The sequence below is a fragment of the Melitaea cinxia genome, chromosome 14 (genome assembly GCF_905220565.1).
Source record: "Melitaea cinxia chromosome 14, ilMelCinx1.1, whole genome shotgun sequence".
Taxonomy (NCBI): domain Eukaryota; kingdom Metazoa; phylum Arthropoda; class Insecta; order Lepidoptera; family Nymphalidae; genus Melitaea; species Melitaea cinxia.
The window spans coordinates 5,850,512-6,138,869 of NC_059407.1; the positions used below are offsets into that span (position 1 = coordinate 5,850,512).

General features: G+C 32.9%; 11 protein-coding genes, 2 long non-coding RNA genes, 1 other non-coding gene and 1 pseudogene across 14 annotated transcripts; 6 read left to right on the top strand and 9 right to left on the bottom strand.

Annotated features, from left to right (window-relative positions):
• The first annotated feature begins 4,297 nt into the window (after positions 1-4,297).
• LOC123659759 (serine/threonine-protein kinase RIO1) lies at positions 4,298-9,731 on the top strand. The gene is made up of 4 exons (XM_045594937.1): positions 4,298-4,547; positions 4,762-5,913; positions 6,314-6,515; positions 9,345-9,731. Exons 1-4 carry the CDS (start codon positions 4,482-4,484, stop codon positions 9,494-9,496), a joined length of 1,572 nt encoding a protein of 523 aa, XP_045450893.1. The 5' UTR covers positions 4,298-4,481; the 3' UTR covers positions 9,497-9,731.
• LOC123659760 lies at positions 6,928-7,972 on the bottom strand. The gene is made up of 2 exons (XR_006744080.1): positions 7,888-7,972; positions 6,928-7,626 (listed from the first exon to the last, which is right to left on the bottom strand). It is a non-coding gene; the product is annotated as an uncharacterized LOC123659760 (long non-coding RNA).
• Positions 9,732-10,746: 1,015 nt separating the features above from the next.
• LOC123659872 (ATP-binding cassette sub-family G member 1) lies at positions 10,747-28,932 on the bottom strand (the record flags this gene model as incomplete). The annotated part of the gene is made up of 8 exons (XM_045595037.1): positions 10,747-12,710; positions 13,231-13,487; positions 15,690-15,854; positions 17,907-18,287; positions 18,677-18,791; positions 24,399-24,585; positions 25,242-25,499; positions 28,793-28,932. Coding segments are annotated over 8 exons (1,845 nt in total), but the record flags the coding sequence as incomplete, so codon positions are not given.
• Positions 28,933-80,589: 51,657 nt separating this feature from the next.
• On the bottom strand, positions 80,590-81,254 carry LOC123659873 (annotated as a pseudogene).
• Positions 81,255-93,767: 12,513 nt separating this feature from the next.
• On the bottom strand, positions 93,768-101,107 carry LOC123659959 (WW domain-binding protein 11). Its single transcript, XM_045595115.1, has 11 exons — positions 100,878-101,107; positions 100,675-100,800; positions 100,464-100,561; positions 100,124-100,270; positions 99,483-99,596; positions 98,515-98,676; positions 97,979-98,202; positions 96,927-97,072; positions 96,198-96,323; positions 94,638-94,832; positions 93,768-94,034 (listed from the first exon to the last, which is right to left on the bottom strand). The coding sequence occupies exons 1-11, from the start codon at positions 100,939-100,941 to the stop codon at positions 93,826-93,828; spliced, it is 1,611 nt and encodes a 536-aa protein (XP_045451071.1). The 5' UTR covers positions 100,942-101,107; the 3' UTR covers positions 93,768-93,825.
• A 6,998-nt stretch (positions 101,108-108,105) lies between these two features.
• On the bottom strand, positions 108,106-116,645 carry LOC123659962. The gene is made up of 2 exons (XR_006744108.1): positions 116,509-116,645; positions 108,106-108,415 (listed from the first exon to the last, which is right to left on the bottom strand). It is a non-coding gene; the product is annotated as an uncharacterized LOC123659962 (long non-coding RNA).
• Positions 116,646-116,817: 172 nt separating this feature from the next.
• LOC123659960 (arf-GAP with dual PH domain-containing protein 1-like) lies at positions 116,818-138,589 on the top strand. Its single transcript, XM_045595116.1, has 7 exons — positions 116,818-116,986; positions 125,592-125,817; positions 127,059-127,232; positions 130,060-130,236; positions 133,131-133,366; positions 135,807-136,001; positions 138,317-138,589. Exons 1-7 carry the CDS (start codon positions 116,905-116,907, stop codon positions 138,379-138,381), a joined length of 1,155 nt encoding a protein of 384 aa, XP_045451072.1. The 5' UTR covers positions 116,818-116,904; the 3' UTR covers positions 138,382-138,589.
• A 7,885-nt stretch (positions 138,590-146,474) lies between these two features.
• On the bottom strand, positions 146,475-157,805 carry LOC123659961. Its single transcript, XM_045595117.1, has 4 exons — positions 157,709-157,805; positions 156,696-156,783; positions 156,166-156,313; positions 146,475-146,891 (listed from the first exon to the last, which is right to left on the bottom strand). Exons 1-4 carry the CDS (start codon positions 157,803-157,805, stop codon positions 146,568-146,570), a joined length of 657 nt encoding a protein of 218 aa, XP_045451073.1. The 3' UTR covers positions 146,475-146,567.
• A 9,569-nt stretch (positions 157,806-167,374) lies between these two features.
• On the top strand, positions 167,375-169,027 carry LOC123660035 (glucose-fructose oxidoreductase domain-containing protein 1). Its single transcript, XM_045595179.1, has one exon. It carries the CDS (start codon positions 167,375-167,377, stop codon positions 168,578-168,580), a length of 1,206 nt encoding a protein of 401 aa, XP_045451135.1. The 3' UTR covers positions 168,581-169,027.
• Positions 169,028-169,203: 176 nt separating this feature from the next.
• LOC123660036 (10 kDa heat shock protein, mitochondrial) lies at positions 169,204-169,818 on the bottom strand. Its single transcript, XM_045595180.1, has one exon. It carries the CDS (start codon positions 169,662-169,664, stop codon positions 169,353-169,355), a length of 312 nt encoding a protein of 103 aa, XP_045451136.1. The 5' UTR covers positions 169,665-169,818; the 3' UTR covers positions 169,204-169,352.
• A 6,201-nt stretch (positions 169,819-176,019) lies between these two features.
• On the top strand, positions 176,020-178,294 carry LOC123659471 (juvenile hormone esterase-like). Its single transcript, XM_045594683.1, has 3 exons — positions 176,020-176,329; positions 176,474-177,765; positions 178,007-178,294. The coding sequence occupies exons 1-3, from the start codon at positions 176,195-176,197 to the stop codon at positions 178,173-178,175; spliced, it is 1,596 nt and encodes a 531-aa protein (XP_045450639.1). The 5' UTR covers positions 176,020-176,194; the 3' UTR covers positions 178,176-178,294.
• Positions 178,295-178,311: 17 nt separating this feature from the next.
• LOC123659473 (juvenile hormone esterase-like) lies at positions 178,312-186,488 on the bottom strand. The gene is made up of 3 exons (XM_045594685.1): positions 186,237-186,488; positions 183,964-185,261; positions 178,312-178,468 (listed from the first exon to the last, which is right to left on the bottom strand). Exons 1-3 carry the CDS (start codon positions 186,411-186,413, stop codon positions 178,312-178,314), a joined length of 1,632 nt encoding a protein of 543 aa, XP_045450641.1. The 5' UTR covers positions 186,414-186,488.
• A 7,505-nt stretch (positions 186,489-193,993) lies between these two features.
• On the top strand, positions 193,994-201,355 carry LOC123659472 (esterase E4-like). Its single transcript, XM_045594684.1, has 3 exons — positions 193,994-194,137; positions 197,500-198,797; positions 201,191-201,355. The coding sequence occupies exons 1-3, from the start codon at positions 193,994-193,996 to the stop codon at positions 201,345-201,347; spliced, it is 1,599 nt and encodes a 532-aa protein (XP_045450640.1). The 3' UTR covers positions 201,348-201,355.
• Positions 201,356-208,470: 7,115 nt separating this feature from the next.
• LOC123659470 lies at positions 208,471-211,994 on the top strand. Its single transcript, XM_045594682.1, has 2 exons — positions 208,471-208,547; positions 209,304-211,994. Exon 2 carries the CDS (start codon positions 210,330-210,332, stop codon positions 211,935-211,937), a length of 1,608 nt encoding a protein of 535 aa, XP_045450638.1. The 5' UTR covers positions 208,471-208,547; positions 209,304-210,329; the 3' UTR covers positions 211,938-211,994.
• Positions 211,995-252,646: 40,652 nt separating this feature from the next.
• On the bottom strand, positions 252,647-252,719 carry Trnat-ugu. Its single transcript has one exon. It is a non-coding gene; the product is annotated as a tRNA-Thr (tRNA).
• Between the last annotated feature and the right edge of the window lie 35,639 nt (positions 252,720-288,358).

Consider the following 288,358-nt stretch of genomic DNA (forward strand, 5'->3'; position numbering starts at 1 on the left):
CTTTCACACCCCTCAGAGCAGCCCTCGCATGCAAGGGTAGAAGGGCTGCACTGCCCACAGCGCCGGAGCCAAGCGTTATTCTAACCTCAAAGGTTATTCTTTTTTTGTAAAAAAATTATGCCTATAAACGGTCTAATTTTGTAGTTAGATAGGTTTGGGTTATTTTTGTTTTTTGTAACAAAATTATGCCGATAAACGGTCTAATTTAGAAGTCAGATAGGTTAGAGTTATTTTATTTATTTTTTTGTTTAACGAAATTATGCCGATAAACAGTCTAATTTTGAGCTTAGATAGGATAGGTTATTTTTTATTATATTTTTTTTAATTTAATTCATGTCATGTTTTTCAGTTCAATATATTTTTATTTTTACTTATTTACGGTCATGTATTCAGTAACAATTATTAAAAATGAACTGAAATATTGAATATTTTCCGTATATGACAGTAAATAAGTAAAAATAAAATATCTTTAAGTAAAAAACATAACATGAAATAAGGGTGTATGATCTTAGATCTTTGCCTTTTTTCTTTAAACAAAAATAATGAATTTATGCTTAAATTTCTTTGGAGCGAAACGCTGTGGCGCGCCATTTTTTTTAAAGCATCTATCTCCTAGTCGTTAAACATCAGTTGTATCGTTTTTTAAAAAACCGTGTGAAAACGTTAAAATAACGTGTGAAATGTGAAAATAACGTGCGAAATGTGAAAATAACATGTAAATGCGACAGAACGGAGCATGAGTAACGTAAGTTGTATCGTTTGTTGATCTTGCAGTTGAAATCGTTTTCACGTACTCCTGTTCGAAAATAACTTGTTAAAGCTGCAGAATGGAGCATGAGTAGCACTTCCCGCAGCGCTGGAGCTAAGGAGGAGTCAGACGCGGAGCTCGAAGGTATTATAGTAGCTTTAAATTCTTCTTCTAATCTCAAAACTTTAACTATGGATATCTCCATAATATCTCCATAACTATTGGTTTACGAATGATGACAGTGTTACCTAGTGTAGCTCCCCCTCCACCCTCTGCCCTCCACCCTCTTCCCTCCACCCCCAAAAACCCCATAATTCAATGGTTCTTAATCTAAAGCATAGTCGTTTTGGCTGCCTTTTGGTGACATCAAAGGTGCCGACATGCATTGGTTCATAAAGTCGATAAAAATTGGTTCCATTTTAATTGAAAAATTCATGTGTATATTTTTTATAATTATCGTATTATTGATGGAGAATTTTTAAGTATTTAATTTATACTTCTTTTAAGGTAAGTAGTAAAGGATAAAATTATAAACTCATTAGCTAGGACACGGCAAAAAATATTTCGCAATTATAAAAATTTCAGAGGTATATTAATGTTATACAATAAGACATTTGCAACTGTTAAGTTATATTCAAGTTTAAAAATTACATATTTAAAAATATATTTTCTAGTGATGAAGCTACTTTAAGTAAAAGGAAGCCGCTTTACACGTGTTTGTTTACGTTCGCCGTTTACAGGTGTATAGTATTTGTTTGTACTATTTTAAAAAAAAATTAAAGAGAGGTGACGGAAACTTAAGCCATTTCGCGAGTTCTCGAGATAGTCGAGGATCATAAAATTAATTGATTGTTTAGAGAATTTTTGTTATTATACTGTTAATAAACAATCGTTTAAAGATGTTCTGGTAAGTGATAATGTTTTAGGGTAAATTACAAAGGACACTATGGGTTTTTGATAACTTAAAACAAGAAATACTTTCGGTTGAATTTTACATAAGTAATCTATACATATAATAAAATGGTAGGAAAGTCAAAACTGTACATTGAATATTTTGTTTAAGGAATACTTGGGGTATAATCTACAATCGATACCGAAGCCAAAAATATAGTTTTTAGAATTTTTGTCTGTTTGTCTGTATGTATGTCCGGGATAAACTCAAAAAGTACTGCATGGATTTACTTCAAATTTGGCACGAATATTATTAAGAAGTCGGGTCAACATATAGGCTACAAATTATCACGCTATCACCTACGGGGAACGAGCAGTGAACCTTTATTTCTTCAACGCATTCTGTAACAACGCGTAATCTAACCACGCATATTTGAATGTTGTTGTTATTATGTTAATAATAACCATGCTATAAGCTAGCTTTACACTATAAATATCACGCAATATAAGTAACTAAGCCGATAAACATAATTAAATGAATATAAGTAGACAAGTCAACGCCGCGTTGGCGCAATGGTTACAGCCATGGATTGTACCTGTTGCGCTGGCAGTTGTGGGTTCGATCCCCGCACATAACAAACATTTGTATTGGCCATACAGGTGTTTGCCGTGGTCTGGGTGTTTGTGCAGTCCTTGTGGGTCTCCCCACCGTGCCTCCGAGACCACGTTAACCAGTCTGTCCCGGTTGCTATCATGTACACATGATAGCGATCGTTACTCATATTAGGGAATATATCCGCCAACCCGCATTGGAGCAGCGTGGTGCATTAAGCTCTGATCCTTCTTCTACACGGGGAAAAAGGCCTATGCCCAGTAGTGGGATATTACAGGCTGAAGTGAATTAGACAAGATAATTTTAAAGCACCGCCATCTATGAGAATTTTCTGTAGATATGAAATGTAAAGAAGAAGCGGGTAAATGAATGTTATTTTAAAAAGTATAATCATAGGTATTTTTGGTGCTGTATAACGTTCACGCAGACGACGTCGCGGGCAGCAACTAGTATGTAATAATAATACATAAGTAATACCTAGAAAACAAATAATTGTTAAAAAAAATATCATTACTTGCCAATAATAACTATCAGAAGAATAATGACAATTATTACGAATTCACTGAATATACTAAACACAGCGACACAACAGCGAAGAGTCTTAGAGTTAGTTTAGAGCCTTAGAGTTCTTGGAGAAGAAGACTAAAGGAAATCCCACTAAGGACCCTGGAATTCTTCTTCTTCTTCTTCTTCCTCTTCTTCTTCTTCCTCTTCCTCCTCTTCCTCTTGTTCTTCTTCTTCTCCTTCTTCTCCTTCTTCTTCTTCTTCTTCTTCTCCTTCTTCTTCTCCTTCTCCTTCTTCTTCTTCTTCTCCTTCTTCTTCTTCTTCATTTCCTTCTTCTCCTTCTTATTCTAATAACAATGTAAGGTAACACGAGATAGTTATTAGTTAATGGGGGGAGACTAACTTCTTAGCATTCGATGGATTCACTGTGTACGTGCCGGATCCATCGTGTGGCAGAGCGAGTAACTCAAAACTCAGAGCAGTTCCTAGGACTTCCTGCCTAGGCGTAGGTTTAAGGAGGACCCCTTTGAAATGCGCATCAACGCTCACCTTCACCCCGAGTTGCCCACCTTGTCTAGTCAAATTATAGATCGTAATATAATATGTAACAATCAATTCGCTTGAACAAATTAATTATTAAAAGAGTCTAGGTTTAGCAACTAGTACGATACAACAAGTGCACCGTGCCAAGCCAAGACCAGCCAAGACTGCCTGAGCCGCGTTTGTTCCGGACATTTTATACACGTCAGAATTACTCGGGTAATAGAATAAGTGAGGGTAGATGAGTATCGAACGATGTTCTAAGTGGCGTGATCGGTGTATCTATCGTTTATAAATCTCTTGCTAATTACTTTAGTATTACATTTTTTTTAAATACTACATAAGTTTATGGTCCTGATATTAAGTGGTTATCATAGCCTTTGAAAGCTTGCAACAAGGGCGTTGCCGGCCTTACTCACCACAGGAACACAAACACTACTTGAGGTTAATTTATTTCTTTTCTTCATCTACAGATATACAAAATTCTCGAACACAAACTCATCAAACCATACAGTACCGAGGTCAGTTATACTCAAAGCATTTGAACGTTTACAAGAATTAGAAATAATAATGCCAGTAAAAAACACCGACTCCATATATAATACAGATACAACAACCGGTCGGGTACAGAAAGAATATAAGTTATTTACTTTAGCGGTCCCGGTTGAAAATATAAAGGAAGCAGTGAAAGGGTTTAAGACTCTTCCGGAGTAGATAGTGAATGAACTGAGAAAGTAGATACAAGGAATACTATTTCGCGAGTTTTTGAGTAATTAACCCTTTAACCGGTAACACCGTAATATTACAAGTACATTCAGCAAATTGTAAATAATTTTATGATTTTTACCAAAACAAAAAAAAAATTTAATGTCGATTCTCAAGGGTGAAATATCGATTCACTGAATCGATTCAGTACAACATATCGATTTAAAAAATCGATTTATTTCATCCGAAGAATCGATTCTTCGATTAATCAATTTCAGATCGCCATGCCTAGTGTCAAGTGTTTGTCAAGTGTCGACACTCAACACAGTACCTACCATGTGTCATCTACCGCACGTTGCAATGTTGTTTTGAATTATTAATACTTGATTAATATCATAAATACAAAATATATCACGCGTGATTAAGCTTGATACACCATTTTTTAGTTAAGATTGCACTGTTTACATGCTTTTATAAAAAATGGCAGAGGGACAATACAGTGATGATTATGAAGAGGATATTTCAAATGCTGTTAAATTAGTTCGGGTAATTTCAATTTAACACAATTTCTCTTTTCGTATTCTTAAATTAAAATTTTTTTAGCAATTACTATAGTTTAACTGTGTTTAAGCATGTGCTTTTAAAAATCACCCCGGAAATTAAAACGTGTTATTTTCAATATTTTGTTGGTTAGAAATTTATAAACAAATGTGCAACATACAGTTACAGAGCTGTACAATTATTTATTGTATTTTTACAGTTTGCGGAACACCCAGAGGTAAAGAGCTTTAGTATGGAAGATGACGAACTCGATTCTGACGACTACTTCTATGATTCAGAAGAAGATGTACAAAACTCAAGACGAAAAGAACATCTCAATCAACAGAATCCTAGCACAAAGTTAACTACATATCAACCGACTGAAAAACTTTTCACAAAGTATCTTAACAAGATAAATCTTAATCAATATGAACCTGCTATGTGGAATGGAAGAACTCAAAAATTCATGGAACTCAATGACAGAAAACGTATGAACGAAAAAATAAGAATTAAGGACAAACAGGATAGAGCAACTACTGAACAGGTTTTGGATCCTCGAACTATTATGATTTTACACAAACTTATAACAAATGAAATTTTAGATAGTGTCCATGGATGCATATCGACAGGCAAAGAAGCCAATGTCTACTTTGCAACATCAAAAGATGATAGACATTACGCTGTAAAAGTTTATAAAACGTCAATTTTGGTATTTAAAGATCGAGATAAATATGTATCGGGTGAATTCCGATTTAGGAATGGCTATTGTAGGTCAAATCCTCGAAAAATGGTACAAACATGGGCTGAAAAAGAGATGAGAAACCTCGCAAGGCTACACAATGCACACCTGAATGTTCCAGAACCCATCATACTAAGAAGTCACGTCTTGGTCATGACTTTTGTGGGTGAAAATGGCTGGCCGGCACCAAAATTGAATAAAGTAGACATGTCCCAGTCAATCGCACGAAAATTGTACAGAGATTGTATCACTATGATGTGGAAAATGTTCAATATATGTAAATTGGTTCATGCTGATCTATCAGAGTTTAATTTGTTGTACCACAAAGGTAACGTAGTTGTTATTGATGTGTCACAGTCAGTGGAGCACGACCACCCTCGAGCTTTTGACTTTTTAAGAAAGGATTGCACCAATATTACTGAGTTCTATAGAAAGAAAGGTGTTGCGACACTGACCGTCAAAGAATTATTCGATTTTATAACAGATGCATCAATTAATGAAAGTAACTTAGAGGAATGTCTTGAAAAGCTTTCGGAAAAGGCGGCATCTAAAAGTTTTGATGATATGACGGCTCAGGAACAAGTTGAAGAAGAAGCGTTTAAGAATGTTTATATTCCAAAGTCACTTACACAGGTAAACCAATGCATTTTATTTTTAACAATTTATAAAATGTAAAAAATAACCTAATTTTACTATGTATGTTTTTAGATTTTAAAGCACATAAACTAACATAACAATTTAGTTGTATTATTGTGTTTGCTCGCTACCTCTGGTTTTGAACTTCTCCTTTATTTGAACTGGGTTAAAAATGGATAATTTACATGTTTACAACAAAAACTAAATATATTTCCCATTTTCAAATAAATCTTTTTTATATGTGGTGCTACTTTATTTCAATATTTAAATTAACTAATTAAAATGTGCTATTAATTAATACGAAAGTATTTTTTTTATATGAAGGTACTTCTTTTTTTTATGAATTTAAAGATTATAGAAATTTAGCTACATGTGTCTTTACTAACTATCATTTTAGGTTATCAATTATGAAAGGGATATTAACAAAGCAAAGAAAGGAGAGACATCAGGCTTAACATACATGAAAATAGCGGGTTTCAATGAAGATCTTTCAGGTACTGTGGATAAACCAAACATATTACAAGAATGTGAAATATCTGAACCAGAATCTGACAGTACTTCTGATGAAGATGATGACGAGAGTGACAATGACAATAATAGTAAGTTGAAAACATTATTTTGATTTGCACCTTGCCTTTTGCTACAGGGTGGCTTCAGTTGCCATCCTGAGTCTTGGTGTGTAATATGTGTGTGTATTAACCTCGTAAGTCCTGTGTTTTATCAACACCAGTAGTCATATCTGCCGGATGTACTATACCAAGTACAAACTAAGAATAATGCTTCAGACCGAGACAAAATTATGTCGATTTTAAGTAATTTTTGAAGTTCGTTTCGAAGGGTTCGTTGTGTGTATTTTTTACGGTATGTTTGTGATGTATAGCACCTTCTTAAAAAGAAAATAAATAAAAATATTTTGTATTTGTGGGAGTACATTAGGTTTTAACACAGTATAATAAAATAATATAAAAAAGTTAGAAGGTTTTATATTATTTTGTTCCAAAAATCACTTAGTAGTATATATTTTATTTTATTACAACATAAACAATATTTTTCTTCTAGAAACATTTATAAAATACGTCCTCAAAGACAATATTAGCATAATTTACTTTTATAAACCAGAGGATAACACACTATTCTTAATTATCGAAATAGGATAGAGGACAAACAATCTTCCTTAAGTGCTAGTTTAATTGACATCTTATTTCAAAATCACAGTCAAGTATACGAGATCAATATTTTTATAAACTAAAGTCGACAAGATATGGTTTTTATTGCTTATTATTAATTCTCTTGTCGATGAAAGGCCCTGCAACAATTTCTTGTTGAGTTTAGGCAAATAGCTATATTACAGTCAGAGCATTTAAATAAACTCCTTTTGTCACACCCAGAGAGATGGCCTCGTTGTTATTTGTCTAGATGTTCCGGTAAGTGCATATTGCCATATAAGCGTCGTATTTTTGATGGTACGGCACTATACCCGGTATGTCGTGCCCTTGTACTTGTACTTCTGCCACGGCCACGTCCAACTCGTTGGTCACGAGCACTTTGAGTACGACGAGTAGATCCACCTCCACTTACTGCGATTTCTATTTCTCCACCTTCAGATTCCGAGGATAGGTTTAGGTTAGGTCAGGTCAGGCACATCTTCATCATCCGAGTCTTCGAACTCCGAATTATTAGGAAGTTCTGCTATTTGTATTTCGTCGAAAGCTACAAATACGAAAAAAAAAAAAACAGTAGTTATATAGACCGAATGTACCACCTTAAGTACAAATTATAAACAGTTATTTACGTAACAAACGCCTAACGTACCATGTACAAATTATTTTGACTGATCAGGAACTATTCTAAATATATAGTTTTCTTACAAATATTGCTTGTTTTACAATATTCATAATTTAAAAGCACTATTTCATTTCAAAAACAATAGAAAAAACAAATGATTTAATTGATATAAACAGATAATATTACCTCGTGTTAGCCGACGAGCCGACCGCGTGGTCATCTTGCTAAAAAGTGACACTAACACTGACAGTTGATGTAACCTGTCTAACATGACGGAATTGACTACAGAGTAAAGAATTATAATAACAGTAGCAGTGTTGGCGATGTAAAAAAACTACCCGGTAAATAAGCAATCCCTCATTTGTACTTGGGTAAGTACATTAGGCAGTTACTCCATCTATGTAGTACAAATCTCAGGTCTGAACTGTTATCGTTAATTTGTACTTGTACAAGTACGTAGGAACTTACGAGGTTAAATGTTCAAAAAAAAAAGAAATATATATATATATATATATATATATATATATATATATATACAAATAAGTATATTAGTCAGTCTATGACTATAACCCATAACACATTAAGTTGCCTACCTTATGTCACAGTCGACCATGTGGGTATATTTAATTAGAGGGACTAGAGGAGTAAGTATTATAATTAAAGTGTTTTGTAGTACATCTGAATAATTATATTTCTATATATAATACTAGCTGACCTGTGCCCACTTCATTGTGTGTTAATTATTTTTGTGATGCAAATATATAATAAACTTTCCATCTCGCTCGTAAACTAACCTAACCTAACATATGTTCTCCAACTTGATTTACATATACTATTATTTTAACTGATTTTTTTGTTCAATAACAATAAAATGTAGCCTATATAACTCCTAAATAGTATAGCTTTCTGTTAGTAAAAGAATTTTCATGATCGGATCAGTATTTGCAAAGATTACCCCCCTACAAACAAGCAAAGTTAGAAACTTTACCTGTTTATAATATTAGTATAGATTACAAGGTCCACATTATGAACAATTATATAATGCAAGTGATTTCAATTTACTTAACCCCTTCGGACCCTGTGTGTATTTTTGTCAGATATCTTAATAAAGTAAATTTTTATACAGAAAAAGACAGATGTTCTTGTTTAAACACAATCTATTTTCAATAAAAACAATACAAAAAGTGACACCATTGCATACAGTAAAGAATAATTTGTCATGTTTGACCAGTGGTTTTAGATGGCTATTTCTTTTTTTTTTCTGTATACAACTGGGTCGGCAAACAAGGGTATCTGATGGTAAACTAATACCGTAGCTTATAGACACCTGCAACATCAGAAGCATCGCAAGCGTGTTGCCGACCCTCAACCCTTACCCTCCCAAGAAGCTCTGACTACCTTACTAACCACAAGAACACAACACTACTGACAGTAGTATTATTTAGCTGTGATCTTCTGTAAGGAATACTACCCCTACTCCCTATTCCTATTTTGAGCAGGAAATTTCCTGCTGTTCCCTACCTCAATGAGTTCATATTATATTAAAGAAAGGAGAATCCATAATGTTTTTTTTTTTTTGTATTATTTATTTGGTTAACAACAACAATCAGAAAATCAATTGAACTTTATCGATTTTATTTTAGGATCTAAATTTAAAAATAGCGCTCGTCCAAGAGATGAATCGCCAAATAGTAAAAAGGCAAGAAAGAAGGCAGTTAAAGAAGAGAAAGCTGAGAAAAGAAAAACTAAAACAAAGAAACACATAAAAAAGAGACGAGATAAGGGTAAGAAATAAGGTGACGAGATAAGAGTAAGAATAAGAGTAAGCCAATGACAGGCTGTGAAATTTATAAAATAGTTTCTTAAAATAAAATAAAAAGTATTTGTATTCTTTAGTAAAAAATACTAAACTAAGAATGTGCCTATGTAAAACACATAGTGGACTAAACTATCAATTTTATGACGAGCATTTGAACCAAAATATTTAATATTTTTTTAAATGCAATAAAAATAAAATACGAATACCTAAATTTTATATTATTTCCTCTACCCAAGATAAAATAAAACATTTTAACGTTAGTTTCAATATTTTATAAACAATCATTTATATAGCTTTTTTTTTAATTTTAACATGTATAGTAATAATAATGTATTATTTCAAAGTTACTGCAATTGATTTTTCCTTTATCATTTTTTATAAAAGTAGCATAATTAATAATATAGTAAAAGAACACAATATGGACTACCCCATATATATATATATATATACCCCGTTTTTGAGTTGATTTGTCGATGAATATCCCAGATTTTATTTTTTCGTCTACCTATGATAAAAAATAGTAATTTAATACGCATTGTAATTAAAAAACTGTTTCGCTTCACTTCAATTACATCGACAAGTAATACAACGTAGGTAGACGAAAAAATAGTCAAGTAAATACGCATTACTACTCAAAAAGTACTTGTTAGATCTAGATTAAATTTAAATGGCCCTAATTAAATAAGGCAATTAATAGATGTCCCCTTACTATTCCTATTATTTATCCGCTTAAAATTGAACATGTTAATGGTTCAATTCACCTATAGTACATTTGCAATTGATAATGAAATAACTGCTGTGTGGCTACGGCACTAAAGAATTTAGCCACCCCCTCTCTTCCCGTGGGTGTCGTAAGAGGCGACTAAGGGATAACAAGGTTCCACAACCATCTTGGAACTTAAGAAGCCGACCGATGGCGGGATAACCATCCAACTGCTGGCTTTGAAATACACAGGCCGAAGACGGGCAGCAGCGTCTTCGGTGCGACAAAGCCAGCCCTGCGGTCACCAACCCGCCTGCCCAGCGTGGTGACTATGGGCAAAACACATGAGTTCACGTTATTTTTGACGTAAACTTGTGGAGGCCTATGTCCAGCAGTGGACTGTATAGGCTGTAATGATAATGATGAATGAAATAACTGAACTGTTTTTTTTAAACGTTAGCAAAGTAAATTATTTACTATGTACATATCTGATAGGATTAGGTGATATAATAAAAAAGTCCTATTTATTTAATAACTTACTTTATTTTATTAAAAGTAGAAAAATCCTACTTACCTCAAGTATTTACAAATGTTTATAAATTTACTTTGTAATTCCTGCATCCTTATAACTAATATTTAAATATTCAATTACTTTAACATAATTATGTACAATTTAAAACTTGCTTAGGGAGTACATTTCATTAAAAATTAAATAAGACCCACAAACATATTGGCAATATGTTAACAAAAAATAATATAAAATACCTATAATATCAAAAAGCAAGGTTTCGGCTAACATTTATTCTATTTTTTATTTATATTCTATTTATTATGATTTAGATGAAAAACTTGATGTGGTACTTAAATGAAAATTTAATATGTTGAAACCTTTACTAATATTATAAATGCGAAAGTAACTCTGTCTGTCTGTCTGTCGCGCCTTCACGCCAAAACTACTGAACCGATTTAAATAAAATTTGGTACACAGATAGTCTAGACCCTGAGAAAGGACTGACTTGGCTACTTTGTATACGAAAAAGGGGGTGTAAAGGGTTGAAAGGTGGGGATGCAAAGTTGTTAGGAAGTATCGTCATTTTTAGAGCTAGAAGCTTTAAACTTATTTGTAAGCTGTTGATTCGATATAAATAAATATTATGACATTCAAAGTTTGTTAAAGTTTTATCCTCAAGGGTGTAATATAACAATAGGGAATAGAGGATGAAAGTTTGTATGGAAATATGTAAGGTTTATGTGAATGTTTAATAAGTTTGCGACAAGAGACGAAATATTAGAGCTATTCTGTTGTCCAAAATTAACCAAAAGGTATATGTCCAAAAAATGCTGTCCAAAGTCACTATTCCACGTGGATGAAGTCACGAGCGCTGCTAGTATTAAATAAGTACTTATTATGTTTTTCAAGGCTTGGGTTAATTGCTGCCTAGAAATGAGAACACGACCAGCGTTTACTTAGAGACTTCATATTTAATAAAAAAATTATGAAAAAATATTCTCTATAAACTTCTCTTACACTATGCGAATGAGTCTTCGTGGGCGTATAATATTTTGTCTACCAGCCTTGTATGTTAACTAGACTATTCAAATAACAAGATTTGATGAAGTTTTCAAGCATTTTTTTTTTTGCTCAAAGTTATTGGAATCCCTATATTTTGATTTGTTGTGGTGTAGCATCTCTATACCGACTAAGACCCTTTGGAATCCAAGTTTTTATACTTGACAGCATATGGTCTAATTAGCAGAAAAAAAAATTGTTTATTTTACATGATAACAATTAAGTACTACTTATACATTCAGAACAACATAAACGGTAATAAAATGTAATATTTGTAGGCACACTTTCGTGTATCTGAAAGTTCGGAGTGAATGCATACTTAATTTAAAAGTGAAATTAGAAGTAATGAAATACCTTTGCTGGTAATTTTATACTATGCACCGTATTCATCATATTATATTAATCCATTTTTATTAACATAGAAAAAGTTCTCTTTGGCTAGAGCCATTAACTACTGCAGATAGGTAGGACAGTTCAAACGTGCTAAAAAAAATATCACATACACAGTTTGTACTAATGCCTTTGCTGCAAAATTACGTACCAAAATATGTTTTATCTAAAGTGTTATTTCTAAATCACGTCGCAAAACGGTACCTAAGACCCATATAGCAGATAAATCTTACCGTAACCATAATAGTAATCATGATAAGGATTTCTAGCCAGACAGAACTTTTGTCTATGTCTAGATATTGTAATAGGACGTCTGGTTTTGAGAAATGGCAATACACGTCGGTGCATTCAAGTGGTTTTCTACCAAAACCAAAAACGGTGAGTACCATAGCGACAACGCCGCATCTAATGAAGGATGTCTTCATGATGATGTTCATCAGAAGGGGGATTCTGTGAGCGAAGTCGAACCCGTAGATGGCGAGACCAAGGAACGGTGCGATTACTGCTGGGCCAATTGCACAACCATTCTGAAATAAAGTGGTATAAGCTTTATTTTCAATTGCTTTTATGTTTCTTTTCAGAGATTTGTAGACTAGACAATTTTGTAGAACTTCCTAATATATTCATCATTGACCTTAGTCATCGAAGTTATCTTAGCTTCACTTTTGACGATAATTAAAATTCTAATTTGTAAGATTCGACGGTGCTTTTGAAGCCTATTTGATTAAAGTTATTTTTGATTATGATTTTGATCTCTGACCGACACAAAAAATAACTTTTTTTGTAAATTACAGGTTTCTTGCGCAAGCTATTCAATATTTACATCTATTGTAATTAAAAAAGTATACATTTTTCCTTTTTTTTCATACTTTCAATATGACCGATTACTTTTTACTACAATATCCACAAAGAAAAAAGTTGCAGTACTCCAATTTTCATCAACTTACGGTATTTTATTTTACAACTTTCCTTATACTCGCAAATTATCCTGAATTATCATCATGCATACATCCATTGAAAATGTTTAAATTTTTTATTAAATCTTACCGTAATGCTAAATACTGATCCGATCGCTAAGCCAAATCCCTCAGACACCATGGAGAGGACGTTCCCAATTAAGCAGAACACTATAAACCGGACAATAGAGAATGGGACTCCAACCATGAAGAAGACGATGGTGCAAAATACCAGGTTTAATGATATTTGTACTGGCAACTTGGACACTGTCAAAGCAGCGTAGTACGGTAAGAGGCCGTACCAGCTGTTGAAATGTTCTTTTTTCACTAGCTTAACTTCTTGAGGATCTGAAAAAGATTTTTTTTATATTATTAATATTATGTTGTAAGAATAAACGTCTCAGAATTTTTATATCTTTTCTCCTTTAGTTTATTTATTACCAGAATGCGTTTTTTTTTTAAATAGTAACACAGAGGTTTCATCTGTTTTATTATCTGATTCAATTCAAACATGCATAATTAGTATTACAATTACTCAATTCATAGCCCAGAGCTTACTTGGATTAAGAGTCATGAAAGATATATGGTATAGTACAGGATTTTTATAAAACTAAACTAACCTAACATATTATAATAATAACTTTATCTATACTTACTGATAAACGCGCCATCTATAATCTAGAAATAGAAATACAACGCCATCTACTGGATATCTGTGCAACTTAGATGCCAAACCGCCATCTATTAGGATTTTATAGAACTAACCGGAAAATACACACTAAAGTCGTACAATAAACATTTAAATTGCAGTAACACAATATTTAGATCAATAATTGAGATAAAAACTACCCTACCCAAGTGGGACCAAATAGAATAGATGCTAACAAAATTTGATAAAAATTGGTTCATTAGTTTGACACGAAATTTTTTTATAAATAATATGTATGTATAAATTCTGCAATAACGTTACATATTGAAAGTACAAGTTTTAAAGGATAATTTTTTTTAATTTTTTTTTTTTTAGCGCATTACAAAAAAAAGTATTTTTCACTTTTCATTTGTTATTTTACTTTTTAGTTATCGCTGGATAGGTTTCTTACGGCCGAACCCAATATTCAATCTATCTCTGGTTATGTCCTACTAGAGACAGAAATATCTATCTATCATTCATTTTACTGACCCAATAAACTTGTCGACGATAGGCAATCTTATCCTTCAAAGCTGTCTATCGACGAGAGGGAGGATAGCTTACTAGAGATAACAGTTCGTATGAAAATGACAGTGTAAGCGTTCCAATAATAATAGAGTTCTATCTGTCAGTAACGTTGGTTATCTTTAGTAACAACAATATCCGATCTATAGTTTTCGGGGGATAACTAAGATTTATTAATTGAAAAAGTATTTTCTTTGTTTAAAATAAAATTAATTTCGAGTGAAAAATAATGGCAGACTCAAGTTCAAGTAGCAGTTCAAGTGATATTGCACTTTTGCAACAATTAATTGAATAAAAATAATAAGTTTCTTGTGAAATAATACTTACTTTACTCATCTTGTGAATAAAACAAACAATTTGGTGAATGATTGTACCTATAATTTGCAATGATTTGTATAATTTGAATTTTGATTTGTAAAAAAATTATACAAATTCAAACGAAACGACGATTCAATAAAGCGTAATGGCGTCGTAGCGTCTTTTCGTGTCGTGTTAAAACGTTGCGTTACTAGATTTACCATGGATTCCATATTAAAATAATATCATTTATTATAAATTAAAAAGTCTGTGTAAAAATTAATTTGTCCATATTTTTATAAAACAAGATTACTTTAATATGAATAAAATTTGTATGACAAATTTAAATACTACAAAACATCTGTGTAACATAACTGAGGCCGTCTGTAACGCTGTGTATACTGGAATGTAAGGAAGAGCTCAGGTAGCCGGTTTATCTACAGCTAACTGGAGATAGTAGTCCCCTATGCGAATTATTGGGACAACTACAAAGGATAGATAGTTAGTTATTAGCAGTCGATGATAACTACCTATCTCTATCTTTAGATTGAATATTGGGTTCGGCCGTTAGTCTGGTATTTTGAGCAAATCTTATTATTTAACGTCGACCATATTGGGTTTAGAGTGACGTCACTTTATTATCCGAGTTATTATTCTCAACAAGCCTTTTTATTTGATACCCATATTGTAGGAGTGCATACTAGCCCGCCATCTAATATATTTCGCCATGTTGGATTTAGAATGACGTCACATAGTTAATCATGCATTGTCATCTACGCGTATATAAAATTTCACCTAAATCGGAAAAGATACCTATATGCTGAAATCCAGAATAACACAGCCTACTTTATATTCCGACATTCTCTGGGTATCGGAAACAACGCGGATGCGGGGATCGTAACGCTTCAGCCTGTAATATCCCACTGCTGGGCATAGGCCACTTTCCCCATGTAAGAGAAGGATCAGAGCTTAATTCCCCACGCTGTTCCAATGCGAGTTGGCGGATATAATACAAACATAATATGATAATTGCTACTCACATACAACCACTGGGACCATAACTTGTGTGTACGCAAAGAATATCACGAGGCCAACACACATCTTTAAGTGGTTAAACATTTGGGTGCCGTCGTTAGCCATGCCGAAGAAACATAACCCCACTAGGACGGCACACATAATGTGATGAACGGTTTGGATACATAATGCTGTAACAAAAAAATATTAATCAAAAACAAAGCCAATAAGATAAATTGCATTAGAATACAGTCGACTGATTACCGCCACCCGCTTTTAAAATAGGTTAAAATTGATTTTATTAATTGTAGTTAAGTATTACCTAGTGTGAAGGTATTCGAATTTGGAATGCAGTTTCTGTTGAAAAGAACATAACAAACAAACCAATTTAATTAACTATCGTTGTTTACAAATCGACAGTATTCGTTGAATTAAATATCAGCAAAATTTGTTGAGACTTTAATTTTATTAATATTTAATCTGAGTTTTTGACTTCGAATTGGTTATCTACAACGATTGTTTACTATCACAATTCAGTCTGTAAAATCCCATACTGGGCATATACTTCTTTCTCCATGAAGGATTAGAGCTTAATCCACCACGCTGCTCCACTGCGGGTTGGCGAAAATATTCTCTCGGAAACAAATATTTGTACAAATACAAACATGTATCCCGATCGGAAATCAAACCCGCAAACCGCCGGTGTTTAGGCACCTACACGCACCACTATACCAGAACTTGCTATCGAGCCAGCTAGTAATAAATAAAAATAATTATCCAATGTTAATTTTCTACAAATTTTAATAATTGGCGTATGTCAGTTGCAATATTGTTAACCATTGACGTGATTCCCTAATGTTTATTTTAAATGCGAAAGGACCCGTTCAGACAGGAAAAGTGATAAAATTTATATTGTATTGTATTAAACGTTATTCGCAATACACGCATTCTCAGCTATGATCACAATAAAAAAAAAACAATAGACCACACCGTGTCACGTAGAAAGATCTATATCTAAGTGTTACTTTGATTTAGTCACCATGAATCATATAAATTAATTCAGTGAACACATGGAGCTGCATTCAAATTGTTCATTTCTGATACTTTGTTTACATAAGTATATAAATTCTACGTTTTTATTCATTAACTTCAGTTTGAAAGGGTGCAAAAAATGCATATGGTGTAAATGGAAAATTGCTTATCGAAAAATATAATGAATGAACAATGAACAAAAATGTTTAGTCATGTAGGTAGGTAATAAGCTAGTTCATATATATTTTTAACTGACTAAAACATGAAACTGATTTAAGGCAGCTACCACTGCTTCAACAGCATAGGTATTTTCATAATTCTACTGATCACATCAGATTAGATTTATAACGCAACGCCTGATGGTCTCCTTATATGAAATATCATCTTAGCTTGTTTAAGTTTACGATACTGTACTTAATAAAATCATATTATATAAATCCCAAAGCGTGTGGTTTATTGTTATTTTCAACTCGATCGTCTTCTTGATTTTTAAGATAACTAATTAATAAATTATAGCCGCCTTGAATATTTTCATTGCATATTCGAAAAAACTCCAAATGACCAATTTATACATTATTTAGTTTTTAAAAATCATAAATTTTGTGACATTATTACACGTACAATTTCAAAAGAACTTAAGAGTCATGTAGTCGATACTTGATATCATTATGCGTATACGTAATATTTTTATCTTTCCTAACACGTGAACAAAAAACGAAGAACTTAGACTAGGTCATTCTTATTCCATTTAATACCAGGTGAATGTAGCCTAATTTAGTAAATAATTTTACACTGTACCGAAAACAACATATTTTTGTTAAGTACAAAAGTTATGGTGGTATCTGATAATTACATCTCGTGAATGGAATAAATCTTTGTTCAAGTTACAAGGTTTCCTCAGAATAGTCAAAATAATTAGATATCTATAATAATATTTAAAAATAAATAAATATCTTATAACTCAGACACACATGGTTTGTGTTATAGGTAAAAGCCGATTGTTAAAGCTAAATTTGTCTTTTATTTAATAAATTTACATAGAAATAATACATATATAAATACACATATTACACCCAGACTCAGGCGGGAATCGATCCCGGATCCTGCGGAACAGAAAGCAGGGCCACTACAAACTACGCCAACGGGTTAGTTAAAACACAATAAGTTAAATAAAGGCTGCTATTAAATATAAAAGTCAATGAAAGCCTTACCTTGTCTGTTTCTTGATATTTGTAACAACATTCGTTGCAAGAGTATCCAAAATTGTTGGAAATATGTTGTTGGATATCGACTTGATGATTCTTGTATTTTCATCCACTCCCAAGACGAATTGTCTCTCGATATTTGATCCATCGACGTCGTCGAATTGCTGATTTCATTGAGTTGTTTTACTTTGAAAGTACATTTCTCATTGGATAAAACTATTTCTGTTTCTCCAGACTCGTCTTCGATTTGATAACAGATTTTCAATGGTATGTTGTCTATTGGTACATTTATGTTAGTGTCAATTTCGTTTGATTTGTAAACACGCCCGTTTAAGATTTCATTTGACAGCATTGTTATATTTTCTGGGTTTTCTGTTACTTCGATTACTGAAAATATGAAAAATATTAAAATAAATAATTAGTAATTATCATAGTTACGTTGTTATAAGTTTTTAAGCTTTCACAGTGACACTATAATTTGAACGAGGCTTAAGTCATGGTCACGTGAAGACTCGTGACCATGGCGTTTTCAACGGAGCTGAAATATCAGAAATATCAAAAAATAAATGCTGTAAATCCCATTTAAATGAACATTATATATACTTATTGTACATAATAAATTTAGTATCGTAATTCAGTAACATTATTGTTTTCACTTGGGAACAAAGATATAGGAAAAGAACTAGTAAGTGATTGATAATTTAGTAATGGTTCAGAGGATGATATTGTTGGTATATCTACATTTTAAACGTTGTGATGATAGGTAAAATACTTACTGAAATCAGCTGGGTTGTGGTGCCTAGGACAGACTAAGCCGACGCTGCTTAAATGGGGTAGCATGGCGTCTGTATCGCCATGATAGATACATTTCCCATCTGCCAGTACATATACCTGAAAAAAAGAAATGAAAATTATGCCCTTGCATTCTATTTTAATAGGTAATGGTTTTAGATCATTGAACAAAACAATTTAAATCAATACAAGAAACACCTTGTCGTGATCAAATAATAGATTTTAATTACATAAATATTACAAGTAACGAGAGATACGGATTATCTACCATCTATCACGTCTTAACTACATACCGAGAAGTGATTGTGTAATTCAGTGTACAAATCTATAATGTGGTATCAATTATAACTGACGGTAGCTGTTCGAACGCATCGTATCGCCTCTATCGTCATAATCATAATCGTATGATTGAACCATAATTTAAAATCTCATCTCCGTGTTGTTGTGTAAGACGTAGAGATTACCTGTGTTACTTATGAGAGGCAATTAGTTATTTTCTTACTACAGTGGGTATTTTAGATGCTTTAGCTATTTAAATTATTTACAACATCCATTGGGGTTTTTTTGTTGTTTTAGTTACAACAATCTGAATAGGAAACTGGTAGTTTACAATAACGTTTTCGTATATGTATAATAAAAACTGCTACTTGCCAAATGTTTAGGATTAAAAAGATTCTTATCATGTTTTATTAAGTTTTAGGCATTTAAAATGTAATAGCAAACATAAAATAAAATATCGGGGAAGTTGGTTACTCTGTCTATTTTTTGCAAAACTCATATTATTAATATACTCGTATTGTAGAACCGGCAAACCTAGAAACATAAAAGATAAGGCAAACCTAAGAAATATGCGAGAAAATTAACGCTTCTCAACTTTTTGTTAGGTATTTTAGTAGATATGTCAACTAGAAAAAAAATAAGTAAACTTGACTTATATATAATTCTTACGTCATTCACCCATGACGAAATATTGGAAAACGCTTAACGTGTAATAAACTAGTCAACAAGCTCCTTATTTTGCAACTTAATTGGTTGGTATCTGCAGCAATGTTTGCCCGCTAGAAATCCTTACTATTTCTTCTAATCGTCGTTCCGGAACGAATGAGCTTTGTCTCATATTTTTATTTACCGTATCTCTATTTAACACGTTTTTAAACTTGTTGACTAGACGAAAGATGACGAAGATGAAATTAGGCACGGAGGTAGTTAACAGTTTGCAAACGTTAGCTAAGAACGGATTTTGCGACAATTTGTAAATACAGATATAAAATTATAAATGTGGGGCGATATGAAGCACATAAGTATTTTTAATTAGTAATTTATTTTTTAACCCTCATTTTTCTTAAATAGCGAGTATTATGACAGATACTAGTAAGGCAGTGCAAATTTAAAAAAAAATATTGTGAGAGCATTAAAACTTAGTAAGAAGGATTAATATCCAAGATTGTTGCTTTAAATAGCATTTATTTTAGTTTTAATGTACAAACAAAACTAATTGTGATGCGCAAATTAAGTAATTAGATTGACAAATTAACTGAAAGTGTTTGTCTGATACTAATAAGTCGCGGGTGGCGTCATTCACATATTTACAGAAATGGAATATTACTATCGCTACCAATCAGAATACTCTTTAAAGAAATACAACACACTTAAAAATATATTGTCATTATATATTATTACAGAAAGGTTGTTATCATGTACATGTATCCTGATAGCGATCGTTACTCATAGTAGGGAATATATCCGCCAACCCGCACTGGAGCAGCGTGGTGGATTAAGCTCAGATTCTTCTCCTGCATGGGGAAAGAGGCAAATGCCCAGTAGTGGGATATTACAGGCTGAAGCGAATTATTACAGACGACGCGTTGACATTCGATCCCCGCTCACGACAGACATTTGTATTGGCGATATAGATGTTTATCGTGGTCTGGGCGTTTGTGCATGTGAATCGTGTGTCTCCGGACCCCCGACACAGAAGATAATCCTACTGGGGGCCGTTGAGTGTGAAGCGTTTATTTATTTATTAAGTGTGCCGAGATGGTCGAATTAATACATAGCCTTTATATTTATTTTGTTTTATTAGATAGATACACTTACACTATATTTTACTTGACATGCCCAACACAAAATGTTAAGCTGATACTGATATTCATATCAGAACAAGTGTACCTACACAACATGTACAATAACATGTGAATAAAAACAATACAAATAAAAAATCAAATAAATTTCATGTATTTATCAGATTATATACGTATAATATATAAACGAACAAAAAAAAAGAACTTTTGGTATAACATATAATTTTTAATGAAAAAAAATCGTTTAGTTTATATAATTAAATTGGAGTATTGAACTATCTAGTTCAATACTCCAATTAGTTTAGTTATGTAACTGCTGTGACATGATTCTCAGTATCTAGGTCTAGGCAGTCCTTTTACATTTCTAGGGCAAAGCAAAGCCTTATAAGCAAATCATTATATAAATGAGTGAATAATCTTTTATACATAGATAGATTAAAGACATACATTGTCTGGTTCATTTAATTGAGTACGTAACAGCTGTACTGTATAATAAATAATACAGTCATAGAATCGCAGCTTAAGCATGTCAGCTTTCAGTTCGCCAATCGCACCAAACATTTTGTGTTGTTATTATTATAACATCTTTAGAAAAAATAAAACATATTTCAGTCGCCAGTGACGAAAAAATCGTGAGGAAACCAAGATGTTATAAAATAAAACCCGCAAACGAGTAGGTTTGCGTAGCAATCTAGTAGTAAAGAAAATTAGTCTGCTTAGCCCAATAGACAATACAGAGTAGTTTAGATGTTGGAATACTAAACTTTCGAACTTTCTTTTTTAAAATTCGTAAATTATAGCCGTGCACCTCACGAAACGAGTCACGCGGAACGACTCCATCAAAGTAACTCGTAAACCAAAGTAAAATTTAGAAGTGGGCTAGAATTTTTTTTCAGGCGGAACAGCATCTGTTACTTCCATAGAATCACCCATTTGAGAACTCAGTTTGGAGTCGAAGATCCTATTTAAACAGTTATAGAGCAAAATAATACAGTAATACTATAAAATACCTTCTACTGACTGAACTGAGGTAAGGCACAGCAGGAATTTCCTGCTCAAAATAAGGAGCAGCCCGACTGGGGTAGTACCTCGACCTTACAGAAGACCACAGCTAAATAATACTGTTTCCAAGCAGTATTGTGTTCCTGTTGGTGAGTAAGGTGAAGGAGAACCTGGGGGGGGGGGGGGAATTGGTGATTGAGTCGGCAACGCGCTTGCGAAGATTCTGGTGTTGCAGGCGTCTATAAGCTACGGTAATCTCTTACCATAAGGTGAGCCGTACGCTTGTTTGCCGACCTAATGATATAAAAAAAACTGCGTTATATTTGGCAACAGTTAAGGAAGAGCCATAAAATTAGTGACAAATATGCCTACTAGGAGAAGGTTCTCAATTACTCAACTTTTGATTCCTACCTACGTTGTATTACTTGTCGATGTAATTAAAGTCGGTTTTTTTCCGTTTGCGAGCAAACACAATTATTTAAGTAACTAGAGATTCCTCTTGTTGACACATGAAGTCAGAATATATTATTTTATAATAATACCTTCCGTCAATTATATAACAGACTAATTAAAATCATTTTTTTCAAATCCAATTAATAACGGTTAAGGTTAGCTCGTTAAAGTTCATACATTTTTCAGGTTATTGCAACGTTAATAAAATTACAACTATACAATATTAATATACTATATGTTATCATAATATATTAAATAGTTGGTATATGTAAATATATTTTATTTATAATAAAACTTGTATTACGATTTCTTAAGAATCAAATGCGAAATCCTATACATACATGTATATCCTAGGTTGCATTCCATTTATTCTATTTATGTAAGTATCAGACTATTCTCTAGAGCAATTATATTCTAGTGATCGCTATACGAAAATATTTTCACGTTAATGTTCTATTTTTAACTGACTTCAAAAAAGGTAACTCAATTCGACCGTATATATGTATGTATGTATATTTATGTATGTATGTATATTTATTTATGGAGTGGAGACCTGGTGGTGGTGGTGTAGGCTGGATGAGGATTGCGGACAACCGGGGTGTTTGGCGCGAACTTGGGGAGGCCTATGTCCAGCAGTGGACTGCAATAGGCTGAGCTGACTGAGCTGACTAATATTTGATAATACTGACTTGATATTTTATGTGTGTTCGCGGATAACTTCGTCGTTTATGAACCGATTTTGATGATTCTTTTTTTTTTTTTTTGTTAGAAAGATGATATTCCAAGGGATGTATTATGATAAGGAAACCAGGATCTGATTATGGCATCCCAAAGAAATCGAGGATAACCTTCGGAAATCGTAGTGGCTACGAGTGCGTTTGTTAATTTTTTTCGACTGCCTACTTTGTATTACTTGTAGATGTAATTGAAGTCGGTTTTTTTGTTTGCTAGCAAACATAATTATTCATATTGCTAGTAACTGAACACTCTTGAAATAAGAAACAAAAAACATGACATTAATACGAGTGTGGTGCTTACGCAGTGACGAAATTATTGCAGAACTATCCGCATAAGGAGCATTCAATAAATATTAAAGTTCAAAGAGACTTAGATTTAATGTATACTGAAGAGGGTGTTAAAAAGGCCATCGGACACAACACTTGAATTGATTCCATACAATCACGAGTTTAAATAAGGGCTAACCCAAAGTTAAGGCTAGAATAAATTAATTTTAAAACATTCATATTGCAATCACCAGTGACGATTAAATTTGTGAGGAAACCAAGACGTTTTGGAAAAAAAACTACAATAGAGGGGCAATGCAAATTAAGTTTCAACGGTCTGCCTTAAGAAAAAAAGCAATCTCCTCTCAAAGAAGCTATCGACATATACAGAGGTAGTTTAGATGTTGGAACGTTTAAGATTTACTCATTTATCTGCATAAGGTCGTATACCGAGTATAAAATGAAATGACTTCTAAGCAAGTGTGTGTTACTCTAATATCTATATATTTATAGGGTTCAAGATTGTATATTACGGTGGAGTACATTATGCATTATATAAACACTTATAGAGTAAAAGAATACAATTCTCAGTTAAACTAATTGCATTTTTAAAATTAATCAAAATGAACTGAATGAGCCTGTAAGCATCCAACTTCTGAGCGAACGCTTAATCTGCTACATTGCTCCACTGCGATTTGGTGGATAATTTTCCTAATATTAGACCAGATCGCTATCAGGTTTCTCTGACGACAACGATCGACGTCTATAAAAATACCAAGCATGGTTCTGTCCAATCATTTTTCTTTGAACACATAACGATAAAGCAATGAATAGTCTCTAACTAGAAATAAATAATTAAAATTTACAATGAATCGTAATCGGGTCAAAGACATTAAACAGCCATTCTCTACAAACGATTGTCAGCAAAACCTAGTTAAAAACCGGTCAAATACAAAACGATTGTCTTTGTAAATAGTTTTATGTAAATTGGTGATGTATATTTCAGTAGTAATTGCATAACAAATATTTTATCAGTGACGTCAAAAATGTAAATGAAAAGTTTATTAATGTACAAAAACGTTTGCCCCTGTATAATATTTGGTAACTAAGCAAATAATGATAATGAACAAAAAAAATAATACATATATATTTTAAATCGTATTTACCTGATCGAACATTTCGAATAGCGACGCAGCGGGCTGATGAATGGTACACACGACGGTCCTACCTTGCCGTGCCAACTGCTTCAACAACTTGACACACTGCATGGTGGTGACTGTGTCGAGACCACTTGTTGGCTCGTCGAGGAAAAACACTGGCGGGTTGTTCACCATCTCCAATGCAATCGATAATCTAAAACATAAATTATTGCATAAAAAAACATTCCATTTATAAGCGAAGTTACAAATAATTATTACAACTAGCTGAATGTGGAAAATCATATTGCTAATTGTTCGGAGCACAAAAAAAGAACTATCCAATTAAGACAACTTTTGTTCTGAAGTGAAGTTTTATATAAATACTAGCTGACCCCGCAAACGTTGTTTTACCATATATGTTATTAACCCCTTAATCCCCCCCCCCCCTATAACTTAGTTGTATGAAAAATAGATGTTGGTCGATTCTCAGACCTACCCGATATGCACAATTGCACACTAAATTTCATAAAAATCGGTCCAGCCGTTTCGGAGGAGTATGGTAACTAAAATTGTGTCACGAGAACTTAATAAATAAGAATAAAATATGACTATTCACTTGTCTTATCGTTTATTTTGTGAAATTTTCAAATTATGAAAAATTGATTAAAAATCGGTCAAATTTCAATGAAAATAATAATTACAACAACACAAATTTAACACCTTACAAAAAAATTAATGAATTTCATAATTCTGAAAATGGTTTTTATTTTTAGATTGGCGTTATTGAAATATCAGACATTTTATTTACTATTTTTTTTTTTTGTATTTCATCTAATAAACAACTTATTAATTTTTTTTTTCTATAGATACCTTTTCTTTTGCCCTCCTGAAAGTAGATCCGTTCTTGTATGTTGATGTTCTAATAGACCAAGTTGTTGTAAAATATCTGTTGACGGTTTTTTCACGCCCTTTGGAAGTTTGAACTTCGCTGCTACATCCATAGCTTCGCGTACTGTGAGTAGGGGTTGATGCAGATCCTCTTGGGTGATGTAACATGATGATCTTTTGAAGAGTTGTTCTTCACGAGGTTGTCCGTTTACTAACAACTCTCCTGTTACACCAGCAGACCTGATAACAAATAAATATTAAGAACAAATTGATGACTTATTCTATATTTTAATCTACCACATGTCTTGTGTAACCTCGGATGTTAAGTATTAGTTAATATAATAATATGCAAATAAAACTCCAAATCTACTTTATCTGTAATATCTCAGAAATTCTTACAATTATATTACAGAGTATTAGATACATTAAAAAAAGTGTCGCTTGACCTTTCGAGCCTTAGATATTCTGTTCAATATATTTCTTGCTCCAACAATTATCATAAATTAGAGACAAAAATTATTATTATTTTTTATTAAACTTTTAGCAGAACAGTGAGAACAAGTTTAACATTAACCTTTTGACCGCCGTAGTCACCTATACTTGACAAGGGCTCGCGAGTCCTGTGCGCCAGCGACGTCTATAGGTGACAAAAAACCCGGACCACAAAAATATTAAATAAAATTATTAAAAAAATATTTCTAGTATTTTAATTCAACATTTATGAAAATAGAATATCCCCGCAACATTTGAGTATAAAAATCAAGTCTTTTAGAGCTACACGTACTGAGAAACATTGAAATAAAAACATGCATTTTTATTCCACGTAAATGATAAGTCCAGAACGCCGAAGTCGTCTATAGTTGACCGCTAGGGATGTGACGCAAGAGGTATAAATAAATAATAAATAAATAAATATTTACAACATACACACACGGTCATCTGTTCCTAAAGTAAGCAACTTAATGCTTGTGTTATAGGTAACAGCTGACTGGTATAGCTATATGTTTTTTTTTGATAAGCATACATATAAATAATACACATATAAATAAATATATATTATACCCAGACTCGGGGTGGGAATCAAACCCATAACCTCCGGAGCAGAAAGCACCTGCTGACCTGTAGTCACTACAAACTGCGCCAACGGGCTAGTCAAAATGGTATAGATTCTTGATATATTCTTTATTGTACTTTAAAAAAATCATAATTACAAGTCATTTTTGCAATTAGCTATTCAAAATTCAACTCAAACGTGTTATATTTTCTATAAATAATTTGATATTTGAATAAAACAAAAGGTAAAAAACATAAAACTATCATCAGCTAACACATAAGTAGCAAATGAATAAAAAATCAAATCAACTAAAATCAATCAAATCGCCATAATAAATCTGATATCTCAAATCTGGCGCATCTCTAGCGCGTAGTCATTAATCCGTTCTCTACACGCCGTTGTCAAGTATAGACGACACGCTGATGACGTCATAAGCGAATAGCGAGAAAACTAGTGAAGTGCAAGACGAGCGATACCTTAGAACATCGTCGCATTTTGGAAGGCGTCGATGATTTTAACAATATACAATAAAAAAAATATATTTATTTTCATTTTTTTTATCTAAGGTTAAGAGCGAAATTACGATTTTCTTTCTCATTCTCAAAATCATCTGGCAGCATCAATATCATCTCTAACCCCCACTCTCATAAAAGCTTTTTTTCTAACACCCATGTCGTGTCGTGTGTCGTGAAATATTTGATTTGAAATATTGCTACTTACTCAGTACTGTTTTAGTACTATTTGCTACCTAAGCAAAAAAATATTTAACGCATGTAAATATTTCTTTTAAACTAAGGCTGGCATCGACCGCACCGATTATATTAATTTGCTTCATCGGATCAACTACTGAGTTGGGGAACAATGGAACACGGGGCACTATGGAACAGTGTCGATTAAAATTTGAATTCTAAACTAATTCGTGTGGTAACGCTTCGACCAATTACAGCGTGTAGGGACTCTTGAAAATCCGTAATAACTTTTTACTGGGTGTACCGATTTTGATAATTTTTAATTTTATCGAAAGCTAATATTTATCATGTGGTCACATATAAATTTCACTGAGATCTGATATCTACTTTTTGAGTAATCTTTGATAACGCGTAGTTACTTGACTATTTTTTCGTTGATCTACGTTGTATTCGAACAAACACAATTATTCTTGTTCAAAAGTTGAGATTTCTTTTCAAAGTACTATCTTTTTAGTAAAAAAGTTTAAAGAATAGGTAAATGATATTTTTTTTTCATTAATTTTAATCATTTGAGACAATTGTGTGGAAAGTTCAAAAAATAACCTAAGTTTTTATAAAACTCGTTTAAAACGTTGGCCTTATGGGGCACTATGGAACGGGGCACAGTGGAATACTGTTCTAATGAACCTTAAATAATAAACTATTATCTAATAAGATAATAATTGTGTTTGCAGGCAAACGAAAAAACTAACTTCAATTATATCGACAAGTAATACAACGTAGGTAGACGAAAAAATAGTCAAGTAAATACGCATTATCAAAGATCAATCAAAAAGTTGTAATCGGGTTTGGATGAAATTTAAATGTGACTACATGATAAACATCCGCTTTCGATTAAATTAAAAATCATCAAAATCGGTGCACCCAGTAAAAGTTATGCAGATTTTCGAGATCTCATTATAAAATCCTGGTTTCCTTAGCATGGTACTATACCGGGGTTATCTCCTTTCTAACAAAAAAAGAATTATCAAAATCGTTTCATAAACGACAAAGTTATCCCCGAACATAAATAAAAAAAATATAAAATATATATCGAATCGGTCGAATTGAGTAACCTCCTCCTTTTTTGAAGTCGGTTAAAAAATTACAAATTTGAATTCGGTTAATTTTTTTCTAAATTACTTTTCATGTATATATCGATTCGATTCGAAATCGATATATAGCCTGCGGCTTCCTTTCGTGCGACACAGCACGTCTCTAAAGAGAGTTTCATAACCGTAGGTCAGCTGCGCCGTAGTCGTCCAGTCGTGACAATGACGTCATGGCGATAGAAAAGAGTGTTGTGCTTTACTACGATTATTTTTGTAATGTTTGTTTTTTATTTATGTTGTTGTAAGTATATATAACGAGTGCAAGATAACACAAGAAAAATATTAAAAAATAAACCTTCCTAGATTATATAAGTAGTCATTTATTGCATAAAAACCAACAAAAACAAGTCACTGTGTGGTACTCGATAACGACTCTTGGCAGCACTATTTTTTTCGTAGGTATTTTTGTTTATTTTATGCCTTGGCGTACAGGGCACGGGAATGGTTTTGAGGCGTGGCGGTCAAAAGGTTAAATTTGAAGCGATTGATTTTACCGAATAATGGTAATCTAACTTTACACGTATCGAAGGGACTATAGAAAACGAGTAACATTTGCAACTAATTAAATGAAATTAAACGTTTCATTAATTCAATAAAAACATAAAGTTTTTAATGTGAAACCGGTTAAAATGTACTTACTTGTAACCGGATATAACGTTCAGTAGAGAACTCTTGCCGGCACCCGAAGGGCCCATAATTGCAATGAGCTGACCAGACATGAATCGACCGCTAACATTTTTGACAACTTGCTTCCCTGGCCCTAAAAACAAAAAATAAGATTAATATAGTAATTTCATTTATGTGATTACATGTAATGATTTTTTCATTACGTATATAATTTTTATTACTTTTACGTTTTTTTATTATTTATTTTACTTACTTCATAAAAATACTTTTTTATATATGTATAGGTCAGCAAACAAGCGTACGGCTCACCTTATGGTAAGCGATTACCGTAGCTTATAGGCGTCTGCAACACCAGAAGCATTGCAAGCTCGTTACTGACCCTATCCCCAATTCCCCCCAGGAGCTGTGGTCACCTTACTCACCACCAGGAACACAACACTGCTAGAAAGCAGTGTGATTTAGCTGTGATCTTTTGTAAGGTCCCCAGTCGGGCTGCTCTATATACTGAGCAGAAAATTTCCTGCTATGCCCTACCTCAGTAAGCGACGTCTCAAAATACGTATATTTATCAAACAATAATAACGTAAATCGATCTCTACATTGTGGTTGTTTTTGTTACAAGAAATAACATAAATATTACAAACTGAACACGTTGTTGTACACAGACAAGTACAAAAACTTTTTAGAAATGTATTGTAAATACAATCAAACAATTTAATTTTTGATAACCCGATGGCGCAGTTTGTACTGATCCTGCTTTCTGCTCCAGGGGTTGTGGGTTCGATCCCCACCCCGAGTCTGGGTGTAATATATAAGATTTATTGATATATGTATTATTCATATGTATGTTTATCGAAAAAAAATGTATTGTTATAGGCTAACCTCGAATACTACTAAGTCCGTTATAATTCTATTACCATTAGAATGCTACAATATTAATGATCGTGACTGATATAGGCCACAATTTTACGAGAAAAAACGAAACTATCACGGTCGGGCAGTCCACACAGGCAATACTGAGCGTAAACCAGCAAACATTTTAAATTTAATACATATTTACATTCGCTTTCAGTTACATAGTTCGTTGTATATACTTAGACATACAAACCAAACGCCAAACCTGATCATATAAAAATAGATCCTGTCCTTGCTAGGAGTACTAGGCGTAGGGTAATGCCCTCGGTACATTGGTCGATGACCTGAAATTACTGTGCCCTAGAATACTGTCGAGCTAACTGCAATTTAAAATTAAATGCATCGTGGAAATCGATTGGTCATACTTGAGACTTTAATACATCTCTATAGGTCATTTGGTAGTGCGAAATACACACATATGACAATAACGACTACAAGTATTAGAAAGCCACAAAATTAAAAATTAATTCTACGATTTCTCATATTACATAAAAATTTAAAAAAAACTTCAAAATCTACCCAACACTACACGAAATGTTTCATATAATTATAATATTAATTGAAACACATATGTACATGTAATTATGCATTCACTTACTTTAGTTTTAAAAAAAAATTAGTTACTAAAATTAAGACCATTTTTTTTTCGACAGACCCTTCTTTCACCTACCTCCGTTTTTATTATTGTTTGTGTTCTAGTTCTATTTAAGTATCTAGATCTTATATCATGTATCGAAAATCAGAAACCTCAATCGGACAATTGTAGGAGAATGGCAGTTTAGCTACTACGTTTCTGCGACATGTTTCAATAACATGAGTTCTTGAATGAAATGTTATTGAATTTTATAAAATACTGACTCGCATGATTTGATATAACAAAAGGTTTAAAATTAATGGCGTGCTGGTACTCGATTTAAGACGATATAAAAACTTTTAATTAACAACTTTTAGTTTTTCTTTTTTGCTTATATTGAGATAAATAATAATCAATCATATCAACTTAAATAATAATCGATCGTCTGGAAATTTCAACAGTATTTGAGATTATCTCACGGAGTTTAGGTTTGGAGATATTATCGTACTGTATAAGTTTTAAATAACTAGCCGATTCCTGCTCAAAATATCTGTTGTACAATAACGACAATACTTTGTTAAAGATTTACTATTTATTTTACAGGTTCTTTGAGAAACCTGAGAAATCCAGATAGCAACAATACAATGATAGCAACATTCGAGAAAGTTTCACATTAAATAGTAGGTACAGCTTAACTTTGCAACAATCTATGTACACTATAAAGAAGCCTTTCGTCCACTGGAATATTATGTCGGTAAAACAAAACAGATAGTCCTATTGGAAGATTTGGCTAAGTGAAGATACTGGTTAGATCAGACTTCTTGTGTATCATGTCCACACATGGCAGTATCAATTTCAAGATGACATAATCATATTGGCAGTGACCTTGAAAGACCCCAATTATTAATTAACTTGAAAGACCCCAATTTTTAATTACCTTGAAAGAATTCATTTGAAAGTGAACTATAGCAAAAGTAAGATTTCCGCTACCCTATATGGGTATATACCCTATATTATTTGATTATTTTTGTACTGCCTTATTTTATTGTATTTTTTGTAAAGTCTGTTTTGTAAAGCGATAGCGGGATGACCATCCAACTGCTGGCTTTGAAATACACAGATCGAAGACGGGTAGCAGCGACTTCGGTGCGACAAAGCCAGCCCCGCGGTCACCAACCCGCCTGCCAAGCGTGGTGACTATGAGCGAACTTGCCTATGTCCAGATGTGATAGGCTGAAGTGATGATTTTTTGTACTATCGTATTGCTGAATGCAAAAGAAGTAAACGAGCGGACTGTGCCATCTGATGTTAAATGGTTACTGTCGCTCGTGGCACTAGTCAGCAACATTAGAGGAGTTGCGGGGGCTTTGTCGGCCTTTAGGGAAAAGACTAAAGATGACTGTACTCTCGACACATGGAAAATTTATAGCAATGCTTTTGTCAAGTGATATTTTTAAGTGCTTACTTTGCTTCGAATATTGATTTATAAGCTAATCATAGTTTATTTTACTGTACAATTTTTCTACAAAGCAAACATCGACCAATTTTTATTTGAACACTGAAATTTAGAAATGACAGTCAGAGTATCTCTACAAAAACCAAGCATAAAGGAGAAACTTTATATAATAAGAACTTGAGTATTGCTTTGTTACACTTTTACTTAGTTTAAAGAACCGTTTCGAATACACAGCTGCTAGAATTTTGATCTTCTTGCAAAAAGTACAGTGACGATTAACATACATTAAATGTAACGACGATAATTAATGGCTTCAAACTCGTCAAACATAATTTCAAACGTTACATAAATATTGTCACTCACATAATAATTTAATAGTTATAAGTAAAAAATCCAAAAGAAACATGAAAATCTTTCTGTTCAAATGCTAGTGACCTCAATTTTCATTTCAAAATGGTATTTTTGTATGAAGTAAAATTTACATGCTTGTCTACATCGACCTTCAAAGATGCTCATTATGATAAGTTCGTTAGGCTCTGTGGAGTGTTTGAAGGTCCGTACCAAAATAGTACAAACAAAACTCGTTACTCATTCATTTTTAATAAATAAGCATAACTATAGTACTTAGTAACGTTATACTTACTTGTATATTTACCATGTCCCAAAAAGAGCTAATTTGCACGGTTGCCATTTTGGTTAAGTTAACTCTTTTTTAATTATTATGCACGAAAATTTACAACGGAATACCAATATGCCGCTTAAGTTGAAATCGTGTCATTCTTATGGTCTATTACATTATTGTATGTGCCTAGTAACAAAAAAAAAGGTTTATAGGTATTACAAAGTACTTCACTAAATAGATTAAACGCGAGTTCAATCAATGTGGCAAGATGTATAACTTCATTAAACAAACTAAGACCGTCTTGCCGACTGGCCATGCAATACTTAATTTTCTTATGTTATTTTATGTAGCGTCAGACTTCAAACTTTATCCAAACTTTTTAATGATTATTGAATAAAGTCAGCAGTAATTTAAACTACAGTGACATATGTACAAAAATATTAAACAAATACTTTTGAGAAATCAAACATATTCGTAACTATATAACCCCGCGAACTTCGTACCTTCATATTTTTTTCGTGAATATTTTTATTTTTTCATATAAAAACCTAGTCCTGATATGTAGTATATATATAATGAAAACAAAAATAAAAAGAATTATCCAATTGGTGCAGTAGTTCGGAAGTTATGCGCGTGCATACATATCGGTGTCTCATTTTTATTTATGTGTATTAAACTTTAGTAAGGACAATAGGAAAAAGAATATATCGATACTTTTCCCTCTGTTAAGCAACAGTTTATAAAAAATACATGAAGTTGAGTTAAACCTCGCTCTTAAGAACGTTTAAAGAATTTCTAATGTAGTTATGATTCAGATTGAATATATCTTTGCTTGTAAAATAATTATATTTATTGCAATACACAATGCTAGATCATTCCGTCAAGTGATACATCCTTGTGGTAAGCACACTATTGTTTCGCGAAACTGTGGTTTGTATCGTAGTTAACTCGGCGGGAGGCGCGCTCCACATTATAAAACGGACTGTCGCTACCGGGTAATAAATACCACATTATAAAAATGGGGGCTTCTAATAGCTATTTCATAAAAAAAAAAAATATTATGAAATTATATGTTGATAAGGTATTAATTTGCTGATGTAATGTATTTTTTTAATGAAATGACAACGTAAAATTAAGTTTAGCAAAGGTCTTATAAAACACACACATTTGACTGTATACATATGAAAAAATAAAAAAACGAGTTCAATATCAAAATGACATTACATATTCTTACTTATATGATAATAATTGTAATGTATATTAATTTGACATTTTTTTTTTACATGTTCCTCGAAAGATATTCAAAGCGGCGAGGCACAATATAAGTAGATACTATAGAAACATCAAATTTATCAAATTTATTCACTAAATGATAAATTTACCCGGTAGTGACTCCTGGTGGATTAAAATACTGTTTTTATTAACATACTAGCTGTGCCCGCGACTTCGTCCACGTGGAATTAAACAAAAAAGTTCTTGTTCAGTTCGCAGAGTTATAAAATAAATAATTTTCTAACATAAAATTAGCTTAAGTTACTCCTTACTATATCAGCTATCTGCCAGTGAAAGTCCCTTCAAAATCGATCCAGCCGTTTCAGAGATTACCCGAAACAAACAGACAGACAGACAAAAATTGAAAAAAAATGTTATTTTTTGGTATATGTATCGTGTAAACATCCATATGCATTGAGTAAAAATCGGTTATTTAATGTTACAAACAAACACTCCAATTTTATTTATTTGTATAGATTTCACTAGGCAACTGTATGTAACCCGTTTGGTAATAAATATTCATTTGTATGTAATAATTTGAATTAAATGCTGTATTTAAATTAAATGTGTATTATTTAGTTCGTAAAAGTAATAGTTATAATATATGTACATACATGCAAATTAACTAGTAATAGTCAATAATATCTATGAACCTTCATTACATTACCTTATTATTAAAATTCTGGTACGCTATAACCATGACCCTTGCAACAGTGACGAAATATTGAAAACACCCAACGTGTAAAGAACACAACACAAGATAAAATTATCCTGTTCTACATAGTATTAATACTATTTGTGACCATAAAAGTTTGAAAACCATATTTATTCTTTAATTTTAATTAATATCGAATAAAAGATTTCTTATACCAAACGAGGACAAATAGTTTTTAATGCATTAGATAGATTAGATAGTTTGTAATTCTAGCATGTGGCTGTTATCGAGTAATAATTCATTATTCGGATCACGCCACTTGCGCACATTATGTTGCAGCATACGAAAGTAGGTACTTGACGAAGCGATGATGTGTTAATTATCATATTGTATCTGACCTTCAGCTCCAAAAAACTAAGTCACGTAGAATTGTAACATTATGTCGTAATTAAAACGTTCTTACGTTTTTTTTATTTATTTTTTTATTTATTATTATTTAAAAATTTACATCCACCGGCTCAAAATGCCTATGCCTTTGGTAAAACATGCATTATAATTATATTAATACCACAGGCGATTTGTCATACAGACTACATCGACAGTCCTGTGACTGCCTAGTAAAACTAGGACGTGGTCCGACGCTGACGGTTTTTTTTTCTAACGTATTTGTAACTTTAGAGATAAATATAAAATGCATAAAAAAATTTCTATAATATTAGATATTTGTTTCAAATAATTATAATTTAATTTTATATAAATAATACGTGAAGCAAAACTTTGTACCCTTTTTTCGAAAATTGCGCCGACGGGGGAGTATGAAATTTCGGACATAAGTATTTATATAGAGAAGAAGTGCAAAATACTAATATTTTTTTAAAGTTACGCATAAATAAATGTTAAATCAATAAAAAAAACATTACACACGCATGCATATCTCTTTTGTTGATTGTCAAGTCTGTAGTCAAATTGAAAAGAAGATTCTTTATTTTCATAATTTTTTGGTTTTCTTTAATTTAAATTTTTAATTATGGTCGAATTTCGACTTATGGTCGAATTCTGATTCTATTTTCGTATTAAGCATAATCAAATGTGTATTACAAAATAATAAGTGCATATATTGTTTACTTTTAAACGATTTTGCATAATCTCAATGTATTAGGAACTGTTAATGAATTATGTAAGCATATTTTCTATGTAACCTCGCTAGCGAACCTAATAAATAAAAACAAATACAATATGTTCATACAAAAAGGATTTCATTAAGTAATTTATCTAAACTAGTTTAAATCATTAACTGAACGACACTTCGAAATTAATAGTTTTCTATCGCGATTTAAAAATAGTAAGAAAAATATTATACCTATAGTAATGAGTATAAAAAACAAGGGATAAAAATGTCTTCTATTATATTAAAAATTGTATAATTTTTTTTTTTTTTTTACAATAATAACAAATGTCGACTTCAGCATTTGCGATAAGGAAGTAAAAAAACGAAGTAAAAACATAAATATGGTAAAAACTTTAAGAATTACTTTGTTTTATATTAAGCTTGACTTTAGTTGTTAAGTGCTGCTAATTAACTCAAAAGTGACTAAAATAACTAATATTTAAATCATTGTAAAATATTATTAGTTATTATTAGTTATAATAATAATTATTTATTTCCCTATAAGATACATGTAAAATACCACCTAAAGTCTAATTATAAATGTACCTAAACATATCATTTTATGAGCCTGGTTTTATTGTTCAATTGTATTTCTACTGATTGTTTTACGCTCCATAGATTACTATGATTCAGGGATCAGAGTACAATAATATATATTATCGCAGTGATAAACTATACAAATTCCGGTGGAAACGTTTTAAGTTATAAATTAACTGCGCCTTTAGTTTTAGCAAATTGACGTAGGTAAATAAATATTTACAAAAACAAATAACACAAGTATTTTTTTAGTCTAAATAATAATTACTTTACTTAGTCAAAATGATTGATTATAATTGTGTTTGCTAGCTAACGAAAAAAAACAGACTTCAATTGCATAGACAAGTAATACAACGTGGGTAGACGAAAAAATAGTCAAGTAAATACGTATTATCAAAGATTACTCCAACAGTTGTAATCAGATCTCAGAAATTTAAATGTGACCACATAATAAACATCGGCTTTCGATTAAATTAAAAATCTTCAAAATCGGTACACCCAGTAAAAAGTTATGCGGATTTTCGAGGGTTTCCCTCGATTTCTCTGAGATCCCATCATCAGATCCTGGTTTCCTTAACTTGTACCACACTTAGGATATCTTCTTTCCAACAAAAAAAGAATGATCAAAACCGGTTCATAAACGACGAAGTTATCTCCGAACATACATAATATATACAGTCAAATTGAGTAACCTCCTCTTTTTTTTGAAGTCAATAAACATAAAAATTACAATAATGCGTTTTACTAAAAATATTAAAAAAAGTAGTGTTCATAGTCAAGTGCCAGTATAATATATGTTATAGATATCTTTCCAACATCTTACTTTACATTAGAAGTTAGTATATAAAATAAAAGTCGTTCAACAATATGAAATGAAATGAAGAAAGGACACATAACTAACACAATGATAATGTGACAGAAAAAAATAAACAAACAAGAAAAGAGAAATAAAAAAATATATCACCATTGCAGTACTAGAGTATTATTATTTAATGACTAGCTGTGCCCGCGACTTCGTCCACGTGGAATTTAACAAAAAAGTTATCGTTCAGTTCGCAGAGTTATAAAATAAATAAATTTCTAAAATAAATGTAACCTAAGTTACTCCTTATATATCAGCTATCTCGTCAAAAGTCTCGTCAAAATCGGTCCAGCCGTTTCAGAGATTAGTCGGAACCACATCCATATGCATTTAGTAAAAAGCGGTTATTTTAATATTACAAACAGACACTCCAATTTTATTTATTTGTATAGATTAATATTATAACTCCTATAAACTCCGATAAACTCCTTGTACTTAAAATGTACTTTTAAGTGGGTCAATAATTCTGATAATAATATAGTATAAGATATAAGTATATCAATTTCAAGGCAAAGGCTATTGATAATAAATCTATTAGACAATAATATGGTAGTAGTTTACATAGATTTATGTCATACTTGTATTGTGATAAATTTACAGACAGTTGTATAAGTGATTTATCGCAGTATAAATGTCTTATCATTAACATGTACACGACTTTCTGATTTATTAAGCATGCAACGTATTGATGGACACAATATTTTCCCTTGACTATTAGATTTTATAATTATTAGATAGCAACTTTATTTTACCTATTAGAATAATATATATTTTTTATATTATCAGACAAGAGATTAAAAACAGTAGTTCATTATAAGTCAGACAACGGAAAGAACTTGTTATTCGTATTATCCACTCTGTATTTGTCCTTTCTATCAGTATATTAGTACAAGAATGCTTTATTTAATACATATGTTGAAGGTACTAAAAAAATTTAGGTAGGCATTCTACAATTTATATGCTTATACTGAACTCTGTATCTTGATCGGGAATCACGCTAAAACTACTATAAGACTCGAATGAAACTTGGCATTCGAGGGGCCATTGGATACTTTTTATTTCAAGCTAATTTCTCTTCTAGATTCTCTTGTAAATGGAAAAGAAAATGTAATATCTAATCGTGAACGAAGCCACGGGTATACCTAGTTCTAGTAATACATATAACGCTCTCTAGATGGACACAGATAACACGAATTTTGCTGTTCGTTTAAAATATTATTCATTCATTATCACAATTCATTTGTAACAAAAATGAAGGTTTACTAGTATGTCTAGACATCTTGAACTTTGCAAATATGTGTCAATGATATGTTAACTTACCAATAATGAAAATATTTATCTCATCTTTAGTTATTATTAAACAGTTGTCACATTGAACGAATTAAGTAGAACATACAGTGACACAAAAAAGGACGCGCAAACAGAACAAGTTCGAATTATTGTTCAAAAGTTTATGTGAGTGATATTAATTTTAGGTCAATGTTACTCTTGATGTCTGTTAATCATTCATACGAAATGTATAATATATAAAAATGTAAATTATTATATCAATATTTTAATTGCATTGTTATCTAATGTTTAAATTTTATATTATAACGTTATTTACGAAAACGAGTTCCACCGTGACACCAGCGCTGCACAAACAGCTGTAGAAAGGGCCATTTATGTAAGAAAAATATAAAAATTTTGTTTCCAACATATTCGTTCTAGACATTTTAAATTATACAACAAACGTTTTATCAGAGGAGAATAAAGCCGGAGATCGTAATTGACAAAGAAATTTTTAAATTGTTGGTGGCGTTGTCGCAAACCACGTCAATAGTTGTCTTAAAAATATGCAAAAGAAAGTGTCAGGTAAGCCAATTCTGGTATCATTCCCAACAGCTTTAGGAGCATCTTGGGAAATCGTCACAATCGCATGTATTGTGCTCAATTGCAAAAAAAGGTGAAAAACTAAATTTAAAAAAACTAGATAGGCTCATTAAGTACTCTAGCACACTGCTACTTTAGGACAACCTTAGGTCACGTGCTGAACATTAATCTACAGCGAAGTGGAGCCGCGATAAGAATGTCCCTAAAATAATAATGTTTAACCCAGGATCGTGCTCCGACAGATTATTATTTATATTAGATATTTCTTTTTTCGAAATTAATACAAAATGAAAAATAATAGACTGCTAATTTTACGTTACCCAAATTGCTATAGTTAGTCCAACAATTAATTTATATTTTTTTGGTACGCTAGAATTTTCCACAATTGAATTCTACCTACTCCAGCGAGTAATACTAATACCATTTCAAAAATCCGTTTTCTACAACATCATCCTAGCTAACATATTTGGACCGTGCCCAGAACAACTATCACGATTACCTACTCATGCCGATTACGCATAATTAAAACGCTTTCAACGCTTGGAATTACGATTTGAAAAACTTACTATATTGGTCCAAACAAATACGCTAATTATGCAACAAAAACATACTTCAATTGAAATGTAAACAGTAAAACTGCTATTGTATTTGATATCAAATGGACTTCCTGTAATTCTTTAAATAGTAATGTTAGGTATTTTTTTGTTTGTTGTTTAATGACGAGGAATTAATGCGATTGAAACGACATTTAATAGTTATTATTATTATTCGACTTTTTCACAATAGATATGATGACAGCGAATTTAAGCGCTGTATTTGATAAATGTAAAAGTATAAACAAGCTATTTTTATATTATGTATATGAAGAAATTGAATTGAAAAAAAGGGATTACTTATTCAAATATACGTAGTTTATGTAAATTAAAGAAGAATGAAATTGAAAATTGATTTCGGAATTCTAATGTCTAAAGTACCTACACCAAGTATTTTGTATTGATCCATTAAAATGTCTACACGATGAGCGTACACAGCTCATTAGACTATTTAGCATAATCTACATTCAGCTCAGCCTATGGTAGTCCACTGCTGTACATAGGCCTCCCCAAGTTCGCGCCAGACATTCCGGTTTTCCGCAATCCTCATCCAATCTACGCCGGCAATCTTACGTAGATCGTCGGTCCAACGGGCCGGAGGACGTCCCACACTGCGTTTGCCAAGACGCGGTCTCCACTCCAGGACCCGCCTGCTCCAACGGTCATCGGTCCTGCGAGACAGACGACCAGCCCACTGCCACTTCAACTTACTAATTCTGTGGGCTATTTCGGTTACTTTCGTTCTCCCGCGGATAGTCTCATCTCATTCTATCTTTGAGAGAAACCCCAAGCATAGCCCGTTCTATTGCACGTTGAGCAACTTTAAACTTGTGGACCAGTCCCTTCGTCAGTGGCCACGTCTCGGCTCCGTATTAACACAGGCAGGACGCATTGCTCGAAGACTTTTATCTTCAAGCATTACGGAATCTCTATTAACGTTAATCTACATTAACGTAAGTCAATAAATTGTAATCGATCAACTGTGACATATATAAATAACATGACATCAGACTGTATAAAACCTAATACGGTGTACGCCTCATATCAAAACAACAGATAAGTATTAAAACAAAACTACTAATAACAATAAAAACGATCAGTGTTGCTCCACGTCCTAGCTTTATTAGGCAGCCACAAGACTTCCGATCTGAAGTCACTTATCTAGTCAACCGCCTGCATGATAAGCAAAATAATGTATGGTGTTCCAACAAAAGGCACGGGCGATTAAGAACCCAGTTGCGAGTTAATTTTGGGATGAGTATCATAAATTTATAACAGATTTCGGACATATAGATATTAATATATAACTGCAATTTTTTTATTTATTTAAGAAAATATTCGTAATGTAGACATAAGATGAATTTTAGACTGTATGTTAAAACTGCATGTCCCTATGAAAATGCTTAAGAAGGAGAAGATCCACTCTAGAATGTAATGTTTCTTGTGAAAAATTGTTATTACTTCCGCAAGCATTGGTTAGCTTACAAATACAATAAAATATAAAAATAGATATATTTCGGTTCGACTGAAATGAAAATATACTCTGACAATGTAAGGGGTAATGTACAGATACACAATGTAAGAAGTAATTATAATTAAACGTTAGTATTATTTCCGTTCTAAGTTTATATTTAGTGATTACAATCGACACGTTCACACGTGGAATAATCCCGATGATCTAGACCCGATCATCTTTGTTTACTGGAATAGTACCGGGCGTGAAAAGTTTATTTTTTCTTGTAATGAACACGTTCTGTCATATTTTTTATCATTACACAAAATTTATGTAAATTATTAAAATTTTTGATCCTTACTAATCAAATAATAATGTAGATTAAATGCATTAATTTTGTATAATTTAATTCGTGGTGTTCAAGTTTAGTAACATTAAATAGTAAATAGTAATTAAATAGTAAAATTAAATAAATTAAAGTCACCGCTTCGTTTACAGCTTCTTAAAAAGGCAGTTATATGATAATTAACTATTATTACACTTCGTATTAATGGATACATCTACAATTGAAGTTGAATGCACATAAGTTAGTACACGTGGATCGCACAGGAATAAATCACATTGTCATATCAAGACTACAACTTTTGAACTTTAACAAACAAATAAACAACGAAACAAATTGTATTGTAGTCGAGGTTAAAAGACACTGCAAGTAAATATTTATGTTCCTAGAGATATTTTTAAGATTTTTATATCTGCAGTGGACAGCGTTCCCAAGTAAACTTCAATGTTTAGCCATAATAAAAAAATAATTCCTTACTCAGCAAGGGGTCATTTACAAGCTATTTAATACTAATACAGTACAGAAAATTAAGGTTTTGTTTACGCCGACATTCAAGAAGTTTCATTTAATCTTAGTATCGTGGATAACCATTTTATTACTTTATTTCGCCAGTTAATTATAAATGATAACGCTTACGTCAGCCCAGTGCAATGTCCTCATTTCTTAACGTGCTTATTGAACGAAATGCGTCCAGCTTGTTTCGACTTGGCCTAAATATAGTGGAACTTCTATAAATAACTCTCACTTTGGGAACGATTTCAAATATTTTGATTCGTGTACGATGTACACGTGTTAATAAAATATCAAAGACTCAAACAAATTATAAATTACGTATATAATGTTTAAAGACGTTATTTTATTTTATTGCGGTTTGCAGTTCATTCCAGTCCAGTTTGTCCCGGCTCTTGTTAGATTACTCACTCACCTATCAGTAGCCTATTGCAGTCCACTGCTGGACATAGGCCTCCCCAAGTTCGCGCCAGACATCCCGGTTTTCTGCAAGCCTCATTCACATTATTTTGCTTTTTTGAATTTTTTTTTTAATTTAATAAATAATATGAACTTCAATTGAATGATGTCGATGTCTGAGATGATGATGAGAAAAACTGCTTCTATTTTATGCAAATACTAGAAATCTTGAATCCCTTATTTAACGAAAATTAAATTTTTAACCCTTGTAACGTTGTACCTACTTGTTATTTTGTTGTTATTTTGTTGTGCCATAAAAATATAATATAATCATTATGGTGAGTCAACCAACTTAACGTTGTCTCTCCTTTCTCCGTCAAACGTCAAACAAATTGTCGAATACGATTTTTATTAAAGTGATTCTACAGATATCTATGACAGATTCCAATACGCACTCATTTCAATTATTCAGATTTATGTATCGAAGCACCTCGTTTCACTAACACGTTGCTTGTTTACTAGTAGTTAACTGATGGTTGTCGTATCCTGTGACGTAGATATAAATAATTGTTTTTAATCTGTAGTCTTACTCAAGAAAGCGAATTCATAACAAAAAAAAGGAATAATAAAATCGGATCAAACATACACGAACATCATCCAGTGGTAAAAATAATCTACCGTTACTGGATACATTATATATATTCAAACTTTATTCTTTTATTTTGGTTACTTTTGTTTTCTACATGAACACTGAGGAGATAAGATTCGATTTTAAAATACCGTTATTGTGAACAAAAAAAAAAGTAAAATTATGCGCATATTTTTATATAAGAGGAAATAAGACGATTGATAGGAAGTCAAATTAAGGTTGTTGCTTACAAAAGTTCGCTATACGTGAAAGTGAGTTCATTACACTTACTGTAATTTTTTGCAAGGCAATATGAGTTCAAGTTGTTTTTTTTTTTTTATTTCTTACTAAAGCAAGGACACATTTAAGTCTGTTTGTCCGTTTATAATACAGTCATTTGGTGCTGAAGCGTGATACATCAAAACTTTATCTGTTAAAAAAATATGATTTTTTTTACGTAATAATAGATATCTATAAAAAATTGAAAGATTCCATTACTGGAATTTTTTTATGAATAGAACGGTATGACGGCGCGGCGTCGTTACGACGCGCTAGTAGTCACGGGTTCTATCCCTATGGGTAACATGTGTGAATAAACATCGAAATCGCTCCATCTAGTAAAGAGTTCTGAGTGTTCTGTGTGTTATACACAAGAAAAATACATTAGAATCGAGAACGTCCTCCTTTTTTGAAGACGGTTACAAACATAACAAAAAATAATAACAATATATTCGGATTTTTAATATTTATTTTATGTCCAAGTGGACCTACTTTATTAGAAAGACAGCTGATATGAAGCGAAAACTTTTATATAGATGTGTTAGAAAGAAAAATATTTATCAAGCTTGCTTAGTCAGATTAGAATTAAGCAGATAATAATAGGATTTAAGGTAATACAGATATTTTTTATTGTTCTAGATATAAAGAAACTCTAACTTATTTTTTATTTAGTCTAAATTCTAAAGATGAGTATTCAGGACGATGTATCAAGTAAATGGATACAGAACAGATTGCAAGCTACACTTTAACCTCCAAATCTAACTTCGTGCAGTCAATTTCGAACGATATCAGAACAAATAAACAGACAGATATACATAGAAGAAAATTTTAAAATGATTTTTTTTGCTTCAATAAAAAGTTACTATTTTTAAAGTATTTTTTTGTAGGTACAAACAGCTGCCGGTTACAGTTTTATTATATGTACACAGACGTAATACGAGCACATGTAGCGCGGCTTACGATTAGACAAAGAACTATGCCGACAGATGTGAAAAGATGTTTTTACTATTCAGATAAATAGGTCATTTTTTTTTTTTAAATAGAAATAGACTAAGGGTATCGTCATTGATAATATTTAACCGTTATAAATCTAAACATTTTATACACTTTTTTGTATCCGTTTTGAAATTCAATGAAATGTGCAATTCCCTAACAATGCTTCTGATATTGCAGGCGTCAATAAGTTACGTTATTCACTTCATCAGGTGGACCGCCCGCTTGTTTGCCACCCTTGTCCTATAAAAAAAGACGTAATTCACGGCACATACAACTCGCGTTTATATACATGTATCTTCTCATAATAATATTGGTCCTTGAGTATGAATAAATATATATTATTTAGACAAAAAAATGTGTGTGTGAGTGTGTGTGTGTGTACGAAGTTATACTTCATTGGCTAGCTAACTTCACGTTGCTAAATTCTTCTTCATTGACTAGCTAGCTTCAGGTGACGGTGTGATATAAAATAAAATTCTTGGAGAGAATAGTGGCTTCCCGGCTCGTTCAGCACCTGGAGGAGGGCTCGGCACCCGGACTCTCGGAATCCCAATTCGAGTTTCGAGCGCGCCGGTCGACCATCAACGCCCTCAAACGCCTACGGGCGGTGACGGTTGAAGCGGAACACAAGAGGGAGGTGGTGCTCGCGGTGTCGTTGGACATCGCGAACGCCTTCAACAGCCTCCCGCATGCAGTGATTCGGGAGGCACTGTAATTCTTCGGAGTACCCCCGTATCTAGGGAGGCTGCTGGAGGCGTACCTCTCCGATCGCAAAGTAGGCCTCGAAAATCGGTCGGGGTCCGTGGAGTGGCGGCGGGTCGGCTGCGGTGTCCCACAGGGTGCGGTGCTGGGCCCGATCCTATGGGACATCGGGTACGACTGGGTCCTGCGAGGCCGTCTCCTCCCCGGGATGGGTGTCATTTGCTACGCGGATGACACTCTCGTTTACTCCCGGGGACGTGACTATAAGGAGGTGCCGTGGCTGGCTGAGGTCGGACTCGACCTCGTGATCAGCCGCATAAAGAGTTTGGGGCTTCGTGTCAGAATTGAAAAGACCGAAGCCCTCCTGTTCCGCGGGACCGGACGCAAGGGACCCCCACCGGGGGCTACCCTGCAGATCGGAGAGGGGAGGGTCAGGATGAGCTCCCAAATGAAATATTTGGGGCTCATCCTTGACGGAGGGTGGACCTTCGGTCCACACTTCGCTATGGTGGGACCGAAGGTCGTGAAGGTGGCGAGTGCACTGGGCAGACTCCTCCCGAACCTCGGAGGACCCAGCGCCGCCTGCAGGCAGCTATGTTCCGGAGTCTGCCGGAGTATGGTGACGTACGGTGCCCCGGTTTGAGCGGATCGCCTCACTGCGAGGAATAAGGCCGCACTGCGGTCGGCGCAGAAGATCATCGCGGTGAGGGTGATTCGGGGGTATCGTACGGTATCGTGGGCTGCAGCTACTGCTCTAGCTGGCGACCCCCCGTGGGAGTTCATGGCGGAGGTCTTTGCCGAGACCTACTCATACGTCTCGGGTAGGAGGGCTCTCGGTGAGAACCCCACGTTGGACGGGATCCTACGGGTGCGCCGGATGGGGCAAGAAGCATTAATGCGGAGGTGGGGGGAGGACCTGGCGGAGCAGCCGTATGGCACACGCGTAACGGCTGCCTTGCGCCCGGTCCTTGAGCGGTGGATGCGCCGTAAGCGCAAACCCCTCACCTTCCGTCTGACGCAGGTTCTCACCGGACACGGCTGCTTTGGTGAATACTTGTGTCGGACGGCCCAAAGGGAGCCGACGACTGAATGTCACGATTGTGGCGCGGCGGTGGACTCTGCCCAGCACACCCTCGAGGTGTGTCCGAGATGGGCGGCGCTACGTCGCGATCTGACGACAGTCCTCGGAGGGGACTTGTCACTGCCGAGCGTTATCACCGCGATGCTCGGTGACGACGAGTCCTGGAAGGCGATGGTCTCCTTCTGCGAGACAGTAATGTCCCAGAAGGAGAACGACGAGCGGATTAGAGAGAGGGGGCCGCCGAAGAGGCCTCCGTCCGCAGGCGACGAACGGGGGTGCGTAGGAGGCGCTACTTAATGCGTTTCCAGTAACGCCCCTGTGCCCATGTCGGGCCGGGATGGGAACCCGGTCCTGCTAGACATAGCGTCGTCGGGATTGTTCAGAGGTGAGCCGGACAGTCCCATGGAGGAGAAGTCTGGTCTTTTCGCCGAGGCCAGCCTGTCGCTGGAGGGATCCTGTTGCCTGCAGATCCGGGACCCTCCAATTAAAGCAGCTGAAGGGGTCCCGCAGGAGTTTTGGTCGGTAGTGCACCCCCAAGTGCTAAGCCGACATACGGTCTAGGAATGCCTACCCGGCCATCCTGGATATCACCCGTAAATGGGTTACCCTGCGATATCAAAAAAAAAAAAAAAAAAAAACGGTGTGATATAAAATATAACGAAAATATGAACGAATAGATAGGTAGAGATCGTTTGTTTACATTCATATTTTTAAACAGTCTATAAATTCAACGAACTTAATGGAATTTCTGATCCAAATCGCAATTACTGGAAACTTATTTGGAGAATAGGTAATATTACAAATTCAGAAACAGCTCCGAAGAATGGTAATATGTTATCTTATTGTACAAACAATAAAATTATTTAAACTAAAGTGACATTTGTCCATTTCATATCTAAAATTTTTAGTCATTGAAGACGAAGCAGTTTTATACTGCAAACTAGAAAATAATAAGATTAATGTTCACCGTTAGAGAAGACACCTATTTATCCCAATATAACAAAAGCGACAGTTGTTAATATAATATTCCGCGGCTGTAATTAATGATCATGATTCATTAATTAATGATGATCTTTCATTGTTTATATACGGTAATATGTTTAAATCTCAGACGGTAGTCTGTTCGTAAATTGGGCAACTTAATAATAATCTTTATGCAGACGTATACAGTTTCCAATAGTTTAACTTAATTTATCGACTGCTGTCGTCGCCATCTACAGCACGGTCTGTCTGAAATTGGGCAACTTAATGTCTATTTATTAAATTATATCATCACTCATCATCATCACTTCTGCCTGATGCAGTCCACTGCTGGACACAGGCCCCTCAAGTTCGTACCAAACATGGCGTGAACCCATGTGTTTTGCCCATAGTCACCACGCTGGGCAGGCGGGTTGGTGACCGCAGGGCTGGCTTTGTCGCACCGAAGACGCTGCTGCCCGTCTTCGGCCTGTGTATTTCAAAGCCAGCAGTAGGATGGTTATCCCGCCATCGGTCGGCTTTTTAAGTTCCAAAGTGGTAGTGGAATGGTGTTATCCCTTAGTCGCCTCTTACGACACCACACCAGAAAGGGGGTGGCTATATTCTTACTGCCGTAACCACATAGCATATTAATTAAATTACATACTCATACAATATTTTTTATAAATGTATGCGTCAAACACAATCACCAACCCAAAACTAGAGCAGAAAACAAAGTCACTCTCAAATGCGAAAAAGAAGTAAAAGAACTATTCTATATATGGTCTAGAATTTTCTTTAACAAACAGACTACAAAAAAATTATATGTAACTGCTAGACTTAATTAACGATATCGACAAGTTCAAACGTGAATAAAAATTACAGAAAGTAATACAGAGTCGATACGTCTACGGAAAAGCCATGACGTTCCTACAAAACAAAAAATAATTAATATGATAAGGTCTGGGTTGTTCTTTAATAATTCAGCCTTTTAGTTCGTGGTAAATTATATTTTTTTTTCATGCGTACTTATCATATTTCACACGCATGAGGTCCCCGATAATTCTCAGCCTTCGCGAAATATCAATGAACAGGAAGTAGTTTTTATTCGCGTTAATAATCGTCTGACATTTAATATTTCGTTCCGATAAATATAAGATACGTAAATAACAATATTTGTGATAATGAACTGACCCGACATACCTACTTTTATACTACCATACATGCCATAAAAATTTGATTGAGATCTGATGACTACTTTTTGAGTAATCTTTAATAACGCGCATTTACTTTGCTATTTTTTCTCTACTTACGTTGTATTACTTGCCGATATAATTTAAGTCGGTTTTTTTTTCGATATATTTTTTAAATATAACTAGGTCAGCAAACAAGCGTATGACTCACCTGATGGTAAGCGATTACCGTAGCTTGTAAACATATGCAACAGCATAAGCATCGCAAGCGCGTTGCCGACCTATCCTAAATTTCCCCAAGGAACTCGACCAGAGTTTACTCATTAACAGGAACACAACACTCCTTGAAAATAGTATTAAGCTGTATCTTCAGTAGGGTCGAGGTACTACTTCCCCTTCCTCAAAAATTAAAAATCAAAAAACTATTTATTAAATTCAAATCTCGCCACCTTTCGATTAAAACAAAAATATCAAAATCGGTCCACCCTGTCAAGAGTTCTGAGGTAATATACATTTTAAAAAAATACAATTGAATTGAGAAGCTCCTCCTTTTCTGCAAGTCGGTTAAAAAGGATGTACAGACCAACATGAAACATCAAAGCCGGATGAGAATAATTTATTATGAGCATTTAATGCTTTTTTTTATATATCTAAAGATTTATCAGCTTATAATACCCGTGCTTTTGTTATTCCAATTTTTTATTTTTGTTAATAATCGTTACTTGGTACTTACATAACTGCAGGTTATATCAAGAAAACCAATTATTCTAACTTAGTGTGCGTAATGCAGACGTGAGTCCACCGACCAAAATTACGCTAACTTAATTGATATCTTTACATGCAAAAAGATATAGATATTTTTTTTGTTTTTTTTTTAATATTACTATTATTTTTTATTTTTTAACCGACTTCAAAAAAGGAGGTTACTCAAGTCGACCGTATATATATATATATATATATGTGTGTTCGCGGATAACTTCGTCGTTTATGAACCGATTTGGATAATTCTTTTTTTGTTGGAAAGGAGATACCCCAAGGGTGGCACCACTGTGATAAGGAAACCAGGATCTGATAATGGAATCCTAGAGAAATCGAGGGGAACTAAATTTTTGTCGTATACCTACATTGCATTACTTGTCGGTGTAATTGAAGTCGGTTTTTTTCGTTTGCCAGCAAACACAATTATTATTATTATCATTATATTGCGCCTTACCTTAATTATTATTGTCATTATTATTATTATGATCTATGTTTATATATACACTTACTTGCTATCTACAACACATGTACACTTATTTTCTAGTTAGTTTAGTTGTATTAGAAATAATGATAAACACCTAGAAAATATAAAACAAAATTTATTTAGGACCGCTAAAACCTATACAGTAGATGAAAACTAGTTTTTTTTTTATTAATATTTGTTTTTGTTAGGTAAATCTTAATTTTACAACTGCATAGGAACCGGTTATTTTGCTTTAATGCTTGTCTTAAAATGTGAAAGTACTTTCTCTTGAGATAGTAATCACAAAAACGTAACTTTGTAAAACTCATTTTATACATCTATGCTTAAGGACGATTATCGCTTGATGACTTTCATTTAGAAACTGCACAAGAGTAGTCTGTATATGTCACGACATAGCAAGAACTTCCTAACATTTGATATGATCATATGAATATCTAGTGAATTATTAGTAATAACTTATTATATTATGTTATCGTTACTTTCTTAATAACTAGCTGTACCCGCGACTTTGTTCGCGTGGGAGCCTCTATCTATTGGTACTCATTATTTTTTAACGGTTTGATCCTGATCCCGTGGAAATTATGAGTTAAAAGTATATACCTTATGACACCTGCTTTATCTTATATAGCCGTTCCAGAGACAGGTGTACAGACATACAGACAAAAATTCAAAAACGTTTTAATTTATCGTGTAAATAAAAAATAGCTACTATAATTGTGTTTGGGAAACGAAAAAAAACTGACTTCAATTATATCGACACATAATACAAGGTAGACGAAAAAATAGTCAAGTAAATACGCATTATCAAAGATTACTCCAAAAGTTGTAATCAAATCTCGATGAAATTTAAATGTGACAACATGATAAACATCGGTTTTCGATTAAATTAAAAATCATCAAAATCGGTACACCCAGTAAAAAGTTATGCGGATTTTCGAGGGTTTACCTCGATTTCTCTTGGATCCCATCATCAGATCCTGGTTTCCTGGTCTCCTTTCCATCGAAAAAAGAATTATCAAAATCGGTTTCTAAACGACAAAGCTATCCCCGAACATACATAAATATATATACGGTCGAATTGAGTAACCTCCTCTTTTTTTGAAGTTGGTTAAAAATAAAGACAACAAAAAACAAAATGTTTGCTGTGCAAAATGTATAATAGTTGTTTAATTTTATTTGTTTATTTACTATCTATATTTTTTTAATAATTTAAACGTTTTGTGATTGTAGTTTCTTTGCTCACAAAAATTGTCGTATTTATTTAATAGAAAAATGTTTAGTTATTTCATATCTATCTGGGCGGTAGGTACTCTCCGTGTTGCTCTATGGTACTCTCGCGCTGTACGTATATAAAAATTAGCTTGATAGCCAAAAAATTACATGTGCGTGTCACTGTCACGTGTAATAATATAGATAATAGTTACATACATGTTTATAATTTCAGAATTAACATAATGAACAATTGTTCTTAGTATTTAGTTTTCTATTGCATAACGTATTTCCAGATCTCAATATCAATTAATATCAGTCAATGTCCAGTACATAAAGCGCATTATATATAGATCAATGAGTCAATTTGATTCGCACACATTCTGACTCAACTGTCAGAATAAAGACGAAGTTAGCGTAGGTATAGATCATAGCCAAGACGTTGCGGATATTAATGTATAAAAATAGTGTGTTCGTAAACAAGACTATATCTCCACAATAAAAACAGACCAACAACAATTACAGACCAATAATAATATAAAAAATAGACAAACCGACTCAATTGCATCGACAAGTGATTAATATACAACTTAAGTAGACGAAAAAAATTAACAAACGCACTAGTCACAACGATTTTCGAAGGTTCCCCTCGATTTCTCTGGGATACTATCATCAGATCCTGGTTTCCTTATCATGCCAATATCCTTGGGATATCTCCTTTCCAACAAAAAATAATTATAATCGGTTCATAAACGACGAAGTTATCCGCGAACATATATATATATATATATATATATATATATATATATATATATATACCTTCGAATTGAGAAACCTCCTCCTTTTTTTGAAGTCGGCAAAAAATATGAAATTTTAAATTGAAATTATTGTCTACTAAGTACTATAATTTCGGACACTTTCTTTGAATAACCGAGCTAATCTTAGGATATTAAATTCGAATTAAATAGGTAAGACTTCGCGTTTTCATTTTCATTTATGGTTATACTACTCTTCCAAAGAACATAATAGGATGTTGATGTTTGTATCCAATCACAATACAATATAATAACAACTAACAAAAAAAGCCTGTACTTAATAAAACTTAATACTATTATAATTAAACATGCCCGATTTTTCGGACATTTTAAAATACTTACTTAAAGAAAAACTGAATGATTTGCGTGTGAAAATCAGTATAATAGACAGATAAGAGTGATACTATCAGTGTTTTTATTATTTGTTGTACCTAGATGTTGAATTTAATGATTTGGTCGTGTTTTAATATCATTTAACATTTGATCAGAATTTGGTTATCCGTTTAAAATTTATTATACCTACAAAAGCGTAAAATACGTATATTAATATATAATATGTGCTTATATACGCTTAATATGCGCTTATTTATGCAATATTCGTAGCAATTAATACGAAGATTCCATTATTTTAGTAAATTAGCACAAAATAACGTTTAACAAATTCCTTTAATTCATTATATTTACCTCGAATTAATTTATTGTACACCGTGTATGACAAATTCCGAAACTCCAGATCCATTTTGTTAGGCTGAAACAAAAAAAAATTATAAATATTATATTATAGAACCAAAACTATTAAATATTTTAAATAAAAATAAATAAATTAAATACTTGTATACAATTTTCTTTAAACAGCAATTTTTCCCTTAATTTATAATTAAACAAAAATTTACAACATTGACACTTATTTTTTTGACTGACAATTACACATAATTATTTTATTATTTAAGGTATTTAATAGAAATTATAGTAATGTAACTTTATTATAAAGCGTTTCACGAAGAAAAATGATATACGAATACGTAAGTATATCCCAACAATATTTAAAAGTCTGACATAAGCAACGCTAGAATTTCCTTGCATTTCTTAGGATTTCTTGTGGTTCTTATAACAATTACTTAGACATAAATGCACGCTTTTCTCCACAAACTTATTTTGAGAACTAACTTTGATAGAAAAAAAAGATATTCATCATCATCATTACATCATTATAGCCTATACAGTCCACTGCTGGACAGAGGCCTCCACAAGCTTACGCCAAAAATAACGTGAACTCATGTGTTCTGCCCATTGTCACCACGCTGGGCAGGCGGGTTGGTGACCGCAGGGCTGCCTTTGTCGCACCAAAGACGCTGCTGCCCGTCTTCGGCCTGTGTATTCCAAAGCCAGCAGTTCGATGGTTATCCCGCCACCGGTCGGCTTTTTAAGTTCCAAGGTGGTAGCGGAACTGTGTTATCACTTAGTCGCCTTTTTCGACACCCACGGGAAGAGAGGGGGTGGCTATATTCTTTAGTACCGTAGCCACACAGAAAAAAAGGTATTACAGACTAATTACTAATCTACGACGTTTTCAGCAATACAATAATTTATTAATCGCATTTAACATTTTTCTTTATTCTTTTCATCTAGTTATGGGTTAAAAAAAAAAACAGAATGAAACAAAATATAAGTATAGAAATATCAATAATTATCTAATTAAAACGAGTAGTCAAAAAAAGGTAGGTACCTACATGAAAATAATATTATTCGTTCAGACTGATCGTGAATCGATAAAACATTTTGGCTAGACTCGCAGACATTTAAGTGCTGAAGTCATTTCGTAACACCTTATCTACAAAGATCAATACTGTTTTTTTTTAACAGAGCCATTCTCTTGCAATAACTTATTTTTAGTTAGTTATGTCTTAAAACGGCTTTTATTCATTGATTTTTGTGACGAATAATTGCGAAAACTGAATTTTGTAATGATAATTTATTGAAGCAATCATTACAGCCTATACAATCCACTGCTGGACATAGGCCTCCACAAGTTTACGCCAAAAATAACGTGAACTCATGTGTTTTGCCCATAGTCACCACGCTGGGCAGGCGGGTTGGTGACCGCAGTACTGGCTTTGTCGCACCGAAGACGCTGCTGCCCGTCTTCGGCCTGTGTATTTCAAAGCCAGCAGTTGGATGGTTATCCCGCCATCGGTCGGCTTTTTAAGTTCCAAAGCGGTAGTGGAACCTTGTTATCCCTTAGTCGCCTCTTACGACACCCACGGGAAGAGAGGGGGTGGCTAAATTCTTTAGTGCCGTAGCCACACAGCACAAATTTATTGAATACTCACTATGTAATACTCGCAGATATTACAGAATAAAAATCTAAAAAATAAAATAAAAACTATCTTTAAAACAAGAGAAGTTCGTGATTTTAAGGTCGGTTTCTCTAGACTTGCTTTGCTGCTTTCACTGAGTCGAGTAAAAAATCGAAAAAACAATAACGATATACCCTTTAAAACCGTAAGATTCTCGATAGGGATTGAGATCAAACAATCTCACAATAATAATCACTTAATTAGAATAATTCTATACATGATATACATTATAAACTGAAATATATAATTAGAAATATATAATAATCAATTAATATAAATGTATAAAAAAAAATATTTACATATCGCTATTATAGTCAAAATGCAAACCGCATTCAATTATTCAATTAACTATTGTTTTTACGTATATTATATTATTATATAATGGCTGTATTATTTAAACGAAAATAATTAAACCACTTCGGTAGAATGACTGTAACGTTTACTTTATTTGAGGTTTAGTGCGAAACTAAATTAATATAAAAGTTCTTGAAAAATCACAACATCGTAATTTGTAATAATAATTATAAACATAAATTTATTGATAAGAAATACTATGATTTCCGAGAACACATAACACAAAAAAGAGCTACGTTCATAAAACTGTCCTTGATAATATTTTAAGTACTTTAAGCTTTTTTACACTTTGTGAAAAAGAAATATATTTCAAATTCAACAGTTCTAAAAAGATAATAAAAAAAATAATCTGTAATTCTAACTCATAATTTTTAGCTCTTAAAAATATATACAAGTTTGAATAAATGTGTGTGTGTGTGTGTGTCGATTAATGACATAATACCTATGTCGATTTGTACTCATTATTCTTTTTGTTGAAGCTATTACCATGGTAACAAAAATATTCTATGAGGTAATAGCGACACTACGCAAACATAAGAAACTTTACCACTGCGGTAATTTTATGGAAAGTAAGCAAAATGAAATTTAAATCGCTCTATTACAATATTGCGGTGCGTCGTTATGCTATTTTTAATATTATTTCAATTTGCAGGCAAAATCATTCGTAGTGTTTGTATTGCCTAAATTGATACCTGTACGCGCTACGTACGTATGCTACGTAAACATAAATAATGACGTAAGATCCTGTTACTAAGTTCTAATCATCTAATGCATTAGATAAGATCATTATAAACGAGGCATCACGAAAAGCTTAGTAAAAGGTTAAATAGCGTTCTATAATAACTTAGACAAAGTCTGAAAGAATTTGTTTGGTGCGTTTTTCCTATTTTTCATAAAAACTATCTAAAAAATAAATAACATACTTGTTTGCAATCCATAAATATAATCTTAGTTATATCAATTTAGTTTTCATCAACAAACAGATACCAAAAACAATAATCGTTTATTTATTTCAATCTAAGTAAAAGTACACATAAAATACAAAAATAAAATAAAAAAGTACTTAAAGAGGGAAAGAATGGATATATATGATGTAGATATTTTTCTTTGTCTAAATAATGTTTTGCATAATTATGTTAGAGCGCTCGAAAATGAGTAATACTATAGCAGCTTTACAACGATGCCGGTTTTGTAATGTGTGACATGGTAAAATTTGATACATACATACATTCTCGTTTCTGTACGTGACACATTAAATTTTAATTTCTGGTTGTCATTTCCCAATTAATCCATCTAGAACCTTACAATCATCTTGTTCCGTGACATTAAAAACTCCTCCTATTTTTTCTGACAAGAAACAAATTAAGTTCATATACAGGCTGTAAATGTACAGGTTGTGTATGTGTAAAAATATACAATTTGTCTAAACATTTTATGTAGGTATAAAACGACGTTTAACGAAGTTTTTAGAATTGCTATTAAATTAGGTTTCTACGTCGTAAATTTTGTATTTGAAGAATTCTTGAAACTAATAATTTACTAAAACAAAAAATCTTAAGACAATAGTATCTATTCCCAACAGTCTAGATATTTCGAACGTAAATAAAAGAAATATCAGAATCCCAATGGTTACATAACCTAAAGAACTTTCTAATATAGTGAGTTGGTACATTTTAATATTTTTGCCTTGAACCTTTTTTCGTCATCGCCGCGGCCCTAAGCAACTACCTGCTGGGCCCTCAAATATTGTAATTATGGCTGATTTGCTAATCCAAGTATTACTCAAATTTCTACATCAGTATTAGTATGTTTTGCGAGACTTTTTTACGTTTATCGTTGGCGAGGAAAATAATAATAATATCGAAGCGCACTGATGCGCACTGATGATTATAAAAAACTAATGTCGTTTAGCGTATGGTTCTTTAATGTATATAGTAATAATACTAATACAAATACTCTCTATTGTACTATTTTTTGCAAAAATTTTTTTTATACAACTAGTACCGTTACCGTAGCTTATAAACGCCTGTAATACCAGAACTATCGCAAGCGATTACCCTCAGTTGAGCCGTACGCTTGTTGGCCGAACTAGTGGTATAAGAAAAAAACTGGCCAAGTGCGAGTCGGATTCGTGCACCGAGTGTTCCGTACAAAAAAAAATATTAATAATATTTTTATTATATGATGTAACTAAAAGTTTATGCTTTTCGCAATTTTTCGCTTTATCTGAGCTATAAGACGTTGCTCCGTACCAAATTTCAAGATTTTAAGTTCACAGGAAGTACCTACCCTATAGGTTTCGATTTCCTCGCGAGTGTCGATAATTTGTAACATAAACGGCAGTATGTTTTGATTGCGTTTAGAAGTTTGATTTTTTCACAGCTCTAAGGGACAGTAGACCTCAGTATTTAATATGAAGTTCAACTTGATACCTCGACGAGTTCCTGAGAAAAAGGGTCTTGACAGACACGCGGAAAACAAAGTGATCCTATAAGGATTCCGTTTTTCGTTTTGAGGTACGGAACCCTAAAAATAAGCGGAATACGTATAAACTGTCCTATTCAGTTTAAACTCGACTTGAATCAAGTATATGGCTTCGATTACAACAGAACAAATGCATGTAAACCACGGAGTTGTAAACTAGAGATGAAACGGATATCAGGTAACTATCCGGTATCCGGCCTATCCGGCCTTGTTTTCACTATCCAGCCGGATACCGGATAATAATTCAGTATCCGGCCGGATACCGGATAGTAATTCAGTATCATTATCATTGGCCTTAGTCCGTCTATTGCAGACGATTTAGACAGTGTCAGACACTTTCACCTAGGACACTATTCAGGAAAACGCAGAGTTGCCTAAACTGTTTCGATGAAGATTGAATCTTAAAATAGTAAGTACTGTTTTTATGAAGTTTTATCACCTATACTTATAATAAACTGTGGTAGGTCAAATTCAAATATATTTAAAAATACCGATACAAAATATCAGATTACAAAATAATATAAGTATTTTGTAATCGATGCCAAAATTGTAATAATTTCTATTTTGTCTTATAAAATAAATAATTTATTACTATCACTCTATAACATGACGACGACGATATATGATGACGACGCATTGGCGCAACGGTCACAACACTGGTTTGTGGCTGTTGCGCTAGCGGTTGCTAGTTCGATCGATGAACATGACAAATATTTGTATTGGCCATACAAATATTTGCCGTGGTCTGGGTGTTTGTGCAGTCCTTGTGGGTCTTTCCACCGTGCCTCGGAGAGCTCGTTGAGCCGTCGGTCTCGGTTGTTATCGTGTACGTCTTATAGCGATAGTTAGTCATGGTTGGGAATATATCCCACAACCCGCATTGGAGCAGCGTGTGGATTAAGCTCTGATCCTTCTCCTACATGGGAAAAGATGCCTATACCCAGCAGTGGGATATTATAGGCTGAAGCGCGCGCGAAGCGACTTTATAACATATTACGAATAAAATAGAAAATAATAAAACTGATTAACCAACTTCCAAAAAAGGAGGAGGTTCTCAATTCGGGTGTATTTTTTTATGTATGTTATTTCTGAACTTTTTACTGGCGATTTCGATGATTCTAAACGTGGTCCGTGTCATGTGGTCCCATTTAAATTTAATTGAGATCTAAAAAGTACTTTTCAAGTTATATCTAATAATGCGTATTTGCTTGACTATTTTTTCGTCGACCTAGGTACGTTGTATTATACTGCATAACTTTTCACGGAGTATACCGATTTTGGTAATGCTTTTTCAGTTATCTTTGTTAACGCGTATTTACTTGACTATTTTGCATCTACTTACGTTGTATTACTAGTCGATGTAATTGAAATCGATTTTTTTTTCGCACACAACACAATCATCATCCAAAAATTCAGTACGGTTCTCTTGGAATATAACCGTATTAGAGCTTTTTTTTTTTGATATCGCAGGGTAACCCATTTACGGGTGATATCCAGGAAACCGTTATAGAGCATATTAGGTGTTAAAATATTATTTTCCCTTACTTCTTTTACAGATTTTTTTTGTAATACTTCTAACAGTGTTAAAAATGTATTAGTCTAGATCAAGTACTAGTTATAAAAAAATGAAGTTACAGTTGCCTATACATACATAATATTTATTATTACGGATTATTTTATATTTATTTTATCACTTTCTGGTAATTTGTATATTATATGAATAGTAAAATTATTTAATTGCCTCGTCATCTTTATGTATATCGCTTTACGAATCGACGTTTAAGATTTAAGTTTCATAAAATTATATGTAAGGCTTAGAATATTATGTAACATTGAGAATACTAATTATTTTTATTACACACCGTTATATTGAAATATCGTAAAAGTCGTTGAAAACGGTTAGTTAGCTCTGCCCGAACTGTAAAACCGAGAGCCGAATAAAAATAGCATATTTACACATATGGCACTTTTATTATTTAGAGTAACAATACACATAAATTATATGTGGACAGGGACACGATTAACCAAAATTTCTTCAGCATCCGTACAATTAACTCTATCACCAAATACTGAAATAAAAAAATATTAGCACATTCTAAAACTATTCCGTAAGAAAATAATATAAAAGAAAATTATAAATTATGTGGTGTCATGGGACACCAGGTACAAACTAAGTTCCTTCGGATAGTATAGAAGCAACACAATGTGAAAAAAAAAATGTTGAATTTTATAGAATTATATTTTCTAGTTCTTGATTTTGTTTTTTTGTTGATTGCCTTTTAATTAAGTACATAAAAGTACTTAGGAAATTTAGTATTTTAGAAAATAACAAATACCGTAAAATAAAATAAATCAAACAAAATAATAATAATATATCTTTATTCATTTTTGTCGACAGTATTAAATAATTTAAAAAAGTTTACTAGTAATATTTTAGTTTTACAAACGTCAAAAAAAGTTGTGTGACTGATATTACGTCACTTCCGCTATATGTTTTTGTTACGGTTTTAGTATCACATTTTTTCAGTTCGCTCGCCCAGCCAAATGTCAAGACTGCCGTAAAGAACTTCGTTCCAATAGGAAAGAAACTCAATTCTCTGATTAGAAATCAATTAACAAAACTTACGAAGGCCAGCATTACGCCATAGATATTGCGTTTACGATCAAAGCAACGCTCGCCTTGGCCGAGGCGGGGAGGCAATGAACTCGTATGAAAATTATAAATTGTAAGTGAAATTACACATTAGTTACAAGAGGAAAAGCGTAAATTAACGTAACTTTAGAAACTGTTTTGCAAAAGATAACTACGTATTTAAAAACCATGTGTGAATAATGATAATTTGATTGAGGTCATGAGATATCGTACAATAGCCTGAGTATTGACCTTTAATATGCTATTTTGCAATATAAAGTAAATTTAACCCGGTTATTTCTCCCCATCTGTCGTTAATTATGTTATTGATACTGTAATCATAAAAGTATTTGTATTAAAAATAATTACTAAGAAATCTAGTAAGCACAGTGGAAATATAAGATGACGAATTGTTATACTCAAAGTAATACAATGAATAAGTAAAATTATTTAATAAACAAAAACTTTCTGTCACAAAGTCTCCAAACTGCTAATAATAATAATAATAATTCTATATTTATTTGACAAAAAAGTACTGTACAATTTTATAATTCGCCAAACTGCGTGACAGTTTATCGGCGGAATTAGTGCTTGTCAACATATAATTATTGTATAATTTTCAATATTTTTTTTAACTATATATATCATAAAATAACATAACTAATAACATGCAGTTGAATTCGTAGCAAAAACCATTGCGTGGCTGGCGAATAACGACATTGTTAATATTTTTTACAGTTATCATGATATCTATTATCTATACAAATATATTTTTTTTGGTTTGACATTGTCATTTCTTTCTAGTTTATTAAGCATTATATATTAAATTGGAGTGTCTGTTTGTAATATTAAAATAACCGCTTTTTACGCAGCGCAAGCCGCATCTATCTATATTCCATATACTATCACTTGATTGGCCAATACGTCCGAGGAGATGTTTTGTTATGACGTTGTCACTTCATTAAACTATCGTCCGTAAAACAAATTTACAGACAACCATTTTTTTACAAAGAAAAAATAAACAAAAACTTAAGTAGTAGTTAATCCGAGATAATAGGTGACTTTTCACACGACACTGGGATGATAAACTAGTTGCTGATATCTATACAAATAAATAAAATTGGAGTGTCTGTTTGTTATATTAAAATAACCGCTTTTTACTAAATTTATATGGGTGTATACACGGTACATATAACAAAATAACATTTTTTACAATTTTTGTCTGTCTGTCTATCTGTTTGTTCCGTCTCATCTCTCAAACGGCTGGACCGATTTTGACGGGACTTTCCTTGGCAGATAGCTGATGTAATAAGGAGTAACTTAGGCTACTTTTATTTTAGTTTTTTTTTTCTTAAGCTGCGAACTGAACAATAACTATTTTTTTTTACCACGCGGACGAAGTCGCGGGCACGGCTACTTTTTAATAAACTCCGTGACCTTGGACAAAAACTATATACTACCTACATGTATTATTTATTTACAATCCTAGCTAGATCGAATACATTTTTGTATATGATTATATAGCCACATTAGTTTATTCTTACCATACGATAAACAGTTCTAAAATGGGTAAAATGGAATGTTAAAGCGTTTTTCCAAGATGCCTTTTTATCTTGACCTTGATCTTGAAAGGAAAAAAGGTTGGAGCTCTATCCACTAACCTACGATTAACAAAGGTAAAATAAATATAAACGAAGATTAGAATTAAAACGTAAATCATGTCTAGTGTACCAATCGAGTAAGTAAAAATTCTTACAAGTACTTAATTAAGTTAAAAACTTATTTCGTCTATTCATCATATCTAAATTACTTTTTCATTGTTTTTGCAGACCAGCTTTTCCCAAAGTGGGCGATAACGCCCCCTTGTAGGTGCTGCAGGACTAAAGGAGCAGTAAGAGACCCAGAAAAAAAAGATGAAGTTGTGTAGACGTTTGGGATTTAAATCATCTTTCACATTACTTTTTATATTAGAATCGATTATGTTTGATTTATTTTAAATAAAAGACCTCTGTCTAAATACTATAAAGTTGCGTTTCAGCAATCATTCTCATTAACAGGGGTAGCCCGTAAAAGTTAACTTGAGACCTAGGCCCTGCTGTGTACTACCAACTGCGCTCAGACTCAATACTCATAAGAACGTAATAATCGTTTAAGTCATACTTCCTCCACCATAAACGTTCTGTCAGGTACGACCAAACCAATCAAGGCGGATAAACCGACAGACATATTAATCCCGATCTGGATCCGGTCTATTCATGGTAAGTTATCTATATTTCTATATTAACATTATGATACGAAAAGGTTTCAACGATTTCCATGAAATTTAGTTTGCAGGTGGGCGGGACTTCGGGGACGATAAATCAGTCTAGCTAGGATTCATTTTTCTATCCGTGTTTTCAGACAATGAAAAACTGCTATAACGTAATTAGAATACGAAGGTAAATTTCGCCCCCATCTACAAGGTTATAATAGCTCAGGTGGGAAATCGAGCGATGCTAATACCAGAAGACGACGGTTCTAGTCCAGATGTCTCCTGTTCGATTATTTATTTCCCTTTTTGTTCAAGATCTCGCGAGTTTTTATTTAAATAACCAGTTCATATTTTTTATTATCGTGTTGGTAAGATCGATAAATATTATTCATATTTCATCAGTATGAAATTCGTATCTAAATATCATTTCCATAAACCACGATTTACCAAAAAAAAAAAAATTACTGAGCCAAGCTCGGTCATCCAGGTACTAATAGATAAACTTATAAACCGACTGCACCGATTTTCACATTTTTTCACCAGTCGAAAGCTACATGAGTAATTTAAAGTGACATAGGCTTTATTTTAAAAGGAGAAAGCGAAACATCCAAAATAGTTTAATGCAGGCGCGCGAAGCCTCGGTCCGAGAGCTACTTTATAATAATACTAATATAATAAAGAGGAAAGATTTGATTGTTTGTTTGCATTGAATAGGGTCCAAAAGTACTAAACCGATTTAGAAAATTTGTGTTGGGAACATTGATATATAAAAAACCCTTATATATCAATGGTTGGGAAGCTACACTATCCGCAGGTGACATAGGCTATATTATATTTTCAAAAATAATTTGGGAGGGGGGAATTATTTTTTGCGAAATTTTTGAATTTTGCGAATTGAAATTTTTGCGAAGCCGGGGTGGGATGCTAGTTTAAAATAAATGGAAACGAAAATGTATGACGCAGATACTTTTCTCAAAAAGATCGTCATTTGTACAGAAGCTTAGAATAACATTTAATAAATTACGTAAGTATGTATGCATCAGTTTCGTTGAATCAATATAACAAGTATTCAAATTAGACAAAAAAATGGATTCTTAGTATTTCAACCACATCCCCTGATTTCATTTGAAATGTTTATCAAAATATTACAGAATAATAAAGAAAACTAAACAAATAAAAACAGTTATGGTCACAAATATCTGTATGAATAATATCTGGCTTCTCAATAAAAATAATAATCTATAATAAGAATAATCTTTATTCCTTCAAAAATTAGTACATCACACAAACATATAACATTACATCAATTATTCTTAGTCACTAAAAGAACAATATATCTCTGGTCCCCACACTAGGATTCCCTATTTCGTGGGGTCCAGCCCCTTCCGTTAGTTTAAAACAATTGTGAAAAGGAATACATTTATAGTTGAAATTTTGTATTTTATTATTCCTTAATTTTTATTGGTACATACAAGAACTAAAGCAAAAAATGGTAAGTATGAATGTCTGTGTGTGTGTGTGTGTGTGTGTGTGTGTGTGTGTGTGTGTGTGTGTGTGTGTGTGTGTGTGTGTGTGTGTGTGTGTGTGTGTGTGTGTGTCTGTGTGTGTGTAAATCAGTATCATTATTTATTAATAATAAAAAATTAATTATTTATTTTAGCAAGATAAACATTGATAAGAAAAAAAGTTAAGCACTGAGAAAGCACATTACGTGGACATTAGCGTGGGAGTGTTTGCGTAAACAGAAGTTAGAAAATAAATCAACGGCAAAATAAGCGTAGGTGTTTTTATATTATAAACAAAACTTTCCAGAAATGAGTTCTAAGGATCAGTTCCCAGGGTGACTTTCTTTTTAAGCAAGATAAAGATTTCCTACAAAAAAGAATTCTAAAGAAGAGAGCCATTAGCGTCAAAATTACTTCCCCGTGTGTGATCTTATTATAGAGACGGTACTGTGTATTGTGTATAAGTATGTTTTTGTCACATCAAAAGAAATAAAACGAAATCAAAGATCGAAGGTTAAATGGTTAACAATTCATTAGATTGGTTCGATATATCAGATGAAAAACATCGATGTCGTCGACACATAGACGATAATTTATTGAACATCACTAAATAGAATGTATTACTATAATATTATAGTAAAATAATGAAATGAAATTGTTTTTTAAGATATTAGAAAACTGTTGTTTATACAAATAATTACTAAATTTATTCAGAACTTTCACCTTAACTACTTTCGTATAGTAGCTACAATATTTTGATTTTTTTTTCTTGACGTAACGGAAACTTATTTACTTAATGAATACCTTTGTGCCTTAATGAATATACTGGTACGAGTTGTAGATGCCGCGATGGCAAAACGGTCACAGCTATGGATTGTGCCTGTTGCGCTGGCGGTTGCGGGTTCGATCCCCGGACATGATAAACATTTGTATTGGCCATGTAGGTGTTTGCCGTGGTCTGGGTGTTTGTGCAGTCCTTGTGGGTATCCCCACTGTGTCTCGGAGAGCACTTTAAGCCATCGGTCCCGGTTGTTATCATATACACCTGATAGCGATCGTTACTCATAGTAGGGAATATATCCGCACAACCCGCATAGGAGCAGCGTGGTGGATGAAGCTCTGATACTTCTCCTACATGGGGAAAGAAGCCTATGCCCAGTAGTGGGATATTACAGGCTGAAGCGTAGTTGTAGAGTGATGCAGCAGATTACCGATTATCCTGATGAATTAAAACGGGTTTCAATCCGAACAATCTAAACCCCGATAATCCTGGTTGATAATATTTTTAGACATATTAAGACTTAGTGCTATTTAAATGCGGAATAGTGTTATTATTTAGGCTATATTACTACTTTCATTGTAAAGACTAAGGGATAACACAGTTCCACTATCACCTTGGAACTTATGTGTTTTGCACATGAGTTCGCGCCAATTTTGACTCGAACTTAGGAAGGCCTATGTCCACCAGTGGACTGTGATAGGCTGAAGTGATGACGATGATGACTGATTGCTCAAGAAGTTTTACTTCAGTCGTATGGTCTAAAGCTCGCTTGTTTTTTTTTTCTCTAAAAATATTTTGAAAACTACTTGTATAGCGCAAACTTTACAATTGAAGTTACTTTTCTATTTAATTTCATTTAGTTACTTTGAAAGTTTATATTCACTAATTCACTACATAGTTTAAAACAAAATCGCTTCCCGCTGTCTGTGCTTAGATCTATAAAACTACGCAACGGATTTTGATACGGATCTTTAGTAAATAGAGTTATTTTATATTTAGTATCAGCATTACATCCGTTTGAAGCCGGGGCGTGTCGCTAGTATAATAATAAAGAAATATTGAAACTTTTATTCAATTCAATTATTTGGTTTAATGTAACTTATTAAATTTATTTATTTATTTTAAACAGTAATTAGCTTTTTTTAGTTTAGTTGAGCAGAAGTTTAAATTGCATCAAAAAATCTCTTTACTAACGCCTTGGTAATATTGAAATTTCGCCTTGGTAATTTTTAATTAAATATTGAAAGCTTTTTTAAATTATAAAATTTGTTTAATATTGATCGATTTAAAAATATGAGGCATCGTTTAATTTGTAATATATATATTTTTTTATTATTTACACACCTATGTTTTTAATAAGTGTAGATAGAATTTTTACTCAATTGACATATATTTGTATGTCATAATTCTGTCTATTGTAATTAAAAGTATATTGTAATTACAACATTTAAAAAAAATAAGATCTGAGTTTTGTAGTTCAGAATATTGTGTTGTCGAATAATATCTGATGAAAATACGCATATAAAGTATACCTATAGCATCGAATTAATTAAAATAAATACGTATTGTTTCATTTTAATTTAAAACTTCAACGCCGAAGTAAAACAATTAATTCTTATCGAATCAAACAAAATATGTTAAATATAACAATAGCATTCTAAATAATTTTAAATCGTAATTGTTGTAAATATATTTAAAAATAAAACTTACCTTTCGTTTTGTCGAAAACACAAAACACTATTAGTATTACAATAATGTACTAAAACCTGACATCAAAACTTAAAAGCAAACGATGCCCACTAATACACTTTTAATTTCCACACGTAAGCAAAGTTACTACCGCGCAGCAAAAAAAGCGATAATATTCGACTATATTCCAAATTCGAATATTGTACATGACCAACGCTATAGCGCGCAGTGGCCGACTCGTACTGAAGTGAATTCAGTTCGAAAGCCGAGCCACCAACCGCTCCCCGTCACTTTTCAACCCGTAACTTCTCTGAATGCGTATGTCCGAGCCACAAGACGCATGCGCTCCCGAACTCACGTCAAAAAACAAACTAATGAAAGCAATGTCGACGTTAACAATAGCTTATAATACAAACATGCATGCCGCGTGAAATTGTAAACACTAATACTCATCATAATTATAACCGATTAAAATTGAAACGTTATCAAAAATCGTGTAATCATAAAAGATAAATAGGTACTTAATGTTTTGATTAAACTGTTTAGTTAATTTTTTTAATTTTATTATATGTATAAAAAACCTCGCTGTTATTATAATAGGTACTATTAGTAAAATTTTATTTAAAAAAAATGTTTTTTTTTGCATGCACGTTCATTCTGCGAAACTATTGTTTTATTGTTCAAATATTATCTCAATTTTGCACTTTAGACATAGCATGCTACCTATTAAAATAGTCCTGAATAATTTTTTTACGCCATGTATGGTATAAGAAACACATATCAGACGACCAACTGAATCTTACCAATACCTATGTGTTTTATTTGCTACTAGCTGTGCCCGCGACTTCATCCGCGTGGAATTTAACAAAAAAAGTTATTGTTCAATTCGCAGAGTCATAAAATAAATACGCTTCAGCCTGTAATATTCCACTACTGAGCATAGGCCTCTATCCCCATGTAGAATGAGGATTAGAGCTTAATCCACCACGCTGCTCCGATGCGGGTTGGCGGCTATATTCCCTACTATGAGTAACGATCGCTATCAGGTGTACATGATAACAACCGGGACCGACGGCTTAATATGCTCTCCGAGGCACGGTGGGGACTGCACAAACACCCAGACCACGGCAAACACCTGTATGGCCAATACAAATGTTTGTCATGTGCGGGGTACGAACCCGCAAGCACCAGCGCTACAGGTACAATCCATGGCTGTAACTGTTGCACCAACGCGGCGTAAAATAAAGAAATTTCTTAAACAAACGTAGCCTAAGTTATTCATTATTACATCAGCTATCTGCCAGTGAAAGTCCTGTCAAAATCGGTCCATCCGTTTCAGAGATTAGCCAGAACAAACAGACAGACAGACAAACAAAAATTGTAAAAAAATATATAGAATCAATAATTAGATATAATATAAGATATATAAGATAAAGGTGGCCATTGACGATCAGTTTTTCCCGTCAGTTTAACTGATCAGTTTTTGGCGTCAGTTAAACTGATGAGTTTTTCGCGTCAGTTGAAATATTTGCCCATTGACTGGCGTCACTCCGGCCCTTCAGTTTTCGTCCGACCGGGCTATTTAAAGGATGTGCAGGTACTACCTATTTTTGTTGAGAAAAAAAATGGATTCTGATTCCGAAGAAGAAACATTAATTCTCAAAGCGGCTACTGTTTGTTGCCATATACTGGTCTACAATGATCTATAATTTTATATGAACAGTTTTTATTATTATTTGTACCGCATCTGTAATAAGTATGTCAATGGTCAATCGATCATGCACGGTATCGTTAATGCCATTAATTATAAATGTATTTATTTATTTCTAATTGTTATTTATATCTATTTATAAAAAAAAGTATCTGTATCAGCCGGCAGTTACCTATAGCACAAGCATTACATTGATTACTGTAGGAAGAAACGACGACTACGATGTGTATATGTTATAAATATGTATAAAAAAATAGTAGGTGTGTAAAATAAAACTTTTTTTAAAAAATTATAATTTTCGTCCGTTTTTCTCAAACATTCTGAATTTTCATATTTTTCAATAAATTTTGTCATTCTGACTCGTGTAGGGGACACCGTCGCCGACATTTTAAATACAAAAACTACACTATAATAGTGCACTCTCAATCACCGCGGAAGCTGCGAGCAAAATGACGCGATTGGTTGGAATGACGATTACACACACACGGGCAGTTTGGCGTAGGACTGTTGATATTTTTTTTTTAATCGATATATCGATATTTTTTTGATTTGATTTAATTGCCTTTGTTTAAAAAAAAAAACAATCATAAGTTGGCTCAAAAATAATTTACACAGTTTATAATTCAGTATATTTGTAAAACAAATTAAATTATAAGTGTATTAAAATGTCAGCTTTTAAGTAATTATTGTTCAATTTTAATAAAACAATAATGTGTACCAATATTCAGTAAGAGTTTTTAAAAATAATCGTTGTTTTATATGCGCAGTTGTTTGACTATTACGATAATTAGGCACTAAAAGATTGATTATAGAAGTAATTCGTTCAAATGCTATAGCATTATAGATGTAACAAAAGAAATCGAATATTTAACAGCTTTATTTTTTGTTTTTTGATTAAATAATATTCAACAGCTATTTCCGATAGCACCAGAGTGAAACGTTTACTATCAATTCAAAATTTTAGTGCATTTAATGACTTTGAAATATTTGGTTGATCTAAATACTGCTTTTATTCAGCAGGTATTGTAGGTAACAAAAATTGTGACAAAAAGTCATTAGACAAATTTTTCAAGAGTAACATCATATTTTCATGTCTGTCGCATAACGATGGAATTGTTTCTTTTTCTCTGCGTGGAGAAGCGCCTATGAAAATAACATTTCGTTTTAGGACAATTACTTCTAATATTATAAATGTGAATGTGTTTGTTTGTGACTTTTTCACGCAAAAACTACTTAACTGATCATCATGAAACTTTGTACATAGATTATAGAGGTATCAGAGCAACATAGAATACTTTATATAATGTATATATATATATATATATATACAGGGTGGGGATGACAATACGACAATAACTTTGACATCGTATATGTAATGATATTCCAAGCCCACATACAAAAAATCAATAAAATACATCCAGTAGTTTAGTCAAAAAATATGATTTTTCATTTTTTTAAATTACTACGTGTTGTATAACATTAATAAACGGTCACCCGCAGGTTAACGACCCTTTGAGCGCGATCGGTACAAACATAATATTACGCGTACGCGTAATTTAAAAACGTGCAAAATTGTTATCTATTTTGGTAGGTCAGTGTTGTGTTAAGACATATTAAAAACATTTGTTAAATAGTTTTAATATTCAGTATGATTCTAATAATTTTCTTTTTATAATTTTTGTTTTTTAAAAATTTATTGTTTCTTTTAATGCTTAAATTTTAAATTCTGAAAATCTAAATTCTGAATCTAACATAGTTTTTGCAAGTAGGTAATATCACGGGGAGCACACATGGCATATCAACAATATTTAATAAATTTAAGTATTTCATTGACTATATTTATTTCAAGATCAAAATATTCGCGAAACTTTTGCTCGAGCAGTTCAACAAATGCGATAAAGACAACAAATAACAATAACAACAATTATTAATAATAAAATACCACGTTATTACATTAAAATATTAAATCTTGCAACAGCTGAAAAAAACAATCAACGTGGCACGTGTGTTGCAATGACCCTGAGAACGTCTAACGGTGTAAAGGACAACTGGCTGTGCCAGGGCTGCTAGAAAAATTTGTCACACTCATACAAAATTTTCTGTGGTCATATTTTTTACCAAAAGAATTTGTTGGCTTAAAATTCGTATCATTTTCGTTTCTTCTTATTAATTGCTAGGCTAATAATGTGCCCTTAAGGGTATCATTGGATAAACTGTTTCTAAGTTTTGTTCTGATTAAATTAACTTCGCTGAATTCTCGTTCACATTACAGATTGCACTGTAATGGGGAAAACATAACAAATTTAAAGCAAATTGAGCCAGTGTTTTATAATTTTCAAATTGTTTTTTATTTCAAAATGTATTTTTTTTTTCAAGTCGCAATTATTACCACAAGATAAATTATAAGCTTCATTAGAAAGCAAACAAATACAGCCTTTATATGATTTTTCAAAGAGTCCTCATTCATATAAAAGTGGTAGGTTCATTCAAGTAAGGGAAATTAACGAAATTCAAGCTTGCCGGTGAATGATGTTTCTTTAATTATGAAATGCTTCCAGGTAATAGGAACATAAAAATCGTACATTTTGCGTATGATTTTAGTCTAGCGATCGTACATGAGTAAAAATTAAAAAAAAAAATCGTATCGATTAAAATCGTACATCTGTCAGCCCTGGTGCGTAGGCTAGCGTAAACAAAACATGTTATAACCTGTTTTTTGCTTTTCCCTGAGTTACCGCGTACGCGACAAGCGGCCAGTGGTCTCTGTGCCGTTTATTTAGATACTCATGTTTCTTGATGTCATACGCGTTGATTTGTCAATTTTCTACATATGCGCACGAGTTTTGTTCGTTTTAATTAATTATTGGATTATCTCGAAAGACTTGGAGTGATTGTGCGATATTTTAACGCTTTATTTTTATAGTGACAAGAACATTAACGTAGAATAAATGCCTAGTTTAATAGTTATTAGGTGAATTGTGCGAAATTAGGCGCTAGTGTTAATAGTAAGAATAGTTTTTATTTTATTTACAATGCCACGTTATAATTACACAGCTTCGGAGTACATGATTTTTGTTTACGGAGAATGCCACGACAAGGCTAATTTAGCAATACAGAAGTACCGGGAGAGATATGGGAACACCCGTATTTGTCCAACCGATGGCCGCACTATTTCAAATGCTTTTCAGAGGATACGGGAAGATCAATGCTTAATCCCGCATTTTCTGTGAAGTTTTGTAACAAACGACTTGTACTCAACAGACGTAAATACAGTTGATGAGTTAAAAAATAGAATTATTAGACCTTTTAATAAATTAAAAAATATGGCCACTAATGGCGACATCATGTCAAAATTAATGAATTAAATTATAAGAAGATAATTATTTTAGATAGAATTTAAAAATTTAGTAACCTACTATGACCGACCAAACAAACCAACGTACCTAGTTCGTAGTAGTTCGTTGTGTCACCGCGCGTCATAAGAGGTCAGTGAACCTATAGTCACACATGTTGTAGTATAATTTTATTATATTTTTCTTATTTAGTTTGTTTGAAAATATAATTTTTTTGATTTTGACGTTAGAACTTTTTTGATGGTTTTGAAATACTCCTATAAACTAGTATTACCTGTGTTATCAATTTTTGTCGTATTGTCATCCCCACTCTGTATATATTACGAAAAATAAGATCTCTCTACTTATTTAATGGCTTCAAAGCGAGCGAATCCGCGGGTAAAAGCTAGTATATAAATAACTAAACTAAAAGAAGATAATTGTATTTGCTCGCAAACGAAAAAAAACGGGCTTCAATTACATCGACAAGTAACACAACGTAGGTAGACAAAAAAATAGTCAAGTAAATACGTGTGATAACTCCGAAAGTTGTAATCAGATCTCGACGAAATTTATAACCGCGTGGTAAACACCAGCTTTCGATTAAATTAAAAATCATTAAAATCGGTACACGCAGTAAAAAGTTATGGGGTATAATACAACGTAGGTCGACGAAAAAGAAGTCAAGTAAAAACGCATTATTAGATATAACTTCAAAAGCAGTTGTTAGATCTCAAATCAATTTTAGTGGAACCAAATTACACGCAACACCTTTCGATTAAAAAAAAATTGTCGAAATCGGTCCATCCAATCAAAAGTTCTGAAGTAACATACATATTTAAAAAAAATACAGTCGAATGAGAACTTCCTACTTTTTTGGAAGTCGGTTAAAAAAATAATGTAGTGTAAATAAAGTTCAGTAGATTAAGTTTATTATGTTCTAGTTTAAATAATTGACGAAGCGTTACGAAACATAAGTCTGTCTCTCTTTCCACTTTCACTAACTTATGTGTCCCTCTCAACTTCCGTTTGCCTCGCCTGATCACACTTTTCGTAACACTCAGTACGTATTTACCAGCTTACTTCCCAAGTCAAGTGTGCGCAAAAAAGTTTTACTTCAAAATATCTATCGATATATCGTCCAAAAAAGTATTAGTAATAAATATCGATATTTCGATATATCGATATTTTATCAACAATCCTAGTTCGGCGCGACGCGCCCGCCAGGATGGATTTACGTGGCGCGTCGTCAGTTAAAACTCTGGAGCGATGGTTCTACACTCACGATCAAATTTTGGAGTGCGCGCAAAACTGATCAGTTAAACTGATCAGTTGAACTGATCGTCAATGGCTCCCTTAATAATAAATAGAATCAATACATATAATAAAAATGTAACGGTTCGCTGTCTGTACATTTAAGATATTTAAGAAAAAATATTACTGGGACCTTTATCAACGCAGATGGCACCAAAAACAATGATTGTCAGAATTCGTCTCTGTTTGTCTGCGCGTTTGTGCACCCTAATCTCAGAAACGGCATACCCGATTTAGATGTGAATTTTACTAATATATTGTAGCAAGCTTAGCTTAACATTGTTTTAATTTATTACCACGCTTTTTTACTTTTTTTGTATGTATGTAATGGAATCTTTGAGCATAATTTTCACAAATTTCCAGACGTTTGATTAATTTGAAACTTTGCACATGTATCAAAGAGCAATGACAATGCAATAATTCAATAACAGTTTCCCAATATCCTTATTAGGACCGCCAGGATTAATAAATTTTCTCGTGGATCCTCTGTAAGGAAAGTAAGAGATAAAGCTAGCGCGCGATCTGCGCATGCCTGCAGTTTCGGACTTACTCTTTCGCTCGGGCACTCGGCACAGCACAACAGAGGCAGATACTTTTTCAGGCCATTTGCATTTTTACCTGGTTTATTCCTTACTAGCTGTTTCCCGCCCGCTTTGCGTGGTGTTAGTTCGTAGCTTCCGAATAGAATAACTATTCTGATCGAAGAACTTGATTGCTCTAAGTTAAAAGCAAAAACCCCAAGCAACAGTGAAGCTTCAGACGAAATGACTAGATTACGAAATAGTTCGTAAGGCATTTTAATACTATCACAGGTTCCCAAATAATTAATTTAAAAATCGAACTAAAAAACAAATAATTGTGTTTGCTCGCAAACGAAAAAAAAACCGACTTCAATTACATCGACAAGTAATATAACGTTGATCGACGAATCGAAACTCGACGAAATAGTCAAGCAACCACGCGTTATCAAAGATTACTCAAAAAGTAGTTATCAGATCTCGATAAAATTTATATGTGACCACATGATAAATATCAGCTTTCGATTAAATTAAAAATTATCAAAATCGGTACACCCAGTAAAAAGTTATTACGGATTTTCGAGAGTTTCCCTCGATTCCTCTGGGATCCCATCATCAGATCCTGGTTTCCTTATCACGGTACCAAACTAGAGATATCCCCTTTCCAACAAAAAAAGAATTATCAAGATCGGTACATCCAGTAGAAAGTTATGCGGTATAATACAACGTAGGTCGACGAAAAAAGCGTCAAGTAAAAACACATTATTAGATATAACTCGAAAAGTAGTTGTTAGATCTCAAATAAATTTAAATGGGACCAATTGGCACACACCACCTTTCGATTAAAACAAAATTTGTCTAAATCGGTCTACCCGGTCAAAAGTTCTGATGTAACATACATAAAAAAAAAAAAAAAAAAAAAATACAGTCGAATTGAGAACCTCCTCCTTTTTTGGAAGTCGGTTAAAAATAAATTATAGTTTAAAAAAAAACTAAAAAGCAACGCTTTTATAGCAAATCGAACTAAAAAGTGGAAAATAATCAAAGGCAAAAAGTCACAAAATATCATAAGATATCATGCGTTTTTATTTTTCAATGAACGCATAATTCCTAAACCAACTAACTCCCTGCAACCTCGATGTCTGTCTAGAAATTTGTATCACGGTGCTTAATTTTCTAAAATGTAACGACATTTTACCGAATTTTGAAACAAATTTAAACAGTTTTTCATTTTCAAAGTATACTCAACTTCTGCAATTATTTTAAAAAAAATACAATTAAATCTATCTAAATGAAATAAATAAATAATACACCGCATTATATAGGTACATTTTTTTATGTTCGTCGTTGTCATTGATAAGTCCTTGTAACCTTGTGTCCGTGTGTTGTTGTAAGAACCTTTACCGGACCAGCTACTTAAAATAAAAATTTGATTAAACATCATAAATATTTTTAAATTATTTCCAAAAGAATATAAAAGGGCTTTACATAATTATATCGAATCGAATTCTAATTTTCTCTAATCTTCGATGATTATACCATAACTTTAAACCCTTATTATCATAAATTATTTATAGTACCTGGGTGACCGAGCTCAGCTCGTTTTTTTTTTAGTAAATCGTGAAGGATTAGTAGTAGAAGAGAGAGTTAAAATGATTCGCTGCCGGTTTGGATGAAGTCTTTTTCAACCGACTTCAAAAAAGGAGGAGGTTACTTAATTCGGCTGAAGGAAACTCAATATATATATATATATATCGCACCTTCGGTGCGACAAAGTCACAATCAGGACACTTTTTTGATATGTCTTTTTGATAATTTAATATAAGATTTTTAAACTATAGCAAAGAAAGTAAACTATTAATTTTATAAAGATTTCAAACCTACTATAAATAGTAATCCAGAAATAAGGAAGTAAAAGCGAAAAAAATAATTAAAAGTCCTCTCCTGTAAAATTAAGAAATGAGCTGTTTTGACTTTGTTGTACTGAAGGTGCGATATATATATATCACTACATAGTATAAAACAAAGTCGCTTTCTCTGTCCCTATGTCCCTATGTATGCTTAAATCTTTAAAACTACCCAACGGATCTTGATGCGGTTTTTTTAATAGATAGAGTGATTAATATGTACGATTTTATTTTTGTGTTACCCACACATTAGGAATTCTAAACATTTTTGAATATCATATCAAAAATTGACCGCTCCAGCGGGATTCGAACCCGCGTCTCCGACTGACCGTGTCGGCGCTCTAGCCAATCAAGCTATGGAACGATGTACCCGCTCGAGCGAAATTTTTGATATAATGATTTTTATTTTCGGTTTAAGCTCTCTAAAGCTTCCTCTTCAATCACTCTATCTTTAGATAGAGTGATTGAAGAGGAAGGTTTATATGTATAATAATATCGATTAAATAGTGGAGAAATACTGTTATTTTTGAGGTTTCTAATGTGATGTCGTAAATAGTTACATTTTTTCCGCTTACATTGCAAACGCAGCCTGAACCCTAAGAGATTTATCAAAATAATGTAAGTATTATACACATTGAAAAGTTTTACAGAAAACTCCGCTATGGTATATATGTCTATCTCTTATGGATATCCCACAATAACATTTTTTTGTCATTTACTTTTTACGACACATAATGGATAATTTTCAAAGCGATTTTAACCGATACAGCATTAATCCTTATCTAATTAAATACCTTAAATACAGTGTTGATTTTATATAGATCTATATGGCCCTTTACAGCATATGATTTAAATGAATATTTTTGAAGATATTATTGATTTAAAAATTGCGGTACGTTTGCGGCAGTTCCGGCCGGCTTTTACTCTAAAATAAAAACTACTGGATCGATTTTAATCATTTTTTCAGTGAATGACATAGGCTATAATTATATTTTATACCCGTGCGAAGCCGGAGCGGGTCGCTAGTAGTAGTTTAATGCTAGTATATATATATTTTTATATTTTCGGGGATAACTTCGTCGTTTATGAAAAGGTTTTGATAATTCTTTTTTTGGTGGAAAGGAGATATCCCTGGTGTGGTAGGATGATAAGGAAACCAGGATCTGATGATGGGATCGTGGAGAAATCGAGGGAAATTCTCGAAAATCCGCATAACTTTACATTAACTACATAATAATTAACATACTACTGGGTGTACTGATTTTGATGATTTTTAACTTAATCGAAAGCCGATGTTTATCATGTCGTCATATTTCATCGAGATCTGATTACAACTTTTGGAGTAATCTTTGATAATGCGTATTTCTTGACTATTTTTTCGTGTACACACATACATTGTATTACTTGTCGATGTAATTGAAGTCGATTTTTTTTTTCGTTTGCCTGCAAACACAATTATTATTAATGAATTAACGCACGATGTGTAGCAAAGGCAATGTATAAAAAAATGATGACAATTTAAAAATTGATACAAATTAGACAATTACAAGATTGAGAGTAATTGCTTCTCAAAAACTAATAGGCGCTCCAACAAATCGTGTTTTTTTTAAATTATATTTAAATACGAATTACATATTTATAAAATATGAATGTTATTTTTTTTACCGATAATAATAAAAAATATAAATAAATATAAAAAATCTAAAATAAAAAATAATTAAAAAATAATAATGATAAAATATGAACAATACTTTTCGATTTTACCGACATAATAATAAAAAATAAGAACAGCCTATTTAAATAAAAAAATAACGAGTGCAATTAGAAAAAGAAAAAATAATTGATCAGGGACATGGGGATTTGAACCATGATCTTCTCGGTTGATCCCGACCGGCCGATTTCCCACCGAGCAATTGCAACTAAATTGACGGATGGATTTATCTCCCCCGAAACCTCCTATATACTAAATTTTATGAAAATCATTGGAGCCGTTTCCGAGATTCAGATTCTATATATATACAAGAATTGCTCGTTTAATAGTATTAGATTAGATTTCAATACTTTGAGGCACGTTATGAATTAAGAAAACACCTGTATTTTATGGCACTATACCTATATACAAACTTTATTTGTTTGAACCATACGTAACAGGCAAGGATATGATTGGGTTTTTGCAATTTAGATACATATCTTCTTGTGTATTCATAAATTCAAATTTTTAATATACCTCTCATATTTCATTATTTTTAAACTCCTTCACGCTACTGTTGGTAATCCATTACATCACAAATTTTATCATATTTTATTCTGAACTACTAAAAATAAGTATAATTATTTTTTTTTTATTGTATTTCCGAATAATTAAGTACCTACTAATTGTGTGAATTAGATAAAAATAACTCTGTATTTAGAAAAAGTCTCAAACTTCTTATGACACCGAAGTATATACAGAATTATGTTTCAAGGTTAATTTAAATTAACCATGTACTTACTAAACAATAATACAATTATCTCACACTTTTTTTAACATCATGTTTTTATTTGACATCTATATAATTAATAGACAATTGCCCATTAAAGATAATAGCGGATTGTAATAAAATATTGTTACACACACGTTCATTATATGCATATTAAAATACTACTCCTCTTCAAAACTAATATTTGAAATTCCACAAGAGACTGATGGCTTAACGTGCTCTCTGAGGTACGGTGGAAAACCCATACGAACTGCACAAACACCCGCCCCTTTGCAAACATCTGTATGGTCAATATAAATGTATGCAATGTGCGGAGATTAACAACACAAAACAAGAAACGAAAAATTCTCACAACGGCTGGTCCCCGCGGGAAGTATTGGCCACTACCCTCTAACAGCGAAAAGACACAAAACACTCAATATTGCAACCTTAAATACGAGAACACTTAGAACTGAAGAAAGCTTACACGAACTAGAAAAAGCTCTCGAGGGCATAACTGGGACATCTTGAGAATTAGCGAGATGCGACGACTGGGAGAAAAGATCGTAGAGCGAACTGACTACATACTATTCCAGAAAGGGAAGTACCCGACATAGAGGAGTTGGATTCATTATCAAACAGTCATTGAAACAACAAATACCAGAGCTAATTGGACTCCCTGACCGTATAGCCATTCTCAACATTGTTATAGCGGGAAACAAAAAATTATAGACAATTATACTATGTTATTCTCCAACCGAACAAGCGTCAAAATAGAAACTCAACTCTTTTATAATGAACTATTAAAAACAATAACAAGATATTCCAACAAGCACTGTAAGCAATGTAAGGAAGAATATGTCTTGGGAAACTACGGTCAAGGAAAAAAAAGTGCACACGGCGAAATTCAAGTCGAATTTCTATTGCAACATAATCTAACGCTCCTAAATAGTATATATAAGAAAAATCAAAAGAATAAGTGGACGTGGATTTCTTCCGATGGCAGAACTAAAAATGAAATTGACTACATAATATTTTTTCCAAAAGCCTTCACAGATACGTCGGGCTAACGGTCGGTCTCAGCAAAAGTCTAATTTTATTTTATTTTTATTTTATTTATTTGTATTTGGGAAACAAACAGTACAACATAACACAAATAATAAAAGATAACATCGATATATCGCACAGACCAGTTAAGTTTCCACCAATAACCAATACAAACAAGAAGCAGAAAGTAAAAAATGAGATACAAATTCAAATAATAATTCGAATAATCAAAGACAATGTTGAAACTCACACAATTAAATTCTTAAAAATTAATTATATAAATAAAAATCATCAAATAATTTCTTAAAAATTAACTATATAAATATATATCAACAGAAACCACTGTATGGTAAGAAGCAACATAAAGATAGAAAAGAAAAAAAGAAAATCAAGAAAAAAAACCAAAGAAATCCAAAAAATACTTTACTCCATGCAACACAAAACATCTTAGCGAAGAAACTATAAATAAAATAAAACAAACGAAATCCTAAAAGGCAGCTCGACAGCTTGAACTACGACCAATACTCCCTTCCATATTCATCAAAATACTAACAACTGGTCAAATGCCGAAAGAATGGAAAGCAGCAAACATCATTCTATTATTCAAAAATGGACAAAAGGAGGATATAGGAAACTATAGACCCATAAGCTTGATATCAAATAAATATAAAATATCTATTCTGGATCGAATAAGTGTGAAATTAGATGAAAACCAACCACGGGAGCTGCTTCAGAAAAAAGCTGGCTTCAGAAAAAAATACTAACAAATAGTGGAAAAATACAACGAGTATAACAAAAACCTCTACATGGCATTCATCGATTATTCTAAAGCTTTCGACAGCATAGAGCACATAGCCATATGGAACAGCTTAGAATAGCAGGGGATACCATCGAACTACATCAATATCATAAAGAACATCTATTTGAATGGAGAAGCAAGAATCCAACTGGAAACCATGGATAAAAAGTCTCTTTTACCAAAATTATTCTCGGCTGTTCTGGAAAGTATCTTTCGCAAATTAGATTGGAAAGAATTCGGCCTCAACATATTAGGTGAAAAACTAAGCCACTTAAGATTCACAGACGATATAGTCTTAATTGAAGAAAACCCGATGCATCGAAGCAAAATGATAGAAACTCTCAAGAAAAGCAAAGTAGGCCTACGCATGAACAACGACAAAACAAAACTGCTCACAAACCCCAAACTACTAACAATAAAAGTTGACAAAAAACAGGATTACCAAAGAAATTGAAAGAAGAATAGGAAACGGGTGGAAAAAATACTGGTCCTTCAAAGAAGTTATGAAATCCAAGGAGTTAAGTATCCGAATTAAAAGGAAAGTCTTCAACACATGCAAAATTCCAGTCATTCATACGGATGTGAAACATGGGCACTGAGTAAACATCACAGGGAAATAGCTGAAACGCTGCCAAAGAGCCATGGAAAGAAGCTTGTTAGGAATAAAGAAACAGGACAGAGTAAGAGGTAGCGAAATAAGAGACAAAACCAAAGTTTTCGATATATTAACCAGAATAGACCACCAAAAATAGAGATGGATAGGTCACATAATACGAGAAACACAAGAGAAATGGTGTAATATGGTCACAGATTGGTACCCTAGAGATGGCAAAAGAAGCAGAGGACGCCAACAGACAAGATGGGAAGACGACCTAAAACTCACGGCAGAACGGAGAAGGGTAGCACGGGACAAGTTTCAGTGGAAAGTGTTAGAGGAGGCCTATGCCATGAGACAAACTGAACTTCGGGACGTTTTATAAAAAAGAGAAAAAAAAATAAGATAAAAAAATAAAAATAAAAAAGAACACGTATATGATATGTATTTAACTTCAGATTGAAAAGGGCTTATTATTATATGTGCGGAGATCGAACTCGCAAGCGCCAGTACAACAACAACAAGCCAGTACTTAGACCGCTGCGCTAAGTATCTTTTTTTTTTTTTAGTATATAAGTATTATCAAATTATATATCGTTACTAGCTGATCGGGCAAACGATGTTTTGCTATATATATTATTTAACCCCTTTCATCCACTTCCATTATAACTTAAGGGTATAAAAAATAGACGTTGGCCAATTCCCAGACGTACCCGAAATGCACACAAACTTTCATAAAAATCGGTCCATCCGTTTCGGAGGAGTATGGTAATAGAAAATTACACGCTTATGTTTGTCGAACTTACTTTTAATTTATAAGTCGATCTTCTAAAACCAAGAAAAAAACAATGTCACTAAAGGAAACCTTTATTTATCCATAACGAAACCTTTATTTATTACGCGTAGGCGAAGTTTATATTTAAATTGATAGGTGACGTATTTTGGTTCAACAAATGTAAATAATGCGTAAAAATGTGGTTACGGTAGTAAAGAATATAGCCACCCTCTTTCTTCCCGTGGGTGTCGTAAGAGGCGACTAAGCACTAGCACAGTTCTACTATACCACCTTGGAACTTATAAAGCCGACCGATGGCGGGATAACCATCCAACTGCTGGCTTTGAAATGCACAGGCCGAAGACGGGCGGCAGCGTCTTCGGTGCGACAAAAACAACCCACAACATTTATTCATAACAAAAAAAAAAACAAATCTATACTAATATTATAAAGCTGAAGTTTATTTGTTTGTTTGAACGCACTAATCTCAGGAACTAATGGTCGAGTTTGGAAAATTCTTTCAGTGTTAGATAGCACATTTATCGAGGAAGGCTACAGGCTATAAAGCATCAATATCAATAGAAGCGGAGCACCAATGAAGAATGTTTCAAAATCGGATTTTTTTTTTTCCTTTTGAGAGTTTCTGCTGCGTGCGCTGCAGTCGCAAAAATTATGTATAGTGCGTTTCATCGAATAGTTCCTATGGCGTTAATATGGCAGCGATGTTTTCCAGTGTTTCACATTATCTATAATAACTTACCTCAAAGTAAGGGTAATTTTATACACGTTTTTTAGTTATTCTAATATATTTTTTATTTATTTTTATTTAGTTGCACACTAAAAACAAAAATAAAAAAACATACTGAATAAAGTGCAAAGGTCTTACTACTGATTATATATTTACAAATTATTCGATTGTTGTAATTTTAAAAATCAGGACGGTAATGAAAAGCATAGATAATTTAATAATTTTTATTATAATTATGATCAGGCAAAAGATGCTTATCTAACGGACTTATACCCAAGAGATCGTCGTCATCTTCATCTTCCATATCATCTTCGTCATCAGAAGTGTCGCTATCGTCTTCCACTTCAATTATGAACCTGTCCATCTCGCTGTCAATAACTTGGCCATCAGCGTAATATTTTTCTTCCAATTTTTTCACGTGCTCACATTCTTTTCTCCATTCTACTTCGGTGATCGTTGCAAATGCTTCTTCTGTGATTTGGACGATTTTATTTGCTTCCTGACCTAGGTTTTTGTTCAGCAATTCGTCTTTTTAAGACACTCCATATCAGCTCTATGGGGTTTAAATCGCAGTGATAAGGTGGAAGCCTTACCACTTTATGTCCATGCGCCTCCAACATTACATCGGCTTCATAAACAGGCGGTTGTTTGTGCTCCTTTATTATTTGAAATAGCTGGGCTTTTACCATACTTGGCAAGTAAGAAAGACCATTACTTGTTATCCAGTTTTGCATTTCTGCCTTTCTGCTTGACATTGTGGGTGCTTTGTTAAGCTGCACTGTGTGGTAGGAGGCGTTATCAATCACCACAATTGATTGAGGAGGCAGATTTGGTATAAGCTTTTTCATTAAGCCACTTATTAAAATTCATCTTATTCATATCGTCGTGATAGTCGGCCGCTTGTGATTGAGATCTGAAGATCAGTTGAGCATTGGGTATGAAACCCATAGCACCACCCGCGTGGACGATAATCCAACGTGGCCCTTTGGAGTCTGATGATAATACACCTTCTTCTTGCTCGCTTTGCCAACATTTTCCGGCGCAATATGTTGAATGTATATATGTCTCGTCCTCTCCATACAACTGGGCGATGGTTTCCAAGACGATTATTTCGCAATTCTTCCAGGTATCGATAACGGCAGGCGACAATATCGTATCTCTTCATTAGGACTTTTCTTTTGGATCCACATTTTTTAAAATAAAATCCCATATCTTTCATTATTCTCCACAAAGTGGTACGACTTCCTTTGAAATTTATTACCTCGCTTCGCATTTCATGCAATAACTTTGTTAGAGTGGGCAACTCCTTTTTTACGGAATAAAATTCATGTATTTTATGCCTTATAGCACACCAGTCGAAGTCATCCAGTTCGATTTTTTTAGGCCGGGGGCCGGTTTTGCGTGGTGTTGAAACCTTGGTCGAAGTGCTGGCTGCGACCTCACCTTCTTTGGTGATTTTAGACACAGTTTTTTCGGATATACCTAAAAAAAATATTTCGGTTTATTAATTATTTTTTTAAATATTTGGTTTGTCTATTGTCAAAGTAATACGTAAACCAGCATTAGTCACAAGTACACATGCTTGCCTAGGTCTTAAAAATAATTACCGTTAAAAAAATGTTAGTTTAAGTGAGGAAATTATTATCTGCTACTGGTAACCCTATTTGACTAACCTGTCATGGCGGCGACACAAGCCTGAACACATCTTAAAGGAATTAATGGGGCATTATTACGTTTTTCACGTTCACAAAACGTCTTCACCTTTAACACCATCATTCTTTCACCACTTTTCAAATTTTTGGGCATGATTTCAGTCAAAAATCAAATGAAAATAAACAAATCTTCTTTAACAGTCTTCTCGCGGCAATGAATTTGAAAGAGAGTGGAGTTCAGTGGGCCAACATAACGCCATAGGAACTATTCGTTGAAACGCATTCTATGATAGAATTGTTCCTGTTCCACGCGGACTAAGTCGTGGACAGAAGCTACTATTTAATAAAACTAATAAACAAATTTGTAAATTAACACACAATAGTAACAACAGTGAAATCACATTAACACAAAAATATTTAAATTCTTATCAGCAATCGAAAATGTTTAAGGTAATGTTTTTATTTTCATTTTTAAATGTAATCTAAGATTTAATGTAATATAAGAGTTATATGACCGCCGTTTGAACCTGTAGAGTTTTTTTTTAAATCCTTACCTATTTCCAAATCCTTAACCTACGCATTTTCCGATTTAAAATTAACTTTCAAACTGTTTTTAACTGATTTAAATATTGATTTCACACCAACTACAGAAAATACATTGACTCAGCAGAACATGACCACGAAAATTTGTCTATCGCACTGAGTCAATGGAATAAAAAAATGATAATTATTTTCTAAATAGTTTTTCGTAATTCGTATTATAAACGTAATCCTCATTCTTGATCATAAATTTTGCGCTTAGTGACATAATCAAAGATTTAGGAAAATCAAAAAATAATATTTATACGCGGGTCGTATATAAAATACCTGCATGAGACATAACTTACTTTGTGAAAAAGAAAAATCAAACCAATCTTATGTTATCGTTTTATCGTCAACTAAAAAAATAAATAAACGTTTAGGATCATAATCCACCTCGAAAGGATGTTTGCATAAATTAATTAATCAGTTCTATTTTATTTAATTTTTTTGCTTTTGACATGGCCGACATTTATTAATTTAACGAGCGACCCGTCCCGGCTTCGCATGGGTGCAAAAACTATCAGTGTTTTTCTACTATATTATGCATGTATTATACATACTATAAACCTCCCTATGGAATCACTCTATTTACTAAAGAAAACCGCATCAAGATCTGTTGCGTAGTTTTAAAGATCTAAGCATATTGACAGCGGGAAGCAACTTTGTTTTATACTATGTAGTGATATTGATATAATTGTGTTTGCTCGCAAACGAAAAAAAACCGACTTCAATCACATCGACGAGTAATACAACATAGATCGACGAAAAAATGGTCAAGTAACTACGCGTTATCAAAGATTACTCAAAAAGTAGTTATCAGATCTCGATAAAATTTATATGTGACCACATGATAAACATCAGCTTTCGATTAAATTAAAAATTACCAAAATCGGTACACCCAGTAAAAAGTTATTGCGAATTTTCAAGAGTTTCCCTCGATTTCTCCAAGATCCCATCATCAGATCCTGGTTTCCTTATCATGGTACTAAACTAGGGATATCTCCTTTCCAACAAAAAAAGAATTATCAAAATCGGTACATCTAGTAGAAAGTTATGTGGTATAATACAACGTAGGTCGACGAAAAAAGCGTCAAGTAAAAACGCATTATTAGATATAACTCAAAAAATTTAAATAGGACCAATTGACACACACCACCTTTCGATTAAAACAAAATTTGTCGAAATCGGTCCACCCGGTCAAAAGTTCTGATGTAACATACATTAAAAAAAAAAATACAGTCGAATTGAGAACCTCCTCCTTTTTTGGAAGTCGGTTAAAAAAGTAAATCGCCTTGTGAGGATTTGGTATTCTCGTCAAAATTATATAAAACCGTCACTTCGTTAATATGTATATAAAAAAAGAAAAAGAAAACCTAATTTTTTAAAACTTAGGCAATAAAAAACACATAATGGTAAATACTTACCTACATAACAACGAAGTCGAAGCGCTCGAGTTGAAATGAGAAGTTTCATAAGTCATTTGAATTTATTAATTTATTTTTGGCAGGGTAACAAATATAAAACAATAGTCAATTGCAACATATTACTAAATTTCTCTTCAATAGATCAAGTTGTTTGTTAACTTAGGTAAGCAAAGATTGATAAAACTAATAATAGAACACATCCTTATTGCTAATAACCTGATTGTACAATGCTGTTTTAATTTGGAAAGATGTAAATATACAGTAAAAATTCAACAAATTACATAGCTTGTTGACACAATGCTGACGGTTATTAATTTTGAATCAGCAATCACAAATAATATGACACAGTGCTGTAAGGTTAAATTAATGTCACGTTAGTTGCTATTTTAAAATTTGCATTAATGTGCATAAACGAAAATAGACATTTACGTAACAAAGGTAGCCAAGGTTTAGTCCACCTATAAATAATAATATGTATATGAAAATGTTCAAAATATATGACGCGATTTGGGGAATTGTAACAATTACACGATTCCGCCTGTAATATCCCTCTGCTGGGATAGGCCACCTTCTCGATGTAGGAGAAGGATCGGAACTTATTCCACCAAGCTGCTACACCCCAGGTTAGCGGATATATTCTCTACCACTTTTAACGATCGCTAATGGTAGCGATATGTAGGTGTATATGATAACATTCGGGACCAACATCTTACATGGTCTAAGAAGTACGGTGGGGACACGTACAAAGACAAACACCCATATCAGATACAAATATTTGTACAAACACCTACTGTAACCATCATCCTGAGCGGGAATCGAACCAGCAAACCGCCGGCAATTAGGCGCCTACACGACACACGCATCACTACGGTAGAACGGTTGTTATAAGTAACAATATCATTAAATAACCCTTCCTTGGCAGTCGGATAATTAAGAACATTCCAAACTCTCACACAATTTTTTTTTGCACTTAATCGTTTATAGCTGTCAGTGAAAAAAATAATAATAAAATTTAATTGTGTGGTGTCATGGGACACCCAGGAAGAAACGAAGTTCCTTCGGATAGTATACAAGCAATACAATTAAAAAAAAAATGTTGAATTTTATATATATTTTCTAGTTCTTGATTTTTTTTTTAATTTTGTTGATTGGTTTTTAATTAAGTACATAAAAGTATTTAGGGACCTGTACTGACACTTAACAGGAAGGTTAAGTTTAGGAAATTTAGTATTTTAGAAAATAACAAATACCGTAAAATAAAATAAATTAAACAAAATAATAATAATAATTCAAACTATTAAGTGAAATAAAAAAGCATATATCTCTATTTATTTTTGTCGACAGTATAAAATTACATAAATAATTTTAAGAAAAGTTTACTAGTAATATTTTAGTTTTACAAACGTCATATTATACAGACTGATATTACGTCACTTCCGTTATATATTTTTCTTACGGTTTTAGTATTACATTTCTTTCAGTTCGGTCGCGCAGCCAAATGTCAAGCCTGCCGTAAGGAACTTCGTTCCAATAAAGTAAACGTTTAACAGCCTGCGGTATTTACATTGTTAAAAGGCTAAGTTTTATTTCCTTGTATTATCAGGTTATTGACGCGACATTGACCGTTGCATTTTTCTACATATTTCAACAATATGTACCTACGCGTCCACCTATATAAGTTTAATTTTGCAAACTTGTAATAATCTAAAATAGCAAAATAGATCTATATTTAAACTTGTGACTACCAAAACATCATTTACCACAACATTAACCGAAGCCTTACAATTACCGTAATACTTACCACTTCACTGCACAGTACCACAAACGAAGTTACCTTTACCAAGAAATAAGAAGTGGTTTAGTAAATAAATGTTTTGTTATTAAGAAATAAGATGCAGTTGGTTCTGAAAGGAACTGGTTCGTTAGCAAGAAAAAGGACATGCACTCAGTTCTGACAAGAACTACTGTGAATTATCACAGCAGGCCATGTAAGAAGCGGATACACCATCAACCACATGCAGAAGTCTTTAGTCCAGCCTGCACGTCTTTTCCACAAGTTTTACATCGTCGCGATGTGTCGACACGCCGCCGCCGCCATGGAGCAGGCATTATAATAAAATTACTGTGTTTAATTGCAAAACAAAAAAAAAACAATTTCAATTAAATCGATAAGAACATACAACGTAGAATATACAACCAGTGACGTAGCGAGATTAACTCGCGCCCGGGGCACAATACTTTTTTAACACAAAATCGAAACCCATATAATATATCCAGCATTTTTTTATTTTGCGGACCATTTGGCGCCCCTTCGTAAGTAGCGCCCGGGCATGATGCTCCTTGCACACCCCTTCGCTACGCCGTTGTATACGTTAGGTAGATATAAAAAATAGTCAAATAAATATGTGTTATCAAAGATTACTAAAAAAATAATGATCAGATCTCGATCAAATTTAAATGGGACTATAAGACTTGTCTTACTTATCATATCAACTTTTGAATAAAACTAGAATCATCAAAATCGGTACACCTAGTAAAAGTTATGAGGTATAATACAACTTAGTTCACAACTGAAAAGCACTTGTCCGATCTCGATTAAAGATCGGACAGCTGCAAATTTATATGGGACCACATGACAAGCACCACCTTTTAATTTAAAAAAAAATAGTAATCAAAGATAAAATTCTGAGGTTAACATAAATTTTAAAAAATACGAATTTAGAACCTCCTCCTTTTTTGGAAGTCGGTTAAAAATGCATTCAAAACACATGCAACAGGTAAGGTATTGTCTTAAAATAGCAGTCGTGTATGCCTTTGCGTGTATAACTTGATAATTGCAAAAGTGTTATACCTAAGTGAGAACAAAATATTAAACTGATTGTCTTGATAATCAGAATAAACAAAGTAACAAGTATAAAATTACTCGTGATAATTACATGGATCAGGTTTTTAAAAAACGTTTAAATAGTAACTGCAAAAAAGAAGTGAGTTACACATTTAGACTTCTATTGTTTTAATATTTACTAAAGTCCATATAAAACAAATCTGTAAATTCATTGGTACAACTTTAATACATAGGTAGCTCAATGTATGATTATATATGTATGATTGTGGTTGTGAAGTATAAATCAGCTACCGATAGTAGTGCTCTGTATTGTTTGAGGAAGGATTTTTTTCATAATAATAATCAGATATTCTCTATGCATTTTCGTGTTTGTGTGTGCGAGGTTCCCACGGTACAGCCAAAATTTGAATTAGTAGTTTGTTTTCTTTTGTAAAATTCCCAAACATTGATTTGTCTTGTAAAATCAATAAAGATACGGACGTGGCACCACTTTTTAACCGACTTCCAAAAAAGGAGGAGGTTCTCAATTCGACTGTATTTTTTTTTTATCTATGTTTCATCAGAACTTTTGACCGGGTAGACCGATTTTGACAAATTTTGTTTTAGTCGAAAGGTGGTGTGTGCCAATTGATCCCATTTAAATTTATTTGAGATCTAACAACTACTTTTCGAGTTATATCTAATAATGCGTTTTTATTGACGCTTTTTTCGTCGACCTACGTTGTATTATACCGCATAACTTTCTACTGGATGTACCGATTTTGATAATTCTTTTATTGTTGGAAAGGGGATATCCTTAGTTTGGTACCGTGATAAGGAAACCAGGATCTGATGATGGGATCCCAGAGAAATCGAGGGAAACTCTCGAAAATCCGTAATAACTTTTTACTGGATGTACCGATTTTGATAATTTTTAATTTAATCGAAAGCTGATGTTTATCATGTGGTCACATATAAATTTTATTGAGATCTGAAAACTACTTTTTGAGTAATCTCTGATAATGCGTAGTTCCTTGACTATTTTTTCGTCGTCGATCTACGTTGTATTACTTGTCGATGTAATTGAAGTCGGTTTTTTTTCGTTTGCGAGCAAACACAATTATATCTTTAAAACTTGAAACAGTTGTCATTTTTATCCGACTTCAAAAAAAGGAGGCTGTTCTCAATTCGACTATATATTTTATATGTTACATCGTAACTTTTTACTGGTTCTGCTGATTTTGATGATTATTTTTTTATCGAAAGCATGTGCTAGTGCTTATCATGTGCATATTTAATTGATTGTTTTACTTATTATACTACCTACGTCGTAATACGTTCCGATGTCATTAAAGTCGGTTTTCGGTTGGTTTTGACGTTTACCTAACAAACACCATTATAAGATTTTATTAACATGGTTACTTCTATTACGAAAATTATTCGAAAACGGGATATTTACCATGTTTATTATTTTCGCTTTGCGGAGCTCGATATTTCGACATTGACTTCGAATGTCTTGATCACGAGACTGAAGTTTGCGGGTAGATGTTGACGGCTTTAGCTGTGTCCATACCGGACTACCTCCTTGGAGTGTCCCCTTTGAAAATGCAGTAATAGGTACCTAGTTAGTTTGTACACTTTCCACTTAATTTACTTGATTTTAGCTGAGGTGATAACAAACACAACCGTTTACTTTTATAAGCCATACAGAAATTGAACATATTATGTTAAAAATACAATAAAGTTTTTCATAAACATTATTCCATTGTTTATTGTTACAAAAAAAAGTTCAAAGGTTATATTATTATTTATGATTAAGGTTTTAAGTATTATTCTTGACATTTCAGAACAAGTCTGTTGCGGTTAAATACTGTGGGTTAAAATAATATAATGTGTATTTAAAAGGAAAATATTAATGGAGTCGAAAACCTCAATAAAGTAGAAATTTACTTCGTTCGACTTTCGTGTGCTAACACAAAGATGTAGACTTTAGAAACACGTGTAGGATCTCAAGCCAGCCGAAAGTCCCCCGACCCCGAGCCGGCCACCCCACTTACCTATATGGGACGCTCAACCGAACCAGTCTACCGTCTGCAAAATGGGGACACAGGGTCCAGGAGCGTCCCACCTTCAAGCCAGACAGACCTGACTTCCAACGCCCGGGAGCAACGCCGTTGGAGGTCAGGCCTGCCCTACCTCAAACTATAATTTAATATACTTTTATAAAAATAATTTTAAAAAGAAAAAAAGAACATTGAAATATTTTATTGTTTAAAATAAATGATTAAGTCATTATATATATCATAGGTATTCAGCTAAAAATAAAAATTAAATACCCACCTAGGTATTTTTAATTGAAATGAATATGAATATAGCCTGTTCCTCTTTCGCAGGCAAACTTGAATATTTACCTTAGAGTTTCTACAAAGAGAATAAAAAAAAAATAGTTTCGGATAAACTTAGAGCTTACTAATCATCTGACTTGAATAAACAAATGTATAAGTTGCTATGTATTCCGGGTCACTAGCAACATCAATTTTCATTTAAACGGGATCGTTAGTGGGATTATTATTTTCAAATTCCTGATATTTTGGTGATGTTCAAGACGCTACAATCACGTTCGGGGATATCAAAGTAATCCTGTTAAGTTCCGTTTCAATTGATACTTCCCTCTATAAACCATAAAATAATACATCTTTAAAGTGATGTATAATATGATCGATGAACACAATTCTCTCGTCGCCGATCTGCTCTTCTTATTAGTTATCTCATATAGTGCCATGAATGGTGACATATCACGGGTTATATACCTATCACAGGATTTCATGACAGGCCGTATGTATACATACCTATATAATTAAAGTACCTACAACACAAAATTTACTTTGCGGAGGTAAAAAAATTCCGATGCGCATGACAGTATTAAATACCAGAAATAAATAAGTAGATACCTACTCACTTCCTCAGTTATTATCTGCAAAGCAAATTAAAATTTCAAGAAATCTATAAAATAACGAAATAATTGTACTCGATATCTTAAATACTTACCTAAGAATGAAAATACCATTGTGAATATTTTGCCCAATTTTAACACTACAAAGGTAAGTTACGTGAAGGTTGACAATTTGCCATTTAAATTTTAATTTAAACAGCTCACTGTTTTAAATATTTCCGTCAATCCTTATTCCATTAATGATTACAATGACTGAATAGGTGAAGGTGGTTTTTTATATACCAGACGCTACTTGAATATTCAAAATTCCTTGAAGTACCATACATTTTAAGACAATAATTATTACATTAATGAAAAAACTTTTTTGGATTTTAGCGCAGTTTATTAAGTTTTTTAAATGTCCGACATTTCGAATACTTTACAATAACCATGGTCACGGGTTTATACCAGTATGTAGTACTTTGCTACGCGCTGGCGCAACGGTCACAGCATTAGTTTGAGGCTGTTGCGGATTAGATTCCCGTACATGACAAACTATGTGTTTGCCGTGGTGTAGGTGTTTGAGCAGTCCTTGTGGGTATCCCCACCGTGCCTCGGAGTGCACGTTAAACCATCGGTTCCAGTTGTTATCATGTACGGTGCGATCGTTACTCATAGTAGGGAATATATCTGCCAACCCGCATTGGAGCAGCGTGGTGGATTAATCACTGATCCTTCCTACATGGGGGAAAGAGGGTGTACAGCACAATATGTTTGATATTGTTTCTATTTATTTCGCTGACTTTGTGTGCATATTGAATTTTTATCTTGTTCCAGCTTTTTCAGTTGATTTTCTATTAGTTATTCTTCACGCAGGCGGGTCTTTTGTTTATTTTTAATTATTATTTTATTTATGTCTTTTTAGTCAGACAAATTACGTAATCGGTTCAATTCATTAAAACAGTTTACATCATGTGGTTGATTAAGTAATTTTTTAGGGTCAAGAGAACTGATAGCAAGCCCGGAGAAAGATTTCACTCTGCTCAAAGCAACGTAAGCCTACCCCCCGTGGGAGCTCGTGGCGGAGGTCCTTGCCGAGACCTACTCATACGTCTCGGGTAGGAGGGCTCTCGGTGAGAACCTCACGTTGGACGGGATCCTACGGGTGCGCCGGATGGGGCAAGAAGCATTAATGCGGAGGTGGGGGGAGGACCTGGTGGAGCAGCCGTATGGCACACGCGTAACGGCTGCCTTGCGCCCGGTCCTTGAGCGGTGGATGCGCCGTAAGCGCAAACCCCTCACCTTCCGTCTGACGCAGGTTCTCACCGGGCACGGCTGCTTTGGTGAATACTTGTGTCGGACGGCCCAAAGGGAGCCGACGACTGAATGTCACGATTGTGGCGCGGCGGTGGACTCTGCCCAGCACACCCTCGAGGTGTGCCCGAGATGGGCGGCGCTACGTCGCGATCTGACGACAGTCCTCGGAGGGGACTTGTCACTGCCGAGCGTTATCACCGCGATGCTCGGTGACGACGAGTCCTGGAAGGCGATGGTCTCCTTCTGCGAGACAGTAATGTCCCAGAAGGAGAACGATGAGCGGATGAGAGAGGGGGCCGCCGACGAGGCCTCTGTCCGCAGGCGACGAACGGGGGTGCGTAGGAGGCGCTACTTAATGCGTCTCCAGTAACGCCCCTGTGCCCATGTCGGGCCGGGATGGGAACCCGGTCCTGCTAGACATGGCGTCGTCGGGATTGTTCAGAGGTGAGCCGGACAGTCCCATGGAGGAGAAGTCTGGTCTTTTCGCCGAGGCCAGCCTGTCGCTGGAGGGATCCTGTTGCCTGCAGTTCCGGGACCCTCCAATTAAAGCGGCTGAAGGCTCCCGCAGGGGTTTTGGTCGGTAGTGCACCCCCAAGTGCTAAGCCGACATACAGTCTAGGAATGCCTACCCGGGCATCCTGGATATCACCCGTAAATGGGTTACCCTGCGATATAAAAAAAAAAAAAAAAAAAAAAACGTAAGCCTGACCTTTAGCAAATAGGTGACTGCTTAGTCAACAACTATTAGTTTTAATATAATGAAATTATTATTAAAATTATTTGTTTGTATTTGGTATTATGTATTTGTTATTGATTTTATTAATGTAATTGTAAATTGGTGTGACATTTAATAATTTTTATTTGTAATTTTAATTGTATGTTTTTTTTTAACCATTGTATTTTATTAGAAAGGCTACACCCCGAAGTTGATCGTCGCCTAAGAGGCGAGTTTGACATGGCACAGGCGTAGGAAAGAGTAAAGTCCACATTTTTTAAACTTTAATATTGTATTTCTGTATTAGTATTACGGTAATAATAATCATCATATACCTTTTTAAAATCCTTGTATTGTGCCCTTCAATTTGATACACATGTTGTAATTCGAGAAAAAAAATTTTTTTTTTCATTAACTACAATGGCTTCGCGCAGCCGCCATGCTTGATTTTTTTTTTAATGTCACCTATATAAGAACACTTGGGCAGCTAAGACGAACCTAACGATACCTCAATTAAGTAAATCCGTTCAGTGGTTCTGGAAATATGAGGTACTAAAGAATATTACATACATACAAGATACGCGCGAAAAACAAAACCCTTCCTTGGCAGTCGGGTAAAAAATGGCAGTGCTGTTTTTTTACAATCAATACGGCGATGACCGCAGAGTACCGAAATGACACTGGTGTCATCTAGTGACCTTGACGTGTAATTTTATAAAGGTTCTTTTATTCACATAAAAATAATGTTGTTAACTGACTCTTTCCAGTAATAAATAACATTACTTTTAGAAAATTTTGTGAAATGTCATTTTTCCATTTAATCGACGACATGTTATAGACCTACCCCACCCCAGCCTGCAAAATAATGATATTTGTAATAAAAAAAATACTAATCGACAGATTTTCAATTGCTCAATTCAACTACGTTGTCCTTTTAAACTGCTCACTTTAAATTATTTAATTAAAAATCAATAAAGTTGTTGAAAAAAATTCATTTATCTATATTTTCAAACTCCTATATCTTTTGATGTATACAATATTTTGAATTGCTCAAAGTGTTAAAAAACTGCTCAAGTTGCATTTATAATTGCTCAAGTATAGTTTGAAACAGAACTACTTGCCTTAATTTTTAAATAAATATAAATAGTTTGAACAGATAAAATAATGATATTTGTAAAAAAAAAATACTAATTGATACATTTTCAATAGCTCAATTCAACTACGTTATCCTTTTAAATTGCTCACCTTAAATTATTTAATTAAAAATCAATAAAGTTGTTAAAAAAAATTCATTTATCAATATTTTCAAACTCATTTTTTTGGCTTCCCATCATTGTCTATGCGCATCAAAAGATATAGTAGTTTGAAAATATTGATAAATGAATTTTTTTCAACAACTTTATTGATTTTTAATTAAATTGTTTAAGGTGAGCAATTTAAAAGGATAACGTAGTTGAATTGAGCTATTGAAAATGTATCGATTAGTATTTTTTTTTTTTTTTTACAAATATCATTATTTTATCTGTTCAAACTATTTATATTTATTTAAAAATTAAGGCAAGTGGGTCTGTTTCAAACTATACTTGAGCAATAATGAATGCAACTTGAGCAGTTTTTTAACACTTTGAGCAATTCAAAATATTGTATACATCAAAAGATATAGGAGTTTGAAAATATAGATAAATGAATTTTTTTCAACAACTTTATTGATTTTTAATTAAATAATTTAAGGTGAGCAATTTAAAAGGACAACGTAGTTGAATTGAGCAATTGAAAATCTGTCGATTACTATTTTTTTTTTATTACAAATATCATTATTTTGCAGGCTGGGGTGGGGTAGGTATGTTATAGGGGTAAAATTCAACAGTTAATTAATCTGTATTGTCATAACGGTACAGTATATAAATATTAAAGGTAATAGAATTATATAGATTAAAAAAAACAACGCTATTCAAAACTATTTTAATGAAAATTCCAATATAAAGTGAATCAGTTTATTTAACTCTATAACAATCCCTCCATTTCCTTCATGAACTGCATATATGCATCGTCCTTGCTGGGTTGTTTCGGTTGTTCGGAAGGTCGCGGTAGGGCGGACTTGAGGTCGGGCTTTGCTCTTTTGTCCTCTCGCTTTACACGTAGCGCCGACGGTACAAAACGAGTGACGTCCGCTGATAAATTTCTGATCTGAGGTTTCGCGCTTATTGTTGCTCCTGATATTAAATTATTTATAAACATTAATATATGTACATTATTAAACCAAATATAGTCAATAAAAATAATTTAAAGCTTGCATATAGTACATGCAGCTAAAATAAAACTAACATGTGATGTACTTTTATTCTTTTTTTTTTATATGGCGACTCTCGTCTACCTAATTTTATGATTATTTATCAACGAATCTTTTTTTTTAGTATTTTTATATCATATATTATATAAAATATGTAGAACTTTACTTGCGGAAAATTGATATGATTTATTTTAATTTTGAACTTGTTTTTTATCAATAAATATGAAGAAAAAATATTTAACAAATATTTACGCATAATTTTATAGTGACCATAAAATACAAAAACATCCATTTTAACATTCAATTAGGATAGCTTAGGCACATAACCTCAGTAAAAACTGTTTAAGTTTTCACTGAGATTAAGTTAGGATGCCACCAATCTTATTGATTGGTGGTTTGAATTGGTTTGTATAAGTTATTATTACATATTTTGTGTACAAGGCAGGAATTCAACAACTCAAAATATTGACCCTCTAAAGTTTACAGTGAACAAGTTAATAATTATAAATAACAAATTTTATTAGACCTTGAACCGCATCTTTCTTCGATATCAGTTGAGGAGCAGCAGTCAGCACGGAGACGTGAGGCGGGGGCGGCGGTACCAGCGGTCTGAACAGGCGGGGCGGAGCCCCAGGGGGAGGGCCCGGGGGGCGCAGGACTCCGCGCGTCGGGAGGCCCGGCGGGGGACCCGGCGGAGCCCCAGTTGGCATACCGGGTACGTCTGGGACGATTAAACAGAATTGATACAGAAGACGTGAATCTTAAACGAAAGGAGAACTTGTTATTGGTAACTCTTATTTATACAAACTGGAGTTTAGTAGGTAATAACAGTGTACTTTGGCTTAATCTATTGTAGAGTTTTCTAATACTCACCTAAGATCTAGTTTTCTATAATACTTATAAAGACTCAAATATTAATTAACTCCTAAGCATATTTCATAGCAATTCATAAATTCCTCGATAATATAGCTTGCTAAAACATTTTCAGAAAAAATAAATACTGTTTGGAGGTTTGGAGAAATATGGTATTCTTTAACAAGATCATTTTCTTTTTTACCCAAAATCCTAACAAGTCAAATACTAATGTATAACTGTAGCTAGTATATGTATATGTATGTTTGTATGAATGGATGTATGGATATTTGTACCTCTTTCACGCAAAAACTACTAAATGGATTGTAATGAAAGTTTACGATAATATAGCTTATACATTATATAACACATAGGCTATATTTCTTAAAGATAGTGTGTGAATTGTCTAAAATATAACGATAATGATTAAGTAAGTCGGAAAAAATCTGCCATCTGCGAGCTATTCTTGCGTCCGCTGCAAAAACTGTAGAGTTGAAACGTATATAATGTATAAAAGAAATGTTTATCTTAATTAGTCCTACAAAAAAGTCCGCAACAGCATATATCTATCTTTTATGAGTAAGCCATTATCTTAAAAACAGTGAACCATAAATACAATAAAAGTTGATAATATATTTATAATACACATTTGGTAGTAACAAATTGATTTTTATGTCACAGAACCAATTTAGATGAATTTTGGTATATAGATAAATAAATAAATAAATATCATATAACATACCCACACAGTCCTCTGTTCCTATGGTAAGCGACTTAATGCTTGTGTTACAGGTAACAGCCGACCGTTATAACTATTCCTTCTAATAAACACACACAGAAATAATACATATATAAATACAAATATTATATTACACCCAGACTCAGGCGGGAATCGAACCCGCGACCCGCAGAACAGAAAGCAGGGTCACTACAAACTGCGCCAACGGGCTAGTCAAGATAAAGAGAGAGCTACTCGAAGTACTCACTAATCCTACCTACCAGCTAGTATGTATACTGGTTATATATATATACTAGTTATTGTAATGAAACTTGATACGTAGATAGCTGGAGATATAGAATAACACATACTACAGACTATTTTGTATCCCAACGTCCCTACGGGATCGGAATTTACGCGGAAGGCGGTTAGTATATACAGTTATAAACAATAACCAAATTAAGAAAAATTTTTGGATTAATAAAGCTCCTAGATTATAAAACTATATTTTTATACTTGTCAATCCATGAGGAAGGGGCCCTGGAGCAGGCCCTGGGAGCCCTCCGGGGGGAACACCGGGGGGGACACCGGGCGGGGCTCCGGGCGGAGCACCTGGCGGGCGCAGCATAGGGGGGCGAAGACCTGGCAAATGAAAAGTAGTATTGGAAATAGCAGCGAAATTAAAATTTAATATTGGAACAACTGATTAAAATATATTTAATTAAAAAATACAAATACAAAAATACGTATCTATAACGATTTAAGTTCACTCATTGTTAAAAATAATTATTTAAAATTACTAAAATTTGTGAAATTTGTAATATTTTGGGTCACGATTGAGCTTGTAACTTCCCACTGCTCTTTCATGTAGAAGAATCGAGTTTAATCCACCACGCTGCTCCACTGTGGGTGGGCGTGTATACTCCCCTTTCTATAATCTATATATATATATATATATATCTATATACCTATAATCCCTACTTTCGAGTAACTATCACGATCAGGTGTATATGGTAACAACCGGGACCGACAGCTTTACGTGTTCTCCAGGGCACGGTGGGGAGACCCACAAGGACAGATATCCAAACCGGAAACAAATATTTTTACAAATATAAATATCTGTGCCGAACGGGAATCGAAGTAGCAAACTGCCAGTGTTTAGGCGCCTACACGGCACACGAACCACTACACAAGAGCTGTGAATAGTTACAAGGTAAATCAATTATCAATTATGCATGTTCTTACCTGGTGGTAACAACGGTGGAGGCATCTGTCTCATTTCAGCACCGGGCGGCTCCAGGGTGAATTCATGAAGTAGATGAGGAGCTTGTGATTCTGTGTCGCTATCCGAATCACTCTCTCTTCCTGTGGTACGCTTGAGAGCACTCAGTCTGTAAGAATTAGTATTAGTTTATTATTTTACATCTTACTTGTATCATATCAAAATTTTGTGTTAATATTTTCCATACTAATTTGTACATTATTATTATCAACAGAAATAAATTTTCAAGATTTTCGCTGTAATTTTTATTCAGCTCCTATTGTTTGTGGTTTGATGTTATATAACCTATAACCTTTCTTGATAAATAAGTTATACAACACTTAAAGAATTTGTCAAATTGGGAGTAATGTATTTATTATAACAAATTCTTCAGTCTATAATCTCTGGTTAATATTATATATAGTTATATAATATTATAAAACGAAAAAGTTTGTTTAAGTAAACGAGCAAATCCTAGGTACTCCTGATTCTAATTGAAAAATAATTTTTGCTATGGATAGTCCAATTATCGAAGGATAAGGCTATGGGCTATTTCTTTTTCCTCAAATTAAGGCGTGTGAAACCGAGAGCACAGCTAGTATTAATATTTCCATATGATAATAATAATAATATAACAAGTTTAGGCATATGTAATAATTGATAAAATGTTAATTTTGTATTCAAATATAATTATTGTCACGGTAACGAAATTTGTTACAGAACCATTCCAAATTTTAATTTTATAGAAGTCGACTACAACACAGATACGTATTTTATATGACATATAGATGAAAACTACTTTGGCATCAATCAACTAAGAAGAATATTACCCCAAAATGTGTAAAACCACAAAAGATGCAAATTTACTTTTTATTTTTATTGTTAAGGAACACAAACAGTTAAAAATAAACACATAAACCAAAGCTGTGTCCACAAATAAATTTAACACAATAAGCCTTCGCTAAAACTATAAGCAAAAATAGTTTTATTTTTTTATTTGTTCTTCAAATATTTATCTCAAATAATTATTGTTTACCTTGCATTCAAATCAGCGGCTCTGTCTCGTTCCCTCTTTTTATGTACTTCCTCCATTTCCTTCATAAAATCATCAATATTCTGCCCAGAGAGAGCCAACATTCGTTGTTGTAGTGACGTTGGTTTCGGTGCTGGATTCGCTGGGACAGACGTTGGTGATGATGGGTGATCATCCTCCATAGCTTCTCCGTCAAAATCTTCTATCGTTTGTTTCTTTTGCATTGGCTACAATTGAATAATAGGTACATCAATTATATTGTACCTATTTTAATGTTGAATACACAACAAAAATGGTTTTAAAAAAACTTATTTTTGATTATGCTTTTATGTTTCATATCTTTATAATTTTTAAGATTATTTAATAATTAAATAGCCAACAAATAAGATCCTAACAGACATACTTTAGTAGTGTACTGTAAAGAAGGATTATTTTAAATTAGATGGGATGAATAGTTGTTAACCATAGTGGTATGAAAAAAGTACACTTTAGTTAACAAAAATTGTAACACATAAGTTTCATTATATTAATATGCATACATAATCTCCAGGTGGTCCTTCATCGGGAACATCAGAAAAGCGAAGAGTTTTCTTTCCTTCCTTGTGCTTAATATTCATTTTCATATATTCCGAAATTAATGTACTAAAGTCTGGAGGTGGACCAGGAGGTACACCTGGTGGCTCTACACCTAACGGTCTTTCCTTAAATATAAAAAAATAAACAATGTTATTGAAAATAAAACTATATAATTCTGTATGTATCAGAAAAAATTGTTAATTAAATAAATACTAAATAAATAAAATATTATCTATAAATAATATCAAACAAAGGTCCTACGCCACATCTGTCTGTCTGTTAGCGATTAACTCAAAATCTACTAAACTAATTTCAATTTGGTTTACACAACAGAAAGTGATTTATGGGGAAAATTTATATGCATAATTTATTAAGAATCAGTGTAAATTTGTAAAATATTACGATAATTGTTAAAAAAATTGGAAAAAATGAAATCATCTAGGAATGAGTTGGAAAGATTAAGCCGTCTGGGAACTTACACAAGTTTGCTGTTGTTCAGGTCTTTATATGCAAAGAAAGGGAGTGCCACTAATAAGTTATATAAATAAATAGACTAATGCGCACATTCTACAGCATTTATATTAACTACTTCACTTTCTTGCATCTCAAAACCAAGCATTATTTATTATAGCCTCTGATAACAAAGCATTTTTACACAAAAACAATTTATTTCAATTCAGATCAGTAGATTCTTAGATCAGTAATAACTATACAAAAACAAACTCATATAATTATATGGTGTATTATATGAGCACAGATTAACTATTGCCATTTTATTTGCAACAAATATACAACATATTTTTTTTTTAAAAAGAAGATAAAAATATGCCCGTCATCACCGCTGTTGAATAATGTTACTATCTTATTTACAACACAAAATCAGATAAAATAAAAAATGAAAAATAAAAAATTAAAAACATGTTTAGCTTACTCTATAAACAGAATCTTTTTTTAAGATTGGTCTAACTGGCAAATTAGGATGCACAGTATCCATTGGCAGTGGTATTTGTGATGGAACATTGCCATAAATCAGATTGTCGGGAACCTGAAATAAAAATACTATTATTACAAAAGCAAATTACTTTTATATATTTCTTTTGTGATACAATAAAATAAACCAAAATTACTTATCATTGTATATATTAATAGATGTTTTTGAATATACACTATATTTATATATTACACGCAAATAATTGTATAGATAAGCCAATGTGATTCGACAAATTTGAAATTGCACCATATTATTTAACCTATTCATTGTTTGTATTATTATCATTATTTTACAACATAAATATAGGACCATAGGACATTATTATATTTTTCATTTGTGAACAAATATTTGAATTTTAATATTTAAGCGTAACCATTAATCCTTGTTGATCTCGAGAGCTTCGAAGAATATGTAAAGAATTTGAGGTCATCATATAAAAACTGGATAACAGATTACTGTTATCTGTTAATTACTCTAAATTGGTTAAGGTTTAACTCATAGCCAACTTACAATTATTACACAATAAATACACAAAAATAAAGTAAATAATAAATATTCATCAATACAAAATAGTGTCATACTTGTAAAGTAGGCAGAGGAATGTCATCTATTTGAACAGATTGGGCATGTTTAACGGATTCATAGTAAGATATTAAATGTGCGCGTCGTTTATCATATTCCATTTCTTGACGCTTTAGTTCCACCCACTTTTCTGGATCATCCTTATCCTGAAATAATTGAAGAAATACCTTTATTGTCTAACATCCAAATAATAATTAATCAATCTGTCATAAATTTTATTATTTCAATATTTATTGTATTATCGCTTCAATATGTAACACACTAGAAATATAATAAATACTATACTATAACATAATTTGCTATTATTTATTACTATAAAATTAAGTTTTTACTACTTACATACATCTTCAAAACTCTATCAAACGTCTCTCTTAACTTTTTTCTTTTTTCCTTTAAAACTTTTTCATTGAGTGGCGATGGTTGTAATACATTGTACTCTGTAAATGAAATCTTGTGAGAAACCCTTGTATATTATGGCTATAAAAAATATTATAATGCTTTAATATGGCTTACTAATATAGGAAACAAGTAAAATCATGCTTAAATATACCCATTTCGTCGATTTTTTGTAGTTCTTCTAGGATTTGTGTAGGATCTTTCATTTTAAGCACTGCCGCTCGAACCATCTGTCTTTGCCTCTTATTTTTCTTCAATTCCTTTTTTCGGGCCTCCTTACCTGAATAATTAAGCAAAGCATACAGTTGATAGGGCTAAAACCCTCAAATTATAAGTTAATAATGATCGAATACGTACGTGCTTGATCCGTAGGGTTCATGTATTTACCACTCTTGGTGGTATTAATTGATCGTCGCCCCATGATGTACTTAAAATTTATTTATCTCTTAGCTACAAACATTTAAAATTATATATATATAAAGTTTTCTATCTTATTAACTTATAATAAACAAAACCCAGGCCCGCAGTTTGCTCCATATACATCATGTCACTAATAGGCTGTGTGACCAGATTTTATTTAACGAATCTACTGCTTGTGGGGGTTAAAAACTACTAAATTCTACCAAAAGAGAACGAGAAAATATTAAAAGTCGATTACATGTTTTAGCTGTTGTGTTACAACGAAAAAGTATAATATTGTTCTTTTGATTACAACGACAAAACAATAAGATGAACAAAGAAAACACCGTAAATTAGATAAATCAATGTTTATTACCCAAAATTAAAATCTACAGAAAAATAGGTATTTTTAAATTGTGATCGAGTTATGGTCATTATGTTGGATAACATTGTTATAAAGCTGTTTTGAGTCCATTAATTTGATTTGAAAGCCCTATTTCTTAGCATCTATAAAATATTCTACTTTTTATTGAAATTTTGTGTTTCACTTGGTATTGATAACTGTGGGAAGCCCCTACATTCCATGAACAATATTATTGAATCCTTAGTACCTATGAAATACAGCTTAAATTGGCTTTTTTAATAAGAGGCTCGTATAAAATGCCTCTGGGAAATACCATAGTCTTGGGTAGCACATGTGCGATGTATTAAAAAGTTACGTTACTTAGTAAGGTACGAAATGCAAAAGTACCAAACGTCAATCGCTATTCGGACCTAATCGGACTAATCGTACACTGTAATAGTACTATCAACTGTATAATCTATGTTACTTGAACTACGTTCACCGCGGTCCGACGAGTTTGTATTGTACGTCTATGGATCCGAGTATCACACTCTCCGATTGTCCAACTGTCCGACTGTCCGAGATGATGTTATTAGTACCTTCGTACGACGTTGGTTAGCTCTAAAATGAAACAGAGTTATACAGCAGAACGGTACGAACGAACGAGTTACATCGCGTCGCGCATTCTATTCATTTCGCGTTTTAATGTCTCCTTTTGAATCAAAATTTTATGAACATAACGTAAACTATTCTAAAAGGAATTTGTTTACGTTATATTAATGAGAATCAAATAATTTGTATAATGAGGTTAGTTATTTTACTATCGTATTTTTAGTGCTAGAAGACAAAAAAAAATCAAACGATGAAAAAAAAGTATTTGGACCTGTACACTGTTTTGTAGCCAGGTACTATTTATTATCATTTGGTCACTAATATTACTAATAACGTAGTACATTTTTCGAATTGTACGAATAGAGTACCTGACAACGTCCGATTAAGCCCAAGACTAAAGTATCATTTATGTAAAATAAAACTTAAGTACAAACAGTGTTACAAATCTCAAAACTCGTATAATTTAAGTTTTAAGATTAAGTTAATAAAAATTAAAAATAAACCTACCTACCTAATATTTTTTTTTTAATACATGTGGGATTTCCGCAACAGCTTTCCCTCTCGAATAGTTAATATAAGAAATAGTTACAATCCATTCGATGAAAAGGGGAATACCCCGCATTTTTTCGATAGGTTTGCCTATGAAGGAAAAACATGTACGAGTGTAGTTGAAAAGCGTGAATTCTACCAAAATATACCAAATATTTTTTACCTACTAGATACTGTTACCGGTACCTCGAAATCTACCACAAAAGTAGAAATCTACTAAATCTGGTCACGCTGCTAATAGGAATTAGGGTCATAGATTTTTTTTCTATCCGTTATCACAAGGGATAGCCAAAGGGACTAAGCTATACAGCCTCGTCTGATGTGTTTTGTCCAATTGTTCAATAATATATAAAAGGCCATTTAGCTGATCTAGGCCTATCTTTGTTAATTATATGTCTTTTAATTATAAAATATCAATTATTTTTCTTCACATATAAGATAGTCGAAGTTCACACAAATTAATTCTAGTAAAATGTGTTAATACTCGTAAATATTATATTATGTTTAATTTAATGCAATTTTGTTATAAAACTATGTATATTAAAATTAAGCTCGCAATATTATATTATAAATATATCAGAATCTTAAATATGCGTGTCTCCTCCTTTGCCTTTGCTGTTTTTATCGATAACTATCAACGAGTAAACCGGTAAAAACACTATCGCTCGGCGACAGCAACTTCTCGGAAATAGACTCGGATCAATCGCTTGACTGATCCGCATTTTGTATGAGGGCGAGTGGCTTGTGTAGGTAAACAAATCCGAAACAACACGACCGATAAAATTTCTAATTTTAAGATTTAAAAAAGGCTTAAAAGAAGTATAAAGTCATAATGTGATAAAAAATTCTTAAAAAAAGGTCGCTCAACTAGATTTAGTCTATAATCAGTGCCGCTGCAACTAGTTTTATTGTACGCCTAGGACCATTTGGACTTATACCTTGAGTCTTGACAGAGGGAACGCCTGTGCATGGCTACTCCCCTCCGTGTTGTTCATGATGGTAGCACACATATTGAGTTCACGCCATTTTTTGGTGCGAATTTGTGGAGGCCTATGTCCAGCAGTAGACTGCAATAGGCTGAAGTGAGTAAAAATAAATTAGTAATTTTTTTTTATGCAAGACTCGACTTGAAATAATCGCTAGATTATAATTTATAAAAGTTTAATTTGTGTGGTTTAAAATATATTTTATAAACACTGGGTTATAAATACCTTATCAAATAATCTTTAATATAAAAATGAGTCGCTGAATGTGTTGCTAAGCGCAAAACTCGAGAACGGTTGGATCGATTTCGCTAATTCTTTTTTTAAAATATTCCTTGAAGTACGAGGATGGTTCTTACGCAGAGAAAAATTCTAAAAAAAAATTTTCATTGTGATTTTTTAGTGACTATTAAAAGAATTTTGTGAGTTTTATAATTTTTAATTATTGACATAATGTAATTGTTGACTTATTAACTTAAAAAAATAAAAAATTAAAGAATCGACTGTTAGGCTATACGAAGTTCGCCGGGTCAGCTAGTATTTAAATATAAACGTATCATAATAATGACAGTGCCAAGATTGACATGATTTTTTTTTTATTTCTTCAAATTATCTAAATTAAATTGGGCATTGTAAATTATTCTGACAAATTTAGTAATACTTTTTAACTACTTTGGCACAACTGAAAGCCATTAAATCAATCAATATTTTTTAAAATTATTACAGGTAGTTACTGTTTCTATAGTATATTCAATGTTTAACACAGACATCATTTGTACCTACTGATGACGATTATTTAGGTATATATTTAGATGGTAACGTTGATAACTCATGCCTTGAACGGAGCCGAGAAACAGAGAATGCGTTGAAAGCAGCTGCCTATCCACAGAATTCCAAAAGAAGGCGTTTGAAAGCGATTATTAAAATTAAAAATATTATAAGGGTCTGTTCCAACGTTTGTGGATAAACTTTATTCTGCACGTAAGTATCGAATAGACTTAAACAGCATTGCAGCAAGAGGCAGAATACGCAAACTGCATTTCTTAAGATTTGAGATTCACAATTGCAATATGCCATAAAAATATTAAAATATATTTATTGGAATTCGTTAGTGTAAAAAATAAGAATATATCTTAAAAAATATTATATCTTAAACTTTTATCAGTGATGTCAAATGAGTATCTACCAAAATACATGTGACGATTCCCACAGAATCGATGAGATCCGAGATCCCGCTATTGTATACAGCGTTTTCCCAGTCTTGATCGTGTGAACGTGAAATTGTTGAATATCTCATTCATCAATGACCTCCTTGTATTTTCTTTTGTACAACGAACCTAGGTATGTACAGTATTTACTATAATGTAATGGTGTGTGTATCTTATACTATTAAACGAGCAATTCTTGTATATATATATATAATCTGAATCTCGGAAACGGCTCCAACGATTTCCATAAAATTTAGTATATAGGAGGTTTCGGGGGAGATAAATCCATCTAACTAGGATTCATTTTTAGAAAATGACGTTTTATCCCTGTTTTTAGGGAGTGAAAAAATAGCTACAATATCGTTAGAATACGAAGGTAAATTTCGCAACTGTCATTAAAGTTGTAATAGCTCGGTGGGAAATCGGCCGGTCGGGATCAACCGAGGAGATCATGGTTCAAATCCCAATGTCACTGATCAATTATTTTTTTCCTTTTTTTTAATTGCACTCGTTATTTTAAAAAAAGTATTATTCATATTTTATAAATATGTAATTCGAATTTAAATATGGATTTCAAAAAACACGATTTACTAAAAATACCGAGCTAGGCTCGGTCACCCAGGTACTCTTTATAAAATTACACAATACTGTTAATAAAATATAAATAAACTTATCAATAGACTGCTGTGTGGCTACGGCATTAAAGAATATAGCCTCCCTTCACACTTCAATTTTATTTATTTGTATAGAGTATAGATAATATACAACTAGACCCGCAAACAAACGTACGGCTCATCTGATGGTAAGCAATTACCGTAGCTTATAGACGCCTGCACCACCAGAAGCATTGCAAGCGCGTTGCCAACCCTATCCCCAATTCCCCCCAGGAGCTCTGGTCACCTTACTCACCAACAGGAATACAACACTGCTTGAAAGCAATGCTATAAACATTATGAAATGTCATATTCAATGTCTGAATAATTTGCTGAACATATTAGCAAGATATCGTGTGATTCGGTTTACTTTAGTCTTAAGCGGCTGACAATACAGATCAAACCAATTTTAGTATATTCTTAGAAATTTATGATTTGATTGTATTTGATATTTAAAATACTTAGCTGTTTGCTTGTTGTTATGATGTCATCGTCGCGTTAAATATTTACCGTAGCGTGATATCTTAGAGACATACATCACATAAAATCCGACATCAACTACGAGGCGTACGATTTACAACTTAAGAACTAATCATTATTTGTTTGTTATGTAATCATTATATGTACATTAATTAATACACTTAGCCCTGCTGAAAATTCCAAATCAAAAACGATGATTTGTTTGGGAAATTTTTGTTAACTATTGTGTGTTTGAAACAGGGATTCCAAAATTTTCATACAATTTTTATCTGTTTTTATCTGGACTATCTGGAAAAGCCCAGTCTAAGCATAAAAATTAAAGCGTTCATCTAGGTGGGTAGAGACTAATTCCTCTACGTGCTTCCGAATTTGAAAAACACTATACAGATATACTAAACACTAATAGGTAGCAAAGGATTGGTCAAAACAGTTTAAATTTAATTTTGTGGAATTTACAACACGATAAACAAAAATTCACTAAGCAGTCGTTGTCTTCGAAATGGGTTTATCTACAAAGTTCTTGTAAGATTATTTATAGATACGTATAGAAAGCAAATCTAAAAAAAATAATGATCTCGTAAATATTAAATTTTGTGTACTGAAACTAGTGTCAAGATAGGAACAATCCTATACTCAAAAAGCATTAGTTTTGCCAACGAACTTTTATATTTTGAACATGTATTATCTTCAAAATTACGAGATATAGGTATGACGTTATAGGTGTATCTATTTAATTACTGACGAGTATTTCTCGGGATTTACCGTCTCTATTTTAATAGGTATTTTTTATTTCGTGTTTTAATAATTGTTCATCAGACTATAGTATGTGAACATTATAATTTGTCACATCACACTATATTTCTTAATTTAGTAATGATAATTTATTTGAAGGCAAAGTAAAAAAAATGGTGATGAAATCTGCGTATTCGAATGAAGTTATAAGTCATAATTATATACATAATTATATTTCAATGGGAACTTATTTAAAATGAAACAGAATTAAAAAATACTTTTTTTTTATATCACTAGTTCGGCAAACAAGCGTACGGCTCACCTTGATGGTAAGAGATTACCGTAGCTTATAGACGCCTGCAACACCAGAAGCATCGCAAGCGCTTTGCCGACCCAATCCCCAATCTCCCCCAGGAGCTCTGTAGTGCTATTCTGTAAGAACATTTTCGTGTCTCGACAGCGGAATCCGCGGTGAGATATCAAATTCGTATTCATTAAAACTCGACAGTCCCGTAGCGCCACACTTGTGAGTGCGACGACGAGTCGAACCCTGTTGCGTGAGAACGTTGACATTTAATCGTATGAATTCGGTATTCTGTAGGGCGATTTACCGCTTCACACATCACAATTCGAGACTTGATTCGACACTTGACTTCATGCACATATTCTAAAATAAAGTCATAAGAAAAGAATATCGATAAAATAAACACAGCTCTAAATTGCCGCTCTTCGATTCGACACTCACTTCACATCGCTTGTGCGTACGGAATGTTTACAGAATTCCAAACCAAGGTGAAGTGAGTTCGCTTTCGAAGTGAGCGCTGTCACTCAGGTGAAGCTCGATATCGAAATTGTTATTTACAGAATAGCCCTGCTGGTCACCTTACTCATCAACAGGAACACAAAACTGCTTGAAAGCAGTATTATTTAGCTGTGATCATCTGTAAGGTCGAGGTACTACCCCAGTCGGGGAAATTCCTGCTGTGCCCTACCTCAGTTAAAACTTATAGAATTATAACGTACACTTCAAGTACACGCCCAAACTCTTTTCTACTCTACTCTCTCTGAGTTCGATGCAGATAACACTACTCATAGCTGATGTAATTTATTTCATATAAAAAACTACTTATAACCTTTGAGTCTTTAAGTCAAACACACCAAAAATATTATTTTTAAGATTTCAAATGTACCTACATCATATCAATATGTTTGTCGCGGCATCACGCAGTCTGTTGAATGAAATTTAGATATGGACTTCACATTTTGATTCTGGAACTCCTTGAAGTCTGACTTATAATCTCATCATGATACTGAAATTTTATATACATATATACAGATGATTTAATTATCATCTGTATACATATATATATCTATACATATAATAAATTGTAGGAAAGTCAAACTGTACATTGAATATTTTTTTAAAAGAATACTTGGGGTGCGATCTACAATCGATACCGAAGCCAAAAATATGGTTTTTAGAATTTTTGTCTGTTTGTCTGTTTGTCTGTATGTATGTCCGGGATAAACTCAAAAAGTACATGTGGCATGCTCACTAATCTAGACGACTATATTAATGACTAATTAACCAAGAACATAGGTACTTTACAAAAATACGAAGACCAAAACTTTAACACGATTTTGTTTTTATTATTTCATTCAGAATTTATAGCTAGTAGACAAATATTTAAAGAGTTTGAAACATTACTAACTTCAGTATTGAAGTTTTAACCGCATAATTAATGGATACCTTGGTCAATTTGTCTGTAGTAATAGTTTTGACAATTAATGTTACCTACGTTCCATTTAATTCTCACATTATTGTCGTTTTTGTTATTTGTAATCGGGAGTCGAAATAAGAAAAATACATACTTATTTCACACTATAATTTCGTTTCCTAGCAGCATTGTTGTCAGCTTGTGAAACAAAATTCCGTCTGAAAAAAATGATAATCAAATTTAACAACTCAATCCGAAAAATAAAAATCGCACTGTCCACAAAAAAAAGTGCTCTATACTTTAGACAGCAGGGCTATTCTGTAAATAACAATTTCGATATCGAGCTTCACCTGAGTGACAGCGCTCACTTCGAAAGCGAACCCACTTCACCTTGGTTTGGAATTCTGTAAACATTCCGTACGCACAAGCGATGTGAAGTGAGTGTCGAATCGAAGAGCGGCAATTTACGAGCTGTGTTTATTCTATCGATATTCTTTTCTTATGACTGTATTTTAGAATATGTGCATGAAGTCAAGTGTCGAATCAAGTCTCGAATTGTGATGTGTGAAGCGGTAAATCGCCTTACAGAATACCGAATTCATACTATTAAATGTCAACGTTCTCACGCAACAGGGTTCGACTCGTCGCCGCACTCACAAGTGTGGCGCTACGGGACTGTCGAGTTTTAATGAATAGGAATTTGATATCTCACCGCGGATTCCGCTGTCGAGACACGAAAATGTTCTTACAGAATAGCACTACAGACGTTTGTAGGCGTGCAAAATCGATTACCAATAAAATTCAGATAAAGATGAAAAAACGGGAGGAAATATAGAGTAACGTTAGTGGCTTAGTATATACATGAGCAAATAATTCATATATAAATACCATAAAAATATAAACATATATAAACAGATACAAACTTGCATACATACATCTACATATACAAACATACATACACACAGACATACATACATACATAAATACATACATGCCTACATACATACATACATACATACATACAAAATACATAATAAGATGACGACAATAATAAACAAAACACAAAATATAATATCAGTCATGGCTGTATAATATGACGGTTATAAAACTAAAATATTACTAGTAAACTTTTTTAAATTATTTATGCAATTTTATACTGTCGACAAAAATAAATAAAGACACATGTTTTTTATTTCACTTAATAGTTTGAATTATTATTATTTTTTTTTTTTTGTTTGATTTATTTTATTTTATTTGTTATTTTCTAAAATACTAAATTTTCTAAATACTTTTATGCACTTAATTAAAAACCAATCAAAAAAATTACAAAAAAAAATTAAGACCTAGAAAATATATATGTTGCAGTCAAAACTCTTAACCAGTCAAAAGCACTATTGACTAGCAAAATCAGTCAGAAGTATTTATTTTTATTTATTTATTTATTCTTTATTGTACACCACACAGAGTAATTTCATACAGAATTGTAAAGAAAAAAAAAGTATAATGCACAATGAGGCGGCCTTATCGCTCAATAGCGATTTCTTCCAGGCAACCTTAGGGTTAGGATTAGAGGAAAAAAAAGAAATAAGTAGGTGGTGTATAATAAACGTACATCAAACAAAATAAGATACAAATAATACAAATAAAATATATATTGTTAGCATAATCTCGATTATTTTATTACGTTTCGTGACGTAATGCAACACTGTTAATAAAAATAGTTCCCTACCCGCTAATACGTTTTGTAACGTCATGCAACAACGTCAATAAAAGCAGTCCCTACCCGTTCAGAGGGCTCATTTGCTTCTCGGCTTTCGGAACGATAGGTCGTTGTTACATGACGAGTGCGTTGATTATTTTTATATTCAAAGTAACGGTTGTTTGCTTGGTTAATTTAAATTGTAATTCTCGGTCATTATTTTCGATTAAGTTAGTGGTTAAGATTAATTTTTGTGATAATTGTTATATTTGTAAAAATGAGTAATAAATAGAAGTTAAGTGTTCGGTTTTCTGTCTTTTTTTTAAATAAATAAGTTTGTTTCTCCTAAAATCAGAAGTGGGATTGCTCCTTACGACACCACTTCATAAGCAAACAGCCGTTAATTTGAAATCGTCATGCTGCGTTCACGATCGTGCGGTTCGTGTTCTCATAGTCGATCAGGCAGGACTCCTAGCCGTGAAAATAGGCAGTCCCGCGGTAAATCTATAAGGAACGAACAAACGCGCAATAGGCCGTCACGGGTAAATCGCCGTCGTCATAGATCGCGAAGTGAATCTGACGATGGAAGGTTATCTCAGGTGTGTGCAATCGTCGCGAGTGGGCGTCGTGTCAACTTACTGAACGTTCCCTGCGACCACGCAGGCTGTGTTCGGAGAATCTCGAACGGTTATCACGCAGTAACAGTGAGTATTCGTTACTTTGGGTAGATCTCGTTCGCGCAGATGTAGTAGTTCGATTACGATATACGATAGATGCGATTATGACTCGTCTGTCTACTATCGAACAATCGACAGTCAACTCATCACGAAATTCATTGCTTAAACCAAGCCGCAGAGTTATTATGTCTCCAATTTTGATCCGGCTGTGCACGATTTTGGAGTGTGGAAGTAAATAGAACGAAGTGAATTAATAATTGGGACGATTTAGTGCTTATCGCGAGTCACTAATTGTTTTAAGGGCGATGCCAAAATTTGATTAAACGAGAGGTCGGGATCGGTCGTCGTTTAATTTCTGTCGCGAGTTTAGGTCGTGTGGGTAGTTGTTTACGGGATGAAGCGCTGTCGTGGTTAAATGATTGTGTGATGCAGGATAGAACGTGAAGCAGCTTTAAGACGAGTATCTTTTTAGAAACAGGTAGAATATCTTGGTTGATTAATTTACCAAGGTCAGGTGAGGCCGAGCGTGAGATTAGTAAAATTGAGGCACTTATTCAGTCACCGAAGCCTACCAACGCAAGACAGGTTAACCAATTTCTAGGTCTTACAGGCTATATCTGTATTGCCAAATTATTAAGAAACGGCGAATCTTTGCTGTAGAGGACCTTGTCTTTGTGATTAAAATCTAGCAAGCACTTACAGTGTGCTTAGCGCACTCCCGCATAACCGATACGAGTTGAAGTTGTTGGCAGGCTCCTATGGTAAGACGATACGGGCAGCCACTGAACACATGGTTCAGTGGCTCGGCGAGTGGACGCCGGACACGTGCTTCGTATTCTTCGATAGCGGTTGGTATACACCGCCATGGTAGCAGTACAGGTAAGCAAACGTGGAGCTTCTGCTATCATTATCATTACAGCCTATACAGTCCACTGCTGGACATGGGCCTCCACAAGTTTGCGCCAAGCGTGGCGTGAACTCGTGTGTTTTACCCGTGGTCGCCACGCTGGGTAGGCGGGTTCGTGGCCGCAGGGCTAGCTTTGTCACGCTGGGGGCGCTGCTGCCCATCTTCGGCCTGTGTATTTCGGGGCCAGCGGTTGGATGGTTGTCCTGCTACCGGTCGGCTTTTTGGGTTCCATGGTGGTGGCGGAACTGTGTTGTCCCTTGGTCAACAGTTGGGGGTGGCTATGTTCCTTAGTACCGTAGCCGCACAGTACTATATTTACACTGCTATATTTTTCATGAATTAGCAAGCTAACCAATTGTCGTATTTTACAGCAATGTACATGAATAGTGTGGTATGTGAGATGCCTTCACGTGTGGTCACGCGTGGTCACGCGTGTCGGCGTAGTCATGCGTGTGGTGGCTCCGTATATTGGTGCGATGTGCTGCGGAGCTGTACACGTGCGATGGCACTTGCACGTTGCTGGCACGACGTGACAAAATGACCGTTTTGTTATTTGAGACAAGCGTAATACTGCCTCTGTCTGCTTTCTGTGATGGGTATTGCGTAATACTGCCTCTGCCCAAGGGATATCGCGTAATACTGCCTCTGTCCCTGGATCACATAGTGGGTATCGCGTAATACTGCCTCTGCCCGTAAGGTAAAGTAAATGTTGTGTGATGGGTATTGCGTAATACTGCCTCTGCCCAAGGGATATCGCGTAATACTGCCTCTGTCCCTGGATCACATAGTTGGTATCGCGTAATACTGCCTCTGCCCGTAAGGTAAAGTAAATGTTGTGTGATAGGTATTGCGTAATACAGCCTCTGCCCAAGGGATATCGCGTAATACTGCCTCTGTCCCTGGATCACATAGTGGGTATCGCGTAATACTGCCTCTGCCCGTAAGGTAAAGTAAATGTTGTGTGATGGGTATTGCGTAATACAGCCTCTGCCCGAGGGATATCGCGTAATACTGCCTCTGTCCCTGGATCATATAGTGGATATCGCGTAATACTGCCTCTGTCCCTGGATCACCTGATGGATATCGCGTAATACTGCCTCTGTCCGTTGATTACATAGTGGATATCGCGTAATACTGCCTCTGTCCCTAGATCACATAGTGGATATTGCGTAATACTGCCTCTGTCCCTGGATCATATAGTGGATATTACGTAATACTGCCTCTGTCCGTTGATCACATAGTAGGTATCGTGTAGTGCTGCCTCTGTCCGTTGATCACATAAGTCTGCTACAGACGATGAATGTGACAATGCTCAGCTTGGGCCTTCGACGGCACCCGCTACTGCTTCCCCAGGAGTTCTCCCTGGAGACGGCGAGCTCGAGTCCTTATCAGCGTCCACCGACTAGCCAGCGCTCGTGGTGAAAATGTGCACCGGGGACGGCGCACGGTCAGGAGAGGCCGTGTTAGCATAATCTCGATTATTTTATTACGTTTCGTGACGTAATGCAACAGTGTTAATAAAAATAGTTCCCTACCCGCTAATACGTTTTGTAACGTCATGCAACAACGTCAATAAAAGCAGTCCCTACCCGTTCAGAGGGCTCATTTGCTTCTCGGCTTTCGGAACGATAGGTCGTTGTTACATGACGAGTGCGTTGATCATTTTTATATTCAAAGTAACGGTTGTTTGCTTGGTTAATTTAAATTGTAATTCTCGGTCATTATTTTCGATTAAGTTAGTGGTTAAGATTAATTTTTGTGATAATTGTTATATTTGTAAAAATGAGTAATAAATAGAAGTTAAGTGTTCGGTTTTCTGTCTTTTTTTTAAATAAATAAGTTTGTTTCTCCTAAAAATATGATAAACTATTCAATATTCCTATAGGTATAAATATACACGTACATAACAATAAAATATAAGTACACGGTAAATAATACACACATACATATATACATACATACAAACATTTATACATATATATATATATATATATATATATATAATTAAGTCCTATTAAGAGACAGATAATGGTCTTTTACAAGTTTTTTAAATAAACCAATGCTTTGAGCTTTGCGAATATGTAAGGGTAAAGTATTCCACAAAATAATAGCCTGAACAGCAAATGAACCTCGATAATATTTGGTCTTATGTACAGGCATTCTAAGCTTAAGATTTCCAGACGAACGAAGTACTTTACTGTGATCTCCAACGAATTCAAATTTGTTCTTCAAGTATAAAGGACTAGTTGGTTTAAATAGTACACAATACAGAAGTGAGAGAATGTGTAAATTTCGGCGAAGACGGATAGGAAGCCACTTAAGCTTAGAGCGAAAGTCAGAAATGTGATCGAATTCGCGCAATCCAAATATGAATCGGATTGCAACATTTTGAAGCCGCTCAAGTTTATTAAGTTGATCTTCAGTTAGGTTGGTATAGCTTGCGTCAGCATAGTCAAGAACAGGCAATAGTAGAGATTGTGCTAACATAGTTTTAGTGGGAATGGGAAGAAATGACTGCAAACGTCTCAACGAGCTTATGGCCGCGAATGTCTTTTTACTCAGTTCTTTTATATGATTGCTCCATGACAAGGTTGGGTCTAAGTAAATGTCTAAATCCTTTACAGAGGTGCAGTAAGGTATTACAGAAGAATTATATGTTACAGAAGGAAGGCTACCCCAATCAACTCTCGACATGATATTGGGACTACCAATGACAATGACTTGTGAGTTGCTAGGATTAACTTTCAGTCCATATGATTTACTCCATTGGTATATAGTTGCCAAGTCATTGTTAGTGGCAACCACAGCAGAGGATAGGTTATCGAGACTTGACTGAGTATAAATTTTTGTATGTACTTTTGACCGTTTGCCTTAGTCAATAATACTTTTGACTAAAATAACAGTTAAAAGTACTTTTGCCCAATGGAGCTGGTTAAAAGTACTTTTGACTAAATGATTCTGTCAAAAGTGGTTTTGACTGGTTGTATCAGTCAAAACTCTTAAAATTTTAAGGTGGTCGATAAAAATAACGACAAACGCACATATAAACTTTTATATTATTCATTATTAGTGGAGAACGTGCTGATATTAGAACAAAAATGAGTGACTACGAAAAGAAAGAAGGCTTTTTGCAAAGAATTTTAGCGATGGAAGATATGAAAGATAGTAATTTCAATGTGATGACAAAAGAAAAATTTGAAAAAATTGCAATGGATGTGGAAGACGCGAAATTTAATGAAAAGGAAACATCATGACAGTACAGTAGACTACAACGCTTTAACACATCGAAGTTTGTGGTATAAAAAAATTAGTTACAAACACAGAACCTGTTAAATATTTTTGCCGGCTGAGGAAATCTACGACACTATTGATACTGCTCATATTTATATAGGGCATGGTGGTCGCGATAGACTTAAGAATGAAACGGCAAAAAAGTACGCTAATGTTACAAAAGAAATGATTAATATATATTTATCAATATGCGAAGTATGCCAAAGGAAGAAAGGCAAGAAAAGTATGGGTCAGGTTTAGAAACCGATCCTGCACACTGAAATGAACTGCCACTGCCTAGTCGATCTGATTGACATGCAGTCGCAAGAAGATCGCGGGCATAAATTTATTATGGTTTATCAGGATCATTTGACTAAATTTATTCACATCTAGCGAGTTAATAGTGCTTTTGACTGTAGCTTTTTTGCAGTTAAAACTACTTTTGACGGAGAGCGTCAGTCAAAAGTATTTTTAACCGCGAATTTGCAGTCAAAAGTACTAATAACCAATAATTTTCAGTCAAAACCACTTTTGACCAACTTGTCCAGTCAAAAGTACTTTTGACTGATTTCGCTAGTCAATAGTACTTTTGACTGGTTAAGAGTTCTGACTGCAACATATATAAAATTAAACATTTTTTTTTCAAATTGTGTTGCTTCTATACTATACGAAGGAACTTCTTTCCTACCTGGTGTCCCATGACACTACATATTTTTTATTTTGTCGGAAAGTAGATATCCCAGGTGTAGTACCATGATAAGGAAACAAGGATCTGATGATGGGATCCCAGAGAAATTGATGGAAACCCTCGAAAATCCGCATATTTTTTACTGGGTGTGCTGATTTTGATGATTTTTAATTTAATCGAAAACCGATGTTTATAATATGGTCACATTTAAATTTCACTGAGATCTGTTAACAACTTTTGGAGTAATCTTTGATAATGCATAATTATTTACTTGACTATTTTTTTTTTTTTGTCTACCTACGTTGTATTCTTGTCGATGTACCTAATTGAACTCGATTTTATTACTTGATTTAAATCAGCTCAAAATTTTTATTTATTAAGAAAACCAACAGCGTTTCAGTTAATAAAACTATAAACAAATTACAAAAAAAATAAGGCCAATAACAGACAGATATATATAGTTTTAGAAATAAACATATCATTACAGCCTATACAGTCCACTGCTGGACATAGGCCTCCACAAGTTTACGCTAAAAATAACGTGAACTCATGTGTTCTGCCCATAGTCACCACGCTGGGCAGGCGGGTTGGTGACCGCAGTACTGGCTTCGTCGCACCGAAGACGCTGCTGCCCGTCTACGGCCTGTGTATTTCAAAGCCAGCAGTTGGATGGTTATCCCGCCACCGGTCGGCTTCTTAAGTTCCAAGGTGGTTGTGGAACCTTGTTATCCCTTAGTCGCCTCTTACGACACCCACGGGAAGAGAGGGGGTGGCTAAATTCTTTAGTGCCGTAGCCACACAGCACGAAATAAACATAAATTATCATTTATTATAAAATAAACAAAAGTTAAGATATAGTTAATGATCATTTTCAATCACGGTAATAATTAGTTTGTCGTAATTAAAATATGACACATGTTCGCGCACAATAGCAAGAAGTGTCGAGAAAAAGTCTTGTAACGCTTTTTTCGATCTCGCTTCCATCCTACTCCAACTTCGTTCCAATAACTTATCTGAATCTATTTGATAGCAAATAGGTATGCAATTTGTATAATGATGTACATGCTTACATATAATTTACGCGAGACGGCGACGACGCTTGTATTACGTCGTATCACGTACTACGCCGCATTCACACACACATAAAACTTTACGAGACATCCACTACATTGCCGCGCAGACACCTATATTCGTACAATCCACTACTCACTGATTTCATTCATATACCGAAACTAGACTTTTCTTTGTATCTCATTCGTGCTAATGACATGTCAATAGGAAAGAGCAAGACGGGGAATGTTTTACGTATGAAATGGCGTTTGTTGAACCAAATCGCCGCGTCGGTCGGTCGAAGTCTCGCTCGCTCCCTCGCGCAGTAGCTGAGAACGCGTTCGAGGCGTGCGTTGACTTTCGGGTGGCGACGTACGCTAAGCGTGTGTCTTCATTATTGATGCAAAAGTTCCACGATGGTAGATCATAACGAAAAATTGTTACAGGAGTTGTTAAAGAAACCGGGAAATAATGTGTGTGCCGATTGTGGAAGCGAGGGTATGTTAAAGTGTTTTATTAGTGATTTACTTACCTTGTAAAGCGTGGTATTTCCATGGGGTGGTGAATAGGCGGGGGGGCGTAAGTGCGTCCATGCTCGAGAGTTCAGTGACCTAGACGTAAAATGCATTCAATGAAAACAAATCATCGACATTGAGAACATTGACAATGATCGATGATAAAAACAAGCGAAGATGCTGTAAGTTGGTTGTACTAGAACTTTAAGTTTGTACGGGTTACGGTGTCTGCATCAGTTCCTGCTAATTGAAAGCTAATTTGTGTGACCAAACCCTCAGCAACAGAGTACGGTGTACTTTGTTTATTAAAGCAAAATACGGACTAACGTTATGAAGAGACTCTACACATCATTTTTCTATAGGCACTAACTGGATAATATATTATATTGGAAATAGAGACTAATTTATTTGAGGAAGGAAGTATAAACGCTAAATGCATACCTATCAAATGATTTATCCTTAAGCTAAACGCAAATAATAAAGTTAAATTGTAGTGTTTATTTCGAGTATTTATAAATAAATTAACAACAAATGAATATTATTAAATTTAAACCAAAATAATGAAAGAAAATTATGTTCAAAAGAAGCTAGCACAGTCAGAAGTTTCGAGTCGGTATTAAATTTTTTATCTGTCTGCCCTCGTGGTCAGCGGACCTGCTTTCTACAGTACCCATAATATACATTCCTTTCAACAATACACGGGTTCTAGACCTTTTAGAGATTTATGTAAGTAAACCAAACAAATACTTCGCCACCATGATTTATTATAATATATGTTAATAGATCTATTTTATTCTGTTGCATTTCTCAAGTACGAAACATTTGTGGTTTAAATAAATACTTTTAATATCATTGGAAATTCAAATAAATTATTAATAAGTAATAACATATTTAACAAAAGACGAAATTTTTATCGGAACTAGAATATATTACATTTTTATAAACATAACATAAATAATGTTATATATAAAAATCAAAATAACAATATAAAAATATTAATGTTCTATAACTGTACATCATTCGTCAATAATAAAAAAGAGAGCAACGTAAACAATATTTAAATACAGACTAATTACACACCGATATTTGTTCGCCGTTAAATCCAAAACCTTGGCATTTATGAATCATCAAATTGGACATAATAAATTAAAAAATTAAAAATAGCGTTAAAATTAAATATATCTTTAAATAAGGCAATATAAAGTTCTATTAATAAATAAAATATATCTAGACAATAATGTATTTGGCAAGCCATCTCATGTAATTTGGCATAACATAACATACATTTTAATCTCATGCTATGCTTATATCTCAAAAAAAAAAAAAAAATTTAAAAAAGGTTATATTTACATAAAGGCAGATGCTTTTTACCGTTATATTAATATTTTCCCGTTAACTTTTGCTTTGGTTTCTAACAGGTAAATTGAAAGTTAATCGATTTTAATGAGACTAAGAGTCAAAGTACAGGAAATAACAGTTACAGAACGGTTAGTTAGTGCCAAAATATTATGGGTTTTCCTCATGCTGATGACTCATAGCGCTGTTTAGGGGTGGGGGGAGATACCAGACCTTTCATGTGAGTCATAGTAGAAAATTTGATGTTTGTGTTTGAGCGTTGTAATTTGCAACATGTTACAATCTTTTTTAACCGACTTCAAAAAAAGGAGGCGGTTCCCAATTCGATTTTTTATATGTATGTTTTCTCAGAACGTTTTACTGAGTGGACCGATTGCGATGATTCTTTTTTAATTGAAAGTTAGTGCTTGTTATGTGGTCCTATTTAAATTTAATCGATATCAAGACAAGTACTTTTCGAGCTATATCTATTAATACGTACTTGTCGATGTATTGATGTCGGATTTTTTTTAGTTTGCGATCAAAATTATAGTTGAAGAAATAAAATAACTTGATAACTTTTTAGTATTTTTTGAAATAATTAAAGAAAAAATATATAAACCAAAAAAGAGACGACAATAAATGCTACTACGCATCTAACTTATCTTTAAAAAAATAATATAAATATTTTGTTCTGCAATTCAATTTAATGCTTTTCGTGGCTTATTATTTAGTTATCTTATTATAAAATATAAAATTTGGTGTTCTCTAACAAGTCGTCAGTTTTATCATTGTAGGTAGTTCTGGCCTTGAATACTTTCACTTATTTAAAATGTAAAGCGGCTTTTTTTGTGAATGAATAGGCGACTCTTTTATAAATGTAGAGTACACACACACTATTAGACACGACAAGACTTACTACAAAATGTATAGGTAACATTTGTATTAAATCTCTTGAATTAAAATATTATTGAATAGTAAGAACATTTCTCTTTGAAAAATAAATTGTTTAAACTTTATTGTATTTACGTTTAACATTATTGTTTTTATAATTAATACACTTATTATAACAAATATTATTGAAATTTTTTAATATTAATGTTTGTTAATGTGGAATAGAACATTTTCTATTTCGGATATTTATTTAATAAACTGAGTATTTAAATAAGTTTTATGTAATCCCCTGCTTGACATTTGTTATTAACCGACTTTCAAAAAAGGAGGAGGTTCTCAATTCGACTGTATTTTTTTTTTTTATGTATATTACATCAGAACTTTTGATCGGGTAGACCGATTTCGACAAATTTTGTTTTAATCGAAAGGTGGTGTGTGTCAATTGGTCCCATTTAAATTTATTTGAGATCTAACAACTACTTTTCGAGTTATATCTAATAATGCGTTTTTACTTGACGCTTTTTTTGTCGATCTACGTTGTATTATACCGCATAACTTTCTACTGGATGTACCGATTTTGATAATTCTTTTTTCGTTGGAAAGGGGATATCCCTAGTTTGGTACCATGATAAGTAAACCAGGATCTGATGATGGGATCCCAGAGAAATCGAGGGAAACTCTCGAAAATTCGCAATAACTTTTTATTGGGTATACCGATTTTGATAATTTTTAATTTAATCGAAAGCTGATGTTTGTCATGTGGTCACATATAAATTTTATTGAGATCTGATAACTACTTTTTGAGTAATCTTTGATAACGCGTAGTTACTTGATTATTTTTTCGTCGATCTACGTTGTATTACTCGTCGATGTAATTGAAGTCGGTTTTTTTTTTCGTTTGCGAGCAAACACAATTATTAATTTAATAATAAATGTACAAAAAAACGGTACGGTTTTTAAACGGTATCTGAGCTTTGTAAGTGAACTTAATTTAATTAGTTTATTAAAAGAAATGTCGCTCAATTTTACATCGACATCATCATTTAAACAGGTTATAACTAAAACTCAACTAATAACTAACATCTAAATCACAACCACCTTTAACGACGTATTCTTTATCTCATCTGTCGTTCAATAACAAATTTAAAAAATAAATGTCTATTTTAATTTTGAAGAATTTTACGTTTTGAGATGATTCGTGTGATGAGAGATTGCGTAATGTGATATGGTTAATGGTATTAATATTATGAAAACTATTATATTGAAGTTATTTTGTTTTGAATGAGTTCATTAACCTTACATAATCACGTGAAAACAAAAAAAAAACAACGGGTCTTTAACCTTGTAAGTCTGTGTCATTATTACATTGCGTAATTTATAAAAAGTTGGTCGTTCATTTTAGTATTTAACGTAATTAACAAATTGATGTTAAATGTGAAAATAAAAATAGGTTACACCGATTGGTTCCACTCACATTTATCGTCAGTACATACTCTACCTTACTCTACCTAATCTTAGAGTTAAACCGTTATTGCTAAATAAACTAACATTTCTCAAAAAAACATGGGCTTTCAATTATAAACTAGGCTTCATGCTAAAGAATTACATATGCTGGCAAATTATACAATCGGATGACGAAATAATCCTACAAATATTTTAATTGTAGTTTAACGATGCAAGTCGTCAAACTACATTAGATTAGAAAGAATTTCTAATATGTTCTAGAAGTCGAAAATGTTAGGATTGATTAAATCGTTAAAATTCAAAAGACATTGTCCATTATGAACATAAAGATATACCTTTTGGCAATTAAAACTAATGGAGCATATAATTAAGAAAATTAAATATATAATATAAAAAAAATTAATAGATTCCACTCAGATTATTTATTTTATACTTAATGGCTATATAATTGCTAATGAAGTCAATTAATAAAATACATTAAATTGTTTTCTTTTTATTATTAATTATTTAATTTCTGACAAAAATCCGACTACACGTAGGTACTTAATTAAAAATGACACACATATGATACCTTTGCAAACAACTTTTTATGATTTACAAAAATTACTTCTAAATAATCCTAAAAAATCTTATGTAATTCACAATCATATATACAATGTAGAGATTACTTAATTGTTCATTATCGTTTTCCGAATAAACTGACAAAATCGAATAACAGAAATCAATAAATAGTTTAAAAGGTACAATATAAAAACACACTACCTTTGCATCTGTAACGTTTGCTCGGAAACAGAATGTCGCATTAGTACAACTTGTTATTACAATTGTTTTCTGCACGAATGGCATTGACAATTTTTTTCATAGTTACCACAAATAAAAGTAAGATTTTATACGTGTTTGTACAAATACTGTACTAATAATTATTATTTATTTACGTAATTGATAATTATAAGATTAAATTATGTACATTCGTCTGATGTAATTGTGAATGTTATTTAAAATGATATCGTTGTTTTGAAGACATCAAACTTATTTATTAAACTACTTTAAAATTCATTCACCATTAACAAAACCGTCAATCTCATAATAGAGTCAAATATCAAACTTTTTCTTACGTGTACAATAGTTTTTCTCACAAAAACCAGTTTAAAATCACACGAGAAGATTCACCTACAACTGAGTGATCAAAACATAGCGTGTTATTTACGATTGGAGAGAGGCCACTCGAGCGTGTGTGCGTGTGACGTCGTGTCGGTGTGCCCTAGTAAATGTACACTGTAGTGGCGTTTCAAAACTCTATTATGTCTAGAACTAAATTAGTCTTAAGACTAACAGGACACCTAAACGAAACATTGCGGGAGTTTCTATTTCGAATCGACCCTCGCGATGAACTTTTTTAATCGCGCTGTCGCACGTCACTAATCACTCCATTCATTAGGTAAGGTATGTATAAACACAAACGAGCCGTAAACGGATGTGAGTTGCGTTCAGTTTTTATTGATTCGTTGTTTTGCGAAGCTATTGCAAGTATTATCGCGGTTTTAGCTTTTATTGCTTCTATTGACGTCATGAAATATGTTATTGTAGATATGAATGTTTATCGCGTCCATAGATAAATGCGAATCCTTTACTTTTACTAGGGAACTAGCGACTAGAACGAAAATACTATGGTTATAGAGATTGCAAAGATATTCATTGATAATAATAAAATTCATTTTTTTTAAACAGGTACATTGTCTAATCTGGTAGGTATACCGAATATATTTGGTAGCAGACGGGTTTTTTTCGCTAGAATCATTCGGATTAATTTTAGATATTGGGTTGATTACGGTTAGAGGTGGAATATTGATAATATTGTAAATCGGTAATCAACATGTCGTAAACAAATTGTTTACATATACTATCGTCACTACAAATTAATGTAATATGTTTTGTATTACTGTAATTATTGATAATTATAATTATACACGCATTTTTTTTTTACGAATGAATAAACGTTTTACAGTCGATGATGTTGATGTCTGATCTCCAATAGGATGAGTACCAAAACATTTGCTATACGAATATCTGTCATGTAAGGGGTCAAACCCATGCCTGGTAGCTCACCAGACAATTACTGTTACCACTGTGCTAACCCGTCATCATTAACAAACGCTATGAAATAAACTATTTATACACTCTTATAATATTTTTAAAAAATACATAGACAGGAAAAATAATATTTTATATATATAATATGAAACAATTTGAGCCTTATAAAAAATTAGCAGTTTCCCGCTTCTTCGCACGCGTACAAATTGATAATATGTATTTATTTACAGAGAGGGCAAAAGTAGTGTATAATCATTATATTACAACAATTTAGGTTTCTTTGTATACCAGATTTATTGTTTACCTTTCATGCACTAGAGCTACCTGACTGCTTGCAAAACTCGCTCTCGATCACGATTCGTGGAACAGTCGTGCAAAAAACAGCTTTTCCTTGGGTTTTTTCAAGTCATTTTAAGTAATATCAGTAATACGAACTAATCTCCTATCTTACCATACAGAATTTTTGCAAACGTTTATTTAAGTATATTATATGCAATCAAAAGTCTACTAATAGATGCCGGAACCTAGAAATAGACGTCTATCTACTGACTATACACTACCCCAAATTTCATTTTTATGCGGCCAGCGGTTTTTGAAATTTCGTGATGAGTCAATGACCTAACGATTTTATATATATAAATAGAAGAAGAAGATTAGTAGGTATTTATAAATAAATAATTAATTGTTTTGAGCTCTAATCCTTCTCCTAAATGAAGATAGAGGCCCAGTGGTCGGATGTTACAGGCTGAACCATTTTTCATTAAATTCTGTCCAGTAGTTTCGGAGATCAGCCCGGACAAACATGATAACACGAGATTTTTATATATAGATATAAAAATATAAGTATTTCAAATATATATAATATCGTAGTAAACCGTTTTTAAATTAAATCATAAAAAACTGTTTAATAGTAAATTCGAGCGAGCCTTTTTACGTCCAATGTCAACATAATAAAAATGTTGACTTTTGATATTTGATTGTGTAGGTAAATTAATTTTAACTTTATGTTAAACACAAGAAGAAAAAAAGATTAATAACTTATGACTTTTGATAAAAAGCTAGAGAAATATATCATTTTAAAATTATTAATTTAGTAGAATTGTTAACCGGTGATTAGTTCTAGATACTTGCTTATACGATAATTGGTAATTACGTACTTACTTAATTTTTAGTAGAGAGGAAAGTCAAAGCCAATCGACAGTAAAGGCACGGACGGGGCTGATTAAGCTACTGCTCTTTGCAAAGCAGTAGGATTTATATAGGTTGTTTTAATTCATTTAATTCAGAATAAACACACTTTTGTACTAACTCATAGCAAATTGTCATTGCAATTTATTGTAGTCTGGTAAAATATTATATTTTATAACATTTCCTTCTGCTGCCGGTAGGTATCTCTATTCCTGGTAAAAAGGGTTGGACCTTAAATTTCACATAAATAGAACTTTAAAATTAGCAAATGAATACACGTCACGGAAACTTACCCAATACTCGCAATAAACCTCGCGCTTGCCATATAATATGAAATTGTAAAAAAATCATAAATTATTGTGATGTTTTATTTTTTTAGTCTTTATTTAAATATTTGACCTTCTATTAAAGATTCTTGTGTTCTATTAACTGCTAGCTATTTTACTGTCGCGAATAAATGATACATAGCGGACACACTACTTTTTCTTTTTCTCGTTCTTCTCTATCTCTTCATTCTAACTAGTGGTCGCCCAGTTGTCTAAATTCAACCATAATTAATTTGAATCATAAGTTTGGACATTATTAAGTTTCTGTTGTCAAAGACTATAATTCTATAATAATAAACAATAGAGTATATATGCGTGTGCGTCTAATACATGGTAGTGTGAGTAATGTTTTTTTTTTTTTTTTTTTTTTTATTGATTTCATGTATTTTTATGCATAATTTAACACTCTGCCCTCCTTCTCTATAGAAATTATAAGTGTGCGAAATTTCATACTATTCCGTCCGCGCAATTTTCGTAAAAAGGGATACAATGTTTTTGCTTCACGTATTAATATATAGATTTTGTAATATCATATTAGTATTTTATGCTATTGCAATACTGTTTTGTATACCTACAAAATAGATAATTAAACGCCTTAAACACGACGTCCCTATTATGATACCATATATCGGAAGTTCGGAAATACGCAACACAAATACAGACGCGGATCACAACAAACAATCCTATGGGTTACACAAATATTTATCATTGACATTGTTTTAACCCGTGACCGTAACTAACGCAGCAGTATTGAGGAGTTAATGTTTGTGACAAGTAACTACCACTTGATCAGTTTGCTACTCACCTGTAATAACTTTTCAATTATATTTTGTGTTAAATTGAATAGACACGTGTATGTGTGTTTCTAATGTGTAAAATTATCCAAGTACTATCAAATTACATCGATAACGATTCACTGGTTTAAGCATGAAATATCATCAAGCATCTAGCAGCAATTCTTAAAACACATACATTTTCCTATTATATATTTTTTATTTTTTTATTTTTGCGCAATAAAATAGTATATTTAGTGCCAAAACTACCAATTACTTCTAGAAACGAGATTTAATACTTGTTATGTTTTAGTAATTTCATTTACCAATCAGTACTTTGGATATTATGATTATAGAGCTTTCATAATATTATATATGCTACACATCAATCGGAATTAAATTGTTATAATTAGCGTTTGTGTTATAAACTCTCCACATTTTAAACAGTTAGTTAAGCAATAGTTAGCACAATACAACGAAAAATCTGACTGTCTGACCCAACAATATCTATTTTCAGGTCCTGATTGGGCTTCTTACAACCTGGGTATATTTATATGTATGAGATGTGCAAGCATCCATCGCGGCATGGGGGCGCACATCAGCAAAGTCAAACATCTAGAATTAGATCGCTGGGAGGATTCCCAGGTGCAGAGAATGAAGGAAGTTGGGAACATTGCAGCGAAAAATAAATACGAAGAACGTGTGCCCTCTTGTTATCGACGACCGACGAAAAACGATCCACAGTAAGTATTTGACCACAAATATTTTGCTTAGCAAATAATATTTATATTATCTTTTATGATTTAAGAAACCAAAATAAAAAGCTATTTTACGCAAGATAAGAATGAGAAATGTTTCAATCATTTGCTAAATAACTAAAACCAAATTTCATTTCTAAAACTCATTTCCAATCGTTGGTCAACTAAAAAGATATTCCCATGTCACTTTAAACTGTTATTATTTTACAGTATAAAATAAGGCGGCAAGAAATAAATATATCAAAACTTGACCTACATGCGTTATCTTCACATTATCAAATATCCCATAGAATACGCTACGTTGATTATGACAACATAAGTGAACCATAATTTTTTACCTCGGATGTCACGAAACTCAAATGAAAGTTATCATTTCGTGTTATATAAAAAGTAAATTGCGATTCCAACGGTAACTGTAATGAAGCACTTTAGCATTCATATCACATTAATTGACATCGACATTTTTTAATCGTATCATAATTATGTTCTTAATACGTTTTCATTTTAAAATATAAAATGGTCTTATTTATTTAATTATAATTGTTTTAATTTGACGTATTATGTATAAGACTAATTAAAATAAAGACAACCATATATGAATTAACGATAAAAATTGTATTAGTCAACACTGCATAACTACTTTAGTGCTAAAATAATAATAGTAGGTTATTGGGTTCAATTAATTAGTGATTATTATCACTAAATTTATTACTGTACTACTGGACCTTTTTTGTAATGTAGCTAATTTATCAATAGTAATAATTGTGCTTGCTGGCAAACGAAAAAAAAAACCAATTTTAACTACATCGACAAGGAATACAACGTGGGTAGACGAAAAAATAGTCAAGTAAATGCGCATTATCAAAGATTGCTCCAACAGTTGTAATCAGATCTCGATGAAATTTTAATGTGACCACATGATAAACATCGGTTTTCGATTAAATTTAAAATCATCAAAATCGGTATACCTAGTAAAAAGTTATGCGGATTTTCGAGGGTTTCCCTTGATTTCTCTGGGATCCCATCATCAGATCCTGGTTTCTTTATCATAGTACCACACTTAGGATATCTCCTTTTCGATAAAAAAAAAAAAATATCAAAATCGGTTCATAAACGACGAAGTTATCCCCGAACATACATTAAAAAAATATATGTATATATATACGGTCGAATTGAGTAACCTCCTCCTTTTTTGAAGTCGGTTAAAAAATTATAAATGTTTTCAGAGTTTTGATAGAGCAATGGATCCGCGCTAAGTACGAAAGAGAAGAATTTTGTCAACCGGACCGACAGAGCTACCTCTCAGGTTCCATGGTAGGATTCCTCATGAAGAGAGGCAAAGAGGATAGCCGCTATCAACTAAGAAAATTCGTTCTGAACGAAAACGAGGATACTTTGAAGTAAGTCAAAAATCAGTAAGATTGCTGTTGATTCTACAATACATTAAGGTATTGAAAGAGGCTGTAAGAAATATTAAACGTAGAATCAACGCGCAACTCAAACTCTATCATCTTAACATGCATGAAGTCAATCATTTCCATTTCGTCTTTGTGTTATTTCATCAAACATGAAGCTGTATTAAGTGTCTACATCAGCTACTCCATTATTGTGAAATATGTATTAATCTGAACGCTTTTCATTGACATACATTTTGTTTAACACGCGATTGTGTAGCGGTTAGTAAACGGTATCGCGATATACAATGTTTATCCTGTGTGAAACACGTCTATAATATAATTTCGCAAAGTGATAAAATAGCCGAGAAAACTATAAGCAGTTGTTATTTAATCTGCACTCTTGCCAACAAACGAATGTTGTTTACCAAATTCTCTCGATGATAAGAAAGATTAAGGTGTAAAGTCCGTCTTATACGGTCGTCTGTACACTTAAACGTTATTTGTATTTAATTGTAATCTTCTATAAGTAATTTATCGATTTCTTTGATTTATTAAATCTTATAATAATGATAAGCTACATTTCGGTGTATTCGGTTTAAATTGCAGACACGGTATAATATCGCCTATGACGTATATTTTACTAAAACTTCCACACCTGTAAGCGGCTACGTCAAGAGCGTAGTGCAAATATTGACGGTCGACGTAATTTTTAACACTTCGGAAGGTTTGCGATTGTTCACTCCTCGTTTCGTACACGTATCTGAACATTACCAGTAAACAAACTTGATGTTCCCACTCGATTTTATGTAGTGCAATTGCAAAGACTTTCTCGCAAATTAAGAATTGGAATAATATTTTATTGCGACAGTAACTGAGAACTTACTGCGGTGAAAACAGTCGGTCACGTTTCGAGTTGCTGTTCGCTATTTTAATTTTACGACAAAACTTTATGAACGTTGCCGTTTTTGAAGCGTAATGAACGTGACGTCACTGAGCCTACGCCTAACCTACGCAAATTGCGATTTATTGACATGGTCCCAGCCGTATTCTTTGACACATACCCAATTACCTATATAGTACAGTTATTTTTATTTATACCGGAAACATACCCCTCTTTTTTCACATGGCGTAATTGTTTTTATTTAGCCTTTTTACGTTTTACAATGCTATAGATTAGTAATATACAGCTATTAGTATGCAAGAAATAAATTTATTGATGCATAACATTTTCTTATCTTACGCCAAAGAAATATTTTTATTCTTATAATGAACAAAAATATATTAATGTTTATAATTAAATTAAAATTTAAATGCATAATGTATTTCAGAAGCAAGGCCAAGTCGAAAGAGTTTTATGTCATGGATTTTACACTGACTTTTTTAAAATAACTTATTTAAAAAAATCGATGAACTGTTAAGGATACCGTTGATTCTAATGATTTCTCTTGTGGCTGGTTGTTTTTTTATAAGGATTTATATGGATAATAAAGATACAGTAAACTTTACAAACGAACATAACTATACCGTTACAGCGTTATAGCAATTATGTAACATCGCGTTACAAGATCGACTTGAATGAAGGGATCGTCATAAAAGTATAAAATTAAAACGTCCCTACGTCCCTGTGTTAATCGATGTTCGATCGACAAAGATTAATCGATTCTCTTAACACGGAATGGTTCTTAGGTACCAACACGCTTCCGACGGCTGTAGCCGTGCTTCGGGTTGTCTCGGTCGGATTTTCGATCATCTCCGACTCAAAAGCTTGGGTCGTTTGAGGTAAGAAGCGAGTATTAAAATTTTAAGCACTCCTAGATAGGTTATTAACTTAAGCTTATAGAAAATTCGATCGAAATAATGGTCGACTTTACTTTACCGCGTTACATAAGCTTCAAAATAGAATATGAACAATGACTGTTTCACCTCATTGATGACTGTACTTAACACATAGATTTTAAGAAAAATGCTTCTAATCATAAGGCATGCTCTAAATACCGTAAGATCATCGACTTTGCCTTGTATCACTAATCATCATACGCTTCGCAGAATCTGCTTGGCAATCAGATTTGATGATTTTGAATAAATACAAACGTTTAAGCACAACAGGTATTCCGAATACAATAATGTAAAGCTTTCAAGTTGTTACATAACGGATTCTTGAGTCAGTAGAGTAAGTACCGGTTTCAAGGGTTGCGAACAGAGTTTATCCTGCACATAAGTTAGGAATAGATTTTAACATCAGGACTTACATCAGGAGGTACCATGTTTTTTATTTTTATTTTGCGAAGCTCGATATTTCGTCATTATCTTAGGGGTTGACCTTGACGGCATTAGAAGTTTCCTTACCGGACTACCTTCTTACTCGTACGTTTGCTGCGTAAACACTGGTCACCACAACCATTGTCACTTTCACCCCTACCATTGTCCCTTGCTTTACGTACACTCGATCCCGTGTTCTACGGATACGGTGGCTGGTAAGTTTCGATACGGTGAGTTTCGTCTGCAGCAATCGTCAGTAAAAATAAAATAAAATAAAAAACATGGTAAATGTCCCGTTTTTTGAATAATTTTAGTGATCATAAAATCATTACGATTTTATCGTACCCTTACTTCTTGAACTAATATGATTTCTTAGAAGAAGGTAAAGGAACCAGAATATTGTAAATATTTAATTTAGAATGACTATATTAAAACAGTTATGTTATATTAATATTCACTCTTAAATTGTGCTTGCAATTAATTTCACGATATATATTACTAATTATTTCAATACTTACACTTTTCTTTATAAAATATAATTTATTATTTGTTTTTTTTTTTTGTATTTTAGGTACCATGTCAAAGAGAACAAGGAACCGAAGGGCGTCTTGAAACTGTCAGAGCTGAACGTATCTTTCGCTCCTTCTAAGATCGGCCACATGAATTCTATGCAGCTCACATTTATGAAGGACGGCTCGACGAGACATATTTATGTGTATCATGATGATCCAGAAGTTATCAACTGCTGGTAACGTGTTATTTTTTTTTTTTGTAAGCCTTTAAAACTCGGTTCCTATGTTAAATAATTGTGCTTGTTATAAAAAAAAAAATGAAATTTATATTGATAAGTATATAAAAACGCGTTCTTAAGGATAACTCAAAAGCTACTTGTCAGATTTAGCTCAAATATAAATGGAATCCACCACAAGACAAGCACCATCTTTCCAATATTTAAAGAATTATCATGTTATCATAATAGGAACCTGAACTAAGTGTACCTACTTCTACGTATTTATAATGATATTTTTGGCCAACGAACTCTTAAACATAGCCATACTATTTTTAAATTTCACATATCTTTTGCTTTTACTTAGCGGCGCCTCGATTTAAACTGATAATAGTCTAACAAAATTTGCTTAACTTAAAGTATTACTTTGAAAAATTAGTAATTTTAAATTAAATTTTACTAAAGATAAGTTTAATTTAAAATTATAATTGAGTTATTTTAAAGTAAAAAATAAATAAATAGAAAACTATTGATAAGAAAATTAAAATATTATATTAAAAAATATTAAACTCATGGTCAGTTCTAGTTATAAAAAAATTTGACGATAAGCCAAACTTTAATTCTGGTGTTATGGTGGTACAAAACTAACTAGACAACAAAATCTTTGTAAATGTTATCATACTAAAAATAAGTTATTTATTTGAATAACTCTTGTCATAATAAATTTAATTTAAGAAGATATTTATTATACATGAAATATGTAAATTGCAATACTCCCCGCTAAGTAACTACTATGTACGATACCTTGTAAAAGCAATGTTGTGTTAATATTATGCGTATAAAGAGCTACTTAAATAAATAAACCACATTTAAATTGCTTATATTATAAGACAGTCCTCATTATAACACATTTATGTTCCAACAAGTAATATTACACATAAAGAAATACATATTTTTACTGCGGTAAGCCGCACGCGTTTGTTAATTTCGTTACGTTTGAGCGATTTGTACACAATAACGAAACTTAAGTTGTCGTTTAATGCAGTGTGAACATTTGGATCCAAATAAGATTGATGTAAAAAAAGAACTTATAAAAACGTTAATTACTTAGATGTGGATTTTAATAAGTTATTAAGCTTCATTTAAATATATAAATAATTTAATTAAGATGAGTGCTTTATTAAATATACATAATTAAGAAATGGGAAGTAATAACAGCTGTATATTTTTATCACATATGTTATTCATCTCAGAAGATAGCTGGTAGTGTAGAACTATTTACGATTTTTCTCATCACTCATAATAATAATAATAATAATAAATAATAAATACTCTTTATTGTACACCACAAAGAAACATTACAACAAAAGTGATACATGAAAAGAAAGATGTACAAAGGCGATCTTATCGCTAAGAGCGATTTCTTCCAGACAACCTTTGGGCATAGGACATAGCGAAGAAAAAGAGAAGCGGTAGGGAAGTGTACAAACAGTTGATAAAGAATTGGCATATAGTTAACAAGCAGTATGATATTAACAGAAGTAAATATACATATACACATACATATACACACAATACACATACACATACATATATACAAATAAATATATACATATATACTACATAAACAAATACTACATAATATATATATTTATGGAGCTGATAATGATAATTATGAAGTATTTAGTGACAAAAAATGCGCCTTTAGATATTTTTTAAAAAACATCATCATCATCACTTCAGCCTATCACAGTCCACTGCTGGACATAGGCTTCCACAAGTTCGCGCCAAAAACGGCGTCAACTCATGTGTGTTGCCCATAGTCACCACGCTGGGCAGGCGGGCTGGTGACCGCAAGGCTGGCTTGTCGCAGCGAAAACGCTGCTGCCCGTCTACGAACTGTGTATTTCAAAGCCAGCAGTTGAATGGTTATTCCGCCATCGGTTGGCTTTTTAAGTTCCAAGGTGGTAGTGGAACTGTGTTATCCCTTAGTCACACACACGGGAAGAGAGGGCGTGGCTATATTCTTACTGCCGTAGTAGTATTTACATAGCAACTAAAAGAAAAGATGCGGCATGGGGCAGTCTTATCGTTAAAAAACAACAATCTTTTCCAGGCAACTTTAGGTAGAGGATATGTATAGATTATTACATATATTATCATCATCATTACAGCCTATACAGTCCACTGCTGAACATAGGCCTCCACAAGTTTACACTAAAAATAACGTGAACTCATGTGTTTTGCCCATAGTCACCACGCTGGGCAGTCGGGTTGGTGACCGCAGTATTGGCTTTGTCGCACCGAAGACGCTGCTGCCCGTCTTCGGCCTGTATATTTCAAAGCCAGCAGTTGGATGGTTATCCCGCCATCGGTCGGCTTCTTAAGTTCCAAGATGGTTGTGGAACCTTGTTATCCCTTAGTCGCCTCTTACGACACCCACGGGAAGAGAGGGGGTGGCTAAATCCTTTAGTGCCGTAGCCACACAGCACATATATTATATATTAGGATATATATTAATAAATATTTACAAATAATATTACATAACATAATAATATTATATAATTTTTTTCACGAGCTCTAAAATGCCTTTTGTTGAACATCATGCATAATAATACCACAGGCGATTTATTATTCAAACTACAAATCGACAGTCCTTTGACTGCCTATAGTAAAGCTAGGACGTGGTGCGACGCTGACGGATATTTTTATGTATACATACACTCACACTCATATATGCACACATACATACATTACATTACATACTTACACATATACATTTATATAATTGTTTATCCATAATAATATATGTAAATAAATAATACGGTTTTTTGCCAACAATTAAATAAATACAATGTTCTAGATGTCAGGATAAACATTTTGCTCATTTTAAGTTTACATACATTTGTTTTTAGGTATACGGCGATACGTTGTGCAAAGTTACATCTATTACAAGTGGCGTTTCCATCAAGTCCTCAATCCGATCTCATCATGCGTCTACCCAAAGACTTTGCAAGAGAAGGTTGGCTGTGGAAAACTGGACCCCGGCCCTCTGACGTCCACAGACGTCGTTGGTTTACACTCGATAACAGAAAACTAATGTATCACGATGAACCGTTGGACGCTTATCCGAAAGGCGAAATTTTCATTGGTGAGTATTTAACACGAGTTGCTTGAAATAAGTCTCGTATCGGTTATAAATATGTCAAATATAGGTGTTCAATATTTATTTAATAAGGAAATTATTGTTTGATATTTGTCGTTAGTATTTTTCTATTTTTTCTTGATATAATATTATGAAAATGATAAGGATATAATGACAAAAATTTCTTCATAACAGTCTTGAATACAAATTTTCATTGCTTAACATATCTTTCTAGGGGTAGATTTTCGTTCGTTTAATAAAACTAATATTTAATAGTACTTTGATTTTTAAATATAAATAATGAAAATATATAATTCATGGTTTTAGAATGGTAGTTTTTGTTGACAGGGATTTTTTCGTGGGTTGAACCCTATCAATAAATCTCTATAACTCTTATACGTTCCACCAAATAACCAATACGTTCTTTGGCCCACATGATAGTTGTAAAAAATTAAATACCTATAATAAAAACCATATGAGTTTTTCCCTATGGGTTTTACTTATCCATCGTGACCTCGATTTGAGAAAGTCGGAAAAAGCAATAATTAAAGCCGTGCTTGGAATTCCGCGTCACAATCATTAATGCATCACTCGGTCGCATGTTTTCCGTGCCTTAGTCAAGATTCACGGTCATTCTACTGCGGATAAGTAATCAACGCACTGACGTACTGTGACATACTTGTGACGTACGACATAATCTTTTCATTTCGTTTACGTAACAGTTCATAACTGCATATCATAGCTGTAGACTTGGAAACGAGACTAATTGCTAAGGCAGTAAATAATGCCACGTAATGTGACGTACTTGGTATTAAAATACCAACGCGTTATGATGCTGAGAAAGCCATAAGCGCGTCATAGTGAAACAACATAATTAATTGTGTGGAAATCTTCTTTACTTTACAAAATATACCCTGCGCAGGGTACTAGCTGTACCCTGCGCGTGTTGCTACGCTTTTTTAATTTATTTATAACCGAGTTCCAAAAGGAGGAGGTTCTTAATTCGATTGTTTTTTTAATGTATGTTACTTCAGAGCTTTTAACTGGGTAGACCGATTTCGATAAAAAAAATAAATAATCGAAAGGTGGTACGTGTCATTTCGTCCCATTTAAATTTATTTGAGATCTAACAACTACTTTTTGTGTTATATCTAATAATGCGTTTTTACTTGACTATTTTTACGTCGACCTACGTTGTATTTATACCGCATAACTTTTTACTGGGTGTACCGATTTTGATGACTTTTAATTTATTCGACAGCTGATGTTTATCATGTGGTCATATTTAAATTCCATCGAGATCTGATTACAACTTTTTGAGTAATCTTTGATAAATCGTATTTAGTTGACGAAGTATTACTTATCGATGTAATTGAAGTGGGTTTTTTTTTTGTTTGCGAGCAAACACAATTATGGTCGCACCAACTCCTTTTCCAACCTTTGTGGGCTCATGCACAACACTTTGCTGAAGATCATGACATAATCAAATGCATAGCTTACGATTTTTGTATATACTCGTATATATAGATTATTTAATTTCATAACTCTTTGAGAGATTTTAGGTTTAGAAATGAAGTGAATGATAGTTGTTTATTTTTTTGTCATAAAAATACCTACTTTTTTGTATCAATAGTTTTTTTTTAAAGGGACTAAAAGTTACTAAGAGTCACTAATGATAAAACTGATTGTCAGGGATTACAAAGGAAGGAATTAATTGTACTCACGTTTTCTTAATTGTGTCTTTCATTTAAAATTAAATATTAATAAATAAACGTAATATTTATTTACTTTTGTAACAATGTAATTTTATATAGCGACACGTGAACGTAATTATTGTGAAAAACCATTTGTAGATGTAAATAGTTCGGAAATTACGGTGGAATAACTTACGTGTACATAACTGTCGTGAAAAACTTTTTATAGATGTTAATTTTATGGACGTAACGGCCGGGTACTTGTGATTTATAGTTTTATATAATGACATAATTCAAATTAAAGATCTTTTATACGATGATAATTAAGACATGTAAAAAATTAACATTATATCATTTTTTTATTATATTTTCTCTAGTATAGTAGTGTCTATGCCCAGCGTGGTGACTATGGGCAAAACACATGAGTTCACGTTATTTTTGGCGTGAACTTGTGGAGGCCTATGTCCAGCAGTGGACTGTATAGGCTGTAATGATGATGATGATGATGAGTAGTGTCTGCCGTTTGAGCTCCTGAACACAGGTGGTAATTCCCTCTCGGGATATCTGTATTTGTACAAATATTATTGGTTCCGTTTGATATCATTATTGTTACGCATAGTAGGGAACCGCCAACCCACAGTAAAGCAGCGTAGCGAAATAAGCACAGACCCGTCTTTCAAAAGGAGCAAGAGACCTATCGAGCTTTGGGATGTTACAGGTTAAATCAATCGATCAATTTTTCAATATTCCAGGCCACGAATCCAACGGTTATCAAATTAAAGTATCGAACACGGGTAATGGTTGCAAAGAGGCGCGTTTTCCCTTCCACCTCGTGACTCCGGATAGAACATTCTGCCTCGCCGCGACAACACACGAGGACAGAGCTGGCTGGCTCGCGGTCATACAGCAAGCTTTAAAGAGACCGTTAACACCACAAGACTCCACTAGTAAGTATTAATTATGCTACTTATCATTAAATTATACTCATTTTTATTATAACTGGTGAAGCTAATCACCCTATTTTTTGTGAATATATCTGTTCAAAAATAAATTAAAAGTGTGCACGTGTGGTCCTAGTTGTGCCGCATTTCCTGAAAATTTTTTGACAGAACTTGAATCTACAACGATTGATAGTTTTTAAAAATGTTACTGTCAATTTTCTTCCCGATTGCACTCAGCAGAATCTGTATTACATGTATTACTGTTCGGCATAAATTAGGGTATCGTGCCCCTTTTTAAAAAAGGGTTCAAGCGGAAAAAATAATAATTTAAAAGATACCAGAAATAACAAACTCTTCATAACGGTTTAGATTATGATTTAAATTTAGGTATATCATAATAATTAAAAAACAGTTTATATTTTGACATATTTCTATATTTATAGCACATTTGTACGTAAGATTGTATCGAAACTTAAATATTATCATTACATAGTATAAAATAAGGTCGCTTCCCGCTTTCTGTATGCTTAGATCCTGAAAAATACTCAACGGATTTTGATCAGTATTCTTTAGTAAATAGAGTGAAACATGCATAATATAGTAGAGGAACACTGATAGTTTTTGCAACCGTGCGAAGCCGGAGCGGGTCGCTAGTAATATATAAACTGTACCATACGAAAATAATTGTTGGGACTGTATACATACTGATAACGATTATTGAGAATGAAACAGAAACAACAACAGATGTGTGTCGTTATCTTTAGAAAAATTTATAAACGTATTGAAACCAACTTTGAAAATTTATTATCTATTAAATAAAATATTTTTAAAATAAAAAATATGTAGTGTCATGGGACACCAGAGTTCCTTCGGATAGTATAGAAGCAACACAATTTGAAAAAAAAATGTTTAATTTTATATAATATATAATCTAGGTCTTAATATTTTTTTTTTTGTAATTTTTTTGATTGGTTTTTAATTAAGTGCATAAAAGTATTCAGGAAATTTAGTATTTTAGAAAATAACAAATAAAATAAAATAAATCAAACAAAAAAAATATATAATAATTGAAACTATTATGTGGAATAAAAAACATGCGTCTTTACTTATTATGTTTGTCGACTGTATAAAATTGCATAAACAATTTAAAAAAAAAGTTTATAAGTACCTATTATTGGTAATTTTTATTAATCAATTCTCATCATTAAATTCTATTACTGAAACTATTGGCTTGTGGTAACTATACAAAATAAGATATATATATGGTTACGATTCTATTTTGCGCAAATATCTTGAAAAAACAATATCAATAGTAGTACCATATCTCGTTGTCACAAAAATGTTTTTCGTGATTCTGATTTTTCATCTACAAAATTAACTGTGCCTTTTATAAAGATGCTCGATTATTTATTTATTTTTTTCATAACTCTGTACCTCTGCTAATTCTTAACAAAAATATTCAACATATTATTATTAGGTTTTGAAATAATTTCAACAATATTCGAATATAAAATGAATTTGACTCTCATCTATGGCTTATTAGTATTGTTCATTCATTTGCTCTTGTGTCACTTACTAAATTACTCTAATTTTCCGCGGTCGGAAGTACGCCATATTTGTTTACCATTTAGGAGCCTTCTGAAAAAATGGACTATACAAATAGACACTACACCCCAACGATAGCTATTTTAATTCATAATTTTATCAAAAATCGCCAAACATTTATAGCTGTTAATGATCGGTTTTACATACGTCATATAATACAATCGTGTGACTGATATTACGTCACTTCCGATATATATTTTTCTTACGGCTTTAGTCTCACATTTTTTTCAGTTCGGTCGCCCTGCAACATATCAGGCCTGCCGTAAGGAACTTCGTTCCAATAATTACCTAATTGTTCTTAGTAGTATTATGCCAAAAAACAATAGGCTTTAGAATTGTTTGGAATTCCCTTGTGTGTGATAAAACAAAAATAAATAGGACGAATAGACTTTAGATTTTTTTCTTGTTAATTTCATACCTAAAATATCCTGAATCTTCACATAAAAGTAATATTTACAATTAAATTTACGCTTAAACTTAGCGCGGATCATGCAAGCATTTAAATAAAATTACCTTTTAGATGTAACGACATTCGCTTTACGGTGTGTATGTAAAAGTAGTTTGTGTTGTATACTTTACATAACACATTAGATGGATGGTACATAATAACTATAAGGAAAGCAGGTGCATACTATATAAATATGTTCGATTTTATCAACATGATCATTAATTATGTGTATTGACTTAATTAACATTACACTGTTTTTTTTTTTCAGTCGAGGCTACCCTGGTACGAAAACGCACAACGTCAAACTCCATCAGCATATTCTCAGGGAGGTAGTTTAATATTATCGATAGTTATTTTAGCGTTAGATCACATAGAAAAGTATTCTTTAAGAAATTACTGCTCATTAATTTCGTTTATACGTGAAAACTGGTTTTCAATGCAAATGAAATTTATGTTGAAATGCAGCAAATACAGAAAATAATTACACATATGTATTTTTAGATTATTTTATTTGTAAATAAAATTTAGTTCGTCAATAAAATGAAATATTTAATTTGATAATTATTTTAATTTTAAGATATTTTTTAGTCAAAATAATTTAATGTTATATATTAATAATAATGATGTACATAAATAAACTAATTTTATTGAAAATAATTTATGACATCAACAGTGAAGGGAATGAATCTGTTAATTATATAAACCATGATTTGTTTTATTAATATTCTTTTTCACATAGTATAATGTATGCAAAATATTAAAATGCTATTATGTTACAGTTAGGCTACGCACAAAAATATAAAACTCCTATAAAACCTTCATTAACAAATTTCTTCATATTATTTTTGATGTTACAATCATTTAACCTTTAAAACAGAACTTGTTTTTTAGATTGCTTTTAACCTTTAACTACCGACGTGATACCTGAGAGACCGCATATGACAACAATGAGTTTCATAAAAAATATGTACAATATACAACTATAGGTTTTGTAGCTTATTTATGATCTACAAATGAAAATGAAGATAATCAATATAATCAACTTTATTTAACTCGAAATTATATGGCTTTTAAACTCTAGCTCTGTGTTTTTACTGAAAAATTACTTCAAAAAATAAAAATTATTAAAAAAATATCTCATCTAAGGAACCACGAAATATACTTTCTCTGTAGCTTATTTTTCAAAAAAAAATGGAAAATTTCTAGTATACATAAAACATAAAAATGTTTAATAAGAAAGTTATTTAAAATCGGGGCACATTTGTTTGCCACACTGTGTAAACAGACATATTATTTGCAAGAGTAGCACTTATATAAGGATTTCCTATTTAGCTCAGGTAAACAAGATACACATATTTTTCTTGTTTTTCTTCGTTGGCTTGACATTGAACTGTATTTGGTTTAGCAGGACCAAGCAATCTAGCTATATCAAGTTTACAAGGCAAGCGTAAGTTGAACACGCTTCTCTTCATGTGCTCTATAATTAGTTGTCGAGTTAGTTTATAAACACACAATCACTGTTAGTTTTTCTTCCTAAGTGGACATCATATAAAATATGTGCACGTTACTTAGGCTCGTTATTAGCACTCGATTTAGTTCGTAAGAAACTTTTGTTATAAGTATGTATATACATAATTTAAAAAGCATGTTGTGTATCCTACCTATAATTGAAATATAGTTTAAGTTTTATACCGTAGATGTAAGTAACATTGTAGCAACCGGTGGTATACCAAAAAAATAAAAGTCCTAATATAAAATAGTGTCAAAAGTCAACTATTTTCATCCAGGACATTTATAAGACGTTATGGTCTTTTGGAAAAACGTAAACTATACATATGTAAGAATCGTTTAAAGGCCGACAATACATGGTACATCCATTCTTCAAATTATCCGTTATATTCCTGAAAATAAATATTTTATTTATTCGTCCCTCAAACAAAAACTAAAGTTAGTTTTGACGTCGGGCCTGAGAGGCCATATCGTTATTTTAAACTGACATAACTTACCGAAACTGTCTCTGTCAGTACTAATATCACACTCTGACACTCAACGACCACGCAACTAAACTCGCAGCTACTAATAAGCAGAGGCCTCATTTGCCCGGGGAAGGGGTAAATTTAGCAACTTGTAAACCGACGCGGCCTCATAGGCCCCTCTTCGGTACTTAAAGGTTAACAGCATTTAAAATAATTATTCAGGCATTAATCATTATACTTTTAACGTATGGTGAATTAAATTACATACGATATTTATAGCTTTACTAGCTGACCCCGCAAACGTTGTTTTGCCATATATATTATAACCGCCTTAAAACTTAGGGGTTGGAAAAATAGATGTTGTTCGATTCTCAGACCTACCCAATATGCACACAAAGTTTCATGAGAATCGGTCAAGCCGTTTCGGAGGAGTTTAACTACAAACACCGCGACACGAGTATTTTATATATTAGATTTAGTAAATAATAAATTTATATTTTCTGCTTAGCCTATACAAAATCTTTACCACGATATGTTATCATAAAAGTTATTTAAAATAACATTGCTCTCTCGTTTGTATGAAAAAGACATTTTACAGGGAATTCGTCTAAAAATTTAATCGTACATATACTTAGTAGAACAAAATTACAATAAACTTCGTATAAAATGCTTTAGTGTATTAAGCAATTTAATTGTAGAAATAAGTCTAAGGATGGTCTCATCCAAGTATTTACTTATATTCGTATACGTAGATTTTGTACTATTAGAAACGTAGTACTGACGTCAGAGAATGAATTTGTCTTGTCTATTATACCTATTAAAATTGCTTTTATTTAAATAACATGGCAATAGAAATATACAATAAAATTAAATAAAAAACATACTTATTGATAAGAAAATTCAAATCGATAGGATCTACTCCTGTAGTGTATTTTGTTTTAGTAAGGTATCCTAAATTCAAATTTAGTCACTAGTAAATTTCACCTAGCATACATGTACCAAATCGATACTCGATAATATCCGATATGAAATATCGCAGGCTTTTAATATAGCCTAATTATTTGCTTTGTTAAAAATGAAATCAAAGCAAATTTGTAGTTCAATTTTAAACAAAAATTAAACATTTTGAATTAATTAAATTAAATTAAGTAGCAAGCAATTTATTTTATCCTAAGGGTATTTGAATGTTAGTGTGAAACTTATTTTTCTAGCATGATATAGTTAATGAACTAAAATATAATATCATTAGTAGAAAAAATATATTCCTTAATTTACATATGTATCTTAAGATTGTGTATTACAATAAACTGTGTATTGAATATATATTTATATAAACACACATAAGCAATTAGTAACGCAATAATGTAGCGTACCTACAATGTGTAAGATTTTAGTGTCACTGTAGTTTTTCTCTTGCATTTATATAACTGTAATTTATACTTCAGTTTTTAAGTACAAAATTTGTGTTTTTAATTATTCTTAAAGATTTATTGATTTTTATATTAAAATACGTCCTGTATTATAATACTTTAATGGAGATTTCTTACATTTATTTATATCACTTTTAACAAATAATTTTATTTAAATTATTAATTAGATAATCAGCTGATACGCCATTATACAAATTTAATTAAAAATATTTGTTATTTGAAAATAATTTACAAATATTGCGTTGTTTAGATTTTATTAGCAAATCATTTACAACATTTCGATCCTGAAGGACTAAAAATATTGACGTCTATATTTAAATTTACTAAATATAGACAAGTAACCTACATAATTTTTTTATTTTTTTATTTTAAAGTAAGTTAAAAAAAGATTTACAAATACGTAACCGATTATTACCGGTTTCTTTTATTTTGTTTCTTTGTGTCAAGTATTGATAAGACTAGAACGAATGATTATATTTAGTAGTTTGTATTAAAAGCTAGGAGACTACCAAAAAGGTAGAATAATATTTTTAATATTAATGTATACTTTGGATAAGAATGTTAACGTGAGTGAAAAGAATGAATTAAATTCATATGTTTGTAATAAATGCGTGACCGCTTAAAAATATTAATGAATGTTATATTTCATTTAGTGAGTTAGTAAATTGAAGTCCCAACATTTCGAAAGATCGTTCAATTCAATTTCATTTTCCAGAACACTATATGAATGTAAAATGTATGACTGTTAAGTCATTTCAGACTTTTAATGTAATTTTAGATGAAAAATATAATGGATTTGGGTGTAATTTAAATGGCATTGCAAATGTTTAAAAGTATTGCTACATAAATTGAAATCAAAATGAATGTTACTTTTTTCATCGACAAAAAAGTGTTGTGATATTTTTATACTATTCCGACTACAAGCAATGAAATTATTTCAAAACTTAAATAAAACCATGTTACACTGTACAATCAATAAAAACTTAAATAAAGGATTAATGTTTAACATTTATTTTTTTACTGCTTCTATTTATTTGTGGTATAAAAATGTGTATTTTTGTATCTGAAAACTTTTTACAATTATAATTGAATTAAAATCAACTACCGTTGGTGACATATTTTTAAAAAGGATTTTTGTTCGATCTGTATATGCGTAATTTAATGTTATTTCTTTGTCAAACTGTTAAAGAACGCGAGAGTATGAATGCTCAGATGTTTTCTTAATATCCGTATTGTAAAAAAATACTGTGAGCAGATGTGCATACAATTTTACCCAATTTTTATTGATAAGGCCGTATTTGTAACAATCAAATATCACTGTATTGTACTGCCACTATAATTACCCATATAATAATAGGCGTATAAATAAAATATTACCTTCGCTTTAGTTAGAACTGTAGTATAAATTATTTAAACAAACTTACCAAAACGTTGCCTCGCTTAAGTTACATTTTTTTTTTTTTTTTTGTTATAATAATGTAAATAATTTAAAATATTTTAGTGTGCTCTGGCATAATAGATACATGTAATTGGATATTCATAAGATTAATAAACATTTGCACCGGCTACTTCCATGTTTCATTTTTTTCTATCACCTACACCGACGCTATTTAATTGTATGTTTTTTTTATTTAATTTAATGATAGTAAAATTGCCACTTATTACACAAAAAATATTGGTACTTACCTACCAAATGAATAAAATTTGAGTGACTATTTGTAATATTAAATGTATGATGTATACACACATACATATACCGAAATAACATTTTATATAATTTTTGTCTGTCTGTCTGTCTGTCTGTTTGTTCTGATCTCTGAAACGGCTGGACCGATTATGACGGGACTTTCACTGGCACAGATAGCTGATGTAATAAGAAGTATCTTAGACTACTTTTATTTTTGTTTTTTTTTTTTTATATCTATAACTGCAACCTAAACAATAACTATTTTGTTAAATTCCACGCGAACGAAGTCGCAGGCATAGCTAGTAATAATAATAATAATAATAATACTTCCAGTAAACCTACACCAGTATAGTGCTAGTAGACCGATCAGCGCGCCGAGCAATTATTGTTGACATAACAGTTCCACATGACGATAATCTCGTAAAGGCGGAAAAGGAAAAATTAAGTAAATATTTAGACATTGCCCACGAGATGACTGGCATGTGGAATGTAGACTCAACAATAATTGTTCCTATTGTTGTTTCGGTCAATGGTCTATTAGCGAAGAGTTTCGTCCAACACCCGCTTGACTATTGGATCAAGAGTCGGATTCAAAGAGCAGTGTTGCTTAAAACAGCCCGCATCGTGAGGAGGTTCCTCAGCCTAGAGCCTTAACTACCGGCGGCTTGGGCATCAACCTGCCCCACCAGAGGACTACTATTTTTATATTTTTTAATATTTTTTTTTTTTTTATAAATATATTTAAAAATGTAATAAGTAATGAAATGTATTGAACAAAATATAATAATAATTCCGAATTTAAAAATTCTTGCAATTCGACGAACACGAAGTTCCACATAACATATAATTTTAACACACCACACGCTGCATTTACTTGATTTTGACCCGTAAATACAGACAGGCCTGCCAGAGGTAGAGAAAAATTATCAATTTAATAATAATAATAATAATAACAATACTTTTAACCGCTTTCCAAAAAGGAGTAGATTATGTATGTTACTGCAGAACTTTTGACTAGGTGGACCGATTTCGGTAAAATTTAACCGAAAGGAGGTGTGTGTCATGTGGTCCCAATTTAATTGAGATCTAACAAGTACTTTTCGAATTTAATCTAATAATGCGTTTTTACTTGACTATGTTTTCGTCGACCTACGTTGTATATACCGCATAGCTTTTTACTGGATATACCGATTTTGATGATCTTTAATTTAATCGAAAGCTGATGTTTATCATATTACATTTAAAACTAAAATTTACATTTAAATTTCATCGAGATCGCATCTATCGTTCTACGTTCTATTACTTGTAATTGAAGTGGGTTTTTTTCATTTGCGAGCAATTATATGTACTGGCGCTCAACAGAAAAACTTTGAATGTTATTATTTTCATTAATAAGCCGCTATGTGTTATACTACTTACAAATTATCTTACTAGGACGTCATTAACATTATGCTGTGTGTGCGGACGACGCCATTTGAGTAGGTACCAGTGTTGCCGTTAGGACAATTTAGTTTGTGGCTACATCAAAGAAAAAAGTTGCCAGTTTTGTAAATAAATCACTTTCGAAATTCCGCTAGAAGTGCCTAGTGTGAGTTTTCCAATTACAGAGCATAATGTGACTCAGTGGAGCACAATGCTAAATTGTGCTGATGCTTAATTGGAACTTGAATTCGTTTTGAAATACACCTAAAAGAACTACGACGGCTTTACTTTACTTTGAATTACTAACTATAATATACTAGCTGAGTCCCGCGGTTTCACACGCTTTAATTAAAAAAAAAATGCGTATGCGTAAATAATAACAACATTGCGCTCCGTTTGACATTTTGTCATGAGTAGTATTAACATTAAGCAAAACAAACTAGGCTCAACAGCAATAGCAGTACGGTCCATTTTCATTCGATCGAACCTAAATAACGTTAAAGATGAACATTCATTCGGGAATCCCCCTTCATAATGCGGACATTATTGGTGCTGCCTAAAATTAACTATGTAATTTAGTTTGGTAGTATTGGTACCGTATGGTGGTATGTATTAGTCGGTGGACTTTTTATAGTAATAAAAATACGTATGCAGTAACAATCTGAAAAGCAGCCAGAAGTAGCTAGATTTATTTTGGTGACTAAAATGGATTGGTTTTTGGCTAAAACCATTGAAAATCCGCTAGATCTAGCCACAAAATGGCTAAAACGGCAACACTGGTAGGTACTGCGTAACGCTAATTTTGCAGGTTTTTGACTCTCCCACCAGGGGGCAACAACCTACGTAGCTATAACGCTCTCTTTCACCCCAAACGTCACGTAAAACGTAACTAAACATTTTTTATCTAAAATTATGTTGCTAAATATACTGAAAAGTCACAAATACGTTTATATAGTTTAAGCGGTAATAATAAATAAAACACGAGATTTCTAAATCGCGTAGTAACTTGTATTGATATTATTGTTAAAATGTACTTAAGAAACCTGCCACTCAAAATTAACATGTTAAAAACATTTAAATTGAAATTAGATTTTAAGCAATAATAAATGTATTCAAATATCTTAATGGATCTCGTATATTTTTTGCGGAAGTTGTTTGTTTTGTCAGGTTCCGTAGTGTTGGAGTGTTGAGATATTGAGTTACCACTTACAACGTCACTTTCATCTAAGATCAAACGTCGGCTGACGATTTAGACAGACTGCTAAACTCGTATCAGGTGACATGAATTTTCAGCTTGTTATAATTTATTTAATTACATCCTATATTTATTTTGTAGGTAAAGGTTAACTTAGCGTTTAGAAGTGTATTAAAATTAGAAAGAAAGTTACACTTTAAAGTCATAAACTTTTGAACGTTTATTTTTTATAGGTAACCTCTACGGCCTAGTTGACAGACAAAACTTTTTTTTAAATTTAAAATACGTATAAAATACCTATGAATTTTTTTTTATTAATCAGTGTTTATATCAAAACAAACAGTTAAAATATGTTTTTATTGTACGTATATGAAATTATAAAATAGTTTTTAACATTTTTTGTTTTCCTTTTTGGCTCTTTGACTTGAAGAATTATGTGTTTTTTTTTGTAGCTTTCATTGTTCCATTTACCAGATTTCAAAAGAAGGATGTTAAACAAAGTTCAAGACTAAAAAACTCTGGACTCTGTACATGAAAATCATATGATTATCCTGGTGATCCTCTATAAACTACAGCAATTCGAAGAGAAGTCGAAATTTTTTATTTGATGAATAAAATCTCACACTTTTTAATATCTATTATATCATTTTCATACATTTAAATTTATTTTTAATTTTTATGTGTATAAATAATAATAATGTTTATACAGAGAAGTAGACAAGAAGCAATAGAATTTTTATTAAGTTATTACTTTACGCAAAGTACAAAACGTTTCATACATAAATAATTACTTAAAACTCATAATAATATCACACATTGTTCATCAAACCCTCGGATGGGTACGAATTTCTCATTTCGTAAAAATGTTCTTTGTATTCATAATTGCAATATTGCATCGAATTACAGGGTAATTCGTTGTTATCTTCGTAACTTCGATCTTCGTAACTTCGTTCTTCATAATCGTTTTCAGAATAATCTTGCCGGTAACTATCATTACAATTGACGCCATTTTGAATTTCCCTCGAAGATAAATTTCGATTCACTGAATCGTCCTGGTTTTGAGAATTTATATCCCATCTTTGTGAAATCGTGCAGCTTAATGTGCCACCATGTTGAAAAGTAAATGGCCAAGCCTGGAAATAAAAAAAATGTCTGCAAATCATTTTCTAAAAGAAAACTTTTGTCTAACAAATTTTGTTAACTTAAACTTTAACTAATTCATCTTTTTTGTAACTTTTTTTTTCGTTATAATCAATATTCTAAAATAAAGTGTTTTTAGCCTAAAACCGTCACTGCTTGTTTCTTTTAAATACTAACAAAATAAAACCAATAGACTAATTATAAACAGCTTTTGGAATCCACGACCTCCCATGACGATATCTGATCCTCGAAGTGCGAATAGCTTGTATGGTTGAGCCTTATTTCGATATCCAAATAAACAGTCATAAACATGTGTGATCCCACTCAGTAATATATGGAAACCTAAAGTTGATTAAAAAAAACGAATATACGCGCTTATGTCATGGATACGAGTATACATAAACTAAGTTTCACTCAGATATTGGCAAACCCTTCAGGGAGCCAAAGTAAAAGATGAAGGAGAAGAAGATACGAGATTTTAAATAAAACTAACCGAAATTTCATTTTTTTTAATAATGATAATTTATATACCACTAATTTTAATTAATCTAAAAAGCCATGTAAACGTTGAAATAAACTCTACATGTACAAAGTTTATTTGAAAGCGCTTCTCAAACAATTTGAACTATTGTACAAGTCACTTGTAGTTAAAAGTAAAAAATCTACCGACGACTCGATAAACTTCTTTGAGCGGATCGAATTAAGTAGTAGAGCTTGAGTAATATTTCCTATATATAATAAAAGTTAGGTATAAGTTCGCTCTGGAACTACTGAACATATTTTAAAAATTATTTTACTAATAAAAAGTTATAATGTTTCAAAGTGTCATTGGTATATAAAGTATATTATATTAGCTACTGTAACAAAATGTTTTCAGTCACAAAATATTACAATTGTAAAACCAGTCGAGATAGAAGTACTACTATGCAGCTTTATTCATTTACGTTGACGTTTTAGTAAATTATACGGTATTATAATGTAATACAAAAATGTCATTCTTTAGCAGACTTATAAAAAAATTGGGATATCATGTACCTAACTATTTCTGCTAGATAATAAGCCACACTGTGACATTTTTTTATCAAAAATCTACTAAAATATAAAAGTGGTTTATGAGCATTATTATCAAAAATCGCCAAATAATACTTATAAATGAAATTACTTGATCATCAAGACTATTTCACTAATAAATTTTGCCTGACATTACGTGGCTTTCCCCGCCGCCGCACAGTGGGACAGAACCGTGCGTACCGTCTCAAAAATAGCTTTTCGTAATGTTCTATATTGAATATTTTGTTAATGCATATGTCTAACTGAATGTTCAATGCATATTATATAGCAAATAAAATACACTATTTCTCATTTTTTGTATTAGAAATAAGGCTTGCAAGTTGACGCTCAAAATTATGTCAATTATGTTGAACACGTGCTGTGTGGCTACGGCACTAAAGAATTTAGCCACCCCCTCTCTTCCCGTGGGTGTCGTAAGAGGCGACTAAGGGATAACAAGGTTCCACAATCACCTTGGAACTTAAGAAGCCGACCGATGGCGGGATAACCATCCAACTGCTGGCTTTGAAATACACAGGCCGAAGACGGGCAGCAGCGTCTTCGGTGCGACAAAGCCAGTACTGCGGTCACCAACTCGCCTGCCCAGCGTGGTGACTATGGGCAAAACACATGAGTTCACGTTATTTTTAGCGTAAACTTGTGGAGGCCTATGTCCAGCAGTGGACTGTATAGGCTGTAATGTATGTTGAACACAATTCCACCAGTTTACATGGTCATATTTGCGTTACTTTACCAGCTAATTTGTAAGTGTGATATATGGTTAGAATGGTGATGAAGTACTTGATTTAAAAATAATTTAAGTGAACCATTATGTGAAACCTGGGGAGGTAAAGATTTTTTTTTCAGGACCTAATATTCTATCCTTATTAGAAACTTTGCATAGACTTTTGACAGTTAGTGGTGTCTGCCCATGTCGTAATTTTGATAGCATCGTATAGAGCAGCTAATGTAAAAGTCAGGGCAAAAAAAGTTGAGTGCCCGAATCTGCCCCCTTGAAATGAAACGAAAAATGGCTAATGGGAAGAAAATACAAAATATTCCAAAAATTATTTTAGTTCTGATTAATGAGATTTTTGGATATTTAGATCACTTTTGACCTTTTTTTCTTAAACAATATTATCTATTTACTCAATCTTTAGGTACAGTGGGAGTTTTGGGTAATGTATTAGTATGTAGTATATTTTTTTTATCGTGCGGTCAGATGTGGTTAATGTTTTGTTATCACTGTGTGAATTACATGTTTCTCATATAGTTTATGTATTTCTCTATCGCGGTGAAGGAAAAGGGAGCAAGTGGTATCTAGTTATAGTTGTTAGTGTACATTATCAGTACCTACCTACTACTAACCACCTTCATAGATAGTGGTTAGGAACTTGATAATGGCACTAGATAGTAATATTTTTTCACACGAAATTTCAGTATAAAAGTTATTGATTTACGTTGTCATTTACCAGTACTTTAGTGTGCTTTAACATAATATAGTCTTCACCAACCTCGGTAAAAAAAAGTAGTTAAAAATAAAAACAAAATGAGTGAATTTATTGTGCCTCGACGAGTATTATGCGAATTTTTTATTGGCCATGGAACAAAATCAGAAGATATTCAAAAATACTTAGAACAACACCACCATTTGCCGTCTGAAAAAAGTGAGTTAATTGTGAAACGTATTCAAAAAACGCTTATAACTGCGTTTTACGATCGGTGGACCAAATCTAACTGAACTAAAGAACGTTTCCTTAGTAATAATATATCGTGGTTAGATGGTAAATTTAAGATACAATTCGAAGAAGCACCGATGGATATTACACCTACAACATCTGATGAACGTGGACGTCCACCAAAGTCTTATGAAGATCTATCAGAGAAATCGAAAAAAAAAAGAATATGGAATTGGTACAAGAATATGGACTCTAGTATATACATAATGCATACGTTCAAGGATTGCGGGCTGAAGGAGAAATCGAAGAAGCTACTGTTGTTTCAATGATGCGGAATTGTGAAAGTTTATGTTTGCAGATTTAGATCTTTCGAAATCACAATACGGATTTCTTCGAGCAAGTTTTATTAACAAAAACTTCGACATACTGCCATCAGATTGCCCGAACGCCAAAAAACTGTGTTATCTTCCACTATCCAGCATTCAAATAACCGATATAAGTGCTAAAGTAAATCTACAAGATTTGCTGGATCACACTTGTGCTCGCATCTTAAAGATTGAAAATGTTTACAACCCAAGAAGAAAATCTCTTAAATTGTTTACCAAGTGGGGATGTGATGGTTCATCGGGGCAAAGCGAATATAAACAAGTTTTAACAGATGAGAGTGACTTAGTCTCATATACTAACTTATTTATAGCGTGTTTGGTACCAATAAAGCTGACTGACACAGAAACACATGAGATAATTTGGCAAAATCCGGCTTGTTCTTCTATTCGTTATTGCCGACCAATCCTGATGGAACTTGCAAAACAAACGCCCGGGAAAACCCGATCAGTGGTTGGTGATATTCGGGTTCAAATTAATAATTTGCAAACATCAAAGATACACAAGGAGACGCAGGTAATTGAAATAAGTCACGATCTATTTCTAACTATGGTGGATGGAAAAGTTACACAAGTTCTTACTGACACAAGTTCTGGAGCTGTAAGTACAGTGTGTGGGGCTAAACCAAGTGAAATGAATAATTTGGAGAAGATTGCATCAAAGCCAGATAATATAAATGCTTACGAATACGGTTTGTCTACGTTACACGCGTGGATCAGGTGCATGGAGCTAATTTTACATATTTCATATAACCTTTCATTTCAAAAATGGGCTGCGAGAACTTCGAAAGATAAAAAAAGTAAAGAAGACAAGAAAAAGCTTGTACAAAGTTTGTTTCGAAGCCGGATGGGATTGCACGTTGGTAAGCCCCGACAAGGAAGTGGAAACAGTAATGACGGCAATACAACTCGGCGTTTTTTTGAGAACTACTACTGCGCTTCAGAAATTACAGGGGTTGACGAGGAACTTATTAAAAGGTTCTATGTTATTCTGCAAACTATGGCATCCGGTATTGCTGTAAATCCAAAAAAATTTAATGAATATACTCGTGCAACCGCACATCTGTACGTAACAAAATATATGTGGTATAATATGCCTTCTTCAGAACATAAAATCTTAATACATGGGGAAAGTATAATAAGACATTTTGCTGCTCTGCCCATTGGTCATTTATCTGAGGATGCCCAAGAATCGCGTAATAAAGATTACAAAAAATTCAGATTGCATCATGCTAGAAAATGCTCTAGGTCCGCAACAAACGAAGACGTATTTCATGGTCTTCTATTTACGTCAGATCCTTATATATCAAGGTATCAGAAAACTATCAGTCACTATATCCAAGAAATTGTTAGAGGAAGCTAAGAACCTCTTAGCTATTTAAATCGAAATAATTTCGTACATTATTTGTAAAACATATTTTTGGAGTGGGTTATTATATATTGGTCATTTATTTAAATGTAAGATTCATATGTAATATAAAATAACATGAAATAGGTTTATTAATATCATAAAACTGTAAAATTATAATTCAATAAGTTAACCAAACCATGGTTTAATATTAAAATAATACATTTTTATTTTGTTTTATTTTATTTTATATTATTTATCAAATATTTGACAATGATACATTCATTATTGGATTGTATGTACTCTGGAGACACTACATACCAAATTTCAGCGATTTACTTCAATCAACAAGAAAGTTACAGATTTTTGAGACGGTACGCACGGTTCTGTCCCACTGTGCGCCGGTTGAAAACTATAGTCTTAATTAATTCAGAATAAACACTAAAAAAATTTAACGATAAGAGAATTAGCCTACAGACTATAGTATATTATATAAATGAATGTCTGTCTGTATGTCCTTTATAGAATCGTAAACTATGCATTTGCTCGTGTCATGATGCAAGTGTTGTGTATGAGCCCACAAAGGTTTTTGTGTTGGTACGACCACAAAAAAATTTAAAAAAAGTGTAGCTGTGCGCGCAGCGTCAGTCTATTATAAAAATATATTATTTATAACTAGATGTCCCCGCGACTTCGTCGAATTTAACAGAAAAGTTATTGTTCAGTTCGCAGAATTGTAAAATAAATAAATTTCTAAAATAAAAGTAGCCTAAGTAACTCCTTATTACATAGGCTATCTGCCAGTGAAAGTCCAACAGCAACAAACAGACCGACAAACAAAAAGACAGACAAAAATGTAAAAAATATTATTTTGGTATATGTACCGTGTTGTATACACTGTCCATGTGCATTTAGTAAAAAGCGGTTATTTTAATATTCCAAACAGACACTCCTATTTTATTTATTTGTATAGATTGGCATAAATTTTTAAGTAATTCCCTTTTTTATTATATCGAAAGTTTTTATTATCGTCAGATTTCGGTTTTTCTGTCAGATTCAGATTTGGTTGACCGATTTCGATGTTTTTTTTTTAATCTAAAAGTGGTGCGTGTCATATGGTGCCATACAAATTTAATTGAGATCTGACAATTTATTTTCAAGTTATATCTAATAATGAGTATTTACTTGACTATTTTTTCGTGTAAATACGTTGTATTACTTGTCAATTTAACAGAAATTGTTATTTTTCCGTTTGCGAGCAAACACAATTAAGTATACTGTAGTAAACTCATTTAGATACAATATAATTTTGATATAACTTATTATATCGTACAAAAAAAAAATTGACAGTACTTCTCGTTATTCTGATTAGCTCAGAAATAATGCGATGTACCAAATTTAAATACTTGAATGGGTTAATTAATATGACTTAAGCAATAGCTTCCTTCATAAATCGACATTAAAATAGCCGCATACAATTAAATAATTACTAGTTTTACAAAGCATTTTAATAATACCATAACACTATTTTTATATTTTAATACCGTTTTCTAATAGTTTAAATGTTCCGTCGACAGAATGTGGCGCAATAACTTGATGAAGTTTAAAAGTTATATTACACTAAAAAAACTAGTGTCCGCGTATAGCCTTCATTTTTAACCCATAAAACTACTATGAAAAAGAAAAGTAGAAAATCATTAAAAATTAAATCATCGCACTATTATAAAAATAAAAAAGTTAATATGCGATAAAATAAAAGTAAAATTCGTGTTTAATGATATTTATATTTTACAATTACACTTAACACTTCACTAATACAAAGGCATGTCCAGGGCAACAATAAAACTGGATCATCTCTTTAACGTCCGGAGATAAATTTTATTTATACTCGAAACAGCTGCAAACTTTTGGTCAGCGCACGTTAAACTCGTGTTTATTGTTATAATCTTTTTGTTTCTATCTCTGTATCCCAATTCCGATGTATTGTTTGTTTACTTTTAAAAAGACTTAACCTCTTGCCCTGAGTGTGTTCGATGAAAAAAATTGGGCATATTTTTTAAGCGTACATCGACAGGGAACTCCCAAGATGGCACAAAAATATGAGTACCTAACCTCATGCACACAAAGCGTTTAGCTATATGAAAGAGCTATTGCTGAATTCAATTTATCTTCTTTTCTTATGCGACAGTAATTAAAGTTGAAAAACTTCGTCACAGTTAAAATACAATACGCCAGCCACAACCTAAAACTTTAACTATTTTAAAATTTCCATTTAACTATTTTAAAATTCATTTATTTTAATATATATTAGAAAAAATTTGTCTCTCAAATAGAGTGCCTTAAAGTGATGGAAATTAAAGATTAAAATAAGAAAACATTTAAAATGACTTGCTACAATATTTGGTATTTAAACTAAACTCTCTCATTAAAATATACTTTATATTTTAAAATTTATTAAAAGTCATAAATCATAATTATATTTAAAACCTTTTTAGAATTTGCCTAATCTCTTTAAAACATAGTTTGATTCATTGCGTTACGGTGAACCCAAACAAGACTGAAACTATATTATTATGGAAATCCCTCAAAGATTTTTGAATACTAAAACACAAGGAGAATGCTCGTTTCTTTTAAATTATTTTAATAATTATTAAGCCTAGAAGTTTATTTTTTTACCTTATAAGCATGGTCGTTGACAGACTATACGAATGTAATAATGCAGTCAAGGTTGAAAGCGCATGGCCAGAACTATTGAGCCTGTAATATTCCACCAAAATCCAAAATTATATTATCCTTTAAAACTGCACCTAGATATCTCATAATATAAATATAATAAATGTTTAATGTATATTTATAGTATTACATATGAAAAAAATTGAAATACAATTCAGCATGTAACATCCCACTACTGGGCATAGGCCTCTTTCCCCATGTAAGAAAAGGATCAGAGCTTAATCTACCACGCTGCTCAAATGCGGGTTGGCGGATATATTCCCTATTATGAGTAACGACCGCTATCAGGTGTACATGATAACAACCGGGACCGACGGCTTAACGATGGGAGACCCACAAAGACTGCACAAACAACCAGACAAACGCCAGCGCAAAAGCCACAAACCAGTACATGGCCAGAAGATGGATTGTTCAGATTACTTTTTCAAGCTTACGACGCGGCGCATTAATAGGGGCATCGGAAGCAGAAAGAGTATTCCATATTCTAGCAGCTACGCACAGCTGAATAGGTACCTACTTATTTTTTAATTAGCGCCTAACGAAATAGTGGCTCAATAGTAAATGTTTGTTACGTGTATATTTTAGGTGCTTATCTTTTGCGTATTAACTTTTTAACTCATAACACAAAAATTATTATATTAATATAATTTTCGTATATAATATATTATGTTGTTCAATAGGACACACACTTAAAACGAGAATATTGTACACAGTGTGAGACGCAACACATTTATTACATCAATATTCCGGGAACGTGTTCCCTAATCCTTCGATGACAGCCGTGGTTGGCATGGCGTTTAGCAAATGCCTTTGATTCATTGCGGTTAAGGGTGTTTGAGGATAAGATGCGAGAAGTGTTTTATATGTATTTGTTTGAAATTAAAACATTATATTTATTATATGTAAAAACTTCTTTTTATTTATTTATGTACAATATTTGAATTTGGTAGAGTGCGACGCTTCTGGTGTTGTAGACGAAGGCGTCTATAACCTATGGTAATCGCTTACCATCAGGTAGGCCGTACGCTTGTTTACCGACTTAGTCGTATAATAATTGTGTTTGCTCGCAAACGAAAAAAAAACCGACTTTAATTACATTGACAAGTAATACAAGGTAAGTAGACGAAAAAAATTAACAAACGCACTAGTCGACACTATGATTTTCAAGGGTTTCCCTCGACTTCTCTGGGATCCCATCATCAGATCCTGGTTTTCTTATCACGGTACCACACTTGGGATATCTCCTTTCCAACAAAAAAAGTATTATCAAGATCGGTTAATAAACGAGGAAGTTATCCCCGAACCTACGTAAAAAAAATATAGGTAACCTCCTCCTTTTTTTAAGTCGGTTGAAAAAAAAAAAACTCAAACTTAAATACTAATGTCTACGTTATCGTAGTTTTTACGTGGCGACGTTTCGTTACGTTATATAAATATTGTTTGCAAAATGTCTTATACTAGTGGTCGCCCAGTGGTCGAAATTCGACCCTAATTAATTTAAATATAACTGTAAAGATTATTAAGGTTCAAGTCAAAGACTTATACTGCTATAATAATAAACAAAAGAGTATATATGCGTGTGCTATGTCAAATACATGGTATATTTTTTTATCGATTTAATTTTCTTTTTTATGAATAATTAAAAAATATATTAGCATTCTGTACTTCTTCTCTAAGTATGCGAAATTTCATACTCCTCAGTCCGCGCAATTTTCGTAAAAGGTAGGTAAGAGGTACAAAGTTTTTGCTTCACGTATTAATATATAAGTAGATTACAAAGCTTCTTTTCGTTTTCACCGTGTACGACGAAAAAATAAATAAATCGAAATGTATATTAATAGTATGAGGAAAAACATTTTTTTTTGATGAATAATCTGAAGAAGTACTGGAGATAGAAAAATTACTATAAAACCTTATATATATGTTCCTTATAATTATGTAGTTAGATATCCAGAACAACACATAGGCTACTTTTATTTATCCCGCCATTCCCACGGGATTACACGAAAGTTAGGCGGGTGAAACTGCAGGGTGTAGCTAGTAGGGTACCTATGTATCATTTACATATATTTACCAAATTAAGTGGATGCGGAGGCGTGTGTGCAGATCTTGGCTCGTGCAGTAGTGCGCGTAGATGTGCTATATACGACGCGGCCAGCCGTAATGTATCTAGTTTTGACAATTTTGTATCCGCCGGTACCCATGGTAAAGTAGTTTTCAGTCTAAAATAACAATTAGAAAAAATGCTGATCATAATGCAGTAAATTTTAGTCCTATATTTTATTGAAATCTAACTGTACCAGCGAACTTTGTACCACCATTAATTTTTTTGTGAATAAATCGTTTTTATTTCATTTCTTTTACGTTAACCGTGTCCCGATAGTACCGAATAAAATTTGTCGAAGTCTTTAGCAAGCTATACAACTTGACAGACAGTCCAGGGTACAGTCCTATGATTGATTAATAAACGTTTATCTTTCATTGCAGCGACATACAACCGTTAAAGAAAAGTGTTGGTTCTATGTGTTAAAATTCCATGTGTTTGATGCCTTAGTATTAATTACTTATACTTTTATAAATTAAATTCATCTAAGCAATTTCAACCTGCAAAAAGCTTTGGAAAGCACTCTCATGCGTGCCCGCTCCCGAGCATTAGCGGCGTTCCTGTGTTGCGGCTCGTGTCCACTTCTTCCTGTTAATTGTAAAAAAATAAATCTATAACTAAAATTATGAAAAGTATACTTATGTAAAAGTATATACGCTGACGAATTACTATAATTTTTAAATATTTCAACTACAGAAATCTTTTTTTTTTTTTAACGTTAGCGCAAACAACTTAATACCAAAGTTAATAAATTGTTTATTACTTCATCCGCGTGGAATTTAACAAAAAAAGTTATTGTTAAGTTCGCAGAGTTATAAAATAAAAATTTCTAAAATAAAAGTAGCCTAATTTACTCCTGACACAGATACTCCAATTTTATTTATTTGTATATATAATAAAATTTAGCTTTTAATTGCCTACAGTTTCCGTTTACAGTAATCACTCGAAATATCTGACGAAAATACTTTAATAAGAAAAAAAAATGTTGATAATACAATTGAAGTAACCGAATAACCGAGACTTAAAAAAGTCAATATCTTCTCGTTTAAAAATTCCTAGTCTTTTTAGGGTTCCATAAACCAACGAGACTAAATATTAGGTACCTTAACAAACCAGAGCAAGGCTATCTGTACATCCGCTCATATTTCTCTACCGTAGTCATATTGTAGCAATTGAAATTACCATCCAACAATCAGCATTTGCTGTTAAATACGGAACCTGCTTTAGCTATACGAGCTCGACTCACTTTTGACCAATTTTACTTAATATGTATTTAAGAATGCAGTTAAATAAATAAATACTTAATTCATAAATTTCCTTTTAAAATCCGGAGATTTCCATTTAAGATTTCCATTTGGAAGCGGAAGGCTTTAATAAATTCATATAAAAAAAAAAATAATAATCTTTATGGTTATCTAACAAAAAATATTACATATTAGTTATTACACAAGTGACACATAAGATATGATTGCAAGATGGATTTATGCACATAATGAAATATATTTGAACTTACCAGAACTAGATTGAGAATCGTCGAAAAGAAAATCGTCGTCGTCCACATCATCTTTCTTTTCAACAGGCGGCGAACGATTAATACGTTTTCTAGGCATTTTAAAATATTTTTATTATTGCACTTTTACCGACATATAAAAAAGTATAGCACTAATTTAGACACATTGTATTTTCAGGCTTGAAACTTTAGACCATTTTGTAGGGGTGCGTGCCCTCTCGTCTAGTTGCGAGAACTTTATCATATGACATACCATGATGCGCCTGGGCAAGGCGGGCGCGTTGGGCGGCGCCTTCAAACGCCCCTCCCTTTTCGATTTCAGGATTAACTCGTGACAAATGAAAATGCTTACTGAATTTGTAATTAATGGACCTAAAAATAAAATTAATAAACGTTTCTTTGGTGATTAATTAATAAACGAAAACAAATATCATTACGAAGATAGGATGAACGATGAATAATTGATAAACAAAATATTTATTTTTTCATTTATCAAAATTAGAATATTAAAAATATACCGACAAAATATTATATAGTCTTAATTTAAAGTACATAGTATATTTTTTAATTCATCTATACAAACCTTGTGACAATAACTAAGACAAAAAAGTACCTAATTATTCATCTGGTGCAGTTGTTCGCAACTTTTTTTTTTCTTTTTATATATTTGCTAGCGACCCGCCCCGGCTTCGCAAGGTTGCAAAAACTATCAGTGTTCCTCTACTATATTATACATGTATTATACATATAAACCTTTCTCTGGAATCACGCCATTTACAAAAATCGCATCGAAATCCGTTGCGTGGTTTTAAAGATCTAAGCTATCTGTATAGACAGCGGGAAGCGACTTTGTTATATACTATGTAATGATATAGAAAATAATTTGCACAAAGTATAAATAACGAGGCTTATTTTAGTTGGTGATATCAAGAGTTAACTCCGAAAATCATCAAAAATTGTTAAAATTCGAAGACAAATAGAGTATTGACAGTACAGATGAGGTTATATGGAATAAGGATTAGAAGATTGACGGCTGAGTTCAGAGCGGGTCACACTTCCGCGACACTTAATACGTTAAAGCGCCAACACGTGCTACACACCCTCACAAAATTTAACCAATTAATATGAACCTATTGCATTCCATATTTTAGATCTTTTAAAATAAAAACAAATATTTCTCTTAGGATATCTTTAATTTAACAAAGTAGTTTTTTATCTATATGGGATTATGATACATTATTAATTTTATGGTTTTTACGTTTATTTAATAATTTAATACTTATTGCAAAAATGGTATTATCAGTATTTTTGATTGTGTTTTTTTTTTAATTTCTATGTTTGGTTTTTGCGATGAAAGTAATAATAAATATTAATTCCTTATACGTTTTTCCTTAAAATTTATTCAACTCAGTTTAAGTCAAAAATGAATATTCTTATATATATAATTCTCGTGTCGCGGTAGTTAAACTCCTCTGAAACGGCTTGACCGATTCTCATGAAATTTTGTGTGCATATATTGGGTAGGTCTGAGAATTGAACATCTATTTTTCATACGCCTAAGTTATAAGGGGGTTGGGGGGGGGGGGGATTAGGGGCTTTATATACATACATGCATATATATAGGCGCCGCGTTGGCGCAACGGTTACAGCCATGGATTGTACCTGTTGCGCTGGGGTTGCGGGTTCGATCCCCGCACATGACAAACATTTGTATTGGCCATACAGGTGTTTGCCGTGGTCTGGGTGTTTGTACAGTCCTTGTGGTTCTCCCCACCGTGCCTCGGAGAACACGTTAAGCCGTCGGTCCCGGTTGTTATCATGTACACCTGATAGCGATCGTTACTCAAAGTAGGGAATATATCCGCCAACCCGCATTGGAGTAGCGTGGTGGATTAAGCTCTGATCCTTCTCCTACATGGGGAAAGAGGTCTAGGCCCAGTAGTGGGGCCCTGTAATAACAGACTGAAGCGACTGAAGCGATATACATATTATATGGCAAAACAACGTTTGCGGGGTCAGCTAGTTGTTTACTATAACTTGTGTATAAGTCACAGTTATCTGCCGGAGGATCTTATGTATACCATAGTAGTACCTATATTGAAAAATAAAACAGGGGATGTATCCGATGTTTCCAACTATAGACCAATCTCACTCGCCACGGTCACAGCTAAGGTACTGGACAGTCTGCTTGATAAGCAGTTAGAGGGGCATATTAAGCTTCAGGACTCCCAATTTGGTTTTAGACCGGGTCTTTCTACAGAGAGTGCCATCCTATGCCTCAAGCAGACTGTACAGTACTATACAGCTAGAAAAACTCCAGTTTATGCCTGTTTTCTGGATTTATCAAAAGCTTTTGATACAATACGGTATGATGTGCTCTGGACAAAATTAAGGGAGGAGACTGACGTACCCTGCGAGGTTGCACCTGTCCTAGAATACTGGTACTACAACCAACGGAATGTTGTAAAGTGGGCGGGCACGCACTCAGAAATGTACGGGTTGGAATGTGGGGTTAGACAAGGGGGCTTGACCTCTCCTCGTTTGTTTAACCTTTATATGAACGGGGTGCTTGGAGAGCTAAGAAATAGCAACATTGGCTGTCATATCGGGGGTGTCTGCGTAAATAACATCAGTAACGCTGACGATATGGTACTGTTAAGCCCATCTATAGGTGCACTGCGCAAATTAATGCGGATTTGTGAATGATACGCGGAGGCCCAGGGACTCAGATATAACTCGAAGAAGCGTGAACTCCTGGTGTTTAAGGCCGGCAAGAAAGTCTACGCGAATGTGCCACCTTTATATCTTGGAGGTGTTGCTTTAAATAGAGTAGAACGTTTTAAGTATCTGGGTCACTGGGTTTCGGACAACCTCAGTGATGACGAGGATGTGGAGCGAGAGCGCAGGGCGCTGGCCGTGCGCTGCAACATGCTGGCCCGAAGGTTTGCAAGGTGTACTGATAGTGTAAAAGTAGCTCTGTTTAAGGCATATTGCCAATCCTTTTACACCTGCAGCCTTTGGGTCAGGTATACGCAGCGTGCGTACAGCGCCCTGAGTCCAGTACAACAATGCATTCAGAGTGCTGCTCGAGTTGCCGCGTTACTTCAGTACCTCCGAAATGTTTACTACGAGGCGCGTTGATAGCTTTAAGGCTATTATTCGTAAGAGGTGTGCATCCATGCTCCGAAGGCTAAGAACCAGCTCGAACGGCATTATGAGTGCACTGGCGGACCGCTGGGACTCAGCAATACTGCGCCACTGGTTACGGCTACATTCTGACCGACGAGGGTAGTGTCCAGATAGCTATTACTTTTGCTTGTTATTGATTTTTTTTTTGATTTTATTTGTTGTTTGATATCTTTATTTACTTCTATTCATATTTATATTGATTTACTAACATTAGAAATAAGTTGTTTTTGTAATACTAACATTAAGATATGGACTATGTCTGAAACAAAATAAATAAATAAATAAATAAAATAAAAATAAAAATAAAAATATATCTGCAACTATTTGCAACTTATAATTATCAGTTAGTGGGTAATCTACAAAAAGATCACAATCGCTTTAAATATCAAGTCCACTGAAATAATTACTTTTTATCATTAGTCAAACAGGTACACGTATATCAAAAAAAAGGTAACGATCACAGTGAAAATCATAATTGTCAAATTTATGAAAAAATAAGATACAGCTTTGCAAAGCTTATGTCTGAGATGGTTCCTAATTGTGGAAATGATCAAGTACATTGCCTTCCAACTGAGAAAGTATGTTTCAAATAGTTCTTTTTCCAGGGTTGAAAACTATAGTAAATATAATTTCAGAAACTTCAGTCAGTAAAATATTTAAATATTTATCAGACAACCTTGATTTAAAATGAATGAGTATTTACGAAAAGTAATTTAATTAATTTATTTTGAATCTATGTTATGTCTGGTAAAAATAATTAACTTTTAACTTTCATAAAACAATAGAGTGGCAAACGCACACGTACATTTCGTCTTATGGAAAGCGCTTACCGTAGCCAATGGACGTCTGCACACCAGCGGTATTTAAATACAACGCAGCTGCGGGAGCTCTAGCTACTTTGCTCACCATACAAAACTTCTTATGAATAATAATATATACAGTTATCTTTTGTAAGATTGAGGCACTTCCCTAGTCGGACGGTCAAAATTTTAATCAATTTATTTAGTAGCAACTACACATAGACTTTATTAGAGGTAGAATACAGTTATTTTAGGTAAGAAATTAAGACCAAGGCCGATGTATCCATCAAATTACACTGTCCTGAGCTCCATCTAACTATTTGATCACTTTAGCTAGTAAAACATTAGATTCTCACTCTTGACACTCTTCTTTACATCAAGCATGTACATAATAACTTGTGTGCTTATTAGTACTGAAAGTACCAAGTATTAATAAGTTAGAAATTTCTAATCTTAATAATATTACCAAGCGATGAATCATTGCGATTAGAAAAGTTGCCGAAATAAGACTTTTTAATCAGTTACATTTTATATACAAATATTTTTTTTGTGTGTTTAACTAATTTATCATTAACAACGTTAGCAGCCCTACTTTGTCCAGGTGGTAAATATCAAAGCATTGAGTGGAAGCTCGAAGTGATTCGTTTTAAGCGCCAGTGTGACTTACGACGGTGCCTAATGTTTATTCTACAAATATTATTCTTTGTTCCACTTACACGTTCTATAACTAATACGAATTAAATATACCTTTCTGTATTAACGATGATGCATTGTTTGTAGTATAAATAAAAATGAAATAGTTAAAGGAAAAGGTAATTTATATATTTATACCACGTACTATTTAAAAAAATACGTAATATATACTTCTCATCAAAAAAATCGAAACACCTTCGTTTTAATTTGTTAAAAAATTTAAACATCTATTTTAATACAAAAGAGTTTTCATTCCATGAAAAAAAAAACGTTATTGTATAGCTGGCAATCTCGCCATTACAATGGTAAGCGAAAATTCAAAATTCGAAAGTAGAATTTCATTTGTTTATCCTCTAAATGAAATGAATCACTATTTTGAGACAAATGTGCGCCTACAGTCGGAGAACATTTCACGTTTAAAAACTAAAAACTTGCGTTAATCTTTAACGTTTTGTTTTTAATTTGTTTAGACGTCTAAAAAAAGTTTTACTTCCTAAAACATAGGGATACTTCGCCCACAGAAGCCGCCCAAGTGGTGGCATTGCTGGATTCTGGACTAAGTCAGCGTGTTGTGGCTCGAGCATTGCATCTAAGCCTGTCATCTGTTCATAGAGTCTATAACCGCTATCGAGAGACTGGTATGTTCACGCGTCGTTCTGGATCTGGCAGGAATCGGGTCACTTCTGAGAGAGATGATCGATTTATTGTATCAACTTCTTTACGAAACCGGCGCCTTAATGCATTTCAACTGCAGCAGCAGCTTCAAATTGTACCCAGGGTCGCTGTAAGTGACTCTACAATTAGAAGGAGGCTGAAGGAACGTGGACTGGTACCACACAAGCCAGCAAATGGACCGAAATTAACTGCAGAACATCGAAGAGCGCGCCTTGACTTTGCGCGAGAAGTATATATAATATTTATCAGTTTAGTAGTTATATAGAAGAATTAGTTAACAATAAACATAGTTACAGTCCGAAAAAGTAAGTTTAGTTTTAAGGACCGTTTAATTTTTAATTTTATCACAATCTTAATATTTATCGTTATAAAAGTTACACTAATAGGCTACAACGGTTTCGCATATAAAATACTAGTGCGTCTGAAGACTAACTTTCGATATACCTAAACTTAAAAAAATGAGTTAATAAAAATAATAAGTTATTATTAATAACGGTTTTTTAAATAGCAAAGACATAATTATTAATTACAATATACCAAAATTTTTGACGAGACGTTAAGAGACTATATGTATATATTATATACACGCTCCTGCCCACTGCTTCATCCGTATGGAAGTTATTTTGAAACATTATTCATTGGTGCTCCGCTCCTATTGGTCTTAGCGTGATTATATATAGCCTTAAGCCTTCCTCAATAAATGGGATATCTAACACTGAAGGAATTTTTAAAATCGGACTAGTACTTCTTAAAATAAGCGTGTTCAAGCAAACAAACAAACAAACTCTTCAGCTTTATAGATATTTATATATTTTGTAGTAAATAATAAGGGCCTTGATTTAGTTTTTTTTTAAGTAAAGAATACTTGTTTCCTATGTTTATGAACACTATTAATCACGTTTCCGTATATCTCTTATAGAAAGAGCAATATCAAGTTGTCGAACATAGTTCTAAAGAGTATCTACCGAAGTTAAATTAGCTCAGGCTTTATTGTAAGGGACCTCGAAGATTTCTTAACAACCTTCGTAAAAAAAGGTCTACTATAAGTTTGAGTTTAGACGCAATTGTCTATCTACATAAATATATCTATTATACGTATAGTGGCATTGTATACAGATGCGACCGAGACTCTAAGGTGCGATGCGGTTTTTCACCAGTTTTTTTTGCGGTTGATGAGTAGTTTTTAATTATATTTTATAAATCAATGTAGTTCATCATAATATATATTACAACACTAAGTTTTAAATGTTTGTCTCCCTTTTCAGAAAAAAACCTCACAATTTACTCCACATAAATTATAGGTATATCATTTTATAGATAATTGCTTGCTCTACTGGCGTCGACAACAAAAAAAATTATTATCGCTTTTGTTTTTGTAAACTAATTAATTTTTAAAATTATATATATGACGGCTTTAACTTTGAAACAACGTCAACATGAATGACGGTCCGTAAATTTTTTCTTTGTCACTACATATTATAAAATAATTATATTTGCTCGCAAACGAAAAAAACCGACTTCAATTACAACGGAATCAGTAATACAACGTAGGTAGACGAAAATATAGTCAAGTAAATACGCGTTATCAAAGATTACTCAAAAAGTTAATGTCAGATCTCGATGAAATTTAAATGTGACCACATGATAAACATCAGCTTTATGCGGTATAATACAACGTAGGTCGACAAAAAATAGTGAACTGAAAATTTAAATGGGACCAAATAACACGCCATTCGATTTCGAATAATTTTTTTTTCCAAATCGGTTCACCCAGTCAAATGTTCTGAAGTAACACACATAAAAAAAAATACAATAGAATTGAGAACCTCCTCCTTTTTTTGACGTCGGTTAACAAAGTCTGTCTGTCCCTATGTATGCTTAGATCTTCAAAACTACGCAACGGATTTTGATGCGACTTTTTTTAATAGGTGTAGTGATTCAAAAGGTAGGTTTATATGTATAATACATGGATTATATAGTAGAGACACGCTGATCATTTAAGAGGTTTATAATGTGATGTTCTATAATAAACACATTTTTAGCGCTTCATTTCAAACGCTGGCTGAACCCTACGAGATATATGGAAATAATGTACCACGGTATTATACACCTTACGGGTCTAGGTCGGGTACAGGTCTACAAAAAAGTTCGCGATAGTATATGTCTATATCTTACGGATAAGCCACAATAACTTTTTAATCCTTTACTTTTTACGAGAAATAATGCCATATTTACGAAGCGATTTAAATTATACAGCATTAATCCTTATCCAATTAAATACCATAAATGCATTATGCATTTTGTATAGATCAATATGGCTTTTTGCAGCGTGTAATTTAAATGAATATTTTCGAAGATAATACAGGGACATAATACGGTTGCGGGAGTACCGCCGGGGGGCCGGCGGCGGCGTGACAATTTATTCGAAATTGTATGTTCGTACTTTAGTGAGTATTAAGATTAATTTTTAATCCGCAATACCAATAATAAGTATTGACATAATTATAATTTAGTTATATTGGTTGTCAAATTTATTTACTGTAAACCATGGTCTTTATATACTAAGGAAAATATCAAGCTACTTGAATATACAACAAATGACAAATTAACAAATGACTTATAAAAAAAAAACTTTAAATCGATTGATTTCACAAAATCATTGCAGTTTGTTATGTCAATCCAGTCAGAGTCAGTATATTATATAAACATTTAAGTCGCGAAAGTGTAAAAGATATGTTTTATATATATTAATCTATACTAATATTATAAACCTGAAAAGTTGGTTTGTTTGTTTGTTTAAACGCGCTAATCTCAGGAACTACTGGTTCGAATCGAAAAATTCCTCTGAGTTCGATAACCATATAAAGAGGAAGGTTAGGTATGCATCAAGAAGAAACAAGGCTTTTCCTCAAATCAACGTGGGTAAAACCGCGGGGCACAACTAGTATATATTAATAGGCTTAGTTTAAGATGTTTGCGTCCCTTTTTAGAAAAAAACGTCACAATTAATTCACTTAAATTATATATCATCATTTTATAGATAATTGCTTACTCTACCGGCATCAACAACTAAAAAATTTATTATTCCTTTTGTTTTTATTAATTAATTAATTATTAAAATTATTTATAATTATGACGGCTATAATTTTGAAACAACATCAACAAGATTGACGGTCGTTATTTTTTTTATTATTTGGTGACAATTATGCGCACGGGTATTGCTAGAAGCCAAAAATGAAATTAATCTCTTCGAAAATTTACAGCGAACATCATGTTGGAACCAAAATGAAGGCGTAGCGCCAAGTCAGCTGCCTGCAGAGAGGTTTTTCTTTTTAATTTTTAGTAATATTTACTTGGTTACTTGTTAAAAAAATCCGAATATTATAATTACAAAGGGCACGTTCCACCTAAGGCCCACAACGCCCTCGATTACGACCGCTGAAATTGCGGTTCCACTAAGGTAAATAACGCCGCTGGCTTTGTAGGCGAATTTTATAAGTGGAACGCACATTTGGGTGCTGTCAAGTGTCAGGTATCAGCTGTGTGCTCGCAATATACTAAATAAATATCATATAACATACACACACGGTCGTTTGTTCCTATGGTAAGCAACTTAATGCTTGTGTTACAGGTAACAGCCGACTGTTATAACTATTTTTTTAATTAATATACATCGAAATAATAGATATATAAATATATAAATACAAATAGTACACCCAAACTCAGACGGGAATCGAACCCGCAACCCGCAGAACAGAAAGCAGGGCCACTACAAACTGCGCCAACGGGCTAGTCAAATATAATAAGGGTTGTGAATGAATACTTTGGATGGATTGGAGTAAAACTTAATTCAACATGGATTGCCGGGAATTTATCGTTTCGTTTTTGTAGAATCGAATGAAAGATAACATTCACAATTTGACATTGACAGTTGTCAGTCTCATTTTGATGAAAGTCAACTTTGACCCACCTATATTTTGTGGTCGATGTGGTCGCGAACAGTGACATCAGTCATCACCTATTACGTCGAGCGATCGCTCGCGTCGACCACGAGCCTTAGATGGAACGACAGAGTGAGCGCCGCGGGCGTTGCGGACGATTAATGGAACGCGACCAAAATGACAGTAGCTGTGAAGTTAACAACGTCATGTAGACAGCTATTTTAAATTTTTAATTTGACAGATTGTTAAATTGTTTATTCAGATTGTTGAGGTTTTGCTTGGAGATTGTTTACACAAAGCTTTATGATAAATTGTTTACTTATAGTTTGTACTATGTATTATTAGTATTAAGCTCATTCATTAGTATAAAAATGTTGCCTGGTATCGGTGTTTTTGGAACTGGCTCAGTGGCAAAAGTTTTAGTGCCATTTCTAAGAGAAAAAGGATTTTCAGTCGAAGCAATATGGGGTGTGACTCTACAAGAAGCCGAAAATACTGCTAAGGAGCTCAAAATTCCATTTTTCACTAACAAAATTGATGATGTTTTACTTAAGAAGAACGTGAGCTTAGTGTTTATTGTGTGTGCACCTAATTTACACGCTCAAATATCAGTAAAAGCCCTCGGCATTGGTAAGCATGTTGTATGCGACAAACCTGCAGGCCTTTGCCAAGCCGAGGCCTTAAAAATGGTTAGAGCAGCTCAGTATTATCCTACACTAATATCAATAATCAATCATTCCTTGAGATTTCTACCAGCATTCATTCATATGAGAAAATGCATTATGGATGGATATTTGGGCAATCCAAGTGACTTAACATTAATTGATGTAAGAGTACAAATGGGTTCCTTGCTCGGTGAGACATACAATTGGTTGTGCGATGATACCATGGGTGGCGGCACTCTTACTTTAGTTGGTAGTCATGTGATAGACTTAGTTTCTTATCTAAGTGGACAGAAAGTTGTAAAAGCTCACGGTGTGTTAAGAACATTTGTAGAAGAGACAGAAAAGGTTAATGGAATCAGAAAAATCACAGCTCCAGACTTTTGTACATTCCAATTACAAATGGACAAAGGATTGTTGGTTACAGCAACTCTGAATAATCACCTACCTGGATCGTGTTTCAACCAGGAGTTCTATGTTTGTAGTAAGAGGGGTTATTTAGTTGTAAGAGGCGGAGACTTACATGGAAGATTACATAAGTCTAACTCTAAAAATATTATTGAAGAGGAAGGCAAGAGACCTCACGACAAAGAAGAAGTAATATATGTTGATATCGAGGATTTGAGTTGTGCTTCGAGTGTCATTCCTAAGCCTTATATAAAAGGACTGTGCAAAATGATAAGTGCTCTTAAAGAAGCCTTCTTGCCAGTTAAAGAGCAAATGGATTGGATTAAGGAGCCAGTTAAAGCCGCTGCAACGTTTGAGGATGGGCAACGGGTACAAGCAACAATGGAAGCATTAAGACAGTCTAGTGATGATGGCTGCTGGAAAACTGTACAGCTTCTCACTGAACCTCCTGATCCAAACCCTGCCTTATCAGCAGCAGTGAGACGCACGGCCATATCTCTACAGTAGATTTATATCTTTATGTGTCTAAATGCCATTATTATGTACCTTCATTTAGTTTGTAAATTGGTTTATGAATGTTACTTATTTTACATCTAAATGTATGTCATGTATTTTGTTTAAAATATTATGAATTTGATATCTCGTAGAGGAGTCTATATACTATTTACATAGTTAATTTAGTTTTGTAACACTAATGGTGATGTAATAAGTCAGTTGTATTAGCAATCAGTTTTTTCGATTGTATAATTTAAGAAAAAAATATTACAGTATTATTTTTACTTTTGGTTCTGCTGTATTTTAGACATTTTCGTAATATCGTGTGACTACTTGCCATTGTTTACTTAAAATAATCAGTGATTTTAATTTTTAGATATATACTACCTAATTATAACACTGGTGATTTATCATTTGTCAAGATCTGTACTAAATACAAATAAATATAATATAATATTAGCAACCTTGTAATTATTTACTAAAATAGTGACTTATACCTATATATTATTATTAGATAGAATTGGTGATATAACCTCTAAATTAGATCATGTTTGTGAAATAGCATGATAACTAATATCAGCAGTTTGTATTAATTATGCATTAGAAAGGATATATTGGGCAATTAATACAACTTGTTTTATAACAATGTTATAATAAATGCAAAGAAGATAACAGCATGCTCCACAGAATTGAACATATTACACAATCACATCATGTTCATACACTACGAGTACTAACTAACCAATTAATTCGAAACCGCGTAAAAATAAAACTAACACTATATTTAATTTTCAATCTTCGCCAAGATATCAGATTCTCTGAAAAGATGATACTCCTTCTCGTCGTTTTCTAGACTAACTTTGGTGCCCCCGTATTCTGGTAAGAGGACTTTGTCTCCTACTTTGACAAGCAATGGGACGAAGTCTCCATTATCTTTTCTTGAGCCGGGGCCAACAGCTACCACTTCTCCGTGAAGTACCTTCGACTGCGCCTTCTCTGGAATAACGATACCACCGGCAGTCTTTGTAACTGCCTCTGCTCTCTTAATGAGTACTCTGTCCAGCAGGGGAATTAATTTTTTCGTTACGTTGGCCATTTCTTACGTGTTTTCTGTTAAGACGTAAGACAAATGACTATAATTATTTTCGAATCCGTTTAAATCTTGATATCTAGAATATTCGCGACTATGCCGGCGCTAAGAACGAATTTTATCGAAGATTCCATGTGTTTTTGGAGTTACCATTATAATATCTAATAATCACAGATAATTAATTACACTTATTTTGAATAATTATAATTATTAATATGTACTTTTTATATATAATTTTAACGACGTAAATTAAGATATGTATTTTTTGTTTTTATTTGTAGCTGTTTATTAATTGATCTTAATTTTTATATATATTTAGTTTAAGTGACATCTATTATTGAGTAGTAATACTATGATAAAGTTACTCTTTATTTAAATATAGATGACGCTACAAAAGTAGATGCCTATAAAACTTACACTTATTGTAATAGATGTCTCTAGCAGTTCCATATTTTTGTATTATGCTGTATGCATTATTTCTTGCATTGTTTTTTTATCGTTAACATTTATTTGTTAAGCCATGGATCGACTGATTAAAAACGAATTTTTCTTTATATCTAAATTACTACACTTTCTTAGCCTGCTGTGTAACATTCGTTCTCATTATCACAGGTTGGCTGGAAGAAATCTCTTCTAGAGATAAGTCCACCGTTGCTAACTAAATTTGTATATAAATAGGTAAGTGTACAAAATTTTTAAGTGCAATAAAGATTATATATATATAAATGTACCTCTCTTATATCATTAAAGGGGATTACGTCCTATTCGATTTTAAATTTTACATATATAAGCAAACGATACAAATAGTAGCTAGTTTTTTTTCTAAGGTAGTAATGAAACCATGTCCGCAATCATCAGGTACGCACTCGGCTCGGCGCCGTGACCGTCGATGGAATGTGCGCCGGCGCCGGCTAGTCTCGGACACACCTGCACGAGCAACATTTACACAGCCAAACACAATAGTTAAAACTTTTTCACGATCAGGCCTTAGTATAAATACTCTAGAGGATCCCTTGTCTATATATAATATTCATTGCTTTCTCTACAAAAATAATTTTCTCCACGGTAAAGACTATTAACTCGATACCCTCTTTTCTTTGCATACCAAGTTAATTATTATTATTTTCATTATAATATAATATGAATAATTGCTTATAAAAGTATTTGTAGGTAACTGGTTTTCTTACTGAATGTATTGTACGGTACCGAAATTTTAAAGCGTAACGGCTTGGCAAAGGTCTCTTATCCTACTTATGTAAGAGAAGAGTTGAAGCTTTACTTAATATTAGCTAAATTAAAACTGTTCATAATTTTCCAAAACATTCTAAGATGGATGTTTTTGTCACTTTAATAATATTTTGTATCTGTTTAATGTAACTATAGTCAATTATCACCTGATGATAAGCGGTTACCACAGTCGATAGACGCTTTCAACATCCCAACACAAGCATCCCAAGCGAGTCGCCAACCTTACCCCTGACCTTCCCCGGGAGCTCTGGCCACCTTACTTAACACAAGGACACAACATTGTTTGAAAATAATATTATTTAGGTGTGATCGTGTGTGTAAAAAAAAATAATGTTCTGTAGGTAAGGTAGAGGTACTTCCCCAGTCGGGCTGCTCCAGATGTAGAGTAGGATATTTCCTGCTGTACCCTTCCCCAGATTGTATCTATCTGTTTGAAAGTTGCATATTGAAACACAAATCATGTGTTTTATAAGTTTCGTTACACTCTGCAACTCTTAGGTGTATATCATTTTTTCTTCCGATTCCTTTAATTCAGGGTGCTAATCTCAGAGCCAGCATAACCTACCGACAACTTACTTTGTTTGAAATGATTTTTACAATATACTTACTGCATTTGTCGATCCTAAATTAAGAAGAGACCTTTACCTAAGTGGGACATTTACAGGTTACTTCAGATCAAACAGATCAGACATAATTTGTAAAAAGTTTATAAAATATCTGCTTCAGTATATAAATATGGAAGGTAGTGCAGGTGAAATCATGTAGATCGCCTAGTATTCAAAATAATAATAATAATAATTAGACTCGAAATACAGAAATTCACAAACTCGATAACTATTGATTACGTCCCTAATTTATAACTATGAAGTAGTAAAGTGAACCTATAAATAGGTATCTACTCTACTACAAGTTGACTGCGCATCGCGATTTTTTGGCTGCGCCGCCTCCACATTCGCGGTCACATGAAAGAACAGTTGCCATTGTTCCCGTGTTCATTTCGACAGCTCTTGAATTCGTAATTAGTACTTTACCAATTTACAATGCTAGTTGCTTTAAATGTTTATAAGACTTAAAGATATTGCTTCTAATATACCTAATTTATTTAACTTAATCTAAACAAAGTACTCACTTAAAAATTTGATTTTCATAAAAGTGGCATATAGTGTAAAGTTTACATAAATTAAACATTTGTAAGAATTTATAGCAATAAGTACCTACTTAACATTTAACAATGACAAATTTATTTTGTATGTTTTTGTGTTAAAAAAAAACCTTCCTTTTTTGTTAAGAAGTGCATCTAATCATAAGCAATGTATTTTACGTTTTATTCATCATCATTTTCTAAATGGTTGTCTTTCTAACTTATATATATTATATTATACTAGATGTGCCCCGCAGTTTCACCCGCTTTAATTTGAGGGAAACAATAGCCTTCTTTGGTAACTGCGCTATCCAACACAAGAAGAAATTTTCAATTCAAACTAGTAGTTCTTGAGATTAACGCTTTTAAACAAACAAACTATTTGCAGGATATAATTCCGGGATAAAAAGAAGCCTATATGTTGCTCCACAACCTCTACCCTATCTTCAAGTGAAAGTCTCATAAAAATCGGTTCAGTCGTTCCGAAAATTAGCCCGGACAAACAGAAAGACAAACAGACGGACAAAATTTTTAAAATTGTTTGTTTGTGTTTTAGTATCGTGTAAATAAATATTATGCACTTGAAAAAACACAGTTATTTCGAAATTCAATTTCAAGACATTTCAAGCTTGTTTCGAGCCGCTCTGGTCGAGTAATCGCCTAAATGGTTGTTTGGATGGCTTGCGGGTTCGATTCTCGCTCGGGATGGATATTTGTATTTATACAAATATCTTTTTCCGGTTTGGATGTCAGTCCTTGTGGGTCTCCCCACCGTGCCTCGGAGACGCACGTAAGCATTCAGTCCTGGTTGTTATCATAAATAACTGATAGCGATCGTTACTCATAGTAAGGAACATATCCACCAACCCGCGGTGGAGCAGCGTCCAGTCCTTCTCCTACATGGAGAAAGAGGCCTATGCCCTGTAGTGGGATGTTACAGGCTGAATTGTATTTCAATTTTTTTCATATGTAATACTATAAATATACATTAAACATTTATTATATTTATATTATTAGCTGCTGCCCGCGACGTCGTCTGCGTGAACGCTATACAGCACCAAAAATACCTACGTTTATACCTTTTAAAATAACATTGATTTACCCGTTTCTTCTTTACATTTCATATCTACAGAAAGTGCAGTAACGGAGGAAGACTGTCTTTTGTAAAATTGACTTTCAAAAAGTGCTTATTTTCAGCCTGCTTTGAATAAATGACTTTATAGTGAATTAAGTCATAAGTTGTGACTGAAGCAGATGGAGAAAATAATGAATAATAATAAGGAATACAGAATAGCGTATGAATAGGGAATACAAACTTATAGGACTTCTCGATAAACAAGATTAGTGGTTATGATGATGTTTTTGAAATCTCATAGATGGCGCTGCTTTAAAATTGTCTTGATACTAATATTCGTTTAATTATGTTTATCGGCCTAAGTAACTTATATTGCGTGATATTTATAGTGTGAAGCTAGCTTATAGCATGATTATTATTAACATAATAACAACAACATTCAAATATGCGTCGTTAGATTACACGTTGTTACAGAATGCATTGAAGAAATAAAGGTTCACTGCTCGTTCCCCGTAGGTGTTAGCGTGATAATATGTAGCCTATATGTTGACCCGACTTCTTAATAATATTCGTGCCAAATTTGAAGTAAATCCATGCAGTACTTTTTGAGTTTACCCCGGACATAAATACAGACAAACACAAACAGAAAAAAATTCTAAAAACTATATTTTTGGCTTCGGTATCGATTGTAGATCACACCCCAAGTACTCTTTTAAAAAAATATTCAATGTACAGTTTTAACTTTCCTACCATTTTATTATAAGTACTTATAGATATTTATAGTATGAGATATCTAGGTAAAGTTTTAAAGGATGATATAATTTTAAATTCAATAGAATATCAACAAGTGACATGTTATTTTTAAATTAATTTAATTTACAATTAGTAAAAGAAACTGTAAAATATCTTTCTATAAGACTAGTGTTTAGTAGATACATACAGTGTATTGTTTTTGATTTATTTGGTAATGTCATATGAAGACAACGAGGCCCAGGATACATGAGGTATTAAAAAATTTACAAAGCGAATTCAATAGGCTTTAAAAAGGCTTTTTATAGTACGAAAAATGTAAAAAGATCATTCTGTGATCGGGTTCACACGGCCGACTAAGGAGCCAAATTTTGCAAACATCTCACGTGTTCCAATGTAGGGGTACCATGATAATAAAGTATTCATTGAAATGTCAGTAAATAAATATGCTGAAATTTAATGTTTAAAATAAATTTTCAAAAGATGTTTTAAATTTATCTGTAACAAAATAGTTATATATGAACTAAATTGATTATGAATTACTTTAATATGATTTTTAGCAAGGGCGTGAGAAGACGATTGAGGTCCGATTTTAACTAAATTCTTCCCTACACACATTGGCCAATCAGTCAAATATGTTTAGACGAGTATAGTTTAGTTTATTACGTAATATAAAAAATAAATGCCACCTTTTTCTACCCTGCCGCATAAGCACTTCCCAGCATACTTGTAGTATAACTGAGTAACACTTTGTCATCCGTAATATTAAGGAGAGGAATATGTAGAAAGGTACTGAGAAGCTGGCGACCACATAGAGCGATTAACAGGAAAAATTATCAATATAAAAATTTTGGTGAGTGCTCATAACAATCAAAAAATATTTAAATAAATGACTAATTTATACAACCTTAGCACTGAGTTGGAATATACAACTATGTTAAATCATGATGATATTTTTTACTATAAGAGTATTAATTAAAGAGAGTAACGTAATATTTAATTGTCCTTCCACAACATAGTAATTATGGTTATTGCTTAGAGTAAAAAGTTGCGATAATAGACTTACGCGGATGTTTAAAGCGTACAAAATAACACAACAAACACCGCAAAACACCTGATACAGCTTTATATGTGTACGATTTTGTCATAATTAATAAAAATTACTTAAACCTAGCCTTAGTTCGTAGACTTTAAGGTCGAAAATTGTGCATTTTTTATTTTATTGACTACAAATATAAATTTGTTTTTTGTGTGGAAGAGATCGTGGTTCGTTCTCACGACACAGCGCGCACAGGTGCGCATCCGGCTATCTCAGTCCCACACCGGGATTTGAATCATTTTAGTACCACTCTAATTATATTCGTGAAACAACAGCATGGAATTTATTGAAGAAAAATGATTCAGACATGAGTTGATTATTACTGGCGAATTTATCACTGGGGACGAGACAAAGACATTTTTTTTTTCGTTATAACCATTACTAATTAGTAATTAACTAATTAGGTCGATGATTTCAAACGCATTATTATTAAGAATCAGATTTTTTTTTGTGTAAGTTTAGAGGTACTAAATAGAATGTTGCTAACTCTTTCTTTTTTCTGTTTCACAAGAGAGAGACCAACATAATCATGTAGGTTTTTTTAATAATCTTTCTGTTACTACATAAACAACAATTGTTAAAAATATTACTTAATTTATACGTCTTCCTGCATTTTCGAACAAATGCCGGTAGAAGTTCTTCACTTAATGGAATGGTTAATCATATTATAATAAAACTTCAATTCTATATATTTTAATTCTAAATATATATAGTGCGACAATGTTTAATAAATTATACTTACGAATAAAAAATAAGGAGGTATGAAGTTCACCAGGTCAGCTGGACGCTAGTATAACATAAATTATTAAATACCAAGTTCTGTTTAAAAATATATAACTAGTGAATTGGCAAATAAATGTAGCAGCTCTTAATTTATTTGCCAATTCGCTACAATGGCAATAAATTATATTTACAATTTTGTAGTATTATTAATCTGTGGTCTGTAGTCAAAGCCTAGGAGTCAAAGCAATGTTTCTTGGTTGGAGTAAGTACCTAGTTACACAACTAAAAGCCATTAAGCAAAGAACTGAACTGAAGTACCTAGTTGAATATTCTGACTTCTCGAATGAAAGGTTATTTTAGTCCTATAAGTTTTAAGCGATTTTCAAAGGCGATTATTATTAAATTTATTATAAAGTTGGAAGTATTAAAAAGTCAGCTATTTTGATAAAATCAAACAGAACGAAATAAAGTTCTGTTTTGTAAATACATACAAGGAAAATATGTCAAACCCAATAGTGAAAGTTACAGAGGGACAATTATCTGGAAAAATCTGTAATATATCAGACGATAAGCAATATTTTGCCTTTAAGGGTATTCCTTATGCTCGACCACCACTCGGAGAATTAAGATTTGCTGTAAGTTTCATTAATTTATCACTAAACTAAACTTTCGTTAATAATTACTACATAGAAATATTACTATAGTTTAGGGAAAATAGGGTTTGTACAGATTTTAAAGTTAAGTAAATAATATTAAATACCAGTATCTATTATTTTTAGCCACCGGAACCACCTGAACCGTGGGAAGGAGTTAAAGATGCTACAAAGGATTGCAATATATGCGCCCAGCTTGACAAGGAGACATTACAAGTTGTGGGTGATGAGGACTGCCTATATCTTAATGTTTATACACCAAGTTTACCTACTTCAGACTCGTCTCTATTACCAGTAATGGTATTCTATCATGGTGGAGGCTTTATCTTTGGCAGCGGCACAGACGATGCTGTTCATGGACCAGATTACCTTATTGAAAAAGATGTTGTAATCGTCAGCCTCAATTATAGACTTGGGGTCCTAGGATTTCTATCTCTAAGTTGTAAAGAAGCTCCTGGCAATGCAGGATTAAAGGATCAAGTGCAAGCATTGAAATGGGTGCAAAAAAATATCAAAAATTTCAATGGCGATCCAAAAAATGTTACTATATTTGGTGTTAGTGCAGGCGGGGCTTCCGTTGAATATCTCATGCTTTCCCCAATGACTAAAGGCTTGTTCCACAAAGCCATTGCCCAATCTGGCTCATCATTACTCCCATGGGCTCAAAACAACAACATCAAAGACTTAGCATCAAAAATTCCTATTATTAAAAAGAAAATAATAACAGACGATAAGGATTTACTTAAATTTCTTAGAAGCATGGCATTTAAAGATCTTGTTATGAGTTCAATGCTATTGTTAGCAACTTTAAAATGGCAAGGAGGACTTCATTTTGGCTTTGTACCTACAATTGAAAAAGAAGGTGATTGGGAGCCCTTCATCACAAAATCTACATATGATTTATTGTCACATGGAGAATTTAACAAGGTACCTTATATGACTGGCTTTTGCACCCGAGAAGGGCTTTTGATGTTATCTCCAACCTATGAAGCAATTATAGAGAGATTGTGTAAAGAAAAAGTGTTTTTAGACCACTTACCATTCAAAATTGATGATACACAGAAAGTTGATATGGAAACAAAGTTGAAAACTATTTACTTAGAAGGAGAAAAAAAGTATGATGAAATTGACTCCTACGCCATTGATTTCTTTAGTGATGTAGATTTTATTGGAGGCATCTATGTGTCAACATTATTGATTGCAAAAAACAATTCACCAGTCTACTTTTATGAATTTTCATATGATGGGGGTTTGAATTATTTAAAGAAGAAAATGGGTATAGATCGACAAGGTGCTTGTCATGGGGATGAAGGAGGCTACTTAATAAAGACTAGCATCTTACAGGACAATTTATCAGATACTGATAAGTTTGTCAAAGATAGAATGTGTTCAATGTGGACTAACTTTGCAAAGTATGGGTAAGAGCTCAATTTTTGTATATAAGAGTAAAAAAAAAATACATTATTACGCATATAAAACTATTAATTTTTATTTTTATTAACTATTTATGTAACTATTTTTAATAGAAAATCAATTAAATATATTGTTTAAAACCAATAACTAAAAAAAATCTTAAATACATGGATGGATTCATTTTTATAATAAAATTCACAAAAAAAATTGATAGGATGAAAAAAATTGTAAATTATTTTGTTACAGAGATCCAACGCCAAAAATCGACAATGTCATTACAACAATCTGGGAGCCAATTGCTGAAACAGGCTTGGCTTACTTATTTATTGACGACAAAATGTCTATGAAGTATGAAATGTATGGCGAAAGAATGAAGTTGTTTAAGGAGCTCTATGAAAAGTACTATAAACCTTAAGTGGCTAGTTAAGGTGTAAAATTAGACAGATTTAGAAAGAATTGGTACTTTTGAAATGTGATATATTATTTATTATATAATTGAATTAAAAAAAGGAAACATTTATCATACAACTTACAAAAAAAAAATATGTAAATTATTTCTCATATTTGTTATAAATTTCCCTGAATATAGCCATCTTTTCCGGTTTGTATTCCTCTTTAATTATAAGTGGGTCTCCAATGTTTATGTATGATGGAGAATCTTCTGTGTATTTATGCCATGGGACAGGAAGATCATACGGTGTGGGTTTCCTGTGGAAAAGAATTATTAAATAATTTTGTATTATATAAAATATTATAAGAACGCAATAAAAATCACAATAAAGTAATAAGTAAATTTGATATTTCTACAATTAACTTTAAATAAAAAATTATGAAAAAGAACGTATGAGGCGTTAAAAGAAATAATGAGTTAGTGTTTAGGTTTCCACGTTTTTTTTACGTTGTTTTTAACCGACTTCCAAAAAAGGAGAAGGTTCTCAATTCGACTATTTTTTTTTTTTTTTTTACATATGTTACATCAGAACTTTTGACCGGGTGGACCGATTTCGACAATTTTTTTTTAATCGAAAGGTGGTGTGTGTCAATTGGTCCCATTTAAATTTATTTGAAATCTAACAACTACTTTTCGAGTTATATCTAATAATGCGTTTTTACTTGATGCTTTTTTCGTCGACATACGTTGTATTATACCGCATAACTTTCTACTGGATATACCGATTTGGATAATTCTTTTTTTGTTAGAAAGGGGATATCCCTAGTTTAGTACCATGATAAGGAAACCAGGATCTGATGATGGTATCCCAGAGAAATCAAGGGAAACTCTCGAAAATCCGCAATAACTTTTTACTGGGTGTTTCGATTTTGATAATTTTTAATTTAATGAAAAGCTGATGTTCATCATGTGTTTACATTTAAATTTTATCGAGATCTGATAACTACTTTTTGAGTAATCTTTGATAACGCGTAGTTACTTGACTAGTTTTTCGTTGATCTACGTTGTATTACTTGTCGATGTAATTGAAGTCGGTTTTTTTTTCGTTTGTCTGCAAACACAATTATTTAGGAACGGATTCAAACAACGAACTAGGTACTAAACAATCGAATTTATGTAGATTATAAAAGTTGTTTATGTCATTATTTATTACATTTAATACTAGCTGTGCCCGCGACTTCGTCCGCGTGTAATTTAACAAAAAAGCTATTGTTCAATTTGCATTTAGTATTAGTAAAATTCACATTAAGAAGAAAATAATTGTTTTTGCTCGCAAACGAAAAAAAAAACGACTTCATTTATTACATTGACGAGTAATACAACGTAGATCGACGAAAAAATGGTCAAGTAACTACGCGTTATCAAAGATTACTCAAAAAGTAATTATCAGATCTCGATAAAATTTATATGTGACCACATGATAAACATAAGCTTTCGATTAAATAAAAATTATGAAAATCGGTATACCCAGTAAAAAGTTATTGCGGATTTTCGAGAGTTTCCCTCGATTTCTCTGGGATCCCATCATCAGATCCTGGTTTCCTTAATAAGGAAACCAGGATCAAAAGATCAGATAAATACCAAACTAGGAATATCTCCTTTCCAACAAAAAAAGAATTATCAAAATCGGTACATCCAGTAAAAAGTTATGCGGTATAATACGACGTAGGTCGACGAAAAAAAGCTTGAAGTAAAAACGCATTATTAGATATAACTCGAAAAGTAGTTGTTAGATCTCAAATAAATTAAAATGGGACCAATTGCCACACACCACCTTTCGATTAAAAAAAAAATTGTCGAAATCGCTCCACCCAGTCAAAAGTTCTGAAGTAACATACATAAAAAAAATACAGTCGAATTGAGAACCTCCTCCTTTTTTGGAAGTCGGTTAAATAATTGTGTTTGCTCGCAAACGAAACAAACCGACTTCAATTACATCGACGAGTAATACACCGTAGATCGACGAAAAAATAGTCAAGTAACAACGCATTATCAAAGATTACTCAAAAAGGAGTTATCAGATCTCGATGAAATTTAAATTTGACCACATGATAAACATCGGCTTTCGATTAAATTAAAAATCATTAAAATCGGTACACCTAATAAAAAGTTATAGCGGATTTTCAAGAAGTTCCCTCGATTTCTCTGGGATACCATCATCAGATCCTGGTTTCCTTATCATGGTACTAAACTAGGGATATCTTCTTTCCAACAAAAAAAGAATTATCAAAATCGGTACACCCAGTAAAAAGTTATTGCGGATTTTCAAGAGATTCCCTCGATTTCTCTAGGATCCCATCATCAGATCCTGGTTTCCTTATTATGGTACTAAACTTGAGATATCTCCTTTCCAACAAAAAAAGAATTATCAAAATCGGTACATCCAGTAGAAAGTTATGCGGTATAATACAACGTAGGTCGACGAAAAAAGCGTCAAGTAAAAACGCATTATTAGATATAGCTCGAAAAGTAGTTGTTATATCTCAAATAAATTTAAATGGGACCAATTGGCACACACCACCTTTCGATTAAAAGAAAATTTGTCGAAATCGCTCCAACATATACATAATACTTAATAAGCTGATGACAATAATAATCAAAACACAATTATAGTGTTTATTGAGTTCACCAAATTAGGTTAAATTTTGGCTAAAATGAATCCCTTAACTTGCCTCTTAAACGAGTCACGTGAAGGAACTTTACGGATGGACTCGGGTAACATATTCCAGAGACGAACAGCAGAAACAGCAAATGAATCAGACGAAAACCCAGACCGATGAATAGGAGTAGGAAGAGATAGATTATTTGAAGAGCGGAGAGATCTTTCATGAGATTTGGAAAGAAAAGTGAACTTACATTAAAGGTAAGAAGGGGTAGTAGGATGGGATAGAATAGTGAAAAGTAAACAAAGAACGGATTGGTAGCCATTTAAGGAGAGATCTGTAATAGGAAATATGATCATACTTCCGCAAACCGAAAATGAAACGAATGCAGGTGTTGAGCAATCGATCAAGTTTGTTCAAATGGACCTGATTGAGGTTCAGACAACACACATCGCCGTAGTCGATTTTGGGCAAAAATAAGGTATTCACCAAGTGGAGCTTGGCCTTAGTTGGTAAGAAATGCTTAAAGTGTAGTAAGGGATGCAATGTTGAGTAGAATTTACGCGAAACTTCATTTACTTGACCGGATCAGGAAAGGGACTTCAATAATTATGCCCAGATCCCTAACCTTTGTTGTAAATGGTATTGTGTATCTATTAAAAATCAGGTTTGGTAAAGAATTTATATCAATCAAGGCCAGTTGCCGAGAACTGCCCACATTACCGAAAGACATTTACCGAAGAAATTAAGACAATTAAACATGTATGTAATGTAAATTTTTTAGACAGAAATACATATGTAAAACCGAGCGATGTAAGTTTTAGATATAATAAAGTTACTTCGACAGATATTGTAAAGGTCATAAAAATGTTGTCGCGTGAAAAGGCGCCCGGTATCGATGGAATACGAGCGAAAGATATTATATTTTTATGTAAGCAGTTAAGTCCCATTCTAGCTAAATTTGTTAATATGTGTATTAGTAACAGTGTGTATCCTGATCAGTTAAAAAGTGCAATAATAAGACCAATATACAAATCGGGTAGCCATCTAGTGTACTCTAATTATAGGCCAATCGCAATATTGTCCGTTATAGATAAAATAACCGAAAAAATTATAGTTAAACAGATTAGCGAGTTTTTAGAACAAAATTATATACTTTGTGACACCCAGCACGGTTTCCGGGGAGGGCGAAGCACTGCGACTGCATTATTAGGTTTTTCAGACTATATCAATGAATGCCTAAACTCAGTTAAACAGATTATAGTACTCTTTATTGATTACAAAAAAGCCTTCGATACTCTAGACCATGAAATACTTTTACAGGCGATGGATGAGTGCGGAATTCGTGGACCCACAAAAAAGTGGTTTGAAAACTACCTTAGCAATAGGAAAATAAGGACTATAATATCAGGGGTGGCTGGGGAAGAGGCAAACGTGAATCTGGGTGTGCCGACCGGCTCTGTGTTTTGGCCGATAACATAATGCACGTTAACAGTGTGTCCAATGTTGTAAAGAACTGTAAAATGTTTATGTATGCTGATGACATGTGTCTAGCTTTTGCTTCTAAAAACATAACCGAAGTGCAAGAAGGTATACAGGAAGATTTTGATAGTATCACTAAATGGGCACATGACAACGGCATTATTTTGAATTTGTCAAAAACGAAATGTATACATATACACTCTCCATACAATCAAAATGCCAAATCTGTAAGTGAAAATGACCTTACTATAATGGGACATACATACGACTGCTTACATAAGGATAAATCAAACTGTAATTGTAACAAATTAAACTATGTCGATAAATTTAGATATTTAGGTCTCACCATTGATAAAAATTTTAATTGGAGGTCACATATAAATGAGACTTGTAATAAGCTAAGGTCCATATTAGGAAAGTTTTACCAGCTAAAAAATGTTTTAAGCAAATCTACTATACGAGTTGTATATTACGCGCTTGCCGACTCGCTCATTAGTTATGGTCTGCTTATATACGGCCGAACCTTTGTAACTTAAAAGATGTTAAAGATCTCCAAATAAGACTGATAAAGTTCCTAGTTAATAAAAATATTAAAAGGCAGTGTAATAAAGATTATGATAAATTGTTTCCCATCTGTAAAATAATACCAGTAGATAAAAAAGTAGATTATTTAATAGGCTTACAGTATTATTACAAAGATACATATAAAATTAATGTTAAAAATAAGTACAACACCCGTAGGGCTAGAGAAAATAAATTAATTAAACCAAAGATACATAATTACTATGGGGCAAGAACATCTCGATATCTGGTTCCTAAAGTATTTAATAAAATAGATTTTTTAAGACAAGATTTGGGAATTAGTATTGGCTCACTTAAGAAAAAACTTAAACAATATATTTTGGAAAGTTAAAAAAAAAAAAAAAGTTAAAAAACCTGTCATTGTATAAAAAAAATATTTCGTTTTCAAAAATTATTTTTCCTTTTTTTTATGTTTTAAGCATAGTTTATAGTTGGATTAAGTTAAGAGAATGTCATATTTTGCCTATTTACAATGTCGTTATGTGTTAAATAAGAGCGTGTCTCGCCATCAAACAGCAAAGTTTGGCGAGGACAATCAAGCTGTAAGACCATTGTAATTATTTTTGAAATAAATTAAATTAAAAAAAAAAAAAAATTAATCGCTTGGCACTTGGCGACATTGACAGCTATACCATGATTCAATGACCAGTTGTGTATACGCATTAGATTTTGATTTATAAGATGAATAGTAGAATGTAGTACACTAATCTTTGTCTGTTTATAAAGCTGCAGGTCATCGGCATAAAGGTGGTACTGGCATTTTAAATAAGATGTAATTGAATTAATAAATATGCATTTTTTTAAAACGTCAATGTAGATATCCATAATAATTGTGTTCTCAAACCAAAAAAAAACGACCTCGTTTTTGGCTGTCGGTTAATAAAAAAGAATGGATAATCAAAATTAGTACACCCTTTTTAGTCGGTTATATGTCATTATCATCATCATCACTTCAGCCTATCGCAGTCCACTGCTGGACATAGGCCTCTCTCTACAAGTACGCGCCAAAAATGGCGTGAGCTCATGTGTGTTGCCCATAATTATATTAGTTCATTTTACGGTTATATGTAAATACGTTTATTTACCCAGTTTTAGCGAAATTAGTCCACATTTTGCACATATTTGCTCTTAATTCACTGTCTCTTGCATCTGCTAAATTAGAAGAAGAATATTTAAATATATATCCCATGTCATCAGCGTGAATTGCGCCCTTGTGCACTTTACCAAATGTTTGTTTAAAAAAGTTAATTTTCCCTTCATAAGTGAATTCATAAAAGTATACTGGAACTCCTTCTCGTGCTATCATTTCGCCGCTTATCTTAATGCCAGCGGCAAAATCAAAATCAGTGAAGAAATCTATACTAGTTTCAACGCTGTCATCCTCAAGTAGCATATTTTCGAAGTAAACCTCCGAGAAGTTCCTGTTCAATCTACTTTTGTCACTTACTTCCATTTCATAAGCCCAACGGTCAACGAAATTTTTATTTTTTACCACATCATTAATAAGAATTGGATTGATTTGATAGCTCATAAAACCTTCCTTATTACAAAATCCCTTGATAATAGGAATGCGGTTAAATCTCCCCTCCTTAAATAATTTGTAAGGTGTATCAGTTATCATTGCTGCATTATTACCAAAGTCTTTTTCAATTACTGGTACAAAACCGAAAGAAACTCTATTAGTTGTTAAATTATCGATATCTTTGTAGCCTGCCTCTACAAGAATTGAAACAGGACTGTTAATGAGATATTTATATATAGCGTTATCATTGTGTGTAGATTCGTTATATCTCATATTTTTTAAAAGGCTTTGCAATACTTTTTTTGGTTCATAATTGATTGCCCAGTGATTAAAAGTAGATCCAGAATGAAGAATAGCTTTATGAAATAATCCTTCAGATAAAGGTGACAGAAGATGATATTCGACCGAGGCAGATCCAGCACTAACTCCGAAAATTGTAACATTGTTAGGATCTCCACCAAACTTATCGATGTTATTACGGATCCATTTCAGAGCTTGAACTTGATCTTTTAAACCCATATTGCCCCTGACTTCGGGTATGTCTAATGATAAGAAACCAAGGACACCTAATCTATAATTTAAAGTTACTACAACAACGTTGTTCTCAATCAAATAATCTGGACCCAACTCTTGTTTATCAATACCGTTACCATAAATAAAACCTCCCCCGTGAAAAAAAACCATTACTGGTAATAGATCTGTATTAGAATCGGGTAATTTTGGCGTATATACGTTGAGGTAAAGACAGTCTTCGCTTCCGATTAGGTTTCCTTTTGTCATATCAATTTGATAACATATATTTTTTTCGTTAATAGTCGTCGCGTCTCGTTCACCGACCCATGGTTCCGGGGGTTGAGGATTCTACAAAGTATAATTTTGATAAATTTTAATTCTGTCTGTTACATCTTACTTATGTTAATTTATCGTATAAAAATAAAAAGTTATTTAGATATTTTTATTTAGTTTTGCAGTATTAATTCACACACAGATAAAAAATGTATGTAAAATAATGTTTAAAAAAAATTCCAATAATTAAAAAGAAGTATCGTCTATTGTTGTTGGTTTCATACGTCTGAATAAAACAAAACAAACCTCTTCGGCGTTATCAATCGTTTTTCTAGACAAATTAATTTAAAATCTGGGGATTAAAAGATACAGATGAAATTATTTTTAAAATAAATTTCGTTTATTTTCATAAAAGTCTAACATATTTTACAAATTACCTACAAATTTTAAACGTTTCCTAGACTACACATCTGGCTTAAAAATTTTAAGACCCAGTTCCCTACTGAAAATTCCAAATAAAAAACGACGGTTTGTATGGAAAGTTATTGTAAGCTAAGTAGGTACCTAGTGTGTGTTTGAAACAGGGATTCCAAAATTTTCATACAATTTTTATCTGGGCTACCCGGATTCCAAATAGATCTATCTATGATATGTATGATATATAAAAATTGTATGAAAATTTTGAAAACCCTGTTTTAAACATACTACAATAGTTTACAATAACTTCACATAAAAATCATCGTTTTTTATTTTGAATTTTCAGTGGGGTTGTAAAAACGTTATTATTTGTAATTATTAATTTTCATCTTGTTTCTTAACATAATTTTAAAATGTAATAAATGTAATAAAAATTATTAGATAAAGTAATTATATAAAGTAATGTATAGTATAATAAAATGATAATTTTGAAACTTTATTGTATCTAATTAAAAAGAGAAAATAAATTACTTAGAAAATATAATGATCGATAAAAGTGTAGACGTTATATTATGAATCTCTACATATTGTGCATGACAGTGAAAACATAAGTTTTATTAAAATTCTGCTCACCTGAAATCTTAACTTCCCAATTGGAGGTTTCGCGTATGGGATACCCAAAAATTCATAAAATGGTATGCCATTGTCAGTTTTTGTTTCCCGACCTTTTAATCTTCCTTGACCAATTGACACAATGATAATTGTCCTTACTGTTAATTTAAGTAAATTATATACTGACATTTTTGTCATTATAAACAAGGACGTACTAACTAATGTATACTTAAATTAATAAATATATTTTATAACTTGTCTTGTTGCATTGATGAGTGCAAGTTTCTAATTGTGACTTGCAGTTCTTATTAATTATTTCATGCTACAAAGTGGGGGGAGAAATAAAAAAGGTCTTGCGTTAAACATGCAACTTATTAGCATGTACAGTAAGGTGCAATAAAATGTGGATATACTGAAAAAATATTCTAATTTATTAAAATACATCAATAAAGAAAATGGAATTACCTTTCCCATAATCATATATATAGTTATATATATATTATCAATTAGCTGTAAACAAAAAAAAAACCTGGTATTAGAGGTAGTTACCCCTTTCACATTACATGTCACTTGGTTAAAATTGAAGAAAAAAACATCAATGATTAAACAAATAATCGCACACTTCTTGGACGCTATTTTGTATTTCCCTCTTATTTTTCTTAAGTTAACTTTGGTTGCAAATGTTTCAATGTTGAAAATAAATAGTTTCCTACATACAGGTACAAGATTACAAATATAAGTAGTGAAATTATGAATAAATGACCCAATAATGGTGCGGTGGACATTAAACAGTTTTAGTTACAGCGACAAAGTCTCTCCTTTATTGTAGTGGACTATTTTTTTAACAGAAAATATTTATATGGTTGTTTTTTTTTTTATTTCACTAGGTCGGCAAACAAGCGTACGGCTCACCTGATGGTAAGCTATTACCGTAGCTTATAGACACCTGCAACACCAGAAGCCAATCCCCAATCCCCCCAGGAGCTCTGGTCACCTTACTCACCAACAGGAACACAATACTGCTTGAAAACAGTATTATTTTGCTGTGATCTTCTGTAAGGTCGAGGTAACTACCCCAGTCGGGCTGCTTCATATTTTGAGCAGGAAATTCCTACTGTGCCCTACCTCAGTTGGTTTAGAATGTAGTATGAAGAATTATTTTTTTTCAGTGTTAAAAGATATTTTAAGGAGCTTAATCATATGAATTTTTAAATCAGAACATGCGATGAACAGCGACATGTTATGAATATAAAACTGATAGTTTTGATCTACAAAAAAAAAAGAAGACGAATTTCCTTATTATAAAAAGTTCTCTTCGAGGTATAAAGAAAATGATTATTCGGGTATACATTTTTTATTTTGATTTTTTTATCGATAAAAAAAAAACATTACAAAATTATCTTAGCACCTTTATTTTATTTACAATGATTTATAAAAATGTGTAATAATTATCGAATGATATAAAAATAATAGCAAACTGTAATAATAATAATATTCATCACTAGACCATACATTAGACACTGTAGAGCCATCATACATGACTATAGTCATGTATTTTATTTAAAGATACGGACAATTTTTGTCGGCTAGGGTACACCTCCGCAACACCACATAAGGAACTTTGTTCCAAAAATATCAACGTCGAGGCTATAACTTCTCGACTCCAATCCGCGGCCACCGCCCTCGGCGAGTGGTTTAGGAAATGGAGAATCGAAGTAAATCCCGAAAAGAGTGCAGCAGTGCACTTTGTTAAGCACACCAGGCGCGTCTTCTGGACGAAAGGTCCCCTGTTTGGCACTCCGATTCCTTGGCTAAAGGGAACAAAGTACCTAGGCGTCATTCTCGACAGCAAACTTTCGTTCAAAGCCCACATCAACCGGGTCCGAAACAGGGCAGCGTTCGTACTAGGTCGATTGCACACGCTGCTATGCGGGAGGAGTAGAATGTCTCTTAGAAATAAGACGACATTATGCAAGGCTTGCGTACGACCTATTATGACCTACGCGTGCCCTGTCTTCGCTCATGTGGAGCCAACCCTCATCCATAGGTTCCAAATCATTCAGAACAAGTTTCTACGCACTGCCACGTACTCGCCGTGGTACGTGCGTAATGTCGACTTACATCGCGACCTTTAAGATCGATTCAATCGCGAAGCACCTCAAGATACTCGCTACAGCGTATTTTGAGAGAGCGCGCAGTCACCCAAATCCTCTTGTAGCAGAGGCTTGCAAATACGTAGGTAGAGGAAACTTACAGACCGTACAAAGACGTCCCATGCACGTCTTAACCGACCCTGACAGTAGGATCACGGCGCTTAACGCCATATACACCACCACACACAAGACACACACACACCACCCCCGCCGGCGAGGGCGAGGTCCCCGCGTTCTGACGGCCCGCTCACGCCTAGGCGCGTAGCGGACCGTCCGTAAGCCGTCTCAGCGCTCCGCATAGCGCCTCCTCCACTCCGACGACGCTCTAAGCCGAGGTGCGATCTCGCTAGGAGACACCCTTAGGGGGTGTGTTTTTCCCCCCCGAGCCCTCCCAGAGGGCTCCCCTTCTTCCTTCGCGACCGGTGCCTTTAGTGCCCGGCCCCTCTCACCGGTGACGCTGTAAAGGCTGCTAGGGCCAACAGTAATCAACAATTCGAAAAAAGAAAAAATGTCAACTGATATAAATTATATATTTTTTTCAACGATTACCTATTCCACGCGACTGTACATTGAATTTTTACGTCGTTAGCTACAGCATAATTTAATTTAGATTTATTCGAAAGTAAAGACACAATTGCCCTTGAAATGTATAAATAGAATAATTATAAAAAGTGAATTATAGTAAAAAATATTCATAAAGGTTTTATCAATAACCGTTTCCGACAACTTCAAAATTTGCTAACATTAAAAATTATAAAAACCTCAGATCTCCACTAATATTGTTATTTTTTTTTTGGTTTGTGTATGTGTAGGATTGGTGGGGAGATGCACAAGGACTAACAATCAGACTGGAAATAAATATTTGTATAAACACAAATACACACTCCAAGCTGAATTCGAACCCGCGACCATCGATGCTTAGGCGCCGAAAACACGGCACACGCACCATTACACCAGAGTAAAAAGCTCATTTTAATTTTGTTACCAATTTTACGCCCAATCTCATAGCTCTTATTTAAAACTGAACCAATAACATTTAATTCAATTAATCTCCATATTTATATAGCACGTGTACCTATGCTTTTCAAGTGTGCCTCATAATAATAATTTTAAAACATATTGATCAATGAAAAAACTAACCAGGAAACGGTATGTCGAGACAAAAACAGGCTTATTTACGACAGGCCAGTTTACAGAGAAATGTCTAGGTAGATAATATAACGTTTGTTATCAGGACTGATTTTGTATCTGAAGTATTATTTAGATAAAACTAAAAACTGTTCATGTTTAGCAAGACCCAACAACTTGTTATATCAGACCTAAACATTGGAGTAATTTACTTAGATAGTTCAAGAAATAATAAAATTTATCGGCGTTCGGTTTTTTAACTGACAAATTTTCTAGAGACGTTTGCAACACACTTTTACTGAAAATGACATTATGGATGAAATGAAGTTTTTTTTTTTTTTAAATTAATGTAGATACTTTTAACGACACTTTTTTGGTGCTAAAATATTAAAATTAAGACAATCAATTACTTATTACATTCCGTGTGTTAAACAAAAGCCTACAAGATCTTTTATGTTAATTTAAAAAAAAAAATATGTGGTGTCATGGGACACCAGGTAGGAACGAAGTTCCTTCGCATAGTATAGAAGCAACACAACTAAATTTTTTTTTAATTTTATATACATTTTCTAGTTCTTGATTTCTTTTTTAATTTTTTTGATTGGTTTTTAATTAAGTACATAAAAGTATTTAGGAAATTTGGTATTTTAGAAAATAACAAATACCGTAAAATAAAATAAATCAAACAAAATAATAATAATTCAAACTTTTAAGTGAAGTACAAAAAACACATGTCTTTATTTATTTTTGTCGACAGTATAAAATTACATAAATAAATTTAAATAGCTTACTAGTAATATTTTAGTTTTACAAACGTCATATTATACAGTCGTGTGACTGATATTACGTCACTTCCGTTATATATTATTCTTATGGTTTTAGCTAAATGTCAAGCCTGCGTAAGGAACTTCGTTCCAATAAATGAAAAAATCAACCATAATCAATATTATTTAATTGACAAATTCATTATTATTAATGCACATCTTTAAAAAAAAATTTCTCATTTTACAGTTAGGTATAACTGACTTTATACAAATAGTCTCTCATACAAAAACTACACATCATTAAACAATATAATCTATAGCACCGTTAATTCGTCCCAAGTTTTTAACTATAGGTAAGTTTTTAAATTACACAACAGTAGCATTTAATCAGTCTATTATATGTAATCGCACTGCAGTCTTATCGTTAGTAATATTCGTTTTAAAAAACATTTATCTCGTGCTTAAATTGGTACCTACAGTCCAGGGCTGCCAGGTGCACAAAAAGTGTGATCGTACGTCAACTACAAAAAAAATCGTATGCCAAGGAAATTTTGAAATAAAAAGATCGTACAGCCCTTTAAGACTAAGTACTAATTTTTTATTATAAATTATCAAAATTCGTTTAGTTTTAGAAAATAAATGTAATAAAACTATTTGTTACACTCATACAAAATTTTCTGTGGTCATATTTTTTAATAAAAGAATTTGTTGGGTTAAACTTCATAAAATTTTCGTTTCTTCTTAATTGATTGCTTAGCTAATAATTTACACTAACGTGTATCATTGGATAAACTGTTTCTAAGTTTTGTTTTGATTAAATAAACTTCGCTGAATACTCGTTCACAATCTGCTTTGTAGTGGGGAAAACATAACAAATTTAAAGCAAATTGAGCCAGTGTTTTATAATTTTCAAATTGTTTTTTATTTCAAGTCGCAATTAATACCGAAAGAAAAAATATCTATCTATATATCTATAATCTATAATATATATAAAAGCGAAAGGTCACTCACTCATCACGAAATCTCCGAAACTATAACACCTACAAACTTGAAATTTGACAGGTAGGCTCCTTATAAGACGTTGGCATCCGTTAAGAACGGATTTTACAAAACTCAACCCCTAAGGGGGTAAAACGGGGGTTGGAACTTTGTATGAAAGTCCTATGTTTTTGAAGTAAGAAACTTGAAATTTAAAATGTAAGCTCTATAGATGGTGAAAAGGTGTCCTAATAATGTATCTTTAGAAATCAACTCCTTTTTGGGGTTAAAACGGGGGATCGTAGGTTGACTCACTGATCACGCAATCTCCGAAACTATAACAGCTACAAACTTGAAATTTGACAGGTAGGTTCCTTATAGGGCGTAAACATCCGCTAAGAACTGATTTTACGAAAATCGACCCCCAAGGGGATAAAACGGGGGTCGGAAGTTTGTATGAAAGTCTTATGTGTTTGAAGTAAGAGACTAGAAATTTAAAATATATACTCTATAGATGGTGAGGAGGTGTCCAAATAATGCATCGTAATCTATATATATAAAGGAGAAAGGTCACTGACTCACTCATCACGAGAACTCAAAACCGCTGGATGGTCTATCCATCCAGTTTGAACAAAGATAAAATTTGGCAGGGAGGTAGATTATAGATAGCAGACGTCCGCTGAGAACGGATTTTACAATATTACACCGCTAAGTGGGTTTAATTGGGGTTGATATTTTGTATGAAACATATACAGCTTGAAAATAAAACTAAAAATGTGGTGTATAGAGAGGTTTTATAAAAATAACTATTAAATTATACTAAATTGTGCCTTTTAAAAAGTTACTCAGTTTGATAAGCATTTCAAGTGACTGAAATAAAAAAATAATTTGCGTTAAACATCTTAATAGTAATGCATATCTTCATAACCACGCGGACGTAATCGCGGGCAAGAGTTAGTGTATTATAAAACGAAGTCCCTAAAAGTGTATGTAATCGATTCGCTCAAAATGTACTGAACGGATTTTCATGCGGTTTCAGCATTGGAGAGAGGCATCCACTATTGGCAAGAGGAAGGTTAACGGAACGGCTAAGCCGATTTTGATGAGAGTTTCACTGGTAGTTTGCTGGGAAAATTTTGTGACACACTAATTTCAACGCGGGCGAAGCCGCGGGCACAGCTAGTATTATATATATTAGTTTTCTTAGAAAGCAAATAAATACAGCTCTTATATGATTATTCAAAGAGACTTCATTCAAGTAAAAGATCTAGGCACGCGTTAGGTAGTTGGGGTAGTTCTCCTAAATTCATGCTTGCCGGTGGATGACGTTTTTTTAATTATGAAATGCTTCCAGGTAATAGGAATATAAAAATCGTACATTTTGTGTACGATCTTGGTCTAGCGATCGTACATGAGTAAAAATGCAAAAAAATCGTATGAGTACGATTTAAATCGTACATCTGGCAGCCCTGCTACAGTCTCGTGCTACTTTTTCGTTTCTTCTTACAATGACATTCGGAGATGCATGATGATTTTCAATAATATCTTGCATAAGGACATCAGCTATCATATCATTTTAATTTAATTCAAACAGTCGTAGGTCTTTTTTTAAACTGTCGATGTCTATCTGTACTTAACTCTATTGTTACAGCTTCAAGAAATGCTGTTCTCAGTTTCACTTAATCATTATGATAAGCCCCACGTATACTTGCTTCTCAGCGTAAAATTGTTTTTTTAATTTTAGTTTAACTAGAATATATTCTGAAGATACATACTTTACTAAGTTTTGATGGTTTCTCATATATGTATATCAGATCCTCTATACTAAGTTTATATAATAGATACTCGGAGGCGATTTATAGCGACTGTGTATCACAAACTACCCAATTGTAATAAATACAATATAAATATATCTCCTAGAAGCCATGAACTTGAAGACATGTTCCCTTAAAATATTTTTTGCGATTTATTTCTTAAATAGCATACTCTATAACAATAATTGTGTTTGCTCGCAAAAGAAAAAAAACCGACTTCAATTACGAGTACATCGGCAAGTACTAAAACGTAAGTAGAAGGAACAAAAAACAAACGCACTTTCCAACAAAAAAAGAATGATTAAAATCGGTTCATAAACGATGAATTCCCGAACATACTTAAAATATATATATATATACACACGGTTGAATTGAGTAACATCCTCCTTTTTTGAAGTCTGTTAAAAATGTACAATTTGCTGTAAAAAATATGACTTTCATGTTGCATAATCAACGATATCTAGTTAATATTTTTTTGGACTTTCTATAAAATCAGAATTTTAATTTGATATATTAAAGAAAAACAATGGTCGAAACAGCTACGCGTGAGTCAGGATATTTTCCTTGAGAATTTTATCACAAAAATATAGGTATTACGTGCTATTACTATTATGCAATTTCCTAATATAGCTCCGCTACAAAATTATGAATTATTTGCAATTTTTGCACGCGGTTAGCATTGATACAAGTGATACAACAGACAACAATAACATACGTCATACACGAGATTTTGAGTGTGGAACCGCGTAGTTCTCTAGATTAGTCAATAATATTCCACTTCCACTGTGCGTTCATGCTAATTTAAGTTGAGTACAACAAGCATGTCATAGCTACCTTCGTTAGGTAAGCAGAGTTTTTTGTTGATAAAATAGATTATAGATTATATATTTTAATGATAAGATATTGATTTTATATCATTCACGAAGATATCACTCAGAACGATGGTCGTAATATCAATTGCTCAAGGAAAATTAAAAGGTGGTGAAACAAAAACTGACGATGGTGTAACGTATTACGAATTCTTAGGGGTTCCATACGCAAAACCTCCGACTGGCAAGTTGCGCTTTAGGTTAAGTAAATATACAGTATTTGTTTACTTCCGAAGTAGTAGCAAATGTTTTGAATATATGTAAATATTGATAAAATATTGATTATTATAATATGATAGTTTTCAGTAGAAGAGAATTATACGTAGTATCCATCTTAACGTTATTATCATAGTTTAATTAAAAATTTACGAATTTTAAAAAGCGAAAAATATGTTAATTAACTAACATATGGCGGTTATGTTTTTTTATTTTGTCTTTTCCAAACGAGGCTATTTTTTTAGACAAAGATTGCAAAAATACATTTTTCCCCAAAAGCTTTTTTGTTTCACTTCAGCCTATCGCAGTCCACTGCTGGACATTGGCCTCCCCAAGTTCGCGCCAGACATCCCGGCCTTCCGCAATCCTCATCCAGCCTACATCGGCAATCTTACGTAGATCGTCGGCCCAAGGGCCGGAGGGCGTCCCACACTGCGTTTGCCAAGACGCGGTCTCCACTCTAGGACCCGTCTACTCCAACGGCCATCGGTCCTGCGACACAGATAACCAGCCCACTGCCACTTCAACTTGCTAATTCTGTGGGCTATGTCGGTTAATTTCGTTCTCTCGCGGATAGTCTCATTTCTAATCCTATCTTTGAGAGAAACCCCAAGCATAGCCCGTTCCATTGCACGTTGAGCGTCTTTAAACTTGTGGACAAGTCCCTTCGTCAGTGTCCACATCTCGGTTCCGTATGTTGATGAACACAGGCAGGACGCATTGCTCGGAGACTTTTGTCTTCAAGCATTGCGGAATCTTCGAAGTGAAGACTCGACGAAGGCTGCCAAACGCCACCCAGCCCAACCGAATTTTCCTATCGGCCTCCTTCTCGAAATTGTCGCGGCCTAGTTGGATAGTATGGCCTAGGTAAATATAATCCTGAACAACTTCGAGAAGGGTACCATCAACCGATACCGGTCTCGGTATGACTTGGTTGTTAAACATAACTTTCGTTTTGTCCAAGTTCATACAGAGACCGACACGCTCGTTTAGACCGGCCAGCAACCGGCCTAACTCTGGATGAGTGATGTGTGAGTGATGACGTCTCTGCAAAGATGACAATATCGTCGGCGAAACGAAGGTGAGAGATGAATTCACCGTTGACGTTAATATCTCTTTCCCCCCAATCTAAGGTCTTAAAGACATCCTCCAGCGCAGTGGTAAACAGTTTCGGTGATATTACATCTTCCTGTCGTACCCCACGCCGGAGGGAAATAGGTCTTGTTCTTTGGTCCTGGACATGAACGGTCATCGTCGCCGCATCGTACATACATTTCAGTACCTCAAAGTATCGCCAGTCGATATGACATCTCTGCAGAGAGTCCAGGACAGCCCAGGTCTCGACAGAGTCGAAGACTTTCTCATAGTCCACAAATGCCATACACAGCGGCTGATTATATTCTTCTGTCTTTTGAATAATCTGCCGAACAGTATGGATGTGGTCTACGGTGCTGTAGCCACTTCGAAACCCAGCCTGCTCTGGTGGTTGGAATTTTGATTCGTAACAACCCTCGAAAACAGTTTATAGACGTGTCTCAGAAGTGAGATCGGTCTGTAATTCTTCAACAGAGATTTATCGCCTCTCTTAAAGAACAGCACCACCACACTCCTGGACCACGCCTCCGGCGTGGTACCTCGGTGGATGATGACGTTAAAGAGTCTTGCCAAGGTTTTTAGGACAGGTCGCCCTGCGGTCTTAAGGAGCTCAGTGGTAACTCCGTCATCCCCCGGGGCCCTCCCGTTTTTAAGCTGCTCGAGCGCTGCACTAATCTCATCCTCTTCGAAGTCCGGGATACACTCCGAATAATGGCGCAAGAATGGTGCCCGTGCATCTTCGGTGTCTCAAGTCGCAGGCTTGCGTGCGCTCGATGAGTATAGCTGTCCATAAAATTCTCAACCTCTTCTCGGATCTGAGGGCGAGAGCAGACGGTTCTGCTATCTGCTGTTTTAAGCTTCGCAAGAAGTCTTCTCCCCAATGGTCTTTGGAAAACTTTGGACCCTCTATTATGCTCAATCAGAGTAGTAACCTCACTCGTATTTGAGCAGCGGAGCTCTCGGCGAATAAGTTTCCGTATCCTCTTGGAAAGAGCCCTCTGTTCTGGCGAAGCAGCCGGCAACTCGCGCCTCTGCCGCATCAAATCCAAGGCTTCGGGAGAAAGTTTGGACTGTTTCGTTGGCTTTGTTGGTGGGAAGTGCCTGCGACCCAGTGTACACACCGTCTTCACCACGTTGTCGGTTATCTCGTCCACGTCGCTAGTAATTTCCAGCGAATCGAATCGGTTTTGGAGTTCCAATTGGAACTGCTCGGAGCCACATAGTATTTGGGGCAGCGTAGGTCAAAGAGTAGATTTCATCAAGCGGGTCCACTCCTTTCGGAGACATATATTCAGAGTGCCCCGTACTAGCCGATGGTCACTGCGAGTGGTCACTGCCGGTGTTAAACATGTTAACCACTGAGATATCTCTGAATATATGCCTTTTATCCGCTGTGATGAAATCTATCTCGTTCCTCGTCACAGTATCGGGGATTTGCCATGTCCACCTCCTTTGGAGCTTCTTCTCAAAAAATTAGTTAGAAGTAGAACAAGTGCCCGGAGTCCAGGATCATCGTGTCCTCACCCTCTCTTCGGACTTCAGACAACCCCAGTATGCTCCACTTAATATGACTAAGTTCTACTTCAAGTTCGGTAAGGCGATGGTCCAACCGTAGCGTGCGTCCATTATACGTAGCCAGGTATATTCTATGGCAGCCTCCCGTGCCCCGGTGATTTTTAGCACTCTCTACCCCACCGTTACCGCGGGCGCTGCCGTAGCCGGGAATAGCGGGGCTGCCAGGAACTAAAGGCCTAAACTTTTGGTGCGAACTCATGGGTTTTTTGCCCCTAGTCACCCAGCGTGGGCAGGCGGGTTGGTGACCGCAGGGCTGACTTTATCGCACCGAAGACGCTGCTGCCCGTCCTCGGCCTGTGCATTTAAAAAAGCCATCGGTCGGCCTTTCAAGTTCCAAGATGGTAGTGGAACTGTGTTATTCCTTAGTCACCTCTTACAACACCCACGGAAAGAGAGGGGGTGGCTATATTCTTTCTTTAGTACCGTAGCCACACAGTACCAGTTTACCGTAGCCAGTTTTTTGTTTAGCCTGTTTATTTTAAAGAACAGTTATTTAGATTCACCGCATGATTGACGACATATCAGTATTTATGATTTAATATTAAATTATTTAATCTAAGTGCATAAATACTGATTATTATAGTGGCTATTCTTACTACAATATTTTCGACTTTCGTAAAATAGAAAATGTTTACCATTATTCTCAGAAGACAAATTCAATGTAACGGCTAATCTGTTCTTGATTTTTCTAGAATCCCCAGCCCCCGGAATCATGGGATGGTGAAAGAGACGCGACATTTATTACTGAAGACAAGATATGTTGTCAAACAGATATTTTACGAGGAAAACAAATTGGAAGTGAGGACTGCCTTTATCTCAATGTCTATACTCCAAGATTACCTGATAAGAATATAGATTTTTTACCAGTAATGGTTTTTGTACACGGAGGAGGTTTTATTAGTGGTAATGGTATAATGAAACAAGAGTATAATCCAGATTATTTGATTAAAAACGACGTTGTTGTTGTAACATTTAATTACAGATTGGGTGTCCTCGGTTTCTTATCGTTAGATATTCCTGAAGCGAGTGGAAATGTTGGCTTGAAAGATCAAGTGCAAGCTTTGAAATGGGTCCAAACTAACATTGGCAAGTTTGGTGGAGATCCTAACAATGTTACTATTTTTGGAATAAGTGCTGGATCAGCTTCAGTTGATTATCATCTTTTGTCACCTCTATCAAAAGGTCTGTTTCATAAGGCAATTCTTCAGTCTGGATCGTGTCTTAATCATTGGGCTATCAATTATGAACCAAAAAAAGTCGTAGAAAAACTTTTAGAAAATATGGGATATAACGGATCAACTCGGGATATTCGAGCTTTACATGAGTATCTTATTAACAGTCCTCTTTTAGACCTTGTACAGGCAAGTTATAAAGATATAGAAAGCTTAGCTCCTAACAGAACGTTTATAGGTTTTGTACCAACTATCGAAAAAAGCTTTGGCGATAACGAAGCAATAATAACTGATATTCCTTACAAACTATTCAAAAAGGGCAAATTCAATCGCGTGCCAGTTATTAAGGGTTTTTGTAACAAAGAAGGTTATTTGGTCAATGCATTCAGACCACATCTCATCCCAGATATAATTAAAAACTTAAATTTTATTGATCATTGGGCATATGAATTAGAAGCAAGTGACAAAATGAAGCATAATACGAGATTTGTAGAAGCATATTCAGGAAATGTGCACCCTGAAGATGATAACGACAAAGTTGGAATTGATTTCTTCGGGGACTTTGATTTTGTGGCAGGTATTAAGATAAGCGGAGAAATCATGGCAAAACAAGATGTTCCGGTTTACTTTTATGAATTCTGTTACGACGGAAAAATAAATTTTTTCAAAAACGCATTTGGAATAACACGTAAAGGTGCAGCTCACGGCGATGATACAAGTTATATATTTAAACTTGCTTTTTCGATTCTCGCCGAGAAAAAAGACAAAGAAGTTAGAGCCAATATTTGCAAAATGTGGACTAATTTTGCTAAAGCAGGGTAAGAAATTCCTTATTTCATATATTTTTTATTTCTAAATAAGTTAAAAAAATTAAAAATTTATGATATTTGACCTGAACTAAAATAAAGAAATATTGGTTAGATTTGTGAAATGTGGAGTAATTTTGCTAAAACAGGATATTCCTTTTTTTTTCTTCCAATTTTTTCTTAAATAGAAAAATAAATATTCCTTAAATACTACTAACTCAAGGACCGTGATATCAAGATTAAATATATACAAAACATTAAAATTATTGAATCATTTTAAAAGAATCTATTTAATCTGAAAATCTTGTTCTACATTATTAAGCGACAACAAACAGATTAAAAGAGAATTAACAGAGTCAAATTTGTGATATACTCGTATTCACAACGGTTTTCGTCAAAACCATCAAATTTTTATTAAAAGCTTTTATTTAACTTGCAATGTATGTGGGTGAGTATATTGTGTATGTATGTTTGCTAGGGTAAAATCTTGCAACTCAATTAAAGCATAACCTTTAACCGATTGAGCTGAAACTTTTTATATACGTTAACTTTAGATGAGAATACATCTTTAGTTTTGTGACCGTAATCCTAAATTCAAAATAGCGTCCACGCCCATGATGGTGGAGTAGTTATTTTCAGTGCACTCCTACAATATGAGTATCAAATGAAAGAGCTTGTAAATAATAGCTTAAGACATGAAGTGACGTCATTCTATATCCAATATGAAGGATTTTTAAAGATAGTTTTTTTTTTAATTCACTCCTACAATATTGGCAACAAATGAAATGGTTAGTAACTTAAAAAATAAAGTGACTACTCTAAATCCAATGTGGCGGAATTGAAAGATGGCACACTTACTTTTTTATGCTTTCCTACAATACGGGTACCAAATGAAAGGGCTTGCTGAGAGTAACTCGAAAAATTAAGTGATGTTACTCTAAAACCAATATTGCGGACTAAGATTTTTAATCTTTTCCACATTATGGGTATCAAATAAAAAGATTTGCTGAGAATACCAAACTGAGAAACCAGTCAAGCAACAACTAAAAACTAAACAATAAATGAGAGCAATTTTTTTTTAAAAACAAGCTTTTATTTTTAAATGCGCTAAAAAGAATAAAATAAAATTTTCCTTTAAAACTTTTACTATCAACATATAACGTCATCACATAGTGTTCATAAAACAGAATCAAAGCTTTTCGCGTAATTTACCTATGTAGATGAACAAGTAAATTAAATTTCTGATCTAATCGATTTTGATTTTTACAAGTTTCAAGCTAATTAAATACGAGTACTTAAATGTCGTGACAATTTTGATCATGTGAATTGTGTAATAAAGTTCCATGTTGATAGTAAAAGTTTTAAATGAAAGATTTATTAAGTTTAAGTCGTAACTCAAAACGAGAGCACGGTTAAAGCCATAACTTCTGAAAATCTTAACAATTAGCGTTCATGGAATAAAGCTGAACATCTGTAGGGTTGTCAAAAAGTATGTTTTCATTTTATTAACCAAATACAGTATCACCTAATAATCACTGCCTACCATACTAGAAATAAGTAATTTCACTTAAAACAAAAAAAAAATGGAAAGTAATCGAAATTTAAAAATTTTGCTACTGAAATTTTATTTCTATCTATTTTATTTTATTTTAAGCAAATTTTATTAGATACAAATCAAGGTCTAACTCACAGGTGATAAGGATAAGTACCTAGGTGACCGAGCTTAGCTCGGTATTTTCAGTAAATCGTGTTTTTCAGAAATCATATTTAAATACGAATTACATATTGATAAAATATGAATAATATTTTCCGATTTTACCAACATAATAATAAAAAATATGAACTGGTTATTTAAATAAAAAATCATGAGTGCAATTAGAAAAAAAGGAAAAAAAACCGATCTGGAGTCACTGGGATTTGAACCGTGGTCTTCTCGGTCGTCCCTGACCGTCCGATTTCCCACCTGAGCTATTAAAACTTTATTGACAATTGCGAAATTTACTTTCGTATTCTAGAGATATTGTAGCTATTTTTTCTTTGCCTCAAAACAAGGATAAAATGATATTTCCTAAAAATTAATCCTAGCTAGATTGATTTATCGCCCCCGAAATCCCCTGCACACTAAATTTCATGAAAATCCTTGGGGCCGTTTCCGAGATTCAGATTATATATTTACGGTTGGCTGATAATTTACTTATATCTAAGAATTGCTCGTTTAATAGTATTAGATAGGACTGTAAAATACATCGGGAAATTTATATAAAATTGTTTAAGATTGTAATGTCTTTGAATATATTATGATAAATTTAATTTTCTACAAAGACAGTTTTCAAGATAAGTTTACCCTTAGTTTTTTTTTGTATTTGTAGGCAAAACAATTCTATAATATTAGCCTTTTTTCACAGGAAACCCATACTAGATGATATTCCTATCCAGTGGGATAATTACACTGAAGAATGTCCATCATATCTCATCATTGGAAACGAATTCAAGATTGGATCTGTTTACAAACCGGAAAAAATGGCTATTTTTAAAGAAATTTATGATAAATATGAAAAATGACTTGTACATTAAAATAATATTTGCTATTTGTTTTATAAACGGTGTTATTATCTAACAGCGAGGCCATTTTTTTCTACAAAACAATAATCTGTCATAAGCTGATCAATAAAAGATAAAATGATAAAAGAATAAACCCTAAAAATAACCTTGTATTTAATTTCATTTTTTTGCAAATTTCTTTACCAAAAATATATGATTTTAAACTCATCGTGTACAAGATTCGTTGACGTAGTATTTGATGCCGGCCGGGATGAGAACCCGGTCCTGTTAGACACGGCGTCGTCGGGATTGTTCAGAGGTTAGCCGGACAGTCCCCATGGAGGAGAAGTCTGGGCTTTTAGCCGAGGCCAGCCTATCGCTGAAGGGATCCTGTTGCCTGCAGATCAGATGCGATTAAAGCGGCTGAAGGCTCCGCAGGGGATTGGTCGGTATTGCACCCCCAAGTGCTGAAGCCGACATACGGTCTAGGACTGCCTACCCGGGCGTCCTGGATAACACCCGTATATGGGTTCCCCTGCGATACCAAAAAAAAGTATTTGATCGCAGCTTTATATATACAGTTCTGAATATTTAACCTTTTTAAAAATTATTTTTTAACGCATTTTCTTGGGTGAATGCGTGTTAATGCATTGATTGATTGACGATTGATCCAGTCTTTAACGTCTTACTGCTGGCTGCTCAACAAAGGCGTCTTTTTTTCTTTTGTGAAGAGTTAGAGGTTGGCCTACCACGCCGCTCTACTGCAATAACGCCAAATCCTTGGCTGATAATTTACCACAGACGACCGGGACCAAAAGCTCTTCGTTCTCTTCGAGGCAAAGTGAAGTGATCCACAAGGACTTACATTCTAATTGAAAACAAATATATATATATATAGCAGTGCCCACGACTTCGTCCACGTGGAATTTAACAAAATAGTGATTGTTTAGTTCGCAGTTATAAAATAAAAAAAAAAATCTAAAATAAAAGTAGCCTAAGTTACTCCTTATTACATCAGCTATCTGCCAGTGAAAGTCCTGTCAAAATCTGTCCAGCCGTTTCAGAGATTAGCCGGAACAAACAGACACATAGATAGACGTAAAAAATGTTTTTTGTTATATGCACCATGTGGTTATTTTAGTATTACAAACAGACACTCCAATTTTATTTATTTGTATAGATGTATAGATATAGATGCTTAACATCTGCCAGCCGTCACGTGACTGCTCACATTTTTTTTTCATTATGATGAGTGAAATTCATGTAAACGTTAGAAAACAATTATTTCAGGTAATTATATGTACTTAATTAAATTAATACCTACCGAATTTAGTCTGAGAACTTGAATTTTTCTTCCGCTATCGTAAATGTTCGCTGTTGATAAAAATAAAACATTTTAGCAATATACTGGGATTTGGTTAGATTAGATGTATATTGACTTTTGTGGTATGTTTATATATCTTTACTACAAAACATACTAAATGTATTTTTTTTATCGTTGGATATATCTCTTCACTCATTATTATTAAAAAAATAATCTATTTTACGTTTGTTTCTTTTTATTTTTGCTACCGATAACTAACTTATGGATCGATGCTTGCACCGGTGCTCTGTGCGGCGGCGGGTCAACACCAGCCGGGCCTTTAGTGGCCACGGACGTCATGCGTCGAAATCAGTGGAGCAACTTATGGGAGCGACCAACTAAAATCGATATATGAAAAAATATACAATATTCAATCAAATTTGTTGTTGTATTTATAAAAAAATCAAGTAACTAACAGTGCCATTAACATCAAAGACTTCTGTTGTATTTCTGTAGGACAGAGACCTATACCGGTAGAAATACCAGAAAATCGGTAGGTTCGAGACCGCTGCATCACAGGCCCTCCACTGGACTGAGTTGATCTTTATCACCGTCAGTGCTAGCTCCAACCTTTAAATTCGATTATACAAATTCATTGTTTATTGAAATAAAATTTTAATACGTGAAATAATATAGAGTTTGGTGATCTATACGGTTAAAGCGGTGTGTTTAGTCGGCAGTGGTACTAATGATGGGAGCATTGTCAGTGTAACGTGTTGGATGGTCAGTTCGGCGCCAGAGAGTCGCCGCGTAAATACTCAGGTGCATCCGTACCTGTCTACGGATTTTATACGGGCTGTTTTACGAGGTCAATTTTGAATAATGAAATTTTACCAAATATTATGAACAAAAGTCTCATTCTTATTAATTACAACCTAAAAATTAAATCACTTGAAAAAGCTGCCAATGTAACTGTAAACTGAGAAAAACTATTGTATAATGATATTGATTGATTCTGCAATTAATTATTTTTTAAATATTCTTAATTATACCAATAAAATTATAGAAAGACTAAAAAAGCAAACTTTTGACTACGTCTGACGTAATACTTATGATATTAAAATAAAAAGTCCATACATTACCGTAATGAGATCTATAAAATATAAATTAAAAAATGCACAATATCTTAAATTCTAAAATAATTTCAAGAATAAAAAATACCTGGTAAAGAAATGTTATTAAAAATAAAAATAAAAAACAGTCTGTATATGAATATGTAGGTACTGAGATCCTTTAACGATGCTGCGCGTGAGTCGAGATTTGATTCCCACAGAGCGAGTCGAATGTGCTCTCGTACTCTTTTTTTAAATTGTATTATTGTTTGACGCGAAGATGAATATTCAGTTTAAAAAGCGTTAGAATTATTAAAGTATTATATAGTTTTTAATAAATTTAATCTGCAAGTTGTGATGGTGTTATCGTTCAATATTTTTTTGGGCCTTTTTTGTTATAGAATCTAATATCATCTATCATTTGAAAAAGTACATATTAACTTTTTTTTATTAAGTAACTAGTAAGTTATTTGCATCATTTTTTCGACGTACACGTGTACAATAAGAACTGTATAATTGGTGAGACGTACATGGTACGTGTACGTTTTCTGATCTTAAACTGATTTAACTTTGACAAATTGCTTGTGTTAAAATGATGTGGAAATTTAAATAGTATTTAATGCAAATCGTGTGGGTCAGAACCCACCGTTGTGAATTTATGTATGTATTCAGTGTTTAGAGAATAGGGATTCTTCACAGTCACTCGGAAGTATGTTCGAATCTTATAACCACTCGTATTTGGTGGCATTTATCCCGTAGAAGCTATCGACATTCATTACGAATATTCATCTTCTTTCCAAGCCTGTCATAAAATATTTTGGACAATTAGAAAGCAGTAGGTGCAGCTTAGTATCTTGAGTCAATCACCGCGTTCAGTCACATCACACAATCAAATCGCAGTTGATTACAATGCTAATCCCGGGTAGAGAGTAGTAAATTTTTGTGGTAGGTTCATGGTGGTAGGTTAACAGTTGTAGCATTGTGATTAAAAGGGTTATCGAATAACATCCGCGGAAGCCCTGGAGCAATGCCAGCAAGGCTCATGAGTAAAGAAATCGTTTAGTGTTTAATAACGAAAATCATTTGTAAATGTCAGGATTAATATTAGATCTAAAATTTTATCCTGTATATTATTGTATCATACTCCTATTTTTTAATAAAATAAGGTAAACTTAATAATTAGTTTTAATTAATTGTTACTGACATCTATCATTTATAATGAAAGTAATATTAAAACTATAAAACATTGAGAAGAACTGAAAACACCGCCTCCTTTTCCCGTAAATAAAAGCTATTTAGGAGAAAAAATTGGCATGAGATTTAGACAATCTTAGACATCCCGAATAAAAAAGTAAGACATTTCTCGATGCCAAATAGTTATCCTTTTACAAAGTCTGATTAAATTCTTCTTTTACAAATACTTTGTTAGTTAATAGTTATAGCATCGCCATCCAATTGTTATGGAGTCTGATAATTCTATAACAAACAACAATTCAATAAAATTATAATTTGTCTAAAATTAAAGCACGACAGAATGACAATGATTTTTTTATCAGATAAACAAAAAACAAACACGTATTCATTACATGTATAAAGAAATAGTTTTTAATAGTTTTTATGCTGTTACGTCAAGTCGTCAATCTAATCGCAGTTGAGTTGTTCATTTCATATAATTCTCTCAGACGAATAACTATTTCCTATTACTACATAAATCGCGAATAGCGAACCGAAGGTTTCTTATATGAAACACCTAAATTTTAATAATACGTTATTGAATGTAATACGTCACACAATTGCCTGTTTTTGTTTTTCGCCACTCTTTAATTTTTTTGACAAAATTGATACTACGACCATCGTGGTAATTTATAAGTGACAAATAATACAAAATCTAAATCTTATTTATATTTTTAAAACATATAAATATGCTTGTATCTTGATAAAGATAATTAATAATTTCAGTTTTTTTTTCGTGCTAGGAGTTAATACGATTACAATCATCTTAGACTATAACCGAGACATAAATTTTACTTAACTTTAATTTGTAATGTACTCAATTTAAATTAAAAAAAAAGGATTTAGATGACCTATCCTAACCTAATTGTTTTTTTAGCAGGTTTATCACCTTTCTGGTCTTTACCTCCTCAGGTGTCGCTGTGTTAGGAGCGGCGGTGGAATGCGGGCGTGATTCGGTATTGTGCTTTGTACAGTGCAGGTGCACTCCGTGGGAACACAGTATTTATCTAATACGAAGCCGTGTCTTTCTACACTAATATTACATGCCAAAGAGGTTCTCATTTAAAGGTCTCTTGGAATCTATTGAGAATCTATAAAATAATACTTAAATGTCAAAAAAGTATAATGAAATAGAATAAAACATTGTTGTAATAATTATTTCAAGAGGAATAAACATCTTTCGAAATTAGTAATTATTGCCGTTGGCAAGCAGAGCAAGTTTGCAAAGTTGTTTTGATCAAAGAAAAATTAGTTTGATATCAATATTTGAAAGGTTTTTTCACATGATTATCAATAGACTTTTTCAACATAGCGTGTGTACGAAAGTAATAACTTTTAGTCAATACACAATCTTTAAAACTACTACGAACCTAAATTCAAAACAAAAAGAAAATAAACTTTTAAGCCATGTTTCTATTTTGTGTACTTTCTAACATTTTAACCAAGACTTTTTTTGGCCGATGATATTTTTAGCAGCTTTTTAACACATCTAACTCTTTCTGATGATCGGTTGTGAGGTTAAATACCCCCCCCCCCTTTTTCCATAAATCACGTGTATCTATTTGGTACAAAGATTATTGAAATTTTCACAATATAATCTTGAAATATGGATATAATCTGATAAGATAGATATTAAGTTTCTAGGATGTTTGTTTATTGCTTATTTGGTTTGAAAATCGTGCGTTCAATGAAAAAAAAAATCGGGATATCTCATTACAGCACTCCTTGTGATATATTCTGAATTTTTTCGTACCCCACCTCCCCTTTCCGATTATTGGGATTTGTCTTCAGTCTCCAGGTTATCTAATTTATTTTAAATTCATCATCATCATCATCATTTCAGCCTATTACAGTCCACTGCTGGGCATAGGTACTGCTGGCCTCTACAAGTTCGCGCCAAAAATGGCGTGAACTTATGTGTTTTGCCCATAGTCACCACGCTGGGCAGGCGAGTTGGTGAACGCAGGGCTGGCTTTGTCGCACCGAAGACGCTGCTGCCCGTCTTCAGCATGTCTATTTCAAAGCCAGCAGTTAGATGGGTATCCTGCTATCGGTCGGCTTTATAAGTTCCAAGGTGGTGGTGGAACTCTGTTATCCCTTAGCCGCCTCTTACGACACCCACGGGAAGAGAGGGGGTGGCTATATACTTTAATGCCGTAGCCACACAGCAAATTTTACATATATTACATTTATAATATAATATTTTGAATAATACCTTATCTTATACGTATTTCTTTAAATCTATAAATAAAAGCATAACACACACACATAATTATAACAATCTACTCATATACAAAACTTTAAAAGTTTCTATGCAATGAATAGTCTATCTCAGAGTATTACAAATTGCAAGCGATTAGACTAATTTAATGTATAATTGAACAACTGTGATATTGAAGTGACACTTTGAATTTGCACGCCATACTTGCTCTTCATCGGATACCCCAATTATCCAATCCCTGACATTTGGTTCGTTCAAAGTCCTTGCCTTTACTAAATACAATAATGTAAAGCATTGTGTTCAATTGTATCCATATTTGTTAACAATGGACCGGCTGCGTATTGACATCTGGTAAGTATTCAAAATATGCTGGGTTCCGTAGACGTCCTGTGAAAAAACGATCATATACCCTTGTTTTAAGGTACCATTTCCTTTAAATGAATATAAAATTGTCGACAGAATTTTTTATTGTAGGTTTAAAGCGTTAGAGATCAAGGTCGTTTAGCATATCTGTTAGAAATATTAAAGTGAAACAGTATCTATTAATAGGTTTTTTAAGTGGTGTTTATCTAGTAATTCACAATACATACCTAATTATGTCGATGGAATGATTTTACAATTAGCATAATTTCATTTTATTTATGCATGTATTTCTTTCGTAAATAAGGATATAACACCTATTTTTTTTTTAATTTATATTCATTTATTTTTAACCGACTTAAAGAAAGAGTATCCTCAATTCAATTGTATTTTTTTGTCGCACCAATTGCATAATGTACTGTTATAGCTATCTAAGGGAATGTACCCATACTACGTGTTTCGTTCGGGGGGCGAAGACAACACTTGGTCACTGGGGCGGAGGGGTCTGAGCTACGATTATATTCAAATACGGCGCTCAGCGTTTAGCTCTCTTTAAACTCACAGGTTAAAATGATTTTTTTTTTTATATAACTAGGTCTTAATTTTCGATACAATTTCACGTAAACATGATTTACAAATTTCATTACGAATTTTAAGTGATGTATTCGTGTGATACTATTTTTTTCTCTTTCTAGTAGTAGAGTAATTGGCTATTATTGTCTTTTTTACTCAGAATGCGACAGGTTCTTTCATGTTACAGTGCGTGAGCGACTTGGCCATACATTTTAGTCAATCATTACATAATTTGATGTTGTCGTGAGCGTTGGGTTATAATATTATAAATTGTTTATAAACATTATTAATTACTCGATCTTAATAAAATTGAAGATTGTGTGACACTGAATTGCTTGAGATATTATATACAATGGCAACTTGGCGTAAAGGATCACGAGCCAAAAGGATTCTTAAAATGGTTGACGAATGGGAAAGTGGTAAGTATTTTTTTTAATTCTAAATATTTATTGAAATAGTGACGAAATTATCCTTTCACAAATTACCAAGTACTTACGTGTTTTTAGGTACAGTCAATACATTGCAGTTCAAAAACCGCCCTTATTGCTTACGTAATAAAGATACTATCAATGTTAAAATGTTTCTACTGACGTGACGTTAACTGTACTATTATGACGATTGATTCATTCTATGAATGCAAAAACGAAAGCGTTTCAGATGAATACAATATTTATTAGCATAGGGATCATAATTATTTGCATTGAATTTAGCAGAAAATCTGTCTGACGTCTGACTTGTATTGGTTGCGGGTTCGATTCTCACACGAGACAAAATTTTGTGTGAGTCATAAAAGGTTGCTCTTAGTTTGGGCGTAATTCATATCCGTGATTTAATAATTGTTTGTATAATCCTCCACAGGATTATAATTTTCCTAGAGTCGATTTAATTAAGCATATATTGTTGACTCGATGTGAATTGACTAATTAACCGCAATAGTAGCGTAGTGTTACTTTTAAGGTAGTAGGATCGCGCATTGTAGGTATTGGGTTTTACAGTAGAGGAGGACCGAAGGAAGGTTAGGTACTGGGCCTCTGGTAGCCCACTCACCGATTAATTTTATTTCGATATGGTGTGATGGTATCCCCAGTCGAGCTGCCCCATTCATGGTAGCATTCCAGCCTGACTTTAATACCATTATGAATTTGTTAATAACGATTTAAATTTATTCATTTCAGAGGATGAACATAATAATCTTGAAAAAAATGACATTCTTCCTCGTGATGATAAAGCAGCAAAAGATTTAAAAAGTATACCTGCTCAATTTGAATAAAATTGGTAAGTTGGTTGTATTTTATGATTTTAATTTTTATATCTTCATTTTATTTATTTTAGATAAACCAACGACTTCTTATACTGGAAAAGGTGACAATAAACAAGAACCATCTCTTGATATATTTGAACTACGAACAGTAAACCTTAATCTTGAAAATTCCGCTGAAAAAGACTTGCCATCGAGTTCAGGAAGAAATGATTATAATATAGACATCATTAATGAACGGGTTATAAGAACACCATCATCAATCTCGAACTTTTCACATATTTTAGACAATATTGATTTTATTGCTTCGCCAGATGGTTACATTATTCACGCTAATTGTGATTTCAATGTCACTACTTTAGACTCAGTTGAAAGAAACTTTGATGAAACTTTGAAACCCATTGAAAATAATGAAGATATTGTTATACAATCACCTTATAAATCCGTTGAAGATTCCACCATTATTGCAGAGTCTCGAGTCGATGAAAGTAATGACAATATTAATCTGAGTAAGACTTTAACGCCCCAGGATAGATCTATATTAAGCCCTTATGATATAGTTATAACTTTAAGTAGAGATGGAAGCCCAACGCAATATGATTTATTCGAGAATGATGATTCTGAGAAAACGCAAATATTAGTTACATCTGAACCAGAATCACGAACATTATCTACAGTTTCAGTATCAGGATCTTTACCAAGTAGTTCCGTGGAATCTATTGATGATGATGATGGTTCTCTCTGTATAAAAAAATTAACCCGTAAGCGATGTCGAAATAAAAAAGATTGGATAGCCAATAAATGTAAAAGATTAAAAAATTCTGGCCAAGCTTATGTTGGATGTCATTCTAAAAAGCAGTACCCTGCAAAATCAGTAGGGCCTTCTTGTAAATGTAAATTGAAATGTGGTGAAACCTTTTCTTTTGAAATTAGGAATGATATTATGCGAAAATTTTATAAACTTGGTAACCGTGAGCTTCAATGGCAGTATATCAGTAAATATGTAACTTCAGAATCTGTGAAAAAACTTCAAATTATTCGGAATAATAATCGTACTCAAACTATTAGTTATTATTTGCCATTAGAAAGTGACAAAGTACGTGTATGTAAGGTATTTTTCCTTAATACTTTACAAATATCCGAAAAAACTGTTTATACTGCTATAGAAAAGAACGGTAGTGATTTTGACAAAATGGACAATAGGGGTAAACATAACAATCGACCACGCAAAATGTCAGTTCCAACAGAAGAGAGTATAATTTCACACATAAAATTATTTCCAACAAAAGAATCACACTATCTCAGAAAATCTTCTAAAAGAAAATATTTATGTGAAACCTTAAACATTTCAAAAATGTACCGTTTATATACAGATTGGTTTAAAAAACAGACAGACGAACATTATAGTGATGTTCAGATGGCTACTAAAAGACAGTACGAGACTATATTTAATACAAAATTTAATTATTCTTTTTTTCATCCTAAGAAAGATTTATGTAGTACTTGCACGCTTTATGAACAAGCTGAAGGCGAGATCAAAAAATCTTTAACAGATAAATACATAAAACATATCAATAATAAAGAAAGGATTCGTGAAATCAAAAATTCTGAAAAGGAAAATTTTGGTGCTAACTCTACTCTGGCTATATTTGATTTAGAAAAGGTTTTGGGCGTACCTCAGTCAGAAGTAGGGATATTTCACTATAAGCGGAAGTATCCCGTTTATAACTTCACCGTTTTTGATGCGACAAGAAAAAAGGGATACTGTTACATGTGGCATGCGCAAATTGCTAAAAGAGGATCAATAGAGATAGGTAGCTGTCTATACAATTTCATTGAGGAACAACACAATAAACAAATAAATAAAATTTCATTTTATTCCGATGGCTGCGCAGGACAAAATAAAAATCGATTCGTGTTTGCACTTTATCTGTATGCTGCTATTAAATTCAAGTTGGAGATTACTCATAGGTTTTTTGAATCAGGTCACAGCCAAAACGAAGGTGATTCTATGCACGCATGCATAGAACGAGCCCTAAAAAATAAAAAAATTTATACACCTGACCAACTTTATGGTTTAGTAATGAATGCTAAACAAACTGGTGAAAAATACAATGTGAAAGAAATGAGACAAACTGACTTTTACGACTTAAAAAAATTAATTACCGGACAAAATTGGTTAAAGGATTCAAATGGAATAAAAATATATTGGTCAAAGATCAAACAAATAAAAGTATGTTACACAAACCCGCATTCACTTTACTATAAATATGAATATGATGGAGATTTTAACGAATTAATAGTTACAACATCAATATCTACTAAAAACACACGAAAACGAAAAACTAACGCAACAACTTCATCTGTCGCCGATGTGATTTTAGAACCAGCATATACCGGTCCAGTTCCAATTTCCAAAGCTCTGCACGAAGATCTGCAGAGTCTTTGTAGGATTAACGCCATACCTCACAATTATCACAGTTTTTACAACTCATTGTTAAGTACAATTACTGAAGTAGTTCCTGATGAAGATGACTCTGAAAATGAATGACTGTAATGATGTCTCATTAAAGTTATTCCGGTTGATTGGGTATTATTACAAAAATAATTATTATTATTAATTTCCTAAAATAAAGATTATGTTGATTATGTTTATTATTTTTTTATTATACACAATAAGTACAGCTGACTATGAAAACTTTACCTAGAAGTACGATGACAGAGGCCAACAGTAACAAGTAACAATAATAACAGTCAAAATTAATGAAAGTTACAATATATTACGATGTTCAGGTTCAGCATATTCATACAAAAACATAGTCGTTATAGAGCTATACTAAAAAAGTTGGTGGTAACTTTTACAAGAACAAAGTTGTATTAGTTTATTACAATTTCATTTCATTCGTGTAAATACTGTAGAAGAGTATCGTAATGCATGCAAATAGTTTTCATTACATTACAACTTCACGGGAATAAAATGGTTATGTGCCGTTACTTAGTAAATATTTAATATAAAAATCAGTATTACACATTTTTGGCGATAACTTTAAAAGTACACGTGATACTTAATTTATTTTTATAGCTACATGTTACATAAAAAATGCTGAAAATAATGATGTATAATACAATATTATAGCCCATTTAGGAGACGCGATATAACAGAAAAACTGTTTTTTGCTCGTCCTGTAAAATTTAATTTTCTCTATTACCACTTTATTCCCCGGGGGCGTCGACATATCTATAACAATAGAATATATGTATTTAGCTTTAAGTAATGCTAGCTTCTTAGAATATGCCAGTCTGAAGGTCTACTAAAAGTTTGTTTATTTCAAAAGTTATATGTAACAACAAACATTTATTTAAACAAAATTAGGCAATAGAATATCGTCCATAGGAATATAGGACCTGCAGTGTATTTGCAGCACTGAGAAGTATCAATAATTATCTAGGTCTTGGTGTGTAAGGTGATAAGAATTATATCGAATGTAGTGCAAAACTACTTTTTAATAATAGTGCAGCTCATAAAGGAAGTTTGGAACAGGAAATTAATGTAGCAACAGCCGCTCACTGGTATAATTCCGCATTTAGGAAAACGAGATTCTGTTTTTATCTTATTTAACTTCAAACGTCGAGTCGGTGAACTAGAAGAACGATTTAATAAAACACTTTTTTCGGATTTTATCGCGGTTTATTGTTAACTTTTGATTCCCGACGTTTCGTCCTCCCGTGACCATGGTTGCTGTAAAGTATCCGAAACGTCGGGAATCAAAAGTTAACAATAAACCGCGATAAAATCCGAAAAAAGTGTTTTATTAAATGAGTAAAATTCGCGTAAACATTAGAAAACAATATAGAAGAACGATGACTAACGGCTTCGAAACTGTAATTTAACGTCATTGATTTCACAACATACCATTAAGGTATGTCCATATAGAATTGGCAAAAATCATTTGATCTATCCTCTGGTTGCAGCTGTTGCCAATTACTAAAAAATCTTTGCTTGTTAGGTGGGCGTTTTACTCAATTTTATACGGTCAAATGCCGTTTAACGTTATTGTTGAACGGTTCCAATTCGTCTTATATAGTCTTTTTATATCGCTCTAGGCGAGGAGTCCAGCAAAAAATCGATTAATCGGTTCGTTTGTTTCGCTAATTACTGTGGATGGTTCGATTTGGATAAACATTCTCGGAAACAAGCTATTGAAATCGATCAGTATCGTTTTGGTTGACACCATAGAGCATTCATTAAGGAGAATAAACAACATGTTAACTGTCTTTTATATCGATTGTAATTATATGATAACAACTTCATGAAATAACAAACAATGATTTGTATTAATATCCAGGATGTTTTATCAATATTGGCGTTTAATGTCTTTGTTTATTATACCAGTCACTTTTATTCTATATTTGTTACAAATGACTTCAATGAGACCAAGGTTTTTTTTTAACTGCAATAATAAATATACAGAAAAATGACTTCGCAATTTTTAATTTAATATTGTAAATAAAACTTCTTATTCTCATATCAGTTAGTAATATGATGATAATGTAGTGAACGATGTTTTACGTTATTATCATTTTATTTCGAATAAACTTGTGACATGTTTGTGTTGTGTGGCGTATTTCCCACCTCGTTATACTGACGACCAATACTTTAATATATTAGCTTGCATTGAAAACGCAGTTAATTTATGTCCTGATATGAATGTCCTTATAATGGGTGATTTTAATTTTAATTTAATATTATTATTATTTATTATTTGTCCCAAATATAATGTATATTTTACGCGCAAGCCCAATTTGTAAATTTCCTGGAATGACCAAAAAACTCAATGCCACTTTAAAAAATTCATTAGAAAAAATTCTAAATTTATCTTTTGATGAAAATTCATGGACGTGGAGCTCCGCTGTGCTTTGAACACAGATATCTGTGCGGAAAGGAGGTTGATTCTTTCGGACTACACGGCCTTTCCTGCAACAAAAAATCAGGTAGGTTTTTCCGCCACGGTTCCCTAAACGATACCATAAAAAGAGCTCTTGCCACGGGGGAACACTTGAAAGGGGACGGGCGCTTTTATGGGACGCAACCTGCGTTGACACACTTGCTCCGTCTCATGTCAGGGAAACAGCCTTAAAAGCGGGAGCCGCAGCAAAAAAAAGCTGAAATGACTAAACGGCACAAATATTCGTCACTAATTCCAAATTACATCTTTGTGGCGTTTGCAGTCGAGACACTTGGACCTTCGAGTAGCAGTGCTAAAATTTTTTTAAATGAGATAACTCCTATAGCGATTCAGCGGGGAAATGCTGCCATCATTCTTGGCACAATTCCACGCGGACATGATTGATACCAAAACTATCTGTAAATATTTAGTTCTTAAGTTGTGAATTGTAAATATGTATAATGTCTGATAAATTATTTTTCACATTTAAATTCTTGTAGTGCACATATTAAAAGGCAATTTAACATGTTTTCTAAATTTTGTAATCTTACTCAATACAATAGTGTTATTAATAGCCATGGTAGTAAGCTGGATCTCATATTGAGTGATGTAGATTCTGATCGAATTGGTGTTCAAATTAGTGATAATCCTCTAGTACCCGTAGATAGTTATCATCCTGCGTTAGAAATATCTGTAAGTTTCTCTCGTTGCTCGGTGCAGGCTCCTCAGCTTTCCAATATTTTTCCACCTTTGGAGTGGAATTGGAGGAAGGCTGATTACCAATCGCTATATGCTGCTTTTATCAATCTTTTTTGGTCTGATATTTACAAAGTAGATGTCAATGAAGCTGTTACTATGTTTTATTCTAAAATATCTAGTATAATAGATTAATATGTTCCCTTTAAACAAAAATCATCGCTGATGAGGAGACATTATCCTAACTGGTTTACCAAAGAAATCATTCAAAACATAAAAAATAAAATTTTCCACTTGAAAATTTTTAAATCAAAAGGTCAACTATTTAACAAAGAGTTATTCCGATAATAGTATCGGAATAAATGGCGTGTTAAACTACTAATAACGAAAGCGTATCAGGAACATTTAAATTACATTCAACATAAATATATAAAAGACAAGAAAAGGAGTAGGAATCGTACTAAATCGTATGTATATGAAAATACAGAAGTCACTGGACAATTTGCTGCTGATGCTTTTGCTAGGTACTTGAGGTCTGTATTTCATGATCGAGAACCATATTTAAACCCTGCTAAAGTCACTCGGGCTGCGGATGCATTGTCTGACGCTAGATCTGTCTCAATACGCGTAGTGGATGCAAGGGACTTAAAAACTGCGGTAAGTTGCCTGAAACCAAAATCATCTAGTGGACCTGATGGCATTCCCGTGTTCTTGGGTAAGGATTGTATGTCTGCCCTACAGAAGCCACTTTTGTTCTTATACAATTTATGTATCAAGCATTCGAGGTATCACGACTGCTGGAAACTGTCGAGAGTCACTCCGATTCCCAAAGGTTTAGGTAACGATGTTGCAACATTTAGACCAATTGCAATACAGTCTGTGTTTGCCAAGATATTTGAAACCATTCTTAACTATCTCATTAGCCCTCAAATTGGTGACCTATTGCACCATAGTCAGCATGGTTTTCGTAAAGCGAGATCTACCACTACAAACTTAATAGCACTTAGTGACTATGTATGTTCTCAACTTGATTTAAGGCGCCAAGTCGACGCAGCGTATATTGACTTCAGGAAGGCCTTCGACTTGGTTGATAATGATATTCTCTTGAATAAGATGGCCCTGATGGGTTTTACTCCTTAATTACTTGACTTTTTCAGTGACTATCTTAAGGATAGGTGTCAGTTTGTCAAAGTTGATGGCTTTGAATCATTTAAATTTTACACAAGGTCTGGTGTGTGAGTCAAGGGAGTACCTTAAGACCTACGCTTTTCTTGATTATGATCAATGATCTCCCTGATATTGTTCAAACTGCACAGTGTCTTCTTTTTGCTGATAACCTGAAATGATATATAAAAATTACCGATGCAACTGATGCACAAGCCTTACAGGCTGATATTGACGCAGTTGCAGAGTGGAGTAGTAGAAATTCGCTTCCTCTTAATATTGACAAATGCAAATCCATTACTTTTACTCGTAAACGCAACTGCATCCAGGTAATGTATAAATTATGAAAGAGTTGGAATTAGTTAATTCTATTCGTGATCTTGGATTAACATTGGATAGTAATTTTGAGTTTCGTGAACATATGACTAATATTTGTGAAGTTGCCAACAAGTCTCTTGGTTTTATCATACGAACTTCTTCGCAGTTTGGTAGCTTAAATGTAGCTAGAATACTGTTTAATTGCTACGTTCGTAGTAAACTTGAATATGCGGCTATCATCTGGGACCCTCATGTAGATAAACAGAATATTACTGTTGAACGGGTTCAGCGGAAATTTGCTCGATATTTGTACAAGCGTCAGTATGGGTACTATCCTTATCTTTACCCCTCTTTATTCGTGTATGGTATGGTTGGGCTAGAAACGCTATGTCCTAAGGTTGGCAATCATTAGGGCGATTTAAACTTTTGAGACCGCTGCTCTAAAAAGTGATCTTGTGCTCTTCCCGAACCACTGGCGCAAGTTCTTTAGCCACGATATCCTTCTGCGGCCAGGCCTCCTTCTGCCTACTACTTTCTCCTGAATGATAAGTTGAAGGAGTTCATACTTTTTGGTGTTGCGCATCACGTGTCCAAAATATTCCAATTTCCTCCTCTTTATGGTTGTAAGTATCTCTCTGGCCTTCCCCATTCTTTGTAGCACGGTGGTGTTTCGTACGCGGTCCCTCCAAGAAATTCTTAACATACGTCTGTACACCCACATCTCGAACGCTTCCAGTTTTTTAGACATAACTCCTGTCAGCGTCCAAGCTTCCACACCATAGAGAAGTACAAAAAAGACATAGCACCGCGCCATGCGTGTTCGAAGAGAAATAATATATACTTATAAACGAACCATAATATATACTTATAGTTTTTACATTGTTTTGGTGACTCAGACAGTATTTTTATTACATTGGTTTTGAATATCCTTTTAGACTTTGTGAAGATGTCGACATTTTTAAATAATGTGTTATACGTATGAGGGAGTCTCAGTAACAGCGAGTTTTTTAAATAATTCGAATAATGTTGAGGAACTTCTAACATAGATGTATTACGGGTACGATTTTAGGAACTCGGAAACCTATTTTAGATACTAGGTGTAGGCAATCAAGCTTACTATTTATGATTTATGTCATAGAGCAGACCCATATTCAAAAGAATACGTCTCTGCTCCAACGAAAGCATCTCATGTTCAGCGCAACCATCTTCACAACTCTCACAAAATTTACGACACCGAAAGTTTAAATGACTTATAATTTTTTTTTTGTATATGCTCTAGGCGGTTCTGATAAATGCGGTATTGAGGTGACCATATAGGGCTGACATACTCTAAAATGCTCCGTACATAAGCAAAATAAACACACTTAACAGCTGATATATTTGTAAACGATTTACACACGCGAAGAACAAATCCCAGGTTTTTATATGCTTTCATTAGTATATTTTCTACATAATCTGATAGTATCATTTTTTGATGAAAGTAGACCCCCAAATCACTTAAACTTTGTTTTCTGTTTATTTGTTTTCTGTTATTAAAATGATAACTATATAGAATAAGCTTTGGTCTCCGCGTGAATGAGATGCATTCACACTAGCCAGCGTTGACTGTTATATTATTATCTGTATAAAAGTTATATAAATTATTAAGGTCGCATTGCAACGATAAACAATCCTGTACGGTACTAATTACATAAAAAATCTTTTTGTCATCAGCGTACATAAGATAGTTACATTGCTTCAAACTTGAACCAATATCATACAAGTATGCATTGTAGAATAGTGTTCATAAATGTGAGCCTTGTGGAACACCTGTCGGAATTTTGACGTAATTGGAACGATATCCAACCGTGACTACCGCCTGAGAACGATTAGTCAAATATGACTTTACCCACCGAAGTAAGTCCCCGTGGATACCCAGAATTTGTAATTTATGTAACAGGATCACGTGATCCACACGATCAAAAGCCATATTATTGATATTTGGTCTTTTAATATTATCAAATGAGTAGGTATATTTTTATTAACATTGTAAATTTTAATTATTGTATTTTGATAAGATTGTATATTTCTAATTCTACGTTTATTCTATTATTATTATAATTTTCTTCATTTGTCATACCTGTGTTTTTGTGTTTTTTTTTTAATTTGGTTGACTTACTTATGTCTGGAGCAAAGCTCTGTAAACTTTTATGTATGAAAGAAAGAATGTAAGAAATAAATAAATAAATAAATAAATAAATAAATAGGGGAATATAAACATAGTAGGGAATATACATATAAGTCAACCAGCAGTGAAGCAGCGCAGCGTGGCGGATTAAGCTCGCATCCTTCTCCTACATGGGGAAAGAGGCCTATGCCCAGCAGTGGAATATGAAGGCACAGGCTCAAAAAAAACTTTTAATAACATTCTCTACTTGTCAAACCTTGGATTTCGCTTATTACTTAACTTGGAAAACACATTAAAATACACATTAACAAATTTTTTAATTATAATTATACTTAAGAAAACATTATAAAGTATCATAAATAATGTATCACAAATTAAAAAAAACAAATGAATAGTTTTTTATTTATTTTCATTATTGCATATACATAATATGATTAAAAATAATATAGGTACATATTGTCTGTTTAGCTACGAAAAAAAGAACTGTAACTTTTTGGTTAGGTAACATTTTCATGTATATTAATTAGGAAATATTTCTTCTCTACTAATTACTTCGTATTAGTCTCTAAAAGTAGATTCGGTGCCAATGCACCAATAAAAATTTCATAAGACAAATATTTGTTACCGAGCCAATCATTATATGATGCTCAGCCAAGAGCAAACAATTCACTTAATGGGTATTTTCCCTATTATTTATTTGCCAGCGTTTGTTTGTCTGTTTGCGATCGTGCCTCAATCGCTTTCGAGGAAGTTAGCGAGCAAAGTCCTAGAGAGATGAGCCTTTGTATCACTTAAGTTTTGCCATCTTAAGCACGTTTTTAAGCGATGCTGATAGTAAGTTGCAAAACATTATTGAATGGGTCAATTTCAAAATCAAAATGAAAAGCCGATTTTTTTTTTTATAAATGTATTGAAAAATAAATACACATATTTAGTTAATTTATCACAAACACGCAAACATACGCAGTCATAAAATATACATATTGTTGTTAAAATATTTTCATAATAGGAAAATAAAATTGAAAATTTTAAAAATGCGAAAAAAATTAAATTAGTATGAATTTAACAGCCAAATAGGCCGTATATAATATTGTTCTACAACCGTTCTGGTGTAGTGTGTAGAGTGTGTGGTATGAGAAGTTACGCCGAACCATCGCAGCTTTGATTTACGTTCTTCGCAGGCATTAATATAAATATAATTTTATACCAATGTTTTTACACCGTGTACTGGTAATCACGTGAAGACCTTGATCGCGACATAAAGCCGTTAGACGACACGATAAGAAAAGTAACCACGAACTCGCGACGGATCAGCATTCATTCAATTCAGTTTAGAATTGTGATTATCGTTTATGATTATTTCCAATAAATATTTTAAAAATCATAGAAAGATAATAGAGCTATAATAACTGGTCCATCAACTTAAATTTATAGCCTTAAAAGTTTATCTATATTTATCATTCAGGGTTTAATTATGTAAAAGAAATAACTAATGGGGTGTAAATAAAAGAGTCAATGATAAATCCCCGCTATCATTTAACGTGGTTGTCTCTAAAGGTTACTTTTTCCTCTTTCATCTCAATTATCAGAGGGTTGTAATATTACCTTCAAAAGTTTTAAATAAGATGAAAAACATTCAACGAGATGTGCCCGAAACGGGTGAATCTGATTAATAAATCGGAAGAAAAAATAATAATAGAACAAGTAATTTATAGTGGATTATGTTATTTAACTTGAAATCGGGACATCAATTTAAAAACTAATTTAATTTTATACATCATTTGAAATTCAAATATGAAAGGTTGTGATCATTTGATTCATAATCCAGATTTATTATAACTGCTTGTAAATGACTATCCTAATTTCCACTTCCGGACGGCTATGAAACATGAGAATTCTATCAATCTGTAGGAAAATAGGGTATAAGTATTTATATTTATGGCTTGTAATAACTTGAATAAATAAACTAAGTGCTGCCAAAAATTAAAAATAAACTACATGCCTTTTATGAGTAGCTTTTTTATTCGACAATTTAAATTACGTTTCTATTTAAAATCGTAGGTACTTCTAATTATTATTATAAACCATTATTACTTATTGTTTATTCTCAAAACCTTAAAATGAGGAAAGATCTCCGACTGTTTATATCACGTATATAATCTAAACCTTCAAACGAGCAATTCTTGTATATGCATATATAATCTGAATCTCGGAAACAGCACCAACGATTTCCATGAAATTTAGTATGCAGGGGATTTCGGGTGCGATAAATCGATTTATTATTCCTTTTTTTATAAAATTTTGATTTATTCTTGTTTTTAGGCAATGAAAAAATGGCTACAATATCATTAGAATACGAAGGTAAATTTCGCCAAAATCTGTAAAGTTGTAATAGCTCAGGTGGGTAATGGGATGATACCGAATCGAGTAGACGCAATGTTCATATCCTAATGTCTTCAGTTCGGTTGTTTTTTTTCTTTTTTCATTTTTTTTTCTAATTGTACTCTGTTTATTTAATAACCAGGTCATATTTTTTATTAGTATGTCGGTAAGATCGAAAAATATTATTAATCTTTTATCAATATGTAATTGGTATTTGAATATGATTTCCAAAAACAGGATTTACTAAAAGTACCGAAGCTAAGCTCGGTCACCCAGGTACTTATAATAGGAATATATACTAGGAAGTAATATATACACGATTTTAATGTGTTCTAAGAGTGCCACATCCTAATAATACGACGAAACTCTCTTAGGTCAATCGTTTTTTACACGTGCAATCTGTGGACCAGCTATAGCTTACGTGCTTACAGCGAACTCCGCGTAAAATATCGCTCATGCCATATCATATGCGCTCAGGATACTATTGGAGCTCCCGTGGCACTGCAGTGCCCCAGTGATTTTCGCGGAAGGAGCATTGATGACTACAAAACTATCATGCGTCAATTATTTCCTCCCCATCGAAACTTCGTAAAATGCATTAGGGATTTATATTATGAATATTCGCGACCGTCAGCTGCGACTTCGTGGGTGGGGCGGGCAATGGCAGCCTCTCCCACGCATGAAGAAAAAAAGTTTTTTTAATCATTTCCTCCCACTTTAAAATTTGTCGGATTATAGTTTACCTAATATTTTGAAGGAATAATATACCTTCTTTAATGTAAAATTTTATAACAATGTATGCTTATATTTTAATTTCAGTGTGTGACTTTCTCGTGTAAATGAATTTCTATAATTCTTTATAAGAAATTATTTCAGTACACTTCGCTTGAGCCTGTAATATCTCACTGCTTAGGCATATAAGGCCTCTTTTCCCATGTAGGAGAAGGATCAGAGCTTGATCTACCACGCTACTCCAATACGGGTTGGGGGATATATCCCCTATATATATATATATATATATATATATATATATATATATATATCCTCTACTATGAGTAACAATCGCTATCAGGTGTACATGATAAACAACCACCATACTTGACCAACATAACCGACATAACATAACCACCATAACCACAAAGTAAAGGTAAAAAAAACTTATATGTATTAAGGTCGACAGGATAGTTCATTAGAAGACACTTAAATAGAACATGAAATATTGTTATAAAATAAATATTCAGAAGTCAATCAAGTGAAACAGAAAACCTGTTATTAAGATTATCTTTCTAATGTAAGAATTTTAATAGTGGCGCTAAAGCATTTTATTGGCTCGGTGAGTTTCGGAGACGTTGATTTTTGCTGTTACCTAGTAATTTTATTAAATTCTTAAAATAAACTAATTAATAGATTATTCGATGGTGAAATTTTATGTGACTTTTTTATAACTTTACCAATTCGATATGAGTACCGACTTTTAAGTGTTATCACAAATCTTTTGTATGGGAGTATAGAAAAGTGTTGTTTTTAGACTTTTTCAGGAAATACAAAAATTTTTTTTTTTTTTTAGAATTTTTCTCTCCGTAAGAACCATCCTCGTACTTCAAGGAATATTTTAAAAAAAGAATTAGCGAAATCGGTCCAACCGTTCTCGAGTTTTGCGCTTAGCAACACATTCAACGACTCATTTTTATATTATAGATTATTAAATTATCATTAAAGCTATTTAACAAAAAAATAAATTCGCACAAAAAGACGCCAAATATTACCAAACAAAACGATCTTCATGAATAAATTACTAGATTCCAAAAAACAACAGAATGTTAGTTTTAATTGTAGTAGTAGTGTTAGACTGTTAGTACATTATATGTGTTTATAAAACTATGGCCATGGTGTAAAATGCATTTGATAATATAATGTCGAGCCGTAATCTCGTTTTAAACGTATATGTTAATACGTAATTAACAAACCTCATGGAAAATTATCTCAAACAATATATTTCTTACACCCCAAATACATGTAAGCTAATTTCGATAGCCGGTGACCAGGTAATCAAAGCTTCTAAACAGTTCCGTGGCATTCCTTTGCAAGTGTGTGGGTGGAACTTCCTCTTTAACAGGTCTTCGTGCGATAGCGCATTTGGATTGATTTAATCAGTGTCAATATTGACGAAGAGGCGTGGTGGGAACCAAGCAGTGTGCACAGGTGGCTCAGCGTTCTGCGATTAAGGATGTTTGATATGGTTTTAACAAATAACTCTCGAATTTATCCTAATTAATTTATACAAGTCGTTACGCCTTAATAATATTTAAATATCTTCATCGAAAATTTCACCCTTAATACAATAATTGATTATAAATAAATATGTGAAGATTTACTATACCAATCATGGAGTGGATTACGCTTCAGCCTGTAATATTCCACTACTGGGCATAGGCCTCTTTCCCCGTGTAGGAGAAGGATCAGAGCTTAATCCACCACGCTGCTCCAATGCGGGTTGGCGGATATATTCCCTACTATGAGTAACGATCGTTATTAGGTGTATATCATAACAACCGGGACCGACGACTTAACGTGCTCTCCGAGGCACGGTGGGAAGTCCCACAAGGACTGCATAAACACCCAGACTACGGCAAACACCTGTATGGCCAATACAAATGTTTGTCATGTGCGGGGATCGAACCCGCAACCGCCAACGCAACAGGTACAATCCATGGCTGTAACCGTTTGGATTCCAATTTCAAGAAATTGTTTACTAGCAAGTTTCTACAAAATTAAATAACATCGGTTAAAATTTAATGCTTTTTTTATTCGGAATAGTTATCGCTGTTCGATGATGAATAACCGTAAAGCATTAGAAAATATAAAGAGAGTTGCATAACATTAATATATAATATTTTAGCAATCAAAGTTACAAGAAAAAATCGTACGTAACCATTAAGTTTATATAATAATCAATACATATAATAAAAGTGTAACGGATCGTTGCCTGTACATGTAAGATATATCAAACAAATATTTTTGGAACCTTTATCATCGTAAATGGCATCTAAAACAATGATTGTTAGAATTTTTGTCTGTTTGTCTGTGCGTTTTTGCACTCTAATCTCAGAAACGACTTATTCGATTTAGAAGTGGGTTTACGCTAATATATTGTGTTAAGCTGTTTGTTTCATGTCAATCAGTTCATAAATAAAAAAGTTATGCCAATTTAAAAATCACGTTGAACATGTAAATACCCAAAACGCGGACGAAGTCGAAGACCCACCTAGGTGTTACATATATTTTATCACGACTCATGCTCTCGTTGTCATAATTTCTTTAATCAGGTCAAAACGACGTTATAGAGTGATAAATAAAGCAAGCGATTATGTAGTAGGTACATAATGAATTATTTTTGAACAAGATAAATCACAAATTATTTACGATACAAAATCGTAAAATTTTAATTATTTATTCACACAGCCTATTGACATATCACAGCATAATTATTTTTATTTTAGGTATGTGCAAAACGGCCGTTCACTTCAAGATGCACAGTTTTAAAAATTTAAGTTATACGCTAAAATACTAATATAATCTTCAAGGCACGATGTGAACTTTTAGTTTACAATTGGCCTTGGAGATTTCGTGTGAATAACCTAGTGTATGGTTTCTTTTACGCACAGCTGCCAAGTAACTAACTAGTAAGCCATAACGGATCAGCGAAGAAAATTGTAATTTTCCTGCGGCAGGTGTTCGTAACACATTTTCTATGTCTAATGACTACAGTCGTGAAAAGTAGTATAAAATATCTATAGTTTTATAATTATATGAATATTTTTTATGAATAAGTACGGACAGTAGAATATATTTCCTACTATGAGTAACGATCGCTATCAGGTGTACATGATAACAACCGGGACCGACGGCTTAACGTGCTCTCTGAGGCACGGTGGGGAGACCCACAAGGACTGCACAAACACCCAGACCACGGCAAACACCTGTATGGCCAATACAAATGTTTGTCATGTGCGGGGATCGAACCCGCAACCGCCAGCGCAACAGGTACAATCCATGGCTATAACCGTTGCGCCAACGCGGCGTCTAAAAAGATTTATTTTTAAAATTTAAAGATTTAATAGTGAAAAAAAAACTTTAGACAGCGTGCAAAATTGTCGTAAAATTATTATATAAACTATATATTATATTTTTTACATATTTATTTGCTTTTCGAAAAAAATGGAAAGTTTTAGTTATGTCTAGTTTATACGCCTATATAAAAAGTCTAGCCATGGGCTTAAGTATATATTTTTATATTGATATAAGCAGCGTTTGCAAAATTCAACTAATCATTTATCTTCTCACTAGACTTTTTATATTTCGTCTTCTCTATTTTATAAACATCTGGCTAAAGAGTATTAACGTTGACAGTATCTAATCAATAAAAGTGTCAATGTAATCGAATTTTATAATAAGGTATTACATCTTTAACAGATAGAGACTAGATTTATTTTCTATATTGACCCACAAATATAGGTACATTTCTATCCAAGAAGTTTTATCAGTACAAAATAAAGTAATAACATAGAATTAGACAAAAAAATAATCATTGATTATTATGTAATTAAAAAATATTTTAAGCATGATGAAATATATCCCAAGCCTATAGCGTAGTTTCTATTTGTTAAAAAATAATTGCAATTGTGACCTCTTTGTTGCTTAATTACTCTAGCAATAATTAATCCATTACCATTGAATAGTAATTAAGAAAAGGAACAGAACAACAAAAGGGAGTAAGTAATAAAAATACAATAAAGCAAAAAATGTAAATCTTTGTAAGCTTGAAAAAATATTTGGATGTTAATTTACTTAACTCTTAAATCGAATTTAATGTAATTCAAGAAAGAAAAAGCAAAAGATCGCGCGGACGTTCATCAGCGAAATGGACAAACCAAGTCAAAAACTCATCTGCTACTAAGTTTTACACGGTCGTAAGAGATGCCATGGACAGAAACCGGTGGAGGCAAATCATCCACTCCAGATGCAACCCTGATACTGACCACGATCCTCAGACATGAGCGACCGACAAGAGGGAGTAATATACCTATGGAAGTGGATTAATGTATTAATCTATATATATATAAAAGCGAAAGGTCACAAAGCAAAACATCACGAAATGTCCGAGACTATAACACCTATAAACTTGAAATTTGGCAGGTAGGTTCTTTATAGTAGACATCCGCTAAGAACGGATTTTATGAAACTCTACTAGGATGGACAAAAATGAAATTTGGCAGGGAAGTAGATTATAGTTAGTAAACGTCCGCTAAGAACGGATTTTGCGATATTCCACCGCTAAGGGGGTTTAATTGGGGTTGATAGTTTGTATGAAACATATACAGCAGTTATAAGTTCTAAACATTTTTTAATATTATATCAAAAATCGACCATTCCAGCGGGGATCGAACCTGTATCTCCGACTAACCGTGTCGGTGCTCTAGCCAATTAAGCTATTGAACGATGTATCCGCTAGATCGAAATTTTTGATATGATGATTTTATACAAGGTCTAAGCTATAAGTTCGCCTGATAGGTTCTTTATACTGCAGCCTGAAAATAAAACTAAAAATGTGGTGTAAAGAGAGGTTTTATAAAATTAAACATTAAATTATGCCAAATTGTGCGTTTCAAAAAGATACTCAGTGTAATAAGCATTTCAAGTGACTGAAATAAAAAAATATTTGCGTTACACATCTCAATAGTAATGCATATCTTCATAACCACGCGAACATAGTCGCGGACAACAGTTAGTGTATTATAAAACAAAGTCCCCAAAAGTGTATGTGATTGATTCCCTCAAAATCTACTGAACGGATTTTCATGCGGTTTCACCAATGGAGAGAGGGCTTCAAGAGGAAGTTTTACGGAACGACTCAGCGGATTTTGATGATAGTTTCACTGGAAGTTTGCCGGGAAAACTTTGTGACACACTGATTTCAACGCGGGCGAAGCCGCGGGCACAGCTAGTTATATAAAAAATTCAAAACATTGTTAATACCTCATTATTGATTGGTTGATTCATTTTGTAATATTTATTTGTATTCATTTTGTATATTCCACTAGTGGGCATAGGCCGCTTTCTACGTGTACGACTAGGGTCGCAGGTTAATTCAACACGGTGCCGCTGCTCCACTGTAGGTTGACTGACGGATATCAAAGTAATTTTCAAAACTGGTCATATCCAAATTTAAATTTTCATAAAAATAACTTTTCAGATAGCTTCAACTGAGGCTTGGATCATATTTAATTCGTTTCAAACCAAGTATAATATAATGTATATTCTTTACTTCTGTTACAAATGAATTTTCTTGTGTGGAGTGGGATTGTGGGAAAATTAATTCGATTAGTTTTGAAAATTAGCACTTTATATATTGTGTACATAAAACAAAATTTGTACATCTATGAGTGCATGATTCACGCCTAAGTTACATTATGTAGACCAGGTACAGATACTTACTTGTATACCTTTTAATTAAGCTGTCAATTCAGCTGCGTGTAGTGCGATATAAAATAATAGTGAGGATTATTTCTATAGGCTATCTTAGCTATTGTGATTGGAGTACGGCGGCAGGTGGTGGACGCCATTACGAGTTTCCTATTAGAATCGTGTTAGAGAGACTATTCTGTAATTATTACAGGAGTAGGGCTGCGGAGACGATATGTGTTACGGACAATAGAATATTTACGTTCTTGTATATTTTTAATAATCATTTTTAAAAACAAATCATAATAACCCTTCTTTACAAAATTGAAATTAAAATAAAAATAAAACTATATATTATTCATGTAAGCTTAAAATAATTTACCTTTCGTCAATTTATTCATTCAAACTTCAAACTCTATTTAAATAAGTCCTATATGTACAGTATCTCTTAGTTATTCTATCATTTAGTAAATGTATAAATGAGAAATATCACATGAAATATACTTTAATGGAATAATTGCCATAAGAAAATATTTTTATTTAAATTCAATTAATTGCGTTAGTTTCTTGTTTTAGTAGTTCAATTTGTTTCTCATTATAGTTGCTTTTTTTAATTATTGTAAAAACAAAAGGAATTATTGGATATTATTTAAATATTGGAAATACTGCATTGTATAAACTGATAAAATTTGAAATCTTAAGTCTAAGAATATCAGCTCAGCCCTGCCTTAGAACAGCAGGTGCAATGCGCCCACATACTTCACAAAGCACATTTATCAATTGACATTAAGTAACGGAAATCACAGACACGCATCTTAAATCTATTGTTGTACTACATAAAATAGTTATTTTATTGGAGGAAAAATCATGTTCTATTTAGTAACAAGACAGAAGTAAACATGTTTAAATATTAATTTACATCTTTATTAAATCTCATTTTTTTTAACATTTTATAATTAATATTGATTGAGTTGTAAATGAGCACCATTTACTGTCAATTAAGAAGAAAACCAATTAAAACATCATTAACTATGCTAATCGAATTTATTGTGAAGTGTACTGGGTAATTACGTCACGAAAATTATTTTGCGATGTCATTGTCATACGCAAATTATTTATAATTGCGATGTCATTGTCATTTTAAGTCTGTACCATGGTCTGTACAAACAAGAATGACAAAAAATTTTTCACGTGATTCATAACTCATATCTTAAAGCGATCTTATTTTCCTATTATTACATATACTTTACGAATTTAATATGTTTTTAAGTAATAGAGAATTCTATTTATTGGATTTAATGTAATATTATGTCAGTACTTTCCAAGAATATACTTTCTAAATATACATTGACTTTAATATAACAGTAAGCATTTTCAAAAATCGCATTTGACGACGTACAAAACTTAATAATTAGATACTATTATTATTATAATATATGGAATCACACATGTAAATGCAAAAAAAAGTATTAGATAAATGTGTGAAGTTTTTTATTAATACTTACCTATATTAAAATTTATGATTATTAGAATAACAAATAATAATAAAAAGTATAACCTTCGTTATTTATAGACTGTTTCCTTGTTTTTTTTTTTTTTTTTTTTCACGCAGCACTGCTTTAAATCTTGATTTGATCTTATTTGAAATTACAATAAAGTTCTTTTTTATACGTAACAAGCTAAATATGTCCTTGGTAACAATTACTTCCAAATTATCTATTCTCTGAAAAAAAAAGTGTGGTTATCAATCAAAATTAGAAACATAAGCATGACATGCATCTTTGTCTTTACACCGCTATCACAAAATTTTACTGTCGTCAAATATAAATTATATGGTGTATTATATATTTTTGGTGAAGTCAGATAGCTTTTGACATGGCATACACAAAATTACGATTACAATCGTTTCAACAAATAAATCGTACGTAATATAACTATGAGTTCACCCATAAAATAAATACACTGTAGATAACCTTGTGATAAAATTCATCAGTATTTTAAATTATAAACAGTCGTGTATTATGATAAAAATTCGTTATTTTAATACAAAATTAGGAATATTTATCTATAGATATTTTATTGACGTGAACAAGGTCTAGCATACCTTTTTTTTTTTTTTTTTTTTTTTTTTTACGCTGGAAAATGCATTTACGCACCCCCGTCACCCGAAGGCGACGGAAGTCTGAGACTCCCGGCGGGGAGTGCAATGCCGGACTACTCAGTAAAAACCAGCGGTGCCCTCGTCGTCCTGGTGGGGCGCCACGGGACCACTAAAAGTATTCGCCATGACGCCCCGGAAGGTCTAGCATACCTGCAAACAGTTGCAGTTGCAGTTATCACGGTGAGTGGTTGATGTTCAAGTTTGGTCACGGGTTTAAACTGGTCACTCAGTTTAGCCTATTTCAGTTCACTGCTGGACATAGGACTCCCCAAGTTCGCGCCAGACATCCCGGTTTTCTGCAATCTTCATCCAGCCTACACCGGTAATCTTACGTAGGTTGTCGGTATAACGGGCCGGAAGACGTCCCAACTGCGTTTGCCAAAACGCGGTCTCCACTCCAGGACCCGTCTGCTTCAACGGCCATTGATCCTGCGACACAGATGATCAGCCCACTGCCACTTCAATTTGCTAATTCTGTGGGCTATGTCGGTTACTTTCGTTCTCTCGCGGATAGTCTCATTTCTAATCCTATCTTTGAGAGAAACCTCAAGCATAGCCCGTTCCATTGCACGCTGAGCGTCTTTAAACTTGTGGACCAGTCCCTTCGTCAGTGTCCACGTCTCGGTTCCGTATGTTAACACAGGCAGGACGCATTGCTCGAAGACTTTTGTCTTCAAGCATTGCGGAATCTTCGAAGTGAAGATTCGACGAAGTCTGCTAAACGCCATCCAGCCCAACCGATTCCTCCTATCAGCCTCCTTCTCGAAATTGTCGCGGCCTAGTTGGATAGTATGGCCTAGGTAAATATAATCCTGAACAACTTCGAGAAGGGCACCATCGACCGATATCGGTCTCGGTATGACTTGGTTGTTAAACATAACTTTTGTTTTGTCCAAGTTCATACAGAGACCGACACGTCGGGAGGACTCGTTTAAGCCGGCTTTTGGCCTAACTCATCCAAAGTCTCCGCAAAGATGACGATATCGTCGGCGATACGAAGGTGAGAGATGTATTTACCGTTGACGTTGATGCCTCTTTCCCCTCAATCCGCGGTCTAAAAGACGTCCTCCAGCGCAGTGGTAAACAGTTTCGGTGATATTACATCTCCCTGTTTTAAACCACGCCGGAGGGAAATAGGTCTTGTTCTCTGGTCCTGGACATGAACGGTCATTGTCGCCGCGTCGTACATACATCTCAGTACCTCGATATATCACTAGTCGATATGACATCTCTGCAGAGAGTCCAGAACAGCCCAGGTCTCGAAAGAGTCGAAGGCTTTCTCGTAGTCCACAAATGCCATACACAGCGGCTGATTATATTCTTCTGTCTTTTGAATAATCTGCCGAACTGTATGGATGTGGTCTACGGTGCTGTAGCCATTTCGAAACCCAGCCTGCTCTGGTGGTTGGATTTCATCGAGTCTTCTGGCGAGACGATTCGTAACAACCCTCGAAAACAGCTTATAGACGTGGCTCAGAGCAGACGGTTCTGCCATCCGCTGTTTTGAGCTTCGCAAAAAGGCTTCTCCCCAATGGTCTTTGGAAAACTTTGGACCTCTTATTCTGCTCAATCAGAGTAGCAATCTCTCTCGTATTTGAGCAGCGAAGGACTCGGCGTAGTTCGGCAAGTCTCGGCAAGTTTCCGTATCCTCTTGGAAAGAGCCCTCTGTTCTGACGAAACATCGGGCAACTCGCGCCTCTGCCGCATCAGATCCAAGGCTTAGGGAGAAAGTTTGGACTGCTTCGTTGACTTTGTTGATGGAAAGTTTTTGCGACCCAGTGTACAGACCGTCTTCACCACGTTGTCGGTTATCTCGTCCACGTCGCCAGTAGTTTCCAGTGAATCGAATCGATTTTGAAGTTCCGATTGGAACTGCTCGAAGCCACATAGTATTTGGGGCAGCGTAGGTCGGAGAGTAGATTTCATCAAGCGGGCCCGCTCTTTTCGGAGGCATATATTCAGAGTACCCCGTAATTGCCGGCGGTCGCTGCCGGTGTTAAACCTCTTAACCACTGAGACCTCTGAATGTGCCTTTTGTCCACTATGGTGAAATCTATCTCGTTCCTTTTCACAGTATCGGGGCTTTGCCCCTTTTTTAATCTGGTACATGAAAAATATTTGTACCTTTTTTAATTTTCTTATATTATTCGAACAAATAAAAAACTCTCCAATTTGGTGCTTGCCGATTTTGACGAGCTTGACGAGTCATTCTTATTTATAGTCACTTATAATGATAATTTGCATTTATCTTAAATATATTCATCATTACAACCTATACAGTCCACTGTTGGACATAGGCCTCCACAAGTTTACGCCAAAAATAACGTGAACTCATGTGTTTTGCCCATAGTCACCACGCTGGGCAGGCGAGTTGGTGACCGCAGGGCTGGCTTGTCGCACCGAAGACGCTGCTGCCCGTCTTCGGCCTGTGTATTTCAAAGCCAGCAGTTGGATGGTTATCCCGCCACCGGTCGGCTTTTTAAGTTCCAAGGTGGTAGCGGAACTGCGTTATCCCTTAGTCGCCTCTTACGACACCCACGGGAAGAGAGGGGGTGGCTATATTCTTTAGTACCGTAGCCACACAGTACAGTAAATATATTATTATAATATTTTTATTTACACGTTACCAATTTTATATATCGATACCTTTGGGTAGAAAGGTCGTATAAACCAAAACCCGACTTTTCAGGAGAGCAGAAAAACGATTTTTTTTTTACATAAAAATTCATACTTTTTTTGTTTTTGAACTTATAAAAAAATGATATATGAGAAAGGTTCTTACAATTCTCGAATGAAAACGATTAAATCATCAAAACCTATCTATCTTCTATAGTTTCAAAGTTAGCTTGTATTTACGTCTAAGAAAAAATCAATTCTTGGTTAATACACCCCATGAAAATGTACTTAAAAAAAACTATATAGGTCGTATATCCATTTTTGCTAAGCTTATGGTCACATTTACTGTCGTAAAAACCCATAGATGTAGTTTTTTTTTGTATTAAAAACCATTTATAATCATAGATCAATTGAATTCTGACTAATAAACAATCATGTTACTCCCAGAATTAGTAATAACTCAATTATTATTATTCTAATACCCAATAATGGTCGATTCAAATAAAATAAAACTACCTGAAATACGAAATCAACATTTATTAGGTATTATAATACCTTCTAAGCAACATTTACTATTAATTCAATAATGGTACAACATATCTAACAGGTTTAACATTTTTAAATTAAAAAAACAATTATAACAACACACTGAAAAGTGAAATAAAAAAATCTACTTAGCCATAAAAAAACAAAAAATATTCAAACTTCTTCTAAATTAAAGTAATCAGGCATTTTAATTATTTATAAAATTATGACTTGATAGTTTTTTTTTTTAATTTTTGTACATAATTAACTGTAATTCAATAAATTATTGTATTAAGCCTTTGTTCTAAGGCTTACTTACTAAGTAATTTATTAAATTACAATTAATAAAAATAATTAAAAAACGATCAAGCACTAAACGTGACCAACTTATGTACTAAAAAGTAACTTATTTATTATATAAATTTGTATTCATAATTAGTTTAAAATAACTTATGAATTGTTACTATAAATTATTTTAATTATTATTATAAAATATTTTAAAATAAATTATGAATTGACAAACACATTTTCAAAAAATAAATTTAGGTGACAAAGAATACAATTATTTAACAGTCTTGTTTTTTTTACTAAATAATAATTATTTTGCTAACGAATGAAATGTGAAATTACGTAAATACGAAAAGTTATTATTCTTTTATAATAATAAATGTATTATTCAATTAGCTCTTCCTCGTCTTCTTCGTCGGTCAGCGTAAGAGAGTCAGCCACATTTCCATGGGGTAAGTTAAAATAATCATGGTGGTACCTTTTTGGTATAATTCCATTATCACATAGACGTTTTAAATCCTTATATTTTACGTCTGATATTTGCAATTTGTTTTTGTAAAGTGCGGTTGGGGACATAGTCATTACCTTTTCATGTGTATCATTGCTTACACCTTGTTCGGGTAGTATCGCACGGCTTTTCGATCTTCCTTTACCTCTACCTTTAGATTTTTCTTTATTGCCAGATTTTTTAAATAATATTACTTTATCAGGTGACGTCTCTTTTTTCATTGAGTATTTAACGTACATTTCATTTGGACTCTTTTTCTTCAACGTAATGATTCGGATGTTTCGTATTTTCAGTGTTTTAGAAGTTTCATTTGTAAATGTCGCAGCAGTTATTTCATTCCAATTGAGAAAATCAGAATACTCCATTACATTAACATTATAAGGCCTAGGATTTTTTCTTGCAGCCTCAATGTATGATGGTTACGTTACGTTAGGGCGTATAAGCCATTTACAATTAACGACTATTTTTACGCCCTGAGTTAATATAAATTATGGTCATTACATCATAACAAAACTACAAAAAAAAAACATTCGGCTTTTACATTGAAAATTTACCTTTTTTTAGAGACTATGATCGAAAATTTCTGGGTCGTATTAACCATTTTTGTGCGAATTTCTGCATTTCGTATATACAGATCGATAGAGAAAAAAAATCTGAGAAAAATGATATATATAACTCAATTTGGCCAAAATGGTTTATACGACCTTTCTACCCAAAGGTATCGATATGATACCATGAGCCATACCATGCCATACAAATTTATGAGAGTAGTTAAGTAGTTTGAGTGTATTATATATTTTAACGCTTTTTGTTTGTTACTGTAATTTATTATAAAAATATATACAAAAATTTGTAATTTAGAATATGTATGTTTAAAAGTATTGTGTCTTATTATTAATATGTTAAAAAATTATACTTATTATTAATATAATTATTATTAATATGTATAAAATACACACACAGTCATCTGATTCTAAGTTGGGCAACTTAATGCAGTAACCTAAGAAGCCAAAAATGTATGTATCTTGTAATCATTTTATTACTTAATTATAATTATTGATAGTGTAAAGAAATGTTTGTAGGAAGAATTAAAGTATTATAAAAATTAGAAAAATAAATCAGAAAGAACAACATTATATAAGGAATATTACTTTAAGTATATATCACATTTCATATAATCAAAGAATGTATCTTGTCTATACATAGGAAGCCAACGAGTTTTATCCTAACGATTTTCTAACACCGGACGGCTGCCACCTGTCGCGGCACTTTTTAATCCTGTTAGTTGTTACTTACCATACCATATATATGTAGTCGTTTAGAATTACGCCATTACATCTGCTATAGAGCTAAAAATAACATTCCGAATACACATCCTTAAATGTTCATTTTTTTATGATTATATTTCTTAACTATTGAATTGATGTGAAATAAAAATACTTGCTGCATATTAAGTTTTAGTATGATATTATCTTCATAGCTTTATTCAATTACCGGTAATATATAAATATATATAATTTTTTGTATGAAGCTACTTACTAAATGGCTATATATATTATTATAAAATATCAAATTGCAGTTAGTGAATATTAGTATTTTATACTAGTATCCCACCCCGGCTTCGCACGTGTATTTGAGATAAATTAAAAACAATGTTTTCCTAATTTTTTGAAAATATAATGTAGCCTATGTTACCCGCGGATAGTGTAGCTTCCCAACAGTGAAAGAAATTTTCAAATCGGGTCAGTAGTTTCGGAGCCTATTCAATGCAAACAAACAATCAAATATTTCTTCTTTATTATATTAGTATAGTATAGATATTTTTTACTACGTGTTATGAAAATATACCATTTGTCTAGTTGGAATGGCCATGGCCATTTCATCAATTTTCATTCTGGAAAAAGAAATAATCGTTTTAAGAATAAAACAAATAAAAGGCAGTGGATAGCCTAGAATGTTCCTAGATCTGTGGGCGGTCATAGTCCTGCGGTTAATAGACGTGATTTGAGCTCTATCGCCGAGAACACGCTCGTCCTGTCACCTGGCCCAGCATTCCTCGCTGAGATTACTTCAAACACCTGCATGTGCAACTTACTGAGAGGAAATCTAAATTCCACTTAAGATAAAATACAAGTATGTTCACTACACTTTCTTATCCCTATTAAGAAACGTATATCATCTATATTAATAAATGCCCAAATGTATGTACGCGCATTTTTCGGAACAATTGTAGCGCATCGTATGATTATTTTTCTGTTTGTAATTGTCTGTGCAAGGTTTGTGTAAAAGAAAATTAAAAGAAAACATACGTTAACAAAAATAGATTTGGATTTTAGAAACCAAATTATAAAGGTAATTTCAACATTTTAATCACGCTCTACAATAGATTTCTTGTCTCTATATGATCGAGCGTTAATATTGAATCTTTAAAGTAATTTGAAAATCCAAATGTCTATTATATATAAGTTCCGTAATAAAACTTCTCATAATTAAACGGATATTCAGATTAAAACTAGTTTAAGCTTGTGACCGTGATATATCAAGATAGAGAAATTCTAAGAAATATTTAAAAAAGTGGAATTTGGGACGCATTTCTTTCATTTATCTTAAAATTCTATACTCTTTTGAAATATAGTCGTTTTTAAGTAAATAAATTAATTATTGCTTATACAACTATAGAGCCCCAATAAATAGCTTTCATGCCGTTATATGATAAAAAAGGTGTTCTACCGAATAAATACCAAAAAAAAAATAATAATAAGAGAAATAGTTTTCTGAATCTAAAAATAATTTGTGTATGTTAAACAGTTCCCGTTTTAACCTAAGGGTGTGTTTTTAAAGATATAAGGGCTTTTCCAACCCTTCAACTTGGAAATGATGTCAATAGTAGACTTATTAAATATATAAAGTTTCAATAGCATAGCTCTTATACTTTAGATTTTATTGATATCTAAAAAACCCCGATTTCGTCACTCACTGATGATCATCAAAATTCTTAGAGTACTTCATGAAGTCCCAGAAAGCTAAAATTTGGTATGTGTCCAATGCGGGTTGGCGGAAAGCTAGTATTAGTACACAAACAACAAAAAAATTCTAAAACTTGGAACTTTTACCCCTCAACCCCTTAAACTAGGGGATGAAAGTTTGTATGAGACTTCCGCAAATTTTGATGCTAGAGGTCTGAAAATTGATATAGGGACTCCTTGTTACTCCTTAATATAAATAATAATAATAAAATACATAAAAAATAAAAATCGGTTATTAGTTTATGTCGAAAATTTACATTTGTAATTTTGGTATTTAAGTTTTGGCGGAGGCCACCGTTTGCATATCAGTTCAACATAAAATCAAAAACAGCGTGCTTAAACCGAATATGGTGAAGATTTGATGATATTTATGGTATAAAATGAGTCGGAGGTAAAATGCAGCTATAATATTGTCATAAGCAACTTACAAAAAGAAGTGAAATCCCACCAAAAACATTTTCATGTAAAATGTTGCCAAGATGAGATCATATGGCTCGCACTGTCAAAAAGTTATCAGATCTCATGTAGAGCCAAGCTTCTAACTCTTCACGCCCTAACTCTACAAGCCCTAACTTCACAAACTCTACACCTTAGTCAAAATATGTGGCTTGGCCGTTTCGTTACTACCTGGCTGCCGATGTTGTAGATGACGACTTTCCTGTCTCATTTATATATATATATATATATATATATATATATATATATATATATATTCTCTTTTTAACCGACTTCCAAAAAAGGAGGAGGTTCTCAATTCGACTGTATTTTTTTTTTAATGTATGTTACATCAGAACTTTTGACCGGGTAGACCGATTTCGACAAATTTTATTTTAATCGAAAGGTGGTGTGTGTCAATTGGTCCCATTTAAATTTATTTGAGATCTAACAACTACTTTTCTAGCTATATCTAATAATGCGTTTTTACTTGACGCTTTTTTCGTCGACCTACGTTGTATTATACCGCATAACTTTCTACTGGATGTACCGATTTTGATAATTCTTTTTTTGTTGGAAAGGGGATATCTCTAGCTTAGTACCATGATAAGGAAACCAGGATCTGATGATGGGATCCCAGAGAAATCGAGGGAAACTCTCGAAAATCCGCAATAACTTTTTACTGGGTGTAACGATTTTGATAATTTTTAATTTAATCGAAAGCTGATGTTTATCATGTGGTCTCATATAAATTTTATCGAGATCTGATAACTACTTTTTGAGTAATCTTTGATAACGCGTAGTTGCTTGACTATTTTTTCGTCGATCTACGTTGTATTACTTATCGATGTAATTGAAGTCGGTTTTTTTTTCATTTGCGAGCAAACACAATTATTATTTTTATTTGTATTATATGTGTATCAATTATTCTTCTCCTTTTTATTTTTTCTTTAATAGAACTATTGTATAACAGAAAAGTAATAAACAGTGAATAAATTTTTCATCTTACGCCCACGTGACGGTAGCGGTAGTTTTTTTTTTTCTTTGTCTCAACGTACCCCACCTTTACGTAACAATATATTTGTCTATAAAATGTTTATTTTATTTATATTTTACAGAATACAATGCCTAGACGTAAAAGAGGAGATATTGCCAGTTCTGCAGCGAAACGGCGGAAACAAAAAGAATATCGAAAAAATGAAACGGAAGAAAAGCACGAAGCACGTTTACAAAAAGAAAAGAAAATAAAAGCACTGCAAAATCGAGAATTTTAAAAGATAATCTAACAAAGGAAACATTCCACTACGAACCGACGAAAAAATATTACAATCAGAATGTCCGTGCGGAAAAGAGGTCGATTCTTTCGGACTACACGGCCTTTTCTGTAACAAGAGTTCAGGTAGGTTTTTCTGCCACGGTTCCCTAAACGATACCATAAAAAGAGCTCTTGCCACCATCGACGTTCCTGCTCTTATCGAGCCTACTGGAAGTAGTCGCAATGATAGCAAGAGACCCGATGGATTGACGTTGGTTCCCTGGGAAAGGGGACGGGCACTTTTATGGGACGCAACCTGCGTTGACACACTTGCTCCGTCTCATGTCAGGGAAACAACCATAAAAGCCGGAGCCGCAGCGGGAAAAGCTGAAACAACTAAACGGCACAAATATTCGTCACTAATTCCAAATTACATCTTTGTGCCGTTTGCAGTCGAAACACTTGGACCTTGGAGTAGCAGTGCAAAAATTTTTTTAAATGAGTTAACTCCTCGCCTTATTGCCTCCCCTGGTGACAAGAGGGTTGGTGCATTTTTTGCCCAGAGAATCAGCATAGCGATTCAACGGGGAAATGCTGCCAGCATTCTAGGCACGATTCCACGCGGACATGCTTTATACCAAAACTATCTGTAAATATTTAATTCTTAAGTTGTGAATTTTAAATATGTATAATGTTTAATAAACCATTGTTATCTTTAAATATTAGATAATAAATTTTACAATCATAAATAATGTTGTAATCGGAAAAATGAATAACATTTGCCAATTTTGACACGCGAAAAAATTCAGTAAAGAAACACCAGGTCTCTGTTGCATAAATGGAAAAATTCGATTACCACCACTGGAAGTACCTCCGCAGGAATTTCTACATTACATGACCGGGGAAACACTAGAATCAAACACTTTCTTCAAAATATAAGATCATACAGTTCCTGCTTTCAAATGACTTCTTTCGGTGTTACTTCGACTAACACTAATAAAAATGAATTTGAATATGTATTTTCAGTTCAAGGGCAAATTTATCACAAAATAGGATCGTTACTACTAATGCCTTACGAAGACTATAAATTTCTGCAAGTACCTATATTTAAAAGTTATATTAAATTAGCCTTTAGTTTTACAATTAACAAAGAGCAAGAGCTAACTTTAAAATATTGTGGCATCAACCTCAAAGAATCCTGCTTCTCTCACGGTCAGCTATATGTAGCTTGCTCAAGAGTAGAAAATTCGAAAAATTATATATATACCCCGTACAATAAAATGAAAAATGTTGTATATAAACAAGTAGTGTAAATAATGAGAAAATGTTTTGAATATATTTTTTTCATTTTACGTCATAATTTATTTTTTTATTTCAACTACCACGTAATCTAATATCAACTCCCGAGCGAAGCCACACACTATAGTTTACTACATATTTCTTGTGTAATTAAATAACCGACACCCAATAAATATTCAAAGCAGACAAACTATTAGACGGCACGGATATTGTTGATAATGACACTTTAATGACTAGACACTTTTCGTTAAAATGTATGTATGTTGTTAGTATACAGCTACAAGTCAAGTACAAAGTCTTTTAGAAATGGTACGGTTTTAGATATAGTTTAGTATACGAATAACATAATACGTAAAACAAATTTTTGATTTGATGCCTAAATTCCAAATAAGATTACGATTAGTGATATTTTCAGCTCTTGAAAGTTCACTAAACATATTCAACATAAGAAATAAATAGATTTACTTCTTAGGCATAAACTATGTTTCAAAAAATGGCGTTCTGAAGTCGAGCTGTACATTACACCCAAAAAGTTCCCTATATCGTCAGATTAAAATCCCACTGTTACATTTGAAACGAATCTTACAGACTAGGATGTGCGCCTACCTCTGTTGACATTAAAAAAAAGATTTTATCTATCCACACAATTAATATACCTAAAAAAATTTTATTTTTGGAAAACAAACCGCAAATATAACTTATAATCAATTGCAACAACAAATAAACGTAATGAATACCAAATGTACTTCTTGAAAGTTAGCTGTTCTATGATTTCAAACGGTGTTCAAGAGCAGAGTGTCAAAGGTGAAAATTAGCTTAATTAGCTGTACATCGTGCTATGGTTGATGTTTATCACGAAACTCTAGTAGAATGTTTTTCGATTAAATTAAAGAAAATAACTTTCCTCTTATCAGTACAAAAATAAAAATGTGTTTTCTTACAACACTTAAGTTACTAAATACTCTTAAGTTTCTCATATATATACAACGTGTTGTGTAATTTTGAATGTAATAGTTTTTTATTCTAATTTAAAATATATGCTAAAATTTTAAATTCAGAGGTTTCAAATCCCTTTTTATTGGCATATTGCTGCAAATCCCTTTTTATTGGCATTTTTATCATTCAATATTTTGTAATCAAAGAAAATCTCGATGACTACTATGTATGTCTGTATTTTCTACTTCTGTGCACTATAGACAATGTGAACTTTATTTACATTGTTCTTTAACAAGTTATATACTTAGGTACTATTCAAATACTTTCTGAACAATAAATCATTCGAAAAGTGAAACAATTTTTGTAACTTCTTCATCAGTAATACTGTAAATTATAATTATTATTATTATTATTATTAAATTTATCGAGTACAGCCTTTCGTTATTTTAATACTACAAACAGTGTACTATTTATTAACGTTATAAGCGGTTGTAAGTTGAAAAAAGGCAACATGAAAACTTGAAGGTAATATTTCATGGCCAAGCTGTCTCAGATTGTAACAGATATTGAAATGGTTACGTAAGACAAGTCATTTTTCAATTTTTATTCCTTGTAATTTGGTGTTGAGCAGGATCATAAAGATATACATCTTTTACGGGGTATTTGATGATATTCTTAACAAGTTACATAATTATACAGGAATATGTAAATTTCAAAATGGGTGCTATATTTTTAACCGATTTCAAAAAAGGTGGAGACTCAATTTGACTGTATTTTTTTTTTTTGTGTTACCTCAGAACTTTTCACTGTGGACCAATTTTGATGATTCTTTTTTTTAATCGGAAGGTAGCGCTTGTCATGTGTCATTAAAATGTGTCATTTAAATTTAATTGAGATTTAACAACTATTTTTTGAGTTAACTCTAATAATGGATATTTACTTGAGAATTTTTTCATCTACTTGCGGTGTACCTATTACCAGTCCACGTTATTGAAATCGTTTTTTTTTTCGTTTGCAAGCAAACACAATTATTCTATGAATGTTATATTTATTTGGTAAATCCTATTGTAACAATTGTCGTATTTCAAATTAAAGCAAATTTTTAAGCACTTTTTGTGGTGTTAAAAACTATAAAAAATTAAAGAAACTTTGATATTTAATTTTAGTAATTACCAGTGAATAAAATATTTTAATATAATTTGTCTTCAACAGTACGCCTTTAAAAATTGCATGACATAAAATTTGATGATCCTCGTTAAAAATCCTTTAATAAAACAAAAAGAAAGTAGAGCTCACCTGAAGTTAGCTCTAATAATGGACATCGCTACATGAAATTTTTATAATTAAACTAAAGTCATAATAACTACTGAGTATTACAGGTAATAGGAGTTAAGTCATTGGATAAGATAATTATGTAATTTAAATGTTCTGACAAGTAATTTAATGTTAAAAAGAAATATTTTAATGGGCATGACGCCTTTGAAACGTTCAGTGAGTTTAAAAACACCTGTGACACTATAATTACGAACACGTTGTACGTGTCAACACATTTCCTAATTATGCATACATCTAGTACACAACAAAATGAATTTTAGTCGCAACAATATAATGTACTGAATCCCTTGACCAATTAAAAAATAAAAAACTATCCAGTTAGGAAGGTGTCACATTTTACATTTTAATAAAATTTCTTTTTTTTTTTAATTTAATTTCACAGCTTCATTCAAATTATTAATTTGTCATTTAACGTTGAGATGAGACATTTTTATTTAATGTCCCGAGTAGATTTTGTTTGTCCGAGTTTGATTTGTTTGGACCTGATCAGGATGAGATGAAATTTCCCGATCGGGTCCAGATCAATCATCTACGTTACATACCTTGCCTGGTCCGGGTCGGTCCGGTCCTTTTAAAAAACACGAATGTATATTCTTAAAAATAGGTTAATAAAAAAAAAGTAAATTGATATTATAAATATGTTGTCGGAGACATGCACAAAGTGAGAATGATTTGACTTATCCTTCAATTTCATGCCTCCGACTGCATATTATCTACGACGTTGCATAAAGTTTCGAAGGACTACCGTATTAATATATTTTAAATGTACAGCACAAAATGTTTGATATTGTTTCTATTTATTTCGCTGACTTTGTGTGCATATTGAATTTTTATCTTGTTCCAGCTTTTTCACTTGATTTTCTATTAGTTATTCTTCACGCAGGCGGGTTTTTTGTTTATTTTTAATTATTATTTATTTTTTAATTTAATTTTGTTTTGTTTTTTATTCTAAATGTTGTTTTGTTGTAGTAACCCAATATGGACTTAAAATCTAGTCTGAAATAAAGTATTATTATTATTATTATTATTATTTTTCGAGCTATATCTAATAATGCATTTTTACTTGACTATTTTTTCGTCGACCTACGTTGTATTATACCGCATAACCTTTTACTGGGTGTACCGATTTTGATGATTTGATCATGTCACATTAAAATTTTATTGAGATCTGATAACAACTTTTTGAGTAATCTTTGTTGTATCAGTGTTTAGTGTTTAGTGTTTTGTGATTAGTGTTTAGTGTTTAGTGTGTAGTGTGTAGTGTGTAGTGTTTAGTGTTTAGTGTTTAGTGTGTAGTTTTTAGTATTTAGTGTTTAGTGTGGAGTGTTTAGTCTTTATTTATTTTATTTATAAAACTTTATTGCACACACAAAAAAGAAGATAAATTTAGAACGATTAAATACAAAAACAAATAATGTATGCAAAGGCGGCCTTATCGCTTATAGCGATCTCTTTCAGGCAACATTTAATAAAAGTAGTATAAGAAAAATATGTTGGTAGTAGTGCGCAATCAATAACGCAAGTTTAGTACATATAATTAAATTAATTTACAATATATTTAAACGGTATATACCTACATAAACGTATAAACACATACAAAATATATTTATACAAACATACAAATAAAAACAATATACCAAGTTTAGGTTTTAGTGTGTAGTGTTTAGTTTAGTGTTAAGTGTGTAGTGTTTAGTGTTTAGTGTGTAGTGTTTAATATTTAGTGTGTAGTGTTTTGTAGTACGTACGTTGGGCGGGCTCCGGTGCATCTTGGCGACGTGCATGAGCAGGCCATGTCTGCGCGCGAATCTCTCGCTGCACTCGCGGCGCTCGTGCTCGCTGGCGTGTAGTGTGTATTCTACCAATCAAGCCCTTTCATTTGATATCCATATTAAGGTTGTTGTGAAGTAATATGTTATCCGCCATTTTGTATCAGCGGCCATCTTGGATTTACAATCATAAGGAATATATTATGTTTTATTGTCATCAAGATTAAGAGTACATACCAAATATTAAATCAATCTATCATCAGGAAGGGGGTAAAATTCCGATTACTAAATTTGACCCAAACAAACAAAAAATAAATTGGTCAAGCTAAATAAAACCGTTTAATAAAAATAAATTCTACTCTGACAGTGACATTTAACAACCACAGCTTTTTTTAAAGAAAATTTACATACTCGTAATCGTATAGAGGGTATTTGTTAAATTACAAACTTTATTCATCATTCTTAAAAAATGTTTTTTTTCTAGTAAACGAAATAGGCTCTATTTACGCCATCAATATTTTAGTTATACAAAAAATGAAAAAGTACAGGTAGATGTACATATAAAGTCGTACTTTTCTAATGTGGTATAAATAAAACCAATAGCACCCACTTTGTAAATAATGAAAACTATTTACCCCAATAGATAAATCTTATCTTGTTTAAAATTTAAAGCTCAACGCTAAATCAGCTCTAATATTCGCGAACTAAGTATGGCATAAAGGCTTGGGTTTTTCCAGAAACTGGTTTGTGCAAAAACAGCCGGAATTCGGCGTTAGAGGTTCCGCGTTTGGCGACGACCGGCCGAAGAATGTTGTCTGGAATTAACGATTTATTAAAAGCCTTCAGGTGTTGTGCAGCTACAGCGCTAGACATGATATTCTTGTTTTGGGTCGACTTCATGATTATTTTAAAGTCTTCAATTTCATATAAATGTTAATATAATACAAAGACAGGAATTTTATACGTGTAAATGTGAATATATATTTAAAAAATAAAATGTATCGCAAAGGTATCAACACTCTAAACGGGTAAAATCTCTATATCTTTTACAAGAATAACCCGCTGCAATGTGCATTAGTAATGTATATATTAGTATATGTACTACGTCATGTAGTTTAACATTAACAATCAAAACTCGTTCCCATTCTATTTCCTTTTATTTGACCTACAACTTTGGTACTGTCTTCCCTTTTCTATAAAACAAACTCAATCTCTATCCTGTTTTAAAAATATCTAAAGGCGTCTTTTTGTCACAAAATACCTCATAAATATCATTAGCATCTCGGCAATATATTATGTAGTAATATATATATAAAGTAAATAATAACAATAATTTATGCAGCAAAACTCATAATTTAAATAATACTCCATTAGTAAATAGCTAAAATCAAAACTGTAACCCTTTTTAGGTGTTTCCAGCTGGGTAAAACCTTTTGGAACCTAGGAAACGAAGCTTGCTCCTTGAGCGGTGGATGTAAAATAATAGCTAACCTACATATCCGTTAATTATTAATATTGCAAAGATGCGTCATAATTTTTGCCACGTGACTAAAAATGAGAGAAATTTGTAAAAGTAGGTAATTGAAATTCTCTTGACCCTCTTGGCTACTTACACTTTTTAAAAAATTGACCTGTTTGATTCTGTAATCGATAATCCAAATGTCAGATAAAATGTGTAAACTATACGAAAACTTAGACAGAAAGCGCCTTTTGCGTTTGTTGAAGCAATTCAATTAGCAAGGCAATTGCAAGTATCTGTTTGGGATTACGAATATGTTTCAAATAAAACAATGGTAAATAAGCTATAATTTATAGTTATAATTTAAAATATCGAATAAATTTATTTTAATTCTTATCTTTTATTTATTATTGTTAATAAAATCGTGTGTGTTTTAGTGATATGTTAATTTTTATGAAAATATGAACGACTGATACGAATACCTATTAATGTTACAATGACTGTTCAAAACCTTCGACTCAGGCGGCATCTGGCATTGTAAGTATCTTTCAAGGAATCTTGATATAGAAGTATCGCAGACTTCAATATCTTTAGATATTATATTTCGAAATAGTTACATCTTAACTAATTTTTTAGATTCCCATCAAATATTTATGAATATTATAAAAATACACGAGTTCACTATAAGAAAAAGTAGATTAAGGTTTTCGTTAAAAATTTTTACTCACCGACACATCATCATCATTTCAGAAGAATTATTTCTGCCACTAAATTTTATTTCATTTAAATATAATATGTATGTTAAAACCTCTAAGTTTAAGGAGAGACGTTGGCGCCCTCTATGTTTTTACCGTCTGTATAATAGTGAATGTTCTGAAGAACTCTTTGATATGGTGCCAACGTCATGTTTATACCATCGCACGCCACGCCGAAGGACTAAGTTTCATCCACATCACTTGGATGCATGGTTTGCAACCAATTACGAACTTTCCGTGCAATCTTTCCGCGTACATGCAAACTGTGGAATGACCTTCCTATATTTTCCCTGGGAACTATAATTTTCAAGAATCGAGTGTATAGACATTTTTTACCTAAAGGGCGGGAACGCATCAGCAGTCCCTCTTATGCTGCAGATGTCCATGGACGACGGTAACCATTTACCACACAGATGGGTCTGTCTGTCTCTCGTCGGCTCGTTTGCATCCATTGAAAAAAAAAATGTACTATTAGGAAAGGCGTCTTCATTTTTTCACGTGTTATTTATTTTTAAGTGTGCCTTCAACATTGTAAAAAAAAACTTACAAACTATGCTTTTACCACAAATACAACCGGACCTGTAATCAATTTTATAAAAAGTAGGTATAAAACTTATTTACAAACAAATAACGCATTAATAAAAATAAAAAACATGACTACGTATAACATTAAAATTGAAAAGAAAAAATCTTATTTAATTTTTTTAATGTAGTCATGACATACCATTTTTTTAATCCAGATGATGAGACCTTTAATTTGATACCCAAATAGTAGAATCCAATTTCTTTTACTTTGAACTGTAATGTCTCACAGTCGTCATGTTGTTTTTTAGTGTCACCTATCTAAGACTGTGACTAGCCCGTTGGCGCAGTTTGTAGTGGGCCTGCTTTCTGCTCCGTTGCGGGTTCTATTCCCGCGTTAGTCTTGGTGTATTATTTGAATTTATATATTTATATATGTATTATTTCTATGTATATTTATCAAAAAAAATATAGTTAATTCATTCAGCTGTTACCTGTAACACAAGCTTTAAGTTTCTTTAACTATAAGAACAGACGACCGTGTATGCGTGCATATTATAAAAATAAATAAATAAGAGTTTAGACAGATCAGAGATGATCAGATCACAACACAAGTATTAAAAATAAAAGAAAGTTACACGATGTTTATATTTGAGAGCAAACTAACAATCGGAATAACAATTAAACATTTAGTTAATAAAAGGCCATCTGGTTACACTATTATATAAATTCATTTAGTGTTTGAGAAGTATCAGGTAATATAGGAAATATATAATACGTATCCATACAACCGAAAATATTACTCGTGAAAAACGTTCTTACAATAATTGTGTTTGCTCGCAAACGAAAAAAAGACCGACTTCAATTACGTCGACGAATAACACAACGTAGATCGACGAAAAAATAGTCACGTAACTACGCGTTATCAAAGATTACTCAAAAAGTAGTTGTCAGATCTCGATAAAATTTATATGTGACCACATGATAAACATCAGCTTTCGATTAAATCAATCGATTTTTTTCATCAATCAATTGATTTCGATTAAATTAATGAAAAATTATCAAAATCGGTATACCCAGTAAAAAGTTATTGCGGATTTTCGAGAGTTTCCCTCGATTTCTCTGGGATCCCATCATCAGATCCTAGTTTCCTTATCATGGTACCAAACTAGGGATATCCTTTTTCCAACAATAAAAGAATTATTAAAATCGGTACATCTAGTAGAAAGTTATGCGGTATAATACAACGTAGGTCGACGAAAAAAGCGTCAAGTAAAAACGCATAATTAGATATAACTCGAAAAGTAGTTGTTAGATCTCAAATAAATTTAAATGGGACCAATTGACACACACCACCTTTCGATTAAAATAAAATTTGTCGAAATCGGTCCACCCGGTCAAAAGTTCTGATGTAACATACATTAAAAAAAAAAAAATACAGTCGAATTGAGAACCTCCTCCTTTTTTGGAAGTCGGTTAAAAATAAGAGTTCCAGTCCGAGTAAGCCCCATTTTGTTATGGACATCGAATTCCATTTGCAACATTCACTGTGCTCTGAGCAACGCTACGAGTACGGCGACGCACGGGTTAGTTAAATCCTTCCCTACGACACCGATTCGGCCCTCATCAATATGATGCGACGCTTTCCGTCCTGTCTCCGGGGACTTTCCACAGGGTGATAGAGTCATATAGGCTCAGATTGTGACCCCGAAGATTGAACTGATCGGAACTCCCATGTGCATGTTACAAGTTAGTTCATATATATACCCTTTTTCTTAAAAACTTCAACAGCGTGATTTAGACTTATAATCTAAAATATTGTGTATTCATTTTAATTGAGATAACAAGTCCAACATTTCATTTAAATTGTTTTTGTAAATCATAAAACTAATCGTTTTTAACCTTTTTATATAAAATTTTTACTTGTATAAAAATATAAACTTAATTATTAGTTTTTATTGTTACAGAACCATCTAGCGGCGATTTGAGACACTAAAGTTTTTTTAGCGTAAACATTACAAATTCATACAAAATTACAAATTAGAAATCGAATTGAATTAAAATGTTATAACTGTATTTTGGAAAAACTAACTGTATATACAATTGTAAATTCTTGTCTCTCGATCTTATAAGTCCTGACTATGTACCTGTATTAAGTTTTTATAACAATCAGATGGACCATAAATTAACAGTAAAACTCAATTTTGCTGTAAAAGTACGAAGTTTTAAATGTATTACATGTTTGTTACGTCAGAAATTCATAATGCGAGTGTTGAATTGGTGTTGACATTGGAGAGCTTTTTGTACCAGTAATACGTGTCATTTTAGTGTGTCATATTCGAGATGCGCTGGCGCAGGTGTGCGGCCGCCAGATCGTCGCCGCGGCCACAACTCTCGGATATGGTATTTCATTTATTAATTTGCTTGCGCTGACCAACATGCCAATACTTGAATACCGATAAAAATTATATACCAATGCATAAAAAATATTATATTAAAATAGTAATGGTATGTTTTTACAAAAAATATGTTACATATATATATATATATATAATGTTATAATATTTTTAATTAGGAACAAAAGGGAAAGTACACAAAAAACGCTTGTATCAACCTTTTTTTTGTCTAAGTATATTTTAACTAAGTCAGTATTAGCGATACCGTAAAATAAATAAATAGGTTCTGATGTGGCATAGTAATATTTTACTGTTAATGTCTTAAACCTAAAACTTCATTTAATTTGTCAAATTACTGCTCATTCAGAATTTTATCGTTATGATGATGCTGATTATACTGTTAAATAGCGTAGTTTTTTAAAAAATTACATCAGAATAATATTTTAGTAAATTTCATCGTATTACGTAATTGGTATATAACACTTAGCGACTCTACAAAAAAATCTACTCTACCTAGTCCTTGCTAAATGGCTCTGCATCAAAAAAGTCTTGTAGCGAAATTTACGTTTTTGTTTAAGTAAGAAAATCAGAGAAAAAAGAGCAGTTAATAAAAAATTGTAATACAATCATCCATTTATTATTTAAATTTTAGAGGTATAGTTCTAAATCATGTTATTAATGTTTTTTTATGCTTAATGGTATTTGTAGTCAGTACCTGTCGTAAGAAGTTGGGTGTTTCGAACAGTTTAATCTTCGTGGTCACAAACAAACTTTGTGACGCTCTTTTAATTATCGTCACGGATATTATGCGCTGACCTTCAACCTGCCTAAAAAAATTTTTGGTCTCTGTGATGGTATGAAGACAGTGAGGCAAGGGGACAAGTTAATCGTACTGTAGTATCTACAATGATTAGTCAGTAATACTTCCGCCAAAACTGCTACTCGTGCGCCTTTTGTGATAAGTTCCTCTCTTGCAATAGAAAACAGATGCGCTGCTAACCTTTCTACACCCTTTAATTATGACGAAATGGCTACCACAAATACTAATAGAATTTGCAGTTTTATGGATATTTGTTACATTACATGAGACATTAAATGAGTATAAGACTACTAAATATGTACGTAATATTTAATTTTTGACGTGTCAACGTCTAATAAATCCATGAACGCACATGCACGAAAAAGGCTGACGCGTTACGCTCATTGTACGCTTGCGCCTTGCGCCCATCAATCTCTTTCACACGATTGGTCAATGCGTTCGGGTAGATGTTTTGTTATGACGTTGTCACGTTAAACTATCGTCCGTAAACCAACTTTACAGACAACCAATTTATTTGTACTGAACTAAAGATAGCCCTTAAAAAAATAAAATCGATGGTGAAAAAGAAAAACGTTCTTTAAACTTTTATGAGCTGGATATCATTATGTGTCGGATAACTTTGTCATATCATATTATATTTATGATTGTTTTGGTGCTACACACCTACCAGCGTGTGCCGTGTCTGCGGCGCCTAAACACCCACGAGCACGTTAAGCTGTCCCAGTTGTTATCATGTACACCTATAGCGATCGCTACTAATAGTAGGGAATATATGCGCTAACCCGCAGTGGAGCGGCGTGGTGGATTAAGCTAGCCGAAGCTATATGGGGAAAGAGGCCTAGACCCAGCAGTGGGATATTACAGGCTCAAGCATTAGCATTATAAATTTTATCAGCGTGTAATAAAAGAAACCTTAAACTGAGTGCTTTCACATTATACTAGAGACGTAGGGCCGACTAGTCCATAAGGCCTATCTAATTTGGTGAAGTTGTAAGCTCAAATGTTTTGTTCCCATCAATTACATTATCGAGTGTATTCAAATAATGCTGTCATTGCTTTTTATGTGCAAGTAAAAATGTATATAAAAATCTTTTTGTATATGAATTTATTTTATGTAGATACATTTCTGTTGACTTAGAATCTATTACTTTTAGCTGATACAATGCCGTTGAGGACAAATTCTAATGTTCCACATAGTTACTACGATACGAGGTACTGTTATATCTCAGGTATCAATTTGCTGTTTTATCGCAATTTTACAGTTATGAGCCTCGGCATCGGTTATAAATCATAGAAGGTATCGTAAGACAACAACAATGGCTTTGTGGATCTCTATTTATTGTGTTTTTTTTTATAACTTGAAAGAAATTTGAAAAAAAAAAACGTTTCAACTAAGTACTATCAACAGTCGCCAATAGATGGCTCTGCAACAGAAATGACTAGGTGTGGCTAATTCTAAATCGCGGTATTGAAGTTTTTAAGAGAATCGGCATATATACACACAGTGACCGAAGAGAATGAGTTGGGAGTTCCGACCAGTTCAACCATCGGGGTCACATACTGAGTCTCTATGACTCTATCACCCTGTGGAAAGTCCCCGGAGACAGGACGGAAAGCGTCGCATCATAGTGATGAGGGCCGAGTCGGTGTCGTAGGGAAGGATTTAACTAACCCGTGCGTCGCCGTACTCGTAGCGTTGCTCAGAGCACAGTGAATGTTGCAAATGGAATTCGATGTCCATAACAAAATGGGGCTTACTCGGACTGGAACTCTCTTTTTATATAAAATTTAATTAGAAATAGAAGAAATAGCGATTCGAAAACATAATATTGATAATTTGACAGTAAAATACATTGCAGTTTGCAAATTTTTCTTATTCCTAATTTTTAATTTTAAACTTTTATAAATAGGGTAAGCCGCTTAGCCCGTAACTGGTAACAACGAATATTACATAGTCACATTTTTACATATATATAAACGTACACCCGAAAAGCTTGAGTCTCGTTTGGCAGTCGTGAAAAAATATTTATATACTTTTATCACATAGAATTTGGCGTGCATAGCGATATACGCCAAGCAACAATATTCCAAATAATCGGTAAAGTCTATCAGCTAGCCTTATTAGTAGTGGACAAATAGCTCTACCTGTTGTTATGTTGGAAATTGAATTAAGACTCACAAGATTTATTTTAATTACAATATGTATATAATATTTGATATATAATATACATAATTAATATTTTCATAAGTCACGATAAACAAAGAAAGGGTCTTAATTAATGTCATTACATCACATCAGCCTTTCGGAGTCCACTACTGGACATAGGCCTCCACAAGTTCACGCCAAAAATAGCGTAAACTCATGTGTTTTGCCCATAGTCACCACGCTGGGTAGGCGGGTTGGTGATCGCAGGGCTGGCTTTGTCGCACCGAAGACGCTGCTGCCCGTCTTCGGCCGTGTATTTTAAAGCCAGCAGTTGGATGGTTATCCCGCCATTGGTCGGCTTTTTAAATGCCAAGGTAGTAGTGGAACTGTGTTATCTCTTAGTCGCCTCTTGCGACACCCACGGGAAGAGAGGGGGTGACTTTATTATTTAATACCGTAACCACACAGCATTTTAATTAATATATAGTTATCTAATCTCAAATAACATAATGGCAGAAACCGTTCCTTCGTAGTTATTAATAATAATTTATCTAACTTAGAAACTTACAAATTTGCGTATTTCGATCTTTTATGATATAAATATATTTATGTAATAATGTAGTATTTATTCATATAATAATGTAGAGCTATGCAGTAAACTCATATTGATGTTTTTACTAATTATTTATAAAAATAAGCTTTCAACAATACATACATATGTTTTTCTTTTAAAACTATTTAAAATGTGCCAGTTTTACTGTAATATTTTTATTACAACGGCTTTTATTAATTTAGATAGTTAATCTTTACTCAAAAAAAAACTAAATACAAATACTTGTTTTTTCAAATTAATATTACAATAAAAAAAGCGGGTCATTGCCCCCAGAGAGATTTGAACTCTCGACCCCTGGTTTACAAGACCAGTGCTCTAACCCCTGAGCTATGGAGGCTTCACGATGGTGGCCGTAAACGCTATTTAGTTTACAAGCAATTCTTAACTTTATCTATTTATCTTGAAAAGCAATTTTATATTATTTTTATTTATAAATAAAGTATAGTAGAGTGCAATTATAATATGAACATATCGAGAGACAAAAATATGGTACGAATTTTGTTTAGTACTCTTATTATTTTAATAATTTTTAATGTGCAAAAAAAATAGCATAACTACTAATTTTGTCAATAGCCTATTTAAAATAACGAATCTCTTCACGGACAATTATTCTATATACTTGTAATAATAGAACACGTTTTTATAATAACGTATTTTGCTATGACGTAGAAATTGTAAAGTCATAGGACTCGTTAAAAGAAAGTTTATTTTATTGTGTTCTATGACTTCGAACGGCATTGTTGAATAATTTATTATAGTTAAGGTTAAGACGTCAAAAAGGGCGCTTACGCAATTTCTACAGATGTTATGGGTGCCTATTGATACACAAATCGCGAGGTAACGAGATTCGAAGCAGAATTTGTATGGCCGCTAAGTGCAGAGAAGTGACGACATGATTTCCATTAATATTATCGGCGTACTATCAACGAGATAATCACGAGGATGGTAATTACATTGTCTTGTACATAGACAAACAGAAAACACATCATAGTATAAGTAGGTAAATTTTTATTCTTTTTTTATTAGTGACTTATCCTTACATAGGTTTAGGTAAAAAAGTTAAGTTGTTATTTATTTTTAACCGATTTCCAAAAAGGAGGTGGCTCTCAATTCGATTGAATTTTTTTATGTATGTTACATCAGAACTTTTGACTGGGTGGGCCGATTTCGACGATTTTTATTTTAATTGAAAGGTGTTTCGTGTCATTTGGTCACATTTAAATTTAATTGAGATCGGAAAAGTGCTTTTAGAGTTATATCTAATATTGCGTATTTACTTGACAATTTTTTCGTCAACCTATGTTGTATTAAATCGCATAACTTTTCACTGGGTTTATCAATTTTGATGATTCTTACTTTAATCGAAAGTAAATACTTGTCACATAGTCTTATTTAAATTTGATAGAAATCTGATTACTACTTTTTGAATGATCTTTGATAACGTGTATTTACTTGACTGTTTTTTGTATTATACCTCATAGCTTTTTCCTGGGTACACCGATTTTGATGTTTCTTTTATAAATCAAAAACTTATACTTGTCATATAGTTTCATTTCAATATGATTGACATATAATGAGCACTTTTTGACTAATCTTTGATGACGCGTATTTATGAGACGGTGCAACGCCACGTCACGACAACGACATCTATCTGACTTCATTAAAAACTATTTCAGTGAAAAATCGATCCAAGGATGCATCTATTATAACGTAGTGAGCTGTATTATCCACTTCTTTTTTACGTGGGGAAAATCCAACGCGGGGGCGCTAGAGGGTTATGTCAGACTCCTACTGACTAAAAAGTTAAAAACCACCACGTGTGAGCAGTCGTCCGCCTGAGTGGGGCGAGATGGGGTCGCGTTAGCATTCGCCACCTCGCCCCGGGAGCTGTATTATCCACTAGGGTATTCCAGGTAGGGCAGTTTATTCTTTATAAATAATTTTAATGATTATTGTTTTAATCGAAAGCGGGTGCTTGTCCTCTGGTCCCATTTAAATTTTATCGAGATCTGATGACTATTTTTTGATTAATTTTTGATAGCGCGTATTTACTTGACTATTTTTTCGTCTACTTACTTTTTATTACTTGTCGATGTAATTAAAGTCGGTTTTTTTTTCGTATGCGGGCAAACAATTATTTCTATACTACGTCATCACTCAAAAGCTACATTAATTAGGGTTGGGACGCATTTTCGCATACTGATAAAAAGGACAAAGGATCGGCATCGTAGGCACCTACAACAATAAGCCTAACAAGCAACAAAACTTACCCTTTGTCTTTTTCTCTCATCTCTCTTCACTTTTTGTACGTTATATTGGCTTTCTCGCTCGCACATATAGCTATATTTTATCTTGCTATGCTTTGTCGAAGCAAAACAGCATAGTACATTCTTTATTGTACTGTCTTGCTCTCTGTAAATGGCTCAGATGACAGGTAAAAATCGGTTAGCCCTGGCGAAGTTTCAATACACACTAGAATATCTTATTTGTTTTTTTTCAAACGTCTACATAATCGTAAGTTAGGTAGGTATGTAGTGACCTTATTCATCAAATCGAAGTATCGAGTATTTTTAAAACATTCTTAAAGTAAGCTAGCTAAGTAAGTACTCTAATCGTAATGTACGTGAGAAAAGGTCGAACAGATATTTAGAACACGTACAGCTCAGGAAGAGATGCCCAAAATCCCATATTTACCGCGGCGCTTACAACCTATTTCTACCAGGTAAATGAGAATCACAATGCGTTTGCGACTTGTATTTTGTGTCAATGAAAATACAAATTGAAACATGTGGCTACGCGTTTGGCAGAACTTAAGCATGTTTTCTGCATCAGTCGTGTTTGTCGTGTGTTATATTAGCTACACGAAAAAGAATTACTAGGTACGCAAAAGGATACGAACCTCAAATTTATTAAATAGGAAAATTAATGGGAAAAACACATGAGTTCATGCCATTTTTGGTGCAAACTTGTGGAGGCTATATAGATATATATTAGATATAATAGATAGTCTGAACTAATGATGATGAAAGGAAATTTAAAAAGAACGTAGGTACCTATTTAATTTAAATGCGTAAGAAAAGTTTAGGCTCTGAGTCAAATTACAACCATTATCTAGGTATATAGAAAATTGAAAAATGTGAAATAGATTTACTAAAACTATTAAGTATTTCTAAAAGTAACATTATATAAATTAGAGATGCCACGAATAGTAATTTGGCCAAATACCGAATACCGAATGTTCGGCGAGGCTCTTGGCCGAAGCGCCGAACATTCGGCAGCCGAATATTCGGCCACACTTAGTACTTTTCGCGGGCGACAAGACACAACTCGTCACCGTACGAGTTTACACTTGCATCGTTGAAGTAATATGTACTTCACGGTTGTGTTACAACCAGCTTTATTTGTTGGTCGTTGGTGCATCGTACGTACTGTATAACTACTAAAATATAACATTTAATGTTATTGATTACCATAAGAAATATCACCGTTGATTCGAGTAAAGTTAAATGAAACCAATTATAAGAAATCGCCTATTTGGAACTTTTATGAAATTTATAATGAAGACAATAAACTGGCAGTTTGTTTGTTGTGTTTGTTTCTTACCACTGGTAGATTTTAAATTTTAATTTGTTAGTTCTTTTTTGGTTAAATAAATATCTTTGTGAGTAATATTTTGAGTTTTTTCATAATTTATTTGGTAATCCTTACTGTATTTTATCATAAATAAGGAAGTAAATCTGTTTATCACGATTTCACGCCCAAACTGCTGAACCGATTTTAATAAAATTTGGTACACAGATACTCTAGAGCCTTAGAAAGGACATGTGCTATAATTTACGCGAAGTCGCGGAAAAACAGTTCGTTGGAAATAAAAAAATTGCTATTCGGTATTCGGCCAAATGGTTAACCATATTCGGCCGAATACCGAATAGCGAAAAAAAGAGGCCGAATAGCCGAATACCGAATAATTGCCGAATATTCGTGGCATCTCTAATATAAATCAGTGAACACGAGGCCAAAGTTATTATTTTCGTTATTCGCTTCCTAATAGTTAATGACAGGTTTAAATAGTAGGTAACAGTCCATTTTTTTTAAACATTTTAACCTAAAAAAACTGTTTAAATATTAACATTTAAACGGAGTAATTTTAATACAACAGTTGACATTTATCACCAGGAAGCAACAGTTTAAGAGATTATTAAATCAGATGAAACTCCGTAAAATATAGTTATAGCAACGTATTTTTGGTTTTATTTATTTATTTATTGCTAAATTATTGATTAAATATACTATACAGGATTATTACCTAATGCGATGGTCCATACAGTTTTTTTAAATATACGAGTATATAGGAAGAATGGATACAAAATGGCATTGACCTATCAACTATCAAGATCAACCAGTTCATGTCAACTGTCCTATCACAACTCGTTGACGTTCCTGTTATCACTACATAGTATAAAACAAAGTCGCTTCCCGACGCTGTCTGTATGCTTAGATCTTTAAAACTACGCAACGGATTTTGATGCGGTTTTCTTTAGTAAATAGAGTGATTCTAGAGGAAGGTTTGTATAAACAATACATGCATACTATAGTTTTAGAGATTTCTAATGTGATGTCGTAAATAAACACATTTTTCGCGCATATTTTATATTAATTTTATTCTACATTTTAATAATAATAATAATAATATTAATAACAATAATAATAAATAACTTTATTGCACACAGTAACATATAACAATTACATAAGAATAATGCTTAAGGGGAAAAAAATAATTACATCGCCATACAACGGGCGGTCTTATCCACTAGATAGTGACTTCTTCCACAATAATATTTTATATTTAGTGTTGGTACTGCACCCGTGCGAAGCCGTGGAGGGTCACTAGTTTTAATATACGAATATAACTATCGTTTTAGTGTATTCTGTGCTCGTTTAGCTCTAATGAAAGCCATTAATACTAAAAAACATGAAGAAAACTACTACATTTCATAATTTAACGTCAAAAGAGTTTATAAAATATACGGAAGACAATAAATCGGACTGTTAAATAAAAAATTAATTAGGGTAAAATTTATTAGTTGGGAAAAAGTTCGAAGAATGAGATATCTAACATACAACTATATTTAAATAATACAACGTAGGTAGACCAAAAAATAGTCAAGTAAATATGCATGATCAAAGATTACTCCAAAAGCTGTGATCAGATCTCGATGAAATTTAAATGTGACCACATGATAAACATCGGCTTCCGATTAAATTAAAAATCATCAAAATCGGTACACCCAGTAAAAAGTTATGCGGATTTTCGAGTTCCCCTCGATTTCTCTGGGATCCCATCATTAGATCCTGATTTCCTTATCATGGTACCACACCAGAGATATCTACTTTCCAACAAAAAAAGAATTATCAAAATCGGTTCAAAGTTATTCCCGAACATACACAAGAAAAAAAAAATATATATATACGGTCGAATTGAGTAACCTCCTTTTTTTGAAGTCGGTTAAAAAAATCACATTTATTATGTGTATTGATTCAAGATCAAATCTTCACTTTTATCAGATACATATTTCTATTCACATCCTGTAACCAAAAGTTTTAGTTTATTCGTTGAGACACCAGTTAACCTGCCTGATAGTTTACCAGAAACTAGTCCATTGTTTTTGTACTCTGTGCTTTTCTGGCTTGCCAATTACGAGTATATCGAAATTTTGTTAAGACATTACTTCTATTTGTGTATTTGTGTAAAGTTCTTCTATTTTCGTATTTATATTTTGAGATTAACTCAATAAAAAGGATGTAGTCTGTTTCGGTAATAAGTTTCATATTCGAAACAGTAATTGAAAAATTGTAGTCAAATTTTTAAATTGAAGTTAATACTTCAAATTGAGTAATATATTAAGCGTCTTTACTGTCTTAAAAAAAATTAAAATTTAAAATGTTTACCCACTTTATGGTATATCATGAAATGTGTTCATGATAGTGTGATCCCGCACTAAATATCCAGTCATAATGACTTTGCTCGGCATTTCCGTAATGAATTATTTAATCAATAAATTATTAATTTATTCTCCTTTCCCAATCAAATCAATTTATCAGCTACTCAAAAGTTGTACATTTATTTAAATTTCAAAGCAATCGATTTAAATTATAAGCGTTTTCATTATTTAACTGTATCAAAAGTGTAGTTTATTAAAGTTTTTTTTTTTTTTTTTTTTTTTATAAAATAAATGTCATGTTGTAACTTTATTTTTGGTAAACATATCGATTTAAGCAAGTAGTGTGTCAATGTAACGGATTTTGGTATACTTATTTCAGATCTGGATCGAATGGAATCATTACGATCTCCGCTTATGGATACTGCGAACCACTGCGCCCAGAGAACGATAATTTACTTTACCGATAATGCCCTCGTTACCGTTTTTTTTTTATATTTTTTATCAACCTTTCAAGTTCTTTAATTGGTATCTACTGATTGGGTGTATTGCAACTCGGTCCTTTCACGTAACTGTAACTAGATTTTTTCTTTCTTTTTTAAAAGGCTGTTTGCTTCTCAACTGGTGAAATTAATTTCAATGAAGTTCAAGTTAAATAAATATGCAAGAACTCCTTTTTAATTTATTAAAAAAATTGACATGAATAACGAATACTCACGTACTATAGTGATATTAAGCTGTGCGGTTAATAAGATCTACTTTACAACAGGAAGAAGGGCGGTTTTTAATAAGGAAGCAATTCGTTACGACTATTTCAGCTAATTGTAGACTATTTTCAATCATTGCATTATTAAAAGAATACTCCTGACATTTGAAGGAGAATTGAAATAACCCAAAATGTATAAAACACGTGCTATAAAACAGGTACAATCTGACAGGTACGATAAGTCAAATTGACTCGTCATTTATTTACTTAACTTTTAACCGTAACTTATACTTTTATTAAAGGAACATAATGTTATATTCATTTTAGTGAACTCATAGACAAGTACATTATTTTATTAAATTTATTTTTACTTGTATAACATTTGTATAATATGAGTAGTTTGTATGCATACTGCATTAAAATATACTGAGGTAATTTATGTGTAATCATTTTTTCAACTTATTTACAGGTAAAAAAATGGGCTGTCTAGATGAAATGGTCAAATAGCCATAAATCCGCCCACAATCAATCTGTAACTTCTTCAAACTGTGTTTAATATGTATTATGAGTTGTAGTGTACAATAAAATGTAAGCAATTTTTTTTCCTTCAGTTTGTAATATCCCACTCCGGCATAGGCCTCTTTCTCTATGTGGGAAAAGGATCAGAGCTTAATCCACCACGCTGCTCTACTGCGGGTTGGCAGATAAAATTAGTTTGGGTTATATTTTCTATAAATAAATTAATAAGTATATATGTACATAAATATATATTTAACTATCAAAGAGTTAAAGCTTTAGCTTCTGCTACAAACTACACGTAACATGTTATTCTTGAACCATCGCAAATAATTTTAGGAACGAGTTAATATTACATATACAGTCCAACGTTTATATGATCGACTTCAGCCACGGTTAATGGAAGTCGTTACGGCTCGGAGTTACGAGCGTGAAAAGTTTACTTCTGCGTGATTTACTTACAACATTAATCGGCAAACCGGTCGCGGTTGTTTGCATGATATAAGTTGTCATCCATATGCCAAAGGTTTTGGCGGTCCGTCTGTCTGTCCAGCAGAGCGGCTCGCGCGTCGCGACGTGTGCGCTCCGCCGTGACCAAGATTCGGTTACCGCCTGACGCCGTATCGCCTTACTGCCTTCTCCTTTACCATATGCAAGCGGCTTACTGCCTTTAAAGGAGATACTATATACAGATTTCTAAAAACCGGCCGCTTAGTCAGAGTAGCATAAGTATGATCAATCGGACGATAGTAGATATTTGTAGCACGTAATTACTGATCACCTTGGCATTTGGAAGCAACACTGTGGAAAAACAGTATCCGTTAACAAAAGATACTATTATGATTTATACTCTTTAAAAAAAATTACCAGGCATATGCTACATGTGTTCTAATTACAACAGTAAACTGTCCCAGTTGTCAGCGCGTACGCAGCAGATTACTGCAACGCGTTGGAATTGGAATAGATTACACGCATCAACGCCGCTTCCTGCCGGCACTGACCATTCACACGGACACCCTCACTTAAACAATTGACGTCGTGCGACTGATTTTATGGTAATTTCCAAACAAAACGGGGTTATTGTGATTTATTATTGATTTAACTCCGTGTGAAAAATTTGAATAGAAAAAAGTTATGACTAGTGCCTGATTTCAATATTTACTGTAGTATTTAAATTTAACCAAGTTTTACAGTACGTATGATATGGTTATATAGTACCTGTAGCTGGTACTTATATCTGTCACGGCTAATACAAGTTGTTGTCTCGTAATTAAATAGATCTAGTAACTTTCTGTTGATAGTTGAACAGATACCCGTCTAGACGTCTTTTTTCAATCATAAGCTATCTTAGTATTGACGGCACTTACACGGTTTTAATGCAGGAACTGGTTTGCAAAACGCGGAGGCGTGAGAGTGTCCAGTCCCGGGATATTCTCAGGGCCAACGTCACTGCACCTGCACTGACAAAAGGACAATGTCGTTAACTTATCCAATTGCTTTTCAAGTTCAGACATGTTGCCGTTCAAGGTATCACTTTGGCAACTAATTTTAATTGAAAATTTGTTGTTCTCATCGATTTTATCCGGTGTTATTTTGTTAAAATTGCTTTTGATTCTACTAAATCAACTAAAATGTAACAATAACCCGAAGTCTGGATTTCAAAGGTCAAACATATCTAAAGGTAATCAAGGTCGTGATTTTATCTTAAAACGTTTTAAAATACGTACCTATGAAATTAATATCACTCAGATATTACTTAAATGTCACTCGATCGTTATGTTATACCGTAAATTGTAATAGTAAAGAAATTATGTATTTTTTACACGACCGGGCCGGATCATACGTAAACTTGTTGAATATGTACGCAAAACCTGTCGCTGTTTACCGTAAAGTATAACGGGGCATAGCTGGCTGAAATGAATTCTGTGCAAATTATATGTATAATATGACTTCGCATAATTACGTAGCTAATTCATTTCAAGAAATTGTACAAATTTTGAAATAAGCTGAATTTATTCAAATATAAGCCGGAACTGTCCGAAATTTGAACTAATCATTTCACAATAAAAAGACTGGTTATTTTACTTCTTCAACGAATCTGTTCTACATTTATTACACAAATGCATATCCATAAAATTAAGTTTTATGTCATATGGCTCTTCATTCAAGTCGAACAATCAATGAGACACCAAGGAAAGTAGTTAGACGTTAATTTACATAGATTAAGAGATTGATTGATCGATGGTCATTACGTGTGAGGTCATGAATAAGTTCTGCTAGTGTCGCGTGGGAACAGTGGGCAGGTGCGAGTTCTGCTAAATCTCAGTAATAAACAGTATGTATAAGTGTTATGCGTATTTAATCGATAATTATATACGCAGGATTGATTCGGGACTTACACGACGGTTGCCGTCGTTAATTTATATATGATATTGACGACGTGTTAGCGCAGTGGTCACTGCACTGGTTAATGCACTGATAGGTAATGGTTCGATCTCCGTACGCGATATGTTTGTATTGCCTAGCCTATACAAAAGTTTGTCGTAGTCTTGGCGTTCGTGATTGTCTTGTGTTATCTACACTTTCCGGTTCCAAATAAATTATTACGACATCTTAAATTCGTTGATTTCTCGTTGATTTTTAAAAAATACGTTATCACAGTTTTTTCATACTAGGGTACAAAATGGATAATAATTACATAAAAAAAATCTTTAGTTCATAACATCTTTCATTGTAATATATTATATGGCACCGACCTTTTTAATAAATCAAACTGCAATGATAAATAATAATGTATATTTCATATTTCTTTGCAAAAAACAATTAAAGAACGTTAAGTGGATATTTTATGTGTTAATAAAAACAAGATAAGAAAACTATTAAATTATGAACATATACAAGGTATTTGTATCATAGCCAGTAATTACTGGCGACTAGATTACCTTAGATTAAAACGACGATAAAACCAAGAATCGGACGTGTTTTAATGTCGTTCTTCCTCTTGTGACGCCGGGTTAATAAAAAAAACGAGTAACTTGTCTCAAATGAGTTTATTGTAAAAAAAATCACATCCTGAACTGGATGTTCTAAAATGATTGCAAATATTTAAAAAAAAAATGTTGTGTAACTGACGTGGGAACTCGGACAGGTGCGAGTTGCGACCGCCTGAGGAAATCTCGATCGGCTTCTGTGCTCTAATCCTATACAAGTTATTTATTAATATTATTAATCAAACTTCAATTTAATTTGCTACTGTGTGTTTTTCCTAATATTCATAAGCAATGAATTACATAAGCGGTCAATATGTGTGGTCACAAAATTGTTGTGGGTCAACTAATTTGTAAAAAAAAAATTACAGACAGTTTTTAATTAAAAATTAAGCTACCTGCTTTAGGCGATATCCATATTTTTATATTGCCCGCTTGTCTCCTCATTTTCGACTGATATAAAAAGGTGTAAAATATATTAAAACATTTGAATGTGCTAATTGTCGAAAAAATAAAGTCTTGCTTCTGGTAGGTAAAGTACATAATCAAATGAAATAAAGAAATTACTACGACATTTTAATGTATAAGATATTGGTTTTTTCATAACTAGGTTGGCAAACAAGCATACGGCTCGCCTGATAATAATAATAAATTGGTAGGAGAGTCGAAACTGTACATTGAATATTTTTTTAAAATAATCCTTGGGTTGTGATCTACAATCGATACCGAAGGCAAAAATATAGTTTTTAGAATTTTTGTCTGTTTGTCTGTATGTATGTCCGGGATAAACTCAAAAAGTACTGCATGGATTTAGTTCAAATTTGGCACGAATATTATTAAGAAGTCGGGTCAACATATAGGCTACATATTATCACGTTATCACCTACGGGGAACGAGCAGTGAACCTTTATTTCTTCAACGCATTCTGTAACAACGTGTAATCTAACGACGCATATTTGAATGTTGTTGTTATTATGGTAATAGCCATGCTATAAGCTGGCTTTACACTATAAATAAAGACATTCTGTAGTATATTTAGTATCAGCATTGCACCCGTGCGAAGCCGGGGCGGGTCGCTAGTAATAAATAATTACCGTAGCCTATAGACGCCAGCAACACCAGAAGCATTGCAAGCTCGTTGTCAACCCTGCCATAATCCCGCCCGCATAATCAGGAGTTCCGGTCACCTTACTACAGGATCATAACACTGCTTGAAAGCAGTATTATTTAGCTGTGTTCTTAGTCGGTTGAGGTACTTCCCCCTTAGTCGGGCTGCTCCAGATTTTGATCAGGCTATTTAAGTATCGTATTTGATTAGTTTGAAATTTTTAAAAATTAAAATTAAATATTTGATTAACTTGTTTTATATTTTGTGTTGTTGTACATATATAAATTTTGCGACAAGTTTTTATATCATATAAATTGTGTAGTGATGTTATTATATATACGAATATGTATGAAAAGTTTTTTTTATTCCTTTACCGCATATAAATAAAAGCTTGTTGTTTCAAAAAGTTTTTTAGTTTTAATTTATTTTTACTTAATTTTTATTACCATTAAAATTAACTTCTCTGTCATCTTGGGTGTTCCGCCACCTTTAATATAGATTGACGACACTGTCATCCAAACTAAACGTGTATACAATACTTTAGATCAATCGTTTGAAGATATACCATTCAATAATAATTATTCAAAATTAGGTTGTAAGATTCAACCTTAACAAACATACATACCTACCTACATAAATACATACATACGCTTCAACCTGTAATATCCCACTGCTGGGCATAGGCCTCTTTAACCATGTAGTGTCCCAATGCGGGTTGGCGGATATATTCCCTACTATGAGTAATGATCGCTATCAGGTGTACATGATAACAACCGGGACCGACAGCTTAACGTGCTCTCCGAGGCACGGTGGGGAGACACTAACAAGGACTGCACATACATCCAGACCACGGCAAACATCTGCATGGCCAACACAAATGTTTGTCATGTGCGAGTTTGAACCCGTAACCGCCAGCGTAACAGCCACAAACTATTGCTGTGACTATTGCGTCGTCATCATTAATACATACATACATTTCAAGTTAAATAAAACCTTTAAAAAATATAATAAGTTTATTATAAGTACATAAGTATATATATTTATTAATTTATTAAAAAATATTTACTAAAAACACAGAAAAAAAATTATTACAGCTAAATAGCTGTAATAATTTTTTTTTTGCTTTCCTTTATATCAGTTGTTAAATCTATACATAATATAAAGATAAAACAATAACACAATATAGTTTTATTATATATACTCATAGAGTTATTTATACTCACGCATTGAAATAAGAATTTCCCATAATTATATATTGGAACAGAGAAAATCGTGGGAGACTTCAACAGGTGCGCGTATACAATTATACCTGTTTTTGTTCATATATTCTCATCGAGATTACGGATGCCTTGGCGTGTTGTAACAAACAGATATACTGCGTATTAGTCATACAATGTATACGTAACGTTTAATAATTTGTAACAAACTGTAGAGCTAAGGTCGCAGATTCGAAACTATTCATTACCACCACTCACATCTGGGCGTCATAAAATATTGATTAAAGACACTATAATGAGCCTCGTAATTGGCTAGTATATCTCTGATGCTTTCTATATACAATAATTTCTTTATTTATTTATTTTTCTGTCTAATTTTCAACTGGAGTGATTGTTACATCATTTTTTAACAAACAGTAACATTTTTTTTCCAAAATATCCGACTTATCTCTCTACCAAAGTTTTTCAATAGAAGTTATATTAGTTCAATCGTGTTAACGTTATATGATTACTTTCCAAAATTATCTATTATATTATACATAACATCATTAAAAATGATGTCAAAAAACATCTTTTTTCACTTGTTATTCGCTGACGCAACCTACCTAGGTAGGATGTCATAAACACAAGATACAAGAGAAATCTAAAGAAAGCTTGTATATCTAGACTGCTAACCTGTAAATAAGTAATCAAGAAAATGTCGGCCGGTGCTAGAAGTGAGTCACCGAGGGAAGCTAGGCGATGGCGCCAGTGTATGGCATATACGTTGTTTTAACATAATTAATGTGAAACTTCCTTATACGACAAGAACTTAACTTGTTATTTATATATTCAATGCACTCAATCAACACCACTATTAAAATATACAATATTTTATAAGTAAATCCATTACATTATTTTATACTTCAAGTAGCTTATGTTTTACAAGTTAGTTATATATGTTTGCAAGGCTTTCATTCTTTTGTGTTTATAATTTTATCCGTGATCACAAATATAAGTGACACCAACCAGATCGTCAACTGATATTGATAATGATGATGTTGATTCAACCTTAACGTCCCACAGTTGTCTTCTTCTCTTTCTCCATTTCAAAGTTCTGCTTCGATTAACTGATCACGTTGCTCCACCACGTTTTGGCGGATAGGTGTGTATATCATATTACATAATTATTATGAAGGAACCAACTGCTTTACGTGCTCTCCGCGGCTGGATGAGAAGACCAACAAAGACAGTAACTCATATTAGATAATTACATCCTAAATTTCATGAATATTTTATATTTTTGACGACTGATATTTATGATCTCATTTTGTATGTCTGTAAATGCAAACGCCAAAGATAATATAATAGTGGGTTTATGTGAACTAAACGCCAATAAATGTTACCAATACGTTTCGATTTAGACTCGAATTGTTGTTCTAAAGTCTGAACAGTTTTGTAATGGCGTTTAGGCTAGTTCTACACTTTATACGTTAGACATATTAATTTATGTCTCGTACATAAATTTAAATATCGCTTCTCTTTTGAGTAATTTTTAACAACTGCTTAGTTAAAGGCATTTTTTATTTTTACTCTTACTTCCATATTATTTTTGTTCATTAATTTGCTTTTACTACGAGTACTTCTCCATAAGCACATTAATTAGTGCAAAAAATTAAAAATTTCTAACATAAATACATATTTTTTATCAGGATAAACAAAATCAATATCTAAGATTTTATTTTTGTGTTACCCACATTAGGAATTCTAAACATTTTTGAATATCATATCAAAAATTGACCGCTCCAGCGGGGTTCGAACCCGCGTCTCCGACGTACCGTGTCGGCGCTCTAGCCAATTAAGCTATGGAACGATGCACCCGCTCGAGCGAAACTTTCGATATGATAATTTTTTTTTTTTTTTTTTTTTTTTTTTTTTTTTTTTTTTTTTTTTTTTTTTTTTTTCAACAAACAAAATCAATTTTGTATTTAAAATGAAAGCAATAAATACCCGTCTGTGTCCCACCATTTAAAACTTCATGAGATACAATTAAAAGCCATCGATCATAATGTTACTTACTGCAATTTATAAACTTCGACCACACGCAATGCGTCTCCTACTCTATGAATAATATTGGAACAAGCGATTTTCACAGTTCACCAAATAGCTCGCGTCTGCGCCTAATTTCTACGTCAATGTTTAGAACAAAGATTGCAATAAATGATATTCGACACGCGCAAAATAATTATAGTAAATTAATATGAAATAACAGCGGTCTTTTATTTTAAGGTTGATAAGACAGCATATTGAATTTATAAAATTAATAAAAAGAAGAAGAAGAATATATAATTTAAATCAGAAAAGCTAAAATATGATGTACTAGCTGCCCGGACAGACTTCGTTCTGTCGAAAGCTATTATTAAATATTTTTTTTTAGTATTAAAACCTCCCGTGGACCTTAAGGAATATACAAAAAAAAAAATAGTCGATTGGTCGAGCCATTCTCGAGTTATGCGCTTAGCAACATTCAGTTTTATTTCTATAGGTAAACTAATTTTTAGAATATCAGCATTAGAGCAAAACAGAGTAGCTTTATGAAATTTCGAGAAATAACACAATAATTTTCATATAGTATACATAAAACGATTTTAATAATCTTTTTCCAAAAAAGCTGACTTTAAAATGAAAACTATTAATGAATGAACATAATTAAAAGGCTTACGGTTAGCATTGTGTATATATATATATATACCCGACAGTTAATCATTTTAATAGAAGCGAGTAAGGTTATTATGCAAATATAATATTGTAATCTTTTTATTAGCTCTAACAGATTTCCTGTTCTATACGGCAACGTCATATAAACTTGCTGTTTGCACTGAAAATACATTTACGCTGTCAGATGTTTGATCGAGCCGTTTTAATGGAGTTGGGAAAACAAGACGCTTTGTGTTGATACGAATCAGTATAATGTTTCGATTCGGACACTTTAGAATTGGGTACATTTAATTAGTGTAATATTTTAACATTTCGATACAAAGAAAGTACGACGCAATATACTTCAATTCTATTTGAATTTGACACAAGCTGACCCTGCAAACTGCTTACCGCCGTATTTCTTTTATATATAAACTTTGTGCTAACAATTATGAAAACAGAAAAAGTACTGTTTTTCATTTGTACATGTAATATAAACATTGCTTTTGGGTGGTAAAATAAAAATAAAAAGTAAATTTTTTATGAGTTTTTCTTTAGGCCTCGATAGGCCTTCATTTCATACAGTAGAAAACAATGTTAGCTTTGTTTTAAAACTTGACAAAACTTCATTAACGAAGCAAAAAGAGTGCGAACTCGTAAAGTTATTTCGCGGAGACATAATGATAATAATCAGGCACAACCGACCACTGGAATACCGTTGGTGGCATCCTTACATACCAATAATTACTCATTCATTCATTCAGCTTAATGGCTTCCAACAGTGCCAAACTAGCACAGATGATTTCGCCAATGTCACGTAGAATGGAGAAGACACGAAGGAGATAATTACTCTCAAGGTCCGTTAGGAGTTAAGCCATCAACAGAAATGACTTATGTCTCATTAGGTGACAGTTACATGAATAAAATGTTTCATATTTTAAATGCAATGGAAATATATATTAGGTATATTGGCAAACTATAAAAAAACTTTCAAATTTAAAAAAATCAAATAAGATTTTAAGCGTAATACTTAAAGTAGTTGTTTTTTACCGTCATCAAAAATCAAAAACATCGACGGTGTATTTTTTTTTTTTGTTATTTGTAAAACAAATCGATTTATTGGTATCACGAGACAATCTGTGGGTGTTATTTTTCTAGAACCGTTGGTCATAGCGTTATATTAGGCCACAGGCCTCGCCAAGTTTGCGCCAAGCGTCCCAGTTCTCTCGGTTCTAACACCGACTACTACTTCGACTTGCTTATTCTAATTTTTTTCAAATGAAATGAAAAAACGAATAAAATTTTAACAATAAATATTAGCACATATATATTATCTACAAAAAAGTCAAAATTCTTAATTTGAACACCGAACAAGTTAATTGGCTAGAGCGCCGACACGGTATGTCGGAGGCGCGGGTTCGAACCCCGCTGGAGCGGTCAATTTTTGATATGATATTCAAAAATGTTTAGAATTCCTAATGTGGGTAACACAAAAAATAAAATCTTAGATATTAAAAATAGCACGGTGTCGTCTCCTGTCAAAGATTTTCATTGTAATATGAAACTTTGAATAGTTACGGGTTTCTGTAAAGAGCTCACTATAGACGGCGCCACGGTTCGCTTAAACCGAAATTAAAAAATTATCATATCGAAAATTTCGCTCGAGCGGGTGCATCGTTCCATAGCTTAATTGGCTAGAGCGCCGACACGGTATGTCGGAGGCGCGGGTTCGAACCCCGCTGGAGCGGTCAATTTTTGATATGATATTCAAAAATGTTTACCGAACAAGTGGTTATATCAGTGCCGTTTCATTTACAAATTGATTCAAAACAAGTCAATTTCACGGTACACTAGTATCATAAGCGATGCGTGTCGGCAGAATTCAACAAGGTTCGAAACCGCGGACATCCTCTCAAAGACCAATCACCTAAAACAATCGTGGGAGTCAGTTATAGTTTTGGACTAGTAAATCCATTCTTTTGTCCCGTTTTGAGTGTCTTGTTATGAAATTGCAAAAAATTACGTTAATAATAAAATAGACCAACGTTGAAATCGTAATCGACCAACGTAATACAACGTTGTATCCGCATTTTTCTGTCATGATATGTATTTTAGAGCAATAATCTTTCCTAAAGATAGGTAGTATAAAGAATACAGAACTAATACTACCAAATTTTTAAATTCGAAATTGTAAGTCACATTTCGTCACATATTCGGCGATGTAAAACAAAATCATAGATAAAACCTGGATATATCAGGAAAAATTAAACTACAAAAACATATCATATTATTCTGATTTCAACAATATCATTAAAAGAAATGTTGGAATTAAAATAATAAAATTATATATAACACGGAATATTTATACGAGTACCAAGGAGTATAAAACGGCGAAACTATAACATACAGACAAATACTTAATTATAGAGTTTCATATCAGATGAATGTTATAGTTTATAGGTTATTGTCTATCTTACACTTTAATAACAAATGTTCTAATTACTATTATCGTATATATTTAAAACAACTCTTTGAGTATTCAAGAAAATCCTTAATATAGTAGCCAACTGCAAAACTTGTTGTGTGTAATTCTTCTAGAAATTTCATTATTACTAAATAAAGATTGTTATATGAAACATGTAGTCGTTTATCCCTCATTTGTTCTGCAATGTTAATGTTATAATAGAAAATAATGTAACTACATACAGACCAACAATTGTTATGCACACAACCAGATGCGCAAGCGTCGCAGCTGCTTTGATGTTAATAAAGTTTACTAGTTGTGCCCGCGACTTCATCTGCGTGGAATTTAACAAAAAAGTTATTGTTCAGTTCCCAAAGGTATTAAATAAATAAATTTCTAAAATAAAATAACTTAAGTTGACTGCTTATTACAGCAGCTATCTACTCGTGAAAGTCCCGTCAAAATCGGTCCAGTCCTTTCAGAGATTAGCCGGAACAAACAGATAGGTAGATAGACAAAAATTGGAAAAAAATGTAATTTTAGTATATGTACCATATGCTTTTAGTAAAAGCTGTTTTCTTCAATATTACAAACAGACACGCCAATGAAGCTGAAATTAGTGTGCAAAATAACTGTAATCTTATTTGTAAATAGACCCATGGTGTTGGGCTGGTGATGAAAACTAAATTTATATATTTACATTCTTCCCATAACGTATCTATCATCTCCCCGGGTATCATGGCCCACACTCATGGATGTTTCCAAAGTAATCGTGTTAGTTTAAATTGTCAATGTCCACTGTTACAAAAAGTAAATCAACATACTTACCTCGGCATCTTAATTGATAACAGATTTAACTGAAGGCCTCACCTTTTTTCTCTAAATTAAGACCTCTAGTAGATTGTGTATATTGAAACATAAGCTCCCATATAAAATTTGTAGAATACTATAATATCTAGCCTTGGCTCAATCTGTTATTAGTTATGGACTAAGTAGCTACGGTAAACTCATTTAAAGGCTTTACAGTTACGTCTATTAAAAACCACTATCAGAAAATTTAAGAATGAAAGTAGCTTGAATGAAAGTGATGTTCTTAAATATTGCAATGTCATGGATCATGGTCATTACGTTGGTTAAATTCAATGTTCTAAATAAAGTAAATGATCCTTCTTTATAAATCGAAAAATGTAGAACCTCCTGGGGGGATTGGGGATTGGGTCGGCAACGCGCTTGCGATGCTTCTAGTGTTGCAGGTGTCTAAGCTACGGTAATCGCTTAACATCAGGTGAGCCGTACGCTTGTTTGCCGACCTAGTGACATAAAAAAAACCAATACCTTAAGAAAAATTCAACACTCAAAAAAATTTGTTATCCCGATGCCAGAATTTTTTACGGAGCTAGAATGTTCTATTATACCCGCATTCGTTAATTATCTTCCCGAAGACCACCATGTCACAAGAGACATGGACAAACACAAAATAGAAGATCACTAAAAGAACATTTATTAAACCTAATGGTCGCCCAGAGGTTGAAATTCGACCATTATTAAAATTTTAAATTAAAAAAAAAAACCAAAAAAAGAAAAGAAAAGAAAGAACCTTTTTAAAAAATTTCAATTTGACTACAGACTTTGACAATCAACAAAAGAATATGATATGCGTGTGTGCGTCGAATACATGGTAGTGTGTGTAATTTTTTTTTAATTGATTTTTAGCATTCTACACTCCTTATTCTCTATATAAACTAAAAGTGTGCGTTTCGTACTCCTCCGTCTGCATAATTTTCGTAAAAAGGGGTACAAAGTTTTTGCTTTACGTAAAAAAGATCTATATCTTTAAGCGTTTAATAGTCACAAAACTTCGGTAATTACCTTAGTTATTGTTATAATATGGTACGGGTACGGTATAAATATATGATAATACTAGCTGTGCCCGCCCGCGACTTCGTCCGCGTGGAATTTAACAAAAATGTAATTGTTCAGTTCGCAGAGTTATAAAATAAATAAATTTCTAGAATAAAAGTAGCGTAAGTTACTCCTTACTATATTAGCTATCTGCCAGTGATAGTCCCGTCAAAATTGGTCCAGTCGTTTCAGAGATTAGCTGAAACAAACAGACAGACACACAGACGGACAAAAATTGTAAAAAAAAATTGATATGTGTATCGTGTATACATACACATGCATTTAGTAAATAGCGGTTATTTTAATATTACAAACAGACACTCATATTTTATTTACTTGTATAGATGTGCACGATATAGATTTTATGCGACGCGGCGGCTTGTCCAGATAAGCTCTTGTGTGTTTTCAAGTGTTGTGTGTTTTTGTATTTTTGAAAAAATCATAAAAAAATATATATTTGTATAGATTATGGGTTAACAGCAATTAGCAATATATGACAATATTTTAATGACCAAAACACAATATTATAAAAAATCTTTATGTAGTATAGGTTTGATTTCTATTTTTAAAGTAAAACATCTTGACTGACGGAGTAAACTGGTGAATGCTTGACGAGAGCGTTACGAAAAGAGTCATCGGGCCAGGCGAACGGAAGTTAAGAGGGAGATATGAGTTACTGAAGAGAGTTACTTTTCGTAAGTTTTACCTCAGTCGTGTGGTATCACATGGATTTTTCTACCATAAATATGTATATTAAATTATTAGTAAATCTTTACTTAATACTATTGTGCGTATTTACTACACAATCTAGTATAGTTTTGGCACAGACAAGCTCTGATGAAACAATCCAACTTCAAGTAGATTCTAGCCTAACATGGACACCAGATCCAAAATTCTGTCTGTACTGCACACATTCAACGGACTCCGAAAACGAATATTGCGTTTTCTTTTGATTTTTTAAGTACACATAACGTTTACTGAAAGATGAAACGTATATTATTGAAACGAACTTTAAGTCATTTTGTGAAAACGGAAACTGTGCCTACGATTTCGTTCAATTTTTTTTAAGTCATTTAAGATTGACTTCTTACAAAATCATAAATCGGCATAATGTGGACACAATAATCGATGTCAGCACCAACGTATTTTAGCATCTGTCAGTAGCAGCCGCCAGTGACATGTGCGAGTAAAACAAAACCTACCCCTCATGGGTGAGGGGTGAGATTTCCTCTACCAGGTGAGAGTAACTACACATATGTTGCCACGTGTAGGGAACCCCACTACAGGTGCCGCTTGCATGAATGAAGTCTTTGTTGGCCACTCCATTGACAATTGCATGGCATTTGGCGCTCAATTTTGGCGGGATTTGCGTACAGACTAAAAAGGGTTGTTTACTTTCGATTGTGCATATTGGGATATTGATTATTTTGTTGCTATTTTTTATTTACCACAATTTATATTTTGGTTTTAACGCTTACGCTCAGCTTTACTTCAGTGACAGTCAATACTTCCTCTTCATAGTGTGGTTTTCTTCTTTGATCTTAAAATATTTAAGTATCTTATTTCTCTAGATGTTACTTTACCCGATTAATATAAAATAGATACATGCAGCCTAGTAAATACTTTTATAAATTATATAATAAATTTACATAGGAAAATGATGATTACCTATTCTAATTAAGTTCCTTGACCAAAAAATCATATTATAATTATATCTTATGACTTAAATACATATTGCCTTTAATTAACACTAATAACTTGAACTATGAAAAACAGAATTAAGTTATAAACATTTCCTTAAAATTAAAATATTTACGTTATTTAAATGATCCAACGGAAACTTTTCCTTTTCCCTTCTGCTGAGACCCCAACAATAAAACTTATTCCCATGATTAAGATTAGAATTCCGTTGTTCCCCCAAACAGGTGCTCTACGATTAAGGTCAAGGCGTTCTCATTGCAATGGGTCAGTGATTGCATGCGCCGTTGTCACATCCGACAGACCATGAATGCTCTTGAGATAAAAAATTGCATGCATATTACATACCTAGTCCTTCGTTGCATTATTAATTAATCTGGAATTAGGACGTTTGCATATAATATTTATTTATTTTTTATTGCGTACTAATGTGTATAATGTATGAATGTGTATAATGTATATATGTATATATAATATAGTGCCCATCAGAAAAGCAATATCCCTTTCATTATTGGGTTGTCTGGAAGAGATTGTTTTTTAGCAATAAGATCGCCTCCATGGTTGTACAATTTGTTACTATAATTGCTTGTAATGTAAGTTTTATTCTTTATTTAAATGAGATAAATTATATTATTATTATTAATATTATAAAAAGACGCTACGCTAGAGTGGATGTATAGCCATAATGTCAATAAGGTTGCGGCTCTCGTAAAGTCCTAATTATTAAATATAGGTAATTATTATATATAGGTATATTTTTAATAGCTCTTTCTAACTGGTCAAAAACATGTTTTCCAACGGATAAGCTTCATGTTCGCCAACATTAGATGTACGTAATTATAACAAGATGTATGAAAAGGGTCATCGTACCATAACCGTGTTTTTGCGACGATTTTTGGCAGATTATTATTGATTGATTATTATTTTTTAATTTTTATTTTTGGTGAAACAAACGATGGCATAAAACCAAATACCTCACTTATTGCAAAATTGAAACTTGTTTAAAATTTCACGCTGATAATAATCTGAATTTAACTAATTATTTACGTAATATTACAGCATGCACATATTAATTAAATGCGACTGACTTATTTCATATTATATAATTTATTTTAATTATACAAAAAGAACATGTTGTTGTATACGACATCTAGTTTATTAATTATGAAACATACGGGTCATAATTATCCGTAATAAATAAAAATTAAGTTCTTTGATCTAAGAATCAATTTTTTAAACATCACAATTCTACGTAATCAACATCTATTTACATTGTAAAGAATTATACAAAGTATTACAGGATAGAGTCGTTTCTTACTTCCTCATTAGCGAGTACTAATCGACTCTTCCGTCGAGGCCTAGTAGCACAGAAAATGTATAGGAACTAAAATTCATATAAAACTCTTTGCTCTTGTATTAAAGTATATTTTGCTAATACCGTTGTTGGGATATTGTCTAAGCGAGAAAATTGTAAGTTATATATGGGTATACTCATTACCTACTTTAACAAAGATATAAAATTACATAAAATGGTTTTATAGTAGAGTAAAGCTTCACATTTAATTGCCAGAAAATGATGCTATGGGTTTCAATATATATATATATGTCCAGCCTATTGTAGTCCACTGCTGGACATAGCTCTCTCCGAGTTTTAAACCAAACATCCCGGTTTTCCTCAATCCGGCAATCCTCATCCAGTCTCAACCGGCAATCTGACTTAGTACGTCAGTCCAATCCGGACAAAGTCCCACACTGCGTTTGCTAACACGCGATCTCCACTCCAGGACACGATTGCTTTAACGGCCATCGGTCCTGCAAAAACTAACACATTACAATCGTACGTTACATTAAAAACGAACGCCCCAAGCCACGTCATACCACGTATGACCTATACAAATATTTGTCACCTGCGCATCAAAGCTGCGACTTCTAATGCAGCAGCAAGCACTTTAATTACTTTACTAAAGTGTTTGTTTTAAATTTCCAATATTCGTACTGTAATATACAATTACAAAATACATTTTAATAAGTTGCAATTTGCGTAGTAACTTACCATTTTCTTCTAATTTCACATTTCCGTACGAAAATTTTGAATATACATTTTTGTTACGATTTTCTGATAAAAATAGAAGAAAGAGTTAGAAATAGTTTTATTTTATTAATAATTTATTTACCAATTACTTTGTGAAACCTATTTTCCTCTTCTATATTTTCTGTATAAAAAAAACTCTTTCGTGTAACAGAAACGATTACATTCCTACTATTATACCATTGTATACTATCGCGCTAAAATTATTATTAATATTCTCTATAGTGAGTTTAAATTTATGTTATTGAAGTATAATAATTATGCACCAGTCGAGCTATACATACACATTAGTATTGTGCTCTTAACGAGCGTTGACATTAATGAGAAAGCGACTGTTATGTGCAGCAAGAGATCGTTTATCAGTTTATGAGAATGGTTGCAATATGGTGAAGGCAAATTCTTAAAATAAAACATTCACAAAGGCAAAGATTTGTGAGCACTTATTTCATTTAAATATAAAAAAAAAAATACGCGTTTCATAAAAACCAAACTACTAGCATTTTAATAAGTAGCAATGATAACATTGTTTTGAATAATAATAATAAGTCTGAATTAATTTATTTTTGTTTGGTGTTTATCAAATGAAAAGAAATCTATTTATTACGGTAAAACAAGGACTATTTTAACTTTTTTTTTTCCAAGTCTTATTGAAACTAAATAAAAAACAAGTATTCAAATATTTAACCCACGTGATGACAAACATTAATAGCTAACAAAAGACCGACAAGCGATCTTTCACTAGATAAAAAACCTACACTTACTATTAATATTGTGAAAGATGTACATGAACCATTAAATAAGAAACCCTAAACTGAGCATGATAATAGCTTTATATCAGGAAAGGATTTACGATCACAGTCCGCGCGTGATCGCGGATCGTGAGCCAGGTGCGCAACGACACCTAATTGGCGCATTTTCAGACGCCCGCGCTTAATTGGACGACGTTTACAAAATTGCGCGCTGATTGGCCGATATAAACGTCAAACTCGAAACGGTTACTATTGCAGATCGTTTTGGAAGTTTACGTTGTCATTAGCGATTATGAGCAGCTATCATGGCACGCTCGCTTGTAGGTCATGTTATTAAGTACTTGTTTTATCAAAAATCCTTATTGTTATTTTTTAATTTAAAAATAATACCAGATCAAAACTTTTAAAGAATTTTATAATTGGTTATTAAAAAGACGACGATGTATAAAAACAAGACTGTTAATTAAACAACGACGGTTAAGAAAATCAGTTATCCGTCGGGAACGTGTTCAGATACCATGTTTCCTGTGATTCACTTTTTACTCCAACCGGTCATTCACCAAAAATCACTAGAGCGAAAATGATGGTATGAATAAAAAAGGTGTGGTGAGGAATCACGCTAGCTAGACACCCTACAGTTGAAGAAAGACGTGAACATAATGATCAAAAAACGATAGTAAGATCAAGGAACTGTGGTGTGTGGTCACCCTCTTGGAGAGTATGATTGCGGTAATTATATGTGATTTAAAACATTTAAGTCTTATTTTACGTAGAAGGAAATAAAAAAATTTCCTTACAAGAAACAATAACATTGAAAATAACAATAATAATTCCGGAAACTTGTTTTCGAACTTTAATGCTCACTTACCACTGGCGAGAGATTATAATATGGTATTATTAATTTAATTTTATTTTTTTACTCGTTCTATGCATTAAACCGATTACGCGAAATTTGTTAAGTGTCGAATTCTGTTAAAATTACCAAAATAGTTACGAATCATAAGGTAAAAGAAAGTTTGGAGTAAGTTAAATAAATAAATATATAAATAAACGATTCACACTCAACGGCCCCCAGTAGCATTTTCTTCTGTCTTGGGGGTCCGAAAACACACACAATACACATACACAAACGGCCAGACCACGACAAACAGATATCTATATGGCCAATACAAATATCTGTCGTGAGCGGGGATCGAACCCGCGAACGCCAGCGCAACAGTCAGTATTGTGACCGCTGCGGTCAACAATATGTAGATATATAGTAAAAACAGTAAGTTGTATGGTAGCTAGGAAATTTAAATATTAATCAAAAAATATAAAATTAATTATAAAATATCAATTGGTAGTCATTAATAAGCACATTATAAGATACTAATAAAAATACCGATTTTACAACATTATTTGATAACGTGCTGGACACACGGATGTATGGTCAATAACGCACTTCCTTTACTCTTAAATAACGCTGTATCCAATTAAAAACTCAACATTATTCGTTAAAAAACCAATCTTTACCATAATTACTAATTAACGGAATCCATATTTTTATTACAAGAACCTGTAATACTTAATTACTGTTTATAACTTTTGACTAAATAATGTATTAATACGTAACATATTTACTGCATTTTATAACAGAATAATATATATATTAAGCAAAAACATTATACCTCTTTTTAAGAAAATTACGCGGACAGAGGAGTATGAAATTGCGCACACTTATAGATAGACATGGAGTGCAGAATGCTAATATATTTTTTTTTAATTATGCATAAAAATATATTAAATCAATTTAAAAACATTACACACACACGTCCATTTATTTGACACAGACGCATATATACTCTTTGTTTATTATTATAAAAGTGTATAATCTTTGACAACAGAACCTTAGTAATGTTCAAATTATATTTAAATTAATTATGGTCGAATTTCGACCACTTGGTGACTACTTGATATAAAAATGACACCTGATAGTGTCTTAACGACCTCCAGGGAGAAGAAATCTATTGATGAAGAACTAGAAGTATATATTTATGACACGAATATAAAAGCCAATTTGTAATACTGATGAAAAAAATGTTATAATTGAAGATCGAAGTCGCAAAACCTTTTTGTTGTGATCAATACATAAACACAGATACTCGTACTTACACAATTGCTATAAATATAGGTATTCATTTACTACAGATAGGTACATCTAACTTATACAAATTATACACATATTGTAATATTTGAACATAAATACCATTTTTTTTACAAATATATTTTGAATTTATGGAAAATCATAAAGAGCTATTTATTAAGTTACGGTTGTAGGTAAATTTAATCTATAAGAGATTAAAAATTATTTCAGTGATCCTAACATTTTCATATTGATTCAACCTGACAGTCAAGAAGAGGTACCCTTCTTAAGTTACTATTGAAAGAGCAGCCTAATGTCCACAGGAAATAACTTACTTGTGTAGTTATATATTAGTTCTGCTGTCATGATATCGGTCATTAAAATCACATTTTGTTAGCAAGGGGATTGGAGCAGGTAGTGTTCGCTATCGTTGCAAAATATGAATAAAAATGTATGCAATTATTTTAACTAAATGTAGAATACTGTTTACATAATGCTATTCGCGATAGTATTCACGCCATTTATGATCTTAGAACTCGAGTCTCCCTGCGGAATTTTTTTTCATGAGGTAGACGTATTAGCAATTGCGTCATAATATATTTATAACAATATTATGTATGTATATTCACAAGAATATCGATTGTTTTGATATAAATAATAATCGCAAAATCACAAACTTTAAGTTTTCGACTGCACAAAGTAAACGTTTCGTTTTTGGGTTATGGTATTCGCATGTATCATCAAATCCCACAAAACGATTTTAAATTTATCTGAGAATAAATTTAAAGTTTGTATTAAAAAATAATTATAGCTACTGCTTATTATTCGGTGCAGCATTACATACCTAAATAATAAAGATGTGTAGACTTAGTGACGCTGTGTTTCATGCAAGATATTACCAAATTTGTATAAAAACACAGTTTATATATATATATATATATATATATATATATATATATATATATAAACTGTGTTTTTATACAAACTGTGTGTGTACTGTATATATAATATATATTTTAAGAGTAACAAGTGCGGAGTTTCTTATTCCTTTCCGAGTTTTCTCTGCAGAATCTGCTTTCAGAACCTGTGGTAGCTTCACTTTTAAAAATATTTAAAATTTTAATTTGTAAAATGACGATTCGAAGGTGCTTTTGAAGCCTATTTGAATTAAGTTATCTCTGATATTTACTGTAAAACAGAAATTTATAGTTGGATTCCTCAAAGCTTCTTGAAGCATCTACTACAATTTTTTAGTTCATCAATTTTATATATACGAATGCTAAAGTACAGCCGAAAAAGTGAACAAAATACGATTTTGAGAGTTTAACCACAAAATATTGAACTTTTTCTCAAATCTATTCTATCAAATTTTTGGTATAATTATATTATTCATAAAAATCATATCTATAAATTCTCTAAACCATAAAAATCAAAATTTGGAACTATTAATTAAAAAATTATAGTATGTATGTAGGAATTAATTTTTAACAAAATTTTACAAGAATGTTTATTCACACATAGGTACTATAAACATACTAAAAAACCGGTACTAGTAATAATAAATAGATGAACTATTTATATTAGTCCAATGAAATAAAATACAACAATATTTTCAAACACTTTATTACTCTCAATTTAAATTAACAAACGAATTATTTATATAAAGTTATTTGTCCATAGCCGCGGGCCTCACGCCAGTCGCAGACGCGCATACTTCGTTTTTTATCTCGTTCCTTAGATAATTTATAAACTGACGTTGAAGCAGCTTAAAGAGATAATAGCCTATGGCAAATAACACCATAATTATCACGGCTAATACTAAAACATCCCACGTCGATAGCCGCTCCATAACTTCGTAGTGCGCGTGTCTAGTGTATGGTTCGTCCATATTAGAAATGACGTAAACATGCAACTACTTAGCTTAGTTGGCTATTCATTTTATATACCTAAGTAATACGAAATAATATTTCACAATTCAATTACAGGCATGATGACACTAAAACTGAATTTGCATTTCCGGTAGATCTGTTATAACACAAATTAATATTATTTATATCTAATATAGGCCAACATAATTATTTTCATATTTATCTATAAATATGCTTCGTGAAAAATATGCATACATGCATTTTTATATCGGAAAGTTCATTGAACTTGCACTTAATACCAAATAATATTTTCTTAATATTTTATTATTAAAATACGATAGAAGTAGTTAACTTTGTTACTTCCTGTATTCAAGGCTTTCAATCTTACTCAAATTTATATAAAACTCAAATGATTGAAATACTTATAATTATGTCAAACGAAGACTGTAATAAAAAGCATGAAGCGTATCTGCATATCAGTTAGTGCACGCAAAACCTGTTCCAGCTCTACTGCGACTTGGTCAGCACTTCGAGAATGTAACAAGAGAAAAATAACCGAAAACGCGGCACCCGCGCCTCGCAGCGAGTGAAAACAAAAGGCTTTGTTAGGTTCCACGTATCCCGCCGCGGTTTTGGGTTACGGAATTCTATAACTAATCGAAATGCTTATTGTTTCGCGAAATCTGATTAGCTCTTTATTTCTTTTGTTTTGACGGCGCCTCGAATTTTCTCGTAGCTTTGATGCGCATATTCCAATCTCTGTTTTATATATATATATATATATATATATATATATATATATATATACATACAGAGTTTGGTAGCGACCAGTTAATTACTCTATAAAACATTAATGACAGGTCAATCGGGATAACATCAGAAATTGTTTTTGTAATAACTAATTTCTGAATATACTCGTTTATATATTAATTTATTAGTTTGGAAGGCTATATACATAGTATAATTTAAAAATTGATACAATATTCTGTAATTTGAGTGTACTACAAACATAAATTTATTCATATTAATTAATTATTTAAAAATATAAGATACAAAATTACCTAGAAGCTGTCATTGATAGTTAATTACGAAAAATTTTACACGGCAACCTTAAAACAAAAGCCGTAGCTTTAACTTTACTGAACTGGATTTAAAAAAAAAACTGTTTTTTTCTAAGATCATTGACTGTATGTCTATGAAGTTTGACATTTAACCGTCAACCGACTTAGTTCCCGCGCTGTTTTATATGTATGAGGTTCATATACCACAGCTTAAATAATCGAAAACCTCTAGCGTCGGTGAATAGCACACACATGAGCTATTAAAAATATTATATCCCTGTTACACCATAAAACATACCTGTAATAAGTATGTATTTCATTATAGAGAAAATTAAAGTAGAAACTTTCTACAAGAAATGGAGAAATTATTAGCTCAGACAATAAAGCGGTTAATTAAGAATAATCGCTTCGCAACATAAACAGCTGTTATTAGATGAATGAGATGCAGGCGCATCGGCGCCTCGCGGGTTATCGCGGGTCACCCAATCAATGGCCGCAGCTGGCTAGGCTATGTCACACCGAGATACTGTTATTGTACAATAAATTATAATATATACCATTTATCTTAATATATACTTCTCCTGTACGTGTGTTTGTTACCTAATTCCTCTTCTTCTAATTTCGTGCGTACATTTCAATGTGTTCATGGATGGCTTAAAACACAATTGGACCGGGTAGGTGTCGTTGCTACCGGTCTTTTAGCAATCAAATTTGTGGACTGCACCAAATTGTATGTATATATATATATATATATATATATATATATATATATTCCTTATCGTCAAGTCAAGGTTAAAAAGGAAAAAAAAAGACGAACACACAAAAAAAAGGATGGTGGTAAGAAGTGAGTTACGGCTCAGCTAGAAGTTTATTAATAATTACATTGCTATTATCGACAGAATTATTAGTTATCAGACTGTATTGTACAGCACACTGTGTTGTCATAATCTATTACGTCACTGGTACATTAAAAATCTTTCGCCATTTCAAATATTTTGCATATTGATTTAAATATTCAGCGATAAATATGAAATGAGATCAAATAAAGTCAAGTGAAATTATTTTTGTATTGTTGTTGCTGGTTGGTCTTCATTATTTAATAAAAATCATGATTTTTTTTTTATATTGAAACATAAACCTCGTGATCAATGTTCAAAATAATAAATATTTTTAGCGTTAAAGATAGTTTATTAATATGATAGGCTATAAATTATGGCTTATAGAGTCGCACTGATAACGATAAATTTCTGCCAGTGAAATTATGATAATTGTCTAGTAAATAATATTTCTTACATAAATGTATTATACAATAGTAGCACAGCATATACTCGTATACGAAACACATAAAACAATCCACATCTGTGCACATATAACATCCCCATAAGAAAAAACATTGAAAATTGCATACGTTTATTAAAAAAAAAAACGCTACATAAAAAATATAATACGCCCATAGATGCTCTATCTTATTGTTATATAACGTTGTACATCAAAAAGTAACCAGGTGTAACACAAAACGCGTCTCTACATTCTAACAGTTAACTAGTTAGTTGCGCAACCTCTACTCATCCCATTGATAATAACGGGAAATCGATTTATGCTCAACTGCACCGTATCAAGGCAGGTGTCGCTAGAGTCAGAACTTATATCATTCATAAAACATGCTTAAGTAGTTATAAGTATGATAATGATTTTTTCATTGATCCGAATAGGTCATTATGATGATATGTCAGTTTTATGTTTGTTCTTAATTGAATTTATATGAAAATCGCATTGCGCAAATGTGTATAATCAGATAATAAATTTAATTTAATTATATTAGTTCATTTATCAAGGTTCTTATCTTAAGGTTTACTGTATATACTTTTCTAACTTCAACAATATAATGTATATATAATGTTGTTGTTCAAATGTTGCAGTTGGAAATCAAATGTTAAGATATTGTGTGTCATTTTGATCGTCATTGCAATAAAATATTTTCTCAAACAACAAGAAAAAGTAATAAATAAATTTTTAATTCGACAAGAAATAATATACAAACATTAGAATACAATATCTTAAACAGAACCGTAATATGATATACTTGGTCAGAGTGTCGTGTTGCTATCAATGGACGGGGTCAAGTCGGCGCCGGCGCATGCGCATACCCACATTATTCATGGAAAACGTAAAACGAGCCATGTTTGAAATAATTTAATATTATGCAAGATAAATTGTTTTTAAAATAACTTTGCGTATTCAATTTTTTTTTAAAGTATAAATTCATTAAAAAAATACTTTTGAAGCTAAAAAGGAGAGTTATGTCTTAAATTTTATTTTAATTATTTTGAACAACTTTCTAAAATGTTCATGTAAATGTAGGTATGTAAATTTATTGTATTAATTCGTTTATCAAAATTACAACTTCCCAAAGATTTTAATGTTTCCAAAGAATTTTAAAAGTTACCTATTTTTTTACTAAAATTATCAATATCAAAGTATACGTATAATAATCTATGTACCTACAGTAAATCTCGTAACTGGAAGGTGAAGCTTAGCTCCAATGGCGCCAAACGAGAGCACAGCTGCACAACTATTTGCGGTAAGTAATGCATCAACAGTGCAACGTTACCGTTGCTCGGCCTCTTTACACCATTTTTTAAAGATGACAAATGATAATAATTTGAATAATCGAGATTTATTCGTTACCTTCAGCAAAAAAAAAAACGCATTTTATATTTCAAGTTAAAGACTAAACTTGTCAAGGCGATCTGAAGGTTACCTGACAAGATAGCATTGAGCTGTGTTGATTGTCAGATATAGAGGTAAATAGAATATCTTCCGATACCCTTATATGGACTACTTGTCAGGGATTTATTTCATTACGTTATATCAGGTTAAATTGTATATACACGAACGAATGGAACGGTCGATTTTTGATATGATATTAATTTTTTTTAGAATTTCCTAATGTGTAGGTAACACAAAAATAAAATCGTACAAATTAAAAATAGCATGGTGTCGTCTCCTGTCAAAGATTTTCATTGTAATATGGAACTTTGAATAGTTACGGGTTTCTGTAAAGAACTTACTATAGACGGCGCCAAGGTCGCTTAGATCGAATAAAAAATCATCATATCAAAAATTTCGATCTAGCGGGTACATCATTCCATAGCTTAATTGCTAGAGCACCGACACGATCAGTTGGAGATGCAGGTTCGATCCCCGTTGGAACAGTCGATTTTAGATATGATATTTAAAAAAAAAATACAAAGTTAAATACAAAGTTAGAATCTAAAAAAGATTTACTTGTTAAATAAAAATAATAACGTAATGTTTTGATGCTAAATTTTACATTACGGTTTAGGTTGTTTGGAAGAAATCTCATATTTTACTATGCTTTACTATATTTATTATATATATTTGAAGGTCTACAAACAAAAAAAAATACAAAGAAAGCTAAACACATTTATTGATTTAATATTTAAAAAAAAACTGTTTAATATCTTAACAAATTAGACATACATAGCGGTTCCACGTTGCCACTTATTAGTCAAAGCTTGATGTCAGCTAATGCTTATTTTAGCTACTATTTTTTCGAAAAAAACTTTTCCTTTTTAGTATTTTATAAATGTATATAAATTATATCGGAGTCTATCGCAGCTGACCCGAGGCTAACGTATTCAAAAGTACGAAAGGCAAAATCATAGTAGTGGCGATAAACGAGCACACAGCTGCACAACTATTTGCAGCGAAGCTGATGGAAGAATCAACCAGCATACAGTGCAATATTACCGTTACTTGACCTATTCGCCGCGTTTTAACTGCCAATAACGATTTTTTATGTAACGATGTTCATATTATTATTGTCGTTTTTATTTTTACTGATAGAAGATAAATATTCCTTAATCGTATGAAGTGAGACTACTGCAGAAATACTATGCAAGTGGTGCATAGCACGCATAGTGTATTTATCTTCATAGGTACCAATAGTTCCGATGGTGCGTGTCTAAAAAACAGACTCTGCGGTTTTGACTCCCGGTCGGAACGGAAAGTTGTATTTGAACAAATATTTCTTTTCGGTTTGGATGTCTGTCCTTGTGGTTCTCCCCACTGTGCCATGGAGATGGAGATGGAGAGCAAGTTAAGCTTTCGGTCCCGGTTGTTATAAATACCTGATAGCGATCGTTACTCATAGTAGGAATATATCCGCCAACCCACATTAGAGCAGCGAGGTGGATTAAACTCCAATTCTTCTCGTACATGAAAATAGAGACCTATATATATAGACCTACCTGTGGGATGTTACAGGCTGAATCGTATGAAGTTAAAATAAAACATCACAAACAATCGATTCCTTACAATTTGTTTCTTGATCAGTCGTTTTTTCGTCTTGAAAAGGAACATTGAATAATAAAGTTACAATGTAACTGAAAAATAATAAAATGATATTGTCATTACTTTGTTTAAGTAAACATGAAATTAAAAATTGTAAATTAGATTACCAAACGTATTCTAGTAAAAAGTTGTAATAAACTTTTTTGGTTGTTTCTTTCTACCTGGTTTTGATACCAATATAAAGGTTGACGTGAAGTGGTTTGATAACATTTTAAAAATAAAATTAAAATGTAAAAAACAGTTTTCTGCCACTTTTCAGTTGTTTTTTGTCTGTCAAAATTGGTAATCCAACGAAGAAATTTAGTACATTTTAAAATTTTACTTTAAAAAAGTGAAAAATGCGACACAAGTCGCGAAAATTCTTTTTGACGCTTATAAACTTAATGCAGTGTAAAAAGTAGCGCAAAATTGGTTTAAGCGTTTTCAATCAGGATATTATTTTCTAGTCAAACATGCATTTCGCTCTAGTCGACCAGTTACGGATAAAGAAAAAGTGGAGCTAGATCGACATTTGTTTAGTTACGATATAGCTAAAGATCTGATAATTGAACATAAAACAGTTTTGACTAATTTGAAAAATGTTGGGTATAGAAAAAAGCTGGATAAATGGGTGCCACATTAACTCACTGAAAGAAACCTAATGCACCGTGTACTCATTTACGATTCTCTCTTGAGACGTATTGATATCGAACCATTTTTAAAGAGATTGATCACTGGTGACGAAAAGTGGATCATCTACGATAAGAATGTACGAAAGAGATCGTATTCAAAGGTCGGTCAAGCTGCACAGACTATAGCAAAACCCGGGTCGACATGCAATAAGGTGTATTCTTTGATTATATGGTAGGATTAGAAAGGCATCAATCATTATGAACTTTTACCATCGAACAGAACCATCGATTCGGATTTCTACTGTCAACAGCGATGCGATGATGAGACTTAAGCAAGAAATTGAGAAAAAGGAGCCAGAATTGATCAACACTCAACAAAAATTGAGAGAGTTCGACTGGGAAGTTTTAATACATCCACCATATAGCAGAAAGAATAAGGGACGTCTTGAAAAATGGCCAGGTCAAGAGTACCCTAAACCGGAGAGCATGTATGAAGGGAATAATGAAAGTGGTTGAAGCGAAAGAAGTATGTAAGGATCGTAGCAAGTGGAAAGAAGTGGTCTCTGCCTACCCCTACGGGAAAGAGGCGTGATTTTACGAGTATGTATGTATGTATGTACCATATAGCACCGTTCTTGCAACCTCAGATTTCCATCTGTTTCTCTCTCTGTCTCTTCAGAATTATTTAGGTAGTGTTGCGGTGTTTTAATAATAAATCCCAAATTTTCTACAGCAACGGAATTTTGTCACTACCTACGTGAGTTGCCAAGTACACTGGTGGCAAGTTAATGTTAACAAATTTTGTAAAATCTTACCTTGAATTTCTATATAAAATGTGAAGAAACTCTTTCCCCGAACTAATACGTCGGTGTTTTGGGCGACTACTCGCACCACTACACCAGAGCGGATGTTTACTACGGTACTTTTTTTAATATTACCTAATAAAATAGTAATCTAAGTGGATCAATTACATATCCTCGCAAAATTTTATTATACTCTGTAAGACGTCAATTAAATATTTTTATTATTCGATTCAGTGCCAGTTCATCAGAGGAGTAATAAATGCCTATCATGTATTTCGATACGAGCAATTAATCAATTCGATTCACCGCACCGTATGAATAAAAATTTATAAATTTGTAACAGAATACGTTTGGAATCTCAAGGAATTTTTATCGCTGCTTGTTTATTATTCGGTTTAACAACAGTCAACAAATGTCAAACGACATACCTGGCGCTTACGTCATGCCACTCGTGCGCAAATGTTTGAATGATTTCTTGCGATCACAATCTCCAAGCATTTGCTACTTGCTGTATAGAAACGATGATGATCATCAGTTTTTTTAAACGTACTGAAATTGTTTAAATGAAGTCTTTCGAATTTTTACTTTTATCAGCAATTTATAATAGTGTTGTTGTATTTTATTGCAGTCAGCAATCTCTAAAATATTTTATTCGATTTTATAGTTTTCATATATTTTTGCGTGACTAAAAGTTTTATAAAATATTTTTATATAAAACTACTATGAATATAGTAAAAAAAATATGTCTGTAATAGAAGAAAAGGTTTTGTTAAAAAAATATATACATATTCATGAAGAGACTTATGTAAAATTAAAATATCATATTATTTTAAATATAAATATTATTGTTTGAAATAGATCTCTATAATAAATTATTCATGTCTAAATTAGTTTTCACATTATTATCGACCTTGCCAAGTAACGGTTACTATGACAAAGTCGGAAAACCCCAAGATTATTATCATTATATGTATATAAGAGACTGGCATTTATTTTATGTGCCTTCTTAGCTGGTTTTGAATGGCTCCTTAGCTGATTAGTTTGTTAATTTATGTGTTTTAAATTAAATTATGATTTTAC

What these genes read in the sequence shown, in the direction of transcription:
- LOC123659759 (XM_045594937.1), top strand. Translation starts at nt 4,482, where the DNA reads ATGGCAGAGGGACAATACAGTGATGATTATGAAGAGGATATTTCAAAT. An exon ending in ATGCTGTTAAATTAGTTCGG is followed by an intron (nt 4,548 to 4,761) that starts GTAATTTCAATT and finishes GTATTTTTACAG; the next exon opens with TTTGCGGAACACCCAGAGGT. An exon ending in GAGTGACAATGACAATAATA is followed by an intron (nt 6,516 to 9,344) that starts GTAAGTTGAAAA and finishes ATTTTATTTTAG; the next exon opens with GATCTAAATTTAAAAATAGC.
- LOC123659959 (XM_045595115.1), bottom strand. Translation starts at nt 100,941, where the DNA reads ATGGGGCGACGATCAATTAATACCACCAAGAGTGGTAAATACATGAAC. An exon ending in ATAGAGTTTTGAAGATGTAT is followed by an intron (nt 100,271 to 100,463) that starts GTAAGTAGTAAA and finishes CAATTATTTCAG; the next exon opens with GATAAGGATGATCCAGAAAA. An exon ending in AAGGACCACCTGGAGATTAT is followed by an intron (nt 98,203 to 98,514) that starts GTATGCATATTA and finishes ATTCAATTGTAG; the next exon opens with CCAATGCAAAAGAAACAAAC.
- LOC123659960 (XM_045595116.1), top strand. Translation starts at nt 116,905, where the DNA reads ATGGTAGATCATAACGAAAAATTGTTACAGGAGTTGTTAAAGAAACCG. An exon ending in CCAGAAGTTATCAACTGCTG is followed by an intron (nt 130,237 to 133,130) that starts GTAACGTGTTAT and finishes ATTTGTTTTTAG; the next exon opens with GTATACGGCGATACGTTGTG. An exon ending in AACACCACAAGACTCCACTA is followed by an intron (nt 136,002 to 138,316) that starts GTAAGTATTAAT and finishes TTTTTTTTTCAG; the next exon opens with TCGAGGCTACCCTGGTACGA.
- LOC123659961 (XM_045595117.1), bottom strand. Translation starts at nt 157,805, where the DNA reads ATGCCTAGAAAACGTATTAATCGTTCGCCGCCTGTTGAAAAGAAAGAT. An exon ending in CTTTCCAAAGCTTTTTGCAG is followed by an intron (nt 156,314 to 156,695) that starts GTTGAAATTGCT and finishes TTGTTATTTTAG; the next exon opens with ACTGAAAACTACTTTACCAT. An exon ending in CTCCGCATCCACTTAATTTG is followed by an intron (nt 146,892 to 156,165) that starts GTAAATATATGT and finishes TTTTATTTCCAG; the next exon opens with GCTTGGCCATTTACTTTTCA.
- LOC123660035 (XM_045595179.1), top strand. Translation starts at nt 167,375, where the DNA reads ATGTTGCCTGGTATCGGTGTTTTTGGAACTGGCTCAGTGGCAAAAGTT.
- LOC123660036 (XM_045595180.1), bottom strand. Translation starts at nt 169,664, where the DNA reads ATGGCCAACGTAACGAAAAAATTAATTCCCCTGCTGGACAGAGTACTC.
- LOC123659471 (XM_045594683.1), top strand. Translation starts at nt 176,195, where the DNA reads ATGTCAAACCCAATAGTGAAAGTTACAGAGGGACAATTATCTGGAAAA. An exon ending in TCGGAGAATTAAGATTTGCT is followed by an intron (nt 176,330 to 176,473) that starts GTAAGTTTCATT and finishes TATTATTTTTAG; the next exon opens with CCACCGGAACCACCTGAACC. An exon ending in ACTAACTTTGCAAAGTATGG is followed by an intron (nt 177,766 to 178,006) that starts GTAAGAGCTCAA and finishes ATTTTGTTACAG; the next exon opens with AGATCCAACGCCAAAAATCG.
- LOC123659473 (XM_045594685.1), bottom strand. Translation starts at nt 186,413, where the DNA reads ATGACAAAAATGTCAGTATATAATTTACTTAAATTAACAGTAAGGACA. An exon ending in TTGGGAAGTTAAGATTTCAG is followed by an intron (nt 185,262 to 186,236) that starts GTGAGCAGAATT and finishes TATACTTTGTAG; the next exon opens with AATCCTCAACCCCCGGAACC. An exon ending in ACTAATTTCGCTAAAACTGG is followed by an intron (nt 178,469 to 183,963) that starts GTAAATAAACGT and finishes TCTTTTCCACAG; the next exon opens with GAAACCCACACCGTATGATC.
- LOC123659472 (XM_045594684.1), top strand. Translation starts at nt 193,994, where the DNA reads ATGGTCGTAATATCAATTGCTCAAGGAAAATTAAAAGGTGGTGAAACA. An exon ending in TTAGGTTAAGTAAATATACA is followed by an intron (nt 194,138 to 197,499) that starts GTATTTGTTTAC and finishes TGATTTTTCTAG; the next exon opens with AATCCCCAGCCCCCGGAATC. An exon ending in ACTAATTTTGCTAAAGCAGG is followed by an intron (nt 198,798 to 201,190) that starts GTAAGAAATTCC and finishes CTTTTTTCACAG; the next exon opens with GAAACCCATACTAGATGATA.
- LOC123659470 (XM_045594682.1), top strand. Translation starts at nt 210,330, where the DNA reads ATGCGAAAATTTTATAAACTTGGTAACCGTGAGCTTCAATGGCAGTAT.